The sequence below is a fragment of the Malaya genurostris genome, chromosome 2 (assembly GCF_030247185.1).
Source record: "Malaya genurostris strain Urasoe2022 chromosome 2, Malgen_1.1, whole genome shotgun sequence".
NCBI classification, from domain to species: Eukaryota; Metazoa; Arthropoda; class Insecta; order Diptera; family Culicidae; genus Malaya; species Malaya genurostris.
Window position 1 is genome coordinate 1,999,554 of NC_080571.1, and position 241,329 is coordinate 2,240,882.

General features: G+C 37.0%; 16 protein-coding genes across 19 annotated transcripts; 11 read left to right on the forward strand and 5 right to left on the reverse strand.

Moving 5' to 3' along the window:
* The first annotated feature begins 9,263 nt into the window (after positions 1 to 9,263).
* On the forward strand, positions 9,264 to 21,225 carry LOC131432567 (E3 ubiquitin-protein ligase TRIM37-like). The gene is made up of 4 exons (XM_058598909.1): positions 9,264 to 9,417; positions 19,647 to 20,567; positions 20,637 to 20,828; positions 20,888 to 21,225. Exons 2-4 carry the CDS (start codon positions 19,663 to 19,665, stop codon positions 21,096 to 21,098), a joined length of 1,308 nt encoding a protein of 435 aa, XP_058454892.1. The 5' UTR covers positions 9,264 to 9,417; positions 19,647 to 19,662; the 3' UTR covers positions 21,099 to 21,225.
* Positions 21,226 to 21,419: 194 nt separating this feature from the next.
* Positions 21,420 to 22,259, forward strand: LOC131432163 (probable ribosome biogenesis protein RLP24). Its single transcript, XM_058598275.1, has 2 exons — positions 21,420 to 21,586; positions 21,666 to 22,259. Exons 1-2 carry the CDS (start codon positions 21,506 to 21,508, stop codon positions 22,164 to 22,166), a joined length of 582 nt encoding a protein of 193 aa, XP_058454258.1. The 5' UTR covers positions 21,420 to 21,505; the 3' UTR covers positions 22,167 to 22,259.
* Positions 22,260 to 22,592: 333 nt separating this feature from the next.
* LOC131429555 (neither inactivation nor afterpotential protein G) lies at positions 22,593 to 31,153 on the forward strand. Its single transcript, XM_058593754.1, has 5 exons — positions 22,593 to 22,811; positions 22,868 to 23,070; positions 23,136 to 23,363; positions 29,614 to 30,818; positions 30,875 to 31,153. The coding sequence occupies exons 1-5, from the start codon at positions 22,652 to 22,654 to the stop codon at positions 31,011 to 31,013; spliced, it is 1,935 nt and encodes a 644-aa protein (XP_058449737.1). The 5' UTR covers positions 22,593 to 22,651; the 3' UTR covers positions 31,014 to 31,153.
* Positions 31,154 to 36,428: 5,275 nt separating this feature from the next.
* On the reverse strand, positions 36,429 to 38,294 carry LOC131430617 (stress-associated endoplasmic reticulum protein 2). Its single transcript, XM_058595722.1, has 2 exons — positions 38,117 to 38,294; positions 36,429 to 37,547 (listed from the first exon to the last, which is right to left on the reverse strand). The coding sequence occupies exon 2, from the start codon at positions 37,508 to 37,510 to the stop codon at positions 37,316 to 37,318; it is 195 nt and encodes a 64-aa protein (XP_058451705.1). The 5' UTR covers positions 37,511 to 37,547; positions 38,117 to 38,294; the 3' UTR covers positions 36,429 to 37,315.
* Positions 38,295 to 46,451: 8,157 nt separating this feature from the next.
* Positions 46,452 to 47,042, reverse strand: LOC131430821 (small ribosomal subunit protein uS12). The gene has a single exon (XM_058596034.1). The coding sequence runs from the start codon at positions 46,989 to 46,991 to the stop codon at positions 46,560 to 46,562; it is 432 nt and encodes a 143-aa protein (XP_058452017.1). The 5' UTR covers positions 46,992 to 47,042; the 3' UTR covers positions 46,452 to 46,559.
* Positions 47,043 to 51,824: 4,782 nt separating this feature from the next.
* LOC131432860 (mobility group protein 1A-like) lies at positions 51,825 to 78,664 on the reverse strand. Of its 4 annotated transcripts, none has more exons than XM_058599412.1 (3): positions 78,089 to 78,664; positions 52,234 to 52,435; positions 51,825 to 52,163 (listed from the first exon to the last, which is right to left on the reverse strand). In XM_058599412.1, the coding sequence occupies exons 2-3, from the start codon at positions 52,381 to 52,383 to the stop codon at positions 51,975 to 51,977; spliced, it is 339 nt and encodes a 112-aa protein (XP_058455395.1). In that variant the 5' UTR covers positions 52,384 to 52,435; positions 78,089 to 78,664; the 3' UTR covers positions 51,825 to 51,974. The 4 variants fall into 4 exon arrangements, with proteins under 4 accessions (XP_058455395.1, XP_058455394.1, XP_058455398.1 ...); XM_058599411.1 differs by lacking the exon at positions 78,089 to 78,664 and adding an exon at positions 53,135 to 53,410; XM_058599415.1 differs by lacking the exon at positions 78,089 to 78,664 and adding an exon at positions 52,935 to 52,953.
* On the forward strand, positions 58,454 to 61,345 carry LOC131432851 (exonuclease 3'-5' domain-containing protein 2). The gene is made up of 5 exons (XM_058599402.1): positions 58,454 to 59,253; positions 59,310 to 59,459; positions 59,548 to 59,876; positions 60,006 to 60,495; positions 60,554 to 61,345. The coding sequence occupies exons 1-5, from the start codon at positions 58,583 to 58,585 to the stop codon at positions 61,206 to 61,208; spliced, it is 2,295 nt and encodes a 764-aa protein (XP_058455385.1). The 5' UTR covers positions 58,454 to 58,582; the 3' UTR covers positions 61,209 to 61,345.
* Positions 78,664 to 87,577, forward strand: LOC131432853 (sodium-coupled monocarboxylate transporter 1). The gene is made up of 10 exons (XM_058599403.1): positions 78,664 to 79,001; positions 84,893 to 85,052; positions 85,119 to 85,184; positions 85,255 to 85,306; positions 85,682 to 85,749; positions 85,956 to 86,110; positions 86,170 to 86,419; positions 86,476 to 86,856; positions 86,922 to 87,103; positions 87,160 to 87,577. Exons 1-10 carry the CDS (start codon positions 78,799 to 78,801, stop codon positions 87,425 to 87,427), a joined length of 1,785 nt encoding a protein of 594 aa, XP_058455386.1. The 5' UTR covers positions 78,664 to 78,798; the 3' UTR covers positions 87,428 to 87,577.
* A 1,014-nt stretch (positions 87,578 to 88,591) lies between these two features.
* On the reverse strand, positions 88,592 to 179,679 carry LOC131432856 (G-patch domain and KOW motifs-containing protein). Its single transcript, XM_058599407.1, has 4 exons — positions 179,388 to 179,679; positions 178,782 to 179,325; positions 89,327 to 89,459; positions 88,592 to 89,258 (listed from the first exon to the last, which is right to left on the reverse strand). The coding sequence occupies exons 1-4, from the start codon at positions 179,543 to 179,545 to the stop codon at positions 88,675 to 88,677; spliced, it is 1,419 nt and encodes a 472-aa protein (XP_058455390.1). The 5' UTR covers positions 179,546 to 179,679; the 3' UTR covers positions 88,592 to 88,674.
* On the forward strand, positions 94,394 to 97,083 carry LOC131432858 (uncharacterized). The gene is made up of 2 exons (XM_058599409.1): positions 94,394 to 95,207; positions 95,269 to 97,083. The coding sequence occupies exons 1-2, from the start codon at positions 94,410 to 94,412 to the stop codon at positions 95,716 to 95,718; spliced, it is 1,248 nt and encodes a 415-aa protein (XP_058455392.1). The 5' UTR covers positions 94,394 to 94,409; the 3' UTR covers positions 95,719 to 97,083.
* Positions 104,952 to 130,544, forward strand: LOC131432859 (uncharacterized). Its single transcript, XM_058599410.1, has 3 exons — positions 104,952 to 105,120; positions 129,179 to 130,030; positions 130,092 to 130,544. The coding sequence occupies exons 2-3, from the start codon at positions 129,233 to 129,235 to the stop codon at positions 130,509 to 130,511; spliced, it is 1,218 nt and encodes a 405-aa protein (XP_058455393.1). The 5' UTR covers positions 104,952 to 105,120; positions 129,179 to 129,232; the 3' UTR covers positions 130,512 to 130,544.
* Positions 108,090 to 111,395, forward strand: LOC131432854 (uncharacterized). Its single transcript, XM_058599404.1, has 2 exons — positions 108,090 to 110,477; positions 110,537 to 111,395. The coding sequence occupies exons 1-2, from the start codon at positions 109,386 to 109,388 to the stop codon at positions 110,951 to 110,953; spliced, it is 1,509 nt and encodes a 502-aa protein (XP_058455387.1). The 5' UTR covers positions 108,090 to 109,385; the 3' UTR covers positions 110,954 to 111,395.
* LOC131432855 (uncharacterized) lies at positions 138,291 to 139,895 on the forward strand. Its single transcript, XM_058599405.1, has 2 exons — positions 138,291 to 139,302; positions 139,368 to 139,895. The coding sequence occupies exons 1-2, from the start codon at positions 138,310 to 138,312 to the stop codon at positions 139,815 to 139,817; spliced, it is 1,443 nt and encodes a 480-aa protein (XP_058455388.1). The 5' UTR covers positions 138,291 to 138,309; the 3' UTR covers positions 139,818 to 139,895.
* On the forward strand, positions 161,374 to 162,947 carry LOC131432857 (uncharacterized). The gene is made up of 2 exons (XM_058599408.1): positions 161,374 to 162,413; positions 162,471 to 162,947. Exons 1-2 carry the CDS (start codon positions 161,604 to 161,606, stop codon positions 162,918 to 162,920), a joined length of 1,260 nt encoding a protein of 419 aa, XP_058455391.1. The 5' UTR covers positions 161,374 to 161,603; the 3' UTR covers positions 162,921 to 162,947.
* A 5,020-nt stretch (positions 179,680 to 184,699) lies between the features above and the next one.
* Positions 184,700 to 187,069, forward strand: LOC131431379 (protein-S-isoprenylcysteine O-methyltransferase). Its single transcript, XM_058597059.1, has 5 exons — positions 184,700 to 185,212; positions 185,641 to 185,902; positions 185,965 to 186,074; positions 186,132 to 186,239; positions 186,308 to 187,069. Exons 1-5 carry the CDS (start codon positions 185,015 to 185,017, stop codon positions 186,488 to 186,490), a joined length of 861 nt encoding a protein of 286 aa, XP_058453042.1. The 5' UTR covers positions 184,700 to 185,014; the 3' UTR covers positions 186,491 to 187,069.
* A 3,961-nt stretch (positions 187,070 to 191,030) lies between these two features.
* Positions 191,031 to 203,628, reverse strand: LOC131430801 (coiled-coil domain-containing protein 63). Its single transcript, XM_058596014.1, has 4 exons — positions 203,356 to 203,628; positions 194,350 to 195,439; positions 194,107 to 194,278; positions 191,031 to 194,046 (listed from the first exon to the last, which is right to left on the reverse strand). The coding sequence occupies exons 2-4, from the start codon at positions 195,413 to 195,415 to the stop codon at positions 193,821 to 193,823; spliced, it is 1,464 nt and encodes a 487-aa protein (XP_058451997.1). The 5' UTR covers positions 195,416 to 195,439; positions 203,356 to 203,628; the 3' UTR covers positions 191,031 to 193,820.
* Between the last annotated feature and the right edge of the window lie 37,701 nt (positions 203,629 to 241,329).

Sequence of the window (241,329 nt, forward strand, 5' to 3'; positions counted from 1 at the left end):
AATTGGTCGACAATACGATTCAGTAACAGGGTTCATGACTTAGCCTTCTTCTATACAATATTGATGAAAACGATATCGATTAATCCATCAACACACCTTGCACGCTAACACAACGTAACGACGACAGCGTTGTGTCTATTATAGGACTCAAATCTGCCGATCTTCAAATTCAAATATCTCGGGGTCTGGTTCGACTCCAAAGGGTACCTAGGGATGTCACATTTGGTATCTGAAACAAAAATAGTAAAATTTTTCAAACCTAATCAGATTTGACATTCAAATTTTCCCTATAAACATTAAGTGATAGCACTGAGCTGGTATGAAATCAACACTAATTCGATTTAAATATCGTATTGTAACGATTACATTGCGTTCAAGACATATATTACATTTTTTTTCTGCACAATCTTGACAGTTCAGTTTGCTCTCATTGTATTTTAGAAGGTAGTGGATTAAAAAAAGTCACCTTCATGAAACAAAATAAAAGATTCGTCGAATTTCTGAAATGGAAGTTTTGAAATCATACCTATTATCCTACTTCTTATATATCTGACTGATCCTACTCCAATAACAACTAATAGAAACCGAATATACGAAAATTTGAAAATGAAATATTTCTGAACAAAATCATAATAAGTATTAAATTGAATATATTTTACTGCACTCAGATATAAACAGTAGGGTTCAAATAAATGAAACCCCACTTCAATAAAGAATGGCAAGGGAAGGTTTCGAGGTTCGATGCATCAAAGGTAAAACATTAATCATAAAAGCTATATGTAGGGACCTTCCGAGCAGAGTGTGAGATCAAATAGAAAACTCATTTTGATGTTGTGATGTTCGCATTCAGCGATTACTCAATTTGCTGTTGTTTTGGTCGTTTTAAGTGGCAAAAAATCAAAATCGAAAGCAAATAAATATTCCGATGAAATAGAAAACTATTGTTGCTAACAGCGAAAGCAAACTGAAATCTAAATAGGATATAGTTTTTTTCTTGTTTATAGCAAAACTAGTTCTCAATTTGAAGTTATTATCACACATCGAAAACAAAACTGGAATACATAATCAGTTATTAATTTGCTTTAAAAAGACATTACTGAAAACAAACAAGGGGCTGTCCATAAAAGACGTCACGCTTTTATTGACGATTTTTGACACCCCATCCCCCCTTTGTCACAAATTGTCACAAAATCAAAGACCCCTCACCACCCCTATGTCACATGTCACGAATTCCAATTAAATGAAATTCATCTCAATACATTCTCAATATGTAGGACAAACCATACAAATATGAAGGAAAAATCGATTTATGACATGCTGTCATTAGATTAGAAAATTACAAAATCATCGGAATTATTTTATTATTATCAAGTATATAAGTTAACAAAAGTATTTGGTTGGAATTGATGAAACATTTAAATCATCTGTTTTATTCCTCCTAGGGGTACACAGATATATTATTGTTTTAGGTAAAAATAACATTTGCTTAGTGTAGCATACAGGGCTGAGAAAATAAAGACCTCATCAAAACGAGATCACTGCCGGAGAATCTTTTCATGATCAGTTGATCAGTGAATTTTAAATCACATCGATCAATATCGGTACTGATCTTCCGTCACACGATGGGTAGTGATGTTGAGCTAAAATGATTCTTGATTTATGTAAGTTCAATCATTGGATTATTCGATAAGCTTTGATGCTGGTGGAGGAAAATCACATATGATTAAGATAAGACATGACATGATCTACGTCTGAAATCGTTGATCTCCCGCCCTTTTTCAAATGGAGTACAATTGAATAAACTGCATCAGAATCAGATAAGATAAACTCTTATGATATACTATTATCAATGCTAGAAAATCAAATTACTGTAAAAATTGTCAGTGCATAACTTAAGTTAAACCGTTTGAAGGCATCTTTTTCTTTTTTACTCATATTGGGCAAAAATTATTAATTTCGCTAATTTACTCGCTCCTCCGTGCACGTTTGCTGATCACAACAGAAATGATTTCCTGCATCATTCATTTCCGAATTTACAAGAAGAAGCTTTTACATCAACAAATACACGTTTTTCTATAGAATGTAAACGTTTATTGTGGAGATTTCTTCAGGAAATAGGGCAAAGCAGTAATATAATTATGTATTTCAAAAATGCGCTCATTGAAAATATTGGACCGCACATTCCAAAAACCTCCCCCCCTTCCCCCTGTCACAAAAGGTCACGTTTTATGAAACACCCTCCTTGCGGCGTGACGTCTTTTATGGACAGCACCCAAGTCGCGAGCATAAGCTAAAAAAAGATTGGGCAAATGACCCGGGATAGTAACCTTTAGGCGATATTACTCGCAACAATTAAAAAGCGTCAAAGCACCAACAACACAACACACGTCCACAGAGAGAGACTTGGGTTTCGGAACCTAGGTGATTTGGATTCCGAACTCTCAGCGAATGCTATGGACTGTGACGTTAAGCTGCAAGTAGACGGAGAATTTTCGATCATATGACAAGGTAGTTAGCCGATGTACACTCATTTCGTCGCATCCGTCCCGCAACCATCGTGAATGGTAGTGCGGATATTTGATATGTATGAAAATGTGCTTTTTGTCTCTCTTGTATCCAGAAACTATAACATGTGAACATCATAGCATCAAATTGAGTTATTTATTTGATTTCACTCTACTCGAGTATGTAATCACTTTGAAATGCGAATTTCGAGGCTCAGAAGAGCGAGCGCTTTTGAATGAAGTCTTTTACAGCAAAGGCTCACTGGAGATGTGAATTAGGAATCTGACAATAAGCAATCCCAGATCATATGTTATTCCGATTCCAAAAAAATATCTTTCTTATTCCGACTAATTGGTACAATGAACGAGAATCTCACTTCTGCTCCCACAGACAGCATCATACTGATTTAGCAAGTTTTTAGTTCTTGTGTAGACCTAAATTCGGGATCATTCGATAAAGATTAATTTCGGAGCGAACATTAAGCAATTCATTTGCTTGCTTCAGATAAAATGGTTTAACATGAGGGGGAGGGTAAATATCAGTAAATTATCACCAAACTTGGCAGAGATACTTTTTGCAATTCAGAGGTGGTAATAAAGCTATTTTTTTCTTGTCTAGATCAGATATTCATTGCTCAGGTGAACAAATGGTTGGAGTTCGTAGCAAGTGCCTCTTAAAAGAGGTTTATTGTTAAATTTATCTTATTTGTCGAAAAACGAGGGAAGCTGGAGGATATACACTAGGAGAAAAGAGTCTGGAAAATCAATTTTCATCCCCCACCCCCTCTTTTTTGACGAGCACAGATACTTTTTACACACGGAAAGACCGAAATTAGCATTTTGGCGAAAAAATTAGTTGATTCTCTGATTTTGGTTAGTTATTTTTTGAGACAACTAAAAAAATCTTACTTTTGCTAATTTAGATTTTTTAATTCTAGTTCCCTTAATAATAATAAAATATTTGTTGAAATGGCTTTTATTTTAGTTGAATTCACCAATTAAACGCGCTGTCATTTCTTAGCTAAGGCACACTTCATATCCATTCAACTAATTTTTGAGTTGAATTAGAGATATAAAACGTTGTTTTCAACCAACATAAATGGTTGAATTGGTTTCTGCAATTTGCAGCTATATGGCGCTCTGTCACCGAAAAAACGTTAACACCGTAATGACTACTAGCCACTAGATGGCATACTACTACCGAAAAAATTTTAGTCGCGGTTATCTTTTCAATATTGGCAGGTATAAATACGATGTTGTATTGGAGAATAAGACATAAGCGAAACATAAACTTCTTTTTGAAAATTTTACTTCTAAATCGCTGTTTTCTTCATTCGACTTTGCGAAATCGACTCTCTCACTGAAAACTTTGAACACTCGGAAAACAAAAACCGAATACAAGTAGTACACCGGACGGTGTAGCCCGGAATGTTAGAAGACACAAAAAACATCATTTGACGTGTACAATTAGAGTGCAACATTCGAAACTCACTTCACTGTTTCGCGTAAAAACATTATTACCCACAATTGCTTCAAATGCGCACAAATTCTTAATATATACACTGACAGTTTATGTCATTTTTACATATCGGTTTAGAAATTTATATATGGATATATCGTAACACATGCGAGAAACATCTAAACAATTTGCAAGCAGTTTCAACAAGACTGTCCCTTTTAGCTTTTTAATGGATTGTTTTGCTTTGACACTTCTCATGAGTTTTTAGCTAATAAACTTGTTAATAGAACCAATTTAATTTTTGTTTTCTTTGTCCTGTCCTTCAGTAATGATGGTGATAGATAAATAGAAACAAATTTTCTGATTTTAATAACAAAATTTGTTGTCAATGGGAATTTCGTACTGGATTGAAATATTGCTGGTTTGTGCCCAGAATATTCGCCAACTAAACACATTCTCTAAAAATAAGAGTTTTTTTCAGCACAGTAAATTCTAAATTTTAACTAATTTTATAGTTATTTTGGAAATTTTGTTGTTAAAATCAACTAATTCAAAAACAGTAATACGAATTAGGCTTAGAGCTAATTTCGGTCGTTCCGTGCACTACTGAGACGGAAGAGAGCTGTTGCAAGTTCACTAAAAAAGCGGAGTTCAATGTGAAATTTATTCGACAAGAAACGATACTTCTTGATTAATACAGATACTACCTTCACACAAAAATAGATTATAGGGTTATTTCAAGGAAGGAGTTTTACGAAAAAATGGTACTGCATATTTCTAGCAACTAAGTGAGGGTCACAAAAATATTCACAATAGGCAGAGGGAATAAATATTCTTAACCAAGGGAGGTAAAATTGATCTGAATTGACGAAGAAATCATAAAATTAATGTGTATTTTCTATGTAAATTGAGAAAACTGTCGAACCGACCGATGAAAATAAGTTTACGATCCCGATCAACAGAGCATAACAGGATTCTATCAAAATTATATATGATCTAAATATTTATATCTCATTATGTTATAAATATGATTCCAAATCACGAACAAACATTCAGGTTTTATTAAGATTATAGCAAGTCCAGATATTTGCTTGCTATGCTTCAATTCAATCAGCAGTAACAAACATATTTTCCAATTTCACATACCTGAAGATACTTTTGAAAACAATAATTTGCTATTTGATTTTGAAAAAAATGAAAAATGAAAAAAAATTCTTAAAAAAATTCGTATCGATTTATCTTTAGTTCTTGCGGTACTTTATACTATGTTGATCTGATGATTCTTCATGTAGTTGTGGTGGGTCATTGATATTGATTTTAGGGCTTATATGAATATTATTCACTATTTGTGATATGTTGATTTTTTTTAGATACTTATTACATACTCATCACTCCCATTCATAAATTCTTAACATCTACTTAGAAGGTAACAATTGATTGGTATCATTTGTGGATTGAATAAAATTAAATAAAAAGCTATGTTAATTTTACATTGAAAAATGTTCTCTGACGCGCTGAAGATATCATCATGTCCTAAAGCAAACTAATGTAATATCGAATCACTTTCACAATTTTTGGATTCAAAACCAGTAAAATCAAAATGAGTTGGTTTGGTCATCAATTAATAAAATCTACAAACTGCAGGTATCGCATTTTGCCCGTTGTCATCTATACCATTGCATGAACATTTTTAGATTCATGAATAAGACAAAAACGATTTTTCGCACCATAATACCTTCGATTTGAAAAGTTCAATCTATCCATATCTGATAAATTTATGATAGTCTCATTTCGTATTATTTTGATTACTTCCAATCCGGAACCATGAGCTGAATTCGAAATTTGCAATGTAGAGTTTAAAGCAACCGTCCCGCATTATGAGACTTTCATTTGAATCATTTTTCCGTGAATCAATCAAAGTACATATCAAACACTCAAACCGGAATGAAAGTTCAATTTTGATGGTTTTTGAACATTACTTGCGGGGCTTCTGGCTGCGGATATCGCAAACTAATGTGACTAATAGGTAATTGATTGATCATCAATCATAAAAACTTGCTATTCGAATCGATGTTATATTCACTTTTTCTGATTTTGCACTGTTTTCCAACGATTTTTTATTCTAATCCAAATTTACGAAAATCGATTCAGCCATCTCCGAGAAAATTAAGTGCACATTTTAATCAAATATGCCCGCCAATCGACGCACATACACGTACAGTCAATTCACTACTTCAACTGAACGAGTGAACTCATTCGAAAGTTATTTGAAAGTCTATCTTGGTACAAAGAAGAACACACTGAAAAACTATCATTCGTTAGTTAATTTCCTCAGATTCTGTAAGGTAGTAAGAAATTTGTTTCACTAAATTTAGTGATTTCCGTTCATTTACAACTATTCTTCAGCACAAAAAAAAAACGACGAAAGAAGTAGGAGGCAATATAGACTTACACTAGTTATTATATGATACCAATATATCCTGCCATCCTCAGTGGGTTTTCATGCCCCAATGCAATCGTAGCGTATGTTAGCAACTCAAAACTTCTCGGTTCGAAAGCAGTCGCGCGTAACTACATGACTTTTTATGGCAAATCAAACCGCTTAAAGGTATGCAATTTCATCTTACTTCGCGAATCTATTTTAGATTTGCACGGTAAAGCCTTTCCCCCCAAAAAATGGGTAATAACAGCTGAAAAGTCGTACTAAACTTGTAACCAATTTAGATATAATATTGATATTTACATATCAAGGTTTTTGACAATTTTGTTATCACCTAGGTTAAATTGAGTTATAATTTCAATTATTTTAACTAGTAACGAGACCAAGATTATGACTAATTTAGATAGAAAAAACGAAACAATCCCAGATACAATTTTGTTCTCCCTTGTTGATCGGGATAACATTTGAATTAACTGAATCGTTATTCTTTAGAAAGAAAGTATTATCTAACGTAGTTATGAACAGCCTTTCGTTATCAAATAATCATTATCACAATCTTGAGCAATTATGTGGAAATAAGTTGTGTTTTACTACGCTCTGAGTATTTCAATGGTCAGAACAGTTTCTAAATTTTGTTTGCGGCCTTGTCTTCACGAAACAACTTCCGAGCAACGCCGGGTAATTCAGCTAGTATGATATAAAGAAGAGCGTATTATTCAAGGGACTTGTTAGTTGATGCACGAAAAAACAATCACTTTGGCAACTTTGGTCAAAACATCAACCGAAAATAATAGTCAGAACATTTAACATCTTTTTTTAACTTTACGCGAAAACTGTTAGAGAATTTTATACTTAACGTACCCTACCAAAAGGATATCGTTGACGTCAAATGTATTTTTCATATCAAGTTCCTGAAGAAGGTCTTTCTGTGGCTGACCATCAGCGAGATGAGAATACCCAAACCGCTATTCGGCTATGAAGGCTTTTGGCCGGATCTGGTGAAGGCTCAGTATGCCAAGAGATCGCTAAAGGAGATAAACTAGCTTCTGCACGGAACGACCGAAATTAGCTCTGCGCCTAATTCGTATTACTGATTTTGAATTAGTTGATTTTAACAACAAAATTTCCAAAATAACTATAATATTAGTTAAAATTGAGAATTTACTTTTGCTGAAAAAAACTCTTATTTTTAGTGAATGTGTATAGTTGGCGAATATTCTGGACACAAACCAGCAATATTTCAATCCAACACGAAATTCTCATTGACAACTAATTTCGTTATTAAAATCAGAAAATTTATTTCTATTTATCACCGTCATTACTGAAGGACAGCACAAAGAAAACAAAAATGAAATTGGTTTTATTAACAAGTTTATTAGCCAAAAAACTCATGAGAAGTGTCAATGCAAAACAATCCTTTAAAAAGCTAAAAGGGACAGTCTTGTTGAAACTGTTTGCAAATTGTTTAGTTGTTTTTCGCATGTGTTACGATATATCCATATATAAGTTTCTAAACCGATATGTAAAAATGACGTAAACTGTTAGTAAAAAGTGTATTTATTCAGAATTTGTGCTCATTTGAAGCAATTGTGGGTAGTAATGTTTTTACGCGGAACAGTCAAGTGAGTTTCGAATATTGCACTCTAATTGTACACGTCAAATGATGTTTTTTGTATCTTCTAACTTTCCGGGTTACGCCGTCCGGTGTGCTACTTGTATTTGGTTTTTGTTTTCCGAGTGTTCAAAGTTTTCAGAGAGAGAGAGAGTCTATTAGCGATTTAGAAGAAAAAATTTCAAAAAGAAGTTTATGTTTCGTTTATGTCTTTTTCTCCAATACAACATCGTATTCATACCTGCCCATATAGAAAAGACAACCACAACTGAAATTTTTTTCGGTAGTAGTGTGCCATGTAGTGACTAGTAGTCATTACGGTGTTAACATTTTTTTCGGTGACAGAGCGCCATATAGACGCAAATTGCAGAAGCCAATTCTACTATTCATGTTGGTTGAAAACAACGTTTTATTTCTCTAATTCAACTAAAATATTAGTTGAATGGAAATGAAGTGTGCCTTAGCTAAGAAATGACAGCACGTTTAATTGGTGAATTCAACTAAAAAAATAGCCATTTCAACAAATATTTTATTATTATTAAAGGGACTTAGAATTAAAAAATCTAAATTAGCAAAAGTAAGATTTTTTTTAGTTGTTTTAAAAAATAACTAACTAAAATCATAAAATCAACTAGTTTTTTTGCCAAAATGCTGATTTAGGTCTTTCCGTGTGATAAACGTGGCACCAATGATTACCAACCTATCCCATGTCCTCCAGATGTGTGGTGCTACAACAATAATATAAAGGATCTGTTCATTGATCACGGTCATGGATTCGGACAACTGCCACAGGAAACAGTTTAGTAAAACGCAACGTAGAATTAAAGGAATAATTGTTCCATTAAAATTTATTTTTGCATTTTTGAATCGCCAAATGGAATTAGTCCTATTTTGATGCAGTTATTAAGTTGTTGCTTTCGAATTATTAATTTTTGGAGTTTCTCAAAAATGCTTGAATCGTTTAAAATGTCCTTGTCCGTTTCAAACAATTCTATTTCCTGCACATCTTATTCAAGTTCCGGTGCGACTGCGCACAAACTGTGATTTAGATTTCGTTTTACTACGCATTGTCAATATCGCATCGTTCGTTTGTGATACTCACGCAGGCAAAATCGCGAATCCATTTATTCACATTAGCTTATATTTTCCCTCCCGAAAGTTGTAGTAGTGAGCTGTGAGTAAATGCGTTAACATGAATTAAAACAAATGATGCAAATGTTTTGTCACTAGAGATCCGTTCGTGTCGTAGATCAGTTCCGATCATTCATCTTCACATCTTCGCATTGGTCTTACATAAGTATCCATTTGAAGTACATGAATCTCAGTCTTAGTGTTTTAAATTAATGATAATTGTGGTTAAGATCAAACAATTCACGAGGATATCACGATAGTAGAAAAACAGGTGAGTTGGTCAATGATTCATCTTCCTAATTTAAAATATATTTTCTTGTAACGGGTTCCTTTCACGTAGTTATTAGTATCATTGTACCCAAACTTTTGTACTTTAAACCAAAAAATGCCAATCTTCTCGTTTTTGCGATTGTTGTTAAACAAATGCTGTTTGAATATCACCAAAAGCAAAGAATCAAATAGTATCTGAAATGGACCCATTATAAAAATGACTCCATCAAGAAGTGAAGGAAACCAGAATAATGCACTTTCTTCTAAAAATAATTTCATGAGAACCTGAGCTGCCTTTCCAACCAGTCAATCAACGAGCGTAACAACGGAACGGCAATGCAATTTCTCAAACGTAAGCCTATGCAGTCTAGGTTGCACTTTGAAGCGTGGCCTGTAGTATTGTGGCTCACAATAAGGCCCGTCAAAATACCCGAAAAAATGAAATATAAGTCGCCTCTGGTAGACGGTTGAACGAATTCATTCCGAATGCGAGAAAATCATTATTAATGCGCAACCGGCCTCACTGCACAAGTCAAAATTAGTCTCTTATATGAGCTACATAAAATAGAAGTGTCAAATTTGGCAGTTCAGTGCTCATTAAAAGCGATGAAAAACATCAACTAACGAGAACGTATAGAAATTTATACTACTCCTGTTACCCTAACTTATATCTCTTGAATTCTCCTGTTGGTGTTTATGTCAAATTATTTGTCGTGCTGGAACGTTCAATAGGTCTCAATCTTGTAGTAGACATAGTATCTACAAACACTGTCTTTTTTGTGACTCACCGGCATAAAATTAAACAACCTCACAATACAAACGGCCATTGAAGCAGTCGAAAGACAGAGTCTGACAAAAAAAACTGTGACATAATCTCAGCCACCAGAGGAACCGAGCTCTGCAAAAATCCGTTACGTTTAGCCTGCTTTCGGTTCAACCGTGTTGTTTGGTGTCCCAGAAACACGCAAATTCGGAAATCAAATAGATTGTAATATGTCTTTAAAAAATGCCGCGACAATTTGGACGACTTAGCGCACAGGTTGTTTTTATTTTTCGATAATACTAATAAATTAACTGAAATGGGTTTTATCCGACGATCTACAGACAACCGGACCAGATCATCAGCTAAGGCGGTGAAAGTCCTTTCGGTTTGCTGATACGTAATGGACAATTTATCTTGCTGCCACTCATTGCAATAGTCTCTTTAGGTTTCATTTCGGATATCGTAATCAATTTTACAGATGAAAAAGGAGAAACGAAATAGTTTAACATATAAAAATTGACAGTAGTAATGAGGTTTGAGGACAAAGCTACACAGATAAAAATATTTTGTGAATTTACATCTATTTTCATGCACATTTTTGGAGCAGGTAATTAAACATAAAATTACTTTACAATTCTGTACGTTTCAATATAATTTAATCGTAAAATAAGCGTTAATTGATAGATACAGTAATATTCATTGAAAATTCAATGCAATTCAATTTAGTTTTGCATCGATGAAGGTTTTCAATCAAAATTTCGATTCAACCCATGTCTATTCCATGTTACTATTGATTTACATCTCGTGTAAATTTCATTATTTCTTTCTGTGTAGTTGTATTGTGAAATATGGAGCGCACTCTATGTTCTCAGAGCCGTCTTAACCGATTTACACTAACTTAAGCTCAAGTGATAGGTCTTGTTGTCCCATAAGTTGCTATTGACTTTCATCCGGATCCGACTTCCGGTTCTGGAGCTACAGGGTGAAGTGTGTTGAAAATTGCAAACAGTCATTTAAAGCGATCATGCAAAAAAGCACAAAACTCTTGAATTTTTTTTATAAAGGGTGATTTTTTAAGAGCTTGAGAACTTTTTTAAACAATAAAACGCATAAAATTTGCAAAATCTCATCGGTTCTTTATTTTAAACGTTAGATTGGTACATGACATTTACTTTTTGAAGATAATTTCATTTAAATGTTGACCGCGGCTGCGTCTTAGGTGGTCCATTCGGAAAGTCCAATTTTGGGCAACTTTTTCGAGCATTTCGGCCGGAATAGCCCGAATTTCTTCGGAAATGTTGTCTTCCAAAGCTGGAATAGTTACTGGCTTATTTCTGTAGACTTTAGACTTGACGTAGCCCCACAAAAAATAGTCTAAAGGCGTCAAATCGCATGATCTTGGTGGCCAACTTACCGGTCCATTTCTTGAGATGAATTGTTCTCCGAAGTTTTCCCTCAAAATGGCCATAGAATCGCGAGCTGTGTGGCATGTAGCGCCATCTTGTTGAAACCACATGTCAACCAAGTTCAGTTCTTCCATTTTTGGCAACAAAAAGTTTGTTAGCATCGAACGATAGCGATCGCCATTCACTGTAACGTTGCGTCCAACAGCATCTTTGAAAAAATACGGTCCAATGATTCCACCAGCGTACAAACCACACCAAACAGTGCATTTTTCGGGATGCATGGGCAGTTCTTGAACGGCTTCTGGTTGCTCTTCACTCCAAATGCGGCAATTTTGCTTATTTACGTAGCCATTCAACCAGAAATGAGCCTCATCGCTGAACAAAATTTGTCGATAAAAAAGCGGACTTTCCGAATGGACCACCTAAGACGCAGCCGCGGTCAACATTTAAATGAAATTATCTTCAAAAAGTAAATGTCATGTACCAATCTAACGTTTAAAATAAAGAACCGATGAGATTTTGCAAATTTTATGCGTTTTATTGTTTAAAAAAGTTCTCAAGCTCTTAAAAAATCACCCTGTATATAAAAACCTGTTTTAATCCACCTAGTGGTGTAATGATGCCTTTCTCATATCAATCATACTATCATATATAACACTGCGATTCTTGATAGAATAACCGAAATCGGTTTGTTTGACCGTCTACTGATAAAAACTATCAATTGGAAAAGATTTGAGGTCGATTTAGAGAATTTTTTAAGGTTTTTCCTCATTTTCAGTGATGGTATACAATTTTTAACCCACTTCCTGAAGTCGGATCCACATGAAATTCAGGAATTACGTATCGGACCACAGGATCTTTCATTTGAATCTAAGTTTGTGACAATCGGTTTCATCAGCCATCTCTGAGAAAAGTTAGTGCACTTATTTTCACTATTTTTTGCACATTTTACCCCATAATTCCGGAACCGGTAGTCGGATCCAAATAATATTCAGGAATTTTGTATGGGACCACAAGACCTTTCATTTGAATCTAAGTTTGTGAAAATCGGTTCAGCCATCTCCGAGAAAAGTTAGTGCAAAAAAACGTTACATACACACATACGCACATACACACACATACACACACACACACACACACACACACACACACACACACACACACACACACACACACACACACACACACACACACACACACACACACACACACACACACACACACACACACACACACACACACACACACACACACACACACACACACACACACACACACACACACACACACACACACACACACACACACACACACACATACACAGACATTTTGCGTACTCGACGAACTGAGTCGAATGGTATATGACACTCGGCCCTCCGGGCCTCGGTTCAAAAGTCGGTTTTCACAGTGATTGCATAACCTTTCTATATGAGAAAGGCAAAAATAGGTATAGAATTCGCTAAAACTTTAGAAAATTTTTCTGAGGCCCGGAGGGCCGAATGACATATACCAATCGATTCAGCTCGACGAACTGAACAAATGACCGTGTGTGTGTGCGTGAGTATGTATGTGTGTCTGTATGTGTGTTGTCAACTAAGAGGTCGAGATCTCAGAGATGGCTGAACCGATTTCGATCAAACTAGTCGCAAATGAAAGGTCTCCCCGTCACCCAGAATGCTATTGAATAGTTTTGAGATCGGATGTTTACTTTTTGAGTTATACGAAGTTTTATGCCAAAATTTTCATTTTTCATTTTTTGACAATATCTGTCACAATTGACCTTGAAAACAGAATATTTTTTCAGACTTAGATTCCGCATGCCAAAAGCTATCCAACAAGCCATAGATTGTTAAAATCCGTCTATTTTTTACGGAGATAACGAATTTTTTGTGCAAGCGACTTTTCCCCCATATTCCAGCAGTAGAAGTTCTGAGCGCTGTATGGCAAAGAAAGGCTTGGGGAGCAAAGTAAAACACGATTTCTTATACTGTTACATACAATTTTTTCTAAGTACCAAAAAGACTGTGTACAGCACAGCTTTTTTCATGACATCTTGCCTCGGACCGATTTTAGCACGGTTCGTTTTTGACAACATAATCGTTCGAATATGACATATTGGAAAGATAACAGTACTTCCGAATTCAGAACAATTTCATAATTATATTGATATAAACTGCTTACAGCAATAAATGCTGGAAGAACATAACACCCATATACCATTCGAATCAGTTCGTCGAGATCATTAAATACGTATGTGACAAATAATTTCACTCAATTTTTTACCTTTTTTTCGAAGATGATTCAACCGTTTTCTACAAACTCAGATTCATATGAAAATTCGTATGCTCCTAAAAAAAGTTCCTGAATTATGTTTGGATCCGACTTCTGGTTCCGAAACTACAGGATGATATGTGAAACGAAATGAAAATTGTGTAACTCATTTTCCTTGTAGATGGCTGAATCGATCTAAGATTTAAATGAAATCTAAGAATCATCTAAGATTTGCTACGTACTACGATTTCTCAAAGATGTCTTCACTGATTTTTAAACATTTTGAAACAAATGTAAACTACTCAGGTAAATTTTTCTGACTTCGGCTACACCGATTTTCGAATTCCGGCTCCAGTATCGAATCGTTTCTCAAAGCTCAATCGTTTTCTCAAAGAAAACCAAATCGAATTTCAGAAACAAAAATTCAAATTAAAATAAACTTATAGTCCCACACAAAATTAATGAATTTTATCCAATGCTGACTTCCGATTCTGGAATCACAGGAATTTTTAAAATTCAAACCGATATAGAAGATGATAATCCCGAAAAGCTTGAAAGTTGGACTCAAAACTATTGCAATTTATTCGTCATATGGCCATACGAATGGGTTTGGGTTATGCTGGTTCCTGAATACCGGCTCTGGAAGTAACTTAAATTACTGTAAACTCTAAAGTGGAACTTACTTTCACATATCATGGAATGTTTAATGGATTGTCCCACTTTTAGATAGAGTAATGAGTGATTAAATGTCAAATTGCAGCCTAAAACGACGGTCATTAAAATAATGTCATGAAAACTGAAACACCGAAGAATATTCATGCAAAAAACACATGCGGATTGATAAAAAAAAGGTATCATCTCACTGCTAGGTGGATTAAGCACGTTTTTTATATATATAAAAAATAGGTATAGAATTCGCTCAAACTTTAGAAAATTTGTCTGAGGCCCTGAGGGCCGAATGACATACCAATCGATTCAGCTCGACGAACTGAACAAATGTCCGTGTGTGTGTGTTGTCAACTAAGAGGTCGAGATCTCAGAGATGGCTGGACCGATTTTGATCAAACTAGTCGCAAATGAAAGGTCTCCCCGTCACCCAAAACGCTATTGAATGGTTTTGAGATCAGATGTTTACTTTTTGAGTTATACGAAGTTTTATGTCAAAATTTTCAGTTTTTTGACAGTGTCTGTCACAATTGACCTTGAAAACAGAATATGTTTTCAGACTTAGATTCCGCACGGTAATACCTATCCATCAAGCCATAGATTGTTAAAATCCGTCTATTTTTTAACGGAGATATCGAAATTTTTGTGTAAACGACTTTTCCCCTTATTCCAGCAGTAGACGTTTTGAGCGCTGTATGACAAAGAAATGCTTGGGAGCAACGGAAAACACGATTTTTTATACTGTTACATACAATTGTTTCTAAGTACCAAAAAGACTGTGTACAGCATCCTTTTTCATGACAATTTGCCTCGGACCGATTTTAGCACGGTTCGTTTTTGGCAACATAATCGTTCGAATATGGCATTTATGAACCAGATGATATCAGCATTTTCGAGTTGAAATCTATTCCATAATCATATTAATTTAAACTACTTACAGCAATAAAAGCTGGAAGAACATAACTTCCATATACCATACGACTCAGTTCGTCGAGATTAGCAAATGCGTGTGTGACAAATAATTTAACTCAATTTTCTCGGAGATGGCTAAACCGTTTTCTACAAACTCAGATTCATATGAAAAGTAGCATACTCCCAAAAAAGGTTCCTGAATTACGTTTGGATCCGACTTCTTATTGAGGAACCACAGGATGATATATGAAACGAAATTAAAATAATGTAATTCATTTTTCTCATGGATGGCTGAACCGATCTAAGATTCAAATGAAATCTAAGAATCATCTATGATTCAAATGAGAGGTCTTAAAATCCTATAAAATTTAGTCAGATCCGATTTCTGGTTTAGGAGATACAGGGTGATTAGTATAAAAATGTCCATTTCACATAAATTAATCAGGTTGATCGGGTTTGCTGATTTGGATAGTCGATTACGAAATAAATTAATTTCAGTTTAAGCGGTATTCAGTTTTCGATTCGGAATGTACCCCCAAATTTTAATTCGAACTACAATTTCTTAAAGATGTCTACACACTCCTCAGGTGAATTTAACTGATTTCGGCTACACCGATTTTAGAAGTCCAGTTCCAGTATCGAATCGTTTCTCAAAGCTTAATCATTTTTTTCAATAAGGCCAAATCGAACTTCAAAAACAAAAATTCAAATTAAAGAACTTAAGGTGCCATACAAAATTGGTAAATTTTATCCGATTCTGGAATTACAGATGATGAGTTTTTAAAATTCATACCGATATAGAACATGTAAATTGTTTGGCGTATTAATTTATGGCCATTCGAATCATTTTGGGTTATGCTAGTTCCTGAATACCGGCTCTGGAAGTACCATAAATAATGACGAAAAACTCTAATGTATGTATGTATGTATGTGTGGGTTAGTGTGTGTATATGTATGTATGTATGTAACATGTTTTTGCACTCACTTTTCTCAGAGATGACTAAACCGATTTTCACATACATAGATTTAATCGAAAGGTCTTTAAACCCCATACAAAGTTCCTAAATTTCCGGTTTCAGAATTACAGGGTGATATGTGCAAAAAAATGAAAATAAGTGCACTAACTTTTCTCAGAGACGGCTGAACCGATTCTAACAAACTGAAATTCAAATGAAAGGTACAATTGTCCTTTACAAAGTTTCTGAACATTATTTTGATCCGACTTCCGGTTTCGGAATTACCGGGTGATTGGTATGAAAGTTCCTATTTCAAATTACTCACTTTTCCCAGAGATGGCTCGACCGATTTTAATAAACTTCAAATGAAAGGTCTCATGGTTCTATACAAAAGTTCCAAATTTCATCCGGATCCGACTTCCGGTTCCGGAATTATAGAGTAAAGTGTGTTTAAAATTTGATGCTGTCGGCGTAACAAAACACGTAAAAAAATTTCTCAACTGGCCTCAAAACTACCTCAATCGGTAGCCATTATCTATATACAACCAAACAAACCGATTCCAGCTATCCTGATTCCCGGTTTCCGATTCCGGAAGCACCGAAAATAGTGGTCATATATTAAGAAATGGATCTCTCTCAGTTTCCTCGGCGATGGCTTGACCGATTTTCACAAACTTAGGTCCAAATGCAACGTACCATATTGAATTTCTGAATTTCATCCGGATCCGACATCTGGTTTCGGAATTGCAGGTTGAAGATTTTTCAAATAATCATACCGTAACTACTAAAAGCGGCGTAAAATAATTTCTTAACTTGCCTCAAGACTATTCCAATCGGTAGTCATTGTCAGTAGACGGCCAAACAAATTAATTTCGGCTTTCCTGGTTCTCGCTTTTCGATTAACAGCTGGAAATTGTAGCCATAGACTCGAAAATGGATCCCAGTAACTTTTCTCGAACCGAATTCGATTATACGAAGTACCTGCAATAGTGGCAATCAGTCCGTTTCCTTATAAATGGCCTAACCGACTTGAGTGATGTTTCACTCTAAAGGTTAAACTAGTTCATGGACAAACCTTTTTGTTTTCCAAGAATCAAAAATAATTTTAAATAATACCACACATTTATTTATGAGAATATGAGACATATGAAAAATGCATCATCACACCACTAGGTGGATTAAAACAGGTTTTAAGATTACTTTTCACATACTATTTACAAATTTCTTACTGAATTTTCTCACTTTTTTTCTGTTTTAATTATAGAGGTTTTAACATCTTAAGGTCATTCGCCTCTTCGGACCAGAAAATCTTTCTGGCCCTATATGTGCGGGGTTGGCAATCGAACCCAGGTGGGCTGCGTGATAGGCATCGACTATCTCATAACGCTATACCCGTCCACCGAATTTCCGAAACAGTGAGGAAATTCGGGGGACGGGTATAGCGTTATGGGATAGTCGATGCCTATCACGCAGCCCACCTGGGTTCGATTCGATACTTACCCTTTTCACATGGTATAAATTGGGCCCTGGAACGGATTTGTGATCGAATTCTGTAATTCTTTAAGGTTCTTTACTTCCCAGTATATTTAAGCAAAAGTGAGCATTGAAAAATTAATGCAATCCAATTTAAGTTTACGTCGATCATGGTTTTCAATCGAATTTCCGATTCAACTGATGTCTGAATAATCAAATGCAAATCAATAGTAATATGAAACAGACATAAGTTGAATCGAAAATTCGATTGAAAACCATGATCGACGTAAACTTAAATTGGATTGCATTAATTTTGCAATGCTCACTTTTGCTTAAATATATTGGGAAGTAAAAAACCTTACAGTAACATTTTCAATTTTTTTTTTCAATTTACATACTAATTTTATCTGTCTAGATTTCGTCATTCATGATTCTGCTTCTTATAGACTTCAGACGTTCTTGAGCGTGAAGAACATTGGACTTCGAAGCGCCAACTTTGTGCCCACATCCCGCACTTACTTCTGCTTCTGCTGGAATGTCGTCAATATACGTTTATCAAAACGGGAGTTAACAGAACCTGATTTCAACCCGTTTTCGGTTTATCGTTAAATGTGTTATATTCTTCGAACTCTTTGATCGCTATCGTTACATTTTTTAATTCCTTCCATTTTTTTATTTTCTTCATGGATAGTTCGGGTTTTGTGCACAATATTTTGACATTGTTCTGCTGAATTTTCACGTCTTTTGGAACAAACTTATGGAAAAAACCCTTCTTATTCCACATAGTGGTGTGATAATGCTTTTCTCTTTCTTCAAAACAATCTCATAAAAACATTTTTTCTCTTTTTAACACGTTCAAATATCTTCAAAAAGTACACACACACACACACACACACACACACACACACACACACACACACACACACACACACACACACACACACACACACACACACACACACACACACACACACACACACACACACACACACACACACACACACACACACACACACACACACACACACACACACACACACACACACACACACACACACACACACACACACACACACACACACACACACACACACACACACACACACACACACACACACACACACACACACTTTCCGATCTCGTCGAACTGGGTTGAATAGTATATAACACTATGCAATTCTAATACCTTTCTATAGAGAAAGGCAAAACCCTTTAGTCCACTTAGTGGAATTTTCATATATCTTAAAAAATCACCATAGGGAGGGGGACATGAAATTTCCGAAACCGGAAAAAAAATTTGATGTCAAAAGGCTTAGAATTGCAGAGAGCTCATAAGAATTATTTCAGTAAAGGAATTGATGCAACGCAATACTGAAATGCACTCATTACGTCTAGTTCGGCGAATTAAGCAAAACTCAAGATGCTAGAATTTCACAGAAAGTAGAATGAGTTTATTTCGAATTTAAACTGTTTAGATTTGTTATTTGTTGTTGAAATAATAATAACAACGATAATAATAATACTAGCGGATGGTATATATTTGTTAGTTAAATTACATCTCGTTAGCTTGAAAAAAATTAGAAATTTATGACAAAAATGAAAATCTTTCGATTTTTAAATAGTAGTAATGCACCTTTTATTGATATATTTACACTCAGGGAACGATTAAATATTTTAGTCAGTCTAGAATTGTGTCACGCCACACTTCTGAATGCCTCCACCAAGTTTGAAAAGCAATGCTGTATTTGGTAGTAAAATATTTCCTTCAATTCTTTGCTTGCAGCAATCTGATCCTAACCATGTCCGAAAATGCATCGCGTCTCAGGAAAACTCCTTCGACACCCGAACCAGAGGACAACCGTTTGCAGCTACTGGAACACTTTGACGACATCTTCAAGTGCACGATCTGTCTGATCAAGTTGCAAGATCCGCACCTGTGCCCGCGCTGTTCGAAGTTGTACTGCTTCGATTGCATCTCGGAATGGTTACAATCCGAATCGGAGCAGCATACGAATTGCCCCAACTGCAAGCTCGACCTCCAGCTGGACAAACTGGTGAAAGTGCGCTGGTTCGAAGAGGTGGAAAATCTTCAACGCAACTGCCTTGAACCGAAACCCTCTACAAGTAGCGACGCCATTGCCATCCGTGGCAATAACGGTGCCATAAAGAAGGACATCTGTAGCAAACATGGAAGAAATATCAACTTTTACTGTTGCACATGCAAACAGAGCGTTTGCGACGAGTGTGCCGTTGCCGACGAGAACCATCTAGATCATACATTCAAAAGTTTGGACGTGATCTATGACAGCAGCGTTCAGATCGCGGAAGAAGAATTTGAGAAGGTACGACATTACATGAAAAAAATTGGTGCCCTAATCGAAAAGGTAGAGCGGAATGTGGAGCTGGTAAAAAAAGTAAAAGATGAGAAACTCAAGGAGATACGAGCAATTGCCGAGTGTTCCATCGAATCGCTTGATCGACAAGTGCGCGAGAAACTACAGAAATTGCACGGACACAAATACACGTTACTGGTCGAAATGCAAGACATTGAAAAATCACTGCGCCACATGGAAGCGGAGGTAATGATCTGCACCAAATCTCAATTTATTGCAAAAAAATCCAAAATCTTTAAAGAGTGCAACAAGATTAGAATGAATCCAATCAAGGATTTCAAACAGATTCGTGTCCCGGTCAGCTTAAATATGTAAGTTTAACAAAATGTTACTAAGTTTAAATGAGTGTTACTCAACATTTAGATGTTCCGTTTGTCTAGAAAAACTCCAACCGTGTATGAAACTGGAATTTTTGTGATAGAAAATTTTTCATCTTTCGATGATAACAAAGTTGCATATTCGAATGAGTTCAATGATAGTTACGGGCACGTTTGGCGCATAATGGTGTTATGCGTGATCTCCGACGATAAATTGGGGATTTACATTGAGTTGGTGGAAGGGCAGCCTTGTTGGTAATGTTTAACCCGTTTAGGTATATCATATTTTGTAACGAAATGATAACTTCTTACAGGATGGAATGCCGCTTTCAATTGATCCACGCAGATATGAACAAAGTCATCCATAAACAGATTACGCAACGCTTCGATCGAACAACACAAAAAGATTGGGGGTTCCGTGATTTCATCGCACTCAAGACAATACTGGATGAAAACTATTTGAAAGAAGATGATTCGTTAGAACTACTGTACCACATTCGACCTTGTAATGGAGATTGTGACTAATCGAATCTAACTTATTTTGAATTTCAATCGGTTTTTACTACGAGAATAATAGACTGCAATTTTTGCAAACATAGAGATGTTGAAGGGAAGCATTTATTAATTTTGAGACTTTTTCTTACAATGTAATATGATCATCGAAATAAACAACAATTTGTGTTTTAATTATTGATTATGTTTTTCAATAATGATGTCTGTTTCTTTACGTCTATGTTAAAGTCACGTGCTTAGTATTATACCAGTTTCCGAATGTTTCTGGTATAACAATGTAGCCAGTTTTCGAACCATCTTGACAACACTGTTCTCTTTCATTTGACAGTTCTTTTATTTATTTACAGCACGCGTTAGCTGGATTAGTGCTGTTCTGTAAGGCACTAAATTTTTCAATATTATATTAAAAATTATTCAAAATGAGGATAGAAACGTGTTATTTTTGCTCCAGTAAAATATTTCCTGGTCACGGAATGGTTTTCGTAAGAAATGATTGCAAGGTAAGACGAAAAATTACTTTGATAGTCTAGCACTAATGAAAGTGAATTAACCTCTTTGGTAATGTGCTTTTTGTCGTAGATATTTCGATTTTGTCGGTCCAAGTGTCGCCGAGCATTCAACAAAAAGAAGAACCCGAGAAAGGTCCGCTGGACTAAAGCGTACAGGAAAACCCATGGAAAAGAATTAACCATCGATCCGGCGTTCGAGTTTGAAAAGCGCCGAAACGTTCCGGTCAAATACAACAGAGAGCTGTGGAGTAAAACTTTGGACGCCATCAAAAAGATTACCGAAATTAAGGAACGACGTGAGAGGCACTTTGTTATGGAACGACTACGGAAGGCACGGGATCACGAAATTCACAACGATATTGTGGACGTACAGAAAAATATCGCACTGATCAGATCCCCGGCGATTGGTCTAAAAGAACGGCGGGCCAAGGAGAACGCTCAGCAGTCGGCCCTGCTAATGGACGTTGAGGATGAAGAGGAACAAATTGAGTATGTCGATGCACGCCAGTTGGAGAAACAATTGGAGGAGTCATCCGCTCAGCTGCATGACGTAGAAATGATGAAGGCCTAAGCGAAAGTATCTTGTAAGCCTATCTGAATATCATTTCATTAAATAATGAAGCAAAATGTTAAAAATAAAAAGTTTCTACTCATATATATACTATACTGATAATTCTAGCTTTGCATGTTTTCTTATGATTGTCGTGTGGAGTAGTACTACAACTGTTTTCTTTTGTATGAAAGCTCTTCCTTCTAAGTTAACATGCCCTAATCGAATTTTGAAGCGATTCAATGTAAATGATACTGAAAAACAACATATGTATCGAAAATATTGTGAACTCCCGATCCATAAAACTGTTGCAGCATTGACAATGACTAGCAAACATGTTTGGCTGAAATAGTAAAACATAATACGCGTTGTGCTTGAAATTGAAAAAAATACTTTTCAGGCTTCAATTTTACATCCCCTTCTTCCTGTCTTAAGGTTTATTTTTTTGAACATAAATTCAGTCGGTAACAAAATACCATTCGCTTTTGTCCTGCCGCACCGCTAGCATGAGTTTAAAAAATAAACTTGCAACAGTTCTAATCATCGTAACCGCATCGTTGAGTCTAATCCTCTGCGCAATCTGGTTTTGGCTAGGGTACGAATACATTCCCAACAGAGTATCCAATATAGAAGACCTAAGAAATGCTTCCTTCGATTTTATCATTGGTGAGTAGTTAATTTCTAATTTTCGGAGCGTTCCTTATATAAGTCCTTCTACAAAGTGGGAGCCGGAACTGCTGGTTGTGTGCTGGCCAATCGGTTGTCGGCTAATTCTAATAACTCGGTCTTGCTGATAGAGGCTGGAGATGTATTCGGGGCAGCTTCTATAATTCCTCTGTTAAGTACGACCATGCAACAAACGCAGTACGACTGGGCTTTCCGAACAACCCCGCAAAAGTATTCCTCCCGCGGACTAATCGATAACGTAAATAATCGGCGATAATGTGAGAATCGGTTTATACTACAAGTGTTTATATTCTTACATGGCAGCAACAATTCCTACCACGTGGTAAGGGATTAGGTGGCTCGGGACAAATCAACTACATGTTACATTTTACCGGGAAAAAGGAAGATTTCGACCGCTGGGAACGACTTGGTGCGCATGATTGGAACTATGAACGAATGAAGCCTTATTTGAAGCGTCTCGAATATGGAACGGATAAATTTGAGGAAGCCATTGAAGGTCACTGTCATACTGAATCGAAAGATATATATGAGGTAAAATTGTCGTGATTAATGTTCTCATTCCCGCACGCATTATAGTTCTTCAATCAACAGGGCTGAGCTTAAAACTATGTATAAACCAATGTATTCAATTTTGTTGTACGCAATAAGGCAGCATCGTAATCTTCTAATATGGAAAATTTAGTGAAACGGTGTTTGCACATTTACATCCAATTTCTGTTACTGCGTATGGTAATGGAGGTATTTTGGCCACTCTAATATATTTTTGGTCGGTGCTCATATTTTTTGGTTGTCATCAAAATCAATTACATATTCTGTCTAATATGTTGCAAAATGGAATAATCCTTTAAATTTTTATACACGATGTACGATTACATCTAGAAATACCTGATCGAAATATATTCGGGTGGTAAAAATACCTTCGTTACCCTATGTCTAGAGATATAATCTAGAAGATAAAAGATATGGAAAAGAAAACTAGTTAATATGTTGTCCTGCGTCATAAGTTTTTTCAAGCTCTATTCCAATTTTCGGTTCCAGAGTTACATATATACAAGTGTGGTTGGTGTGGTATTCTGCGTCACAGAGAACAGACATCCAAGCTAGTAAAAACTTTTTCAAAAAAGCTGTGTGAAGCATACAAGTGAATATCCGTTAAAAATCGCCGTTGCGTACAACTTGCACGTATGGAAGCTCGAACGCAAGAGCCCATGAGCAACTGTTGGGCTGCTCGAAGCGCCTCTACAGGAGATTTGCTACTTGCTTTTTAAAACAACCGTGAAATTGGAATCTCTACTTGGATGTTTGTTCTCTGTGCCTGAGTTATTTGATAGCTCTAATTAGCCAGAGGCCGGACTCGGATGGAACCTTTCTTTTGAATCCGTTCTGTTTTTGAATTTTTGGCCGGAACCGAAAACAAGCAAAGCTAAGTTTGTATGGAAACCAACTAATAAGATCTTGAAATTGAAATAGTTTTGAACAAAGTGAAGAAGTTGGATCTCGATGAAATAATTATTTATACGAGATAATAACACCTTTCATATGAATATAAGTTCTAGAAAAAGGCCAAGTAGTATCTGAGAAATGAGTTCCACTCCGACGTTTTAATAGGGAAGGGAAGCTATAGTAACGGGTGTTTACATGTATATTGATATCCACGATAAGGAGAAAACAGATGGCTTTTATCAATTACTAAGAAAAAGTCGTGGAAAACTGAAACCTGATTGCATGGTTACTTGAATTCCGTCAGAGGAAGTTTCGAATTTTGAGGATTTATAACTCGATTATAATAAAGCTAAGCTCCAATGAAGGCTGCAGTTTAACAGGCTGTTATTGCGCTCAATTCATCCGAGGTTCAGTACCTCGTTCATTGGTAAATAGTTTTTGTTTTTTTTTCAAACAAGAGGCAAAACAAATTCTAGAACCTTACAATAAAATACAGTTTCGATAATTTCATGAAAACGGCATGATTATTTTACAAGTCTCATATTTCCGTCTAGATATAGATGCTCAGCTAAATATGTACAAGAATCATATTTTGAACTTTCCAGAACGTTTTGCTGAGGGGGTCGTAGATCTGAAAACATGGTATATTTAACTCTTCAGTATGTATGGAATCAATCGTTTAGCTCAGTGTCGTTATCTGCAACGAACCATGGTTTCAGTATAAAAGAAACTGGCCCAAATTTAACAATACCCAAAGCCAAAACAAATTGTTTTCATATTTACTAGCAATGTATTTTGCAAGTGCGATCGATTGCGTCGCGTGAACTTTCAAATGTGGATAATTAGTTACAAAAACTTACAAAACAAATGCTGTTCATGAACTTTGTAAGCAACTTTCGCCAAATTACTCCATTTACCAACTTAGTTGGTTTCTGTTCCTTCACGCAGAGAAATAGAACACATAAGATTCTAATATACTGAGTCTTTAAGTCAACTTCAAACAATGGTTTGAATCAACTAAAATTATTTCTGAAATAAAAGTGGAATCAAATAAAACTCTTTTTGAATCAAATTTAGTGTGGCAATGTACGAGGTCTGTTCAAAAAGTTCCCGGAATTTTTTAATTGCGCGCGTCTGGAGAGTCCGGTGGTCAAAATTTTGTTTATTGTGTTGGTACATATGTCCCTAATGTATGGTGAAATTTTCAGCTGTATTCATTGTTTACATTCTGTCTTGTAGCGGCTGGTGTAGACGTGTTTTTTTGAGCTCGGCAATTTTTGTCTTGGTGACGTTGGGTGCTTCCACGTGGACGATTGTGATTTTGTTTCGACATCATAACCGTACACCCATGTTTCATCACCAGTTATGACCCTTTCAAGTAAATTTGGATTGTCGTTGACGTCGTTTAACAGCTCCTGAGCGATGGTAATGCGTTTGTTTTTTGATCAAAATTCAGCAGTTTTGGAACGAATTTTGCTGCCACTCGTTTCATGCCCAAAACATTTGAAAAAATATGATGGCATGAGCCAACTGATATGCCAACTTCATCAGCAACTTCTCTAATAGTGATTCGTCGATCATCCATAATCATTTTTTCCACTTTTCCCACATTTTCATCGATTATTGACATGCTGGGTCGACCGGAGCGTTCGTCGTCTTCAACGTCTTCGCGGCCATCTTGGAAACGCTTATACCACTCGTAAACACTTGTTTTTTTCATAGCAGACTCACCGTAGGCTCTCTGTAACATTTCGCACACTTGGTTACACTTTATTTCATTTTTACGCCAAATTTAATACAAATTCTTTGACTCTTCGATTCTTCCATTGTTTAAACTAACAAAAATCGCCGAGCTCTAAAAAACACGTCTACACCAGCCTTTACAAGACAGAATGTAAACAATGAATACAGCTGAAAATTTCACCATACATTAGGGACATATGTACCAACACAATAAAAAAAATTTTGACCACCGGACTCTCCAGACGCGCGCAATTAAAAAAATCCGGGAATTTTTTGAACAGACCTCGTATATTAGATTCAAACATATTGAGATATGGATTCAAATTTCAAAATTTTATTGAAACAAATCAAAAATTTATTTGATTCAAATGCTTGTTACAGTACATTAAATGTATTTGAATCAAATATGTTGTTGGATAGATTCAAATAAAAAATTATGTTGAATGAAGAATTAAGCTGAATCAAATATACAGAGTCTAAGCTTCAAATTCATGGATGTTGATTAAAATTTTTCGTCCTTGAATCAAATGCCAGAGATTGATTCTAAAACATTTTCATTGAATCAGACTAGTTGATTTTGTGATGTTGAACACAACTTTTGCTAAGATTTCCTTTTTTTACATCATTCAAACGGAAAATGTACGGAAGTAATAACTTTCTAAGCAATTGACGAATTCACTATCTGCACTATTGAAATCGTTTGAATTGTGCGATACTATAGTGAGTGGATTTAATATTTATGAGGTGAAATCGATCTATTACGTGATTTAATACCAGATGCTATCAAAATTTTCGCAGCCAAAGTTTTTTTTCGTCATTTTCAAAATGTTCGACAAATCTCGAAAAATTGTCAGTGATATGCAGAGATGCCAAGTCTGCAAATTTGTCTGTAAATTATCAAATTTCTTAGTTAACATGTAAACCTTTTTTCGTCTAAAGACTTTTACAGACATTTGAAATTTCGACTGTTTGCATACATTCGTTAGAAATTACAGACTTTTGAAAATTGACGCTATCTTTTCTTTTTGCTAGCTAAACTTATTGTATAACCTGGCATCTCTGGTGATATTCAACACGTAGACAACTTGACGGCTTCAATACATCCGTCATATAAGTAAAGACTTTGGTTCTTTGGTTCTGTTAGCCATGGCGACTTCAAAAAATCGTCCAAGTCAAGGAAAATGAACTTTAACGCACTGTTTAATGCCATTAATCTTTGCTTAGTGGATAAGAATTCGACTGCAGCAACGTATTCAATCCCGCGAAGCCGGTGAAAGACCGGCCAAGGGAGCCAATGTGAAGTTACTATCGGACAATGAAGACTTTGGTCCAAAACGCCTACGAAAAGAATAAATTCCGGTTTTTCTTTGAATAATTGCGGTTTTACCTATTTTTATATATATAAAAAATAGGTATAGAATTCGCTCAAACTTTCGAAAATTTTTCCGAGGCCCGGAGGGCCGAATGACATATACCAATCGATTCAGCTCGACGAACTGAGCAAATGTCTGTGTGTGTGTGTGTATGTGTGTGTGTCCGTATGTGTGTTGTCAACTAAGAGGTCGAGATCTCAGAGATGGCTGGACCGATTTTCATCAAACTAGTCGCAAATGAAAGGTCTCCCCGTCACCCAAAACGCTATTGAATGGTTTTGAGATCGGATGTTTACTTTTTGAGTTATACAAAGTTTTATATCAAAATTTTCAGTTTTTTGACAGTATCTGTCACAATTGACCTTGAAAACAGAATATGTTTTCAGACTTAGATTCCGCACGGTAATACCTATCCAACAAGCCATAGATTGTTAAAATCCGTCCATTTTTAACGGAGATATCGAAATTTTTCTGTAAGCGACTTTTCCCCCTATTCCAGCAGTAGGAGTTTTGAGCGCTGTATGACAAAGAAATGCTTGGGAGCAACGGAAAACACGATTTTTTATACTATTACATACAATTGTTTCTAAGAACCAAAAGGATTGTGTACAGCATTCTTTTTCATGACATTTAGCCTTGGACCGATTTTGGCACGGCTCGTTTTTGGCAACATAATCGTTCGAATATGACATATATAAACCAGATGATGGCAGAATTTTTTTTAATTATTTTGTTTTAAACTACTTACAGCAATAAATGCTGGAACAACATAACATCCATATACCATTCGAATCAGTTCGTCGAGATCAGCAAATGCGTGTGTGACAAATAACTTCAATTAATTTTCTCGGAAAATTTCTTTTCTACAAATTCAGATTCATACGAAAAGTCGTATGCTCCCAAACAAAGTTCCTGCATTATGTTTGGTTCCGACCTCTGGTTTCGGAACTACAGGATGATATGTGAAACGAAATCAAAATTGTGTAACTCATTTTTCTTGAAGATGGCTGAACCGATCTAAGATGCAAATGAAATCTAAGAATCATCTAAGATTCAAATGAAAAGTTTCAAAGTTCTATAAAACATCTTGTTTTTCAGTCAGATCCAACTTCCGGTTTCGGGGATTGTATAAAAATGTCTATTCCACATAATTTAATCAGTAAACAAATGTAAAGTGTACAGCTACTCAGGTGAATTTATCTGACTTCGGCCATACCGCTTTTAGAATTCCGGTTCCAGTATAAAATCGTTTCTCAAAGCTCAATCGTTTTCTCAAAAAAAGCCTAATCAAATTTCAGAAACAAAAATTTTAATTAAAACAAACTTATATACAAAAATTAATTATTTTATCCAATTATGACTTCCTGTTCTCGAATTACATGATGATGAATTTTTAAAATTCAAACCGATATAGAAGATGACAATCCCGAAAAGCTTCAAAGTTGAACTCAAAACTGTTGTAATTTATTCGTCATATGGCCATACGAATCGGTTTGGGTTATGCTGGTTCCTGAATACCGGCTCTGGAAGTACCTTAAATTACCGTAAACTCTAGAGTGGAACTTACATATCATGGCATGTTTAATCGATTATCACACTTCTAGATTCAAATTCGATCCGATTTGCAGTTTCGACATTACAGAGTAATGAGTGATTAAAATCTCAAATTGTCGCTTAAAACGAGGGTCATTAAAATAATGTCATGAAAACTTAAACACCGAAGAATATTCATGCAAAAAACACATGCGGATTGATAAAAATAGGTATATCATCTCACTGCTACTGCTGCTCACTCATCTCACTGCTAGGTGGATTAAACACGTTTTTACTTATATTTTTCAATTTTAAGCGAAATTTCTTGGGGTGCCGGTAACCGAACACATTTTTTGAAATGGCCAAAACTTATCACTTTACTATATTGATAATATTTTTTTTTTCAATCGATCGATGAGCTTAGTTTCATATTCAGTTGTTAGCTAGGGACTTTAGCTTTGCATTGATGTATATATGTCCGCATAATGTACACTTAATCAAAAGTTATAAGTTTAAAAGAAAAGGATGCCGATAACCGAACACTCTCCCCTATCTTTTCTATAGAGAACGGCAGCGATAAACACTAAGTACTACTGATACCAATCACATAATATGTAACGAAGTATCATGTTTGCACTTTTATTTTGTTGCTATACGTTTAAAAAAAACTAATAATGTTTAAATTTTAGCCAATACCTCAGTACCAAACTAGCGCACAGAGCAGCGACAAACAGTCTTCACTTAATCAGTGTTCTTCGACAATCAAAAACGAAAATCCTAAGCATGTTACACAATCTCTAAACTGGTACATCAACACCGTCAATGCCGAGAATAATCCTTTAACAACATCATTCCTACAAGCTTCATTCGAACTAGGCTTGAATGATGATTTTCATCCCGCGCGCTACACAATTCGAGACGGAACTCGCTGGAGTAGTTACCACGGATATCTCAGACCAGCCTTCGAACGAAGTAATTTAAAAATTTTAACCGAATCCACAGTTCAGAAGGTTGTTTTCAACGATCACAACCGTGCCAAAGCTGTGCTAGTCGAACATTCAAGCGGGCATTACGTGGAGATTGAAGCCAATCAGGAGATAATTTTAAGCGCCGGAGCATTCCAGACACCAAAAATCTTAAAATTATCCGGTATAGGTTCGGCCATCGAGTTGAAGCGACATGGGATTCCCGTAGTTCATGATTCACCAGGAGTCGGTCAAAACTACTTTGACCATCTCAACATGCCACTGTTTATATCAATCAATACTACTGCTAGTGTCACCGTGGACAAAATTTTAAATGTTCCAAACATATGGAACTATTTGACCAAGGGATCCGGTGTTCTTTCGACAACAGCAGTCGCAGGGGTTGGTAGCCCACGCGGTAGTAAATACGGGATAATACTGTTTGGTATGGGCAGTGTAGATGAAAAAGCTCTGAGGCATGTGTCGAATCTTAGACAAGATGCGTTTCGTGCCCATTTTCCATTTTACTACAATAAAAGTCAGGAAGGATTTCTCTTCTTGAATACATGCCATCAGCCAACAAGTCGTGGAGCAATTTATCTGCGTGATCGCCAGGCACAATCACACCCCTTTATCAATCCCAACTATTTGAAAGATAAGTTCGACATTGAATGCATGGTTTCTGCAATTCGATTGGCCGCACAGACCGTCGAAACTGTTCCATTCCGAAGAATTGGAGCAAAAATTCACTGGCCAAAAATTCAAAGGTGCATCAACTTTGGACCACACCTTGAAGATTTCCGTACGAATAATCCCAGTGATCGCTATTTGGAGTGCATTCTGCGGGAATCTGCATTGACCGGTCATCATCCTGGTGGTACAACCGCCATCGGACTCCACTCGGAAGCAGTGGTAGATAATAACTTGAGGTAAAAATTAAAAATGGTTTGGTGCAAAATTATGTTCCTATAAGATTTCATTACAGAGTTAATGGTGTCGAACGCCTACGAATAGTGGATGCCGGAGTTTTTCCTGCTCCGGTATCTGGCACTCCGAACTCATTAGTTGTTGCGGTTGCAGAGAAAGCAGCAGATGTTATACTTAGTCTACAAGATGATGGATAAAGATTGTTTTTACATAAAACCTTCTCACTGATTCAATAAGTAAATGCGTTCGTCAACATGTTATTCTTATCAAGGTTCATAGAAAAGAGGATTTACCTAAGGATCTAACTAACAAATAAAAACCCTTTTGTATCCACCTAGTGGTGTGAGAATGTCTTTCTTTTGCCATTTAAACAGTCTCATTAAAACATTTGTAAGATTTCATCCTCGACCATTGATATTGTGAGTTTCAAAAAGTGCACACTTAAAACCGATTCTCGAGCTCGGTATTTTGAAATGCTGAAGTAGATCTGCAAAACGACATTTTGTTGATTGTTCAGTAATTCACATGCTCTTTTCCGAAATTCGTTAAAGTAGTATGCTGATATCTCAAGGATTCGTAGTGTCAGTAGAACCGTAGCACCAGCCATACAATGGTTCTGTACACTCTGAATCGGCTGCAAAGTCTGTTGAAACAGAAGGTCAAATTCTCCACTACAGGAATGTAATTCCAAGGCTTTGCTTTGATATCTATGTAAAGCGCGTACTTTTACCGAAGTTTGGCATAATATTATGCTGAACTTGTCAGTAAACAACAAATATACCGAAATCAACAATTCCATTTGCCGAGATTTCGAACAGTAAGATAGTTTTCACTGAAACTCGGTGAAACACTTGTCATTTAATGTCTCTTGTCGAATGTGCCAAAGACTACGTGGCCATTGCTGGTGGAGCGGGAAAATAATATATATTGATGAAGGTAAGAGATGCTTATATTTCTTGAAAAAATAAGTGAAATAACAAACTCTGCTTTTCATATATACTTACAAAATTCTTCTTATTTTCAGGTAGATGCGTTGAGGACCACTGGAAATAATTGTTTTTAACCGTGATGTTTTCATATGAGGTTTGCTTTGCTTTTTTGTATACTGCATTAAAATGGACATTAAAAAACATCCCCTTTCCCCAACCTTGGCGTTTGTGATATTTATTTTATACAATAATAAAAAAAAATCCATCCTTTCTACGTTCTATTACTGATGACTCGGCAGTTCATGTTTCGATCATTATCGCTTTTGCCGAGCTAACAGCAGAATTGCTGCTGAGATGTTCGGCAATAATTGACAAATTTGGTATTGCCGGGATTCTCAGTAATTTTTATTTGGCCGAGATGATTACCCATCTCTCGGCTGTGCAAATCTCGGCATTTTTTGCCGAGACTCAGAAATAAAATTTAAGTGTGTGGGGGAGGTGCAAAAATTTGAAAGAAAAGTCAAGTCATTTGCACTTTTATATAAGAAGTACTCTTGTTCATGGAACTTAATGTTGAAAAATCTTCCTTGGGGGAATTAAAACCCTCAATCCCCTCCCCCCTTCCCCCTGCGCACGGGCCTGAAGGGATTATTCTTTTTTGTGGGTCGAGTTTCAATGTACTATTCATTTATCTATGTATTATTTTGTTAAAGTTCCATTCCAGTTTTGTAATAAAAAATAAAGTTCTGTGAATATCAACGTCCACTTATGGGGTATGTACAGGTTCTGCATAACAACATGTGTGTGTTAAACGCGCTCACTTTCTGTTATAATGCCGACCAATTAAAGTAACCCGAGTTATAATTGCCCTTCGATTGTATTGGCCGATTCACTATTCGGGCTGTGAACCATCTCGCGAATTTTTTAAACTTTTAGTTAAAATTCGATGGTCGAGCGGCTATTATGTAGTTGTCAAAAGAAGCCCTCTTTAAAGTATGATTATTTTTGACAGTTCGATAGTTTTTTTCACACCAAAAAAAAAATCTAATTCCAGATGTGATATGAAGTGAAGCCACCATCAGTTCAAGGACTTGCCAGTGAATGCGGGTAGACTTACAGTAACTCCGATATGACTCATCCATTTACCTTCTTACTATAGCTGTTACCGAAAAGCGAACAAAAAGGGTTGGGCGGATATGCAAGTAGAGCCACTTACTCGTATTCCGCGGGAATAAAAGATGCTCTTCTAACCATAATATCCAGTGCATGGATGAAGCATATCGCTGTATATAATTTTTAATAAATTTCTTTATTATCGCCTTCAAAGTACTCTCCTCCTGCGGCAATACATGCATGCCAACGCTTGATCCAATTTTCCATACAAGTTTTATAGGCCGCCGAAGGTATGGCCTTTAGTTCACGCAGCGAATTCTCTTTTATGGTCTCTATGGTCTCGAAACTCGTTCCCCGCAATGGCAATTTGAGTCTGGGGAAGAAAAAAAAGTCACACGGGGCCATATCTGGAGAGTACGGTGCTTGGTTGATGATATTGGTTGAGTTTTTGGCCTGCGAGACAACCAACGCTGTTTTTGAAGGAAATTCAGCTTTTTTGGAACCAGCCGAGAAGCGACGCGTTTCAAACCCAAAACATCAGTTAAAATGAGTTCGGCTGATCCATAAGTTTCGGAACACTTGAATCCATTTGCAACACAAAATTTGATGCACGCACGTTGTTCTAAATTTTCATCCATTATAAAAATCGCCACACGAAAATTTTTCAACTTCTTTGTATAGACGCCAAACAAAAACTAATCGTACGATATGCGTCAAAGTTTGCCAGAATGTATATAAAAGTGTTGCCAACGTTGAGAGAATAAAAGTTTACCGATTGGACAAGCGCGGGAATTTTAAAATGAAAATTCCGATTCTTTTTTGATCATAAGAAACATGTTTGAACCCGCCTGATGGTTCAAGTTTCCTTCAAGTGACTTGGGCTGGCTATCCACAATCCCTCGTCCAGTCATCAATTCGTCCTATGCCTTGATGCTCCCTCTCCTTTACGTCCCCGTGATAAATGTTTTATATTGATAAATACAATGAAACATAGTGTAATGAAATTAATATAACATAAAATGATATAATATATTACAAAACAATATAATATAACATAATATAATATAATATAATTTAATTTAATATAATACAATGTAGAGTGTCAGTTAAGCTTTTCTATCTTCGCAATACTGCAGGAAGTAGATTTTTTTTCTAATAACAATAATAATATCCATATCTATAAAAATAATGTGTTATTATTATTGATGACAAATTAATAATAATAATAAATATAATAATGAAAATAATAATAAAATACAATATAATATAGTACAATGAAATATATAATTAATAATAGAATGAATAAAATGATATGTTGCGATATGCTATGATACCCTCTCATTCTGCTACTAACGTAGAAGGCGATAGCACCCAGTCGACGCCGTTCTATTGACCAAATGTTATCATAGACTGTGAGAAACTCACAGAAAAGATGTTTTTTGAAAAAAGATACGCTCAGAGACAGGGCTCGAACCTGCGTTCTTATGCATTCCGTGCATACGCGCTACCATTTCGTCACTCTAAGCCCTGATGATAGAGACGGCTCTAACACACGACTGGGTATGGTAAAGCGTACATCGAACATGGTCTAAATCCTAACCGCCTCACGGCCGGTCCAATATATGTTTCCACTCAGTCATTGCAAAAACTGAGTCTAGCATAATTCAAGTCTTCAATAGATGGGACAGTTAAAAATCGACGTCGAAGAATGATAGTTTCTGACATTGTACCGCAAGGTTCAAATAATTCAGATACAGTAAAAATAAAAATGATCACAGATGGTTACCTTGAGCACAGATAACAGATATACAGGCTCACATATGAACTGTGTGTAAAATTTGCTCAATCAGCGTGGCGAACACTTGCAGATGTCACCACGATCGACACGAGGTGCCACCACTATTTTGGTGCCGCTTTCACATGAGCCACAATTTTGGGTGTAACATTCACTTTACGCTAGATTTTTGTTTTGCTGTTGGTTAAAATGAAAAGTTCATTTTTGTTTTATTCCGATCGAATTCTCGTGTGATTTATGCGACATGGAAATAAAATTGCCGGAGTTTGTTAGAGAAGGTGCGGATGTGCAGTCACCGATTTTAACTGTCATAGTACGGCCTATCAAACAAGACTGCAGAAAATTCAAAAAAGTCTCTAGTTTAGCCAAAGCTATTCGGTGATTTATTTTTTCATAAGCAGCAAAAAAGTCGGTATATATCGCGGCAACTTTCTGTCGGCTGTAGCAACTGAATGACATAGGGCGTGTAACACACAAGATTCGTAGATGTAGATGGTGTCGGCATGGAACCAGGTTGAGATAGTTCAGTGCTGGGGCATTATTAGCAGCTTCAAGAATGTAATGATTTGTCAAAGTTTCTTCGCAAAAATCTGCCGAGTGACACGTGATTACTTCTTAGTGCTTGTAAGAATAGTTTCATCTCGAGAAATATCTTTTTCTCATTTTATGTCATCTCTTATCTTTCACGACTATAATTTGAGTGCAAAAATTCATCTCTCACAAAAATCCGGTAATTTTTTTTTTATTCAAGAATATAATGTTTGAGGCACACTGCTTAAAAAAAAAATCCGGTAATGTTATAATCAGTGGCGTCACGTCTTCATGTGCACCATTGAAGGAATGAACTACGTCCCCAACCCCATCCAAATTCAAGTTTATTTTTGGAATCTTTATTTATTCGATGAAAGCAGGTTGGATCGCACCGAAATTGCGTGTATTTTTACGCATCTCACATACATCAAACACACAATTTCAAGTATTTGTTATCGCTGTGTTAGTGTCTTTGCCGTGCACATGAGTTACTACACAGATTCAAGAAGAGAAAGAATTACTTAACTCAGCTCTGAGATTTGTTTGACCTATCCGAAAGTATATCGCTATCTCTTTGAATTGAAAAACACAAGCGGTCTCCATTCCTCAATCTTTAGTTTTCACTTACAACGAACTGTTACATCTGCTATCATATCACATAAGCAGTGCACAACTAGTCAATTTTGTCACGAGACGCCACTGAGCTTCAACAAAAATATATTGTATTCAAAATTATATTGTAATGGTTGAATGAGAAATAGGAATTAGCTTAAATGAATATTGTAAAATACTTTTAGTCAAATAAGTGGAAGCACAGGGAATCCATGGCAAAACGCAAATGACGGTCACTAAGCGATGCTGTTTCAAAATATCAGTTGTTTTTTTATATACATGGAAAATTGAACTTGTGCACTCATTATTTGTGACGAAAGTAAGATAATAGAAGCTTCTAACATTCGTAGTAGGCATTCATTGCATAATTTATTCAGTCATCGTCGAAGTCTGAAAAATGAATACGTTTGATAGCCGGTACATGTACAATATTGGGAACGAGCCACTGAAAGTAACACGCAATAAGTGAGCGATAACAACCTTCCAACAGTTCTAGCAGCAGGTGCACAATATGATTGTTTCGCATCTCCAACTGCCTATTGGAGCAGACTACACTTGAGCAAACAAAGATGAGATCATTCTGACAAACATAGGTGATAGAGGATTGTTCTTCAATAGTGTAAAACAAGTAGTTTGATTATGTTTCAAATATTTGCACATTTAAATATATTTTTTATCATAGGTTTTTCCCGATTTGTGAACATTCATTCTTACTGCAAACGTGCTCTTTTACGTCTTGATTTAATACGAACCCAATTCAGTTTCTTGTTTCACTTCGTGTTTGTAATGTGGAGTTTTCTATCTACTTTTGTTTTAATCGTCATTTTCCAACTTTTTAGGCAAAATGTCTTTTTCTTTGTTGTTACTTAGTCATAAAGGGGAAAAAATCATTGCGCTATGATGTTTCAACTACAAAAAAAATATCAAAATGTGTAAAGATATCCAACTTCAAAATTGTCCAATAAAAGAAAAGTAGCTTGCGTATTTCTAGAAAACTGAATAACAAAACCTAATGCATTTATTAGCCAATTTGAACATGTACATAAACTACTTTGCACATAATCAAATAATGTCAATACTTGGCATAGCGTTAGTATTTATCTAATAGTATAGACCGAAATAGATACCACGAATTGGATTATGTTACTACTGAATTGATAGAAAAATGCATCCAACTCAGGCATGGAATAATCGTGCAATTATTGCAATCAGCATTGTGTAGATTTCTTACTAATGTTAGTTTTTTTTTACAGTAAATTGTATTACAAGTGGCTTCCTCTTAGTTCAAGCAAAAAAAGGATGCTCGAATAGAAGGGTTTTGGCCACCGAAAGAAAATTACGTGGAGAAAAGGGTTTTCTCGGACATGGGCGAATGATTTTCTTCTTCGTTTTGTATCATTTGGTTGCGTGAGAGTATGTATGTTTTGTGTTTGAAGAATTGGCTGATGAAAGAGGCTTCTTGTAGCATTGTGGACTGTTGCGGCAAAATATCTTCCCTCTCCTCCACACCTACTGTTAATTACGCAATCCGAATCGACTGGATAATTTGGAATATTGCTGAACCACACACCACGAAAATGAACAACGCTAGTAACCACGGTCCGACCGGATACTTTTCTTCAGCGGTTTTGTTTGACTTGGGAACATTACCGCGCAGTGTGATGTTGCGACTGGCCTTCTCGTTGGCCATGCGAATTCTCTGATGTGGAGCCATTTCTTATTTTCGTCAGTATGGATGTGTAGACGATATACTGAAAATAGACATGGAGAAAAGAGTAATTAATTTGGTAACATTTTCCGAAATGCTTATGTATGTAAGCGAATATAGCAGGATTACTGTCGGATTCTTGAGCAGTTGGTAGAACGATAAAATTAGAATTATCAGATTTCCAGTTTTAAACTATAGAAGTCTTGAAATAGCTACATATAGTAATTCGCATTTAACGCAAACAAGCTTTGAGATTCTTCGTTTGGTACTCTAGACAAAACATCTATTTCAAAACTCAGCTGGCCCAGTTCGCAATACACTCATATCACCCGGACAACCCTCATAAACAGCACTGGATGTAGAAGGTTCCTTTCAAAACCATAAAAAATATATCGATGTGCAAAATCATATATCGATGTGCAAAATCAACTAGGGAAACAAATCATATTAACCGGAAACTTATGCTGTGCTACTTTTTCGGTAGTCTGCGAAAACAAAAAAAAAACAGGACACCTTCGATTGAATATTTCCTTTTCCGTCTGATTTGAGAAAACACTCGTATCAGTCACTTAACAATGGTATGCAATTGATTTATGAGTAACAATGTCTTACTTAAGTTTTTATCCGTGAACCGCTGTGATGGTGAAATTAGAACCGAAACAACGAAAAATGGTCCGACGTCTCTCGAAGCAAACAACACGTATTAAAACGATAACTGCTGCACAAAAAGAAGGAAACTTGCAACGACGACACAACTTGCCTTGCTGGACTGAAAGATATTTGACAACTCATCAGCAGTGTTACCATATACACAGATTTTTCTGTAATACTACACTGACAGGGATGCCAAGTGCTATAATATAAAATCTGGTATTTAGGGCATGTTCAGGAGTGTTTTGGTTCTAGATGCATAATTTATGTCAGTTTTAACACAGACTAACAGACAGGACACTCAAATTAGATTCTTCAATCATTTTAACGGTCATTTCGAATATTCCTTTATTTGGGACAGTACTCACCTGTGTCATGATGGCGCCACGTTACCCTATCAAAAATATCATTTCTGTCATCTAGACTGTGTTTATTTTTTTCATTTACCAACAGAGTTGCCATTCATACAGAATTACCTTTAATGTATTGATTTGTCTACGTCCATGCGAATTTCATGCAGGATACAGATTAATTACATATTGCCAAAACTATATACAGAATTGTGCCTACTTCTCATCCTACAACGCAATACAAAATCGAACCCGTTTTGTTACAATATTTACTTGCTTCTGGTCTTAATTTCGGATGGAAATTACCAACACAATCAAAAATAGTCTAGATGAACAACGTTGAGTAAAATAAATGTTTACTTTCCAACATCGCTAAAAAAGTTAAATATATTATCAACGTACTCCAATAATTTATTGTGACGATTCATTATCAAATATTTTGATGAAATCAGGCAACCCTGTAAGCAGCTGATCGGTGTTGACAAACGAGGGGAAACCAACTAGTAAAAAACCTTTTACGTAACACAAGGGGTGTACCGATAGTAAATAGTTCGCGCAGTACAATATAGGGGGAACTAGTGCATCACGAAAAATGATTTTTATAACAATTTACTCATACTGTCATGTCTGTTAGTCTGTGGTTTTAAGATTTAAATCTAAAAATTATAACAAAATAAACTGGCATCCCCAGTAGCGTTTTATATGTGTTTCAAATTAAGAAAAAATAGAACGGCAGCGTGTACCGTTTTAAATTTGACAGTAGAACTGTTCGAATAAATAAAAGTAAAACGGCTTGCTGGTGATACGTTTGTTTCAGTTTCAGTTATATTATACACCACACATACAAATCTTGTAACTGCTGAATTTGCTCTTACAAAGGAAAAATCTGGCAAAAACTGAATCATCTATGTTAACAAAATGAGTTCTAATTCTGTATAGAATTTTTCATTCAATTACGACCTAAGTTCAAATGACAATTTTGTTTGTTTATTTTCTCTTCCAATTATTACGGAATAGTCCTGCATTTTTCAATAATTTCTTCAACGCAGCCTAAAAGACGATTGGCACATTGTCGCAAAGCTGATTAACCGGTAGCGACACCTGCCAATGAAAAATGGAACCAAGAAAAGGAGGATTCTTTCGGAAACTTTTATATCGGCAGTAGTGATTTGCAACATTTTTATCGTTTATTCAATAGCACAAATAGATATCAGCAATAAGAGTACACTCGGAGTAGAAGAAAATCGATTTCAAAGTTATTATCTCTACTTTTTTTAGTGTAAACTACGATTAAACATGGAAAATCTTCCGAAATGTGTGAAATTTGGTAAGGCTAGGTTTTTTCGGATCAACATTTTTTTAAACAGAGACCAGTGTAATGTTGATTTCTCAAGTACTATAATGTATAGCGATCGAGTACTATTTATTTTGGATACTTTATTTGTTATTTTCAGGCATTTGAAAATGCTATCAAACCAAGTTTAATGCTCTATTCTGAATAAACGGTAGATTTCGCACAATGAACTTAGATCAACATTACCACCTCAGAGTAAAAACTTTTTCTTCAACTTTTACTATGATCATTCAAATGAATTTGCCCGTTTTCATAAGAAATTGTTGAAAAGGTGGAGAAATTAGAAATTTTCCTACCGATTTGACAGCTCTTGCTGAAAGTATCATCTCTAAACAAGCAGCACCTCTACATTTCAGTTTTGCGACAATATTCCAATTAATCTGGAACATTGGCAGCTCTGTATAAAGATTCTGTGTCACAGACAGCGCTGCCAACTATACCGATTTCTCGGTATTTATACCGATTTTTGGACTCGATACAGGAATACAGATATGCTCTCTCAAAATACCGATATTTCAATTTTCATACAGATAAATACCGATTTTCAGTTTTTGTGTTGGATTCCATAGGGGTAAACCAGGTCGAGCGACCTTTTTTTTTTTTTTTTTGTCGCAAAATCAGTTTTCGCACTAAATTGATGTTTGATTTTTCGAGAAAGATATTGTACAGATAGTTTTTTTCGCCAAATACAGATTTTTGGAAAAAAACAGTTGACAGCACTGGTCACAGACCACAGATTTTTTCAAAATTCACAGATTTCTTCAGATTTTTATGATTACAGATTTGAATATGGCAACTCTGCTCATCAGGGGCGCTACTAGAGTGCCTATAACTGCTCTAGGCGCTACCTAGGCGCTACCATATTCACACACTGATAAAAATTTATACCATCGATTCATATGTAAACAGCACTTCAATTTAATATGCTTTTTAATTTCAATACATAATCAAAGCGATTTGTTTTAAGATTTCATGTGCAAATTCACTAAGATGCAAGATTTGATCATTTTTCACTTAGCTTGGATGTATTTTTCCTTTGGATGTGATGTGTTTTGCTATTGAATCGACTTATATGTGTTAAACCAAAGACATCATATTAACAAGATATCCAGCTCTCACATTTCCCGAACAAATCATTGGCAACATCCTTTTTTGTGAGCATGTCGCCCTCAGGTGAGTCCGCATCTAATCTCATACATATAAGTAGGGAAGAGAAATGTCAAATTCGTGCGCGCCAAAATAGCAGGGCTGCGCACCCATACAATTGACATGATATATTGAATGTGATGCCGTGCGATGGCGTTGTTGAACTGAAGATTGATTTCGCTCCAAGCTGACAGGGTCTGGTTAAACACTTCATTTTCTAGTGGAAATGAGTTCAGCACAAATGTATGTGCAAAACACTTGATTCGGTCAACTGTGTTTCAATTGAAATCTATGTGGAAAACAATATGACATTCACATGAAATTCATTGAGAATCTAGAGGTAACGATATATCTTATCGTTTTGATGTGCATTTCAGATAAATGTAGCATTATTTCCACTTAACATAAACAGTTTATACAATCATTTTATGAGTTAAGTGTATGTTTTCATGAATTTCATGTGTTCTACAAGTAGTGATAGTTCAAATACTTTGCACATGATGCTAGCGTGCAAATTATTTTCAAATAATATTATTCTGAATAACTGCACTCAAAAGAAAGTTCACGTTCAAATTATTTGAAAAATCACAAAAAATAGTTCCTGCAAGGCCGTCATCATCTTTTCCATAAATACAAAAACAACGAAAAAGTTTGTAAACATATATAAAAGTTTGTTGATGCTAAATATCTGTGATTTGTTGAAACAAAGTTGATTTTTATGTGTTTAATAATAATTGTGATATCGTTAAGAAATGTGCGGTACCAATTTGCAATACTAACTTTCACAATCGATGATGTGTTGTATTTTTCAAGTATTTTTCTTCATTTTGTCTGCTTTGCTCTCACTCACTCGCTAGTTTTGAATGCCCCAAACGCCCGAGATGTTGGTTACAATAGCACTGGTTAGAGCGCCTTATTGTTGCCACCGTGCTGATTTCAAAGGTCAACGAATATGTTGCACGTGACGGAAATGAATGTTTGAACATAACTCATGGTTAGAGTTACGATTACTCAAATTCATAAACTGGAACAGTATGTCAAAATTTGAGTATGGATTTGAGTAAAATTTGTTCAGGCCCTGAGAACTCTCGCATTTATTCATACAATAGAGTAAGCGTTGAGTTTTAAAACATTTGAGTGAAAAAATATTTCTATCAGTTCAGTGCGTTTTCATTCTCGGAATATTATTATCGAATTTAAGAATGCAACAATACGTCGTTTTCAATAGATATTTTGTGGTCTCAATTATGATAAGTGAGAAGTACAACATAAGGATATAAAAATCGTTCAATTTCGAATTCAAACCGGTCAAAACGAAACGGCTTTGAATCACTTTTTTGGGATTCCCATTGAAAAAAAGAAGAATGACTTTGTATATAAACATTTACTAATAAAAATGTTTGAAAGTTTTGAGTAAAACTCGCTCGAACTTTGAAAAAAATATCTTTTCCATATGTTGAGTAAAAAATGTTCAAATTTTGACTGCTTCGCCACTTAACTCAAAAATGAGTAGATAAGCTATAGTTCAAGTTTAGAGTACGTGCACTTTTTATAAATTTGAGTGGTGTGTCACTCAATTTTGAGTTATGTCCAATGAGGGTTTAAAACTAATAATCTTCAAATACAATTTACTTGAATTGACTAATCGTCAAACAATCTTCGAGAATTTCCAGTGTGAGAAACTCCATCCTTAAAAATGGCGAACAGTAAATTCTTAAAGTGTAATGAATTTAGAGATTTGCTAAAAAATCCATTCAAATTTTACAAAGCGAAAAGCAGTGAATTCTTGAAGTATAAGTAGTTTGGAAATTGTGATTCTCTTTTAATTAAATTTCTCAACTCTGCAGATTTTGTCAGATGATAACCTGATTAACCTGATTAATTTCATCAAAACTCGACACCTGGTGCACAGTGACAGTTTAAAATCCTTGTTTCTTGTTCATAAACACACCATTGAACTTTCATGCTTCAAGTTTTACCAGTAAAAAAATAGACCATTTATGATTTTATGATTTGAATTATCAAATAACAACCTATACATTCTATTGTAAAAAGCATGATCACAATTAATTGAATTGTGTATAACAATACATTAAAATTTTTTTCAATGGTCAAAGCAAAATTGTGGAAGGTTTTGTAACAATAAATCGTATTGTTTTTCTACAATGTTTTTTATTCGGGTAGTTTTCTGAAAGAAAATTTTTTCAATGTAAGGTTATTTTTTGTCCATTCAAAAACATGAAAAAATCAACGATTTGTTTTAGTCTTTGTTAAGACGTAGAGCCGTCTTGAGCTAGTTTTAATATGATCGGTATCTAACGGGGAAACAGATTGGAAAACTGACATATGAACATAATGATATAATGAAAACCGCGAAAGCTCAAGACGGCTATACGTCTTAACAAAGACTAGAACAAATCGTTGAAGGTCAATAAAAGGTTTGTCTACCTTTACCATTGTGTTTGAGATCACACTATCGTCACTGCTGCTACCACACACTAGTGGAGATCCATTAAACCGATGGATGAAACTATCGTATTTTACTTCGTAGATAGCGAAATAGATAAAAAAAAGGTTTGGAATCAGTATCGTGCGGCAAGAATAGATGGGTAGAAATAGACTCGTGATCATTGTATGTGTTTCCGTTGAATTTGTTTTCGTCGATACGGGACTGTGAGTGAATACCGTGCTGGCTAAGTACAGCGAAGCATGCTTAGTTTCGTCCAGTCAATTGGAGTAGTTCAATTGGTAAAATAATTTCCCCGGTTAGGAGTTAGCTACGGGTTCGAGTCCCGTCTCTGCGGCAAAATTTTCGCGGTTTTCATTACATCATTATGTTCATATGTAAGTTTTCCAATCTGTTTCCCCGTTAGATACTGATCATATTATGAAAAAATCTCCATTACTCCAATATGTCTTTTTATAATAAAATTTTAATTCTGGCCTTTTTGCGTAAAAGCTTTACGTGGCCGATTGGCTTACATTTTTGTTACTAAACATTCTATTTTTCCTATTGGATCTCGTTGTCACCCTTTTTCTAGAGGGAGATGAGTTTGTCCGCGGCTTATCTCATCATCCATTGCTTCATCGTCGGTGTTATATGTGATCTCCGTTTTCTTTTCGTTTTCCTTGTTGATCGTAGTCTTGGGCTCGTTGAGAGTTGCTGTAGATGCTCCTTGTTGTACATTGGTTGCAGTTGCTGGTTGGTTGGAGGGTAAGTTGTTAACTGCAGCTGGTGTACTTTGTTCTATACGGGATACTGATGGTTTCGTTGAAGGGAATGCTTCATTGTTATTGGTGGCTGTAGAGTACTGGGGTTGCTTGGGCTTGGTGTGAAGGAAGCACCGTTGTCCTTTGGTGTTGTTGTCTCCTTGTCCAGTTTATCACATGGCTTACCGTAGTGAACAGCTTTTTGGCAACATTGACATGTGGCCATCTGATTGTCATAGGTAACAAGTGATTTGCACGGAATTCTTGCATCCTGACCGAAAGTCACATAAGAATGTATAGACCTCTTCAAACATACGTACGCCATTTGGAAAGACCTTCCACTTTTCTTTTTCGATAGAGAAAATCTTTCCGTATTGGGGCATAGTTTTGCGAATATAAGAATCGGTGACGCTTGAGGGAAGATCATGCACACGCACTTCTATAGCACTATCTTCCATATATACTGGAATGTTGTACTCAGTGTTCTCGTACTCCCCATAGTGCACATTGTTATTGTCTTTTGCGAATTGAATTGCATCAAACTTTTCATAAAACTGGATGTAAACAACATTATTTGTCTTATTACATTGAAGTAAATGCACACGTTTAATGTCAAGATGCATTGCACTCCTTAAGCAAACCTTCAAGTTCTCGTATCGAAGGTCGAATTTTGCACTATCTGAGGTCAACAACAATTGTATTCTTTCGTGTCGGCGGTAGCTTTGTTCGTTTGGTTCACTCATGTCGAGGTCGTTCTATTGTTCACTACACAATACTGTACTTGGTATCTTCTGTCCCGAACGTAAGCGGTTTTGTTTTAACGACTGACTTGGATGGGATGTGAAAGCGAACTGAAATATGAAGCTTTGAAGGCAAACAAAAAAAAACAGAAACCCGAGTTCTGTTTCGATTGACTTGAAAATTTGACAAAACATTCTTGAAATGTTTTATTAAAACAAATTTAATATAATATAAAGGATAACAAAATTTTTTTGAAAGGGTTAGACCATACCTGTTCCTAGCAAAATAAATTCGTTCTTTCTATTTTATAGAAAATAAACTTTAAACACTTTTTCTCGAAAGCGAGTTTTAAAAGTTCGTGTTCATCGTCATTTAAAAACCATCTGCTACAACTATGTTACTTTGATTTTCTGATTTCTGTTAATTTTGCGCTTTGTGGACATCACAAATCATGATTTCTAAAACACGTCCACGAAAATACTTCTTCACCCACTTATTTCTCAATATTTTTCCTCGAATTACAAAACTTTGTTCGAATGATGCTTTATATTAAACATTTGAGTTCATTTACGTTAGACCTAATAGGTCTAGTGACAGATAAAAAAATCATAAGGCGACCCAGAGAAATTCATACGCATGTCCGAATTGTATCTTATATTTCGGTTATAGAAATCATACAATGAAACGAAATTTAAATGGTTGTAATGAAAACGTAACCCAGTAGTCATCTAGGGGTTAACCCATTTTGTGCATAGGGCACCTAACCGTTTTTATACTTTACGTTTCGTCTTCGACTCGTCAGTACATAACAGTTTATGTTGAACTGTTGTTACCAAGCAGAGCAGCATAAACCGCTAGGCAGACAGAACACTTTTTCTGTTTGCACCGAAGTGCAACGTCTTAACTGCCGTGCCGAAGGTTTTAAGGCATCATAATTTTTCATCATTTAGTTTTTTTTTCGAATTTTCTTCGCTTTATATTTAACACTCATAACCTCCTAATGCCTGAAGCGTATACAATAAAAGAACCAGTCCTTTCATTTAATTGTTTTTGTTGCAAATCAATCCAGTCCTTCCAGCAAAAAGCGAGGTTATTTGATATAAACACACACAGACATTACTCGACTCGACAAAGCCGATTGATAAATGACACTTGGTCTTCCGGGCCAAATCTTACTAGTCGATTTTCAAGCAATAACCTTTTTATATAGAAGAGCAAAAATATTTTAAATATGTAGTATATTTCAGAATGTACAATGCAAACAGAAACCGATTATTAGCGGGAGTTTATTGCTTCAAATGTTTTTGAATGTAGCTTTTCATGATCATTATATTTTCAATAACTGAGTTACTTTTCCAAACAAAAGATAGCACTTTATTCAGTGAGGGCTAGTTCCATACAATTTTTCCATCTTATTTCTCATGCACCAATCAAACATTGAATACGGTCCAGGGATATTTTCTCAATCATTCCGTCAGTATAAACATCACACAAATTTGGAATAAAACACCCAATCCATGGAAGTTTGTATTCAGGTTTTCATCCGCTCCATCACGTTAACAGTTTAGCTTTTAGTATCTGAATTTCTGCTAAAAAATCCATCTTACGACCGAGGCCGCTCTTTTTTTTCCTTATACAGTGCGAGAAGTGAAACGTTGGCCACTTTTACTACTTTGAAGCGAACTCCGGGAATATCTCCGACGGCATGACCCTTTCGACCGAAACCGGCAACCAACACTTCGTCGTTTTCCTCAATATAATTAAGACAGCCATCCCGTGGTACGAAAGCAGTAATCTTTTTACCGTTCTTGATTAGCTGGACACGAACGCACTTACGGATAGCGGAGTTTGGCTGTTTTGCTTCAACGCCGACCTTTTCCAGCACGATTCCTTTGGCATGCGATGCTCCAGCAAAGGGGTTTGACTTCCAACGAGTTCCCAAATGGGCCTTCTTGTAATCCTTGTCAGCCCATCGTTGGTCCCGACGGTGCCGTATATGTTTCCGAGCAGTGCGAATTCCACGTGGTTTACCCATTCCGTACAAATGGCGTCCGAATCGAACAAACACTCGAATAGAAAAGAGCTCCGGCTGTCAAAGGTAATCAGCAAAATAAATATGACAGCTGCAACGCATAGCCAACCTGACAAAAGTTACTACTTCTGTCAGTTGATGCATTGCGTTCAATGTACACTGATAAAATAGGTACGATCCATTCATATGTAAATAGCACTTTAGTATACTTTTTTTCAATTTAAAAACAAAGGGATTTATTTTTAGATTCCATGTTCCAATTCACTAAGATGGAATTTTGATTTGTTCTCCACTCCCAAGATGTGCTTCTCTTTTGGATGTGATGTGTTCTGACAATGGTATGTTAGAAACCATTGAAAGCAGATCACTGAACACGTTGGGCTCCTCGCATTTCGCCGCGTTTGTTTTGATATACCGTCGTTATTTAAAATGTGGAAATTACTTCCAATGGATGCCCCAAAACACTTTCACTTGTATTTTAGGTAAAGAGACACGTCGTTGTGAGAGAATCGACTCAGTCATCTCAAGCTTTCGGGTAACAAACAAGGTAAAGCAAAACAGAGCTTTCTACACACTTGTGACAAATCATTGACACTAAGAATCTCTGCCTAGAAAATATATTCCGCTGGGGTATTTCGGGGGTAATCATATGTTATTCGGCTAAAGTATGGTTCACACGTTATAGGCAAGGAATGACAATGGAGAGGAACTGTTTCTAACTAAAATTCTATGAGTTGAGAAAAAATTTCCTTAATTTTATGTGTTTTACTTGTAAGAATACTTAAAATGCATTGTACTTTAATTTTCTGACTATTTTTAGAAAATTGGCGGTATGAAGCTAGTCAAGATACACTTATTTTGTGTTCAAAATGTGTTATTTTAATTATAATTATTTACTTAGTTACTCCTATAATTTGCTGCTTTTCAGAGGAGGGTTAAACTCACTTTGACAGCAAGAGAAGAAAAATATCAAGGGATATTCCGAATTTGGTTTCAACTCCTATTTAGCAATTATCCTATCAATATTTGATGAATCGACGAATTGTTGGTTAATCTAAAAGATATGCAAATTCTTTCATTTGTCTTCTATATATCTACTAAATAAATCCACGCAATAAGAGTTTCACCTTTTTTCGATTTGTTTTTTGTTTGTTTTCTTGTGTGAATAATGAAGTTATGCCCTCGTGCTTTTTTTGTGAAGTTGGTTGGTTTTCGGTATCAACCCGAATTGTTTCTTCGTATCAAATTAATAAAAATCTCAACTTCCAATTAAAATTAAAAAATAAAGAAAGGAATATTTCGACTTGAAATCCCGTGACGTCACCGGAAGCCGCTGCTTGTTGACATGCGACATGAAGGGCGAAACTTACGAAAACAAATGGAATGATAATTTCGCCCTTTATCGTTCTTCGTACAACTAGCACAGACTAACAGACATGACAGTATGAGTAAATTGTTATAAAAATCATTTTTCGTGATGCACTAGTTCCACCTATATTGTACTGCGCGAACTATTTACTATCGGTACACCCCTTGTGTTACGTAAAAGATTTTTTACTAGTTGGTTTCCCCTCGTTTGTCAACACCGACCCGCATACGCATGGATGCCAGACGGGTGACTAAACGCTGCCAGCTGGAAAAATATGGCTGGCAGACATTCTGGTGACCGGCTGCCTCACCGCTGCCAGGAATACAACTCAAACGATACAACCGTATCCACCAGGATTTTTCCACATTGAAATCTTTGACATTTTCAGCGAAGGTGAGAGGATGAAAACGCTCGGCTAACTTGGATACAGGCGACTTTGTTTTGTCAAATTGGATTTGACAACCGTAACTGAATCAATTTTGGTAGCCTTCTGGTGGCCATGGCTGCCCAGGTAGCCAAAACGCTATCAGGGATCAGCTGCTTACAGGGTTGCCTGATTTCATCAAAATATTTGATAATGAATCGTCACAATAAATTATTGGAGTACGTTGATAATATATTTAACTTTTTTAGCGATGTTGGAAAGTAAACATTTATTTTACTCAACGTTGTTCATCTAGACTATTTTTGATTGTGTTGGTAATTTCCATCCGAAATTAAGACCAGAAGCAAGTAAATATTGTAACAAAACGGGTTCGATTTTGTATTGCGTTGTAGGATGACAAGTAGGCACAATTCTGTATATAGTTTTGGCAATATGTAATTAATCTGTATCCTGCATGAAATTCGCATGGAGGTATACAAATCAATACATTACAGGTAATTCTGTATGAATGGCAACTCGGTTGGTAAATGAAAAAAATAAACACAGTCTAGATGACAGACAGGATGTATTTGATATGCTAACGTGGCGCCATCATGACATATCCGAGTACTGTCCCAACTAAAGGAATATTCGAAATGACCGTTTATATGGTTAAAGAATCTAATTTGAGTGTCCTGTCTGTTAGTCTGTGCAACTAGGTCTTAGATTTCTTTTCAACAAAATTTCCAATCAAAACTGTAGAATTTTGAAGCATTTAGGAAAGAGAAACTAGATATGTTTGTTTATGTAAAATTCACTCTTATTTGAAAAACAGATGAAATGACTCTTTCAAATAAGTGCATTTAATGCAGGTTGTAACTTTTGACAATTTGACATGGCATCGTTCAGGACATCCTGATGCTTTTCGTTAAAATTTTACAGTCGAGCTAATATTCTGTCGTTGTCGACTTTCGGTCAAGGAGAATACTCCAATCAAAAGTTTCAATACATTGTGTTTCGCTTCTCATTATTACGGAACCATTTAAGAAATTTACAATATTATTCGTTTTCATTTGACTTGAAGGTCTTAGTTCGCATTCAATTGTTTTTTTTCGGAAAACAATCGAATAAGTGAGTTACCGCTAGAGATGTCAGGTAAAAAAATTCAAATATCTTCAGATAGAATTGCAAAAGACTGTGAATCCAAAAAATGCCTGCGAACTTTCATTTCTGTATAAAATATGACACACACGACTGACTTGGCGAGCAAAAACAGCGTGGCCAATAAAAAAGTCTGTAAATTTTGACGAAAGTCTGCGAAAAACGCGACTTTCAAAAGACTGCAATAAAACATGTCTGCAGCACTTCTAAAGAAATCTGCAGATTTACAGATCTGCACACCTGGCATCTCTGGTAGACGCATGTCTCAATGATGGCTGAATTGCTTCAGACACTCTCACACCTTTTTTAAGGGACAATTAACAATCTTAGAAAAACCATTGTTGCAAAACGCAGAAGCAGTTTTCTTCGCAATCGTTGAGCGGAAATTCAAAAGAAAGATATCAATTTGTTTGGAACATTATTCTAAACAAACTGATGTTTTTGCCTTTCTCATATAGAAAGATTATTTTCATGAAGATTCATCAAGCAGTATGCGGAGGCAACTGCTTCAGGGTTTTTCAACGATGACTGTTTTCTTGGGATTGTAAGTAGAACCTCAATCTCTCTTACTGCTAACGATGAGCAGAGCGAGGGAAAGGATACACTAAGGTCTTTCTCTGTTCGAAGGATAAGTACCGCACACACTTCCGTTGCATAGTGTTAGTCTGGAGAAAATATTATTTCGCGAGAAAGAAAGGATTTTTATCCGTACTTTAACGGCTCGACGCAGCCACACAGAAAGACTTTCGCTTGTTGTCCAGTGAAAAGAAAGCCTATTGGAATATAAACGAAAATTAACTGGTAATATAACCTAAGTTGCTGTGCCATCCAATCGGCGTCATCTCAGTCGAGGTTACGTCAACCAGAAAAGGAAAACGAACAAGAAGTACCGCACAGGAAAAACCTGATTTGTATGAAAAAAGTCGACACTGAGGTTTTTTTTTGTGCGGGAGATACAAACCCCATAAAAACCGCGGAAAACATAACGCGTAACTGCGAAAAACCGCGCAAACATAAGGATTAACTTTGGAAACCGCAAAACTATAGAACATTGTGTTGCTGCCTTCAAAAATTAATGAAACATCGAGATGTGGTGCTATGTTGACAAAATTTTTTTCGAAAAAATTAACTTTTTTTTTAGATTTCCGAAATCCTATTTTTGTATGCCAAATGTATTAGAAATGCGTGAAACGGCGAGATCTCCGAAATCAGCGTAACTTCGGGAATCCGTGTAAAAAAGCCGTGTAACTTCGGAAATCCGCGTAAAAAACCTCAGTTTACAATGATGAAATCGCGAAAATAATGTTTTCTTTGTTTCGATTTTGTATGATGTATTCCGAATTTTTCGTATTATGTATTCGTATATTTTGAGTGCAAGTGTTTAACGCATTTGGTCCAAATGGTGCGAAATTCCATTTTGACATTAATCGAATGGCGCATTTTTATCAATTCATTTTTCGAATCAGTGATATTTCATAATGATCAACCTCTCAAGCTGTAAGTTGAATGAGAAATACGATTCTCTTGGAAGCTGAATAGTAAAAACACATTTGCGTTGCATACATCCAACATAATCTGCATGTGTCTATCACCAAATCTCTATGAAACGAATCAAGGCATTCATAGCTAGAAACCTGTACAATTATAGACGGAATGACATTCCTATGATATTAACGGATGATTTCAATATCGACATTTGTGTCTATTGCCATTAGATATTTTGTCAGATCCCACGCAGCAGACTACGTCGTTTGACAAAAAAAAAAACATAACATACTCATTGTAGCATCTTTTCTTAAATTTAGTCGAATACAGCCACAGTCCAAAAACAGGAAACCACAAGTGAGTGCTATAAGACAATTTTTCCCAGGGCCACCAAAGAAATATTTTCGAGAGCAAGTCCCATAATAAACTATTTGTGGAACGAAATCATAAATTATAATTGAATATTCGAAACAAATCGCTATATTTATCTTAAACCAATAAATTAACCTAGTCGTTGTAATTACACAGTAAATTTGATGATAGTTAAGTAGTTTCAATGATTGTTTACTGTTGTCAGTTTTTATTTGTTTATTTTAAGGAGATTGGTTCAGTCACTTTCTTCACCAGACTCTTCGTCGTCATCGTCGGAATCCTTATTTCTGCTCTTCTTTGGTGCAGCCTTCCTTGCACCCTTGCTCTTTTTTCTACCCGCGTCCTTGCTACCGCCATTTCGTTCAAACTCCTGAACGAGTTTTGTGTACTCATCCTTTTGTTTGACGGCCTTATTCTCCCATTCCTATGGATTGTAAAAAAAGAGAATGAACAGTTAGATGAAAACCGAAGCAAATAAAACGAATAGATCTTACGCTTTTGTCCTTCATTGCTCTCCATAGTTCACCACCCTTCTTGGCAATTTCCGTCATTTTGATGCCGGGGTTATCCTTCTTGATCTGTTCACGAGCCGAGCTCAGCCACAACATGTAGGCAGACAGAGGACGCTTTGGTTTTTCGGCCATTGTGCTTTGTTTGGTAGGTGTTTACACAGAGTTGTCGAAACGAAAGTTGGATCTACAATCGAAATAGTGCATTGAGTTAGAATATTCACAAAACATAAACTATATATGAAAAAACATTCAAAATAGGGCGGAATAGGTTTTACGGCTAAAAATAACAAACAAACAAAATCTTTAGTATTCCGAAAGTTATTATTTTATCAAGATTCAGAATTTCTGCACTTTTGTTTGAATCTGAATAACGGCATCCATGAACTGTTTCAACCCTAAACAATGTAAACACTACAAGCTTGATCAAAGATTCGATGAGAAACGGTTAGTTATTACAGAAAAACAGCGTTCTTTTCCGTTTCAAACAACAGGATCCACCGATTAATAGTTGATACCTATGTTCTATCCTATGCTCTGAGGCGCGTCTCTTTTAAGCTTGCTTTTTATAATCGTTATTTTGTACACAAAATGAGCAACTAAAACAGCATGAAAGATGGTCACCTCCGACGTACGCTGAGCGTCGTCTTCGGCAGCCATATCCTGGAAAAAGACGCTCAACTTACGCTTTTCTCTGAAGGCAATATTTAACGATTAAAAAAATTCCGCTAGAACTCTGAATTATTAATATTGTTTTATTTATACCCGACTTGTAGAATTCGTTCAAATTACTGACACAAATGTTTTAATAGAAATTTCACCAATAACCAAAAATTCGTCGGTAATTAAAACGTAAACATCACCATTACAAGTGAAAAAAACGTACCTTTTTCAACAAACAGTAGAGCACGCTTCAGTTTAGCACGGTTTTAGTAGGTATTTTTGTGGTCGGAAAATCCGAGAAGCAACTATCTAAACACAATCGACTGGATTGACGAACGATGCTATTACTGATGTCAATGATGAAAACCAATCGAATTTTGTACGAAAGAATCTCCAGTGCGAATCAAGTCCACCAATCAGCTGGTTGTTGGATCGCATAGGTAAATTTTACTCCATTTCATTCTCACACCCCTTCAACCGTTTGTAATTGATGTGAAAACTAACCAGAGATGCCAGGTAAAAATTTCAAATATTTTCAGGCAGGGTTGCAAAAGTCTGTAAAACCGGAAAACTGTGTCCGGGTACAAGATCTCTATAAAGTATAATACACAAAACTGGCTTGGCCAGCAAAAAAACGCGGCTTATTCAAAAGTCTGTAAATTTTAACGAAAGTCTGCCAAAAACTCGATTTTCAAAAGACTGCAACAAAAAATGTCTGTAGCACTCTATAAGAAATCGGCGCATTTTGCAGACAAATCTGCAGACCTGGCATCTCTGAAACTAACCATCCGTTACCAGAGATGTCATTTATACAGATTTATCTGTATTATACAGATATTTACATGCGCATACAGATTTAATACAGAGTACAGATTTCTTACAGATTTCTTAAATTTAATACAGATTTATACAGATTTCACCAAAAATATTTACGGAAAAAAATAAACTATTTATTAGTATTTGAGCTATCTATTAGTATTTGATTGCAATGAAGAGATAAACGTTTAGGAATCAACGTACAAATCACTTTTTAAAATATATATTTTTTGTGCAGATATTTAATGAAGAACACTGAAATCCATTTATATTAAAATTTGTAACTAAATTGAACTTAAAAGTTAGACAAGTCCTGGCATCATGAAACACTATTGCCAGACTGACAGTTGTATTACCTGACTTGACGTTGCATATTGGGTTTTGGAAATCCATCTCAACTTATGAAGTGAACATTTTCAAATTAGACAAGTATATGGCACCATAATTCAATTGTTGTTGATAGGAAAAAAAAACTATAAAATTTCGTCGATGAATATAATATAAGATATGAAATTTAATCTATTACTCTATAACCATAATCTATTGGAATAACACCTTTGAACATAATTGTATTGTAGAAATTTCATTTTATTAGCGAATACAGATAAATACAGATATTTTATACGAATCAATACAGAGTTTCTATGAAAATATCTGGCATCTCTGTCCGTTACACACACCAGCACGGTATCCCACATAAATCACGATGGTAAATGAACAGGTGGCAAGATTTTTCTATGCGTGAATACAGTTCTCGGGTAATTTTTCAAAAAGGCGTATAAGCAAATACAAATAATAATACCCCTAAGTCCCATACAAACGAACCGCCAATGTTTGGTTCCCAGCCTGAACAAGTAAGCCTAGCAAATTACTCCCTTTCATTGCGATAGTTTGAAAATGTGGAAGGAGATCGTTTCTAGCAACGCTTTATGCTAGTTGCTACGGTGCAAAACAAACTTGTTTGTTTATGTTTATCGTTGCTGTATCAAACTGCAATAATCAGTCTAAATATCACCGGCACTAGCACAAAAGATGAAAAATGAACACAAACACTCACGAATATCAATACAGTTAGTAGTATATTCATGGTGGCTTAACCATTCTAGATTATTGTTTAACTTACATTTCGCGTGTGATCTTGATTATCAGATAAAAACTGTTTGTTTATTTATTTTTCACTATAATAAACAGTAACTATGGTGAACTTGTTCTTACCCTACAGTGTTGCTAGTTTTATAGAAAACTCGTTAAAGTACATTGTCACTCTGACAGTGTATCATGACAGTGTACCGCACGATGCAAAATGTGTCCTTGAAAATTTGTCGAAGTATTCCGTATTATAATTTGTATTTGGTATAAGCAAGTGACAGTTTCTCTTTAATCACTCTCTCTTTCGATTATTGTGACGTGATTAAAAAGATTTTCTTTGATATCACTATTCTGTTTGAAAGTCGAAAGTTTCGGGTATCATTTCATGCAAAGAGTTGAGCGATAAACGTGGAAACCGCTTGGTAATTAATAGAAGAGAAAGTAAACAAAGAGAAACTGTCACTTGCTTATACTCCTTTTTGAAAAATTAACCGAGAGTTGTCATTTTGTTTTATGTGGAACACAATGCTCTGTTTTCTATATATAGGGATGCAAATTAGAAATTCATGGGTAAATAGAAAAAGAAATGTGGTCAGCTTTTGAACACTTCCAGCTAAGTCAGTTTATTTTCAATCAGTAATATTATTTCTCCAATTGATTGGAAATATTTGTACGTATTAATTCGAATGTTCATAGTCATGTGTTTTCAATTATATATTATTGAAATGTTGATTAATAGCTAGCAGTGTCCTATTTTGTCTGCTAAAAATATCCAGCATATCTTCCGGATTTCAATAAAGTAGACAACGGTTTTGAAAGAGTATGCGATATATCAATGGGAAAGCATAGCACTGTTGGAAGCACGAAAATCTATAAATATGAGTGAAATTATAGCTATCGTTTCAGCTCTACTTGTAGAATGCCAGAGGTAGGTTGTTGCTATACAATCAGACAGATTTGAAGCTTAATTGGTATGTTCTGATCTTGTGTCATGCGAGTTCGGATGAAATTCCATGTTATGTCGTTTTCGCCTGAGAAATTTGAAACTACCCCAGGGTAAATTTTGAGTGATTAAGATTAAATTCTATTTATATAAGATGAAATTTTATCGCTTCAACCGAAATCGCAGAATGGTGGTAATGGTAGAGAAACTTAAACGCTATAAAAATAAATGCGTGCATACAAAACTTGAACACATGCTTGGCGAAGAGAAGCTTAAATATCGAAACCCGTATCGCAAGTATGTACAAAGATATAATTGCGTACATTTGGGATATTGGTGTAATTTCGTCGTCTACAAAAAATAGAAATCAAGACAAACAGAGTCTATCTTCTGGAATCGCGTGTTTGGTATTGGTTCCTAATAAAGACAAATCTAAGCAGACTCTCGTGCAGTTGCGGATTCGAAAGTGTGACGATTAATTGAACTGTTTGATTGAAAATGTCGATCATTAGAAATTTTGATGGCCTTGTTCCACATCAATGGCATTGAGATTTCGCTTATCAATTATTTGCCACAAGGCAAGGGTATATAAAACTCGATGGTGTGTTACAGAGATTATAACACACAAAAATATAATTTTGTTTATTTTAAGAAAATCGTTAGAGAATTTTAGAGTTTTCGTTGTCTTTTTTTTTGTGGAGAGTAAAAACTATCAACTTAAGAGCTTAAAAACTTTTATTTCGAAAGTTGTTCTTCATTGAGTGTAAAATACAATTCTTTTCAATTGAGAGCATGTTTCTGTTAAAATGATAGTGTGCTCATATTATTACCAAAGATATCTGCCTTTTGCCTTTTTTTACGAAGAGAAGAAGCTTTGAAAATAAAATGTTTGAAAATAAAATCAAAAAATGTATTTTTAATACTTTAAATATATTATGCTGTTCGACCACTATTTAGTCTCTCGGTTTTATAAGCACATTAAACATTTCACGCGTTTTTTTTATAACGGCCAATAAGCCATACATCAACATTTACTTTGAAGAGTAATTTCGAATGACTCGGCACTCACTGAGAGTAAGTCATAATAGTAAACGGCAGAAAAAAAGTTTTCTTTTTCGTCTGGTCTTAAATTTAATACTCCATCTTTCACAGCTCGCTTGCAATTTCTTTCGTAAGTGGAAGTTGACAGGTTGCTTATTGGCCGTTCTAAAAAAACGCGTGATTTTAAAGATTTGAACCAGTTTTCAAACAGAAAGGAGCCATTTTTCGGAGTTTCCAGTTAATCGGGTGCATATATTGACCGGAGAAATGAAAGTCGGAGATTGCCCCACCGATAAAAGAAGAATTGATCATCTTTCGTCTAACACTATCGATGTTAGAGAACGAATCAGTCATCACCCGAGCTTCGACGCGAAGTACTGTAGTACCACTTTTGATCTCCTTCGAAGACTAAAGCCGTTTGAGATGGAAGGCAAGTAAAATTAGATGGAGTTTTTTTTTAGCTATGTTCAATTATTGCGTTGGACTGAGTCTAATGAAACAAATAGTTTAGTACGTTATATAATTCATTCAGCAATGGTTTATGACCTTTGTACATTGTGCATTTCAAAGTTAAACGGTAATTTTCATGGGTGCGGTACTCGCAAACCCATTTCGCGGCATACAAAATTTCATCGTTTGACATCAAAACGATAAGTTATTCGAATCGAACGTTATCACTTTTGTGTAAATAAACACTACACCGATTCAGTGTTGCTTGGTTGTTCAAAAGTTCTATTAATGTTAGTTAGAAAGTTTATGCTATTAAATAAAATTATTTCGAAATCAGAAAACTTTCAACTGAAAAATTTTCCACTTAGTTCTTCTGGTTGAATTTATGATTTTGTGAAGATTGTTTTGTTTTTCTGGTTAAATTTATGATTTTTTGAAGACTTTTAAAAGCAAAGTTGGTCATTTTTAAAAACACAAAAAATATTGTTGTGCATATCAAAATGTCCAACCTTGGTTTTAAAAGGCTTCAACCATTCATAATTTCAACCAGAAAAACTTTCAAAATAAGTTTAAAAATTTACAGTTGAAAGTTTTTCTGATTTCGATACAATTGAATTTAAGAGTATGAATTTTTGGAAATAAAAGGATATTGATAACTGAGTAATCAGCAAAATTGTGTGTTGCCGATCCATCTCGGCATTTTACTTTACCGAGCTCGATAATCGGTTTTATGTGTGTAGATCTGGCAACGAAATATACATAACAACAATTCTAGTACTGTGTGCATTTGTATTTCTCGGTCGATTTTTCATTAGGCGTATAAGAAAGTGACAGTTTCTTTTTGTTTACTTTCTCTTCAATTAATTACCTAGCGGTTTCCACGTTTATCACTCAACTCTTTGCATGAAATGATACCCGAAACTTTCGACTTTCAAACAGAATAGTGATATCAAAGAAAATCTTTTTAATCACATCACAATAATCGAAAGAGAGAGTGATTAAAGAGAAACTGTCACTTGCTTATACGCCCTAATGAAAAATCAACCGAGATATTTAGACTATCGATTATCGAAATGTCAAATTTTCGCCAGCAGTTAAAATGTTAAAATCATTCGTAATTTACACTATTAGAAAGAATTTTTTAGCGTGTAAATTATTATGATTAATTATGTTTAAACGTCATTTGACGGTATCATCTTGCTTTATTTACAACTTTTTACCTAGGAATTACGCACTCGATGTGCGCATTGTATCATTATCTAATATCGTTTAAATCCTAAATATCTGTTGTTTTTGCATGTTTCATAAGTTGTACAAAATCATCGAAAAAATATGCCTCTCACTGAACGCGAGAAAGTTATAGCTTCTGCAGCGGTTATTACTGCTGTGGGAGTTGGGGCACTTTACGTAGTGATAAATAGGAAACGAATTTTCCGACGATTCACAGATCCGTTGTATAACCAAACGATTCGGATAGTAACGAATGTCGATGAGTGCAAAAATATAGTTGGTACACTAAGAACACACTGCCAGGAGTACCGAATTTTAGGTCTGGACTGTGAATGGGTAAACGAGCAAGGCAAGCGCCACCCCGTAGCTTTGCTCCAGCTAGCGTCGCATCGCGGACTATGCGCCTTGTTCCGACTGTGCGAAATGAGACGCATTCCACCGGAGTTGACCGATCTTTTGAATGACTCCAGTATATTGAAAGTTGGTGTCGGTCCCGTCGACGATGCTAAATTGTTGAAACTGGATTACAATTTGAAGGTAACAAGTGCATTAGATTTACGGCACCTGGCAGAGAAGGGTGGTTTTCCGGGCCCATTCGGTTTGGCTCGTTTGGCAGAAAAGACTTTGGGTGTAAAAATGGACAAACACTGGCGTGTCAGAGCGTCGAACTGGGAAACCCCAGAGCTAACCGAACGGCAGATTCTCTATGCAGCAAACGATGCACATGTCGCCGTAAAACTATTTGAGCGATTTGTGAAACATTTGGTTCCACGGTGAGTGATATGCGTGATGTTGTTTGCTGGTTCATAAAAGTATTATATTTTTCCAGAGGTCTTTTGACTTCCCGAAAGGACTGGTTCGAGAAGGTACTGCAAGAAGTGAATTGCTATCTAGATCAACGATACAAAGACAAACCAAGCACGAAGACCCGTAACGGTACTGGTAAGGGTAGGAACAAACTCCTCGGTGGCCCTAATGGGTGAGTTGATTGTGTTTTTTTTGTCAACATTTTTAATTCTATGTATTGTTCAACATAACAAAAAATATGTTCTCGATTTTTTTCGCAGAACCGACGCAACTATAATTAAACGATCAATGGCTACAAGGGCCAAGCCGCTGTACGACAATTGTATGATGCAGGCACCGGATGGTGAAGTTCTATGTACATGCGATCGCAAAAAGGCTGAATGGTACGTGATGAAAGACTTGGCGGAGATCGTTACCAATCAACCCACCTATACGATTCGGTTAAAGTTTGAACCAAAGGGACGGGCCGTTGGGGAAGTTGGTCGGTATTATCAGTCTGCAAAAGAGAATCGATGTGTAGTTTGCGGTGCCAGGGACTCATACATTCGCAAGAATGTAGTTCCGCGTGACTATAGGAAGCATTTTCCATGTAAGTTCAGTAGTACTAGGCGCCTTTATTCGTAAGCTGGTTCAAGACAGAAACAAGGACTATATTTCGCTAGGTTTTCAACTAAATGTATTCTCAACTATAGTGCCAACGTTTGTTTATTTATTTCAGTGGTAATGAAAGAACACGTCTCGCACGACATTTTATTGCTTTGTGCCCCGTGTCATCGGGCCAGCAATATGTTTGATGAAAACATGCGCCTAAAATTGGCTTCACTTTGTATGGCACCATACTCCATGCAGGAAAATCCTAAAGAAATTCGTGTCGAGAATATATCCGATTTACGCAAAGCGACTCGCGCTTTGCTGTACAGTTCAGGGAAGATTCCGGAAGAAAGAAAGAAAATCTTGGAACGAAAAGTGCGAAAACTGCTTCCAAAGGGTACCGAAATTAATAACGCGCTGCTGGAGCATTATGCCAACATCAATGTGGTGATCCCGAACGATGATTATTGTGCACATGGAGAGAAGGTGGCGGATTATTTTAAACAACTGCCCGGAGGATTGAGTGAGCTTGAAAAAATGTGGAGAGAGCACTTTTTACGCACAATGAAACCCAAACATCTTCCAGAATTGTGGTCGGTGGAGCATAACTTCAAAAGGTATGTTCACGTGAATATTGCCGTTCATTGGCTAACAATAATCTTATCCCGTACGCAGATTAGAAATTCGAGCAGAAGAAGGCCGGATTGATGAGCAAGACATGCTAGTTGCAGGTATTACACGTCTTCGAAATGGATCTTCGTCCAACAGTGAAAATACAACCAGCAATAACATTAGCCTATCTAACAGTAGTAGTAGTAGTAACAGCAAAACTTTCAGCTTGGGAACGGATTCATTATCCAATCTGCATTCAAGTGAGCAGGTGGAGAGTGACAATGACAGCACTGCCCGAGACCTTCCCAGCTACGAAGACGAAGAGTCAGCCACGATTGCTGGTTCTGAACATGTAACTGCATCCAATCATAATCATACGGAATTTTATTCCCATCATGACGAATCGAGAACACTTTACGATTCTGCTACTGCCGGTGGTTCGAGCAGTGCCACAATCAGCAATGGTATATCCGATCCGTTCCGTACAGTGCCGCAACCACTGACTGCTGCCACCGATCGGGATGAAAGCGAGCAAGAGGCAACGATGAATGACTTTGCATCGATTGAGTCCAGCTACGACTCAGACGATTCAGACTCGACTCTGTCGCAGCCTTCAATGACACTACTCAACTCGACCGATGACTGGGAAGCCGAAGCCAACGAGCCCAGCGTGAATGGAACTGTACCATTGCTGTTAGGTCGCAGTGAAGAAAAATGAAATGCGGCGCAAAATTTTAATCCTTGTACCACACAAATTATATATTATTGCATTTGTCCTTTTATCATGTAGTAGTGTATATCAATAATGTTTCGCTTACTTGACCAAATTGTTATAACTAAAATTTTGCCTTTGCATTGTTTGTTTATTTTTATTTTGTTAATGAAAGAAAACTCAAGGGTTGTGTCTGTTTGTGTTCAAAAACCAAATCATTAACCGATATGTTCCTTTTTCTTTCACGGATCAGTACGCTAGGAAAACATTGAGTTATTTCGGACCGGTTGAATAAACAGAATAGAAGATACTATTATATCTTATTTTTTATTTATTAGCGCGCACGTTGTGCTCTCTCTCTCTCTGACAATTGCACACGAACACAAACACACACTTATTTTTAGGGTGGTATGGAACTCAGCGAGCCCATACAGCCTTCCCCAATTAGACCAAAAATCTAATGCGGTGTCCGCTTGGTGTAACTTCCGTTTTACTGTCGTCCAGAGGATGATCATTCAGACCAGCGTTGCATATGAACACAGGCTTCAGCCGATCAAAGGATATTCGTTTGGTTTTGGCATTAAAAATGCCTTACTCTTCACTATACGAGGCCGGGGGTCAATTAAAATTTTCAAAAATAGCCGCGTAACCTTTTTGTGTCATAATTTTTAACGTTAATAACTTAGTCATGTGTTGATGGATTGATAAAATTTAACAAGCAATCGATTAGAAAACTTTTGACTTAAACATGTATGACAACGTCATTTCAGTATTTCAATAGCATACTATTGAAAAAATTGTTAGAGTCGACCTATGTTTTCATCCACCAATCCCAGTTGTCCAAACTGACGTCATTTTCTTGATCGGCACAGGAGGCTTTGCGTCATGCCTAAAAACACCGCATCTTTCTGCGTAGTTCGAAGAGGAATCTATAAATATATGCTGCAAAATATTTCTTTGCCTAGTTGAAACAAGTGGCTCGTCCAGTGAGGTGATTACTAGATGGTATATGCGTTCGCTCGCTGGATTGTTGCTTTTGCTTACTCTTCAGTATACGAGACTGGGTGTCAATTTAAAAATGCAAAACTAACCGCGTTTTTATTATTTTTACGTTTCGTCTTTGACTCATCAGTGCAGAGCAGTTCAAATTGAACTGCTTAGTGCTAAACTCGGCAGTTCAATTTGAACCGCTAAGCAGACGTAAACTTTCTGCTACTTACAGAACACTTTTTGTTTTGCAACGGAATGCAATGTCTTTTCTGACGTGCCGAACGAAAACGTAACCTTTTTCTGTCATAATTTTGAACGCTTATAACTCAGTAATTTGTTGATGAATTTATATAATTCCGATTGACGGTAGTCCGATTGCTTGTCTCCAGGCTTTCCTTCGGCTAGTTTTATACCTTGCTCAACTGGCATCGTGACTGAATTACATGATTTCATTCCAAAACGTGATAAAATGTGCTCTGCAAACACTTCTTGATCAATTGTAATCTTTCCATTTTTCTGATCAATACCGATACGCATTCCCATAAAATGTTCTAGTTGACCAAGATCTTTCATTCTAAATTCAGCAGATAATTGTAGTTTCAAGCTATCGATTTGATTCCAATCGGTACCACAAATTAGAAGATCGTCTACGTATAATAGAATGTACAGCGTTGAGCCGTTTCCTATTTTCACGTAAAGACAATAGTCCGAAGAAGAATCCCGAATTGACAAGGAAATCATGGAACCTGTTGTTCCAGCATTTCGGAGATTGTTTGAGTCCATATAATGATCTATTTAACTTACAAACCTTCCCGTTTTCACTAGAGAGTCCACGCGGTGGCTTCATTAGGATGGTTTCGTCTAAATGTCCATATAAAAACGCTGTTGTAACGTCCATATGACAAAAGTTGAAGTTTTTCTGTACACCAACAGCCAGGAGGAATCGAACCGTCGAAAGTTTAGCAACAGGGGCGTATGTATCATGACAATCCACTCCTTCAGTTTGCATGAAACCTCGAGCAACTAATCGTGCTTTAAAGCGATCCAAATTTCCATTTTTATCTGTCTTCCTTTTGAACACCCATTTCGATGTTATTATTTAGCTTCTCTTGGTGGATCTTCAATACTCCAAGTTTGATTCAACTGCAGCGAATCAAGCTCTTCACTAATCGCCCGATGCCAGTCTGCTGAATCGGAACGCTCATCAATTGCTTCGTATGAGTTCGGAACGTCCTCGAAGTCCAGCAACAACGCTGAGGAATCGAAAATATAATCATTATGCCACATTGGCTGCCTTCTCGCACGTGACGATCGATGCTCTTCTTGGATAGGCGGAGAAGTTCCTTCATCAAATCCAAGCAATGGTTCGCCGTCATCAGTGAGATATTGTTCATCTCCACTCGTTTGATCATCTTCTGTATACGATTCACTCTCAATTTCGTTGGGATCATCACTAGGCGCAGCTGTTTCGTATTCCACTACAGGAATTACCTCTATACCAACCACCAAACGATTCTGAATTCCTGTTTTGTTGTTCATAGACACTCCAGGAAATGATTCTTCATTAAATAAAACATCGCGTGACAAAATTATCTTTCGTTCTTCAGCATCCCATAGACGATAGCCGTTACCAGAGTATCCAACCATAATGTAGGGATCACTTTTGGGATCTATTTTTCCTCGTTTACATTTAGGCACATGAGCATATCCGCGACAACCAAATACTCTCAAATTTGAAACATTTTCGCCGTACCAAAGTTCAGCTGGAGTTTGATTTTTCAGTACAGAAGTGAGGCTGCGATTTGTGAGATACGTGGCAGCCATTATCGCCTCACCCCACATCTCCGTGGAAAGTTTACTCTCATAGACCATTGAACGTGCTTTTTCCACTAATGTTCTATTCATTCTTTCCGCAGTTCCATTCTGTTGTGGAGTGTATGGCAGAGTGTATTCAATACTAATCCCTTTATCTCTACAATATTTTTTGAATTTGTCGAGATATATTTGCCTCCATTATCGCATCGTAGACGGGAAAGAGGCATATCGAAACCAGCCATGGTACTCCTTTAGCCGGTCGTAAACTTCGTTCTTTGAACTAATAAAAAAAGTGATGGTAATCATCGATGAAGGTTATAAAATACCTCTTTCCGTCCCAAGTTCCGGGAGACACTGGACCACATACATCTGTATGCACAAGCTGAAGCGGACGAGATGCCCTATTTTCTCGTCGATCGAAAGGAATACGACTTTGCTTCCCCATTACACATGATTCGCAAATTCCGAGAGTATCCGTAATTTTAGGGTTCAATCCTGTTACAATTTTTTTTGTCCCATGCCGCATATGCTCTTCATACCTATATGCCCAAAGCGACGATGCCAAAGTCCATTAATAACCAGGCGATCCACTACATTGGCATGACTTCGCTTTAACTCAAATTCCAGTTCATATATATCGTGTTTCCGTTCTCATTTTGCGAAGATTATATTGTTTGCCCACAATTCAACGCGCCCATCACGAAACATTGTTACAAATCCTGCTTTTTCCAAGCGGCTAACTGAAAGCAAATTATGCCGCAGTACGGGTGCATACAGAACGTTCGAAATATGGCATTCATATTCATAATTATCTATCTTACTCGTCACTGCTAAGAATCCTATTTTAGTGGCCACAACAGCTTGACCCTCCTCGGCAAGAGAAACTGGATATAGCACAGATAATTCGCGTTGAACTGATAAAAGTGAATCATCACTGATCGTATGATCCGTACAACCAGAATCAATCAACCAACGAATAGATCTCGAATTGTTTACAACTTTTCCACTCTCTCGTTGTCTCGTCGCAGATAATGCAAAGGCCCCACTAAATGACTCCTCCTCCATAGCATCTCGAGACCGACTGAGATTGAAAACTTTTTTCTTAGGAGCCGGTCGGTCCTTTTCAACATCCCGTGGCACAGTATCAATCTTTTCAGCGGTACAATCATTAATCTTGTGTCCTTGTTGCTTGCAACGCCAACACCTTCCGGCAAACTCTCGTTTCTTTGAACTGAAAAAAGCAGTACTGGTGACTCCGCGATCACCAGTTTCTCGAGTTTCCTCATCCAGTTCGAAACGTTTTACCTCTTCCATCAAAAGCCGCCCTTCTGCCTTCCGAAGTGCCAAATCATCGAAAGATTCGAGTACAGTTACAACATTTTCGTAAGATCTCGGAAGAGATAACAACAAGTGTGTTACGACCTCCGTTTCCGTCAACGCGGCTCCAGCTGCCCGCAAATCGGTCACAATACAATCAAATTTAGCAAAATGACCCTCCAACGATTGCCCTTCTGCACATTTGAGCTTATTTAATTTCATCCCGAGGTGCCGCTCCTGCAATACTCCTGTCTTGAGGCAATGTGATATAAACAGGTGGGGCAGACCACATGGCTTGCTTACGTTGGTAACCAAAAATTTGTAAATAGTTCGGTATGACGACATACATACATGAAAAATAAACATGCTTTGATTCAATGCCAACTAGTCCAAACGGTGTGACGAAAGCAAGCACGTGGTTTTTAGTTTTACTTGGCTTGCTGAAGCAAAGTTGATTTCACGAACACAAAAGAGTTGTGTTTGCCCCACCTGTTTCTACCACATTGGTCTTGAGGAACACATAACATAGCGCTTTCATCATTCCGTAAGCTGATGTTTCTGATCGAACGACATGCAAATGATTCTGGCCAAGAGATTTCACGATGACATTTTTCGCCTTCACATCGACTTTCTTCCAATCTGCGTCAAGAAGATTTGCTCTAGTCGGCTCCTTTCCGACATGATCCAACAACTCTTTCTCCGCAAGAATCAAGTCAACACGAAACTTCCAGTCATCGAAGTCCTTCCCGTCTAGTTGCGGATATTCGAATTTTTCTGTAGCTATCGTAATACTGGGCTCATAACCTTTTGGATTGTTTTGCTTTTATACTATAAAAATAAAATACTTCGTGAGTAACATTTGTTAGACCGCGTTTTATAAAGTACAGTTACGTAATGACTAACATATAAGGGTAATAAAAGAACGTGTGTCCTCACAGTGGTGCCAGTAAGTTTGGAAAGCTAAACTTTCACATTTATGCGATAACATCGTTTAAGTATTTCAATTGCATACCATTGAAAAATTGGTTTGAATTGACCTATGTTTTCACGAGCCAATGACAGTCGCAGTGAATGATGTCAAACTCTCGTTCGATTTGCGCAGTATGAACTATAGCAACTATAGGGAATCTATAAATATATGGCCGAATACATTTCTCATGGCTGCCAGCGAGGAAAGGTGAGTGGACGACAAAGTTACATTCATTCGCTCACTGGATAGTTGCTTTTGTATGTGTGCGGTATGTTGATACCGTATTCACTGGTATTGTAGACAAGTTAGCTGTTTATCTTGATTCTCCAGTAACTAGCAGGCCAATTTAGAACTATCGGCGATAGAACCCAATTTGAAGCGCTGTATCTCTGTCATTTGTTGATGGATTTTTCTCATTTAACTTGATTTGAAAAAGTTTAAATGTCAACAGGTAGGGTAACAGAGGTATTTTGGCCCACTTTAGGATTGATTTTATTTTGGCCCACTTTATAAAAATATCCACCAAATATTGTAATATCTTTAAAAACCCCTTCCGCAATAGGTAATTTAATGTGATTAGCTTCAAATTGATGCAAAATGAGTTACTTAACATCGATAAAATCCGATGAAATCAATAAAGTTTGTTAGGTGGGCCAAAATATATGAAGTGGCCAAAATACCTCTGTTACCCTAGTGTGCATACTAAAATCTCCATTTACATACGAACAACACGGTCGTGCGCAAATTGATTCAGTATAAAGTTGTGTTATGATGATAATCATAGGTACTTCTTTTTCATTAAATGTGGCTAAACACAATGAACTATCTCTCAGCATAATCCCTCAGACTCTATTATTAAACCAAACAATAATGGTGTAACCAGATCGAATAGTTAGAAATTGATTTAGTCTTGTAAAGCATAATAGTTTGATCTAATTTTGCTTTCAAGAATCTTATAGAAGGGATCCAGACTAAGTGTAGCAAAAACAATGCAAATCATTATGCAGTATCAATTTGAACAAGCTGTTGTCCCACCACGAAACATTTCAAAAGATTCGGAATTTAGTACAAATAAGTTGCACAGACTCACTCATAAAATTATTAGATGCAATAAAATGTAGCATTAGAGATAAACTCAAGATAATTTGAATCCTCACTAAACTCGGGTCACCGCCAGTTTCAGTTTAATTATCATTTACATCAAAACAACAAGTGTCTACATGCGTAGAAACAATGATAATGTTCGTTCATGTATTAATTAAATCAAGTTACAATATGATGTCAGTCGGTGTTGAACAGTCGTTCGCACCGCACGCGTATAGCTCTTGGCTCCTGGAAATTTTTTCTGTTTATAAAATGATTGAGTTTGTACGTTCTCTGTCTTGAAAATTATTATGACATAAAATACTTTCATTTGTCCAGATTTATATCTTGAAGTTATTCGTATCCAAAATTGATCTTTTAAGTAACTTTGAAATCATCATAATCATGACTTTCATTTGAAGGATATTTTTCAAAAAAATTTCAAATGTTAAAATTTGTTGAAGGCATCAAAATGGAGTAGAATCAATTGTCCTGAAAGAATCTAATGATCATTCGCCAAAAATGTAAACACTAAAAGTAGAGCAAGTTTGTAATTTGTGACTTTTAGTGCATCCAGCATCATCTTTATTTTTGTATTTATTGTGGGTACCTTAGAATTATTTAATTATTAATGTAATCGTGATCGGTCGTGTCTTGCACACAACCCTCTCATTTTTTTGTTAGGGAATTAAACTCTACATTCATTAAATGTAAGCAATTTTGCATCAAACGTTGGTGAAAAATTCATCTAAACTGATATTTCATCCAAGATGTTAGGCTTAACATTCATTTGAGAATAAAAAAAATGTTAAAAAAATAAGAAGACAGATTCAAACAAAAAAAATTTGATGTGGTTGGGACCACTGAGCACTCTGCTAAAAGTAAATTTTTACAATCTATGGCTTGATCTCTGAGATCCAATTATTGCAATTACAAAAACCATTTTTAATCCACCTAGTGGTGTAATGATGCCTTTCTCATTTTACTTATATTCCCAAACATATCATTTGAAGATTCTGGGCAGAATTTTTTTTTTCAATCTAACCTAATACCATAGCCTTTTCAATTTGTAAACAGTTATGTCAAGTTAATAAGATTTTTTCTTTATTTTGCATCCCCGCACTAAATGATTAAACACACTTTACCCTATACTTCTGGAACCGAAAGTCGAACCCGGATGAAATTAAACAGCAACCTATGAGACTATGGGAAATTTTATTAAAGCCTGTTTGTGGAAATCGATCAAATCATCTCTGAGAAAATTGTGTGAGTCTCGATTTCAACTTTTTGACCACTATTTGTGGTACTTCTGGAACCGGGAAGTTGGAACCAGTATAGCCGAAGTCGATTCGTTTAATATAGCCTACAAATTGAATCAGTTTTAAGCCAAATCTAGGAGAATTTTACTCTGTTTTACAACCTCGCTCTAAATGACGGTGTGAAATTCATTAGCAACCTATGGGACTATGAGGTTTTTGATTTTATGAGTGACATTATTTGACACATACTCACACACATACACGCACAGACACATACATTGCTCAGCTCGATGAACTGTGTCGAATGATACAGAACACTTAGCCCTTCGGGCCAATTTTCATTAGTAATTTTTCAAGTGATTGCATGAACTTTCTATATGAGAAAGACAATAAGTGTACTTTTATAGAAAAGAATCGTTATCATGATCATGTAATAACACTAACAAGCAGGTACAAGCTGAATGAAAGAATTAGTAATATAAATTTTTTTCACCTGAAAAATATAGATTTTAATGTGGCAACCTTGAACCGACGACACGACCTGCCACTCGACTATCAAAACTGTATCGCAAATTTAACTACCCCTCAGTAACTGGTAATGTCAAAACGGATTTGCTTGAAAAAATTTTGGAACTGGCAACACAAGTTGGTAAGTTATTGATTTTGAAAAACAGTTACCAGTAGCCTTGGTAACTACATATGGAATGTAAACAAAAACAAGAGATTTTCACTTGAAACGAAACACCTGAGTGTAGTTGGCCCGCTGGCAGGTATTAAATTTATTCTTTCTAAGAGTTTTGAGTCATTTTTGCTCATTTTTATTTATTTTTTTTTTATAAATACGTTTATTTCTTAAGGCAGTTTACATAAGTTTTTCTTCGCCGTAGCATCACTTTTACATAATATTCTTATCCTAATTTAATTCTAACATAGTCACAACGTTTTGAATTTATTAAAACATATTCTCTTATAGCTTAAATATCATCTTAGGTAACTCGTCATTAATTATGAAATCTACTCGGAAATATTATTTGAACCAAACGATTAACTTCTATAAATTATAAAATAAGCTGTTATTTTCAGACATTTTGTTGATAATTTCATAAACTGTTTCGAGTTTGTTTGTATCATTACATAATTTTTATTCTAATTTAGCTATTGGTTGAACTCATGGACGCAGCTGGGATCAGAACTAAGTCTTAAAAGGGGCCTTTATTAAATTGAAACTCCAATTTTCTTTATGAAATGATAAATAAGTTTCATGTATGAAAGGTCACGACAAGCAAGAATGTCTCGAACTGGGATATTGGATAGTCTACCTTGGGTACGCAAAGAATTTATTAGTTGAGATCTGACATCACGATACTCCACGCATGTCCAAACGACATGATCAATATCCCGATAACCTTCTCCGCAAGCACAATGATTAGTCTCGGAGAGCCCAATTCGAAGGAGATGTGCATCTAACGTGTAGTGATTGGACATGAGTCTGGACATCACACGAATGAAATCCCTACTCACATCCAGTCCCCTGAACCATGCCTTTGTCGATATTTTCGGAATAATTGAGTGCATCCACCGACCCAGATCATCTCTATCCCAAGATGCTTGCCAGCTGGCAAGTGTTCTTTGGCGAGACGAGCTATAGAATTCGTTGAAAGCAATCGGTCGCTCATAAATTTCACCCTCAATAGCACCACGTTTGGCTAAAATATCGGCTCTTTCATTGCCAGGAATGGAGCAATGAGCCGGGAGCCAGACTATAGTGATTAGATAATTATTGTTCAATATGTCGTTCAGGCACTGTTTTATTTTGCCCAGGAAAAACGGTTCATTTTTGCCAGCAGCGTTTGAGCGAATGGCTTCAATTGCACTCAGACTATCTGTGAAGAGGAAATAATGGTTTGGAGATAATGTGACGATTACACTCAAACTATAATGAACTGCTGCTAGCTCTGCTATATAAACAGCAGGTTCTTGAAGCCTAAATGAGGCCGAAACATTATTGTTGAACATACCAAACCCTGTCGCTTCTTCAATTCGCGATCCGTCCGTGTAAAACATTTTCTCAGATTCAATATGCCTGAACTTACTTGAAAATATTTTTGGGATTTCCGTCGAGCGTAGATGATCCGGGATTCCACGCACTTCACGCTGCATGGATGTATCAAAAAATAAAGTTGAGTCAGGGGCACTTAGGATGCTGACACGGATAGGAATATATCTTGAAGGGTTGATTTCCTGTGACATATGGTTAAAATATACTGTCATAAATTTTGTTTGAGATCGAAGCTCGACTAGTCGTTCGAAATTATTAATTACCATGGGATTCAGCACCTCACATCTTATTAGCAGGCGTGATGAAAGCTCCCAAAATCGATCTTTTAATGGAAGAACTCCCGCCAGAACTTCAAGACTCATTGTATGTGTCGAGTGCATGCAGCCTAAGGCAATGATTTTTATTTAATTTGTATCTTTTTTTATTTAATTTGTATCTTTTTTTTAGCCAGTCAGATACCTCTAGCTTCGGCTATTAGCTCGATGTTTCTTTCCATAATCTTCTCAAAGTTACGTGTCACAATATCAACATCGTCAGCGAAGCCAAAGAGCTGTACGTACTTTCGGAAGACCGTGTTGATCCGCGCTCTTCGAAGCAATATTGAACAAGAGACAAAAGAATCCAAAACCTTACCGTAGCCCTCTATGAGACTTGAAACGACTCGAGAGCGTCCCAGATACTTGGACGTAGCACATTACTCTATCCATCGTTGCTTCGACCAATCACGTCAAATTATACGGAGATCCGCATTCGTGCATAATCTGCCATAGCGATTGTGTCGTACGCCGCTTTGAAGTCAATGACGCGTTGTATTCTCGACACTTTTGGAGTACTTGTCTCATAACGAATATGTAATTCGTGGTGGCGTAGCGTACCGGCAACGCAAATTATTCACTACCAAAAATTTGATTTCGGTTGTTTAAGGCAATAAAAACTTCTCGTGTGTTATCTTCAGAGGGAATATATTCATCTAACTAAGCATTTATCTGGAACGTTAACCCAGAATTACTTTCCTCGTTTAAAGTTTTGCTCGAGCTTCCTGGTTTAAAACTAGTCCACCAAGCCGATTGAATTTAGACTTTTTGATAACTCCAGGCGACCACAGTGTTTCTATAAACTTTGGCATATCAGCATTGTTTAAGGATGTCAAAAATTTTGAACGTGCCTGTTCAACGTCACTAGTTTGTAATTGCCCTTGCTGGATTTAACTTTGAAGTGCCGATTGGGCTAGATCTATGTAACCGGTAACCAGATTTCAGAGGTGATTTCAAAGCATTTATGAAGTCTTGTTCCTAGCAACTAGATTGCGTTCCATTCGAACGTCGAATGCACTTTCGAATAATGAAAAATACATCATCAAACATGCTGGAGCATTGCTGCCCTGTTTCAATGCTGTCCAAAATTATCGCTTTCAGGATGCTTTCTTCCATGAAATAATAGTATGTTCACATTAGCGCTGATATCAAGTGATATACGAATATTCTTGATATCCGATGATATCATGGGGGATATCACTTGATATCCCATACAATTTGATGTCAACGCGTATCACCATTTTGGCATGATATCCGGGATATCATCTACGATATTATGTCGAGTTGTCAAAAATCGCAACTAGCAACACGGATAATAGCATTGAACGCACTCATTTATGAATGTCACTTTGAGAGTGACAATAAACAATCATTATAATTTCGAATTCTTCAACGAATATTGGCGTTCGGAGACCATTAAATGCAAAACTTCAATTCTTGATTTAATGTTAGCAGAGAAAGGTAATATTATTGACCTTATATCTAATGAGTACATTCAAGATGACAACTTGATTGTCAAACGATATCATTTCATTCATATGTGAACACTTCGACGTGATATGTATATCATCTCGGTATATCAAGTGATATCAGCGCTAATGTGAACATACTATAACGCTCAAAAAGTAAATATATTCCAAGAATTTCCTGCATATGCGTATTCAATCGGGACTTTTCAATCAACTCATTTAAAGTATTTGGTTCCAGAGAACTTTTTTCGAGATCAAACTAAAAAACACAAAGCGATTAGAAATCCATTCATATGAAGATAAACCACTCACAAAGAATCGGCGTTTGACCAATTTTATAAATTTTATATATTATAATTCAGCCCTCCAATGAATTATTATTATTCCACCAATGAGGGCATCAATGTCTTTCGCATTCAGTTTATCAACCGATCCACCAGGTGTGTTTTCTCTGATCTTGCATTCCAAGTAAAGGAAAAATTTTGAAGAATCGTTCTACCGATGCCAAATTATCTTTTTTGATTGCATCGTCAAACTTTTGACAAACGACATTCATTAGCTATATTTTTGTAAAAGGTTTTTAATAATGAAATGTGGAATTATTCCATAACTATTTCAAACTGTTTGTTTATTTATTCTGGTGCTCTTTGGTAACTAGTTCATAGCAACCTAAACAGTGTTGCTCGAATAGTTAGTTTTTGTCATTTTCAAGGGGTCGCTATATTTATGGTAACTCACGAACACTTTTTATTCCGATTTTTGTTCGGAGTTTCTGGTCGTGTCGTCGCTTGAACGCTTTACGAAATTGAACAAAGCACGCTGCGAACAGAGCAAAGCTGAGAAATCGAAGTGAGTTTCATTTTTGGAGATTTTCTTCACTATTATCGGTGCTTTCGGAAGCTGTAAACCGGTAACTGGTAGTCCCAAAATAGTTTTATATATTCAATAACTAACAACTATCAACTAGATGAATTTAGCAGTAAAAAGCAAAGCCTCGGTATTATATTCCTGTAGTGGAATTTGAACTTCTGTTTCAACAGACTTCGCAGCCGATTCAGAGTGTACAGAACCATTGCATGGCTGAAGCTACGATTCTACTGACATTACGAATCCTTTCAGGTTGGGGCTCGAACATACGACAACTGGTTTATTAGACCAGTGCCCTATGCATTGAACCGCCAACCCGGGGAATTATACAGTAAGTTTTATACAAATGTGCACCTCGTTTCGCTATCGCTTGTAAAAAAATACTCATGAAATTGTAAATTTTCACTAATTGCACTTTTATACCGGAACCAGAAGTTGGATCTAGATTAACTTTTAGGGGACTTTTTAAAGAATTTTAGAACCTTTTATTTTGCTTCTTAGTTTATGAAAATCGGTTAAGAAATTTTCGAAAAAATTGGGTGCGCATTTTGTAATAAATTTGCACATATTTCCTAATAATTCCGGAACCGGAAGTCGGATCCAAATGAAAATTATATGAGGCCAAGGTCTCATTTGAATCTAAGTCTGTGAAAATCGGTTCAGCCATATCTGAGAAAATTGAGTGACATTATTTGTCACATACACACATACACCCATACACACAGATATTTTGTGATCTCGACGAAATGAATCGAATGGTATATGAAACTCGGCCCCCGGGACTTATTTGTAAAGTCAGTTTTCACAGCGATTGCATAGCTTTTCTATATGAGAAAGGAAAAAAACTGAAAATTTTGACATCTTACTATGTATAACTTAAAAAGTAAACATCAAATCGCAAAACCAATCAATTGCGTCTCGAATTTTATCCCGATCTAAATTCCGGTTGCACGGCAAGCAGAAAATTTTCGATTTCATGGGTATTTTTTTCGAGATTTACATGTTTTGGTAATTTGCGGATATATGAAAGTATTTCGACACTACTATTCCCTGGTTTCCGGTTCAAAAGCACCGGAAGTAATGAAGTAAATCTCCAAAGATTGAACTCACTTCGGTTTCAATGATTGAACCGATTTTTGCAACCTTTGATTTCGAATGAAATCTTATTCACCCTCATTCTTGTTTACGGCCGTATGTGATACGAAGTGACGAACAGGGATGCCAGGTCATTTTTTCAAAAATCTGTGTTCAAGCCAAAAACCTGTCTGTGAAAATCTGTGCCCGTTTCCCGTACCATAATAGCAGATCGAAATCAATTTGGTGAGCAAAAAAAAAAAATGGTCTCACTACCGACACGCTCTGTACCTTTTTCCTCATCTGCTATGTACTTTTTGGTGCTAAGCAGTGCTCGATTTCAAAATATGTGAAAATCTGTGATTTACTCCAGAAGCTGTGAAATTCTGTGATCATTTTCAGAAATCTGTGAAATCTGTGCAGAAAATTGAAAATCTGTGGAACACAGATAAATCTGTGAGTCTGGCATCTCTGGTGACTCATGGTTTCAGTTGCGTTTACTCAAATTCATAAAATGGAACAATATGTCAAAATTTGAGTATGGATTTGAGTAAAATTTACTAAGTCCATGAGTTCTCTCGTATTGGTTCATACATTAGAGTAAGCGTTGAGTTTTCAAACATTTGAGTGAAAAAAATACTTTAGCAATTCAGTGCGTTTTCATTCTCGGAATATTCTTATCGAATTTAAGAATGCAAGCATACGTCGTTTTTCATCACCGTTACTAGATCAGGCCTTCGAAATCATGAATCATCAATCATAGATGTGTTCAATAGTAATTTTGTGGTTTCAATTATGCTAAGTGAGAGATCCTACATAAGGACATCAAAATCGTTCAATTTTGACTCCAATGCGGTCAAATTGAACGGTTTTCAATCACTTTTTTGCCCTTCCTATTTAAAAGAAAGAAGAATGATTTTAATTAGGGAATCCATTTATATAAACATTAACGAAAAAGAATTTATTTATTTCGAGTGCAAAAACTCAAATTTTGAGTTAAATTCACTTATATTGTGAATAAAATATATATTCCTTATTTTGAGTAAAATATACTCAAATTTTGACAGCTTCGTCTCTTGATCAAGAATGAGAAGATAGGCGGTAACTCAAGTTCAGCGTACGTGCACTTTTTAATGAATTTGAATGGTGTGTCACACAATTTTGACTTATGTTCAATGAAAGTGTATTTAAAAATGCAGAGATCATTCTTTGTAATCGCATCACGTAAGAACGGGTGGACGGATTTACATGATTTTTTTTTGTTTGATCAGTTTTTACCCAAACCGGGTTTGTACATCAAAAAAATTAGAAAAAATTGCCGGAAAAGTGTGAAAAATCCATAAAGTTGTGTTGTATGGACAATGGAAAAAGTCGCCAATGATTGCTAGATCTACGATTGATGTAAGGCGCGTAACGAGTTGCATAAGTGCTTGAACGTTAAAGGAAAGAATACTAGATCGTTGGAAAAATTGTTTGGCGCGCAACGAGTTGATTAGTGTGGGTATTTCACATGCATACTTGATTTCAAGCCACGTGCTTAATTGGGTATCAAAATTATTACTTGCCAAATGACTCAATGACGGAATGCATATGACTGTTCTAAAAACCACTGTAGGCAGGAGGAAATGGGCTGATATAATTTACCAGTTCATTAATTGTGTTCAATGGCGCTAGTTTAACAAATCAGAAAATTTTTGAATGAATGAATATAAATTTGTATGCTGCTTAAGCCAAATCTTTTTTTACGAACTTTTGGTTACTTGGGCTAAATACAAATTGTAAATATATCCTACTCTACCGAATGAACAACTCTAGAAGAGAAACTCTTCAACATTGTGTTAAGTTTATCAATAAAAAAAATCTATTTAGTGAGCTTTTTTATCGATTAAGAAAACTTGACACCTGGAAGAGAAAACGTGGCACCTTATATCCTTTATGTCTAAGCCAGTAGAGAGGGATCTCTGCTCAGTGCATTGACTCAAAGGATGAGATGACAATCTATACTTTTGTTCCATTTTTGCTTAACATAAGTATTTTACATTTTCACATTAATTTTTGGTGATATTTCGTTTTAAGCTAAAGCGAATGAGTGTCGAATTTCGTTGATTGTAGGTTAAGTAATCAGAAAAATAATGGAGAGAAACGTTAACCACTTAGTCGATTGACAATTCTGCTATCCGAAAACATAAATTCGAACAAATACGCTTTAGGCGAGACGAAGTTCGACGGGTCAGCTAGTAATAAATAAATATCGTACTCAAGAAAAATTTTATTCAGGTCGATGTACAAAAATTTGAAATAAAATTTTCGTGCAAAGTAAAAATCAGTAGTATCTGCGATAAATATGATGCATTTTGCATGCAACCTTGTCATGTTTTCGAAAGTCTACATATTTATTACATTGGTTATATCATGCATTTAATATAAAATAAAGCATATTTACCCATCGTGTATTTTCCAGAAAGTACCTAATAGATATGGTAAGATATGATGTGTAAAAATTTGGAACCGCGCATATATTCGAATGCTCGCCAGAAAAATACAAGCCTGTTACCATGCCTAATATGCTTTCTAGATGTTTTACTAGAAAAAAATATTTATCATTTGATTGCAAATCGCCTTGATTGAACTGTTTTCAATGTATTTAAAGGGTTGATTCGCAAAATTGAACTGACGAATCCAAACCAATGCATTTGGTCTATTCGTCTGTGAGGACTTTCATTGGAGAATGGGAACCATCATTCATACGAATGATGTTCGAATACACGTATCGTTGGAAACTAAACTGGCATGCATTCTAGCTTATTCATATATGGTTAACCACGAGAATTTGAGTGATTTCTCCATGGCTTGGCATTCATTTGAAAAAGTTTACTGATATTTCAATATTTTGTGCTAAACAAATCGCGTTCGAATATATTCAAGTGAAAACAATAAAGGCTCCCGGCGAACGACCGCAACTAGGTTGAAGCCGGATATAAATAAACGATATAAATTAAAAGAATGACTTATTCGTATTCGTTCGAAAGTATGTATTCGTCGAATGGCCGGAACGGACGTAAACAAGAATGAAGGTGATTGCCTGATGTTAAATTTTATTCCGTTTCCGGAATTACAGGCTGGTGAGTGTCAAAACTTTCAAACCGTCATATAAAGTAACGATGCAAAACTGGTATGCACCGGTACGTGCTGGCACGGAAGAAGAAAACACAACACCGTTTTTCAATTTACGATAGTAAAATTTGCATCGAATGTGAACTCTAAGTTAAGGTTTATAATAAAATTATTGAAAAAAAAAATTACAGACACATTTTTTTGAAATTTCATTTTTCGGATTCCTAGTTTTCTAATTCTTGAAAAAATGTATAATTTTTTCTGAGAAAACCCGATCGATTTCCTATAAATTTTTCTTCGACACTATTTTCGTTCAATTCAAATTAACCTTTGTAAAAAGTGCATGCAAAGAAGCATCCACTTTTTTTTTAAATCAGTCTTTAGTCGAATTGATTTCTCATCTGTGCAAAACAAATGGTTTGCAATTCTGTGAACGTTTTGAATTTCTGGAATTGCGCAAGTGTGAGGTAGGTAAACGTTTTCGGATTCTCTCATTTAAGGTTTTTTTAATATCAATTAGGAAATAAAAATATATCCATGGGTCATGCTTCTAACCTGACTTCAAGTGCCCGATTCTCAGTCACAGTCGAAATCTCACAATTTGCGTACCAAGTGCGAACGAGTCCGTGATGGAACTGTCGAGAAACATTTCACTATCTTTCCGCAATCATCCAATCAACAACGCACAACGAAATAAGACCAACTCCTGATACCGGAACGAACGACTCGAACTGGGTCACTCACGTGTCTGCCGTGATCAGTCGCGATCCGTTTTATCGGTTACTGTCGGTGTAGAAGACAGCTTGGCATCATCTTTTCGACCGTGATTTATTTATTTGTTGTGTGCATTTTAGTGAAGCTGGGTGAAAGAGGTGGACAAGATTTGCACCCTCTCAGTACGATCATCATTCATAACTGTCAGGGCACCGTTTCGGTGGCGGTGGGCACGACGGTTGGTCACAAGTGGACCACGGAGGCAATTGGATGTAATTCGTTGGTAATTTAGTTAAGCAAGCTTCGGGTTAGGTTGACATGCAGCAAGAGCGAGAACGATGTAGAATGTGTATTTTTTGGATTATCGACCGTGATCGTGATCGCACATTTGTCGGACAGTTTATGTTTGGCAACGGTTCGGATTAGACGTGAATTTTCGTACGTGAAATTGTTGGATCAAGTGGATATGTGCTAATATTAAGAGAACATCCTATCCGTAAATAAAGTGTGATACTTGTTTGATTGGTTTCAAGGGATATTGACGGAAAACGATGAGTGAGCTGGAAGATATTGTAGAGCACATGCGACGGTTCTCCTGGCCGGATTACTTAGTATTTGTCATGATGTTGTTTCTGTGCATCCTGATTGGTATTTATTTCGGATTTGTGCAACGAAAGCCGAGTACGGAGGTGGAATATTTGATGGGTGGCAGAACCATGCTGGTATTTCCGATTGCGCTGTCACTTATAGCGAGGTAAGCTGTTTGAATCATTGCTGTGGCTTTGCTAGCTAATAATCCATCGGGTTACCATTTAGATAGGATTGTGCTTTAGGGTATGATTTAAGAACAAATATAAACATTTCGCGTATTAGCTGAAATTATAAAATATTACGGTTGTTGTTGAGTGAAACACAAGAGAAACCGTGTGCCTATAAAAAGTCTGGGCCTCGGAAAAAGTAAAAGTTTGTTCGATATGAGCTCGAAATAGTCTATTAGGTATCTATTTGTTACGTATCAGATATGTCTAACAAATAACCTATATTTAGTCTAAACTATCAACTGTCAATGTAACTGTGAGATCACGAATATATCGAGCTGTTAGCTCAGATATAATATGCCAATGCATGCACTATGTATTTCACGTGATTTTGTATGTTTTTTTTATGCCAACGAAGCAGTTCCCCTTTTAAGATATTTGATTTTTGAATCAATTGTCCCAGCTACTACAGAAGCAAATGGAATACTGATCTCGATAGACTTTCAAACTTCGCAGAAAATCCAAGAACTGCCGACACAGAGTAGTGCCGGTGTACACGCGGGAGATACGTACCGCGTAAAAAAAAACCGCGCAGAAAAAACCTCGTAACTTCGAGAATCCGCGTAAAAAGCTCTCAGTTACAACGTCAGTGCATAATTCAGTCGACTCATCAGTTCGTAATAGTTTATGTTGAACTGTTATGCCATTTAGCAGTATAACATTTATTTAAAATTTATTTATTCTTTTTATTATTGTAATGCTCTTCGAATCTACATGGACTTGGGTGGCAAAAAACTCCTTTGAGTTGAACATCGTATTGCCATTCTCAAACGGGTGTAAAAATCACCATCTTCTTCTGTTTTGTTCGCCAAAACATAATAAAGGCGAGTATCGAAAATAAGCTATCCACAAATTTTTCTTTCAAATTATGATAAAAAACGATATTTTATTCAAACTAAAAATTGATCCTTCATTGTACGAGGTTATACTTAATCATAATGAAAACCGGATGAAATTGAGGTTATTCCTTCACGAATTTTCGAACTTTGGATCGAACGCTCTTCATCAAATTCCGGACAAGTGTTGCATCGCATTTTTGGACGCTTGAGCCCAAATTTTTTTGAACTCCTGCATGTTCCCAGCTGCCAGAGGGTCTTCAAGAAGACAGGTCTTGAAGACCCTCTTCAAGATTGTCCAGAAACGTTCGATGGGTCAAAGCTGAGGGCAATTTGGTAGATTGATATTTTGCTCAACGCAATTTATACCCTTTTCCGCAAGCCAATTGAGAGTGGTTTTGACATAGTGAGCCGACGCTAAATCCGGCCAATACAGTGGAGGTGTACTATTCTTCTTATGTGAAGGCAGCAATCTCTTCTGGAGACACTCAGATCGATAGATTTCTGCAATTATAGTTCCGGTAGTGTAAAAAATAGTTGACTTCAAACCACAGGAATATATTGCTTGCCATACCAGTACCTTTCGACCGAATTTCTCCTCTTGAATCGTCCGCATCTCTCACATCCTTCCCAACGACGACGGTAAAGTATCGTGGACCTGAAAGGGTTTTTGAGTCCTTCTTTAAATAAGTCTCATCGTTCATCAAAACGCATGCATTCGGACACTGCAAAAGACGCGAATACATCTTCCGGGCCCTTGTTGCTGCTCGCTTCTTCTTTTCTACACTTTGTTTCGAGATTTTCTGCTTCTTGTAGGTCTTCAGATGATTTCGCCTCTTGATACTCTAGATCATTCCGACACTCGTTCCTGCTTTTTGGCCAAATCACGTTTTGACATTGATTTGTTCTAAATGATTAGAGATACCATTTTCTGGTTCAGTTTCGGGTTGTAAGAACCGGGTTTTCTGCCTCTTCCTGGTAGCTCATCCAAAGAATAGTGTTCCCCAAACTTATTAATGATGGTTTTAAAACTGGCATGATGAATTCCAAACCGCTTCGCCATTTTTCGCATAGTAATACCCTTCTCATTTAGCCATGTGTCCAGAACCTTAATTTTCACTTCCTTTTCAATACGCGACATTTTAAAAACGCAGAAATTCAACCGCACAAACAAGTAAACAAACGAAAGCTGACAGGCAAACGCACAGCATGCTGTGATCTGAACATAAAAAACCATCACAAATACATGCGTACAACACAAATGTATGTGGATAGCTTATTTTCGATACACTCCTTACGCATCAATTTCATTACTTAGATAAGAATCATAGTTAAAATGTAAAAGTTCAGTAGCTATTTTCTCTGTTTTCTGTTCGCTGTTGTCGCTGGTGAAAATGGTCTAGCGCCGCCGACTTCGATAATTTGGATCGGTGCGCAGTTTTAACACAGAAATTAAAATTTGGTTAAAAACAGTTTAAATTTGTTAGGTTCTGTTAGTTGCTGGCCAAACGAACTGGTCAAACGTCGGTTATGCCGGTCTCAAGCTTCCGGAACTACCGAAAAAGGTGATCAAAAACTCAGCAAAACGGAACTCACTTCATTTTCTTAGAGACGGCTGAATTGATTTTCACAACATTAGACTCAAATAAAAGGTCTCATGCTCAAAAGCTGCTATTGACTGCTTTATTTTGTCTGAATCTGATGTTCGGCTTCCGAAACCACAGGGCGAAGTGTGTTTTAAGCCGTCATTTCAAGCGACGATACAGAAAACGGAGTTCATCTAAGTTTATCTTGAAACTGCAATTAAAACAGATAATGCTTGTTTATGCTCAAATAAACTTACCTGTTTTTATTCAAGATTCGATAAAAGTTTAAAGTTAATGAAAGCATGAGTTTTACGAGAAAGGCTAATTAACACCACTAGGATTAAAATAGGTTCTTAATGTTCGTTTTCAAATTACTTCACTATGCGACGCCTTTTCAAAATTCGCCCTGTGGAATCTATGCATTGATCGTGAATATCTAGAGTTGTACTAAAGATAACAACATAATTCATTCTCAATGTCTCAGACATATGATCAGAAATTTATGATTGAATTTTCAAAAGTGTAAGATAACCATAAATAACGTACCTGCTATGACGGTTTTGATGTAGTCTCAGGCAAGGCGAGCAGTCACTTTCCACCAGCAGCAGCAAAAACAGACCTTCTGCTTGGTACAAAGCCTTAAACGCTTAGGTTGCGCCCCCATTCGCTTGTAAAGCCTTATTTGGATTGGATTCAACAACTACAGTTGTTTTTTTGGAACAAAAATTCAGAATCTGGACTCTGGTCCTTATGAATTTTGAGTTTAATTTTATATTTAGAATTTAGTTTGAAAATTCAGATTCAAATTCAAAAGTCAAAACTAATACGGTTTTCGTTTTTGATCCTACACGCGGACGACTCTGGCTCCGAGTAAAACGAAAACGTAGTACGCGCCCTAAATAACAACTTATAAAAAAACAAAAAAATAAACAAGCTCGCAATGAAGCTGTGGTGCGACCCGAGAAAAATTTCAGAGCGAAACTACGCGATTGGAGTCCGATCAAGAGCGACCCCAGGTTGCTAAAACAAACTGCTGCTTTTCCGTGAAATCAGAAGAAGCGTTCCTGTATAAAATATATTACGTTTATTTGAAAGGGGGGACGTTGGATCACAAATTAGAAAAATCATGAGTGATGAAAATTTCACTGGAAAATAAAAAAAATCCCGTAAAAAGTTGAAAGAAAATCAATTTTTGCACACTTCACAGAAAATGTAATAAATAAAGTCTATGGTTACACACGGAGAATCCTTCGTTCATAAAAATGCGATATCGCGATAGTTGATTTAACTAATTTCTTTTTGATTCAACCAATATGGTTTTTGATTTGCATGTATTCAAGTAGTTGAAAAATATGTTGTTTTGAATGCCGTCAAATGCCGGAGACAGTTGAAAGCAAAACAATAATCGCAATGCAAAATCTACAACTTTTTTAGTTGAAACCTGTTCGCGTCGCTTCAAAATGTCAATGAAAATAACATCGATGGTTAAAGCGTTTGGTGAAATTGGGTTCATTCGATTTGAGAAATTTATGATAACAAGTGTTTATCTAACAGCGGTGTTGTGATAAAGTTAACCTTGTTTAAGATGAAAAAGATTAGGTGACAAATTAGAAAATGTTAATGAATGATCATCTCGTAATCTTTCAGGTATGCGCAAAAATTTTATGCTTCAAATTCGATCATTGATTTACTTCCAGCAGACTGTTTTACTTCCAGCTGTTTGCTATCGATGATGATGTTCATGCAGTAGCAATAAAACGCTTTTTGACATAAATTTAATTTATAAAAGTAACAGGAGCGAAGGGTTTCAAACACACAGAACGCGCTGCGATTGAATGGCGCGTTTGAATTGCCGTCACAAAATTCCAATTCCCAGCGGTTGATGCACCCAAGCTCATATAAATGGACTTAAATTATCAGTGCATAACTTTAGTTCAACCTTTTGAAGGCATCATCTTTCAATACTCATTTCAGGTAAATTTAATAATTTCGCTAATTTACTTTTGCTGATTAAAAACGTTTTTCTACATTAATCATTTCCGATCGAATCAGAATTTAGATCTTTACTGTTCTCGATTTGACATGATCATGATCATACAAAAATCAAAATCACTTAGAGATCAGATCAGTTCAGTTTCGTAATGATAATTTATTCCTTGGTTAAGATCACTTCAAATCAGCAGTGATCGGTGGTTTTCCCAGCCCTAATGATGTTACATGTCAATATAAAATATTACATGTCAATATAAATCATGAATCTCAGCATACCGAACTTATTTCAAATAGATCATGACGTGTATCAGTAAGTATATTTTGATTATTTTCGCAAATCAATAATATTGTTCGAGTTGATTCAACTATTTGCAATGTCTAAAAAAAATAAAACCGATTTATTTTTCAACTAACAGAATTTTGTTTCAATAACAACACCAGTTATTTCAACTAAAATATTTGTTGAAATTGAAAGGTATGTGTCCTTACTAATTGACAGCATTTTTATTCAAACAGTTAAATTAGTTGTTTCAACCATCGTTTCTGCTAATCGAAAAACAAAAATGACAGTTTAGTTAAAACAACAATCGATTAGTTGTACCAAATTTTAACCAGTCAAATTCAGAAAATCAACTAATATTCTGGTTGAAATGGGATCGCGGGTGGTTCCGTGCAATTGTGTAATGATTCCATGTTAACACGTAGAAGTAAATTTTTATTCATTTTTCGAATGGAGTCATCTGGTTCCAAGGGAAAATTACAAAACTTATATTGTATTCAATAAAAGTGGTTCATGAAGTCTCTTAATTATTACCTATCTTGCAGAAGGGAGTTCCGATTAATCGGAGAGATTTCATATTTTGTACATCACCAACATTTCCGCGATGAAGATGGATGGATGCTGTTCAAATGTTCAGTCTGAGTTGGATTGGTTATACTGTTCCCATGGACGGATCATGGACTGCTGTGATGTTGTACTTTAGGCACATATATTAGCTTGAAATCAACTTTTGATCAAACTATGCATAATTCAAGTAAAACAATAAATTTACAAAATACAAAAATTAATACAATTTGATATTTTGACAGTCGTATATGCTCTCCATCAACATTACGAGATGTTTTTTGAATCCGCCAAAATTTTTGAACCCTATCCGCAGATGTTTGAAGTTGTGACAGGATTGTCATTTGAATTACCGACATGCTTATTTACAAGAATTTACAGCAGAAAAATCGTTTTGATTTTTCGTTAAAAATCTGCTAGGTGAGATAGATATAATGCCCCTCTATAAAGTGGTTGGATTTCTAGGATTACGTATTTGGTGCTTGGAGCAAGAATCTAAATTGTTCTCCAGTTTTGTGTATCGTTCACATTTTGATGTAGTCCAAACACTTCAACCATTTCGTTCACAGTTTCATTTCCGGAATCACACTACTTGGACTGCCCACCGAGGTGTACTCATTTGGTATCCAATACGTATACGTCTCGCTGGGAGTCATCAGCATGGGCCTTGTAATGGGATTCATCTACCTACCGGTGTTCCATAAGCTCAACATCACATCAACTTACGAGGTGAGATCATTACTGCTGGTTCAAAATATTGAAAAAAAAAATCAAAACTTCAATTGTCTTTTCTAGTACCTCGAAGCCAGATTCGACAGACGTCTACGAATGTTTGGCTCGGTGATGTTTACAATTATGAACGTAAGTTAAACGGAAGCGGACCAGCGAATCGAAAATATTCATTACTTTTTAATTTTTATGCGTACCACAGATCGGTTACCTACCAATTGTTATCTACGTTCCGGCACTAGCATTTAACCAAGGTAAGGAAGGATATTTCTTACAACAACAGTCATAGTCTTGTTTAAGAGCGCAATCACCCAAATCATTTATTTAGTATAGGGTGTACGGACGTATTTGTACATATCTTAAAAAATCATAAATCTTTTCGCAATTTTGGCAGACTTCCTCCTTTTTTGTGTTGTTAGTATTTTCTGCCAAAATGTTGAATTCAAATTTAAAAAAACGTCATACCTCGTTTACATAAAGATAAAAACGAAATTCAAGAGATCCCAGTAAAAATGATATAGAAGAAAGGATAAATAATTAATAATAATAGGTTTGACAGAGGGCGGTGTATTCCGTTGAGGAATGTGCTGTAGTATTGCTTTTTCTAACATTCCAAACCCTTTCTACAGTGACCGGCGTGAATATCCACGTAATTACTCCCATTGTGTGTGTGGTGTGCGTGTTCTACACCTGCGTGGTAGGTACTACCTTGTTTTGCTAGTTCAGAATTCGCACGATAAAAATGTCACATGATTACCATAGTTACCATAGAAGCATGGCTTACTGCATGTGCCGTAGACACTCACCACCCACAACCATGTCATGGCGCGGATTTGCATGGTTTCTGAGGACAGACATACAGTGATGATTTCTGGCCAGTAAATAGGAACGCACATTTCACAGGGTGGTCTAAAAGCGGTTGTTTGGACTGACGTTGTCCAAACGTTTTCGATGTTTGGAGCGCTGGTGTTGGTAGCAGTCAAAGGGACCCTTGATTTGGGAGGAACTGATATAGTATTTCGCAGTGCCTGGGATACAGGACGCTTGGAGAGACCTAAGTATGCATTGACGAAAGCAATGACAGATGGTAATATGGTAACGGTTAGCTCAATTCTAGCTTCGATATTAACCCGACGACGCGGCACACCTTGTGGTCTCAACTGATTGGCGGTTTTGTGTACTGGCTGCAGACTAATGCGGTTAGTCAGAACATGATACAGCGATACCTTTCGCTTCCCTCGGTCAGTGCAGGTCGGAAAGCACTGTGGATTTTTGTAATTGGAGTCTGCCTGTTGATGTCCCTTTGCAGCTATTGTGGATTGTTAATATACGCCACCTACCAGAACTGTGATCCATTGACTACAAAGGTAAAAAGTGCATGTTCAGGATATTTTCCTATTTATTCACACCACACTTTTCGCAGCTGGCCAAAGCAAAAGATCAACTCCTTCCTTTGTTTGTAATGGATATTCTTGGCGAGCTACCCGGACTTCCAGGGCTGTTCGTTGCCGGAGTATTCAGTGCGGCACTTAGCTCCCTGTCAACCTGTTTAAATTCAATGTCGGCTGTTATTTTGGAGGATTTTGTGAAACCCTTTGTACAGAAACCGCTATCACCAAGAGCCATCAATTGGATTATGCGCTCAGTGGTTGTTGGAGTTGGAGCCTTGTGTGCAGCTCTCGTCTTTGTGGTGGAGAAAATGGGAACTGTATTACAGTTGACTATGAGTCTGGAAGCCATCACGAATGGACCATTATTGGGAACGTTTACACTTGGAATACTCGTTCCTTGGGTAAATTCTAAGGTAATTATTGAATTCATGGAAGTATTTTATAAAAAAAAATTTGAATAAAAATTTATTTTCTGCAGAGTGCGCTCACAGGTGGAATTGTTGGTGTATTGTTTATGTCTTGGCTTAGTCTGAAGGCACAGTATGCTGTTGCAACCGGTGCTATCGTGTTCCCTCATAAACAGATGTCAGTGGAAGAATGTACATATGAATTCGATCGAACAGTGGTGAATGCCACCAGCACAACGCTAATTACGGCTGAGTACAGTATCTTGAAGAAGTTCAATCGAAACGTCAATTAATGTTGCTTTTTTTTAGTGAAATTTTCCCATTGTTTCGAATATCGTACATGTGGTACACATTTTTGGGAGCAGCAGTTACGATAGTAGTATCCCTCGCGTGTACCATGGTTTTCGGACAAAACGACCCGAAAACTGTCGATCCGGATCTGATGGCTGGTTTCGTGCGGTGCTACGTCTATCAAAACGAGCAAATAGATCAGAACAATTCTGGACGGAAGAAACACAATAGCTTGACAGGGATAAAAAATTCTCACGACGAAATTGTAAAGGAATCTCAATTGTAAGATTGTAGGAAATCGCACACTGAGTGAAGTTCTAGCCGAAACAAGTGTTCCTATTATTGCCTAAGTGAACTAAAATTGAATGCACAAAGGTTTAAAAGAAAACGATATTCATAAATTCCTTCAGGTCGGAAAGTATAAATGCATTGGAAACTAATGGTTTTGCGAGTCATGTCCGAAATCATCCTCAAACAATTGTGGACCAAACCGTATTAGACTCCATCTGGTCGTGAAAAAGTGAGATAACTAAGCGCTCACAAGTCCCCATCTCATGCCTTGCCGTGTGTGTCTATGATGACATGTGGTCAAAAGAACTGCGTCGACTGGGTGCTATCGTCCTCTGCGTTAGTAGCAGAATGAGAGAGTGCGAACTGGTTCGTATGTTAGAAAGCATTTGAAATACGAAAGTTATTCCAAATTTTTTAAATAGGTATTTAGGCTTGACGTCCTATAACTGAAATGTATTTAATCCGTATAATGTGGTTTAAATCGGGTTTTATTCACCCATACATCGTTTATTATTTATCCAGACGTTTTGCCAACTTTTTTTTTCATAAAAAGCGTCTCTAATATTCCTCGCAATATTCATAAATAAGCATTTTTGATCTCATTCTTAAAGAATTCCACTTATTGATCAAAATACGTCCTTTGAGTAAGAGTAACTTTCTGGGTACAAATAATCGTTATATTCTTATCATTAGTGCATTATGTAGGAACGTCTACAGGAAAAATATTTAAATATGTGTAATATCATGCTATGGCCCAACAGTGTAATTAACTAGTTCCGAAGGGTAAAAGATTGGCTGCGATTGGTAGGAAATAGGACATTGGAGGCACATTGGTAAGATCGGAGAATATCAGTTGTTTATACAATCTTCAGTTTAGTGATGTCAATTATTTCGCAAGGGATCGAATCCATTTGATACGGACATCGATCGACGTTACGGTAACGGTTCATTTTTGTGTCTTAATTTCTGTTTCGATTATGAAGAGTCCCTTGAGTCAGCTTTTACTTATCATACGATACTTGCAACCTAATGTTGGATTGCATCCAATTTAGTTAATTAGAGCACGCTTCACTTGGGACAGTTTCCAAAATTGCTAGTGTATCCGTTTCATCAGACAGCTGTCAATCAGAGCATTTTCGGATAAAATTATTTACCTTCATTCCGTGATGGTGATCATCATTTGCGTATTTTTATTACCTCCACAATCATTCGCAGGTCGCTATTAACTTACATCCTTTAGAATTACCGGCGGCTCCGAGATCGACTTCGTTGTTTCTTACTCTTTTTCGTTTTCTTTTTGTGGTGTCGATCATCCTCATCCGAGGAATGAGCTACTCGTCGCTCTCGAGAGTGATCTCTACGTTGCTTATATTTGTGTGATTTCTTTTTCGTTCCGGAAGAGGTTCTGCCGTAGGATGACGCTTTCTGATGGTGACGATGATGTCGATTCCGATCGCGATCCCGATTACCGATTGAATCATCAGACGATTCGTCATCGTCACATGAATTGCGTCTGGTATGTCGATCCTTTCGATCGTACCGATTGTTGCTACTTTGCGAATCACGATCCGTGCGATGAGCGTTATGTCGCTCGGTTCGATTACGGGGTTCCCGAGAAGAAGAACGGGAACTAGGACGGGATTGAGTTCTGTATTGCTCCTGTTTGTGTTCTACCGTATGCATCCGAGTGGATCCAGAAGCTTGAGGCTTGCGGGGAGGCGACTCCGATGGTTCACGTTTGATTTTACGATTATCACACGCTTCTTGTTTCACAGATGCCGTAGTAACTCCGGAGCGGTTTTTAAACTCTTCATATTTAGCATTGTCTGTTAGGTGAGAGGAAACATATTTGACATGAGGAGGTTAAACATGCAAGATAAATATTTGGGCTTACTTAACACTTTGGAGTATTTACTGTACTCGGCTTTTGAAACTAGCTGGAGTAAGTATTCGTTCAAGAACTCTTGCTTGCCACCAAGCGAGAAACGGACCAGCACACGGGCAGTATCTTCATTAAGGCTTTCGACCTGAAAAGAAAAATGAATACATGTTTAAGGGTTATTCATCAAACGAGAAAGAGGGTTTGTTTTAGGATTGTTAATATTTACAAAATGCGCTGAATGAAATTCGTTTGGCAGGTATCGATGGGTTGTTTACTAGTTCATTGTACATTGTGCGGAGAGAAAAGGCCCAAACCACGAGATTGACGTAGGACTACAATCAAACAAAATGAAAATTCTGTCTTAATACTACTCAAATTTCTGCAACTGATAGTTGAAATTTTTCGAATGCATTCTATATGACATTTTTGAGATCCTGAAAAGGATCATTTTTAGCTTTGAAGATTTGGGCTTTTTGCCTTTCTCTAAAGAAAGGTATTAGAATTGCTGGAAAAACCGACTTTCGAACGGAGCCTCGGAGACCCATAGTGTTATATACCATTCGACTCAGTTCGACGAGATCGGAAAATTTCTGTGTGTGTGTGTGTATGTGTGTGCACTTTTCGAAGATATTTGAAAGCGCTCAATTTTCTCATACATGGCTGAACTGATTTTAACAAAGTTATGCTCGTTTAAAAGCTACTGTCGGGCCATTGATCAAGTTCAAAGGTATAAGTGACGTAACCGACAAAACACGTTGATTTTTACCGCTCTTATATATAAGGGTCCAATATTTTGGGATCACCTCTAATTTCGTAAAGCGCTAGTGCTCAAAAGTTTAGGCACCTCGAAAAATGTCCTCATGCAAAATTTGAGCTAAATCGGACAAGGGGTGCTATCCGGCGGTTAAGGTTTGAAAAATTTCGATCTTGAAATAGCACCAAATCGACATTTTTTTTTTGATGCCGAAACTCTTAAAACTGCATGAAACGTTGAGATTTAGTGTCACCTCAAAAAAAAATTTTTTTCGAAAAAAACAACTTTCTGGGACTTTTTTGATATTTGATTTTGATTTGAGTCCCAAAAAGTCGATTTTTCGAAAAAAAAATTTTTTCGGGATGACACTAAATCTCGACGTTTCATGCAATTCTAAGCATTTTGGCATTTTTTTCCGTCGTTGTTCACTATTTTGTTTGAGTCTGACATGGCAACAACTTTTTTATTGTTTTAAACAACCGGGATTTTTCTCCACAGAGTATTTTCATAGATTCGGTTTATTATAATTTTTTGTGAATGGGCCTATTTTTTACTATTTAAACAACGTTCACTCAATAAACTTCTTATTAGAAACAATATTACACCTGCTTCCGTTGTTCTGAAAATTGCAATTAACACGGTTTCTGATAAGAGTTTAAAAAGCACTGTAATTTGTTTGTAATGTGAGATCGTATTTCTATTTTTGATGAAAAATTTCTTAAAATTGCATTAAACGTCAAGAAAAAACCAATTCACGACATTTTATGCAATTCTAAGAAATTTGGCCAAAAAAATCGATTTCGGAGTTTTAGAGTCGATTTTTTTTGCAAAAAAAAAATTTGAGATAACACTAGAGCTCGAATTTTCGATTTTGGAAATCTCAATTTTTTTTTCAAGTTCCAGAGAATCAATTTTAAATATGATCTTATTTCATTCGACACTAGATCTTGGCGTTTCATGCAATTCTAAGACATTTATCATAAAAAATATTCCGATTTCTTAAATCTCAATTTCGCTTAGTTCCATTGTCATTTTTTTTCAAATTATTTTCGAGGTGACACTAGATCTCAATCTTTCATGCTATTCTATCACATTTCCCAGAAAAATAATTTTTCCAACATCAAAATTTTCCTGTTTTAGAGTCGAATTTATTTAAAAACAAATTTCTAAATTTTAGGTCTCGATTTAGGACAAAAATCAAAGACATTTGGCAACAAAAATACCATAACGTTCTAAGCTAAAGCAACGTTTTATCCAGAATTATAGCATGTTTGGATAAGAATGAACGATAAATTAGGTAAAATGATTATGATTCTGGGGTACATATATCATGACACGAGAAGCATAATTGAAAAGGTTAATCGATTGTGAATTTTCGAAAAAGTGTTTCCTAATAAATCAACACGATTCTGCCAAATCTTCGTAAAACCGTAAAATTCGTAAAAAAAATGGAGAACAACAGTCGGGGAAGCAATTGAAACGCACTCCGTTCACTGGGTTCAATTGGTTTTACAAACAAAAAAAAAACAATCGAATAGTTTCGGCGGACTTGCATCCAAGTCTGACCGAAAATCTAGAATTCATGTCCAAAATCCAGTTCTATTATTCAGGTCCAGTACCCAGGCCCCAAATGCTGGTCCAGATTCCAGGTTAAAAATCCAAGTCCAGAAATCAGATGCATAATACAGGTTCTGAATTTAAGTTCAGAAGTCAAGTCCGGAAATTCCACTTCCTGATTCAGAATCCAAGTCCAAAACAGATTTAGAATTCATGTTTAAAGTTCAGATACAGAAACCAGTTGTAGAATTCTGGTCTAGAATCCAGCTACCGACACCAATTCAATCCAGAATTCTGATCCAAAATCCATTTCTAGAATTCAGGTCCAGAATCAAGATTCAGGATCCAGGATCAGAGTTCTACTCCGAAGTTTAGTTTAGAATATAGGCCCAGAAAGCAGGTCCAAAGTGAACGTTTAGAATTCAAACCCAGAATTCAGATCCAGAGTTAATGTTCAGAATTGATATTCATTTTCAGAATCCAAGTGCAGAGTCCAGTTTCATGATTCATGACTGAAATCCAGTTCCAGAATTCAGGTTCAAAATACATTTCCATAATCCAAGTACTGGTGCAGAATCTATGAATTTATGTGCAGAATCCAGTTCTAAAATACCTTTCCAGAACCCAGGACACCATTACAGGTCCAGAAATCAGATGCAGAATCCAGGTTCTGAATTAAAGTTCTAAACCCAGGTCCAGAATTTATTCCTAGATCCTAGAACCAGAATATAAGTCCAAAATTCAGTTCCTGATCCAGAATTTGTTTACAGAATCCTACTCAAAAATACAGAACAAAAATTCATGTCTAGAATTCAGATACAGAATACAGTCCTAGAATTCTGGCTCAGAATCCAGACTCCCAATTCAGATCCATAATTCAAGTTCAATAAAACCGGTCCTGAATTCAGCTCCAGAATCAAGACAAGCATGATATAACAACTTAGCAAACACAACTCACCAAAAGTAAAATAACTAGAGCGAGAATCAAACAATTAAACATTGTTAATTCAATTCTTTTACAAAACTACTTTCATGTCAATGTGTGGTTTAAAGTATATCTATGATACATGTATTGTGGGCTATAGAATTTATTACTTTTTAGGTTAGGTTGTAATTTGCATTAAAGAAAATTTCATGTTCGCCATTTTGATGTTGCATTTATAAACAACAAATAAATTTCAGAACACTATAAAATTGGAAATGTTTCGCTTTTAGAACTCTTGCACTAGATTTGACGCAACAACATGATTTATATCAAATCATCACATAAATCACAAAAAAGATTTCATTATTTATAATACTTATTTTATCTATGCATTCACAATAAAAATGATAATGCATTTTTTTTGTAATTCTGAAAAAGCCTCAAAGTCGTAAATAAAATCTTATATATTATTACTATGGAATTTTAATGTTGATCGTAAAGCAGGTTTTGAAATTTTCTTGAATTTTGAACCATTTCGAAATAGATTTAAAGTAGGGATATACTGGTTCTTCATTTTGCTTTATAAAACCTTATGAAGAACAGTCCACTTTTTCCTATTTAAGAGTATATTTTTATTAAAGCACACTTCCTTAGCTCTAAGATGCCGAGAGTGTTTCTTAAGTGTACTTAAGACTAGGATAATTTAATTAGTTGTAACATTGTTGTTTTTGTTTCACATTGCCGTATGCTGATAACCGCAACTCTGAGGGATCCAGTCTCTAGTTTAGTCGGCAATGGCTGATGGAATGGTCCAGATGACGTGGGTACTTATAGACGGTGGCCGTATTCTTTTGTTCCTGTGGGAACTGTCCACTTAGATTAATTTGCTTATCGTACAACGTGTTTCCTGAGTGTTCTAATTTTAATCTGTCAACCAATGTGTTTTATCAAGTATGACTAGACCTTCTCGTAACCTCAGTAACGTTTTTGATTTCCGTTTTTATTGTAAAAAAACAGTTACATTTTATCAAAAACAAAACAAACAAATAATCAAATCTACGGTTTTTGGAATTATTAAATATTGTTATTATTTGGAAAACAGTTATGCCACTTAGCAGCTCAACACACACCGCTAAGCAAACATAGAGTTTCAAAACAGTTTATTAGTTTGAGCCGAAGAGCATTATCTTAGCTGAGTGTTTTTTGTTCTATTCTGTGTCCTTTCTATATAGAAATGACAAATAGATTCATCGTCCATAAGGTTACTTTCGAGCTGCATTCGGAATTACAGCACTGATGAGTCAAAGACGAAACGTAAAAACAATAAAAACGGTTTTGTGCCCTGGCACAAAATTTGGTTAACCCCTAAATGATCAAACCAGCATTGGCCAGAAATAGTCGAAAACACGTTTTCGTTCGGCACGTCAGAAAAGACATTGCACTCCGTTGCAAAACAAAACGAGTTCTGTAAGTAGCAGAAACTTTACGTCTGCTAGGTGATTCAAATTGAACTGCCGAGTTTAGCACTAAGCAGTTCTATTTGAACTGCTCTGCACTCATGAGCCAAAGACGAAACGTGAAAATAATAAAGGGCGATAATTGTTTAAAATGTCTGTGTAATATTCGGATATTACCGAATAAAATACAGCACGCTTGAATTTACGTCCTGGGTAAGATTCATTTTTTAAGAGTGTGTGCACGAGTTCATTCGAGATGTCCTATCCTGTGACAACCGGAATTTCGAAATAAAAAAAAAAAAACAACTCGCAAACCACCGCTGTAATCTTATCACCTTGTCGAATTTTATCAACCTTCATCGCGGCAGTTCTCGTTCAATCGCTGGCAGTGGCAAACGCACAATGAAGCCGAACGATATAAACATTCCCCAGTACGTACAAGACGGAATCAGAAAAGTGGCAAAAACTCTGCAGTTTAGTGATCGGTTTACGGTGGACTATGACTTCCGGAGCGATGGAAACTACGGTTCAACGTCCGTATCCGTTCGGTATCAAATTATTCTAAGGGAAGATCCGCGCGAGTTGACATTGCTATGCAAGGTACCGCCTCCGGATGGCGACGATACACTTCTGGCACTGTTCGAACGGGAAGTGTTCATCTACCAGCAGCTGTTGCCAACTTTCGAACAGTTCCAACAGGAGCGTGACATTGCACCCACATCGACGGGATTTGCGTTTGCGCCAACTTGTTACTACGCCTACTATGATCCGAAGCGACGCGAGGGAATACTGATTATGGAAGATACTGAACGACGAATGTTCGGCAACAGAAACAAGTACGAGCCAATCGATTATGATCATGGACGCTTGGCTATGATTCAACTCGGAAGGTTTCACGCCGTTTCGTTGATTATGAAAGAGCAACATCCAAAGGTGTTTGAACGGTTCCAACAACTGGAGGATGTTACCAAGGACCAGGTGATGTCAATGGAGGGCTTCAAGGAAACAATGGAACTCTCGTTCAATCATGCAGTTGGAACACTCAGTATCCACGAAACGAATAAAAAGGATAAATTGATTAGGTTGAAGGATTCGTTTGTGGAAGAATTGAAAACGATCGCGGACAGTGAGTTGTCCGAACCGTTCTGCGTTATCTGCCATGGGGATTACAGTAAGAGCAATGTCATGTATAGTTACAATGTGAGTCCTTCGAATGCATTAGCTAATCTATTCGCCAATATCATTTTCGGACGTTTTTTAGGGTGGCTTTCCGAGTAAGTTAGTGATGCTTGACTGGCAATTGGCAAAATACGGGTCTCCCGCGCTCGATTTCTTACACTTTATGTTTCTTAGTACGGATGAATCATTTCGTCGATTGCACTATGATAACATGTTGCAAACCTACCAAAATGCACTGAGAGACCATATGGAACGTCTAGGCGGTGACAATGCGACGGAACGGTTCCCGCTAACCACGTTGATGCGGTTGATCCGTTCGCAAGCGAAATATGCGGTTATACTGGCTGTGCTGCACATTCCGTTAATGATTACCAGTGCCGGTGAGGAAAACGACGATGACGACGACATCAAGGATGGGAAGGAAAACAAAGAGAACGGAACAAATTGTAGGGAAACTCGATCCTACGATAACGTATACCAAGCACGTATGAATGGTATACTGAAGGACATTTTTCGGCTGGGTTATCTTTAAGAACAATGATCACTAAGTGTTCAACGTGTGTTACTTGACGCCTTCATACTTTTGATTGAAACCCGATTTCTTTTTTCCGTTAAATTAGTACCACAGATTTGAAAAACCTCTTTATATTATAATACATTTATTGGGAACCCTAGCGAAACTCAGAACTCCGGACAACTCAGTTTATCAATAGATCACAGTTTTGACATGTGATAAAAAAACAAAAATTTCACTGTTGCGGAGAAACAACTCCAGTCGTAGTTTGACTGGTTTCCGTATTTGGTCAACTATAAAATTTTTTGCAACATAGAATCGAGATTTTGCTTCACAGATTATTTCTCCTCACATCAAATAAAGCACTAGACTGAAATAAACTGCAATTGTCTTTAAGTTAAAACTAAAATTGATTTGTTCAAACACTCGGAACACAATCCATGGAAATCAGGAAGCGAGGGGCCAGCCAGATAACAATGCAGCGAAACAGAGTAAAAGCAATTCAGTTTAGAATTTTGAAAAACATCTGGAAATTCTTCCAGTTGTGCCCTACAAATGAATAACTTTTCCTCCAGATATCTGTTTAAGGCCGCAGCATCATCCTTACTCAACGCATATCTAGAATACAAAAGGCGAGGAAAATTGCATTCAGTGCAGATAGCAATCATTCGTGTACGGGAAATGTGGAAATGAAGGTTTTGGTAAAGCTGCCTCAATAAACGCAGTTTTACTTTTTTTTTACTAGGTACATGCCTATCGTGTGGTTCTTGGAGACCATAAACAGATTCAAAGTCCTTAAATTTGTCATCAATTGGTTCTGGTGATGGCATCCACAGTATTTTATCGAAATCGATCGTATTCATTCGCTTTTTCAGGTGAAACTTGCATCAGTGATCAGTACACTTTTTGATTTGTAGAGCGTACGTTGTCTATCTTACATGTGATTCGAAAATACCTGTAACCTGTTGCTTAGAAAGATTTTTATCCATTCTAATTTCATTCCATATAGTAGATAATCTGCGTATCAGCGCATTGGTGTCATTTTCTTTTTTTATGCGGTTTTTCTATGCGACTTTTTCATGCGAATTTTCAGTTATGCGGTTTTTTTATGCGAAGTTTCAAAGTTATGCGGTTTTTCTTTGTGCAAAGTTTCAGAGTTATGCGGTTTTTTATGCGAATTTTCAGAGTTATGCGGTACGTAAACTCGCATAAAGAAAGACTTCAGTGTATTACTTTATTTCCGTTATACTTTAAGGACTCAAATCATTTTTTTAACAAGCTTCGAGCATCTTCAGTTCCATCCAAAGCCATTTTTCTATATTCGACATTTTCTCTCCTATACTGAACAATTTTGGTTAACTGATAAAAAAAAAATCAATGTAATAAAGCCCCGGTGAACGACCAAAAGGTTAAAGCCGGGGTAAAATAAATGATATTAATAATAATAATAAAAATGTAATAAAATAATATTTTCCCCTTCATTCATTTAATTTTTTTTAAGTGTGAGAGGGGGGAGGGGGGGGGGGGGTGAGTGCATAACTAAATAAAATATTTGTATCCGCCTTAAGCGCTATTCACACTAGGCCGTGACACGTATCCGGAACGGGACAGCAACGTGCCGGGATTTATTTGTAAAATATTCTCATCATACCGTGCACTTCCCGTGTCCGTCGCTATTAGTAACATACACAATTGATGCATTTGAAACGATGAATTGGCCAGCATTGCTATTGCCCTGAATGACGAAGATAATCAGCAGTTTACAAACAAAACAAAAAAAAAGAAAGAAGATTTGGATGCACGAACTTTGGCGAAAAAAAGCAGTTGAGAGTGAATTCACCACCTTATATAAGCAGCTTGTGAATGGCGAGATCAAGGAATATTTTCGAATGTCAGAAGCCTGTTTCAACTCGCTGTTGAGTAAAATTCATCCGTGTCTTTAAAAGCATGACACTACAGTCCGATCACTGCTAATGGACTCCCGAGAGGCTGGCAGTTTGTTTAATGTATTTTCATTAATTTGTTTACAAGTTTTCTCAAGAAGTTTGTCAAGAAAACTCCTACCAAAAATTGTATAACGATCATTGAGATGGCTTATAGTTTGTGTTCGTCTCATGATTTCAGATATTTAGCAACAGGCGACACACAAAAAAATCATAGCATTTAGTTACGAATCTGTCTACCAGATTGTTCACGAGATATGTCGTGTAATTACCGAAAAATTGCCGAAACCAACAGAACATATGCGGAAGAAGATTGCTAACCATTTTTGTGGAATTTCCCGCTGTGATTTGGAGCCTTGGATGGAAAGCATGTGACAATTCAAGTACCTGCCAATAGTGTATTTGAAGTCAACGCATGCTTTGACCGTGCTTCGGACGTGTGTCGATACAGTCACGGGTACGACACGGTCTAGTGAGAATATTCACATGGAGCTGCATTAAACAATTTTGAAGCGTAACTCGGACGGGATCCGGTCCAGTCCCGTTCCGGATACGTCACGGCCTAGTGTGAATAGCGCTTTATTGTGAGTTGTCATTTCCGCCCGTGATCAATTTCACCCCGGTTTCGCCTACTACTCAGAGTTGCCATTTTAAAATCTGTGTGTCAACTTGAATCATCTGTGTTGCATATACGTCACTTTGAGAAACTTCATGAAAACGATTTTATTTTTATTCTCCATCTTTTCCGATGTCCTTAGTCAGGCGCGTACCCAGAAAAAAATTTCGGATTGTGTTTCAGAACATGTTGATCAATTTCTATACAAATGGAACTTTTTATATAATTATTTGAAATTTTTTTATTGTGGAGTCGTTTGTTGAAAATTATTCATTTTATTTTTTACTTATTTGAAAAAAAGAGTTTACATAATATCATACTTTTTTGAGTTTCGGAGGGGGTTTGAACCCCTAAAACTGTCCTTAGTTATTTTATACTATCTGATGTATGGAAAATGTAAAATTGATTACAATTGTGATTTCGAAAGAAGTTAAACAGATTTCAGCGAAGACAATTTTTTGCTTCAACATTTTCTTCCTTCTCGGTAAGATTTACTCTTTTGTCGTGAATACGACTTACTTTACTATGGGGTGCCTTTTCAAAATTTACCCTCTGAGAGAGTGATAAGTTTTCGATCGTGAATATCTCTTGTTGTATCTAACGAATCAACATAATTTTTGCTACATGCCATCGGAAATATGATCACAACTTTATGATAAAATTTTCAGTTGTGTGACATAATCTCAAATAGTTCAAAATTAAACTTTTCTGAAATGTTTGGTATAAACGAGTATAAAAGAGAATATTTCATATGGCGCGTTTGCCTTTCTCGTATTTTGAAAGCTCATAGCTCAGTGATCTGTGGAAGGATTTATATAATCTAACTACCAATAGAATCGAAATTTTTCAACTTAAACGTGTATAGCAAAAGCATTGAAGTATTTCAATAGTACACTATTAAAAAACCTATCTCATTTGACCCATGTCAACACCAGCCAATCAGAACGCGTTCTGAGGAAGAGAAGAAAATAGCTGCTGCTGTACAACAAATCGTTCAAGAAAAATGTTCCGAAAAGTGATGAATATCGTAGTGAGTTCCTCAATTTGGTCCTTCTGAATGCTAGAAACGAATCCCTACAGCATATTGATAGTTTCTTTCAATAAATTATGCAAATCCGAAATGAAATAATCGACATTAAAATTCTATATGCGGCTATTTTTATAGCCGTTAGGACCGCCCATTAGTGAAAAAGCTACAAACGAAATCACATAAAAGGAAATCTCTTAACAAAAATTGAATCAGTTTGGATTCTATCGCCACTGCGAGCAGATGTGTTTTGTGTCGTCTGCACAGCTAGTTTCGCTTCCGACAAGAGCGATTACGTCACAGCTGCCAGTCATTTCGATGGATGAAAAAGCAACGTTGGAAAGCATAATAAAAAATCAGCCGTTCTAATGGCTCTAAAAGTTTTCTGAAGAACTATTAGAATTTGTTGTTCGCAAATCGAAAGAAAATATCCTCAGTTTAGTGCAAATGTAGAACAGTTTGGTTAGATTTTTGCACTTTTCGCTGTGTGAAATTCACAGTAATGGAGATCAAGTGAAGCCTTCTTTGTTTTTGCGAAAAATGTGGAAAAGGGGAATGCTTGCATAATTCATACAATTGATCAACTAATTGATATTCGGAAGTGTTAAGGAACATGTCATTTGTTTTCGTATTCACGACATCCAGTTATGTCTCTGACATTACCCACCCGCCTTTTTAATTTCAGTTTCAACTATTTATCGCCTCCTGGATAGCTTTTCTGCGACAGTGCCTTCTCCTGATGTCAGATTTTACTCTAAATGTCTTTCTTTTCCTCCTCACCTTTTATTCTTTTATTTGGGGCAAGGAAAAGCTCTCTGGTTTCTGTCAAACTTGCTCTCCATCAGGCATAAAACCTTCTCATCTTTTGCATCAACAGATTACAATCATCCAAATGATACATTTCTTTAAATTTATAGCTTTTATAGTAACTAAATCTAATGAAACAATAACATGAGGAACGATTTCTTGATAACATAACGTGATAAATGAAAGTCGAAAGAATTAAAACATTTGTTAAATATGTGGAACATGCTAGTTATGGGTTTGTTATATCCATAATTAGTTCTAGCATAGGGAATCCGAGAAAAAAATAAGATAGAAGATTACGATGTCGAATGTCTAATTGTAATAATTGCAATAGCTCGGCGCAATCGATTAGCGACTGAAGTAGGTCTGCCACAAAACTAGTTTGCCACAGACATCGCGACGGACAAATAATAAATCGAGACCAATCAGTTGGCAGCGGTTATGATAACTTGGTAAATTTAAAGGCTGTCTCCATGGAAGACGTCGGAGTGCGACTTTAAAGGCTGCGTTGCGTTGAATGGCTTCAATGCGTTGGATATCGTTTTGGTAATAAGGTGACCAGATAAAAGCGGCATATTCGAGAGTTGAGCGAACTAAAACGCAATACAGAGCTTACAAACAATGTACATCAGAGAATTTTTTAGTAACGCGGGAAATAAATCCTAATAACTTAAAAGGCTTTGTACACAGTAAACTCTATGTGCTACTTAAAATTTAACTTGGAGTTCAGAGTAAGTTCAATGAGAAAGTAAACAAAGAGAATCTATCATTTGCACATATGTTGATGATAAAGATGATCGGGTATGCAAATTCATGAGCACGAACCCAACCCATACCCGATTAAAAATAAAAATATAAACCCGTACCTGACACAAACCCGATTTGTTCATTCTTTTCTTGAACCCGAACTCTACCCGTACCTGATTTAAATTGAAAATCTTCTCGAACCAGACCCGAGTCCGTTTCGTTGGTTTTCGGGTCGGCTTTCGGAATATAGAACCCACATAATATGGTCCGAAACTTATTCGTACCGGTTAAAAAATCAAATATAAATTGATTTTGTTATTCTTTAATCACGGACTGCCGTCAAAATATATTTCCCAAATTTACTTTTGGTCGTTTTCATAGAAATTGCAATAAATGAAATTTTCAAGAACATAATTATGTGGTGATTCTATGCATTTTCTAATCTTAATTTATTTTTCGAATGGAGACGCGTGATTGCGAAAAAACCCTTCTTAATCCACCTAGTGGTGTGATAATGCCTTTCTCTTTCTCCAAAATAGTCTCATGATTTTTTAAATCTTTTTATAAAATAATTTCTGACATTAATTTGGGCTCATTTTTGATTTTATTTTTAACTTTGAGAAAAGCGATGGTAATCTAAAAAACCCTTCTTAGTCCACGTAGTGGAATTTTCATAGATCTTGAAAAATCACCATTTAAATGAAATTTCCGAAACCGAATTTTTTTTTATTCCAAAAGTCTTTGAATTGCATGAAACGTCGAGATTAGTGTCATCTTGAAAAATAAATTTTTCGAAAAATTGACTTTCTGGGACTCAGAAAAAAAAAATCTCAAAATTGTTTTAAGTCCCAGAAAGTCGATTTTTTGAAATTTTTTTTTTTGAGATAAATCGTTTCAAGACGTTTGGAATGAAAAAAAAATTAATTTCGGAAATCTCATGTACTCCTGTGGTAATTTTTCAAGATAGAAAATTTTCAAACCTTAACCGATGGGTAGCATCCGTTACCTACGTCCGATTTAGGTCAAATTTTGTATGGGGACTTTTTTCGAGGTACTTAAACTTTTGAACAATAGCGCTTAACTAAATTAGAGGTGATCCCAAAATATTGGCACCCGTATATACATTAGAAGTGCCCGGGTTGGCGGTTCAATGCATAGGACGCTAGTCTTACAAGCCAGTTGTCGTATGTTCGAGCCCCGATCTGGAAGGATTCTTAGTGTCAGTAGGATCCATAGTACTAGCCATGCAATGATTCTGTACACTGAGAATCGGCTGCGAAGTCTGTTGAAACAGAAAGGCCAAATTCCACAAAAGGAATGTAATGCCAGGACTTTGCTTTTATATACATTATGTTAGAGCGATAAAAAACAATGTGTTTTGTCGGTTACGTCACTTATACTATCATATCTTCGGAACCCAAAGTCGCAATCATTTGATCTTCGAACTTGATCAATGGCCTTACAATAGCTTTCAAATATGTCTAGGTTTGTTGAAATCGGTTCAGCCATCTCCGAGAAACTTGCGCGGTAAAAAAACAACACGTTTTGTCGGTTACGTCACTTATACCATCATATCTCCGGAACCAAAAGTCACAGCCATTTGATCTTCGAACTTGATCAATGGCCCGACAGTAACTTTCAAACGAGCCTAATTTTGTCAAAATCGGTTCAGCTATCTCTGAGAAATTGAGCGGTAAAAATATCTTCGAAAAATGCACACACATACACACACAGACATTTTCCGATCAGGTCGAACTGAGTCGAATGGTATATTCTATCGAGAAAGGCAAAAATACTAAAAAATTACAAAGTTATTATTACCGATCTTCTGTGTGTCAGGCTGGTGATTACATGTTAGTGATTAAGGAGTGTATCGAAAATAAGCTATCCACATACATTTGTGTTGTACGCATGTATTTGTGATGGTTTTTTAAGCTCAGATCACAGCATGCTGTGCATTTGGTTGTCAGCTTTCATTTGTTTTTTTTTGTTTGTGCGGTTGAAATTGTGCGTTCCCAAAATGTCGCGTATTGAAAAGGAAGTGAAAATTAAGGTGCTGGACAAATGGCTAAATGAGAAGGGTATTACTATGCGAAAATTTGCAGTGTCCGGATGCATGCGTTTTGATGGACGATGAGACTTATGTAAAGGAACCCTTCTAGGTCCACAATACTTTACTGTTGTCGTTGGGGAGAATGCGAGCGAATGTACTGGTATGGCAAGCAATATGTTCTTGTGGTTTGTAGTCAACCATCTTTTATGCTACCGGAACTATAAATGCAGAAATTTATCGATCTGAGTGTATCCAGAAGAGATTTCTGCCTTTATATAAGAAGCATAGTACACCGCCACTGTTTTGGTTGGATTTAGCTTTGGCTCACTATGCCAAAACCACTCTCAATTGGCGTGCGGAAAATGGTATAAATTTCGTTGAGAAAAATATCAATCCACCAATCTGCCCTCAGCTTCGACCCATCGAACGTTACTGGGAAATCGTGAAGAGGGTCTTCAAGAAGACTGGTAAGGCAACTGGGAACATGTAGGAGTTCAAAATAATTGGGCCCAAGCGTCCAAAAAAAAGCGATGCAACACCCGGAACTTGATGAAGGGCGTTCGATCAAAAGTTCGAAAATTCGTAAAGGAATAACTTAAATTTCATCCGGTTTTCATTATGCTCAAGTTTAACCTCGTACAAGCTAATTTTCGATACACTCCTTATGTAGATTGGATTCCCGATTTGCCAAGAGTAGTGTAGTCTCATTTTTTTCTATTTTTACTTCATTCCTATGTAATTACGATCAATCAATTCTTGGATCCATCTTATCCCATCGTATTTCTAGCTTAGAACGAATCCTACACCTCATACCTACTCAAATCTCCAACTGCACGACCCGTACGTTAGAGAATTATGAGTCTTCGTCTTTCCTTAATGTAAGTAAAACATTAAAATTTCCTTTTCTCCCTATTATATATTCTTCCTCGCGAACAATGGCGATAGGGACAGCTGAAGTATTACTTTTGGAATGTTCTGTTTAAGTTGTAATGGTATCAATTCCCAATACTAATTCCCAAGCAACTCTCAAAGCATGCTGATTCAGTGTTGAAGCCAAATCTAACCCAGTTCCAACCCTAACTGTTGTCAAATCTATACATTTGACAGCAGTTCTGGTCAAAGCCACCTTTTATAAAAAATCGTATAAATTTACGTCTTACGGGAGCGTCGTAATTCACTTCTGCATGTAAAGATAAGTCATATATTTAACGTTACAGTTAATTTAGCTGAATTTTAAAAGCTTCAAGCAAAAATGCTATAAGAGTACACTCTAATTTCGTTTTTCATCTTATGACAGTGTTTCGTTACCATTCTTGTATTCTTTAGTGCGGAATTACAGCAACCCACGACCCCGTCATTTGAGTTGAATTTGGCTCTTGTTTCACATGAAGTGGAAACCTCTCAGCGTAGTACCTGATAATTCACAATGTCTCTCGATGCGTTGATTCGACATGATTCTTTGTGGTAGTATAGATGACAATCATTCAATTAAAAATAGGTCACCAAGAAAATGGCACCGATAACACGATATTGTCTAGTCCATCGTTTGCGTGATTGGTTTATTGACCCGAGCAAATGGTTTTCCTCGGTACTATTAATTTTATCCAAAAGGTCAAACATAAACTATTAGATGAGGTGAAGGTAGTCTTCCAATTGTGGAACATACTGCTATTTAAAAAAACTCAATGACAAATCAGTCACTTTTCCGCGACGAGAATAATGCTGAGAAATAATAATTTACCTTAGAAAGAAATGCTGAGTTATTTCAATAGAAAAAAGATCGAACCAAGGAAACAAAGCAAACGTTGAAACATCGTGAGCGTAGCAAAAAGATTGGTTACACTAGGGATGGTCATATTCAATATTTCAAAAATGTAAATCACTTCCAAGATAGGGCGTACCTAAAACTCTGAACTCAAATCAAAAACACTCATTTCCTTCGGAGCAGAAAGTTTGAGCAATCCAATCCAAGTAATTGTGCACAAGCAAGTGTAATAATCATCTTCGAGCCTGATTGCGAGACTCCAAGTGCATAGAGTCGATCAGTATCACTTAGAACATTGAAACCGACGGTAGATAGCGAACTCGTTTATGGTTGGCAAACAATAAACGTGTCGCGCATAGTTTCTTTACAATTCACACATCTGCTATAGTGATTAGCAGTGAAGATTCCGCTCAGTGTGGAGTGAAATTGAGGATTGTGGCACAGCAGAACGGAATCGCATAGGTATAGTAAACAATCATAATCAGCAGCGGACTGTGATTTCTTTGTGTGACCCATTCGTTAGTGTTATGAATGAACTGATTAGTGTTGTAGTTTTTTTTTACTCGTGAAAGATTATATTAAAATGAAAACAAAACGAAGATCTATACTAACCCTGTAGGTTTTAAGTTTACGGGTTTCGTATATTGGCTCATTATTACTAGTAGGTACCTAAATGATAGTATTATTTGGTTTTGAGTTCTTAATCAAACAGCTCAACATAAACTGTTATGCAATGATGTATCTAAGACGATACGTACAAAAAACGTAGTGACATGTTTTGACGATCGTCTAATAAGATCTGAATTTTTTTCTTTAATATTATTCTCGAGTCCAGAACCGGAAGTTGGATCCCGCTAAAACTAAGACTCTTCATTTGAATCTTGTTTTGTGCAAACCAATTTCAGTTTTTTTTTCGATAAAATCGAGTAAAATTATATTTGAATCCTGTAAAACGGAACCGGAAGTTGGATGAATATAAAATTCATGAAAACAAATATAAATTTCATTTTCGAGAAAAGATTTTTGTTACAAACATCCATTTCTGCACATACACACAGACATTCTGCGGTCTCTGAGCCGAATTGTTCTAGCATGTTTTTGCAGGAGAGACCGGGGTAGGTTGGCCGAGTTGTGCTTTCGGAATTTCTGTATTTATTCGGATAGGGCTGTTCCGATAAATGGTTTCCGCTGTCACGAAGACACAACCCTTGAGCACATATGCGATTTTTCATATTTGAAGGGGAAATCAGCGAAAAAATATTAACAATCAAATACGGAAAGGAACATCGGCCAACCAACTCAAGGGCTAGGGTAGTTTGGCCGAGTTTGGTAAAATATGTGAAACACATCAGGTGCATCAATAAAAAAAAGTTTAGCAGTGATAAATCATTTTGTATGAAGTAGGTACGTAAAAAACTCCACTCTTAATTTTTTAATCTTTTTAATCATTATGAAATCAAGTTCCAAAGAGTTCCCCCTAAATGGTTAGATGGCAGATCGCACCTAAAAGACAAGTAAAAAGTATGTTTATTCGCACTTCAGTCCACGGGAGCATGGTTTTACTGTTCTGAAAGTTTTTCTAGGCGTACGTTTCATCTTCCTGTACCACACAACCAAACTTTGTTAGCATCATGATGTGCAGCTTCCGCAAACGTACTCTAACTGACTAGTTTAGCTTATCGCTACTATTTGTAGTCACCACTTTATTGTGAGTCGATAGTCCGGATCATTTTTCGCTTGAATCACAGTTGTAGAAGGTACTCTCAGATTGTTTGCAACATCTCGAACGCCAAAGTCAAGATTCCGCTCCAGTTCGCTTTCACATCTCATCCAAGTCAATCGATAAAACAAAACCGCTTACATTCGGGACGAAAGAAACCAAGTACAGTATTGTGTAGTGAACAATAGAACGACCTCGAAATGAGTTGGATGCAATTCAATTATCAAAAGACAATAATGATGTGCATTATGTGGAGCACGAGAACATTAAGTACAACATTCCAGTATATATGGAAGATAGTGCTATAGAAGTGCGTGTGCATGATCTTCCCCCAAGCGTCATCGATCCTTATATTCACAAAACTATGTCCCAATACGGAGAGATTCTCTCTATCGAAAAAGAAAAGTGGAAGAACTTTTTCCCCTGTATTCTAAATGGCGTACGTTTGTTACGCATGCGCTTGATGAGACCTATACCTTCTTATGTAACTTTCGGTCAGGATAGAAGAATCCCGTGCAAATCACTTGTTACCTAAGACAATCAGATGGCCACATGTCAATATTGCCAAAAAGTTGTTCACTACGGTAAGCCATGTAATAAACTGGACAAGGAGACAACCACACCAAAGAACAACGGTGATTCCTTCACACCAACCTCAAGCAACCCCAGTACACCTGTGGCAGTCACCAACAACAGTGACGTATTCCCTTCAACGAAACCATGCAACGTATCCCCTATAGAACAAAGTATACCAGCTGCAGTTAACAGCTTACCATACAACCAACCAACAACTGCAAACAATGTACAACAAGGCGCATCTACAGCAACTAGCAACGAAATCAACAACAATATCACGGCAATGGATGACGAGACGAACCACGAATAACCTGCCCCTCAATCCTCGCAGGAGGGAAATGGAAGCTCCTCTCCCCCTAGAAAAAGGGTGACAACGAGATCCAATACAAAAAATTTACAGGTTCTGGACACATGACTAAGTGAGAAGGGTATTACTATGCGAAAATTGGCGAAGCGGTTTGGAATTTATCATGCAATCATTAATCAGTTTGGGGAACACTATTCTTTGGATAAGCTACCAGGAAGAGGCAGAAAACCCGGTTCTTCCAACCCGAAACTGGACCAGAAAGTGGTATCTCTAATCATGAAGAACAAATCAATGTCAATACATGATTTTGCCAAAAAATCAGGAACGAGTGTCGAAATGATCCAACGTATCAAGAGGCGAAATCACCGGAAGACCTACAAGAAGCAGAAAATCTCGAAACAAAGTGTAGAACAGAAGAAGCGAGCAGCAACAAGGGTCCGGAAATTGTATTCGCAGTGTCCGGATGCATGCGTTTTTATGTGACAGGTCTCAATACTTTACTCTCGTCGTATGGGAGGATGTGTGCGATGCGGACAGGTCGATTCAAGTGGAGGAATTCGGTCGAAAGGTACTGGTACAGCAAGCAATATGTTCATGTGGTTTGAAGTCAACCATTTTTATACTACCAGAATTATAAATGCAGAAATCTATCGATCTGAGTGTCTCCAGAAGAAATTGCTGCCTCTTTATAAGAAGCATAGTACAGGTTGACAGCTCTTGAAAAATCATTTTGTTTTTTTCTTATAGTAAAACATTTCAAGAATATTCTGCGAAATTTACAATCTTTGCTTATCTCATACTGCTAAGAGGCAAGAGCTCGGCGCACAGGCCTAAAATTTCTGCTTTTTTTGACTTTGAAACTTCACAAAACATTCTTGAAATGTTTCAATATAACAAAATACAAAAGAAAATATATGATTTTTTGAATATTTTAGACCCTATGGGGTCGCTAGAGTAATAAATTGTTTCCTCCGATTTTATAGATAAAAATTTTAAGCAGGTTTTGAAAGTCCGTGTCCATCGTCATTCAAAAACTACTGTCCCATTTTTTTTTCAAATTCTGCACACACTTTCTACATGTAAAATATCATACTCAAACGTTTTCATTTTCGCTGTTTGGGGAGGTTTTACAGCTACACAATGGCGGATTTTTTCGTGTAAAACGGTAGTTTTAACTTTACACAACCACCAATAATTAACTTCTGATTAGTCTGCGCTGGGATACAGTAGACACTGCAAATCATGATTTTTAAGAAGCATTCTCAAAAATACCTTTTCACCGACTACTTTCTCGATATTTTTTCACGAAAAAATACAAAATGTAAAACGTTTGAATTTATTTTGTTGAATGATAGTTTTGAAAAAAAAAAACCTGATCCCTTACCCTACCCCTACCCTTAATGCATTCTCGGTAGCCTCCTACCCAGAGCAATAAACACATGATAATATTATTAGGGCATTTACTAACGAGCTATTCCTGTGATGAATGTGGGAAACGGCCCTTTTCCGTGCCATCAAAATAAGAAAATATGTGAATCACGACAAGAAATTCTCCTTGTAAATTTAAAGCAAAAACGTACACACTAACTATAACCATTGTTGTGTTGTTCTAAGTTCATAGTTAGAACAATCACAATCATTTTATTATTTATGCGAATATATTGCACAGGACAATCGACAACTCACTCTAGCTAAGGCTTTTAATATACAATAAAACTAATATACTTAATAATACTAATGATACAGTACTTAAGGCCCTATCCGATTAGCAGAAAAAAGACTCGAAACAGGCTTTCGCTTTTAATGAAAACTACGGTAAAATGTTATGATCTGTGTTAGCGAGGAAAAACCATTTTATTTCATAAATGGGAATCACTATCAGATTGTATCAGTTTTTTGTTTGTGTTGTCGTTACATTAGAGAAGATAAACAATCGAATTTCATGGAAATTGCATTCGTCAAGAATTTGGCCGATTGCTATCGACGTAAATGAGATTCGCTTACGATAAGATACCGAAATCATGGTATTATCGTAGATTAAGATTTGAGAAGTTACTTCGCGCAGCAGTCAGATTTCAGTCGTGTGATAACCGTGCCATTTGTCAGTAAGCTTCTGGTTGAACGATGTCTGAAATAAGTCCAACTCCCATAATGGCGATGGAGCCTACTTCGATGGTTTCATCGGAAGTTCATCAGCCGGAGTGGGATACTCCGGATGCTACTAGTGGTTCATTTGAACTCGTCCATCACAGTAACGTTCCATCGGCTACGGGATCATTCGTACTAACCGAAGAAGCACCGATTGTCAGCACGGAACACGGGGATGGGTCCTTTGTGCTGAAGGAAGAGGTTCCGATCGTAACGAACACCGGAAACGATGGATCTTTCGTACTGAAAGAGGAAGTTCCAATTGTGAATACGAACTATACGGTAGTCCCCGCTTTTGTCGAAGAATGTGTAGCTAGCATTGCTCCTCAAGAAGGATTCACTCCTGACGAATTTGCGGTAGTGCTTGACAGGAATTCGGATTGCGCCGGATTGATTGGCGAAATTCATAAAGCTACCATACTGGAAGGAAGTCGAGAGTTGCATTTACTCTGCAAGATTCCTCCTCTGGATCCAGTTCGGAGATTGCAGTTCAACTCTGTCAATCTATTCGCAAGGGAAATTGATTTATATGCCAACCTGCTACCGACTATGTTCGAATTTCAACGGCAAAAAGGCGTAACTGAGGATCTGAACACTGGATTTTTCAATGTTCCGAGGTGTTTTCTGACCCGTTTTGATGCAGGTGGCGAAGAAGCATTGATTTTGATGGAAGACTTACGCGACCGAGATTTTGCCATGTGGAACAAGCTGGAGTCAATCAACTATGAACATGCTCGGCTCCTGATGATTCAGTTGGGACGATTCCATGCTCTGTCATTTGCGATGAAGGACCAGCGACCAGATTTATTCGAGGCTTGCAAAGTTCCTGATGAAATGCTGCCGGCAATGCGTGAGAACGAACAGTTGATGGGAATGTTTGCAACTGCTTTGGACGCTGCAATTTCGATTCTAGATACGGCAGATGAAAAAGCTTGCTGGAAAATGAACGGACTAAGGAACGATTTCTTCGGTGTTCTACAGTCATGTTTGGATGTAGAACGGGCAGAACCGTATGCTGTGCTGAATCATGGCGATTGTTGGGTTAATAATCTTCTGTTCCGGTACCAGGTGAGCAATGATTAGCAACGATAAAAAAACAATTTTTTCTACTAGTGAAAGTCTTCTAGGATGGCGTTCCTGGAGAGGTGGTTCTTTTAGACTGGCAACTGGCACGCTATGGATCACCGGCACTGGATTTGCTATACTTTTTGTTCTGCTGTACCGATTCAAGCTTTCGCGAAAAGCACTACGATGAAATGGTTCGAATCTACCACACAGCTTTGAAGGACCTGCTAGAGGAACTGGGAAGTGAAGCAGTTGATGTATTTCCATTCACGGCATTATTGAGACAGTTGAAAACGTTCGGAAAGTTCGCAATCATTTTGACGGCAGTGGATGTTCCAATTCTTTGCACCGATCCTACCGATGTTCAAAGCCATGGCGATGCAGCGGTTGCGTTTACTGCTTCTGCGGACGCCCAGCAGCGGTACGCTGACCGCATGGGTGGAGTGATAAGGGATGCGATAAAGTATGGATATTTGTAGACAGTCGATACCGGATGAAGCATAATTAAACAGCTATCTTATCAATCGAAGGTTTAGGATTTTAAATATTTTTCGACGAACAAAATATTATGTAATAAATTGTCAAACAAAAAAAAACTGAACTCCATTAGTTTCAGAAAGCGAAAGGTTTACAAAACAGAAAGAATATGAATATATTCTCAGCGGAAGATGTTTCATAATTTAAATTATTAATTTAAAAGTATTCGCTAGTATTTTGACAGCAAAGGGATTCAATGACGAAATAACTTCTACTCTTTTTTCAAACACCACATTTGGTGTTTTTCTTGTAGGAAATGAAATGTTGGTCATGCAGACTAAACAACAGATCGCTTAGAGATGGTCGGGAAAACATTCTTTCAAACTCGAACCCGATTTGTACCCGATCGAAAATAAAAAAACTTTTACCAGTACCCGAGAATAATTTTTCTTACTAACTTGAATCCGATCCGTACCCGATAAAAAAATAAAAGTCTTTACCCATACCCGACCCGAACCCGAAAAAAGTTCCGAAACCCAACCAATTTTTTAATCTGAACCTGACTCGTACCCGTTGAAAATGAAAAATATCGGCACCCGTACCCGACCCGAACCCGACAAATACCCATCGGGAACAAATACACAAAATCCGACCATCTATAACAACGCTTAGCTGTTTCTTGAACAGGTATTTCTTCGGTTAGAGTTTTCGTAACAGATCCACTTTTCATACTCAGTTACAATTAGATGCAAGAACTGTTTCATACGGTAACCAAATTTCTTTACTTTCGGTAAATTTCCACGCTTTGAAGTCAATGCGAAGAAGCTTGTCACTCCTAACGAATTCGCAAATTATTGTTCCGTTTGAAAAACATGTCGACAGTCCCACAACAAAAGCGCGTAACTGCAAATGACAGTTTCTCTTTGTTTACTTTTTCTTTCACGTTTTACCGGATTGTTTTTTTATTTGACGCCTTACTCTTCGCAAAACTTTCAAGTTAAAACTACAAGCTTTCGATTTATATTGGAGACGCTCAAGAAGTTGTTGTAATGGCTCCGTAATAATCGAAAGAGAAAGTAAACAAAGAGAGGCTCCCATTTGCAGTTAGGCCCTTTTGTCGTGGTACTGTCGATATTTTTCATTTTTCAACTGTTTTGGTGATTCCAATATGAGTGTGATCATGACAGCAGCAGTGTGGAAAATGAAAACGATAAATAATCAAAAGTTGAAATAGATGGGTTAAAGCCCCCAAAATCATTAGAGTAAATTCAGCAGCTAGACGTTCTATATGGAAGATCTATAATAGAGCAGAAACTGGAACAAATGTATCCCCAGCAAACAGTTCTAGTTTTATTTATTCGAATAGTGCTTCTGTCAAATTTAAAACTGGTCTACGATGCTGTTCTATTTTTTGTATAAACACGAGTAAAACACAGCTGGGGCTGCCAGTTTTTCTTGTTATAAAATTCAGATTTAAATTTTGTAACTGACATAAATAATGCATCTAGAACTAGAACACTACTGAATATGCCCTTACCCAGAGATGGCATTTCACCAGAGTGATATACGCTAGAGTCAGATTTTTGCCACACCGAGGATGCAAAAAACGAAGCACCGCACAAAGAGGAAAGCGCACTTCTTCTCAGTGTCGAATAGACAGCATTTGAGTGTGTGCTTGTGGTTAAAGCAGCTAGCGCGAGTGAAACACATTCTCTTCGCATGAATCGCTCACACGCGCTCTCGTCTAAAACACCCAAGTGACCACTGGCGCGTGATGATGAGCGAACACTTCTGTGAACTTCAATTAATAGAGTAGATCTGGCCTTGCTATGAAAAATTTGCAAGGAAAACCGAAAATTTTACGATAAATTGTTTTATTTTGCTGATTTTGCGTGTCCACGCTTCATCTACGAAAACCATACAGCAGAGTGCTCACCGGCGTGTACACCTCTGTGAAAGTACCTCCAGCTCTGTGAAAGTACCTCCACCTCAGAGAATTTATTAGCTAATGCTCTAGCACTTTGGTGCGATTCAGTGGAAGAGGTAAAAGGAAATAAACAAACGCACTCATGATGCGTGCACACTTTATACCGCTGACAGACATGTGATTTCCGTACAATGATTTCTGTACAACGCTGTACGCGTACAACGATGGGGTGACAGACATGTTTTGCGCCTAGAAAGAATATACAGTGGAACGAAACAACTCAAACTTAGCTTGATTCCCCAGCTCCGATGATCGATAATATAGAAACCAAAAATTGTTGTGTATTCGTAGTAACTAATTTATAACAGATTTTATCAATGCCTCTCTGAATTATTAAACTAATTTTGTGTGTGAGTGTTCTTCGGATGACAGTTTTACTCATATCAAATTTTAAGGTACATTTAGACAAGGTTGTTTCTGGGATACAGGATTTTTACCTTCATTATTTAAATGTAAATAGCATTAGGGAAAACTTGAAGTCCATAATTTTGATGTTCTACCGAAACATTCACTAACATTAAAAAAAAAGGAGGAAGTATGAAAGACTCTTAGAACTAAATTTCGGACCACTAGCACTATTTTGTATGCAATGAAGCTGATTTCTACCAAAAAGGTGATGAATCACCAAATTTTGTTTGTAAATCATGCCGACTTTGCAAAATCCGCAAAAATTTCAAGTTGTTCAGTAATAATTCCTTATTTACCCGCATATTCACAATGAAAAAAAGAGCTCATATACTTTTAACATTTAGCCTCAAAATAGTAAATAAATCTGAGATATTCTCAGTATGTAACCAATAAAAACGGCATGGCACATGCATATTCCAAAAAAATGATTTCAACGAAACAGTTTATTCACTACTAAATTTTTATAAAAAGGATTATGGTTTTCATAAAGCTGATTTTAAAACCTTCTTGAATTTGAAATCATTCCTAAATAGATTTGACATAGGATTGATGCTTCATTTTGCTTCATAATGCTTATGTAAAATGGTCTACTAGGCTGGAATATAATCTCATAATGGGTTTATTATGATTTTGGGTAGTTTAAAGTTGTGACAACACAATTAGTTTATTGATGTATTGGATATTTATCGTTAATTATTACCACATGTGCATTCAAAATATGAATCATTATGTGTTCTAAATGCATTTCAACAATAAATTTACTTGTTATTGAATAGAAAACAATAACTCAATAGTGCTGATTTTATGTACAAATATTGTTTTCTTTATTTGTATTCAAAAACTTCACCAAATTTATGATCGTTTCTTGGTTTGACTGCTTTTTGAAAATAAGCTACAACGTTGATAAAATGATAAGTTTTATACTGCTGGTTAACATTTTTCATAGATTTTTTCAAAATAAAACAAAGGTTGTTTATTATTTGATACTCTGAAGAAGGAAATATTGTTTCGTGAGTTCACCATCGCTCGTCAATGGCGCTGATAGCAGTAAACAGTGATGTGATTTTGCACAGTACAACGATAAATGACCGTAGTACGGATATCACCGTTGTATCATAATGCTCGCGTGATACCACCGTGATTTAGGGTGACAGACATGTGATTTCACGGTGTACAGTGATTCCGAAATCACATGTCTGTCATAAGTATTACACAACAGTGGTGTATAAATGTGAAAGAGAAGAGCTCTCGTTGAAGTTGTCAGTGCGAGGGGAGAAATTTTGCTTGCTCTTCGTCACACAGAGGAGATAGACATCTCTGCCCTTACCTTCTGTTGTAGTTTTCTTCAATTGAACAATCCAATCAGCGTGGTCACCACCAGATAGCGTTATGGTGATTGTTTTGACATATCCCATGTATTTAGAAAAATTTTGGACGATTTTTTACTTGAGTTTGAAGGAATGCAGATTGCAAAATCTTACAAATATGGGTAAGAAAAACGATTATTCACGTGTTGTCATCAAACATATGATTTCAAAATGTCCTATACTCTTGACAATCTAGGATGAAATTTGAAATTTTCAGTTCACATACAGATTTGATTTAGATTATAAAACATGAATAAATAGACTAGTCATAAAACTTTTGATCATAATTTATTAATTAATCTCAAAATCCAACCCAAAAAACAAAGAATATCCCCGATATGAAAACAGTACCCAACCTCACTTCTTCGAATTTGGTATTTCATGTTACGATTTCTCCATAAATATCAATCAAACATACCACGGAAAGTTACTGAATCATTAATGATCGATTTTTTTACCAAATTTCCACACGTTTTTGTATGTTTGTATTCGATTTATAAGAAAAAATAATAAAAACCCTGCATTTTGTTCGAATCTTTAAGCAAAATCTGAAAATTATCACCATCGCTTAGTTCAAAGCTCGCCACTCGGGCAGCGCTGCGATCGCAAAAGAGTTGGTTGGATTCTTCAATTGGAAGCAGCAAAGTTAACTGAGAGTGCGATCGTAGCAGGCGTGCGCGTTGTCGCAGTGATGTTTTCTAAACATCACTCGCATTTGTTTGACCGATGTTTTAGTGAACTGAGTTTATCTAGTGCGGTTTTATTGTTAACTATTGAAGCACTTTGTATAGAATATTCATTTGTTGTAATATGTTCTATTGCTTCGAATTGTATTATGCTTGGACTATGCCATGCCTATAGGTTAAAAATGTCGAAAGCATTATTGCTTATATAATTTCGTGCGCGAAACTTTAAAATTTGCAAGTGTCCATTACTGATAATTTACCTCCCAAAAGTAAGCGATTTCGATCGACCAAAGCGCCATCTGCACACCATTGTCGACGTTCTCAGATTTGAACTTCGAGTAGGAAATTATTAATTGACTGGTGTTTTATAATATAAAACATCGTGTTAGACTAAATTAGATGAATCCTTCAGATTGTAAATTCAACAATCAATAAGGATCGTTTTTTCTCTCTGGTTAATCGAAAAACTACACTCTTAAAAATAATGAAATTTACGCTTAAGGGGTTACACCCCTGTACAATTTTCGAAAAATCTAATTTTTTTTCATTGCAAAAGGTCATGTATGATCTTTAAAATAATATTCCAAGGGATGAAAAGCGGGAAAAATTTCTAGACGTCTTAATTTCGAGTATGAGATACGATCTTACAGCACCAAAAACTTTAAACGCGTTTATCTCAGAACCACGTTTTTTGAGCTGGCCGGAAACATAAGTCAAATAAATCTTGACCAATCGATTCAAAAATTTTACAGAATTTTCTAAATAGTTATCTCCACCGAGGTACGTAGGGATTTTTGAAAATTGTGAATAGATTTTTTATGAACAATTTTGTGATGAAAAAATGCGGTGTGATTTTCAAAGGGCTGCCATTTTACAGAAAATCAATGAATTATACAAACCCTACTAACCTCTATGAACACTGTAATATGAAATTAGAAAATGTTTTGTTTTTTGTTCTAGATCGAAAATTGCGGAAACTGAATTTCCGGTCGTCAAAATGCAGCACTTTCGCGGAAATGCCGCCAAGCCGCCATTTTGTTTTTCAATTTTAAAAACTGATCATTTTTTTGTACTTAAATATACATATTAAAAAGATTACTCTATTTTTTGGATCCCAAAATAATGCCCCACAAAAGTCCTTCTCTTTTTTTTTCTACAGTGGTGTAACCCCTTAACGTAAATTCAAACATGCTGTAATTTCTTCGGTGATGACACAACATTACATCTTCTAACATGTAAAAATAAATTCTGCGTCCGTTTCGATGTAAAATTCAGCTAAATCAACTGAAAAGTATGACTTGTCTTTACATGGTTTCAATTGTGAGTGTAAATGAATATAGAGATGTAAATTTTTTTAAATGTTTTTAAGCTAGACACCTGCAGTCTGTTATCGTGTCATATTTCACTAGAACCTAGGTGAATAAAGTTGAACTGCGAGGAATATCCATATATTATTGTTTTGGTTAGGAAATGGATATCGTCAAAGCTTCGAAAAGCGTATTGAGTGGTTGTTTGATTAATGGTAATCGAGTGATATCTTACTAGTATTACGGTTATTTATTTGAAAAATGAACACGAATGATTACATGAATAAATTAGTTGCGGCACTTCGGATAGACGGCTGTCCGTAGTTTTACAAGTATCAGAAAGTTGACGTTTCAAGCATCGTATTTTTTCAGATAATACATATCAATACAAAACACGAATAAATTTCAACGCATTTTTGGTAGTCAGCTACCCAGAGCAAAAACACAAGATATTCGAAAATTTACTAACCAACAATTCCCTCCTTTCGGTATATGTGGGAATGCAGAGGAATTCTTAGTTTCTAGTAGCAGTAGATTCAAGTGTAATAAGCGTTTTACTTCAGTTTGCTTTCACTTGGATGAGATCCAAGTCAGTCGATAAAACGAAATCGCTTACGGCAGAAACCAAGTACAATTGTGTAGCGAACAATAGAACAATTCGAAATGAGTGAACCAACTGAACAAAAGCCACTAAGAACTTGAAAGTTTACTTAAGTAACAGAGTGAATTCCTTCACACCAACCCCTGTGACATCTGTGGCAACCGTGAACAACAATGAAACATTCTCCTCGACGAAATCATCAGCATCCCACGAAGAACAAGGTACGCTAACTACAGCTAACAACGCCTTGGCTAAAAGTAGCGACGATTCCGCCAACAATAGTACCACCGAACCAATGGACAGGAGCGAACCACTGCTTTCCCTCAGGCCTTATGCACGCGCGCTCTTTATTTTGCGCTGAGACAAATAAATTCTCATTCTCATAATGCTTATGACAGACATGTGATATCGGTATCACTGTACACCATGAAATCACATGTCTGTCACCCTGAATCACGGTGGTATCACGCGAGCATCATGATACAACGGTGATTTCCGTACTACGGTCATTCATCGTTGTACTGCGCAAAATCACATCACTGTTTACTGCTACCAGCGCCAATGGCGAGCGATGGTGAACTCATGAAACAATATTTCCTTATTCTGAGCATCAAATAATAAACAACCATCGTCATAATTTGAAAAAAATCTCGGTAAAATGCTAACAAGCAGCATAAAACTTATATATTTGTAGCATATTTTCAAAAAGCAGTCAAATCAAGAAATATTCATTAATTTGGTGAAGTTTTGAAATACAAATAAGGAAAACAATTTATTCATATTTGTACAAAAAATAGGCACTATTGAGTAATTGTTTTCTATTCAATAACAAGTAAGATTATTGTTGAAATTGATTTAAAAACATAATGATTCATATTTTGAATGCACATGTGGTAATAATAAACGATAAATATCCAATACATGAATAAACCAATTGTGTAATCATCCTGTTTATTGATGACGTATCGAAATTCCATTTATAACATTGGTCCCCTATATTCACTTCTGGAAACTCTAAATCTTCTTATTACTTCGTCTTGTGTTATCGGGTTGAATGCCGTTCGATGAAAAAAAAACTTGTTTTTAAATTGTTTAGAAAGAGTCTTATTTTGGGTATGAATAGAGAGAACAGCGAATCATGTCTTTCAGTGTGAGTAAATTGAAGCAGAACACGTACCAAGTTACATATTCAATTTAAGAAATACTTGTAATAGTTTTCAGTGTTACTTCATAAATATACACGGAACCACCGAAATTAGCTCTGCGCCTAATTCGTATTACTGTTTTTGAATTAGTTGATTTTAACAACAAAATTTCCAAAATAACTATAAAATTAGTTAAAATTTAGAATTTACTGTGCTGAAAAAAACTCTTATTTTTAGAGAAAGTGTTTAGTTGGCGAATATTCTGGACACAAACCAGCAATATTTCAATCCAACACGAAATTCTCATTGACAACTAATTTCGTTATCAAAATCAGAAACTTTGATTCTATTTATCTATCACCGTCATTACTGAAGGACAGCAGTGTCAAAGCAAAACAATCCATCAAAAAGCTAAAAGGGACAGACTTGTTGAAACTGCTCGCAAATTGTTTAGATGTTTTTCGCATGTGTTACGATATATCCCTATATAATTTTCTAAACCGATATGTAAAAATGACGTAAACTGTTAGTGGAGAGTGTATTTATTCAGAATTTGTGCGCAGTTAAAGCGATTGTGGGTAATAATGTTTTTACGCGAAACAGTGAAGTGAGTTTCGAATGTTGCACTCTAACTGTACACGTCAAATGATGTTTTTTTGTATCTTCTCATTCCGGGCTACGCAGTCCGGTGTACTACTTGTATTCGGTTTTTGTTTTCCGAGTGCTTAAAGTTTTCAGTGAGAGAGTCGATTTTGCGAAGTCGAATGAAGAAAACAGCGATTTAGAAGTAAAATTTTCAAAAAGAAGTTTCTGTTTCGCTTATGTCTTTTTCTCCAATACAACATCGTATTTATACCTGCAAATATAGAAAAGATAACCGCGACTGAAATTTTTTTCGGTAGTAGTGTGCCATCTAGTGGCTAGTAGTCATTACGGTGTTAACGAGCGCCATATAGCTGCTAATTGCAGAAACCAATTCAACCATTTTTGTTGGTTGAAAACAACATTTTAATTCTCTAATTCAACTAAAAAATTAGTTGAATGGATATGAAGCGTGCCTTAGCTAAGAAATGACAGCACGTTTGATTGGTGAATTCAACTAAAAAAATAGCCATTTCAACAAATATTTTATTATTATTAAGAGAATTAGAATTAAGAAATCTAAATTAGCAAAAGTAAGATTTTTTTAGTTGTCTCAAAAAATAACTAACTAAAATCAGAAAATCAACTAATTTTTTCGCCAAAATGCTAATTTCGGTCTTTCCGTGTAGCATAACAACTTTAAACTTCTCAAAATACTAATAAAACGATTAACATATTATGTTCCAGTGTAGTAGACCGTTTTTCATACGATTTCTGAAGCACTTTGCTATTATATAATAGCATCAAACCTATGTCAAATCTATTTCGGAATGATTTAAAATTCAATGTTTTAAATTCAGTTTTATGATAAACATAATCCCTTTTATGAAAATTTCGTGATGAATAAACTGTTACGTTGACAGAATTTTCTGAAATATGTGAATGCCGTTTCTGATGATTACATACTAATAATATCTTATATTTATTTACTATTTTGAGACTCAATCTTAATAGTTTATGAGCTCTTATTTTTATCGTGAATATGCGGGTGAAAAAGGAATTATGACTGAACACCTTGAAATATATGCGGATTTGGCAAAAGTGGATAAGATTTACAAACAAAATTTAGTGATTCATCACCATTTTGGTAGAAATCAGCGTCGTTGCAAAAAATAGTGCTCGTGTTCCGAAAATTAGTTCTAAAAGCCTTTCATATTTCCTCCATTCTATATTTATATTTTTTTTTTATTTTTATCAGTGAATGTTACGGTAGAACAACAAAATTATGAACATATCATTTTCTCTAATTCTAATTACATTTAAACAATGAAGGAACAAATCCTGTATCCCAGCACAAACGTGTCAAAAATGTACCTTAAAATCATAAAATTTGATATGAGTGATACTGTCATCCAATGAACAATCACACACAAATAGTTTAATAGCTAAGACAGAGAGACAACATTATATCTGTCATAAATTAGTTGCTAGTAATAATCTTCAAACCACAAAAATTTTTGGTTTCTATATTATCGATCATCGGAGCTGGGAAATTAAGCTAAATTTTGAGTTTTTTCGTTTCACAGTACATTCATTCTGTGCGCAAAACATGTCTGTCACCTCATCGTTGTACGCGTACAACGTTGTACAGAAATCATTGTACGGAAATCACATGTCTGTCAGCGGTATAATACCGCTGACAGACATGTGATACTCGTACAATGATTTCTGTGCAACGCTGTACGCGTACAACGATGAGGTGACAGACATGTTTTGCGCATAGAATGAATATACAGTGAAACGAAGCAACTCAAAACATTGCTTAATTTCCCAGCTCCGATGACCGATAATATCGAAACCAATAATTTTTGTGGTTTGAAGTGTATTGCTAGTAACTGATTTATGACAGATATAATCAATGCCTCTCTGAATTTAAACTAATTTTGTGTATGAGCGTTCTTGGGATGACAATTTCACCCATATCAAATTTTATGGTTTTAAGGTACATTTTTGACACGTTTGTTCTGGGATACATGATTTTTACCTTCACTATTTAAATGTAATTAGCATTAGGGAAAATTTGATGTTCACAATTTTGATGTTCTACCGTAAAACCAAATAAAAATAGAAAATGGAGGAAGTATGAAAGGCTTTCAGAACTAATTTTCGGAACACTTTTTTTATGCAACGAAGCTGATTTGTACCGAAAAGGTGTTTGTTTGTTTGTAAATCATACCGACTTTTGCAAAATCCGCAAAAATTTCAAGTTGTTCAGTTATAATTCCTTTTTTACCCGCATATTTACAATAAAAATAAGAGCGCATAAACTTTTAACATAGAGCCTCAAAATAGTAAATAAATCTAAGATATTGTTATTATGTAATCAATAAAAACGGCATGGCACACACATATTCAAAAAAATGCTTTCAACGAAACATTTTATTCATTACGAAATTTTCCTAAAAAGGATTATCATAAAGCTGATTTTAAAACCTTCTTGAGTTTGAAATCATTCCGAATCATTTGACATAGGTTTGAAGCTTTGTTTTACTTCGTAACGCTTATGAAAAATGGTCTACTAGGTTGGAATATAATCTCATAATGGTTTTATCAGGATTTTGAGGAGTTTAAAGTTGTGACTATACAATTGGTTTATTGATGTTGTGTATATTTATAGTTTATTATTACCACATGTGCATTCAAAATATGAATCATTATGTGTTCTAAATCAATTTCAACAATAAATTTACATGTTATTGAATAGAAAACAATAACTCAATAGTGCTGATTTTATGTACAAATATGAATATATTGTTTTCCTTATTTGTATTTATGAACATTTCTTGGTTTGACTGCTTTTTGAAAATAAGCTACAACGTTGATAAAGTGTATAAGTTTTATGCTACTGGTTAGCATTTTACAGAGATTTTTTTTCAAAATAAAACAAATGTTGTTTATTATTTGATACTCTGAAGAAGGAAATATTGTTTCTTGAGTTCACCATCGCTCGTCAATGGCGCTGGTAGCAGTAAACAGTGATGTGATTTTGCACAGTACAACGATAAACGACCGTAGTACGGAAATCACCGTTGTATCATGATGCTCGCGTGATACCACCGTGATTTAGGGTGACAGACATGTGATTTCACGGTGTACAGTGATTTCGAAATCACATGTCTGTCATAAGCATAAGACAACCACGCGCATGCGACGTACTTTTGCCGCTCTCAAGAGAACTCTTTGGCACATTTACGTACCGCACCAGAAACTGATGCACGCTTCGTTGTAAAGTCTCATCGCATTCTGCCAAGAGCGAGGCTCAAGCGCTTTCGTCGCATTATGCTTATGACAGACATGTGATATCGGTATCACTGTACACCATGAAATCACATGTCTGTCACCCTGAATCACGGTGGTATCACGCGAGCATCATGATACAACGGTGATTTCCGTACTACGGTCATTCATCGTTGTACAGCGCAAAATCACATCACTGTTTACTGCTACCAGCGCCATTGGCGAGCGATGGTGAACTCATGAAACACTATTTCCTTCTTCTGCTCATCAAATAATAAACAATCATCGTCATATTTTGAAAAAAAAAATCTCGGTGAAATGCTAAAAGCAGCATAAAACTTATATACTTTGTAGCATATTTTCAAAAAGCAGTCAAGCCAAGAAATATTCATTAATTAGGTGAAGTTTTGAAATACAAATAGAGAAAACAATTTATTCATATTTGTACAAAAAATCAGCACTATTGAGTAATTGTTTTCTATTCAATAACAAGTAAGATTATTGTTGAAATGGGCTTAAAAACATAATGATTCATATGTTGAATGCACATGTGGTAATAATAAACGATAAATATCCAATACATGAATAAACCAATTGTGTAATCATCCTGTTTCTTGATGACCTATCGAAATTCCATTTATAACATTGGTCCCCTATATTCACTTCTGGAAACTCTAAATCTTCTTATTACTTCGTCTTGTGTCATCGGGTTGAATGCCGTTCGATGGAAAGAAAACTTGTTTTTAAATTGTTTAGAAAGAGTCTTATTTTGGGGTATGAATAGAGAGAACATCGAATCATGTTTTTCAGTGTGAGTAATTTGAAGCAGAAAACATACCAAGTTACATATTCAATTCAAGAAATACTTGTAATAGTTTTCAGTGTTACTTCATAAATATAGCATAACAACTTTAAACTTCTCAAAATCCTAATAAAACCATTATCAGATTATATTCCAGTGTAGTAGACCGTTTTTCATGAGATTTCTGTAGCACTTTGCTGTTATATAATAGCATCAAACCTATGTCAAATCTATTTCGGAATGATTTAAAATTCGAGAAGGTTTTAAATTCAGTTTTATGATGAACATAATCCTTTTTATGAAAATTTCGTGATGAATAAACTGTTACGTTGACAGAATTTTTCTGAAATATGTGTGTGCCATGCCGTTTCTGATGGTTACATAATATCTTAGATTTATTTACTATTTTGAGACTCAATCTTAATAGTTTATGCGCTCTTATTTTTATCCTGAATATGCGGGTGAAAAAGGAATTATGACTGAACACCTTGAAATTCATTCAGATTTGGCAAAAGTCGGTAAGATTTACAAACAAAATTAAGTGATTCATCACCATTTTGGTAGAAATCAGCGTCGTTGCAAAAAAAATAGTACTCGTGTACCGAAAATTAGTTCTAAAAGCCTTTCATATTTCCTCCATTCTATATTTATATTTGTTTTTTATTTTTATCAGTAAATGTTACGGTAGAACATCAAAATTATGAACATCTAATTTTCTCTAATACTAATTACATTTAAACAATGATATGAGTGATACTGTCATCCAATGAACACTTACACACAAATAGTTTAATAGCTAAGACAGAGCGACAAGATTATATCTGTCATAAATTAGTTGCTAGTAATAATCTTCAAACCACAAAAATTTTTGGTTTCAATATTATCGATCATCGGAGCTGGGAAATTAAGCTAAATTTTGAGTTTTTTCGTTTCACACTACATTCATTCTGTGCGCAAAACATGTCTGTCACCTCATCGTTGTAGGCGTACAACGTTGTACAGAAATCATTGTACGGAAATCACATGTCTGTCAGCGGTATTAGATAGCGCGGCGCGCTCGCTTCATGCGATCTACGAGTGGTTTGTACGTTATTTTCATCCTCTTCATCTCTTCCTTTAGGATAGGACACAAGTCGCACGAACCGCTCTAGGCACGAACAAATAATAATAACAGCAGCTTTTACTGTGGCTCACATAGCACACAAGCTGCGCTCATAAAAAATCTCGTGCGCTGTCTCTTGAGACCAAAGCGCACGAGTCGCGCGCAGAAGAAAATGCGATGCTCTGAAATTTCAAGCAGCACATCCCGTTTCTATGTGCCCGCTACGCGTCTCTTACTTGCTTTTGGTTTGCTCTTTGAGTCGGTGCTCACGCTCACAGGATAAATATGCGACACACACATTTTCGGTGCGCTCTCGCTGTCGCATTTTTGCACGCATGAGCATTCGGAAGGCCTGCTTTCCCTTCATTTACTGAATAGCAAGAAAACGCCTCTCCTTGATTGTTCCAAATAAACACCCCCAAATCTAGCGATTTAAAAAGTTTGAGAACCTATGCGGTATACCAAACAGGCGAAATTTTGGAACAACAAAACGGTTTGAAGATCCATTCATTCATTTTTTTTTTATTTTTTGAATCGGAGCCGGCATCTCCAAGAAATTTAAGCGGATAGATAGATCCCAAACACAGACATTCGCAGACATTTTCTGATTTCGTCGAGTAGAGTTGAATGGTATATAACACCAGGGATGTTCGAGGCTCCAATTAACAGTATGTTTTTAATTTCCTCTATATTCTTGTTATTGAGCTAGGCAAGAAGTTAACTATATTGAAGTTTCTGGTCACTGGACCTTTAACCAACAGTCTAAAAAATTTATCTTTATTATATAGGTTTTGACATGCGCATAGAAATTTAAAAGAGGATGAAGATATTAAAAATTAGATGCATATTTATACTGATTTTACAAGCATTAGAAAAGAACAAAAATAAAATTAATGGGTAAGTCGTGAAAGGTTTCACGCAGCCCACCTGAGCTTGATTCCCAACCCCGCACATAGGGTCAGAAGGTCTTTCTGGCCCGAAGAGGCGAATGACCTGAAGGTTAAAACCTCTATAATCGAAACAAAAACAAAAAAAAAACAAATAAAATTTTCCGTCGGTACAATCTTTTATAACTTTAAACAGCAACGATCTGGAAAGTTTGGACAATTTGTGTAGCTTTTTTTACAATCAGCACTAAAGTTTGCCTTCGAATCGTCAGTGTGTTAGCAGATTGTGTTAAACTGCTAGCGCAACTTAGCAGTTCAGTATTAGTTGCTAAGCAGATGTGAAGTGAAATCACTACAATAACCAGGACATCAAATTGAATCGTTTGGAATTGACATGGTTTGATCAAGTAAAACACCTAAGTTTAACAGCTGATAACAATCTCACTTTCAAGTATAACATAGAAGGAATGCAGACGGAGAGTAAATAAATATTTATATCCTATTTTATATATTTATATATTTTTCAACCTACGAGGAAGAAAATCGCATGTAATGTCACACGCGCCATTCACATTACATGTAGGTTTATTATTTTCTCTATAAAATAACCCGAATTTCGGAAGCAAATGATGTCCTAATGGTGATGGCCAAATCATGTACATAATAAACCGGCAAACGACCATAATTAGGTTAAAAAGCAAAGTCGTGGCATTACATTCCTTTTGTGGAATTTGGCCTTTCTGTTTCAACAGACTTCGCAGCCGATTCTCAGTGTACAGAATCATTGCATGGCTAGTACTATGGATCCTACTGACACTTAGAATCCTTCCAGGTCGGGGCTCGAACATACGACAACTGGCTTGAAAGACCAGCGTTCTATGCATTGAACCGCCAACCCGGGATTAATTAGGTTAAAGTCGTATCTAAATAAACGATATACAAGAATAATAATAAAAATGTACATAATAGGGCTGAAAAGTCACCATCACCTTAAATCTTAACCGTGTAACATGGATTTGTACTCCAATGAACAGTGGACATTAAAAAAAACCTTTTTTTATCCACCTAGTGGTGTAATGATGCCTTTCTCATATTACTTATATTTTCAAATATATCACTAGAAGATTCAGCGAGGAAATTTTTTTTTCAATCTTGCATAAAATAAGAAATTTTGTTTGGGTATAAACTAACATTACACCACCTTTTCAATATGTGAACAGTTATGTCATGTTATTAAGAATTGTTCTTGATTTTGCATCGTCGCACTGACTGATTAAACACACTTTACCCTACAGTTCTGGAACCAGAAGTCGGATTCGGAAGAAATTAAACAGCAACCTAAGAAATTAAACAGCAACCTAAGTGTACTTTTATAGAAAAGTTTCGTTATCATGATCTTGTGATAATAACAAGTAGGTACAAATAGAATAAAAGAAGTAGTAATTTACATTTTTTCATCTGAACATTTTAAATTTTAATGTGACAACCTTGCCCGCTATATAAATTTGAACAAAGCACGATGCGAACGGAGCAAAGCCGCACGTACTAGTTTTGCATCGTCATTTTGAATGACGATTTAAATGTTTTGACACTCATCGCCCTATAATTTCGGAACTGGAAGTCGGATCTTGATGAAATTGCACAGTATATTGAAGGACAATGAAAGCTTCAATTTGAATCATGATTCGTGAAAATCGGCTTAACCGTTGCTGAGAAATCGAAGTGAGTTCCGTTTTTGGAAATACACTATTATCGATGCTTTCGGAAGCGGTAACCGAGGACTAGTAGTCCCAAAGTAGTTTTATATATTCAATAACTAACAAGATTTACCAACCAGATGAATTTAACAGTAAGTTTGATAAAAATTTGCACCTCGTTTCGCTATCGCTTGTGGAAAAATAGTCATGAAATTGAAAATTTTCGCTTTTCGCATTGGATCCAAATGAAACTCAGGAACTTTGTATGGGACCACACACACACACAACGGCGAAACGTGAAACAAATGAAAGATGTCTTGTGAATACCGATAAATAAATATTTTCTCATACAAGGAAATACATCACAATCTATGCCTGCAGTTTCAAAGCATTTTGTACAGAGCTTTCTTAGTTCCTTCCGAAAGTGAAAGTGGAAATCTCAGTTCGATGGGAAAATTATAAACGGTATGATGGCACAGCACCATTGCCAGGGCTTCGGCCATGGTACAACAAATTGTCATATAGGCATATACTGGGGTCTTTTTTTACGCGGTTTTTTATGCGGTTTCTTTTTACGCGGATTTTCGAAGTAACGCGGTTTTTTTACGCGGATTTTTAAAGTTAAACGATTTTTTTTCAAGATATGGTATAATCTTCTAAGACATGAGACTTAAAAAAAGATTTTTTCTACGCTGATTTCCGAAGTTATGCGGTCTCAAATTCTCTAATTCCCGAAATCGATATAAAAAAAATTTTTTTGAGATTGGACGTTTCATGCATTTCTAAGACATTTGGCATCAAAAAAATTTTTTTCTTTAGTTTTGCGTTTTTTTACGCGGATTTCCGAAATTACGCGTTTTTTCTGGTGGTTTTTGTTTACGCGGTACGTATCCCCCGCGTAAAAAGAGACCTCAGTGTACGCTGTTTTAATTGCGGTAATTCGCTTGGAAACACATCTGTTCAATGAACGGTACCCTCAAATGATTCTGTGATGGTGATGGAAACCATAAAACCTAATATAAACAATGCCCTATCACAAACTTTTTTACATTATAAAGCATCATTCAAAGAATATTTAGTTAAATTTCCGTATATTAATATTGAAAAATATAACGGTAATAGAGCATTCTCCAAAACCTAAAATCAAATATGTTCTTAAATTTACTTAAAGTACGATTTATGAGTTCCCCCTCCGTCGTTCTCAAGTTATTATTTTGATTTTCAAACAGTTCGTGGAATATTTAAGAAAAAAACGCGATCTTACGCTAAATTTTCCGCCAATTTTGAGGTAAAAAACTACCATAATATGAAAATGGAAAAAAATTCAAAAACGTAGGGAGAGGCATTTTATACCAAGAAAGTATGTTCCAAGTTTGAAAAGAATCGGTTCAGTAGATTTCGCAGGATCGTGTTCACGGACTTCGAAAAATTGGTTTTCAGAAAAACGGGTTTAATTTTTTTTTCTCAAAAAGTGCCAAAAAATAATATTTTAGGTATCTTCTACTGAATTATCGATCCCAGGTCGATGAAGTTTTTGAAATGTTAAATTACAAGAAAATGTTAAAAAAAAACGATTTTCTGAAACTGTTTATCCCTTACTCCCCTCTTAAAAATCGTTGGACGAGACATGCACAGATAAAAATATTTTGTGATTTTACATTTATTTTCATGCACATATTTGGAGCAGGAAATTGAATGGAAATTTACATTACAAAACGAAGCGGTTTGTAAATATACAGTCTTGTTCAATGGAAAAATAAATGAATTTTGATGTAATTTTACATCAATCATGGTTTTAAATCAGATTTTCGTTTCAACTGATGTCTGTTTTATAGTACTATCGGTTTACATGTCGTGTAAGATTCATCTTTTCTTTCTGTGTGGGGTGTTTGCGAAATTTCCAATGGAATGTTCAACATAGAATTTGTATGAGACACTAAGTTGTTACACTTTTACTGAACATCTCGCTCAAATGCAAAATTGGGGGAACGTGACATTTGAGCCAATTTGTTCTGATTCCTGCCACCCTGGGCTATGGAAGACACTAAGAAAAAAAAATCATTAAAGAATTCTTTCAGGTCTTTTCGCTCGAATATGCGACAACTAGCTTGTAAGACCGGAAGTCCCGGAAGTAGTGGTATATAAAACTACTGAACGGAAATAACATCACTATCTTAATATGAAAGGTATCCTTATAACAGTAGGTGGATTGAATAAGTTTTCGATTATTTTGTACTGCTTTAACACAATCAACTTGATATCAATAGGAGTGGCCATCACTTCAACCCAAACTGAGCTCTTCTAGTTCTGTGCAATTGAATAGATTAGATAAGTCTGCATTACTTTTTTCTTTTTGCAGAACTCAACTAACCTGCACTACTAGTCACATGCAAGACAGCAACGGCGACACAGAATGAGTGACACGAAACTGAATTTTCCCTCCTTCGTAGAAGAAACGGTTAACAAAGTAGCCCTGGAACTAGGCTTCACTCCGGGTCGGTACACGATCACGTACGAGGCTGGAAGTAGCTGCGATGGTTTAGTAGGTGAACTACATCAAGCTGTCATTACGGAAGATGCACGAACGGAGAGTCTGTTCTGTAAAATTCCACCCATGGATCCGGTAAGGCGCGATCAGTTTAATACGATGAAACTTTTCCAACGGGAGGTCATATTGTATGGAGAAGTTCTTCCGGCTATGTACAAATTTCAACGAGACAGAGGCGTATCGGAAGCGGAAGGATTTTTCAATACACCAAAATGCTACTCCACTTACTTGGATCTTGCCAAAGAAGAATCACTGATTCTGATGGAGAATTTAAGTATGAAGGAATTGCGTTCATGGGATAAACTAAAATCGGTAGATTTCGATCACGCTCGGGCGCTTATGATCCATCTGGCCCGATTCCATGGACTGTCTCTCGCATTGAAAGATCAACAACCAGCTGTATTTGAGAAAATTAAGCTACCTGATGTGCTGCTTCCATCCGTCAGTAACAGCCCGCAGTTAGTGGCAATGTTTGAAGCATCACTGGATAATGCTATCTCACTGTTAGGTGCAGAATACCATGAAGCGAAATCGAAAATGGAATTCTTAAAAGATAATTACTTGTCAATTGCGGAATGCTGTTTGGACGGGAAAAACGCAGAGCCGTATGCCGTGCTGAACCATGGCGATTGCTGGGTCAACAACATCATGTACGGATACAAGGTAAGAGGGTAAATCATTCACTGAAAAGAGCAATTTAACAACCGAATCAACATTTTCACAGAATGCACTACCTCATGAATTGGTTCTAATAGACTGGCAACTTGCCCGGTACGTATCACCCGCTCTAGACGTACTGTATTTCTTATTCTGCTGCACCGACGAGGCATTCCGGGAGCAACACTTTGACGAAATGTTACGAATTTATCATTCATCCATAAGCCAAATACTTCACAGATTAGGATCCGATCCCATCGAACTGTTTCCGTTCTCGGCATTACAGGATCAGTTGAAGAGGTTCGGACGGTTTGCCGTCATCATGGGTGCATTTGACATTCCAATACTTTGTACCGAACCGGCGGATATGCCAGCGCTAGATGGTGATCTGTCGGAAGCTTTTGCATCTTCTCCAGAAGCTCAGCAGCGTTACGCCACTCGAATGTTGGGTGTCATTCATGACGCGATAAGGTACGGTTATCTATAGTTAATCAAGCGAAATAAACATTATGATTATGAATGAGGTTGTATCACTTTCGGTATGTCACAGTGAACATTCCTTGAATGGTTATACGAAAGTGAGTTGGGGTTTGTCAGTTTCGCAATGGTATATTGAGTTTCTATAGATAATCAATCAGTGATTGCTTATCTATAGAAACTCATCTATGTGATCTTTCTTGCGTCCAAATCGATTTTGACAAATTCTGATTTTAGTAGAATTTAATCACAATCAACATACTTTCTGTATTAGATATTTAAAAAAATATAAAAATGGCTGAAACTAGTTTCAATTTAGTGAAAACGTAATGCCTCTAATAAAGACTGTCCCAGAAAGTATGGACACAACCAAAAACCGCTGCCATTTCGCAATGGTTCAGAATCTGTCAATTTTTATGGCTGCGTCCTGTTGTTTGAACTCTTCTCTAACCACTTGTGCAGTTGTTTATTCATTAGTTTGTTTCGAAATGCGTGGAGTTTCAGCAGAACAACGTCGAAAAATTGTGTACAAATGGTGCACAGAACGCGGACTGTCACTGAGAAAGATAGCAACAATGGAAGGAGTAAGTGAAAAAGCCGTGCGAAATGCAATCAGGAAGTTCGGTGAGGAAAACACCTTTGAGGATAAACCGAAAACGGGTCGAAAAAAGGTCCTGCTAACCCTCAGTTGGATAAACGTATACTGAAGGCGTTCGAGCAAAAGAAGGAGGTTTCAGTTCGGGATGTGGCCAAAAAATGGGGGAACTTCGAAGTCAAATGTTCTTCGTGCTAAAGAACGTTTGAATCTTTGAACCTATAAGAAGCAGAAACAACCAAAACGTAGTCCGAAACAAGAAGCATCGATCAGGCCGAGGGTTCGAAAGCTGTCACGATTCTTGCTGGAAATTTGAACTGCATAATCATGGACGACGAAACCTACGTGAAACTCGATTACAAATCCTTGCCGGGACCACAATATTATACGGTGCGAGAAGGGCAAGTATTAAACCAGTCCGAGACATCGATTGAAGTAGAAAACTTTGGTCTATGGTCTATGGTCTGGCAAGCAATTTGTAGCTGCGGTAAGATTTCGAAACCCTCCATCAGCACTGCTTCAATGAACAGCATCAAGGAATGTTTACAAATACGACTTCTACCATTGATTCGAAGCCACAAGGAACCTGTTGTCTTCTGGCCAGATCTTGCTTCTTGCCACTACTCGAAATCAACGGTAGAATGGTATACTACAAAAAATGTCACTTTCGTCCCAGAAGACGCGAATACTGCGAATCGTTCTGCATTCTTCCGGGAGTTCAGAATGGTGTCGCTTTTGTAAGATCTCTAAATCCTCTCGGGGGTTGGAGGTTTTATTAACAGCAGACTGTTTGGGACCTCGTAGAGGCTCAGAATTTACTTCTGCTTCCACTAAATGTGATCCTCAGCAGATTGTTCAGCATCCCTTAGGGGTGCAGAATTTACTTCTGCTTTTATGTGTGTTTGTGTCGTCAATTTTTCCCATCCTCCTAGTCCAACCCTTACCATTTCCTTTCAATCCTTCCCTCTTATATATCGGGAAAATGATGCTAAAAACAAATTGATGGCAAGGAACAAATCTCCAAATACCAAGGGGAACGTGCCATTTGAGCCAATTTGTTCTGATTCCTGATTCCTGATGGACAATGGAATTTTCCGTTAAAAAAGTCGTCTATGCTTGCTAGATCATCGATAGGTGTTTGGCACATAACGAGTTGCATAAATGTTTTACCGTCGAAGAAAAGAATACTAGATCGTTGAAGAAATCGTTTGGCGAGTTGTTTTGTGTGGAGATTTCACATGCATACTTGATCCATGTAATTAGTAATTTGGTATTAAAATTATGGCTTGCCAAATGACTCAATGACGGAATGCATATGACTGTTCTAGAAAACCGCTGTAGCCAGGAGAAAATGTTCTAATATCATTTACAGATGAATTGTGATCAATTGAGTCAGATGAATAGTATTGGTCATCACAGATGCGAGTTTAAAAAATCAGAAATTTTTTGAATGAATCAATAAAAGATTGTGCTGTAGAAGCGCTAAGGTCAAACTAAGAGATTTTCCTTGCATTTCGCTTTGTAATGATTTGGATTAGACTAAGCGCACAATAAGTGGCAATTAGATATCAATGTTGAAGATGATTACCATAATGAATTGAGACTGCGATTTTATATTTCATATTCTGAGAAGAATGTTCAAAGTGGTAAGATCAATATAAAATTGAAAATTAAGTGTCGTCTCTGCAAGATACCAAAAGTTCCAAAGTACCTGAAAAATATCCACTTTATTAGAGCTCTGAAGCCAAGTCTTTTGTTACGAACTTTTGGTTACTTGGGCCAAATACAAAGCGTAAATTTATCCTACTCTACCGAAAGAACTACTCTAGAGGAGAAACTATTCAACATTGTGTTAAGTTTATCAACACAAAATTCTGGTCAGCGAGCTTTTTTAGCGATTACCGAGAGCAAGAATCACATCTGGAAGAGGAAACGTGGCACCTTATATCCTTTATGTTGAAGTCATTAGAGAGGGATCTCGGTTCAATGTATTGACTCAAAGCATGAGATGACAATCTGTGGATTTGCTCAATTTTTGCTTAACAGAAAGTATTTCACATTTTCAATTAAATTTTTGGTGATATTTCTTTTTTGAGCTGAAGCGAATGTGTGTCGAAATCCGTTGATTGGAGGTTAAGTAGTCAGAAAAATAATGAAGAGAAACGTTAACCAGTCGTTTGCCAATTCTACTATCCGAAAACATAAATTCGAACAAATACAAAGTTCGACGGGTCAGCTAGTTCGTCGAGATTTGGTACTATCTAATTTTTTTTTATTTTCGACTAGGATTTTAGGATTGCTGAAATCGAAAAAATGTTTTATGCCGAATTTTTTGATTTCGGAAGTCCGGAATTTTTTTACGAATCATCCTAGTCTCTGATATGTTAGAAAGTAAAGGCAAAGGTCGTTTGGCATTTGCTATCTATAATCTCATATTATTTCTCCTCTCATAATCTCTAGTTAGTTTGATATCGTTAAAAAACGAAAAAAGTAAAAATTACTGACTGACCAGAAGTCATGAATAAAAAAGTAAAAAGTATAAAAAAATGAATTTAAGTTTGTGACAATCGGTCAAACAATCGCTGAGAAAAGTAAATGAGATCCATTTAAGAATATATGACCACTATTTCCAGTGCTTTCGAAACCGGAAATCTGAAACCAAGATAGCCGGAACTGGTTTGTTCAGCTGCCGACTGATAATGACTACCGATTTGTTTAGTTTTGAGGCCAATTTTGTGAGGTTTTTGTTTCGCCGCTTTAAGAGACGATGTACAATATATAGCACACTCCACCCTATAACTTCGAAATCGGAAGTCGGATTCGGATGAAATTCAGGAATGATGTAATTTTAATTTGAATTCTAGTTTGTCAAAATCGGTTTAGCCATCTCCGAGGAAAACTAGTGAGATTATTTGATACATACACACACAGACATTGCTCAGCTCGACGAAGTGAGTCAAATGGTATATTTTACTAGTCGAATTTTCAAGTGATTGCATAACCTTTCTATATGAGAAAGGCAAAAAGGCTGGTGATGATGTTAGAGGCGTAACTGGAGGACGTGAATACGAACAAAACTGACATTTTTCTTTCACACCTCAGAATATGAATAATTGTTAAAATTAAGTTAAAAATTCAGGTGGAATTTCGTTCCAAAATTCAGTTCCCGAATCCAAACCAAATGAGGTTTTACAAACGAATGATAGCGCAACCTGAGCGTTTGAGGTTTTATACCACACAGCAGATCTGTTTTTGCTGCTGTTGGTTGAAGGTCGTCTCGCCTTGCCTGAGACTACCTCAAACCATCATTCGAGTGCAAAAAAGTATACAAACGTAGCGAGTTTCCACATTGTTTTAAAAAGTTTGAGAAAACTAAATTTCTGAGTTATTTATGGTTACCCATTCTTCCACAGGGCGAATTTTGTAATGGCGCCCCATAGCAAAGTAAGACAAATTCACGTTATTATTTTTTTTATAGATTTACATAGTAGGAAAACTGCTCATAGTTCTTTGGGAACATATTAATAGTTGTAAAACAGAAACGATCTATAAATTTCATGAGCTTACTTGAGTTAAAAAACTAAACAGGCTCAAAATTGAGTTGTATTTCAGTTCTAGAACTTAATTCTCAATAGCACCACGTTTGGCTAAAATATCGGCTCTTTCATTGCCTGGAAGGGAGCAATGAGCTGGGACCCAGATTATAGTGATTTGATAATCATTTTTCAATATGTCGTTCAGATAATGTTTTATTTTGCCCAAGAAAAACGGTTCAGTTTTGCCAGGAGCGTTTGAACGAATGGCTTCAATTGCGCTCAGACTATCTGTGAAGAGGAAATAATGGTTCGGAAATAATGTGACGATTACACTCAAGCTATAATGAACTGCTGCTAACGCTGCAATATAAACAGATGCAGGTTCTTGAAGCCTAAATTAAACCGAAACATTATTGTTGAACATAGCAAACCCAGTAGCCTCTTTAATTCGTGATCCGTCAATGTAAAACATTTTCTCAGAGTCAACATGCCTGAACTTACTTGACAATATTTTTGAGATTTCCATCGAGCGTAGGTGATCCGGGGTACCATGCACATCGCGATGCATGGATGTGTCGAAAAATAAAGTTGAGTCAGGAATATTTAGAAGGCTGACACGGATAGGAATATATCTTGAAGGGTTGATTTCCTGTGACATATGGTTAAAAGATACTGTCATGAATCTTGTTTGAGATTGAAGCTCAACTAGTCTTTCAAAGTTATTAATAACCAGGGGATTCAGTACCTCACATCTTATTAGCAGTCGTGATGAAAGCTCCCAAAAACTTTCAATGGAATAGCACTCCCGCCAGAACTTCAAGACTCATTGTATGTGTCGAATGCATGCAGCCTAAAGCAATTCACAAACAATGATACTGAATTCGCTCAAGTTTGATAATATTTGAGTTTGCAGCGGAACGAAAGCAAACGCATCCATATTCCATCACTGAAAGTATCGTTGTCTGATACAATTTTATTAGATCTTCCGGATGAGCACCCCACCAAGATCCTGTTATTGTTCGAAGAAAATTTACTCTTTGTTGGCATTTTGTTATCAGAAACCTAATGTGTCCTCCCCACGTGCATTTGGAATCAAACCACACCCCGAGGTATTTGAAAGTCAAAACCTGTTCGATTATTCTTCCCATCATATGAAGCTGAAGCTGCGTGGGATCATGCTTTCTTGAAAAGACAACCAGCTCTGTTTTCTCTGCAGAGAATTCGATACCCAGATGAACAGCCCAAACTGACAAGTTATCTAAGTTATCTTGCAATGTTTTTTACAGATGAACAGCTTTGTGTCCAGTAACTGAAATCACGCCATCACTACCAGATGATATAGATATTCCTTATTCTGAATATGCCTAACCTAACATTGTCCATACTAGAACAAAAAGTACGCTTTGTCTATGAAAAAGAAGCGATCTATTAATCAAATTTCATCTCTTTTGCAGTATTTTGACCTTACGATGACCGAATCATATTTTTTTAGCAACCTTCGGGAACGCAGACGGGGTAAAAAACATCATCCATAATCTGCACACCTAGTAGTTTGGTTGCATGATAATTGTAGCTCTCTCTCTCTCTCTTAGATTGCGTTGTACAATGCTTGGTACTTTGTGAGACATTCGTTACTTCTACTCAGTTCCAAACCAAAGCTCTACTCACTCATCAATCATCATTTATACTCTAAAAAGCGAATGGGAAAAAATCCATTATTTTCATTTACAAGATTGTAAATCGGATGCATTTTTTAAATGTTGCTTATACATTTTCTGATATATTCGCATGCGTAGAATTGACAAAGATAGAAAGAATTAGAGGAGATCAAGAAGTTACCAAACATAGCGATATCTCGATAATTAAAGTAGTAATCGTTTATAAAAGTTGATTTAAGTTATCATCGTTCTCAAATCGTTTCGAAAGCCACACGTCAATTGGGTTTCATCGCTAAGATTGCAAAGGACTTTAAAGACCCGCATTGCCTTAAGGCTTTGTATTGCTCACTCGTTCGCCCAATTCTCGAAAACGCGTCGGTAATCTGGACTCCGTATCAAGTATCGTGGAGCCTTAGAATTGAACGAGTGCAGAAACGATTTGTTCGTATGGCATTACGAAATTTACCGTGGAGAGATCCAGTAAACTTGCCATTATATTCAGACAGATGCCAATTGTTAGGAATCGACACGTTACAGCGACGTAGAAAAATTCAACAGGCGTTGATAATTGCTATGTTGATCAACGGAGAGATTGATGCTTCTGAACTGCTTTATGACCTTAATTTTCGAATACCGAATAGATCACTGCGTAACACAAACCTGCTTCAGAACAGATTCCATAGGACTGTATTCGGATACAACGAGCCAATTACTGCATGCATAAGAACATTCACTACAGTAGAAGAGTTGTTTGAGTTTGGAGAGCCTTCCCGTCGCTTCGTTGAAAAAATCAAGCGTTCTGAAATAATCTGACTATGGATAATTTAATTTGTTATAAGTTGTTTGTAATAGCTTTTAAGTAGTTGTGTAGTTGTCATGTAATTTTTGTGATTGTTTTAAAAGATAGTGGTTTTTATGCCTATCTGAGAATGATATACATTTTTCAACTCAGATTGGCTTTTTCCCACTCTGTTAGTCCATTTAGACATCAGTCCGATGGATTTTGTTTAATAAATAAATAAAAAAATAAATAAATAAATAAATAAATAAATAAATAAATAAATAAATAAATAAATAAATAAATAAATAACGCTTCAAACATAGAAGACTATACAAAATATGCAAAACGAAATTAGAATCAATGAGCCAGTTGGTAGAATGACAAAATACCGATACAATACAGACGCACGACGACTGGCGACCGGGTGGAGCTCATTTCCTGTCCAAGTGTCAAATTTAAATTGGTTACTGTAACGCAATCTGTCACTTGGAATACAAGCTATCATCTATATAAAAGAAAACCAATCATTCCGACGATTCCTACAGCGTTACCAATGTTCATTTGGGCACCATAGCCTAGTTCGTCCAGTACCAAAAAGTGCGAAAATTGAAAATCCCTCTCTCGGCCAGAATATCCCATACAGGGAGTGCCACATTCTCTTTTCCAGATATTCTCCGGAGCATCAAGCCGGAGTTTGTTAATGAAAAACGCTAGAGCGGTTGCTTTTCTTTCGCTGTTGAGTTGCTGAGTTCTAAACAGTTCAGTATCCAATGCTATGGCATGGATTTCCACTTTCCAAACTAATTTCGGCAGTCATCAAAGGTGCAATTAGGTACGGCTATTTGTAGACATCGTTCGTCTGGACAGTGAAACATAAATTGAAGATATTGAATGCAGTCTTCGACTTGTAGTATATGCAATTGAAGAAAAAAAACACGGTCTTCTCAATCTCTGACCATACGACTACTCTATTAATGTCACTAAGGATGTATAGAAGATGTCAAATGAAATAATAAAATTTACGTACATACGTCATTGCAATTTTGGCTCCAGATTTCTATTTCATGTTGTGTAGGTTGATTCATCATATTACCATACTCGGCACTTATCAGATTGATAAGCCAAAGCGATTGATTAGATTTCTGTAGAAGAAATAATCTTACGCCCAGGACACCAGCGAACAAAGGCTCGTGCCTGGCAGTTAGTCGCGTTCGCAACTCCAATTAAAGAACACGGAAATGGGTGAAGAAACTCCAGTGGAAGTTCAACATGTTCAGGAAGAACCGATTTCTTCGGTGACAGAAGATTTGTATCATGCCGTCGAAGAAGCCGTCAGTTCGAAACATTTAGTACCGGACAGTGTGACAACAGAACCTACGGTCTCTCCCAAACCGGTGGAAACTTCAAAGACAGCTCATCCGTCAGCAACAGTCGAACTCAAAGTCAATGTTGCTCCGGCCTACATTCACGAAGCAATTGCTAAAATTGCTCCGGAACAAGGCTTCACTCCCGGGCAATTTCAAGTTACTTTAGAGGTTGGTTCTAGTATAGGTGATGGGTTTATAGCGGAAATGTTTCGTGCTCAAATCACCGAGGGTAATCGAAATATGGTAGTTCTCTGCAAGATTCCACCGACCAATGAAGCTAGACGTAAGCATTCCATGCCATCATTCAACCGTGAAGTATTTGCTTACACTAGTTTTCTACCTGCGATATACGAGTTTCAACGGGAGAAAGGAATCACCGAAGCACAAGGTGTTGGATTTTTCAACACACCTCACTGTTACTTGGCCTACTACGATGAAGCTAAGGAAGAATCCGTCATTGCGATGGATGACTTACGACTGAAGGGCTATCGAATGTGGAACAAAATGGTACCGGTTAACTACGAGCATACCAAACTATTGATGATTCAGCTTGGAAGATTACATGCTCTGTCGTTTGCTCTCAAAGACCAACGCCCGGATTTATTTGAGAAGTTCAAAGTACCGGATCCTATGGTAGAGACCTTCCAAAAGAATCCTCCACTTATTGATATGATGTGTATAACTCTGGATCGAGCATTGACAGCGTTAGAACCAAACGAGGAAATAGCTCGCCAAAAGTTATTGAAATTAAAAGGTACTATGTTCAATGACATGGTGAACTTAACCGATGCGAATCCAATAGAACGCTATGCCGTGGTTGGTCATGGTGATTGTTGGAGTAATAACATGATGTATTCATACAAGGTGAGTGTCGAGCCAAAACAGGTTCTAGAAAACGAATTGTTTCTACATTTCTGTACGACTTTCAGAAAGGAGTTCCCACTGAGGTGATTTTACTTGACTGGCAGATATGTCGCTACGTATCACCGACCTTGGATATATTGTATTTTTTGTTCTGTTGCACCGACGGTGAATTCCGAGCGGCACACTACGACGAAATGATCCACATCTACTACGCATCACTCAGAACGCTACTGGAGAAACTCGGCGGCGATCCGACACGGCAATTCCCGTACACTACCCTTCTTAGACAGCTGAAGCAGTACGGAAAATTCGGCGTGATAATGGCATCGTTTTTGGTACCGATGTTGTGCATGGAAAACACCGATTTGCCCGATTTGGATGCCGAGGCAGAAAAATTCGAGAAGACTCAACAAATCAACAATGATATGTTCGCCGTGAACGAGAAGAGTGAGGCGAAATACCGGAAACGAATGTCGGCTGTCATCAGGGATGCGATTAGATACGGTTATCTGTAGGCGTTGGGTTGCGTAGGGCATGAAACGTAAATTGAAGATATTGAATGTAGCCAAAATATAATTTATCTATGAACACGAGTGTAAGCCCATATTGGCAACTTATTCCGTCATTTCTTGTGATTTCCGAACATCTTGATTTGGTAATGAGGAACTTCCTAAACCCGAACCCGATCGAAAATAAATTACTTTTACCAAACCCAAATCCGACAATGATGTGTTTTTTTACCTTTTATATATATATAAAATGTGCTTAATCCACCTAGCATGTGTTTTTTGCATGAATATTCTTCGGTGTTTCAGTTTTCATGACATTATTCCAATGTCCGTCGTTTTAAATGGCAATTTGAAATTTTAATCACACACACACATTACTCTGTAAGGTCGAAACTCCAAATCGGATCGAATTTGAATCTAAAAGTGTGATAATCGATTAAACATTCCATGATATGTCGAAGTAAGTTCCACTTTAGAGTTTACGGTAATTTAAGGTACCTCTAGGGCCGGTAGTCAGGAACCAGCATAACCCAAACCGATTCGTATGGCCATATGACGAATAAATTGCAATATTTTTGAGTCCAACTTGAAAACTTTTCGGGATTGTCATCTTCTATATCGGTTTGAATTTTGAAAATTCATCACCCTACAATTTCAGAATCGGAAGTCAGAATTGGATTTATTTTAATTTGAACTTTTGTTTCTGAAATTCGATTTAGCTTTTTTTGAGAAAATGATAGAGCTTTGAGAAACGATTCGATACTGGAACCGGAATTCGAAATTCGGTGTAGCCGAAATCAGACGAGCTCACCTGAATAGTTGTGTAGTTTACATTTGTTTCAAAATGTTTGAGAATCAATGTAGACATCTTTGAGGAATCGTAGTGCGAGTTAAATTTTTGGGTACATTCCAAAACGAAAACTGAATACAACCAAAAATGAAATAAGTTTATTTGGTTACCGACTATCCAAATCTGCTAACCCGATAAACCTGATTAATTTATGTGAAATAGACATTTTTATACTAATCACCCTGTATCTCCGAAACCGGAAGTTGGATCTGACTGAAAATCAACTTTTCATTTGAATCTAAGATGATTCTTAGATTTCATTTGAATCTTAGATTTTTTTTTGCCCACCACACTCCCCCACACCAAAAAGCTTCAATTTGAAGCCCCCTGGTAGTGGACGCAACTAGTCTCAGCGGAAAACAAGAAACAAATAGACACTGGCAATAATAATACTAGAAATACAAATTTGATTTTGCTACAAAGTCCGCTGAGATTCTATTTATTCATGGTTTGATGTACAATTTATTAAAGTGGAACTCCAGTGGAAAAGATTTCCTTTTAAGGGAAAGTAAGGCTGCTCGGCCATCCATGGAAGTTGACCATCAATGTCAACTTCCCTCTCTGAGCAGCCTAGATAGCCGCGTAGTGTCGGTAGCAGTTTCCCAACTGGCTAAGAATAACGCTACGGTCCACCTGTACCGGTGGTATAAGTCCACCAAACAGGTGAGCCGTGTGGCATCCGGCGGAATTATTTTTTACCAAGAATTGATCCACTGGTTTCCTGTTCCATGTCGTAAAAGGCCACAAAAATAGGAACTCCTAAGTCAAGGTGTATTTCCGTGCCGATGGCTGAATAGCTGCAGGAGGTTAAACAATGCAGTCGTGAACGGAATATCTTGGGGTTTTCCCTTACTGTGTTAAGCGAAGCTCTGGCACAGTGGACGACTTCTTTCTTCGCAACTCGTGGGATTTAAATGATTAAAACATTAAAAAAAATCCTTACATGGTTCGCTATAGGCGATTATAAGCCAATATATTTGGTTTCTTCTAGTTGTTGTACGATAAGTGCTGGAGATGGGGTGTTCATTACTCTAATTGATAATGGTTAGAGTGGCACAAATCAATCTTCAGCATAAACGTACAGCAACTATAAATCTATCCAGACTTCTGCAAGAAGGTAAAGCTTCTATAGCTTTGGTTCAAGAACCATATTTCCAAAAGGGAAACTTCTACGTTGGAAAATTGTCAAACCCAGTCTTTGTTGCCTTCAATAAGACCGGTATGACTAATCCACGTGAAATGCCTCGAGCATGCATACTTACAAATAGTGCTCTCGATGTTTCTCTCATATCGGAGCTCACAACTCGGGATATTTGTGCTGTCACAGTTGATATGACTATTGATGGCATAGACAGAAAATATTCTATTGTTCGGCATATTTGCCGCATAACCAACCTTCGCCAAGCGATGACTTCAAAAAGGTTGTATCATACTGTTGCAAAAGTGATTTACCGCTTGTAATCGGCAGTGACGTAAATGCTCACCATATCATTTGGGGCAGCACAGATATAAATTTGAGAGGCTCTGATATGATGCAATTTGTGAGCAGTACAAACCTGCACATAATCAATGCAGGAAACCGTCCAACTTTCGCGAGATCTGGAAGAGAGGAGGTTTTGGACGTAACTCTCTGCTCTGATAGAATTGCGCATGAGTTGGTGAATTGGCTCGTCTCCGATGAGCTCGAACCTTCGTTGTCTGATCATAAGTACATATTCTTTGATCATTCAAACGTTAAATTTGATATTATCACATATCGTAATCCCAAATCTACAAACTGGGACCTCTATGAAGAGGGCTTGGCGACTAGATTTTACGGGTACCAACCAACAATTAAAACCCCAATTGATTTGGAAAATGTTGTCGACGAGACAAATTCACTCATAGTTGCAGCATATGAAGAGGCTTGTCCGCTTCGGATTGTGCGAGCTACTAGAGGAACTCCTTGGTGGAATGCTGAACTTGCTAGACTAAGGAAACTATGCAGAAGAGCTTGGAACCACCGACGCAGAGATGGGTCGGAGGCATTCGTGTCAGCTCGAAGGGCTTACAAAAATGCTCTACGATCGTCTGAGTGAAGTGGTTGGAAAAGCCTCTGCACAAATGTCTCTAGTCTCAACGAGTCTAGCAGATTAAATAAGTTACTTTCGAAGTCTATGGACTTTAATGTCAGTTTTTTAAGAACTTCAGATGATGAACACGGATGGTCTGATGAAGGTGATGTACTTCACTATCTTTTTAACACTCACTTTCCAGGATGTATGGATCCATCACCGACAGCTCTTCCCGAGACTTTTTCAGGTAGTTACGATTCTTGGGCCCTTGCTCGAAGCGTTGTGACGATTGAATCGGTCAAATGGGCAGTTGAGAGTTTTGCTCCGTACAAGTCTCCTGGAAAGGATGGAGTTTTCCCAGTGTTACTGCAGAAAGGGTATGAACATTTCAAACATGTTTTGAAGAAAATACTTACTTTTAGTCTTGCGACAGGATATATTCCAAGAGCCTGGCAGGAAATAACTGTCAAATTTATTCCCAAAGGCGGTCGCGACACTTATGAGGAAGCGAAGAGTTTCAGGCCTATCAGTCTAAGCTCATTTCTTCTTAAAACAGTGGAACGCATAGTAGATCACTATATCAGGAATGTTAGTTTGGGCGTGCATCCGCTACATGGAATGCAACATGCTTACCAGCGTGGAAAGTCCACTACAACCCTGTTACATGATGTTGTGTACAACATTGAAAGAGCTTTCTCACAAAAGCAATCTTGCTTGGGAGTTTTCCTAGATATTGAAGGTGCCTTTGATAACGTGTCTTTCAATTCAATTCTGGAAGCAGCCCGTGGTCATGGCATACCTTCAAGTATTACAAATTGGATACACGCAATGCTTAGCAATCGACTTCTTTGTTCATCGCTTCGGCGAGCAGAGATTAGAAAGCTGAGTGTCCGTGGGTGTCCTCAAGGTGGTGTGCTATCCCCACTTTTAGGAAACCTAGTCGCTGATGGTTTGTTAAGGAAACTTTATAACCTTGGATTTCCGACTTATGGTTTTGCCGACGATTATCATATATTGATGACCGGTATAAGCATTAACACTCTCTTTAATTTAATGCAGCAAGCCCTGCGATCTGTTGAGCAATGGTGTTGTCAGGTTGGATTATCTGTAAATCCGGGCAAAACATCAATGGTGCTTTTCACTCATCGTAGGATAATCGCAGGAGCTCGTCCGTTACAGTTCTTCGGTTCAGAGGTTACTGTGGTTGATCAAGTTAAATACGTCGGGGTTATTCTTGACTCAAAACTGAATTGGTCTGCTCACATTGACTTCAGAATTAAAAGAGCTTGCAAGGCTTTTGGCCAATGCAGACGAGCTTTTGGAAAATCATGGGGACTCAAACCCAGATATATTCATTGGATCTACACAACTATTGTTAGACCAATTTTAGCATATGGATGTCTTGTATGGTGGCAGAAAGGAGAAGTCGCGACAGTTCAGTCAAAGCTAAATCATCTCCAAAGGATGGTCCTAATGGCGATGACAGGAGCATTCACGACAACTCCTACTGCTGCTCTAGAGGCGCTACTGTGCATTAAACCACTACATGTGTTCCTAAAACAAGAAGCATTATCTTGTGCATACCGTCTTAAGGTTACAGGGCTTTGGAACAGTAACCCATTAGATTATGCTAATAGCCACACTCGCTTGTGGTCTCAAATGGTTACGTGGGATGAGTACTTATTCGCTCCTAGTGACCTAACTCTCACATGCAGTGTGTCTCCTCTTCGTGAGGAATGGCTGTCTGGTTGTGTGGAACGACACCTTGATGAACACATAGTTTGTTATACGGACGGTTCTCTGTTGAATGGTCATGCTGGTGCTGGTGTCTACTGTCGTGAAATGAGGCTGGAGCAGTCTCATTCACTTGGTAGATACTGTACTGTGTTCCAAGCAGAAATCTACGCGATTCTGTGTGGAGTACAATCGGCACTTCAGCAGAGGATCTGTGGTAAACGAATTTATTTTTGTTCCGACAGTCAGGCAGCCTTAAAAGCACTCAGTTCGAATGATTCACGGTCGAATCTAGTGATCGCATGTCGAACTCAAATTGAAAACCTTGGCATTTCAAATGCTGTTTACTTCTTATGGGTACCCAGCCATTCTGGTATTACTGGAATGGAATGATTTCGTTGATCCTGAACCAGCTTTACCACTTTCAACTAGTTGGATAAAGCACAAGATTCGTTCTTGGGCTACATCCAAACATGCCAGCTACAGACTTCGCAGCCGATTCTTAGCGTACAGAATCATTGCATGGCTAGTACTATGGATCCTACTGACACTAAGAATCCATCCAAGTCGGCGCTCGAACATACGACAGCTGGTTTGTAAGACCAGCGTCCTATGCATGGAACCGCCAATCCACCACTAGGTGGATTGACAATTAAAAATTTCAATAGTTTTTGGTTACTGTTTACGCCGGGGACCGATCCAACCGAAGTCGGCTATCAACTAACATGACCGATAAGATGAAGCAGTTTTGCACCCAATTCAGAAGATTTTGTTTATGTTTTTGGCATCGTTGCCTTGAATGACAGTTCGAAAATTGAAACACTCATCATGCGGAAATTCCGGAATATAAATCTTTCATTTGAATCTAAGTTGGTGACAATCGATCCAGTCACCTTCGAGGAAAAATGAGCAACATACACTTTCAGACTAGCACAACTTGACTTTCGCCAATTTTCACCATTAACTTTCTAAATGAGATTGACAAAAAGTCAAATGACACTTTGACAAATTTAAGAAAAAATACGGTGAACAGTTCTGAGTCTTGTTTCGTCGCTTTTGTAACAGTCGCCGATATTTCAGTACTGTAATTTTTGTTCTTTGATCACACCGATAATTCGGAAAACGATGATGTTGTTTTTTCAACTCTGATTGTAAAACGACATGTGATTATGATATTACCGAGAGGAGAATTGTTACGCGCGTAGATACGTGATGACTCAAAAAAAGATAATGGGATTTTTACTTCAGCTATTGAATTGTGATTAACTGCGGTGCTTCCAACGACGATTATTGATAAGATAAACCTTCTGTTGTGGTTTGACGAGGTGACTTTCGTAACATTTATTTTTTTTTCATAAATACGTTTATTTCATAGGCAATATACATAAGTTTTTCTTCGCCGTGGCATTCACAATACATAGTAGTTTAAACCTAATACATTTCGAATATCATATTAGTATGTTGGTACTCATTAGTTAATCTAAACACTGTTTTTATCAAGCGAGTTGCTATTTTAAATTACATTAAATAAAAAACATTTATTTTGTACATGATCTTATAACTATTTCAGGATTGTTTGTATCAGTTCACCACTTATATTCAATATCCTATAGTTGGCTATTGGTTGAACTCATGGAAGAGAAAACAGTCTAACATAAAATAAAATTTAAATTGGAACTCCAATGGATTTAATGAAATGATAAAGAAGTTTCATGTATGGAAGGTCACGACAAGCAAGAATTTCGCGAACTGGGACATTGGATAGTCTACCTTGGGTACGCAAGGAATTTATTAGTTGAGATCTGACATCACGAAACTCCACGCATGTCCAAACAACATGGTCAATATCGCGGTAACCTTCGCCGCAAGCACAATGATTAGTCTCGGAAAATCCAATTCGAAGGAGATGTGCATCTAACGTGTAGTGATTGGACATGAGTCTGGACATCACACGAATGAAATCTCTACTCACATCCAGTCCCCTGAACCATGCCTTTGTCGATATTTTAGGAATAATTGAGTGCATCCACCGACCCAGATCATCTTTATCCCAAGAAGCTTGCCAGCTGGCAAGTGTTCTTTGGCGAAACGCGCTATAGAATTCGTTGAAAGCAATCGGTCTCTCATAAATTTCACCCTCAATAGCACCACGTTTGGCTAAAATATCGGCTCTTTCATTGCCTGGAATGGAGCAATGAGCCGGAACCCAAACTATTGTGATTAGATAATTATTATTCAATATGTCGTTCAGACACTGTTTTATTTTACCCAAGAAAAACGGTTCATTTTTGCCAGCAGCGTTTGAGCGAATGGCTTCAATTGCACTCAGACTATCTGTGAAGAGGAAATAATGGTTTGGAGATAATGTGACGATTACATTCAAGCTATAATGAACTGCTGCTAACTCTGCTATATAAACAGATGCAGGTTCTTGAAGCTTGAATGAGGCCGAAACATTATTGTTGAACATACCAAACCCTGTCGCTTCTTCCATTCGCGATCCGTCCGTGTAAAACATTTTCTCAGAGTTAATATGCCTGAACTTACTTGAAAATATTTTTGGGATTTCCATAGAGCGTAGGTGGTCCGGGATTCCACGCACTTCGCGCTGCATGGATGTGTCGAAAAATAAAGTTGAGTCAGGTACATTTAGGAGGCTGACACGGATAGGAATATATCTTGAAGGGTTGATTTCCTGTGACATATGGTTAAAATATACTGTCATGAATTTTGTTTGAGATCGAAGCTCGACTAGTCGTTCGAAATTATTAATTACCATGGGATTCAGCACATCACATCTTATTAGCAGGCGTGATGAAAGCTCCCAAAATCGATCTTTTAATGGAAGAACTCCCGCCAGAACTTCAAGACTCATTGTATGTGTCGAATGCATGCAGCCTAAAGCAATTCGCAAACAACGGTACTGAATTCGCTCAAGTTTGATAATATGAGAATTTGCAGCGGAACGAAAACAAACGCATCCATATTCCATCACTGAAAGTATCGTTGTCTGATACAATTTTATTAGATCTTGCGGATGAGCACCCCACCAAGACCCTGTTATTGTTCGAAGAAAATTTACTCTGTTGGCATTTCGTTATCAGATACCTAATGTGTCCTCCCCACGTGCATTTGGAATCAAACCACACCCCGAGGTATTTGAAAGTCAAAACCTGTTCGATTATTCTTCCCATCATATGAAGCTGAAGTTGCGCGGGATCATGCTTTTTTGAAAAGACGACCAGCTCTGTTTTCTCCGCAGAGAATTCGATACCAAGATGAACAGCCCAAACGGACAATTTATCTAAGGTATCTTGCAATGGTTTTTGCAGATCAATAGCTTTGGATCCAGTAACTGAAACCACGCCATCATCTGCCAATTGTCTTAGTGTACATGGGGTTACTAGACAGCTGTCAATGTCATTCACGTAAAAATTATAGAGGAGCGGACTGAGGCATGAGCCTTGCGGGAGACCCATGTAGCTAATTCTGATTGTTGCCAAATCGCCATGTGAAAAATGCATGCGTTTCTCTGACAAAAGGTTGTGCAAATAATTATTTATAACCGCTGGGAGTACATGTTGGTGGAGCTTGTCTGAAAGAACATCAATGGAAACTGAATCAAATGCTCCTTTAATGTCTAAAAATACAGATGCCATTTGTTGCTTTTGAGCGAAGGCAATTTGGATGTCAGACGAAAGTAATGCAAGGCAATCATTCGTCCCTTTATTTCTACGGAAGCCAAACTGAGTATCTGACAACAAACCGTTCGTCTCGACCCAAGTGTCGAGACGTCGTAGAATAATTTTTTCGAACAATTTTCTGATGCAGGACAACATCGCAATGGGTCTATATGAGTTGTGATTGGAAGCTGGTTTCCCCGGCTTTTGAATGGCGATAACTTTCACTTGTCTCCAGTCAGGTGGAACAATATTTTGCTCAAGAAACTTGTTGAACAATTCCAACAAACGTCTTTTTGCGAGGTCGGGCAGATTCTTCACCAAGTTGAATTTAATTCTGTCCAATCCAGGAGCGTTATTGTTACAAGACATGAGTGCTATGGAAAATTCCATCATTGAAAAGGGGCTATCAATGGAATCATCATTTGAAGAAGACTCCCTAACAATGCTATGCGTAGGAACGGAATCTGGACAAACTTTCCTCGCAAAATCAAATATCCATCGATTCGAGTACTCCTCACTCTCATTTCCTACGTTACGATTCCTCATTCGTCTGGCCGTATTCCAAAGAGTGCTCATTGAGGTTTCTCTTGACAAACCTTCCACAAAATGTCTCCAATAGCTGTATTTCTTAACCCGAAGTATGTTCTTGTACTTGGTTTCTAAAACCAAGAATTTTTCAAAATTCTGAGGAGTTCCTCCTCCTCGTTTTAAAAACGTCTTGAAAGCATTTTGTTTCGCGTGTTTAGCATCTGAGCACTCCTTGTCCCACCAAGGATTTGGAGGTCTTCTGTTAGACGATGGACCAAGAAATCGTTTGGTTTGGGCTTGTTCTGCGGCCTCCAGAATCGAACAAACGAGGAAGTCATATTCTTCAAGTGGGGGAAGCTCTTCCATTGAAGTTAAGACACTTGAAATATTACTTTGGTATTTAATCCAGTCAATATTTTTTGTCAAATCATATGGAATATTAACTGAATTAGCAATGCCTTTGTTACTGCTAATTGAGATGATGATTGGTAAATGATCGCTACCATGTAAATCAGGAAATACTTTCCAGGTGCAATCTAGTCGAATTGAAGTCGAACAAAGAGATAAATCTAATGCACTTGGACGTGCAGGAGGTCTTGGGATCCGTGTCATGCTACCCATATTTAGTACCGTCATGCTAAAATTGTCGCAAATATTATATATTAGAGATGATCTGCTATCATTGTAAACGGAACCCCACATCATTCCGTGCGAATTGAAATCTCCTAAAATCAAACGTGGAGCAGGAAGGGCTTCGACAATTTCATTAAGCTGTCGTTGTCCAACTTGAGCTCTTGGAGGAATATATACCGAAGCAATGCAAATGTCCTTTCCTTTAATGTTTATTTGACAAGCAACAACTTCTATACTAGAAGTCGAAGGAATGTTTAATCTATAAAAGGAATAACATTTCTTAATTCCTAAAAGCACTCCACCATACGGGGAGTCTCTGTCGAGACGTATAATGTTAAAGTCATTAAAATTTAAGGCTATGTTTGATGTAAGCCATGTTTCGCACAAAGCAAATACATCACATTTTTGACTATGCAACAAAACTTTAAATGAATCAAGTTTTGGCATGATGCTTCGACAATTCCACTGCAGGACAGTGATTGAATCATTTGCGGCGGATGATAAATTATCCATCAAATGATACAAAACCTGAAAGAGCTGGCCATTGAGCTGATAACTGTTTCAAAAAAGTTCTAGCTATTGGAAGGAATGCTGTTATGATGGTCTTTAGAGGTTCAGAAATATTGAATGCAGCGAAAATCCATTCTACAATTTCCGAAAATTTCAGTAATCCTGTTGGTGAATGTGAAATGGAGCCCACTGGATTATTGTCTTTTCTTGAGCTAGTTCCTGGATTGGTTTGTGAATTTGACAAACCAGGAGGCACAGTTTTTGGTTTTAAATTTGGCTTTTTAGCTTTAACACGGGGATCTTTTTTTGAAGGTATGATTTTAGGTGTCTTTTTTGGTATTTTGTGGTTTGTTAATCTCCTCTTAACAGACCCTTGAGGAGTGACAAACGAGGTATCTTCACTATTTCCGTCAGAGTCAGATTCCTCTGGCTCCGCAAGATTTGAAAAACCGTTTTCGGTTTCCAAAGGGGAGACATGTATGACCGTTTTGAGCATTTCTGCATATGTGCGCTTAGACCGTGCTTTTAAAGAAAGCTTCATTTTGTCTTTACGCAGCTTAAATGCAGCGCACACTGAAAGATCATCATGAGGGCTTTCCCCACAATAAACACATTTTTCAACATCTTTATCGCAAAGATTATCCTTATGAGGCCCTTGACATTTGATACATTTGGACTTATTACTACAGTAAGTAGCTGTATGTCCGAATTTTTTACAGTTCGTGCAATTCATAACATGCGGTACGAAAAGCCGAACAGGAAGACGAATTTTATCGATATAGACATGGCTAGGCAATGCAGATCCGGCAAATGTTACGCGAAACGAATCTGAGGGACGATAAGACTTTTTTCCATCGACAATAGATGCTGAGTACAATTGTTTGCACTCGAGTATCTTAACTCCCTCAAGCATGGAGTTTTTAAAACGGCCAACTCCATTTTTAAGTAAATCATCTGCTGTCAGACTTGCTTCAGTCACAACACCGTCAATTTCTACCTCCTTCGATGGAATGTAAACTCGATATTCAATAGCAAATAATTTACAGGTTACAATATCGTTTGCCTGTTTCAAGTCGTTAACTACAACTCGAATTTTATCTCTATTAACCTTACAGATTTCTTTAACTTCAGAGAAATGTGATGTCAAATCCTTTGTAATTTGCATCAAGTTTAAAATCTTTTCTTTTTTTCGAAGATAGACTATCCATGGCCCAGTGGTACCCTGTGGATAATGTTTAGCCCTCGGAGTATTTAAACTTTTACTAGTATCCGGAATCGGATTCGGATGATCTTCCATGAGATCATCCATTACATTAAATTTTTTTTTTGTAAATTAATAATACCAAAATAAAAACTTATGTTTAGTAAAATTTCAGATATAAGAAATAAAAAATAAATTAAATTAAATCTACCTTGTAGCTGATGTCTCTGTTCCTTTATCGTGAAGAACGACGTGAAGCTCTTCCAACGATTTCCAATTGGCAGTCTTTTGCTGTTTCCAATTGGCAGTCTTCTGTCGTTTACTGCTATCTCAGTTGCTCTGCCGTCGTTGTGAACACCACTGCACTTGCTGTACCTGACCCCAGGTACAGTCCTTTTGCTCTTGGTGGCGATCAAATGCGATGCTTGCAGTGTAGCACCTCGCGATATATGCCGTCTCTTTTGATCCTACGCAGCGTACAAATTCTGGTACCTGGTAGATCAGCACTGGGTTGCTTTAGCACCTCTGTGCCTTTGCACCCCTTCGTCTTCGCACCTTTATGCGATGGCACCTCTGTGACTCGTCACTTCTATGCTCTCGCACCTCTGTGTATCTACACCTCTGTGCGTATGAACGGGATGGCCTTCGTTGCTAGCTTTCCAGTCGGGAAACGCCCCGAATATTGCGTTTGCTATGGGCAGTTTAACTACCTGAAGCTTAGAATTGTCTCGGTAGCAGCCGTTAACTCACGAGCCAGTACAATCGAAACACAACCTCTTCGCTTGAATGGTTTTTACTGAATGATTTCGTAACATTTAGTTACCGTTCACTTTTGAGATGGGTTGCACAAGGTAATCTCAGTGACGCGCGATGTGTGATATTAATCACCTGCCGTATTTGCGCGACCGACTCAATCAGGTGGCACAGCGGGAAGGTTTCTCCCCTGGGGGATACTCGATCGATTTAGGCTCCAACGGGAGTTCTGTGCTAAGCGACGGTTGTCTAAGCAGTATCATCCGGGTACGTATCACGGAAGCCGATCGTGAGCTGGTACTTCTGTGTAAAATACCATCGGCAAATAACGAACGAAGATCACAAGGAATGAGTTTGTTTGAGCGTGAGTCCCGAGTTTATAACGAGTTTCTACCGATGGCTTTCGAGTTGCAACGTCGCAAATGTTTGACCACTGAAAACGGTGGATTTTTCAACGTACCAAGATGTTTCGATGCGTTTTGCATTCCAGAGAGATTGGAGGCGTTGATTGTTATGGAAGATCTTAGATCGAGAGATTTTCGAATGTGGGATAAATTAAAACCAGTAGATTTTCAACATGCAAAATTGGTGTTCGAGTACTTGGGAAAGTTACATGCGATCTCGTTTGCCCTCAGAGATCAACAACCGAACGATTTTAGAAGGCTATCGCACTATCAGGACCCCATGTTGATTGCACTTCGTGAAGGAGAAGTGTTCGTAAATATGTTGAAAACCATGTTCGATCGGATCGGTAACTGCTTGGAGCCGCATGAGTTACAAGCCAGATTAAAGATCCTTCAAATTAAGGCGAATTTGAAGGATGAATTGCAGCGATGTGTTAGCGCGGAATTGGCGGAACCTTTTGCTGTTTTAGGGCACGGAGATTTCAGGATCAATAATTTTATGTTCACTTACGACGCAGACGTAAGTTTGGTACTTTAATGAATGTGTTTCAAACAAACGCTTTCAAGGTTTTATCTTCCAGAGTAAAACACCACGAGAAGTAGCGTTTGTTGATTGGCAACTTTGTCGGTATGGATCGCCAGCAATTGATCTAGTTTGTTTTATGTTCCTTTGCACAGATGATCGATTTCGAGCGTCATACTATTCTGATCTCCTGAGTGTTTACTACCGATCTTTGGATTGTCATCTCACCAAATTAGGAGGGAATCCGGCAAAACAATTTCCACAAAACGAACTGGAACAACAGTTGAAAAAGTTTGGCAAATTTGGACTGATCATGGCGATACTGATATTACCGATTCTTTGTCCGGCGGTCAAAAATCCAGATTTGAACCACACCAAAACTGACGCGAAACCACACGAGGAAACCATTTCCGTAGATTATCGGAAAAGAATGAGCCATGTGATACGGGATCTGATTAAGCTTGAATATATTTAAATCTATCGTCTAGTAATAGTCGTTCCATGACCCGAAAACGAACCTAACACTTTCGAGTAGAGAGTTTTATTTTGAATTCAGATCTGATTTATAGACCGGAATTATTAAACCCGAATCGAAAGGTTTTTTTATACGAGCTAACTCTAGATTCTGGATCTAAATTCTACACTTGGAACTGGATTTTGAACCTGAATTCTGAAACTGGACGTAGATTTTTTTACCTGGCCTGGATGTATATTCGGGACCGGAATTTGCAAACCTTGATTTTAGACCTGGGTCTGGATTTTCGCCCAAAACCCTGGACTTTGATTATAGACCAGTTTTTGGAATAAAATCTGAACCTGGATTCTAGATCTGAGCCTGGATTCAAGACCTGGATCTGGATTTTGAGTTCTGTCTATCCAGAACCAGAAGTAGAATCTGGACAAAATTCAATAGTCGATTTATGAACCAAAATATCTTTTCCTTGAATCTAAGTATGCAAAAATAATTTCAGCGGTTTCGGAGAAAATCGAGTGCACCTTTTAAATTTTCTCCTACACATTTTACCTCGTTATTCCGGAGCTGGAAATCGGTTTCGGGTAAAATTTCGTAGCAGGCTATGTAATTATAAAAAGTTTCATTCCGTAACTGGAAGTCCAGATATGTATTGAAGATGTATTGAAAATAAGATATCCACATACGTGTGTGTTGTACGCATGTATTTGTGATGGTTTTTTATGCTTAGATCACAGCTTGCTGTGCGTTAGGTTGTCAACTTTCGTTTGTTTACTTGTTTGTGCGGTTGAAATTCTGCGTTTTCAAAATGTCGCGTATTGAAAAGAAAGTGAAAATTAGGGTTCTGGACACATGGCTAAGTGAGAAGGGTATTACTACGCGAAAATTGGCAAAGCGGTTTGGAAGTCATCATGCCAGTCATTAATAAGTTTGGGAAACACTTTTATTTGGATGAGCTACCAGGAAGAGGCAGAAAACCCGTTTCTTCCAATCCAAAACTGGACCCGAAAGTGGTATTTGTCCAAAAAAGCAGGAACGAGTGTCGGAATGATCCAGCGTATCAAGAGGCAAAATCACCTGAAGACCTACAAGAAGTAGAAAATCTCGAAACAAAGTGTAGAACAGAAGAAGCGAGCAGCAACAAGGGCCCGGAAATTGTATTCGCGTCTTTTGCAGTGTCTGGATGCATGCGTTTTGATGGACGATGAGACTTATGGAAAGGAGGACTCAAAAACCCTTTCAGGTCCACAATACTTTACTGCCGTCGTAGGAGAAGATGTGAGCGAAGCGGACAGGTCGATTCAAGTGGAGAAATTCGGTTGAAAGGTACTGGTATTGCAAGCAATATGTTCCTATGGTTCGAAGTCAACCATTTTTTACGCTACCGGAACTATAAATGCAGAAATCCATCGATCTGAGTGTCTTCAGAAGAGATTACTGCCTTTATATAAGAAGCATAGTACACCTTCACTGTTTTGGCCGGATTTAGCGTCGGCTCACTATGCCAAAACCACTCTCTATTGGCTTGCGGAAAAGGGTATAAATTTCGTTGAGAAAAATATCAATCCACTCATCGAACGTTACTGAGCAATCGTGAAAAGGGTCTTCAAGAAGACTGGTAAGACAGCTGGGAACATGCCGGAGTTCAAAAAAATTTGGGCTCAAGCGTCCAAAAAATGCGATGCAACACTTGTCCGGAACTTGATGAAGAGCGTTCGATCAAAAGTTTGAAAATTCGTGAAGTAATAACTTAAATTTCATCCGGTTTTCATTATGCTTAAGTTTAACCTCGTACAATAAAGGATCTATTTTTAGTTTGAATAAAATATCGGTTGTGGATAGCTTATTTTCGATACATTCCTTCAAATTCAATAGCAGATCTTTTATTTGACTCTAAGTTTACCGAAATTAGACAAGCCAGCTCTGAGAAAATTTAGTGCACATTTGCGTCACATTTCAGACATTTGTGACCTCGACAAACTGAATCGAATGGTATTACCTTTCTGTATGAGAATGATAAAAATATACATATGATGAATTTCGCGCGAACCAGAGAACCACCCTCTCAGATTTTAATAAACCTTTCTTGGCGTGTTTGTCATAAAAAGCGATTTTTCATACCTTGTTTTTTATAAAAATGAACAAGACTGTCTTTTGAAAAGGGTAAAACATTTTTAATTCTTTAAAAAATTGTTGCTCAAGTGATTTCCATCGGATCTTTTAAGGAAAAAAACTCTCTAACAAAAATGATTTATTGTCTAAACTGATTTTTTTATCCAGTGTCTTTTTATCGTAAAATAAGCTAAAGTCATAAGAATACAAGATTTAAATAAAACTCAATTTGTGAGAAAATTTCACCGAATGCCCTATTACTAGTTTGCCGATATTTGCAGAAAATTTTAGTACTGGATAAGAAAAAGATTTCGGTAAAATGAACTTGATTCCCATCATAATGGTTCATCTGACAATATATGGAAGTTTGGTAGGGAGAATATTCCGATTCTAGAAATGAGTAAAACGAGTCATGATTTAGGGAAAATAATACATTTTCATGTTATGATAATACACCATGATTGAAACTTCTTGGATCTTGATCCATTTGGACTGATTTCGCTGAAATTTAAAGGTAACGCACTTGACGTTGTTGGGTATAACTTCAGGCGTGTTTCTGCTATGTTGATAATTTTTGCAATATAAATTCAGGCGTTATATTTTAAAATATGAAGATTTCAAATATAAGTTCGCTCTCTCATCTTATTCAAGCCAGTCGATAAAACAAAATCGCTTACATTGGGGACAGAAGAAACCAAGTACAGTATTGTGTAGTGAACAATAGAACGATCTCGAAATGAGTGAACCAAACGAACAAAAGTTACCGCCGATGCGAAAGAATACAATTATTGTTGACTTCAGGCAGTGCAAAATTCGACCTTCGATACGAGAACCTGAAGGTTTGCTTAAGGAGCAAATGCATCTTCACTTTAAACGTGTGCATTTACTTCAATGCAATAAGACCAATAATGTTGTTTATATCCAGTTCTTCAAAGAGTTGAATGCAATTCAATTCGCTAAAGACAATAATAATGTGCACTATGTGGAGCATGAAAATATCAAGTACAATATTCCAGTATATATGGAAAATAGTGCTATAGAAGTGCGTGTGCATGATCTTCCCTCAAGCGTCATCGATCCTTATATTCGCAAAACTATGTCCCAATATGGAGAGATTCTCTCTATCGAAAAAGAAAAGTGGAAGATTTTTTTCCCCGGTATTCTTAGTGGCGTACGTTTTTTTACGCATGCGCTTGCGTAGGCCTATACCTTCTTATGTGACATTCGGTTAGGATACAAGAATCCCGTGCAATCACTTGTTACCTATGACAATCAGATGGCCACATGTCAATATTGCCAAAAAGCTGTTCACTACGGTAAACCATGTGATAAACCGGACAAGGAGACAACTATACCAACGGTGCTTCCTTCACACCAACCCCAAGCAACCCCAGTACACCTGTGACAGTCACCAACAACAGTGAAGCATCCTCTTCAACGAAACCATCCAACGTATCCCCTATAGAACAAAGTACACCAGCTGCAATTAACAGCTTACAATCCAACCAACCAGCAACTGCAAACAATGTACAACAAGGCACATCTACAGCCACTATCAACGAAATCAACAACAATACCACGGCAATGGATGACGAGACGAACCGCGAACAAACTGCCCCTCAATCCTCGCAGGAGGAAAATGGAAAGTCCTCTCCCCCTAGAAAAAGGGTGACAACGAGATCCAATACAAAAAAAAAATTATCTAAAAACTCAGCTAAATCGGCCACGTAAAGCTTGTACGCAAATAGGCCTGAATAAAATATCTTTTAAAATACAAATAAAAAAGATTTCAAATATGAATAAAATGGAATGGTGTGATGAATGTATTTTTTACGCTATTTTAATTAATGTCTCAAATGATGCACATTTAAATAGCAAAACTGTGAGAAGCACGACGTACTTCTTTTAATCAGAATCATTAACAATTAAATTATTATGTATTTGAAAAATGGCGACCTTCAGAATAACATGTTTACTTACGTTCATTGCTCCATTTTTGATTTTTTGTTTCAGGATTCAATCACTTAAACGAACTGCGTGAAAAAACACGAGTGAATCAAACCTCTTAAAATGAAATTCTATGACTAATTCTTGCAATTATCGCGGATTGATTTTTCCTTTTATGTGTTCAAAACATCGTTTGCAAAATCGTCTTTTTTAAAATATTCAGGTGAATCAGCTTGTGTTGTTATAACTATAAAACAAATTATCAAAGTGGTTGAACAATTTTTTTCTGATTTTCGTTAGATGGTGTTCCAAATTCACAATCGAATTTATTTTTTTGTGTACGCTAGCTCTCGGAATATTAATCTAGCAACAACGGTCACATCAAATATGTAAGAATACATTCAAACAAAATGTTACTTTGATGTTTGTCAAATGAAAAGCGTAGCCGAGCTTAGTCTCATTTTTCGCACCATGATCAATTTTCATGGGAGAAGAGTTATTACTCATGGTTTCATGAGAAGTTAAAATGATTGATTTCATGATTTTCTAATCACGATAGCAGTAACGGATTTCTTTCCGTGTAATTATCTATGTTGGGAGAAAATTTCATTGAAATAAATAAAGATGTTTTGGGTAATTTGACCTAAAATTGTAGGATTGATTTTGTAAATATCACTAACACAATATTTTTTTGTAGGGAATTGCCATTTTTCTACTACAATTATTTACAAAGAAATGATGAGTCAAGTCTAGATCAATTTTGGAAAACCAAACTGAGCAACTCCAAATGCGATTTGACGCGAAAACCGTTTATTAGAATTCTACGCTGTAAAAAATCTACTTTCAAAATTTAAAATCAATTCGAATTTCTACAATTTTTAAAATCAATTTTTCAGTGCAGGACTCGATAAAGAGTTTGTGGGAATCATTGTTAATTTTCGACAATAACTTTTTGTCGGTTAAAAGTCGAGCCTTAGATCAATTTGAAAAAAAAACATAGTACGCAAAGTGACATTTTGGGACAAAGTCTACATTAGAGATGGTCGGGTATCGGGTATTTTACCCGAAACCCGACCCGTACCCGTACCCGACGGGGTTTTGGTCGGGTACGGGTAAAAAATTTTATTTTCAATCGGGTACGGGTCGGGTACGGGTAAAAAAAATTTACTGCTTACTCGGGTACGGGTCGGGTCGGGTAAAAAAATTTACTTCTCACTCGGGTACGGGTCGGGTACGGGTAAAATTTTTTTTCTGATCGATTAACCGACCATTTGTACTTTACATAAATATGTTTACACGTTGACGAGATTTTTTTTTTTGCAAAACAGTTGTTCCGAAAAATAAACAATTTGATTCAAGGGGTTTTGACATTCGCACCTAGAACTAGACCTGAAAACTGGCATCTTTTTCAGAAAAAAACATTTCTTTTCTTCATTTAAAAAAAAAAACGATCAATCATAGTTACGTGAAAAGTTATGTGAATATTTTCCACCCTACTTTTTTATAACATATTTAATAAGACACACTGCCTTAGCTCTGAGATGTTGCGGCCAGACCCTACTTTTCACGTAGGTTTTAATGGACTGCCATTTTAAAGCTGTTTAATGCACAATCCAGTAAAAATTATTTGATTAATATATAAAATGTAGTGTAGTACTCATATCACATTCAGATAACAGAAAACGGTTATTTTAAATATTGGTTGGAGATTTTCAAAATTTACATATAAATCATTAGGATTCTACCCATAAAAACATGAACAGTCGAAAGAGAAAGTAAACAAAGAAAATCTGTCAATTGTTTTTAGGCCCCTCTTGAAATGTTGACGTCGAGTTAGTTCACGTTTCTTTTCACTGAAAATCTCGATGCGTGACAGTCGCAAAAGTACGGGTGAAAATCTTTTCATGCGAAATGCTCAAATTATCACCGTGTTCACTCGTTGAGGGTTCCAAAGGAGGTGGAACAGAAGTTCAATGGCTGTAAAAACCACCAGCTCCCGTTAACATCGTTGGTGTGGGTTTGTGAGGCTTACAAAACGGGCATATTTGACAGATTAATTTAAATCAAAATCATAATTCATTTTGCTTTGTAGTAAAAAAAATGTAACCAAAAAAAATTTCTCACAAATGTTCAAACTACTTACACTTGAAGGACTCACAGTTCACCATTTCCAAAATTGATTTTTTCACACCGGGAATACACGTGAATTATTTGATGTTTGGTCAATTCACGTAAACGAACCGATGATACTCTATTAATTTTAGGGGATGTTCGTGATTTTTTAAGTGATTCTAATGTGAATTTTTATTTGTGTGTCAAGATAATGAGCACGCTTACTTGTGGTTCTAAAGAATTGGATCAAAAGTCACACTGTTTCGTAAAAACCATACCTACCCAGAATTGAATACAACGGGTATTACGACATTTTGGATAAATATGCTTCTCGAAAAATTTGAGTAGATATTACTCCCTTTTGTTGACATTTGTAAATGAGTATAAAGTACCAAAGACATTGGAAATCTATTCATGCTTCACAGTGTATTTATATGTTTAAATGTAAACAAGCATTTTAATGTATTTTACTTACAAACTAGAGCCTGATACGCTCTATCTAACTCGCTATCTAAAACACTTTATTTTTTCCATCCTGAATTTTGGTAAACTTTTTACTACTCATTCGGGTCGGGTACGGGTACAGGTAATTTTTAATCGGGTACGGGTCGGGTAAGGGTAAATTTTTTTATTTTTTATCGGGTACGGGTAATTTTTTTTATTATTGATCGGGTACGGGTCGGGTACGGGTCGGGTACGGGTAATTTTTTAAATTTTTAATCGGGTACGGGTCGGGTACGGGTAATTTTTTTTGCTGATCACTCGGGTACGGGTCGGGTTCGGGTATAAGAATTTCTATACCCGACCATCTCTAGTCTACATGTCCAGAAAGTTTCATTCAAATTTGAGAGCAAGCAGCCAACTGTCATATGCATAAATTATAGAAATGTATTGTTATCGACATCTCATAGTCACTACTATTGAGTCATTAATTGAGTTCAAAGATCAAATGGTTGATACTTATGATTCCGGAGATAGAATGGCATAAGTGACGTATCCGACAAATTAAACTTTTTCTAGTCACATTCTATTTTCTCATAGAGGGGAGAATGATCTGTCCACTCAAGCTTCGAAAATTCACATAAAAAATCGATTAACCCTGATACGGGGACGGGTATAGCGTGATGGGTAAGTCGATGCCTTTCACGTAGCCCACCTGGGTTCGATTCCCAACCCCGCACATAGGGTCAGAAGGTTTTTCTGACCCGAATAGGTGAATGACCTTAAGGTTAAAGCCTCTATAATCGAAAAAAAAAAAAATTAAACACAACCTGTTTTTTTTATCAACCTAGTGGTGTAATCATTTTGTACTTCGCTGTCAGTATCCCGGAGGTCGTATCCAGAAGAAATTCGATAGGGTTCAATGGAATTAAAAGACCTTTCATTTGAACCTAAGCTTGTGAAAATTAGTCGAGCGGCCTTGCAAAAAAAAAATGAAAGCAATTATTTCTATTATTCTGCACACTTTATCCCGTCACACTGGAACCGGAAATCGGATCTGAATAAAATTCAATAGCAGACTACGGGATCTCTCAAATTTACTAGAATGCCAAATTTCTGGAACAACTGCATGAAACATCGAGATCTCGATAACTTTGGAATTGTAATAAGACTGGGATTTAAAATTACTAAGCTTAAGCTTGTTTTGAAATTTCATGAGAGTCGTTTCCAATAATATTCAGTTATTTCTTCGAATGTTACCAGATAAGCGATGTAAGCATTGAAGTACGCTTTTGAGGATTACCCAAATTAATCTGAACTAGCACTTAAACGCATGTTACACCTGGAATCTCCTCCGGAGCTTTTAGGCACTCCCCCTACGGCCATAGATACATTGACAACGACAAAGGACATTCACATGAAAACTGACGGCAAATCGAGAAAGCATAGCGCCCATCGAATTCTGCACTAAATTACCACAGATATCACAGACGCAAATCCACAAACTACGAATCGTGCCATATTTATTGACGCCACGAGCATGGCGCTCAGTCGAAAAACAGATCGAAGCACGCCATGAAATGATTAGAAAGTTCGTACGGTGCGTACTCGACTCGAGTCGAACTGATCGGAAGGTCCCAAATTGTTGTTATTCCTTTAAATTGAAGAACAAATTTTAGTGCAAACCACCTCGTTCAATCCATAATCTAATCTAGCGTACGCCAATTGATAAAATGCAAACTGAAAAGCGCGCCACGACACACTGCTGCTCGTGAATCGATTTATTACCAGCGTTCAGGTAGGAACTCGAAAAAAATCAAACTTGACCAGCAATAATGGACGTGCAACCGGAATACGTACGGATGGGCCTAAATAAGGTAGCTACCGAGCAGGGTTTCACCGAAGGAAAATATCGGATTGAATTTGAGGCCGGTTCGAGTAAGGGTGACGGATTTATGGGAAGCCTTTCCAAAGCGATCATTCGAGAGGATGGTCACCAAGATTTGGTTTTGCTGGTGAAGTTACTGCCGGAAAGTGAAATTCGTCGGCATCAGTCCATCTTAATGTTTCACCGGGAGTTTTTGGCATATGACGTATTGATCCCGGCATTGGAAAAGTTTCAAGCCGAGAAGAGCAGTTCCAGCGGAAAGATAAACAACGGTTTCTGGCGGGTACCGAAATGCTACTACACCAGCTGCAGCGTAGAGAAACTGGAAGCCATGGTTATCATGGAAGATCTGAGGGAGAACAATTTTCGCATGTGGAATAAATATGAACCGGTTGATTTCGAACACAGTCGTATGATACTGGAGCAGTTGGGAAAACTGCATGCCATTTCGTTTGCTATGAAAGATCAACAACCGGAAATGTTTGAACAGTTCAAAACATTTACCGATCCCATCAAGACTATGATCGGTATGGATCCTAAAAAGATAATGGATAACCTTTTTTCCGAAATGTACGAGCGAGCAATATCCACTTTAACTGAAAAGGATAACGAGGTCAAAGAAAGTATGGGACATTTGAAGGGGATTGTGATGGATCACTACCTGAACTGTGTGAACGCGGAAGATGCCGAACCCTACGCAGTGATAGCTCATGGAGATTGCTGGATCAATAATATGATGTTTACCTACGACGAAAAAGTATGTCTCATGGTATAATGAATCATTTATTTATTGATTTTGCTTGTTTTGTTTTAGGGATCCACCCCAACCGACATTCGGTTGATCGATTGGCAGCTCTGTCGTTACGTATCTCCAATTTTGGATCTATCGTATTTTCTCTTTATTTGCACCGATGAAAAGCTGCGTTCCGAGCACTACGACGAACTGCTAGACATCTACTACAGGTCGCTGAGTGATCACCTTGTCCGACTGGGCGGCGATGCGGAGCGTCAGTTTTCCAGAGACGCATTCCATGCGCAGTGGAAAAAGTACGGCAGATTTGGTTTACTGATGGGTTTGATCGTGCTGCCAATGATCTGTACGGCCAGTAACGATTTGCCGGATATGGATGAGTACTGTGAAAAACTTGAAACGGAAACAGAATTTGTTCCATACGAGTACGGAACCGAAGAGAAAGCATTCGAACTGTACCGGAAGCGAATGTCCGGACTGATAAGAGATACCGTTAGGCTGGGATATCTGTAAATATTCAACGACACTATATCTTGCCCAAATGAGAAATAAAGTTAAAGAAAGTAATATCGTTTTTCTTGGTATTATGAATGCATTTTAGACTGAAAAGTAGTCAGTAGTCTCGAAATCACAATAAATCTCTGAAGATTGTCGAATACCTTCCTTGATTAATTCAGACAAACTGGGAGCAGGATGCGGTACCCAAGTGTTGCTTTCAACAAAGTCTAATCTCAATGTGTATCAAAAAAACTTATAGTAAAATGATTGGTCGAAAAAGTTATTCTAAGGGGGAGGGCAGCTGTGACAAGTATGTGTTGTGTTGTTGCATGTTCAAGTGACGAACACTGATAGTTTGCCGCCCAAAATTAAACGAATTTAACAGATCGAAGCGTCATCTGCATATCACTGTCGGCGTTAAGTATAACAAAACATTACCGCAAAACTCAATTACCAGCACAAGCAGATGAAAAATGGAACCAACAAGATTCTTCCGAAAATTTCCATGAAGAAAATTTTTAGTTGTGATTTGCCACGATTTTTTCGTCTATTCAATTATACAAATACATGGGGCTGGGGTCCCCTAGGAGATTGATAGTACCTATTAGCTTTCTCCGGACAGAACCAGGCTAGATACCGTGTGGAATCATGCGGAAAACCTGTTTTAATCCACCTAGTGGTGTAATGATGCCTTGCTCATTTTCACTTTTTCCTGTATATTACAGCAGAAATTCATCGAAATAATACAATTTGAAAAGTTCAGAAAATGCTTTTGAAGATTTCTGTTTCATAATACTACTACATTGATACAACACAATTGAATTTAGGTTAGTGAAAATCTATTCAATCATATGTGAGAAAGTGAAGTGAGTTCCATTTTATCCTATTCGATTATTATTGCCGGTACTTTCAGAACCGAAAGCTGGATATCGGCGTAGTGACATTCGGTTCATGTAACCATACACCAACATGAACTACAAACGGTTCTCTATGGCGAATTGAATTTTGGAAAAAATGTACCAGTAGTCGGACTTGGATAAAAATCAGCCAATCATTTATGGGACTATCAATGGTTTATTTGATTTCAGAGTTTCATGGTCTGCAAACTAGCGAAAATCACTAACCAATATAAAAAGGTAGCTTATGAACAAAGTATTCCTGAAATTGACGTTTTCATACTGAGCACGATATCTCCGAAACCAGGGTTTTGATCCGAATAAAAATTAGGATATTCTGATGACATCTTAAGAACTTCCATCTCTGAGAAAAGTGAGTGACATTATTTTCACATTTTTATGCATTATTTTCACATTTTTGGTGCATATCACCCTGTAAATTCCAGAAGCGGAATTCGGATCAAAATAAAATTCAGGAATTTTGTATGGGACCGTGAGACCTTTCATTTGAATCCAAGTTTGTGAAAATTGGTTCAGCCATCTCCGAGAAAAGTGAGTGACAATATTTGTCACACACACCTGGCGCCGGCCAGGCCCGAACGTCGATCGTCTAAGGAATGGGAAGGGATGTTAGTCCAACACTTGTTGTTACTAGAGGCCGTATATACTACTGCGCACTCCACAAGTGTCACGGGAGAAGGATATTTGTTAGTAAAAATTTCAGTATTGGTATTATTCGGGAGCGACTCAGTATGTTCCGGTTTCAAGATGCTTGGATGCACCACTAAACTCACTGACTTCTCGAGTGAACGTTTCAACAATATCCAATACTGAAGTCCCGGAAAGTCTTGATTCACAGTTCTTATTCGTGAAGGAAAATTTGAAATACTATCGCGTAACGAATAAAAACTTCCCTATTTTTCTAAATGGAATTACCTATTACAAAATAAACGAGTGAATAGGATTTATACAAAATAGTTGATTCATTGTAGTGACATATCTTTAAAATTTTTATAAAATCATTTCAAATCACCAAACAGAGGTCAACAGATTTCACGCAAGACGCAAAATTATTAATCGGTTTTATTAGTTGATCTGGGCAGCCGGCTACCGAGAAAAAATATAAATTTTTCAAACAAGTATTATTGCCTTTCTCTATAGAAAGGTATTAGAATTGCTGGAAAAGCCGACTTTCGAACGGAGCCTCGGAGACCGATAGTGTTATATACCATTAGACTCAGTTCGACGAGATCGGAAAATGTCTGTGTGTGTATGTGTGTGCACTTTTCGAAGATATTTTTACCGCTCAATTTTCTCAGAGATGGCTGAACCGATTTTAACAAACTTAGGCTCGTATGAAAGCTACTGTCGGGCCATTGATCAAGTTCGAAGATCAAATGGCTGTGAGTTTTGGTTCCGGAGATATGATGGTATAAGTGACGTAACCGACAAAACGCGTTGTTTTTCACCGCTCTAATCTTTTGGGATCACCTCTAATTTCGTAAAGCGCTATTGTTCAAAAGTTTGAGCACCTCGAAAACAGTCCTCATGCTAAATTTAAGCTGAATTGGACATTGGTAAGGGTGCTATCCGGCGGTTAATGTTTGGAAGTTTTTGATCTTTAAAAAGCACCATAGGGGAGAGTACATGAAATTTCCGAAATCGAAAAATTTTTTGATGCCGAAAATCTTAAAATTGCATGAAACGTCGAGATTTAGTGTTATCTCAAACAAAATTTTTTTTTGAAAATAATCGACTTTCTGGGACTTTAGAGCCCCAGAAAGTCGAATTGAAAAAAAAATTTCGAGATGACACTAAATCTCGACGTTTCATGCAATTCTAAGCCTTCTGGCATCAACAATTTTTTTCGATGTCGGAAATTTCATGCGTGGTCATGATTGATCGCGATCAGTAGTAGAACGGTAAAAGTTGTTTTATCGCGCACAGTGGACAGTCTTGTTTTTCATATTTTGTCAAAATAAATGAACAATTCTTTTCAATTCGATCTCAGCAATTTTTCAAAAGGCACTGAGAGAAAAATATGTTTTGAGAAAAATACACATAAAGTGTCCAACAAAAAGAACAATGACTTCCTTCAAAGGTTTCAAGCCATTATTCACTCTATTAATGTATTTACATGAAAGTAGCAATATTTGAAAGAAGTTTCGCTTACTCGTAAAGGCAATTATGATCTTATATACAGCTATTGTACCAATTTTCATTTCATTAGTAGAGTCACCATATTATTTCACCGATAGCTCGACTTTCATAGAATCAACGAATTGTGATAGATTCGGAAACAATATTTTTGTTTCGATTCTAAGAAGAAATACCACAGACAGAAATAATTCGAAAATAGATCTGTTACAGCGACGACGCACCTATTTTCAACTTACCCCTATAATCAATCTATCAAATTTAGGCCGAAAAACCATCCTCCGATTTGTTGTTTTTGAGTGAAATTTTAGTGCATTGTGACAGCAATGATTACATCCATCATGAAGATGGATTCACGTTTCTGGAATTTTCCGAGAACAACGAATCATAAAATAACGTGCTCTCATTAATCACTTTCTTTTCTTATGGTCGTTCTATAACTTAACTTGACGACATTGAACACAATTTAAATAACGGAAAATGGAAACCTGTATGCGCCCAAACTTAATTGAACATGTGGTTCGAAATAACGAAACACGTGAATGAAGTAGGCTCAGTAAAATTCGAACACAAATCAGCTCGTTTGGCGCCAAACGATTTTATTAATAATCTAGTATTCATATTTTGCTCTTCAGCGGGCAGTAGCATCGCATAGCTCGATACGCGCCAAACAATCATCAAAAAGATCTAGCATGTATTGAGTGGAAAATTTCCAATTTCATAGAAAACAATTTTCTAGATTTTCTCCACTTTTCCGAAGGATTTTTCTTATGTTCTTATGTAGCCTAAAACCTCCGCATAAACGTCACCTATCGAACAAAAAAAAATAATTTGAAGATCGGCCCACGCATACCAGAGAACATTAGCAACACACACTTTTTTCGCTATTATTTTATATATATATATATATATATATATATATATATATATATATATATATATATATATATATATATATATATATATATATATATATATATATATATATATATATATATATATATATATATATATATATATATATATATATATATATATATATAGATAGAAGAAGATAGATAGATATAGACGAAGATTGAATAAAGAGCCCATTCGATAAAAAAATTATATTCTGATGGTTTGTGATAAACATCGATGAACCGGAAGTCGCCATCTTGGATATTGAAATTAAATAGAACTGTCTTTTCTGGCATATACTGATCATTTCCGTTCCAAAACTATTTATTACTTTATATTCAACAATACATATAAGAATAAAATTAAGAAAAAAGTTCAATATTAAAAAATAAATAGTTAAAAATTCAAAATTACGTATTTTTTGCCTTTCTCATATAGAAAGGCTTCACAATCGCTGTGAAAATCGACTTTACAACCGAGGCCCGAGTTTCATATACCATTCGACTCAGTTCGTCGAGATCACATGCCTGTGTGTGACAAAAAAAATGTCATTCAATTTTCTCAGAGATGGCCGATTTTCACAAACTTACATTCAAATGAAAAGTCCCTTACAAAGTTCCTGAGTATCATTTTCATTTCACATTCCGACTTCCGGTTCCGGAATTACAGGGTGATATGCACAAAAAAGGAAAAAATAGTCACAGACGTTTGTCAGAGATAAAGTCTTGGCATTACATTCCTTTTGTGGAATTTGGCCTTTCTGTTTCAACAAACTTCGCAGCCGATTCGGCTATACTGGTGCCAAGTCAAAAAAAATTAGAGCAAAACAAAAGTTCCTATAGTATTATAGGTTGCTGTTTAGTTTCATCCGGGTCCGACTTCCAGTTCCAGAACTATAGGGTAAAGTGTGTGTTTAATCATTTAGTGCGACGATGCAAAATAAAGAAAAATTCTTATTAACTTGACCCAACTGTTTACAAATTGAGAAGGTTATGTTAGTTTATACCCAAAGAAAGTTTTTTTATTTTATTCAAGATAGAAAAAAAAATCTTCACAGAATCTTCAAATGATATTTTTTTAAATATAAGTAATATGAGAAAGGCATCATTACACCACTAGGTGGATTAAAAAAGGTTTTTATTATTCGATTTACCCGATTATTACGTAAATGGATGTTTGGGAGTAATATTTTCTTTTTTTTTCACAGGTGTGATTCATTTTCGCCTGACACAAACCGCGACAGTTTAGACCAGGGGTTCCCAAAGTGGTCGATATCCTTTTTGCGGGGGTCGACGTAAACGAAAACTCACTATGGGGGTCGACGAGCTCTAGAAATCGACTCCCTATTGTTTGATATAAGTTGTTATTTGAAATATTCATGCTAAAAAAGTAGTTATTATTTGACCATCCGCGAAAATTGGTAAGTATTTTACATCAATATTGAAAAAGCAAGAAATTTAATTTTCAAAGAAGTTTGTGAATGGGGGTCTAAGTTAATTTTAGTAAAGAGGTCCATGCCCCAAAATAGTTTGGGGATCCTTGATTTAAACGATTTACCAAGGAATGCGGGTAGATTTACCGTAGCCCCGAAATCATTCATCAATAATGTGAAGAACATTTTCGTTGTTACTGAAGGTAAGACAAAAAGAGTTGGGTGAATTCGTAAGCCGAAGAACTCACGCGCATACCTTAGGGTCATATGGCGGACAATTCCATTTGACTTCATGTTGGGTTAGAATCAATTTTACTTATTCCGACTGTAATTTGCATTTGCTAGCAAGTGCGACTGTATGAATTAATATGCTCCATTTACCTGTCAAGAAAATTTGTGCTTGTATGGCTCAGTCGATTAACGGACGTACTTTATGATCCTATAATTCTCGGTTCAAGTCGCCGCTCTCGCTATCAGTTTTTAGTGTATTTTATTTCATTGAATTTCATGCCATGGAATTTTCAAACAAAACATTTCATAATCGTGCCAAAAGTCGAAAGTCAAAAGTCAAAAGTTAAAAGTCAAAAATCAAAAGTCAAAAGTCAAAAGTCACAAAAGTCACAAAAGTCACAAAAGTCACAAAAGTCACAAAAGTCACAAAAGTCACAAAAGTCACAAAAGTCACAAAAGTCACAAAAGTCACAAAAGTCACAAAAGTCACAAAAGTCACAAAAGTCACAAAAGTCACAAAAGTCACAAAAGTCACAAAAGTCACGAAAGACACGAAAGACACCAACGTCACAGAAGACAGGAAAGACACACCCGTCTTAAAAGTCACAGAAGTCAAAAGTCCAGAAGTTAAAAGTCAAGAGTCGGTATTCGAGCGAAGCGTTTACACCACTATTTTTATGTAGGTGTTACTTTCCGTAGAAAGTAACGCAGGTGTTACTTTCCGCAGAAAGTGAAAATCCAAATGAGTGTAATCTAAGAATCTACATAAGTTATTTTTTTTTGGAAGAAGTAAAACAGATTTCAGCGAAGACATTTTTTTTTGTCTCAAGATCTTGCTCAACAAGCTTTTTCTTCTCGGTAAAAAGAGTTTTAAGGTAGATCACATCTGGATGATCTGATTTAATCTTTATAATTTAAGTTATTTATCGCCTGGTTTAGTTTTTGTTTTCTGAGACAGTGCCTTTTCTTGTTGTCGGATTTTACTCTGAATGTCTTGCTTTTCCTCCTCATCTTTAATTCTTCTATTTGGAGCAGGGAAAAGTCAATTGGAGTTAGTTCCTGTCAAAGTTGCTCTCCATAAGGCATAAAACCTCCTCATAGTTGCATCAACAGATTACAATCATCCAAATTATATATTTCCTTGAATCTAGTGCTTCTATAGTCACGAAATCTAATGAGACAATAACATGAGGAACGATTTCTTGATAGCAATTCGTAATAAATGTTAAGCCGAAAGAATTGGAACATTTGTTACATATGCGGGACATGCTGGTAATGGACTCGTTATATCCATAATTAGTTCTAGCATAGGGTATCCGAAGAAAGGAATATGATCGAAGATTACGGCGTCGAATGTCAAATTGTAAGAATTGCAATTACTCGGAGCAATCAATTCGCGACTGCCACAAAACTAGCCTTACAAACATTGCGAAGGACGGATAATAAATCGAGACCAATCCGTTAGCAGCGGTCATGGTAACTCGGTACGTTTGAAGGATATTTTAATGAAAGACGTCGAACAGCGAATCGGACTAATTTGCATTGAATTGCTTCAATGCGTTGGATATCGTTTTGGTAATAAGGTGACCAGATAACAGCAGCATATCCGAGAGTTGAGCGAACTAAAGCGCAATACAGAGCATTCAAGCAATGTACATCAAAGAATTATTTAGTAACGCGGAAAATAAATCCTAATAGCTTAGAGGCTTTGGAGATAATAAATTTTATGTGCGCCTTAAAATTTAACTTGGAATCCAGAAGAACACCCAGTTACTTAACAGACAACGCGCGTTCGAGAACGGTTTATGAAATATTATAGTCGAACTTGAATACAGACTTTTTGCGACTGAAAGAGATGACGGAGCATTTAGTGGCATTCAAAGTCATATTGTTGATGTTACACCAAATACTTAAATTATCCAACTGTTCTTGTAGGAACTCTGAGTCAGCTGCAGATTTGTTATTATTGTTATACGATAGTGTCATACACTTGATCGAAAAATTTGGATCGTTGAGAAACAATAAAAATATAAACGGTCCAGGGTGACTCCTCGAGGAACTCCGGAGGTAACAGCAAATGGTGAGGTTGTACGATTTCCCATTTTCAGTAAAATTTCACGACCAGTTAGATATGATCGAAGCCAAGTAAAATATTATCCGTTAAATTCCAGTCTACTTAACTTGGAGATCGTTATGTGATGATTGTTTTTCTCGAACGTAACAGCGAAAGCGGTGTACACTGAGGTCTTTTTTACGTGTTTTTTTGTCCGTTTTTTTTTACGCAGATTTCCGAAGTTACGCGGTTTTTCTTAGCGGATTTCCAAAGTAACGCGGTTTTCTTGTTTTGTTTTGACGTTTCATGCATTTCTAAGCCATTTGGCATCAAACAAAAGATTCTTCCATTCTGAGGATTTTTACGTGGATCTCCGAAGTTACGCGGTACGTATCCCCCGCGTAAAAAGAGATCTCAGTGTATATAGAATCTATTTGTAGTCGTGCTTCTAAATAACGTATGATGAAGGAAGTGTAGGATACTAAATTTGCGCTAACGCTTTGGCATGAATCCATGCTAAGTCTCACAATGGAGTCAGAGCAACTATGTGTTATAAAATCCAAAACTATAATTTCAAACAACTTCGATACAGCGCACAATGCAGCAATTCCGCGGTAGTTGGACACTTTTGTAAACTGGAAACACGTAAAATTTCTTCCATATTTCGCGACAAATTCCAGAACGCAAAAAGCAATTCAAAATGTTGGATAGTGGAACTATCAAACTATTAGAACAATTTATCACCACGGATGGAATCCCGTCGGGTCCAGCATTAGATCAACGTTTTAACTTTCTCTTCTTCGTTTCTTTTCTTGTTTAACTCGAGATCGGAAGGCATAAAATCGAAGTTTTGTCCCCTAAAGGAACTATTTGCTAGAGCCTCCTCGTAAATTTTATCAAGGTGAAAACTCATCAACTCGGCCAATTGCTGAAACATTCGCCGATCTTCAATTTGTTGGGGTTTCATAAAACTGAACCTTTTTTTAACAGACGATTCACAAATGTGAAACAATGTTTCTTGAAATCCGCGCCGTCGTATCAAAATCTGAGCAGAAACCCCGCGAAATCCACGAAAACCCTGCATTACTATTACACTGGGGAATCTAGATGTGTTTTATTTATGCCTCGATTGACTTGCCTTTTCATTCAGTTAATGGTTCACGTTTTTCCAAAAATTGTATAGCGTGATGTCGATTGCCTTTAATGCAGTCGCCTTGGTTCAATTCTCAACCCCGCACATTTTTCTGGCTCAAATAGGCGAATGTCCTTAAGGTCTGAGGACACAGGGCCACGTGTTGAGTTTTAAATCGACCACGTGGCTCGCTCAATTCCCTTTGCGCATCGTATTTCTCTTGTACTCTCTCGTACTGTACCGGGTTGCCAGCATACATTTTATTCATTATTTTTACGTTTCGTCTTTGACTCATCAGTGCAGAGCAGTTCAAATTGAACTGCTTAGTTCTAAACTCGGCAGTTCAATTTGAACCGCTAAGCAGACGTAAAGTTTCTGCTACTTACAGAACACTTTTTGTTTTGCAACGAAGTGCAATGTCTTTTCTGACGTGCCGAACGAAAACGTGTTTTCGACTATTTCTGGCCGATGCAGGTATGGTCATTTAGGGGTTAGCCAAATTTTGTGCTGCAAAACAAAAAGTGTTCTGTAAGTAGCAGAAACTTTACGTCTGCTTAGCGGTTCAAATTGAACTGCCGAGTTTAGCACTAAGCAGTTCAATTTGAACTGCTCTGCACTGATGAGTCAAAGACGAAACGTAAAAATAATGAAAACGGTGCCCTAGCACAAAATTTGGCTAACCCCTAAATGATACATTTTATTATTTTTGTTGGAATAATCGGTTACACCAGCAAGCGGTCCTGTTGCAGGTTTGCATACATAGCAACCATTGTTTGATGTCTCAAACAATGGTTGCTATGCAAACCTGCAACAGGACCGCTTGCTGGTGTAACCGATTATTCCAACACCCCCTCTTAATCGGTAAGCCCCAGGAGCGCCCTCAGGTTTCGGAAATGTCCGATGTCCAATGCTTTGGTGAATACATCTGCTAGTTGATTTTCTGTTCCTATGGCTTCTAACTTAATTTTTCCATTTGCCACATGATCCCGTAAAAAGTGATGCTTCACGTCTATGTGCTTCACACGCTTGTTCTCGTTAGTCTTAGCCATTGCTATGCTGCCATGATTATCTTCGTAAAGCTTGAAACCACTGTTTGGTTCGATCTGTTTCAAATCTTCTAATACTCCATTCAACCACAGTCCTTCCGAAACTGCCGCGCTTAATGCCGCATACTCAGCCTCGCACGATGACAATGCAACGGTTTGTTGCTTTCGACTAGCCCAGGATACCGTACTACCAAATACTTTGTATATGAATCCACTGACAGACGTTCGATCTACAACATCTGATGCCCAGTCAGCAGCTGCATAACCAACTAACGGTTCTGCTCTTTCGGTTCTCTTGTACAGCAGCGTCATTTTCCTGGTTCCTTTTAAGTACCGAACCACTCGCTTCATTGCTTGCCAGTGAATTTCTCCAGGCTGACTTTGGAAGCGCCCAAGGTATCCAACTGTATAGCAAATATCGGGACGCACACACAGCATGGTGTACATTAAACTTCCCAACAATTCACGATAGGGTTGAGAAACTGCGCCCGCGGTCTCTACTGGAAGCACACAGCCTTTTTCCATCGGTGTCTTGACGTTATTGCAGTCTTGCATACCAAACCGTTCCAGCACATGATCAACAGCGACTTCTTGAGAGAGCAACAAAGCACCAGTAACACGATCATACTGAATCTTGATTCCGAGGAAATGATTTATTTCACCATAGTCAGTCATCTGCAGCTCTTGAGCAAGGGACAATTTAATTTTCTGCACTAATTTCAATCGATCGCCAACAATCAGTAAGTAATCAACGTAGATTATGATGTACATCCCGCCTCGATCGTTAATCTTGGTGTAGAGGCAGTAATCGTGTTGGGATCGACATGATTTGAGGGAGCAGCGAGCTCCATAGAGAAAAGCAGTCTTCACATCGAGTTGATGGATGAACATCTTCCGGTGAACAGCTACCACCAAAACGGTTCTAATCGTCGCCAGCTTAGCGACAGGAGAATACGTTTCGTCGTAATCCACACCAGCCTTTTGCAGAAAACCCTTGGCTACCAGACGGGCTTTGAATCGAATCAGTTTTCCATTCTCGTTTTGCTTTACTCGAAAAACCCACTTGGATTTGAGAGGAACAACACCAGCTGGACATTCTACCATTCGCCAAACATGATTTTTATTGAGTGACCTCAGTTCATCTCGTACAGCTAGCTTCCACTGCTTTTCGTCAGCTCTTCCAGAAATAGCGCTGTATCCTTCAGGAACATCGGAATTTAAGCGACCAGCTTCTTCATACAATGTGGTGGAATCGGCGATATTTGGACTATCATCTGGAGAATCGGATTGAACGGCAGTGAATATGTTTCCGGTGAGAAAATCTTTCAACTTACCGGGGAGCTTGCGCTCCCGTTCGCTGCGCCTCGGGGTTACCATTTCAAGGTTTGAACCACGGTCTGTTTGCGAAGGGAGCGCTTCAGTTTCGTCATTGTCTTCGTCATCAGTTAGAATGTCGTTCAACTGTTCAGCCATCTCGTCATTCTGCACGGTTGGTCCAGGCACCTTCACATCGATCTTGTCCTGATGGTTGTATTGGTAAGGAATAACAACTAAGGGAGTTTCGTCATGCTTTTCATCTGCCAATGGAAAGTTACTTTCGTCGAACTTAACATCTCTAGCCAGAAACAATTTCTTAGCTTCAATATCCCATAGACGGTAAGCATTTGGTTTCTAGTTTTCCTCTCAGCTGTGCTGGCACCCAAGCGAATGCTCTACAGCCAAACACACGCAGTTTACCAAGGTCTGGCTTACGACTGGTCCACATTTCAGCTGGAGTTTTCCAATGCGGGACAGCACTTGTCGGGCTTCTATTTGTTAAATAGACTGCCGCCAAAACAGCTTCGTTCCAAAGAGTCTTCGGAGCTCTTGATTCTATTAACATCGCTCGAACCTTTTCGACGATTGTCCGATTAAATCGCTCGGACACTCCGTTTTGCTGTGGTGTGTACGCAGCTGTAGGCTCTAACTGAATTCCTTTAGATACGTAAAAGTCCCTCTGGTTCAGGGAACAATACTCTCTTCCTTGGTCAACCGTGAGCTTTGAGATTGTTTGCCCCAAAGCAGCAGTACTCATGGCTACATACTCCCGGAATTTTTGGAAAACTTCCGATTTCTTCTTGAGCGGTTACACTACTGCGAAGTGCGTGAAATCATCAATGAAGGAAACGAAGTATCGAGAACCATTCCATGCTGACGGTGTAATTGGGCCTCACACATCAGAACGCACTCTTTCTAATGGCCTCACAGCACGCACTCTCGTTCCAGTGAATGGTTCCCGGCATTGTTTTCCAAGAACACATACATCACAGAAATCCAGCTTACTTGATAACCCAGGAATTCCTGTTACCATGTTGTGTTTCACGAGCGCTTGCAAGTTATTACTTCCTAAATGACCTAAGCGACGATGCCAAAGATTGCCGCTTGTATCTTCACACAAGTTTGCAGTCACAGTTCCAATGAATACGTCGAATTCGTAGAAATCACCTCGCATTTCACAAGTTCCGATCAGCTGACTACCGTGTTTGATTACAGCTTCCGTTTGCTTGAAAGTGACGTCCAATTTTGCCTTTGCCATCTTCCACACCGACAACAAATTCGCTCGAAGTTCAGGCACGTATAGTACATCCTTGATGACCACTTGAACACCTTTGCTATTAACATCCATTATGGAGCCTCGATGCCATGAAAGGAGTGACTGATCGTCTTTCGCCACATTGATGACTACAGGATTCTTCAGTTTCGACCTTACGAAACAATGCTTCACGTTGACAAGATGATCAGTTGCGCCAGAGTCCAGTTTAAACGATACCATTTCCGCGTTCCTTCAACGGTGCACTTTCCAGTTATGAAAGCTAACGCCTTTCCTCCGCAAGCAGCATTAGCTTCTACCTTCACTTTCACACGGCAATCCTTAGCTTTGTGTCCCTTCTTCTGGCAACGATTGCACTTGCCAAGAAATTTGTCAGGTTTCTGCTTCGATCCCGAAAAAGCTGCTGGTTTTTCTTGATTTGAATCTGATGCCGGGTCAGTTTTCTTAAGTTCTTCAGCAAGAAGTCGCTCTCGAACAACATCCAGTTTCAGATCTTCACCAATATTTTTCAACGCAGTAACCAGAGGATCGAACGATTCAGGGAGTGTGATAAACAGCTGGGAGATGACATCGTTTTCTTCTACCTGTGCTCCAGCCAGTTTCAGCTGCCGTATCAAATCTTCGAACGTTTTCAAATGATTCTTCACGGACGATCCTTCTGCCATTCTGAGCTTCGCCAGTTGCTTCCTTACCAAAGTCTGAGATGAGACGGACTTCTTCGCATAAACGGCTTCAAGACTTCTCCAAATTTCTTTCGACGTGTTCTTTTCACGGACGAGGTCCAGCAAATCGTCATGGATGAAAGAAAGCAGCAAGTTTGCAACTTTTTCGTCTTGTTCTTGAAACTTCGGAATTTCAGCTGCAGCCGCTGGTGGATCATTCTTGATGACATCGAGTAGTTTCAAAGACTTGAGGTATCTCTCCACTCTAAAGCTCCAATTATCGTAGCCGGTTCCCGAGAACTGAGGTATCCCGTGGACCGATTCCTTGCGTGAGACGCCCATTACCTATTAAAAGACCAGGTTTTAGCGGACTAAAACCTGGTCTTTTAATAATTTTGATGAGAAGTTTTATCACATTAATCTATCGTATGGGTTGGACATTACATGATTCCAATGAACAATGAAAAAATATTCAACTTTCACAAAGATTGAATGTCTGTGTGTTTGGCAGCCTTGTCGACCCAATTTTATTTCTCTCTTCTTTTTCAGAATGCTATCAGGAAACCAAAGCGAAAAAAATGGTGGATGCATTGAAACTGACTTTGTTTCACAGAAAAATACAAGACTTTATTTTTATCGTGATAAAATATATGTTTTTATGTACTAATCGCATCTAAACTAAATTATCTAGACTTTGTCACGGTAGATTTATGATACAAGCCTTCAAAGCCGAGATATTCGATGAACAAGTAGAGGTATGCATTTCCGAGCGTTCCAATTTTCAGCAGTTCTTCAGTCAGAAAAAAATACAACACGACCGCTCAACTCAATGAATCATTCTGAAAATTTCACAGAATATTCTCAACTAAATTTCGAAGACATTGTCAGGTGGGTTTTTCTATATTCTGCACCGTTTCCAACAAAATTTAATTTGAAACGGGAAAATAGCAAAAAACCTACCACTTTACGGTAGTGTCCTCAGCCCTTAAGGTTCAAGGTAAGGCATTTTCAATGCCAAAATGGCATGTCTCAGACGAAGAACCTTACTTTGAGTTTAATCAGCAAATTGATTAAGAAAAGCTTGCGTTGTTTTACTCAGTTAAGCTCGACGTCGAAAGCATTGCAGCAGACCAGCCGCAAACTACACATCTGAGTTTTAGTGTATGCCCAACCGAAACCGTTACTTCCAAGTGTCGCAATTAATCGCACTGTTTGTTTTGTGATATCTTTCACACAAGCTGTCAGAGGTTCGCGTTGCGCATTCACATATTAATGCAAACTTCAATGTACTCTGAGGGACGCTCATCCGCACGCACACATAGAACCGCCAGTGTCATTGCCCTACGTATCTTAGTGGACTTCATTCATAAATTCTCTGGCATAGGAAAGATGCAAACACATTAAAGTATTGCGGTAATATAGAAGTTCAGTTGCTATTTGATCACTCCTCATGGTGAAATGGCTTCAACGATTCAATTACCGCCGTTTGCTGTCTCCAAGCTGGAACAAATTGCCCTGGAACAGGGATTCTTACCTGGTAGCTATCGAATAGATTACGAACCGGGTTGCAACGTCGGCGATGGATTCATTGTACGAGCTTCGATCCGAGGTGACCAAGGTATAAGTGATTCAACGGTAAAACGGAACCAGCAACTTTCGTTGATTTGCAAGCTACCTTTCGGAGACAAGCAACAGCGGGAGAAGTTCAACTCGAAGCTACTGTTCGAACGCGAAGTGTTTATTTATAGCGAAATATTTCCTGAGATGGAGAAGTTTCAATTGGAACGAGGATTGTGTCGGGATGATGATGTAGGCTTTTGGAACTATCCTCGCTGTTTTTGGGCTCATTTCGAAGAGGAAACAGAACAAACAATACTAATTATGGAGGATTTGAAGATGCGTAGATTAGAATTGAAAGACAAGTACGAACCGACGGATTACGAACATACCGAAATTCTAATGAGTGCTTTAGGCAAGTTGAATGCTGTTTCCTTTGCTTTGAAACAACAGAAACCAGATTGGTTTGAGAAGATCAAAAAATTAAATGATCTTTTGTGTACAATCATGAGCACTGAGCAAACCAAATTTTTAGCACCAAGAAACTGCAACCTGGCGGCATCGATATTCATCAAAGATGAAGAACGGCATTTGAGAGACAAATTTTTAACATTAAAAGACTGCTTATGGGAAAAAACAAGATTACACATCGCAGAACACCGGGCAGAGCCATACGGTGCCCTGAATCATGGCGACTGTTGGATCAACAATGTGATGTATGGGTATGATGAAAGAACCGGAACGGTCAAGGAAGTAATTCTTCTTGATTGGCAAATGGCTCGATATAGTTCTCCAGTATTGGATCTTCTGTCATTCATTTATCTATGCGGAAAACCTATTCTCAGGCGTGACGATTTTCCAGGTCTTATTAAAACATTCTACGAATCATTCTCAAGGACAATTCATAGGCTAGGATGTGATCCAGAAAAAATGTTTCCTTTGAAAGAGATCGAACAACAGATCAAACGATTCGGGGCACAGGTATTGGCAATGGGCACATTTGCCATGCCAATTTTGGCAAAGCTACCAAACGAGTTTTTTGAAGCAGATGAAAATTCCCGCGTACAAACTTTCAAATCCCAGTGGGATACCTATGAGCAATTGATGAAAGATTTAGTTGTGGATACTAATAAATTTGATGATCTGATATAACCTATATAGTTTTAACATTCGTCATAAATGCGACAATTCTATTACAACGCAGAATATGGAGCAGTACTTACCGTTCCGTATGCATCCTTGTACTTCCCAGCTAGGACTCTCACGAACGCACCTTTACCCATCACTAGCACTTCATCCTTTGCCGGCGGTATCAGCTGTCGATTCTTATCCTTCGGTACACGTTCGGCCCCCAAACCCATACCCTTCGGTCGAACATCGGGTAGTTTGTCTTCTTTTTTCGGTGCACTTGGATCATCCTTGAAACCCATTCCACGAAGCAAAGCCAATCCAAACTTTTCCGGTGGCATCGCCTCGTAATCCGCTAACGTTGACATTTGACCGCCCTCGAGAGGTAAATCCTCAGGTTTCATTGGAATTACAATGTCGTTCTTTTCCACAGCACGGCTTTTATGGTCTCGCGCTGCAGCGAGCAGCTCACGGGCTGCTCTTTGCTCAAGCGTTTCATCTGTGATTGGTGGATCGTTTCCATCCAACTCTCGACCTTCTCTGATCTGTTGCAGCTTAGCTAAACGAGCCGGAATTGTTGTTTTGTCCTGATCTCGCAATGGAATAACTAACAGGGCAGCTTCATCACTATTTTCTTTCCTGCAAAATACAACATATGAATTTATTAAACAGACTGAGAGATGACCATGCATTTTACGCACCCGATAATTTTAATCGTTTGTCCTTCTAGACAGGAAATCAATTCTATCTTTTCTTTTTCGCCGGAACTACTTGCACTGACATGGGATGCGGCCGGGCCGGCACGAAGATTTACTTTCTTTGCAATCTTGCTGAATCCGAAACTAATCTTGTCCGTCATTCTGAGTTTTTTTTTGCTACATGCACTAGATTAAGTTGTGAGAACAAACCTAATTCTTTTTTTTATAAACACAAATCGCCGGATTTTCGCGATGATATTTTGCTATTAAACGAAAACAAACGTTGACGACAATCGCGCGGTAATAAACAAAAACACAAGTACACACTAAACCTGAACAAGTAGGAACCATTTCGAAAGGGAATGAATATGATGAAGAATTTGCCCGCCTACGGTAATATTTCAAAATGGCGTCTTAATTAAGTTCAGCCACCTTCCAGAATTTTGATTTGACCAATGAAAAATATTTTAATGTATTGTTATACACTATTCAATTAATTGTGAACATCCTTTTTACATTAGAATGTATAGGTTGTAAAGTATAGTAACAATTCAAATAATAAAATTTTCTCATACATGTTATCTTGGAAAACAATCAAATGTACAGTTTGCATATTGTTTGAAATACCAGTTGTACAATAAATTCAATTCAATTGTGAATTGTAAAAACAATATATTGAATCGTTGGAAATGGAAAAAATTTTGTCAAGATACTATCAAATGTATTGTAACCCATAGATCTAATTGTGAATCAATTATTTATGCTGTAAAATCAATGGTTTATTTTTTTACGGGAGTAGCAACTTGCAAGCTGTGTGGAAAGTATATGAAGACAAACACGAGAAAAGGTCTTAAGTGCAAATGAGAGTTTCTCTTTGTTCATTTCCTCTTTCGAGTATTACGGCTCAATCAGCAATTCTTCCATCTAACACTTCACATAGCACAATAGCAAAAACCATCAACTTTCGATATAAACTGTGGAATTTGTTTTAAATTACTGGAATTTACCGTAATAATCGAACAAGAAAGTAAACCAAGAGAAATTGTCATTTGCACTTGGGACTTTTTCTAATGTTCATCGAGATATGTCGAGTTTATTTTATTATAACGGTCAATAAGCCTCCTGTCAACATTCACTCGGAAGATATTCAGATTGGCAAGAACTTGATACTCTATATTTATCACGATTTATCACAGTAAACGAAAAAGAATAGTTTTCTATTTCGTCTGGTGTAAAAATCTAGGGCAGCCTCTATATTCGTCAATTTAAAATAAAAAAATATCAACGTTATGCTTGATACGTTCCGGGCTGTGGATGACTTGGAATCTGAATGACTCCAAATCAACAAATATCTCTAAATAAATTTGTTTGTACTTTTCAGTGCTGTAAAATTTCATTCAATTCAATTTAAATCGAATGTGGCACATATTGACGATCACTCTGCTGCAGTAAACTTCACATTCTAACACAACCTTCGATGATGTACACAGCACGAGTAGCATTCAGCTTTTCATTCGTTTCTCTTCCAATCGAAGCTCAGTCTAGCCACCACCGTTAGTTGATCTCTTGAAATTAAATATCTTATGTAATTGAATGAGAGAGCGGCCTTCAGATGAGATTCATGTATACAGTAACATTGGTTCAAGATAATGGATGATAACTGAAATATCAACTACAAAATAAACATGAATTAATTGTTCCCTATTTCAGTTTTCATTTTTAATAGTTTGCTGGTGACAATTGTAAACTCAAATGAGAACCACCATCCTCTATTTATAATTCTGGCCCGAGGGAGTTTTGGTTATCGAGTTGATGTGAATGCTTTTTCATTCTAACCTGCTCATTACTAACAGTGAAGACAATAGAGCACAATGAACTACTATGTACTTGAAACTGAAACAATAAAACTTACTAGACTAGGTACGGTTATTTTATTGACGATAAATTTTGGAATCTTCATTTCAGTATGGCAACAAAAGTAAATCGAATATACTCACAGTCAATGGTTATATATTTTATATTCATGTAATGATATTCGATTAAAATGAAGTTTTACCGCACTGGTGCTTTCTGTGAAAATATGAAAAAAAAAAAAATAATAAAATAATAGTGTCGGTACGACCACGTTTAAACTCGGCGAACCACCGACAAATCGTTGCTTTTGATGGACAAGAGTCCGGATAATATTTTTCAATCCATTGTTTCGCTTGCGCGGTGTTTTTACCCATTAAAAAACAATGTTTTATCAAAACACGAAAGTCGGTTTTTCCATTTTTTAAACAAACCACAAAACGACTTTACTCCAACCTCGATAACTCAGCTGTTTCTGGTCGGATCGACTTAAAATTTTGACCCGTTTCAAGCAAAGGTTAGTACTCTAGAAAGACTGGTTTACTACGAGCGCCATCTCTGCTTTAGTCTCGGGACTTATTGATCCATGTGTTATACTTATTTCAATACCATTTTTCAAATGCCCGGAAATAACAAATAAAATATCTAAAATAAATGGTACTCGATCGCTAAACGTTCTAGAACTTGATAAATCATTATTGCACTGGTTTCTGTTAAAAAAAAGGATATTAGGTCACGAATTATAGATATTGAAAATACACCACTAAAGAAAATTGAACAGCAATAAAGACTAGAGTTTGGATAACATTGAAATGTAATTTTCAAGAAAGTTGTACAGTGCTAAATCATATCAAACAGATAATATTGTTTTAAACAATGCTTCGAGGTTGAAATTTCGGAGTGGATATTCCACTAGAAATTTCATTATGTTCTTCTATATTTCCTTGGGTGAGAAAAACTATCAAAACTTTCTGCGAATCTGTTCTAGCTCGGGGCCGTTCAACGCTGGTTTCGGTATATTATCCAGATGATTTTTAATAGTAATTTGGACATCCGAGTGAGTGATGCCAGTGTTGGTAATAGAGCGAGAACTCAGTGCACGCAGCATATTTTCGAGCGAGTGCGAGGCGTATTCTATCTTACTCGCACTCCTCCGTGAACGCTTATGAGTCACTCACAAAAAGGTGCATTTTAAATACGAGTGGTATTTTTTATGGGTACGATGAGTGAGAGGCAGCAGGAGTAAACACTTATTGCGAGTTTGCTCGCACTATTTAGATTATGTCCATACTCCAAGAGCTAATGACAATCAATACGCATGGAGTGGGAGCACTCCTCGCAGTATGGCGCACAGGTTGATTTTAATTTTAGTAAATCGAAAAGTATGTGAGCATCATGATAGCCGCACGAGTATGCTACAACTTGACCTCAGCTTATGCTATTAGTGAAGTCTGATCCTTTTTTAAATAATGTACAGTATTAATTATTTAAATTTCATTTGTAGAAGCAGAGTTGCACTGAGTCGTGATCATCATCCACACGTCAAATCATACGAAGTAGTTCCGTCACGAACCAAAATGATCGTCATTCAACGTTGATCGAATTCATGCCATGGGTAGCGTACGGCGAACACGAACAACAGTGACGCGAGAGTGGCAACACGCAGAGAGTAAAATATTTCGAATGAGAGAACAGAACGGTCATTCTCTGTTTGTTTTTAAAACGGTCTGTTTATAGTTTTATAGTGAATTGAAAATGATAATACTTTGATTTTCATAATCATTTTCTGACATCACATCATTGCGAATGCACTTTTATTTTCTTTCTAAGAACTAAGTCAAGCCGAGAAAACGTTGTCCTTGCAATTGATGATCACGACGGAAATTTTAAAAATTGATCGTCATTCTAAGATTTCAGTCATGTTGATTCGTCTCCAAGTGAGCATCAGACTGAACTGATGGAATATCTCTCTCAGTGAAACTCATACATTATTAATGACAGTACATGCAGCTTCTTAGTGAGAGAGCTTGCAAGAGAAACGATGCCTGTTGGAACGCTTGTGTCCGTCAGTGAATATTCTCTGTTTACGGATACTGGATGCAACACTGTGTAGAAGTAACAGGAGTGAAGGGTTTTGCGCAGCGTTAGAACCAGCCCTCTTCTGAGGAACCATTTAGCTGTGGCAAGCATCCTTCTGCAAAAATCAAAGCAATTAAGAAGAATGGTTAGCAAAAACAATGTCATTAATAACTTAATATTCATTCAGTACCTGTTACTCTGATCGCTCGCAGAACGACTACAATAGCATTTGGTAGAACGCTCTTCTTGCTACCGGGTTGGTTTGAACGCTTGTTTGTATTCGCTCTAGCCAAGTGCTGCGAACCTGTTACTTCTGTGTATGAAATTCAAGTTAATAGTGTTAATATTTTTGAAACTGTTACACAAATCATGCTTTGATATTGATTTTTATTATTGTCATTACTGCTTTCAATCATAGCATGAACGAACTTGATCAGATTGCATATTAGCTCCCCGTGTATCGGACCAAAACCAAATACGCTATAAGAGTACGAGTGGGCGCCAAGTTGTGAGTAAGAGCAAGAGCGAGAGTGGGAGCGAGTGCGAATATCTATGAGAAACAGATTCAGTAAGAGTGTGCACACCGAATAGTAGACCAACGAAAGAGTGAGTGGTGGAATATGCACAATAGGAGTGCTCGGTGTTTCATCGCCACTCACAGATGAGCATTGCGATAACAAAACAAAGGACGAAAATAACCACGGGGAGCACACTCACACGGGAGTTACAGATGTACTGATGGCACATGGGTGAGAATTATCTCCACAATATAAGCGAGCTTAGCAAAACTGAGTGATGCAGTGAGAGTGCTATCGACTGAACTCAACCTGGTTGGTCACTGGCCTTATCTCTCATTTAGTCAGAAAACGTGTAATTTGTTCGCTCTACGATGGTACTGGGATTTGAGTTCCGGAGGCATAGTCAAGAAACAGATGTTCAAGGTGGAACAGATTCGCCAGTTTGACGTTGAGATACGTTTGCAACTTTGCCACAATTCTGGCCACAAACTACATGCCGATCGCGGTGACATCTGCTAGTGGTTACTAGGCTTCTTACTCTTACATTTGTATTCTGTGGAATGTTCTGTAGTGCTTCTAGCCAAAAACTTCTATTGATCGCATTTCGTTGATTTATTCCAAATAATCAAATAAACATTGTGATCTACGATAATTGAGCTTGAATTGACCTTTGGATCACGTATGATATCTAAACGCGCAAGATTTCACTGACTTTCCCTTTTCCGCATGTAATAAAATTCATATTGCCCACCTTAACGCTAAGCTAAATTTTGAGTGTAATGGTTCAGTTTCCCGCCAAGGCGGGATGCATTGTTCGATCCTATCGTATTTCGGCAGAAAACCAGGAGCAAAACAAAAGAAAATATATGTCATCATCGATCGAAAAAAGTAGGAAAACAGAGAGGAATCGTCGCGGAATTTACGGTTGTGTTTAATTTCAATGGAAACCCTAGCAGCTGTGCATATTCTGGTCGATTACAAGTAAACATTCGTCGGTGGACAGTGAAATGTGATAGAGCTACCTATTCCAAAAAGAGGGACAAACCAGACAGCGATACAAACAGAATAAAATTTCATCTGCAGCTTTGTTTTACAGAAATTAAATTATATTACACAATATGCTTAAGTGCTTCTGAAAAACATAATAATTTTGAGCATATACTGAAACTAGAGTTGGAAATCATGCTTTGCTACGAAGGTAGACTGAGTTTGTACTGCTTCACGGGTGCAGTTTTCAATCTGGTGCTGATGTGGATATACTTTGATCTGGGATTTTTTTCGGAATCAATCGGATTCTGGAGTCGTGCTGCTTTACTGGCCATCTACTATTTGCTGTTGAATGCTATTATACGACTTAAGTTTTCTAACAAAGATTATCAGGTGAGTTTGATTATAAAAAAGAAAACGGTTTGCTACGCAAAATTCAGCAGTGATGATTCAATGCAAATACCATCTTAGAAAATGTAAACAATCCAATAGCTCTCGAGGGAAATTTGATCCTATATCATTAGCAGCATCTTTCTAAAATGTGTGTGAGAGAGAGCTTACCGCTTAGTGTGTGCTTCGACGTGGGGACAAGTCACAAACGCGTCATTGTTTACACAAATTCCCCTGAGTCATGGATTCGATTGTTGATCGCCCTAAAGAAAATCTGTTGATCAAAACAGAGAATGATACAAACAGATGTTGGATTTTTATTTTTAGATACAGAACTGATGTTAACGCACTTTGTTGCGCGATTCCTTGAACGGTCGGCTGAAGTGTTTCTCGTTTTTTTTTTTTTCTATAATGTGTTTCTCATATTGCAGGTAGCAGTTCGTGCCACATTCCTTGGTGCAGTGTTTACACTGGGAATTATCATCTTCCAGAATTGTGATGAGCAGTATAAATCGTTCGGTATCTATAGTTCATTGATGGCATTATTTCACTACTCCGAATACCTGGGAATAGCGTTTTGTAATCCGAAAACACTGTCACCGGATTCGTTCATCCTGAACCATTCGATTCATTACGCGCTAGCCGCCACGGCCAGTTGGGTGGAATATTTTGTCGAAGTTCATTACTTTCCAGGTTGGCTGGTTTGCTTGTTCTAGATTTTATGGCTTTATGAAAACGAATGTATTTTGTTTTAGAAATGAAGACTCATAAAATTCTATGGTTGATTGGACTCGTCCTTTGTTTGGGTGGTGAAGCTCTCCGGAAACTTGCCATGATTACGGCTAGCAAAAATTTTAGCCACATTGTAAGCGTTTTGAAATTGTGATTCACGAGTTGATTATAAATTGAAGTGTATTTGCAGGTTCAATTCGAACGACACCAAGAACACGAACTAGTCACAGTCGGAGTGTACAGCCTTATGAGGCATCCTTCCTATGTTGGTTGGTTCTGGTGGTCCATTGGAACGCAGGTGAACCTCTTTCCGATACTGGGCCGTTTGGTTCAACAATGAATAAGCTAAATTATGTCTTTCGTTAGGTTATTCTCGACAATCCAGTGTGCTTCGTGATCTACACAATCGCCAGCTGGAAGTTCTTTCATGATCGAATATTCATGGAAGAAATCACATTGCTGAACTTTTTCGGCGAAGATTATCACAAATACCAACAGAAAGTACCGACCGGATTGCCATTCATTCGGGGATTTAAGGTGGAGCTGTGATATTTCGAACGGGATCATCCCCAGGACGAACTTTACGATGATGAAGATGATGATGACGAAGACAGTAATTATAGTGAAAGCGCTGACAACTTTCAGAACACAGAACGAAGGGACAGTTTCGACGTTGCATCCAATCAACGATTGGACGAAATAATTCATTCAAGTTGGAATAGCAGAAGGGACACGGACACTAGGATCAAACTTGAAGATAACGACCTCTGGAGAGAGCATAGTCTGGACAGGGATGATCGCGGTAATACAACGAGCAGCTTTTACCATGGTCGCAATCGGCCTTATTCAGGGAGTTACGACAACGTGTACGACGAGTCAACCATAGTCTAAAAGTGATAAAAAAATGTGCTACGGATGTCCGGAGTTTGAGCGGCGAATGGGTGAAGTTTTATGAGCTTGTTCTTTTCTATATTCAGTCTGTTTTGTTGTTGCGATGGACATCCCTTCTATTGAGAATGCACATTACAAAGTCGTCTTCTAATGTAAAACATTCAGTCATTAATAGTTATAAATAATAGTTGTAAATAACATGCGATAGAACAATAAAGTTGAAGTTTATTACTGATATTCACGTTGTGAACAATTTTTCATTATATGAATGAAAGCGAAAATTAACACCAATCGGAGAGAAAACCATACCGGGGAATATTGGATTCGATTCGATCAAAATCCTCTGTGCCAATAGCGTCTCATCAAAAATATTTTTTCGATTATTTCCTATATATGTTTTTGTTCGCGATAGTTTTGTTTTGAGAATCGTCGGTTTAAAATTTAAACTCGTTCCGAACGGTTCGTCTTATTTTGAATTCAAATCAATGTTACATCAGTTTTTTTAATAACTATATATTGGAATATGAGTTAAAATTTAATTATTAAGATTTAATTGGGTGTTCAGCCACAAGTGGTGACTTTTCAGCCCTATTATATATATGATTTGGTTATTACCATGAGGACATCGTTTGCTTCCGCAATTCTGAGATTTTTGTGTAGGGAAAATTCTAAACCTACTTGTATTGTGTAATGGGGAAAAGGAACTTATATACTAATTTACTAACTAATACAGAGAGCGAATCGATTCAATTGAAGATTGCATCGATTTTTGTCGGAATTTGCTTATAATATTATGTGACAATACAACTAATGGTTCTATATTTGTGAGTCTGTGTAACTCATTTTTACTAAACCAGGGAGGACGCTTCAAAATCATTTTCAGAATTTTATTCTGAATCCTTTGAAGCGTTTTCTTCCTGGTTTCTTAAGAACCTTAGAAAGTTTCCAGAAAGGTTTAGAATATGATTTTATTTGTTCAACTTCTTTAGCGAAATTTTCATTTCGCAAAAGAGTAAATCTATGTTTAATTTCTTTTTGTAAATCCTTAACTATGTTTTTCATAGCAGGACCACGAGAACGTTGATATTGTCGTCGACGAACATTCTTCAACCGAATGAGCAGTTGAAGATTGTCATCGATGATAGGAGAATTTAATTTAGTTTGAGCTTTAGGAACTGAAAGATTTCTAGCTTCGATAATATAATGATTCAAATTATCAATTGCTGTGTCGATGTCCGTAGAATTTTCTAAAATAGTTTCATGATCCACATGATTTTCAATGTGAGATCTGTAATCCAACCAATTAGCTCTATGATAGTTGAATATAGAACTAATAGGATTAATTATAGCGTCGTTGGAAAGTCTGAATGTTACTGGAAGATGATCTGAGTCAAAGTCAGCATGAGTAATCGGTTCACTACAAATGTGACTTTGATCTGTTAGAACCAGATCAATTGTAGACGGGTTTTTCACAGAAGAGAAACAAGTCGGATTACTGGGATGAAGAACTGTGAAGTAACCAGCTGAGAGTTGATTATGAAGTATTTTACCATTACTGTTATTTTGCCTACAATTCCAATGGACATGCTTAGCATTTAAGTCCCCTATTACGAAAAAAGGAAAAATTCGATGTTTAATTTACCGTTGGACAAAACTCCACCACCCATTCCAGTAAACCTGTCAAATCGATGAACCACATAATGTGGATTACTTTTCAATTTGACATTTGGTTTAAGAAAAGTTTCTGTCACAATGGCAATATGAATTTTGTGAACTTTGAGAAAATTATAAAATTCATCTTCACTCGATTTCAAAGATCGATCATTCCAATTTAAAATATTCAAATAATTATTTAACATCACTGTTAAATTTTAAATTCATTATAATATTATTTGCAAATTGCCATCCGATTTGAAATGCTTCAAAAAGTGATGAAGTCGAATTCATTCGGATGATCATTTGAAAAAGTTGATCTTGTAGGTAGATCATTTTATTTGCAGTTATATCGCCTAAATCGACTTCGTTTAAAGAAGCGAATGGCATTGAAGGAATATTGATAGGTAGATTTCTACCTGTTACACTAGTGTAACTGTCATTAGAAGAAGATGATTTGGCCGATGGCTGTTTTCGTTAGAAGATAAACTGCAAGATGGTCCTGTGTTTTGATTATTTACATTAGAAGAATTAAGTGGTAGTTTTCTACCTGTTATACTAGCATAACTGACATTAGAAGAAGATGATGACGAGGTCGATCTACCTGTCAATAAATTGTTTTCGTTAAAAGACGAATCGGGAGGCGTACCTGTTTTTTGTTCTAAATTCGAAGAAATAAGTGCCTAAGAAGAATTAGGCGTGGCATTTGTAACATTTTTTATGATTTTCAGGTATGTTCTGTAAATTTAAGGTCGTTGATTTGACTTGTTGTCTATGCGAACGAGCGTTTAAATTTTTTCCCTGACAAGACATTTCCAATAATTGGATTTATGATTTCTATCACAATTTGAACATGAAAATTGATCAGTGGTTTCATTCATTGGACACACGTCTTCCGAATGCGATTTACCACAATTCAAACACCGTATATCCATATGACAATTTTTGGTCCCATAGCCAAAGCCTTGGCAACGACGACATTGCGTTAAGTTTGCAATACGATTATGCCGTTTATAATGTTCCCAATGAATTTTAATGTGGGAAATGAAACGTACTTTTTCTAAAGTTTTCAAATTGTTTACATCACTTCGATTGAAGTGTATTAGGTAAAGTTCATGGGAAATTCCAGAGCGTGGTTTAGAAGTACCATTCTCTCTTTTTTTTCGTAAGTATTACTTGGGAAGGCGCAAAACCAAGCAATTCTTTTATTTCATTTTTAATTTTAGCAGTACTTTGATCATTTGATAAGCCTTTCAAGACAGCCTTGAAGGGTCTGTCTGATTTTATATCATATGAATACAATTTATGAAGTTTCTCGGACAAATATCGAATAAGACGTTCGTAATCTTCCAATCCATCAACCAAGACTCGACATTCTCCTCTTCGTCCGATTTGAAACGAGACTTTTACTTCCGGGAGAAAAGTAGAAAGCTCAGTACGGAATGCTTTGAAGTCGGAAATCATCACCGTCACTGGTGGCATAGATTGATGTTTCTTCCCAGAACGACAAGCGTCCATTTTGGGAATTTTTGAAGAATTTTCTTCTATGTCGCTACAATCGGATTCAGGAGGAATCACGTAAATATTGTTAGACGACATAGAATCAACGAAAGGGAAGTCCGTCCGTTGTCTTTTATTTTTACATTCAGATTCTATAAGTTCGTGAATGTTGTTAGAACAATGTTGAATAACGGATTGTGATTTATTCCGTATTGAGTTATTTTTAGCCTTAGACTTGTTGCCTTTCCGGTTGGACGCAGGCATTTTTGAAAAATTTAAATTAACTAGGCTAAATTAGCTTTCGATTAGACTCCTGGTTGAGTCTTTACAAAGACTGATTTTGTGGTAGTCTTAATAAAGACTGATTATATTAGAATATCACACTTTGTATAGCCTTGAGAAAAACTGACTAATTGTTAGTCTTTAAAAAGACTGTTAGTGATTCAGGTAGCCTTGAATCAGTGAAACTCTAGGTAGCCAGAAAAAAATTTCCAGGAGCCAAGAGCTATACGCGTACAGAATCGTTGCGATCCTACTGACACTAAGAATCCTTTCAGGTCGGGGCTCGAACATGGCAGCGCTCTGAATCTCAGCAATTTGAATCCATTTGGTAAGCTTCTTCTTTCTTTGTTTAATTAACATTTAGCGGTTTCGTTTGTAGTCACATGACCACTTCAGCACGAATTTTCTTTCCTTTTCGCGAATTAATCGAATTTCTAACGCACTTACACCGCGAATCAACGTGCGTACACCGGAAGTGATTTGGCAGGTAATTGACCTTCTAACGACAGTTCGAGATGTAGGTAGAGTTGTGGTTCAAACGCTGATGTATTCTAAAGAAGCTGTCAAAATTCTATATTCATTCCCCAGTGAACTTTTGTTTATCTGTGATTGAAATTCGAATAGTCGAAGAATATTCTGCTAGAATAGAGGAAAAACATTGATTTCTTTCAATTAGAATTTCAAACAATTTATTTAAATATTCCAAATTGAGAATACATCTATTTTCCTATATATATTCTATATTAGAATTTTACAAGTGACATAATTCTACAAACGATACCATTCATAACTATTTAACTTGTCAAATGACGCAATATTCCATTCGTGCAGAATTTAACAAGCTCCGAGTGTAATTATATGTATCAATTATTCATTAAACTGTTATGTGCTACCCCAAGTAGCACACGTTATTACACTTTCATGACAGTAACTTATATGAAACAAATTCATGGAACAAGTTGAAAACATTGCAACGTGCATTATAACTGCTATGTAACCTGAAAAGCGTAAGAGGCGGAGCTTGTGCGACTTACCGAGGATTGCCAAACAAGTTTTCAGAATCGAATATTTGATTCGATCCAGCGCGTACATCAGTCACCATGAAACAGAAAATTTAAGTTTGTGTCAAGTTGCAATTTGTTGACAATTTCCATTCGACATTTATGACCAAATATTGGCGTCCGATACTCATAACTAAAATATTGAATTTAATCTTGTTTATACTCACTATATCTACTCAAAATCTACGCGATATTCTATATTTACAGTGAAGTCAATCATTGTACTTATTGAAAACGTGCGTGCCTTCGATATTTTGGGATTTATAACATTGACATACAAAATAATATTCATATTTTTATACTCGTCATATCAAATTTTGAGCTAAAAAGTCGAAATGTTTTCAGATAGAATTTTTTTGCGATTAATATTAGTTTCTCGTATACCAAAGTTAAATCAGTTGACCAAACGCAATGAATAAAAATGCATTTTTTGAAATTTAATGAATAATGATAGCCATTTACATAAGTGACCTGTTGGCAACCAAGAACAATCAATGCGAACATGTCGTAAGAGTTAGGTTACCGAAAAGTCACATCGAAACTAATTGTAACTTAGTATGATGAGATGTGAATTCGTAACATTATTTTGACTTAACTGTCACCATCATAACACGATTTGTTTCGTTATGTCTGTCATGCAACCATTATGCAGCATCTGTTTTATTTCTTTTATTATGAACAAGTTACAGGTGTTACTTGGGACTGTGGCTCAGTCGATTAACTGGCGTGCTTGTATCAGCATTCTGATTTCGTTCAGTGTAGAACTACCTTAATTTTAAGGATTTGAATTTAGCGTGTAACACTACAACTTCAACAAAAAGTGATCTGAAAACATGATCAGAAAGAGCTGGCCTCTGACCTCTTATTAAAACGGATATAAAGACACATTAATAGGTACAAGTCGCGCTGTTATTATCGATCTTTTGTTTTTTATTTCATTCGATTTCAAGCCATGTGATTTTTGACATCACACAGTTTTACATGTTTTTGAATATTATGTGTCCTATAAGACGTAAAATCACAAGATTTTTTCGAACTGTGTGTGGTAGAATAATCCAGCCACAAAAGAGAATAATGAAAAAAATATACATCGTGGAATAAATATTATAATAATTGAATTACTTAGTAATCCAAGTACAACTCAAATAATATTGTAAGCAATAATTATATTGTTTTACTAAATGAGACAACGTAGATTTAGCATATTTATAGATTGTAGTCTAAATTCTATAAAACAACGGTAATTATTGCGATACAGACAAAATCTCAATCTAAGTAGTCTGAAAGCAGAAAGAAAAAAAATGACAGGATTGACTCGACGAGTTCCATGAAGAACGGGTGCATTTTCCTCCTGAAAATTGAAAGGATGAACAAAGGATATCAGAATTCCAAGAAAAATCACGACAATGGCGCAGCACCGTAAACTCCCGAAATGTAAGTATAACGATGAAAGTCCAAAGTCAGATTTCAGGAAATCAGACCGATGAAAGGATTGGGACCGGTAAAAGAGAAAAGTTTGCGACAGGTCAAACTATTTCAAGTATCAGCCAAACCGATAACCAGAGATGCAGTCCTTCGTGCGACAGGTCACAAAAATTAATGAATGACGCGTTAGGTCAAGCTAGATCACTGCAAACCGGTTTGAAAAATATGTTGGCTGGTTACATTTTCATTTGAGCTTTCGACAGGTAAAGCTAATGACAAAAAAAAACAAATTTCAGCTCTGATTTGAAATTGTGAAAAATAAAAAAAAGCTAGATCGCTGATAAACTGTTTAAAACATAGTCTACGAAATTATTTGAGCTTTCGACAGGTAAAGCTTTAACAAAATCAACTTGATGTGAAAACTGATTTTTTTTCATGTGTTCAATCTAAACATCGTTTAATAACCTGTCCCGTTTTGTTCAAGTCACGACACTGTGTACAATGATTTTGAATCAAATTAAACCATGATCATTGTTGTCGATAAAATTGGCGCAAAATGAAAATGCATCAGATTGAAATCAATTCAAATCCTGCTTTACAAAATACTACAAATTTTGTTCAATTTTCCTACGCGTAGAAGATTATATAAATATTTTCAGAACAATTGGATCTTAAAGTTACATTTTTTTTTGCTACACTAACCAAAGATTTCTGTTTTCAGCATTCTAAAGTACAAGTCACCATCACCGAAACGTCAAAATTAGTTCTTTTCTTACCGGAGCGTTCACACGAGCCGGCCGTTAGGACGTTACGTGATAATGACGTTGTGTGTGAATGCCTCTAATAAGAATGCATTCAATTAAGCTGACGGATCATTTGAATCGTACTTAAGGTTGTGAACCATTTAGCGAATGATTTTCACTTTTGGTGAAAATCTGACAGTCGAGTAGTCATAAATAATCCTGTTTTTGACAGTTCTAAAGTTATTTTCCGACAATTAATTGAATTGAAACGTGGTGAATACTTTCCGATACAAATTTACAAAAAACTGTACACGCGAGTTTCCTTCAACCCCTCTCGACTCGTACCTTGGCCGAGTCTTTCACGTTGAAATTGGGTACCCGGTCCTTCTTGCCCAGAATTTTGGTGGTCGGTTCGACATAGTTGACGTTGCTGATAATGTTGGCAACACGCCGCTCGATAATTCCGAGAAATAGCTTGGCATTGTTCAGTGTGACTTGGCGTTCGTTGTTTAATAAGTTCAAAATTGGTGCTTCTTCGCAGTGAAGTAACCTATAAATATCGATGGGATTAGAATATTTGTTCGTCCCGATGTATACGAGTACTGATTACTTATAGATGCGTTCCGCTGTCCGAAGCAATTCGTCTAGTTTAACAGCCCACTCTTGCTTGATCTCGAAGGCGGAATCGGCTGCATCCATGCTTCGTTTTTCTTCCAAACGAAGCGCGTCGATGTTGTCGTCCTGAGAGTGCTCCTTCGACTCGTTAATAGCAATTTGTTCGGCTTGAATGTAATATGAAAGTTCGATATATTGAAGCCCTATGAAAATACAAAGATTCAAGGCAAGTACTTACTTATTTTGTCCTGCAGTACTTGGACACTCTCCGTTAATGTCTCAACCTCATGACTCAGTTCGTTGACGTAGTTGAAGAGAGCGAAATTCTCTTCCTCTTTTTTGATAAACTTGGCCACCAACCGATCAATATCATCTTCTCCAGAGAATGACATAATTCGTGTCATTATTTGCTCGTACTCGGCGTACTGTTTCTCCAAGTTCTCCAGCATTTTCTGCCTTTTCTGTGCTTCTCTTTCCTCCAGCTCTGCATTGGATCGACACTGACCTTTGATGCCCAGAAATTCCTGCAGCTTAGCATCGTGATCCAATTTTCTCTGCAGTTCTCTCATCTCCTGCAGGTGTGCAACTTTCTCGCTTTGTCCCTTGTCCTTCAGAATCTGCAGCTTGGTGCAGAGCTCTTCTCGGGTATCATACGCCGACGAAGCCTGATCAATCAAGTCCATCATGTACCGTTTTCCTTCGTTAAGTTTACTAACCAACTTGTCCCACATTATGTTGAATGTAGCCCGTTCCGTCAGCATGTGATCGATCGTTTGCCTCAACTGGGTATTCTCGGTCATGGCTATTCCAGCCTTTTTGTTCACTACATCTAGACGGTTCTCCAATTTCTTGACCGACCGCTGTGCCTTCGCTATCGTTTCGTTGTACCGAATGTCGGTAACTTCGTTCTTTCGAATCTCTGCAATTTCTCGGTGAATTTTTTTAATGTGTCCCTCGAGTTCACGCAGTGCTTCCTTTTTAGCCTTAAGGTTTTGATTAGCTTTCTTCTGTTGCTCCTGACACGTCTCCAGTACGGATTCCAGTTCCGTTTCTCGCTTTGAATGAACCCCATTCTCCTCGCAGTCCAGTTGCATCTGCAGCTGCTGTTTCTCCTTCTCAAGCAGCCGAACATTGGCGCGGTACTTGCGTAGGGTTTTATTTTTCGTGTCCTGGAAAGTACCCCGCTCAATCTCCAGTGTTCGGAGTAGTTTCTGCAGCCGCTGAGTTTCCGCTTCGGCCAACTGTTCCATTTCGTACTGCTCGGCGGCCCCCACCTCGGACGCCATCTTGGGTTGGCTGGACATGACGCGCGATTCCAAGTGAGAGCACTGGAAAGGGGAAAGTTCCTTTGATGAATTTTATTTATTTAATTTCTCCGTAGGAACCAATTTGGTTTGAAGCAGGGCTTTGTGTTGTAGTCGTAACTTTCACAAAGAACTCTTAATGTGAAAATGGCAGATGGGTAATATCAGAGACTTATTTCACACCTCCGAATAAAGATAATCGTTCGGGATTAGGGTCATTTCGCCGAAAGCCATTCCGCCGAAAGCCGTTCCGCCGAATGACATTTCGTCGAATGGGCCACTTCGCCGAATGTCATTTCGCCGAAAGTAATTTCACCGAAAGGGTAGTTTCGCCGATAACGTCGTTGAAGAGATGTCTAGCGAGGAAAGCACATGGAATTAGGTCGGTAGTCAGGCGGGTACTCTTCGGGCTGCAGAAGAAGTGGCGGTATGATCAGAGAATTGACATTGACCGCCAGAACTGAACTTAGACAGAAGAAGAAGTGCAAGAACTCCCTGAGTTATGTTCTCAGGTGTCTGCTTGCAAATTTGACTTTTGCTCTCTATGAAAAAATACACACTCACATACATTTTGCGTACTCGACGTACTAAGTCGAATGGTCGCTTCAAAAGTCGGTTTTTACAGTGATTTCAAAGCCTTTCTATATGTGAAAGGCAAAAAAAAAACACAACTATGTGAGCTCCGGAACCAGAGGTCAGATTTAAAACTAAATTTTGATTTTTGTCGTGAATACAACTTACTTTACTACGGGCGCCTTTTCAAAATTTACCTCGTATTTATTTTTTTGTTCGCCAAGTCAGTTCTGAATGTCATACTTTATCGAGAAATTGCTGCCAGCAAGACATACTGGCTGACTGCAGACTTTTGTTCAGATATACAGACTTTTGCAGCTGCCTGCCTGCAGATATTTTAAATTATCTCTGTTCAGACGGAACTGCAAAGTATAAAGCGTGAAACACTCAGCTCGTGCTTTTATTTGGACTTCGGTCGTCAGGTGGAGCAATCGGCAATGAAAGCGGAGACCTTTTTCGTGGCACAAAACCTCAAACGCACAGGTCGCAGAGCCAGTTTCTCTTCAAAGAAGATCGATTGCATCATCCTGCTGCTGGTCGTTTGCATTGGAGCAAAATACAACGAAAAATGGAAAAATGGGGAACATTATGCAAAATCAGCCCTTCTAACGGCTCAAAATGTTTTCTAAAGATTGCTTTTTTGTAAATCGGAAATTAAATCCATCAATGTAGTTTAGGATAATTGGATTAGTTTTGCGCAATTTTCGCAGTGCAAAGTTTGCAACAGTGTTTAAAATCGTTTATATTGAAACAGTGTTTAATATCTTAGAGAATGACACAATTTGGCCCTTCTGAATGTCAGAAATTAATCCCGTACAACATTTTGATAGTTTTTTCACTGAAATATTCAAATCCGAAATAAAATAATCGACATCCAAATTCTGTATGTTACTATTCAGAGCCATAATTGTACATCCAAACAGTTATGCGAAATTTTACTCCACTATACTAGCCCATTTTTCAATCAGTTGTAGTTTGTAGTAGAACTATATGCTGATTCGCTATATGAAATGCATAGTACCGACTCAGAAGCCATTCATTTTGAATCTGGCTGTCGTTGTCAGCATGTTGGTTATGGCGCGATCGAGGTATCTCCAAGCGAAATACAAGCAAGCGGAAGAAGTATGAGACTCCAACACATATCAGTATCGCACCCACGGACAACAGGTCAGCCTAGAAATAGGTGACGGAATTCAGCGGTAACCATCGGAGTTCGATCTCAATTCGTCACTCTCTATCTCAAACGTTCTCTTCAGAACCACCATTAATTTATCTTGAATAACTGTACTGGCTATTTCGTAATATTTATTTGTGTGCCAGAATGTTTAATGTAACTAATCTGTATTTTAGTTTAGGTGTATCGCTTCAGATTCTAGTAGTGAAAAATGGGAAAACTTGCACAGTTGATCGATTGTGTGGATCAACTAATTGATATTCGGAAGTATGAAAAAAGAGTGTCAGTTTTCTTCGTATTCACGACATCCAGTTATGTCTCTGACATAACACACCGTACTTTTTTTTTCTTGGGATCCCAACCAAAGTTTGTGAAAATTGGTTCTACCGAAAATTGTGCACATGTTTTCATTTTTTGCACTAATCACCCTATTATTTCAGAACCGGAAGTAGAATTCGGATAAAATTTGGGAATTTTGTAACTAACCACAAGACCTTTCATTTGATCTCGACGATTTGATTTAGTCGATTGGTGTATGAAACTCGTTCCACCATTAAAAAGTCGATTAAGATTACGTGTGAAATTTGAAAATGGTCTAGAACAGTTCTGCCGTTCTACGCACAATTGTTCCATATCCTATAAGATTTTGAATATAAATAAGGCAGTCAGATTTGGAACGGCAGAGTTGGCACCAATCTTTTTATGTTGCAGGCCTCTTTAGAACCATAATAGTTCTCCGTGGACCCCCACGTTAGAAATTAATTTAGTGCGATGAAAATATATTTACACTCTATTTCGAAAATAACTCTATTAATGGAAAAGTTTCAAATTTAAAGCAACACAACATCACGTACTGTCAGAAAAAAAAATGTTTGCAAAAAAGTTGTTTTCTAAAAACGAGTCACGATCCCCCAAATACCCTCATTTTCGCTGACCACAGATTGGGAAAAGCTGGTCTAGGCTTAAAAACATATTCTTTTAAAATCGAAGCATGCGCCAGCTGAAACAATCGATTCGGTGTTACACAAAGTCAACAGAATGACTGCTACCGAAAATTATGACAATCAACACAAACAGTAGGCTTCGATTCAGTGAAATCCGCTGCAATCCCACTCTGGACGGAAACAATGCCGAGTAATACATCTATCAGTAAACCGGAAGCAAAAAGATCGCAACACATTCACCGTTCGTTACAGTCAGGCTGTGAAAAATCAACAATGGACACGCGTGGAAAACGCGCCTCACCTCCGAGGGTTAAACGAGGCTGCGTCACGATGCACGTTTCATTCATCTTTTTCACGGCTATTCAGAACAAATTGGCTCAAATGGCACGTTCCCCTTGATATTTGGAGATTTGTGCCTTGCCATCAATTTGTTTTTAGCATCATTTTCCCGATATATAAGAGGGAAGGATTGAAAGGAAATGGTAAGGGTTGGACTAGGAGGATGGGAAAAAATGACGACACAAAAACACATAAAAGCAGAAGTAAATTCTGCACCCCTAAGGGATGCCGAACAATCTGCTGGGGATCACATCTGGTGGAAGCAGAAGTAAATTCTGAACCTCTAAGAGGTCCCGAACAGTCTGCTGTTAATAAAACCTCCAACCCCCGAGAGGATTTAGAGATCTTACAAAAGCGACACCATTCTGCACTCCCGGAAGAATGCAGAACGATTCGCAGTATGTACGAGCAGAAGTAAATTCGGTACCCCCTAAAGGATGCCAAACAATCTGCTAAACCCTATTTAAGGTGAATACAGAAAGGATTCATTCACTCCATGAAGAACGATGAATCCTTCTGACTATAGCTCCTTACCACATTGGGTGAGAAACGAGAGAATATCCTTCAATTTTAGCTCCGCATACACAGACTCAACCATGTATGGAGAACCAAAAACCCGGATACGAAGCTGCGTCAATGCGGGGCAGTTACATATCAGATGATATGAAGTACCGTAATCGCATTCACACAAATCACACGAATAATACTCAGCACGTTGAATAGTAGCCATGTGATAATTGAGTTTGCAATGTCCAGTCAGAGCTCTGACCAGAATACTGCAATGATGCTTGGAGAAATGCAGTAGACACTTTGACATTTTCAGATTTAAATCTGGTAGAAATGCTTTTGTCTGAGCGCAAGTTTGCAAGCTGCGCCAGTAGCTGGCATGTTTGGATGCAGCCCAAGAACGAATCTTGTGCTTTATCCAACTAGTTGAAAGTGGTAAAGCTGGTTCAGGACCAACGAAATTATTCGTTGCACCAGCTCTAGCCAACTCATCAGCCCATTCATTTCCAGTAATACCAGAATGGCCGGGTACCCATAAGAAGTAAACAGCATTTGAAATGCTGAGGTCCTCGATTTGAGTTCGACATGCGATCACTAGATTAGACCGTGAGTCATTCGAACTGAGTGCTTTTAAGGCTGCCTGACTGTCGGAACAAAAATAAATACGTTTACCACAGGTCCTCTGCTGAAGTGCCGATTGTACTCCACACAGAATCGCGTAGATTTCTGCTTGGAACACAGTACAGTATCTACCAAGTGAATGAGACTGCTCCAGCCTCATTTCACGACAGTAGACACCAGCACCAGCACGACCATTCAACAGAGAACCGTCCGTATAACAAACTATGTGTTCATCAAGTTGTCGTTCCAGACAACCGGACAACCATTCCTCACGAAGAGGATAGCTCACATTGAATGTTTTGAAAGGAAAACTGCATGTGAGAGTTAGGTCACTAGGAGCGAGTAAATACTCATCCCACGTAACCATTTGAGACCACAAGCGAGTGTGGCTGGTAGCATAATCTAATGGGTTACTGTTCCAAAGCCCTGTAACCCTAAGACGGTATGCACAAGATAATGCTTCTTGTTTTAGGAACACATGTAGTGGTTTAATACACAGTAGCGCCTCTAGAGCAGCAGTAGGAGTTGTCGTGAATGCTCCTGTCATCGCCATTAGGACCATCCTTTGGAGATGATTTAGCTTTGACTGAACTGTCGCGACTTCTCCTTTCTGCCACCATACAAGACATCCGTATGCTAAAATTGGTCTAACAATAGTTGTGTAGATCCAATGAATATATCTGGGTTTGAGTCCCCATGATTTTCCAAAAGCTCGTCTGCATTGGCCGAAAGCCTTGCAAGCTCTTTTAATTCTGAAGTCAATGTGAGCAGACCAATTCAGTTTTGAGTCAAGAATAACCCCGACGTATTTAACTTGATCGACCACAGTGACCTCTGAACCAAAGAACTGCAACGGACGAGCTCCTGTGATTATCCTACGATGAGTGAAAAGCACCATTGATGTTTTGCCCGGATTTACAGATAATCCAACCTGACAACACCATTGTTCAACAGATCGAAGGGCTTGCTGCATTAAATCAAAGAGAGTGTTAATGCTTATACCGGTCATCAATATATGATAATCGTCGGCAAAACCATAAGTCGGAAATCCAAGGTTATTAAGTTTCCTCAACAAACCATCAGCGACTAGGTTCCATAAAAGTGGGGATAGTACACCACCTTGAGGACACCCACAGACACTCAGTTTTCTAATCTCTGCTTGCCGAAGCGATGAACAAAGAAGTCGATTGCTAAGCATTGCGTGTATCCAATTTGTGATACTTGAAGGTATGCCATGACCACGGGCTGCTTCCAGAATTGAATTGAAAGACACGTTATCAAAGGCACCTTCAATATCTAGGAAAACTCCCAAGCAAGATTGCTTTTGTGAGAAAGCTTTTTCAATATTGTACACAACATCATGTAACAGGGTTGTAGTGGACTTTCCACGCTGGTAAGCATGTTGCATTCCATGTAGCGGATGCACGCCCAAACTAACATTCCTGATATAGTGATCGACTATGCGTTCCACTGTTTTAAGAAGAAATGAGCTAAGACTGATAGGCCTGAAACTCTTCGCTTCCTCATAAGTGTCGCGACCGCCTTTGGGAATAAATTTGACAATTATTTCCTGCCAGGCTCTTGGAATATATCCAGTCGCAAGACTAAAAGTAAGTATTTTCTTCAAAACATGTTTGAAATGTTCATACCCTTTCTGCAGTAACACTGGGAAAACTCCATCCTTTCCAGGAGACTTGTACGGAGCAAAACTCTCAACTGCCCATTTGACCGATTCAATCGTCACAACGCTTCGAGCAAGGGCCCAAGAATCGTAACTACCTGAAAAAGTCTCGGGAAGAGCTGTCGGTGATGGATTCATACATCCTGGAAAGTGAGTGTTAAAAAGATAGTGAAGTACATCACCTTCATCAGACAAGTGTTCACCATCTGAAGTTCTTAAGAAACTGACATTAAAGTCCTTAGACTTCGAAAGTAACTTATTTAATCTGCTAGCCTCGTTGAGACTAGAAACATTTGTGCAGAGGCTTTTCCAACCACTTCGCTCAGACGATCGAAGAGCATTTTTGTAAGCCCTTCGAGCCGACACGAATGCCTCCGACCCATCTCTGCGTCGGTGGTTCCAAGCTCTTCTGCATAGTTTCCTTAGTCTAGCAAGTTCAGCATTCCACCAAGGAGTTCCTCTAGTAGCTCGCACAATCCGAAGTGGACAAGCCTCTTCATATGCTGCAACTATGAGTGAGTTTGTCTCGTCGACAACATTTTCCAAATCAATTGGGGTTTCAATTGTTGGTTGGTACCCGTAAAATCTAGTCGCCAAGCCCTCTTCATAGAGGTCCCAGTTTGTAGATTTGGGATTACGATATGTGATAATATCAAATTTAACGTTTAAATGATCAAAGAAGATGTACTTATGATCAGACAACGAAGGTTCGAGCTCATCGGAGACGAGCCAATTCACCAACTCATGCGCAATTCTATCAGAGCAGAGAGTTACGTCCAAAACCTCCTCTCTTCCAGATCTCGCAAAAGTTGGACGGTTTCCTGCATTGACTATGTGCAGGTTTGTACTGCTCACAAATTCCATCATATCAGAGCCTCTCGAATTTATATCTGTGCTGCCCCATATGATATGGTGAGCATTTATGTCACTGCCGATTACAAGCGGTAAATCACTCTTGCAGCAGTATGATACAACCTTTTTGAAGTCATCGCTTGGCGAAGGTTGGTTATGCGGTAAATATGCCGAACAATAGACATATTTCCTGTCTATGCCATCAACAGTCATACCAACTGTGACAGCACAAATATCCCGAGTTGTGAGCTCCGATATGCGAGAAACATCGAGAGCACTATTTGCAAGTATGCATGCTCGAGGCATTTCACGTGGATTAGTCATACCGCTCTTGTTGAAGGCAACAAAGACTGGGTTTAACAATTTTCCAACGTAGAAGTTTCCCTTTTGGAAATATGGTTCTTGAACCAAAGCTATAGAAGCTTTACCTTCTTGAAGAAGTCTGGATAGATTCATAGTTGCTGTACGTTTATGCTGAAGATTGATTTGTGCCACTCTAACCATTATCAATCAGAGTAACGAACATTCCACCTTCAGCACTTATCGTACAACAACTACAAGAAACCAAATATATTGGCTTATAATCGCCTATAGCGAACCATGTAAGGATTTTTTTAAATGTTTTAATTATTTAAATCCCACGAGTTGCGAAGAAAGAAGTCGTCCACTGTGCCAGAGCTTCGCTTAATACAGTAAGGGAAAATCCCAAGATATTCCGTTCACGACTGCATTGTTTAACCTCCTGCAGCCATTCAGCCATCGGCACGGAAATACACCTTGACTTAGGAGTTCCTATTTTTGTGGCCTTTTACGACATGGAACAGGAAACCAGTGGATCAATTCTTGGTAAAAAATAATTCCGCCGGATGCCACACGGCTTACCTGTTTGGTGGACTTATACCACCGGTACAGGTGGACCGTAGCGTTATTCTTAGCCAGTTGGGAAACCGCTACCGACACTACACGGCTATCTAGGCTGCTCAGAGAGGGAAGTTGACATTGATGGTCAACTTCCATGGATGGCCGAGCAGCCGGAGATGGACACGCGTGGAAAACGCGCCTCACCTCCGAGGGTTAAACGAGGCTGCGTCACGATGCACGTTTCATTCATCTTTTTCACGGCTATTGGTCTGCGCCTCTTCCATCCTCTCCCAGATACCATCAGCATAGCCAACTATACGCACCTTTATGCGGCGGCATCGTCGAGACGCCGGCTATTAAGGTGCAAAAGACAATCGAAGTTAATTACCTTTCTAATGAGGCTCTTGATCTTCTTTCGTCGTCTGATTCGCGGGTTGCTGCCACTTGTTTATTTTCTTCTGCCTGCTAGATTGTCGAATTTTTTTTCCGTTGGCAGCGTCTTCAGGGTAACAATTCTCCCAAGATTTCACTTGCACTTTTCTTTCCTCACCGCTATGTTTGCAAGACGTGTGTTGTTGTTGTACAAACACCTCACCGTTTAATAAGGTAATGAGCAGAAAAAGCGAGTCCGAGCACACTTGCGATGATGGTTGATTCGGTAATACCGCGGTGATGTATGTGCGTTGGCGAAATTGGTTCATAGCAAACTGTGCTTTGAAAAGCGACGGAAGGTTTGTTTGATCGATATAGTAGTAGGCTTTGTGCGACTTTGTGGATGCCATTGGAGACGTAGGTTGGGGATATCGTAACTGTTGACACCATCCTGTTGCAGTTCAATTATTTAACATCGTTCGTTTATTTTTGAAGTTCTCTACAATTACGGTATCATTTTACACTTTCATCGTTGCTAACGTTCGAAAACGTTCGTTTGTTAAAGAACTCTTGCGATAAAATGTCAGTACAAGTGTCATTCTTATATTAAACATGGAAAAATAGTCTTAAAGGCAATTACATAATTCTTACTGAAGAATTACGTTTTAAATTCCCTTTAATTTTACTAACAGGACCACCTCATTAAAAGTATAAATCAAACACAGGTATTAGACATCGTACACTAACTGCTTTTGAACATCACCGTGTATTGTTTTGTCTCTAAATGGTAAGTTGGTCCATTAACAAATTACTCAACTGAAAAATGGACCCATTAGAACAGGATCCTTGGTTTCCATTATGAACATTCACCTCTAACCTTAGACTTGAAAATATGCTCTTACAAGTAGATTCAGTCAATATATAACATTCACTTCTGGTACATTGTTCACCATAAATTACAGTCGATGGAAACGTTTGCATTTCTAACAATATTTAAATACTAGTGTCTAATGCTTTCAGAATTTATGCTGGAAATGGATGATTGGAAATCGATCGTTAAATTGTTTGACCTTAAACAAGTGTTAATTTTATAATACAGAAATCTTTCCTATTTTAGCTAGAAATAGTCGTGTTGAGCATCAAATGTGCTTGTTTTTTTATGCGATTTTGTTGGTAAAGTTATTATTATTATTACTATGTCGTTTATTTACACCCGGCTCTATCCAAGTTGCGGTTGTTCGTTGGGTTTTGCTGGTAAACTACTGAGGAGCGGATCTTTATTTGATATTGAAGCAAGACAAAGTCCAGGTACTACATTCCAATGCACATTCTTCTGTTCCAACTGACTTGGCTAGTTGGATGATCTGTACTCTGCTATACTTTATCTGGTCTGACGTCGTTTAGATAGGTTCTGATGAACTATATTCCTTCACTAAAAACAGTTCATAACGGTCTCTCACTCAAATCATGTTTCTGTTTCTGTTTGATTGAACTTTAACTAAGGAGTGTATCGAAAATAAGATATCCACATACATTTGTGTTGTACGTGTTGTACGCATATATTTGTGATGGTTTTTTTATTCTCAGATCACAGCATGCTGTGCGTTTGGCTGTTAGCTTCCGTTTGTTTACTTCTTTGTGCTTGTGTATCTCTAATCATGAAGAACAAATCAATGTCAATACGTAATTTGGCCAAAAAAGCAGGAACGAGTGTCGGAATGATCCAGCGTATCAAGAGGCGAAATCACCTGAAGACCTACAAGAAACAGAAAATCTCGAAACAAAGTGTAGAACAATAGAAGCGAACAGCAACAAGGGCCCGGAAATTGTATTCGCGTCTTTTGCAGTGTCCGGATGCATGCGTTTTGATGGACGATGAGACTTATGTAAAGGAGGACTCAAAACCTCTTCCAGGTCCACAATACTTTACTGTCGATTCAAGTGGAGAAATTCGGTCGAAAGGTACTGGTATGGCAAGTGATATGTTCCTGTGGTTTGAAGTCAACCATTTTTTACACTACCAGAACTATAAATGCAGAAATCTATCGATCGAGAAAAGATTACTGCCTTTATATAAGAAGCATAGTACACCTCTACTGTTTTGGTCGGATTTAGTGTCGGCTCACTATGCCAAAACCACTCTCAATTGTTTTGCGGAAAAGGGTATAAATTTCGTTGAGAAAAATATCAATCCACCTAATTGCCCTTAGCTTCGACCCAGCGAATGTTACTGGGCAATCGTGAAGAGAGTGTACAAGAAGACTGATAAGGCAGCTGGGAACATGCAGGAGTTCAAAAAAATTTGGGCTCAAGCGTCCAAAAAATGCAATGCAACACTTGTCCGGAACTTCATGAAGAGCGTTCGATCAAAAGTTCGAAAATTTGTGAAGGAATAACTTAAATTTCATCCGGTTTTCATTATGCTCAAGTTTAACCTCGTACAATGAAGGATCAATTTTTAGTTTTAATAAAATATCGTTTTTTATCATAATTTGAAAGAAAAATTTGTGAATAGCCTATTTTCGATACACTTCTTAGTTTTATCTTATTTTTCTTGCATTGATAGGAGTGTAAATCTAACTATGAATCTAATTACTGGAAACTCAACGATTCATAGAATTTGCGCATTGTTTCGCCTAGTTCTTTAGTTAAAAACATTGTTTTAGTCAATGGGTACTTATTAGTGGACGTAAAGAGAGCTCAAACCAATCATCAAGTTTTGTCAAATAATTCACTGATAAAAACGCGCGAAAACGATAATAATTTTTAAAAGTCGTTGGTCGTACTGCAGGTCGGCAGCTACTTCTAGACTCGACACCGCCAGAAGTCTTAGCTCCAGTAACGCCATCTCATATTCCATTAGTTAGAGTGAAATCTGCTGTCTCTGTTCGTTAGACACAACGTTCGTCGCTACAACGCTATTTTTTAGCGTCATTGCTTCTTAGGGCCGAGGTAAAGATATTGTATCCGTTTTTATCACAATTCGTTGATTGGAAGTTGAGAATTCGGCAAAAAAATATTGCGACTTTACTAATGAGATAACCAGCATTGGAGATTGCCGAGCGGCACGATATTTCTCTACATTGTACACAACATTATCAATCTGGTAGATGATGCTATTCGATCTCGATGCCTCTCAATGCATGAACCGTGTGAGAATTTCTCTACATTCCTTCGCTCCACCTCATACTCTGAGTATTTCATGGCTCTCACCAGAATTGATACGGTTTTGCAATGATCGGCGCTGTGTGGAATTTACAAAGAGAGAATCGCAAGTTGACAATTATCGCAGAAAATCAAATCGATGATTCGACTTGATGAATCTCATACTAGGTTTCGAAACTTTGCTTTGAGAAATGTAATTTAGTACCATTAGTTAGTTAGGTTTTGAAGTTTGCCCATCTTACCTTCGAAGGCTTCCAAAATCGTATAATTTACTTACAATTAATGATTGTATAGCTATTCAAAATATGCGAACTGATTGGTCTTAAGGGACGGCATTTTGCAATTTGCGTGCGGAATGAGTTTTGTATAATTGAATTGCCTTCCAAGTTTTCGTTTCATCACATCTACTATCCTACTATTCATTTGAAAAAGATTACGGGTTCTGCTTCAAAGGTTTTTTTTTCGCAAATTATCATTTTCATTAATGTCGAAGTAGCAATTTAAACATGTTAAAATTGGCATGTTTCACGATTGCTACAGAACAGTTATTTTTGTTGGATATGTTAGATATGTTAGAGATTTCACGTGTTTTCGTAACAAATGTGAAAATTATTCGTATTACTGCTTGTGAAACCAACTCAAAAACCTGTAAGGATTATATTCTACCTCGGTTTTATTAACTGACTGTACACTATGTTCATTTGAACAGTTTCATTTCAGGTTTTCTCATAACAAATATTATTGCATTGAAACATATCAAACAAAGTGCGCTTTTTCAGTTTAACAATCGTTGCGAGAAAAGTTAAGAAATACAATACAAGAACAATGTTCGCTACTTGGGTGTCATGCATCAGTCGTTTCCGTTGGGTATTGATAAGAAGCTAAACTGAGATCTTGGTGATTATACTCCAAACCAAGCATCATAAATCTGGATTGTATCGCTTGTGATAAAATGCTGCATCTTTAATCAACTAATAAAACCAATCACTACATGTATAGACATCTCAATTTGCAAAGTGGTTCAGTAGAATTATTTCTCGAATTAGAAATTGCAGCTTTGTCTCTGGGGTTTACAAGATACAAGATGAAATGATTGCGAATCGCAGTTAAGCATCTCATTGGGATGAGTCAATTTATCAGTACAAATAGTACAAAGATTTCGAGTTGTGAGCTATAAGATATAAGAGATACATTACTAGTATGCATGCTCGGGGTATTTCACGTGTCATACCATTCTTGTTGAAAGCAACATCCCGAACCGAAGCTGTAAAATCTTTATCTTCTGGTAAAAGTCGGGATAGATTCAAAACAGTGGTACGTTTCTACTGGAGACTGATTTGTGTTACTTTAAGCAGCATTCGTCACACAACTAGCCGGCATCAGATATATTGACTAACGCTAGCATGTAGTGAACTATGGAAGGTTTTCTTGAGATATTTGAAACATAGAGACACTTGTACTAAACCTACATTTACCTAAATTTTGAGGTCATCACTCGTTACCCAAAATCGGGGAGATGCACTTTAGTTGATTTTATGTTGGTTTTGACCCAAAATTAGGTAGCGAATGGTAAGAGTGTATATAAGCAAACGATTTCGACTGAATATAATCAAACTGTAATAAACTATAAATTTCTTTTCTCATGCAAAAATTATTTGAATAACTGGTTATAGAGAATACAAGACTAGAGTTATACTAATATTGGGTTTGACTACATTAACTTTGGCTTGAGTTTTCAGTGCCAGAGTGATAAAACTGAGTTTCCAGTGATTTGGGTATTGAAAACCAGTGATTTAAAAGTATTGCGGAAAGTTACAGTTTAAATAATTTCTAAAATGGAATATGTAATTGCCAGTTGCTATGCAAATTTTTCGAAGCCTGAGTCAAAAGATGGCGTTTTCAGCCACAGGTAATTATAAGCAAATCATTTCTGCTAGCAATGGTTTCTGGAGGAAAATTAGTGATAATATCACAAAATTTCGCTAGGTTTCCTTCTGATAAAAGCAAGTTGGAAAAATGGTTAATCGCCATTCAAATATTTACGAATCTTTATGAAAAGTATGTTTTATTCGATATTAACATTAGGCGCTTGCTAATTGTTAGAGAACATTCACAGAGAACAACTCGAGCTTTTATTACCTAGCTCCAATAACGGGTCTCAATGCTTCAAAAAGTGTGTAGTTTTTGTAAAGTATTGTTTGAAATTAAAATCTCATAATTATTAGATTCAATGTGCGAACGCTTTTCTTAGACATCATCGAGAGGAATGTTCGCTAGTGAGCTTTTCACTACACGGAAAGACCGAAATCAGCATTTTGGCGAAAAATTTAGTTGATTTTCTGATTTTAGTTAGTTATTTTTTGAGACAACTAAAAAAATCTTACTTTTGCTAATTTTGATTTCTTAATTCTAATTCCCTTAATAATAGTAAAATGTTTGTTGAAATGGCTATTTTTTTTAGTTGAATTCACCAATTAAACGTGCTGTCATTTCTTAGCTAAGGCACGCTTCATATCCATTCAACTAATTTTTTAGTTGAATTAGAGAAATAAAACGTTGTTTTCAACCAACATAAATGGTTGAGTTGGTTTCTGCCATTTGCAGCTATATGGCGCTCTGTCACCGAAAAAACGTTATCACCGTAATGATTACTAGCCACTAGATGGCACACGACTACCGAAAAAAAATTCAGTCACGATTATCTTTTCTATATTGGCAGGTATAAATACGATGTTGTATTGAAGACAAAGACATAAGCGAAACATAAACATCTTTTGGAAAATTTTTCTTCTCAATTGTTGTTTTCTTTATTCGACTTTGCGAAATTGACTATCTCACTGAAAACTTTGAGCACTCGGAAAACAAAAACCGAATACAAGTAGTACACCGAATAGCGTAGCCCAGAAGGTTGGAAGATACAAAAAACATCATTTGACATATACAATTAGAGTGCAATATTCGAAACTCACTTCACTGTTCCCCGTTAAAATCATTCTAACGCACAATCGCTTCAAATACGCACAAATTCTGAATAAATACACTTTCCACTAACAGTTTACGTTATTTTTACATACCGGTTTAGAAATTTATATATGGATATATCGTAACACATGCGAAAAACATCTAAACAATTTGCAAGCAGTTTCAACAAGACTGTCCCTTTTAGCTTTTTAATGGATTGTTTTAGCTTTTTAATGGAGAAGTGTCAATCTCATAAGTTTTTAGCTAATAAACTTGTTAATAAAACCAATTTCATTTTTGTTTTCTTTGTCCTGTCTTTCAGTAATGATGGTGATAGATAAATAGAAACAATTTTACTGATTTTAATAACAAAGTTTGTTGTCAATGAGAATTTCGTACTGGATTGAAATATTGCTGGTTTGTGTCCAGGATATTCGCTAACTAAACACATTCTCTAAAAATAAAAGTTTTTTCAGCAGAGTAAATTCTCAATTTTAACTAATTTTATAGTTATTTTGGAAATTTTGTTGTTAAAATCAACTAATTCAAAAACAGTAATACGAATTAGGCACAGAGCTAATTTTGGTCGTTCCGTGTACTGATTTTGAGACATGTGAGAGCAGTTTCAGTGAGAATCGCGTTTGCAAAAAATCAGTAGTGAACTTTTCTTTAGTGAGTTCACAATTCGCTGATTGAAAATCAAGTAACACCCAAAATAACACACTAATTAGATGACTACTGTTACAATAACACTATTCATATGTAATAAAACTGATTGAAAATTGACGATCTTCTCGTAGCAAGGAAGAAATGGATAATTTAAGTGTTTCTGCAACATCTAAACTCTAAAATTATTTCCTAATATTCGTTTGCTCATTAAAAATACAAATAAACAGCAGGAACTTCAATGGAATGACTCTGATGATTTCAGAGATAATTTATAGGATATCACTTTTTTTCTACGATATAAGTGCAACTATACACTTTTTTTTACAACATATACAAGACAATAATATAATATTATTCAACGGTTGCCGATAAAAAAAACTCTTCGACTTTTGATTTCTCTGCTCCAGATTGAAAATTTTGAGATTTTCAGTATAGGTTCGAATTTCTATAACTATATTCTGTGCGCTTCAAAATGGTATGAACGTAGCTTAACCTATTGTCGACAACAACGCCACCAAAGCAAAATACGTTGGTGTCAGGAACCAGCTTCCGTAGCAGGGAGGTGATAAAAACCCAGTAGAAACATTCAGTTTTCGAACAGTCACTTTCTTCTATAGGTAAACCTTTTGAAACAAAAAATATCTTAGTAAAATAGATGTCTCATTCAAATGAAAATTTTGATTTTTTCCAGAGCAGTTCGGATTTAGTTTTGAAAATTCAACTACTTGTCAACTTGTTAGAATAACGAACATGATTAAAGCAAATAAATCTTCTGCTTCATTTCGCTGGACTTGCTCTTCTAGACATAGAAAAACATTCTACAGTGTTTGGCACAAAGGTTTAATGGCAAACTGGTCCGACTACCAATTTCTTAACTATTTGATCAAAATGATTTAAAATTATTCAACTAATCGTATAATAATTATGAATCTGAATTGCTCCCCCTAGGGGCAGTTGTTTCTTCAGGTTCGAGCTTAGCTTCAATCATGTGTTGAATTTTTACTTCTTATTCTCCAAATCTACCCGTTGGTTGTCAGAAATCTCTATTCTGTGACAATACAAGTCTGTTGGCCACAGGAGGAAAGCTTCAATATTTTCGGTAATTAACAGAAAAAACGGAAAATTTCGAAAAATGCAGTAAAAACACAATATTCTTTCCTCATAAGCCTATAGCTTCTGTTCTTAAACCAAATCATGTATATAATTGTGGTAAAAAATCACGATTTGTGACTGAACGCCAAATTTAAATCTTAACCATTTAAATGAAATACATATTACAATTAAGAATACATAAAAAACAGAGACGAACCTTGAAACCGCGATTCTTGAAATATTGGCGATCACTACTAAATAATAATGACTTATCACCCCAAGTGATTTCACCAGATTTAGTAATCTAGAAGTACTCTATACAATTTGAAATGATCTCGAAGAGCCTAAACTTTAGTTATTACTTGATAGCAAGCAACTAAGGAAAAATCGAATAGTAAAATCATTGAAACCCTTTTCATAAAAGTAGACTCTGCAGTGTTACATGCCGGGATCAGACTTCGTGAAGCTTCGGAAACATTTAATCTCGGCACCACTATAATTAGAAAAGCACGGTTCAATGAAATTCTCTTGTATGAATATGACTCCGCCTCAATCATTGATTTATAATATTTTAACCAATTGCCGCTTCCCGAACAAAGCCGTTTGCATCCATTAGCAGAATTGAATTTGAGTGTTCACAAATTTAATGTACCAAATGTAAATTGTGGATATTCCCAATCTGCAGAGAAAATGCAAAATAATAAGCAGTGCCAAATAATTACAGCCTTTCCGTTCAAGTTTGACCATTTTTAATTGATACTCTTAAACTACGCCAGGTCTTACTACACACGGTCTAGCCCGTATAACCGCAATTCGTAGCCCTGAAAGAGCGTTTATTTTTTTTTCTTCTCTTATATGTTTACACAATTAAACACAACAAAAAGACCTGCTTCAGAAAACGAAGGAAAATTTGCTATTTAACATACAATTACCGCAAAGCGAAAACTGATTTCAAGACCACACAGAAAAAAAGGTATCGGCCAATATTGCTGAATTAGTTATCTAGCTTTTCTTCTAGCTTGTGGTGAGGGCGATTACAAATTATTAATTACAGAAAAACATTCAACATATGCCTTCACCATTCCAAAAAAAACCGGTGCGTCTTAAACTGCATCCACGTGCTGCGGCCAACCCCCCATAGCTACCCTACATAGTTTCGCGTCGTTTCCACAGAACTTAAATGCAACTTTTGCACCGAACAGAAGTAATAATAAAACAACAAACATAGTAGACCATGGTTTTCCATCGGTCGTTTGTAAATTAACACACGCATGGAAGGTCGACCGGTGCTTTATTGAACGACGAAAAATCATTGGAACCGGGCGCGGTGGGAGCTTAGTTTGAGCGCACATGAAATTAGAGGTTACCAGTCGTAATTATTTCGTTGCCATATCGCCGCCATGCCATGTTCAGCCAAATTTTCGCACATGAATGCGCTTCTGGGGCAAAATTATAATTATCAAAGTCAGTGACTGCTACGATCCGCGAGGACGGGTGTTTTGCAGATGAGACACGAAAACAATTTGATATTGTTGTTGGCTTTAAACGGGCGAGTTTGATACATTCGAAGTGGGGTGAACTATTTGAGTCCATCTTGATTATTTCGGAGATCGAAGAATGCACTTTCAGTTGATTGAGTTGTTTGAAAAATCCCCATCGAAAATGAGTTTTCTCCTTTTCGCAGTATCGGTGCATCTGTACGGTATTTTCTCATCCATAGGCCGAGATTAGTCGTGGACGCGCTCAAACTATCGCAATCAATTTGTTTTGTTTGCTTGTTTAGTTATTGTTATTGTTCGACGTCCGACTAGTGTCTGACCAGTGCTATGGCGGTTTTCGAACGGAATAGGTTTCCAGTAACGGTTACTATTACCGTTCATAATAACTCAGATAACGATCGTTTCTGGCGCTAAGCCAATGATCGCAGTATCGAATCGATTCTGTTACCGGTTGGTTAGTCGGCCTTTTTTTGTTGTTTGTCTAAGGTAAGCTAAAGTGCGAACATGGTTGTGTCATCGAGCACACGCACTATCGAGTGCGCACTATTGAGTAGGAACGGTTCACATAGAACCAATTTAAAGAAACATGGTAAAAGTTTGCGGAATGAGCAAAAAAAGTTGATTAATTGAGTTGTAATTTTATTTCCCAAACCGGCGAATTAACTAATTAAGATTGCAATTCCACAAGCAAGGTGTTAACAAAAGTTCTTACCTTTATTGAGGGTGTTTATCGCAGTGAATTATGCATGGTACCAGGAATGTATCTCAGCTAGGCCATGATTAAATGACCTCATTCAAATTAAAAACAATGCCCGAGAATAAACGTTTTTGTTTGAAAGTCATAAACTTATTTCTGGTTAATATCAATTTTCGGGAGCAAAAATTAGTGCGTTTCTAGTGGTAAACCGCAGTGAAAACTATTCTCTTAATTATTTACAGAGCCTACAATGGCCTTGGCACCTGTTTTAGTGTGAATGTTTTGTGAACGTTTGTGTTAAATGAAATATACTAATTATCAATCAAAAATGTATACTGCTTTTCTCAAGCAATAAATGTTCTACATCGGGTTTTTCACTTCACTGAAAATTCATTGCTTTTACGATGTTTTTGATTTTGATGTAGTCAAACTATGAATAATACACTGTGTTCCAAGAGGTATCGAATCGGTATTAAGTTGTTTCAAGTTGATTACCAGATTATAGAGCTAGTAAGTTCCTCTTCTTCATGCCTTCCTGAAGGTCTATCGACGACAGTTCATCTAGATATCGCTACCGTCAAGTCGATATTCAAGCAACCAGACTGCAGTTACTAAATAAAAGGACTTTTTAACAAGTTGAAAGTACAGAACAAGTTTCGTGCTAAATTCATCGTTGCTTAAAAGTAGAATAATGTATTTCAGGAACTGCCTAGAATTTTTTTCAGTTACTTAAAAATGAATTCATGAAATTTGTAAGCTGCCTAAGGGTAGCAAATTGCATGAATCTTATATCTGAGCAATTCCAGAAATGCTTAGCAGATCATCAGACTAGACCTTCTCCGATTTGGATGAAACTTTACACATGGCTTCAGTATGGCAAACCATAAGTATTGAACCGATGGAGAGGTCAATCCGACTGACGACTGATTTTTAAAAAGGGCGTATGTATTTTGCATTTCACAAAAATTGCCTTTTCCAAATCGTTGTAACTCGGAAACCGTTCATCGTACAAAAATGGCGTCCAGGAAGAAGTTGTAGGGAATCAATGGGGCACTCTAAAAAATATACACTGAAAAAAAATGATTTTTTTTCAATAATTTCAAAATGAACCAAAAAAATAAATTAAAAAAATCAGGGTTTCGATTTTTTTCGATGATTTTTATTTGAAAGCTCTTATTAAAACCTACAGATTGATGACTAACTCATCCGTGCTTTTCGAAAAATGAAGAAGTTTTTAAATTTCCATCAATTGTTTATTTGCTTGCTATATCTACAATTATTACATGTACATGAATAATTCTTAATTATATTTAAGGTTAGTAGTTAGTAGTTCTGCCGTTGCGTGCTTTATCGGCAGTGGAGTTTTGACCATCACGTAACTCTCAAAACCTCTGTCTCACGGTGTAATCTACAGCTCCATAATATTTTTCAAACCTATTTTTCGTTTCTGTTTCTGATTTCGGACTCCCCTCTGGGTACGTGGCTGTCGGTAACATTTAAAATATAGAAACCGTTAATTCGAGTGAAATAACATTTCAATTTACTGAATACTCTCATATCAAGAAAAGAATAAATGATTCCTTCATGGATAGAATAGAACAATTAATTCACTTGAATAATAGTCATGCTCATTTTTCTTCAAAATTAGATATGATATGTCATCGTGATCGACATGGAATACACTATGTCGTTGTAGGATCATTTCTAATTATTTCATAATTTTGATATTTTCAGTATATTTTACAAATAAGGGACTCTTCAATATGTTAAAATCGGGATGTTAATACTCTTGTAACGCTTTTTCAGCTTTTTAGTGAGCAAAAACACAAAAATCCGGAAATCCGCAAAGATGTTCGTCGAAGATCTTTGCGGATTTCCGGATTTTGGTTCACCGAAGAGCATAAAAAAAGGTCCCAAAGATGACTTTGCAGCCCCCTTCAAATGTTCCGCCCGGGGCGAATGTCTCCTTCACGATTTGTAACACCTATAACTTACAAAAGAGTGACGTTTAGAGTAACGAATGTAACATTTGTAATTCACAAAAGAGTAATTCACGTAACGCCTTCAGCTCACAAAAAACTGTAACGCTTCGTAACATAAAAAACTTATAGTTACTCTGTTAATTACTTGTCACGTTCCATAACGTCTATAATTTACAAAAAGTAACCCTTCGTAACACGTACAGGGTCCGCCATCTAACTTTTTTTTTAACTAACGGTTAGTTCGACATTGGCAACCTTAATGTCACTTCTGTTTTGACAGAAACTTAGTTTTATCCTTCCGCTGAATGAAAATGGTTGTGTATACGCTTGAGGAACGCGTAAAAATAGTGTAGTTTTACTTTGAAAATCATGGTAACTGGGCTTGGGATCAGCTTGAATAAAACGCTGATTTTTGCCAAAAAATCATCTTCTCGGATGTGGCACATTTTCATCTCGGCGGGTATGTTAATAAGCAAAATTGTCACATCTGGGGGATGGAAACCCCGCACGTTATCATGGAGAAGCCGATGCATCCTCAGAGAGTGACGGTATGGATTTTGGTATGGCGAGCGCTAACGCGCCATGATTAGCGATTGGTTCTTCCCGTTACTTGAAAAGGAAGACTTGAACACCATTTGGTTCCAACAAGACAGCGAACAGTGATGCCTCTCCATACAAAAGTTGGCAAAAACCATAAATACGATAAACGTCAGCTGGATGATTTTTTATTACTAATTTGAGGTCTCTGAATATATTTCCATCTTGATAATGCATGAAAAGTATTCGATCCACCTAAAAGTGACATGATGCACCGTTCGCTATGGACCGGTAAATGACGACTTTTTTTTAATAAATTAATTTGTGTACTTTTATTTATTTCGTGATTGATTAGGAGCTTTAACTAATGTTTCAAATAATGATTAAACCTGTGTGGGAAATTTATACACAGAGAAAAATTTTTTTCCTTATATCCTGAAAATTTCAATCTTCTCCAGAAGGGCTTATCTTAATATTTTTATTTTCTGATATGTTGTAACATACAACTGATGTAGTTTATTGCACTATGATTTAAGATGGGAGAGTAACTATCAAAAAAGTGTTTTATTTTGTTTTTTTTTTGTTTTTAACAAAAATACTAAATTTTGGAAAATAGAAGTTAATGGCCGTATTTGATGATAGTAGCAACAGCAGGAGGAGCAATTTTATTTGCAAAGTGAAAAGCAGCAATGGTAATAGCGTTGTCGGTGGCAGTAGTGACATTTTTATCTCAGCATCAGCAACAAAAAAGTCAACGATTCCCAGTTTGTTCTTGTACGGGACCACTGCGGTTTTATCCAGTCAAATGTCGGCCGAAACGGACGACACGGACGATGAACAGCAGGTGGCTCTCGACCCGTACTCACAGCTCGAAGAGGACCTGCGAAACATTAAATCCGTGATTCATGTTACCCGTGAGAATATTGACGCACTCAATGCTAAATTCGCGGATTTTCAACAATCCCCGGCCCTCTATCTGGAGGAGTATCAAGAGTTGACCTCGAAATTGCACGACCTCGAAACCAAGGAGCAGCAGTTAATCGAGCGAAAAAGTCATATGCAGATGCAGACCCAAGAGGCTGGGGTCCACTAGGAGATTGATAGTACCTATTAGCTCTCTCCGGACAGTACCAGCCTAGATGCCGTGTGGAATCCGGCGAAAAAAAATGAACCAAGAATAGATCCAAAGGGTTCCTGCTTCCATGTCGTGAAAGGCGACAATTGCAGGAGTTTCTTTTTCCTTTCAGTTATCAGATATTTTCAATGTTTCACTTCTGATTACTCTATTTTACTGAATTATCACTTCATTCAACCTATCAATTTCCGTCTAGCTTCGGAGAAAAGTTTTATTTGAAATGTTTTCTTCTTCCATGTTATTGATTGTCTTTCAGAATTATAAATTGAATTGATAACTATTGCGCAAATCCGTTGATATTACAAAGTTAATAACAGAGATAACATATATCGGTATATTAAATACATAGTAAAAAACACTTGATATTAACATTTCAAACAATAAATTAATATTTTTCTCGGCAGCCGGCTGCCCAGATCAACCAATGTAACCAATTAATTATTTTAATAAATAAATTAAATAATAAAGCGGGCATAATACAGAATCAAGACGCGCGTGAAATCTGTTGACCTTTATTTGGTGATTTAAAATGATTTTATAAGAACTGTTTAGAATGTATCATTTGGATGATTGTAATCTGTTGATGCTGGGGATGAGGAGGTTTTATGCCTGTTGGAGAGCAAGTTTGACAGCAAACTCCACCGGACTTTTCTCTGCTCCAAATAAACAAATAAACAATGCAATGAATCAACCTTTTTGTCTAAATCCTATACACTCGTTTATTTTGTATCAAGTAATTTCATTTATAAAAAATAGGAAAGTTTTTATTCATTTAGGGGTTATCCTATGTTTGTGCTTTGGGCACATAACCGTTTTTACTTTTCTTTACGTTTCGTCTTAGACTCGTCAGTGCAGAGCAGTTGAAATTGAACTGCTTAGTGCAAACTTAAACTTATACTTCAATTTCAACTGCTCTGCACTGACGAGTCTAAGACGAAACGTAAAGAAAAGTAAAAACGGTTATGTGCCCAAAGCACAAACATAGGATAACCCCTAAACGACCATACCTGAATCGGCCAGTATTAGTCGAAAAAGACGTTTTCGTTCGGCACGTCAGAAAAGACATGGCACTTCGGTGCCAATTGAAAAAGTGTTTTGCAAGTAGCATTAACTTTACGTCTGCTTAGCGGTTCAAATTGAACTGTTTAAGTTTGCACTAAGCAGTTCAATTTCAACTGCTCTGCACTGACGAGTCTAAGACGAAACGTAAAGAAAAGTAAAGTTTTTATTCTTTACGCGATAGTATTGCAAATTTTTCTTTAGTTTCCTCGAATAAGAGCTGTGAATCAAGGCTTCCCGGGACTTCAATATAGGATATTGTTGAAACGATCACTCGGGAAGTCAGTGAGTTTAGCGGTGCATCCGAGCATCTTGAAACCAGAACATACTAAGTCGCACAAGAGTACTACCATTACCGAAATTTATACTAACAAATATCCTGTGGCACTGGTGGAGTGCGCAGTAGTTTATACGGCCTCTAGTAACAACAAGTGTTGGACTAACATTCCTTCCCATTCCTTAGACGATCTACGTTCGGGCCTGGCCGGCGCCAGTACTGATCAATGAATTCTGGGATTACCAGAAGATGTACATTGAAGGATGATTTACCAGTCCCAGGTCGGATCATCTAGAAACTCCCTGTACAATTTCAGCTAATCCCGATCAGTAACGGAGTAGCAACCATTATGTTTATTATGTTAAAGTATCTTATTAAATTATGTAAAATGAAAAATGACGAAAAAATGACGCTGAGCAAACATGCATAAAGTGGTTTTCGTGGTTCGAATTTGGGAATTTTTATATGGACTACAAGAAAGTTCCGGAGAACATAAAAAGTGCATGTGGTGGGATCAACTGCAATAATCACTGCAAGGAAAAGTTCTGCCCCAGCCGCCATTTTTTTCAGACATTGTTCCATACGGTTGCCATTTGCTCCAATCCATGGCGCATAATTTGTCAGGTCAGTTTAAAAAACTTCGACACCACCAAAATTGGATCGATTCATTTGTCGAATCTGAGGAAAAGGAATTTTTCAAACGTTGTATCCGAGTCTTAGGGGTAGTATATAACGATGGACTATACTTTGAAAAACGATGGACTATAGTTTTAAGCACGGTACTGCAATGATACTCTCACTAAAAATCAAGAAACTTCAATAATTTATTTAAACGCCTGATATATTATGAATAGATTTATATAACGACATTTATATAGCTATTTTATGTTAAACATGTTGTAAATTTTCTGATTTCATTTATCATAAATCCGTTTATTTAAATTTTACTGACACCGACTTCAGTTACAAAAGTCTGGCACTTGTTTCTGGGATTTTTATTGTCGACCCCGCAAACTATTGAAAATAACCTTTAAGGTGCAGAAATGTGCCAGATCGCATAGTGGTTTCTGAAAAGTAGAGAAAAAATGCTTCAAAATCAAATACTATTGAACAGTGGCAGCCCTTTCCTACCTATATAGAACTCTAATCGCAAAACATCGTCATTGCGCCATATATTTTGTATGGAAGGATGAAAAGAAAGTTTACAATACCCTATCTTTGAGAGGATATGGAGAGATTATTTCTTACTCAAAATTTTTTATACTTTAAACTGTAATCCTTGACTTATCTGAGAATTCAAAAAAATCAATACAGTGCAGGAAAAAAATTAATTTATTTTTTGGATTTCTGCCACTTTGGCATCACTGTGCAGCGCTCCGTGCCACACAGCCAACGATACGATCGATCTTCTGCGCACAGTCTTCGAAGATTGAATTATCAGTCGAAATTCGGATGTCGTTTGGCCGCCTCGGAGCTGTGATTTCACGCCGTTAGACTATTATTCTTGGGGGCTGTCAAAGATAAGTGTTATGTGGACAAGCCAGAGACAATTCAAGCCTTGAAGGACAACATTCGTGCAGCCATAGCTGAAATAAAGTTGCATACAATCGAAAATGTACTAAAAACTGGATCGACCGAAATGAGATGAATGATATTATATTACACAATTAACCGGAAGGATTGTATTTTAATATGAAAAAATAAATTTTGAAATCGGAAGAACCGTTTGTGTTTTATTGCATGTTTAAAAAAAGTTACATGGCGGAACCTGTATAACTTAGGTAAAAGTAATTCATGTAACACTTCGTAACGCCTGCAACTTACTAAAAAGTAACGCATGTAACGCTTCTTAACGCCGATAACTTACGAAAATGTAACGCAGGTAACGCTTCGTAACGCCTTTGATTCACAAAAATGTAACGCTGGTAACGATCTGTGACGCCTATAACTTACAAAAAAGTAACGCATTACGGGCTTCGAAACAGTGTACCACATGCGAAAGTATGATTAAACACCAAAAACCCTAGCAAGCCAGCGGTTTAATTGTGTAATCCTTCGGTTTCGAATATGTTTCGTCAAGCATTAATTAAGGTGACACACAGTAAATGGTAATGGGAAAATGCATAAAAAGAAAATTAATGTGTCTTAGTTTGACCTTGTAAGTCTTTGAGAACCTGAAGACATACACGGCGCTCAGTTTCCTCACCGGTAGCCGTAACCGCGCTTATTCAGCCACTGAGTGTAGGAAAAAATAAAGCATAAACGATTAACATGGGCAGTCACGCGAACCATCAACAAAGATTGTCAACGAATCGCAAATGATAATCAACCTACTGACATTATTATATCTACATACTGAATTTGACAAAATATTGCAAAATAACATCAATACAGTTTTGAGACATTTAGCTCTTGAAACAATCACTTTCAATCTACGATTTTTTTGGACTATTAGAAAATAATAGACAAAACGATTCCGGTTTTTCAAATGTTCATCTACGAAGGAACTAGCCTCAGCTAATACGAGCGATCTACTGGCTTCCCATCATGGTCAAATCACGGACAGGTAGAGTTTTTACGATCCTTTTTCTTGTAACTGACAAGGTTTAATGTCAAAATGGTGTTAATTTGTCTGTGCTTTGAGTTCAATTCTTAGAAGTACGCTAGAATTCGGTAACAATACTAAAACATTTTGGACGCAAATAACTGTCACTCAAACTGTGTCCAATTCCCGGAATCTAGCCCCTCTAGTCAAGATAGCAAAACGCACAGGTGCTCACAATAGTCAATAAAGCGTGAAAATGATGTGCGAATCTTTAGCCGCTTTATTGGTGCGATTATCATGCGTACTTTAGTTTTATTTTCAGTCTTTCGAGGTTAGTTTTTTGCATGAGGAATTCTCCGTCATTCAACTAAAGATATCAAATCACTGATAATAGAAAACTGCTATTATTTTGTAGACGAGAATCAACATGAACTGAAACGAACGACTATAATAAAGTTTACGGTTGAATTTATCTGTTCCCGTCAATTTTTTATATGGATTTTACTCTCGTGAATTTTCATTTCATCGAGGTCATAACTTATGAACTTTTCGAAAAACTAGTGAAAGTGTTATTCATTAATAAATATTTGGTAAGCATGTTAAAACGTAGTTAATTTTAATGTAATCCAGGCCGCGCCGCGAACGGTTTTTGTTTTCGTCTGCCGTCTGCCACATGAAACACTTTCTATTTTATGATTCCCCAAATGCGCATCATGCACTGATTCACCTTAACATATACCAACTTTAAAGCACCCCAATTCTTCCCCATTTTGGGCTGCTTCGACGTCTCTTTCTTGCTGCTTTTGGCCCACCAGAAAAGAAATCCCAGCGCTGAAAAACATAACCTTTCAGACGAGCGCTGACCGTGAAACATTTCCTTTTCTTGTTTCGAAATTGGCAGGTTCGTTCGCTGTCGACTAGTCGAAATCTCTTTGGGGCCCCGAACGAAAAAAAGCGACCAAAGTCTAAAATAAAACCATTTTCGCATTGAAGCTATTTGTACTGGGAGATTTCCTAGTGCAGTGATTGATGCTTCGAAGCGATGAGTCACACCGGGTTCGGATGCAATGGTGCTTTGATTGGCGTTTTACATTACCCTCTATTCTGTTCGGACTGTGCCTCCCACGCCTTCTGCTGCACGATGAGTCACACGTGAAATGCAACCAACTCACTTACTAGGTCAAAAGTAACAAGATGCGTGCCTTTGCTTCATTGAGTCAGGTTGGTAAAAGTTATTAACCATTCTCACTGCGCAGCTCAAACTTGTTTTAATGTGAATTACGTGCAATATCATCTACAGAAAGCTTAAACTATATACTAAAATTGTGTTTATTTGTTTATATAATACTTTTTGAATGTTATCCGCTGTGACTTCATTCATAATATGCCATATAAATAATAAGGAAAAACTATCGGAAAAGTAGAGCAAATTTAGAAAATTGTTTTGCTTGGAATTGAAAATTTTCTACTCAATGCATTCTAGATCTTCGACGAATGCTTCACGCGTATTGAATTTGTCAATGCTTTCCCGCTGAAGATCAAAATATGAATAGAGGAAACCGGGGCGAAAATGATCATTCGTAACAATTCGAACGCAAAAGTGTCGACTTTTTTTCGTAAAAAGCAACATTTACTAGTTCCAGAATTTTTGGGTGATAGAATATATTCTCAGGAACAAATCATTATCGGTGAGCATTTTTAGCTAATTGAGATGCGCTGAATCGTATGGTACTAGTGGTATTCAGGATAAAAAAGGCTGGGTTCGAGTCGTACATTAATTATTGTTTTTCGCTAAAACTTACTGGTTATTGAAGAACCTATCCACGTCAATATCTAATATATATTGATTCATCTGTGAAATTCCGTATATTGTTTCCGTGTGTCTTTTCTATATTATTTTCTGTTGACTTTTATGTAACTTGACTTGAAGGAATTGAACACAATGTATATACCGAAAAATGACTCAGGAGACGTGCATGCTGTTCATTTGATACCCTTACTCAATTGAGCATGTGGTTTGAAATAGTGGTTCACATGGATTAAATAGAATCAGAACAATTTCCACATAAAACAGCTCGTTGCGCGCCAAACGGTTTCATTATCAATCTATTGCGGTTTCATAATAATCTATTGCGCAATAAATAATGTGAAGCATAATATTGTCACTCGGAATGTTACATACTGTTCGGAAGCAACAACCTTCAGTTACAAAACGCATTTCATTTGAGTTAGATATCCTCACTTATACGGGCCCAATTTGGCACAGTATGCACCAAACCCGAAATTAAAAATCTCAAAATGGGTGGGGCTGATCACATTTTGACTTAGAAAAGTATAAGATTTGACTAAATATTGTGCAAAAATGAATTTTTTTGGTCTTATTGATATATTATAACTGTTTCGTTTATGAAAAATATCATTTCATCTTCATCAAACTTGAATAAAATCAAAAACTTTCTCTGATATAAACTACCATCACCTTTTCAATTTGGAAACAGTTATGTCAAATTAATAAAGATTTAAATGTGACAACCCTGCATGTTATACAAAATTGAACTAAGCAAGCTGTGTGCTAGGAGCTGGTGTTTTCTTCTTCTTCCGTACCAGCACGTCCTGATGCGTACCGATTTTGCATCAATTTGTTTGATTCAGTTTGATAGTTTTGATACTCATTGCCTATAATTTCGGAACCGGAACCGGAGGTGTGGATGAAATTACACAGTAACTTTTAAGATTCTGAAAGTTTTAATTTGAATCATGATTTTTAAAAATCGGTTCAAGCGGAAACCGAGGGCTAGTAGTACAAAGTAGATTTATATATCCACTAACTAACAAATCTGCCAACTAGATGGATTTACTAGTAAGTTTTATGGAAATGTACATTTCGTTTTACATTCGCTTGTAAAAAAATACTCATGAAATAGAAAATTTTCACTAATCGCTCTGTAATACCGCACGGAACGACCGAAATCAGCATTTTCGCGAAAAATTTAGTTGATTTGCTGATTTTAGTTAGTTATTTTTTGAGACAACTAAAAAAATCTTACTTTTGCTAATTTAGATTCTTTATTCTCATTCCCTTAATAATAATAAAATATTTGTTGAAATGACTATTTTTTTTAGTTGAATTCACAAATTAAACGTGCTGTCTTTTTTTAGCTAAGGCACATTTCATTTCAATTCAACTAATTTTTTAGTTGAATTAGAAAAATGAAATGTTGTTTTCAACCAACACGAATGGTTGAATTGGCTTCTGCAATCGGCACCTATATGGCGCCCTGTCACCGAAACGGTAACACCGTAATGACTACTAGCCACTAGATGGCACACTACTGCCGAAAAAATTTCAGACGCGGTTGTCTTTTCTATATTGGCAGGTATAAATACGATGTTGTATTGGAGAAAAAGACATAAACAAAACATAAACATCTTTTTGAATTTTTTTCTTCTAAATCACTGTTTTCTTCATTCTCACTGAAAACTTTGAGCACTCGGAAAACAAAAACCGAATACAAGTAGTACACCGGACGGCGCAGCTCGGAAGGTTTGAAGATACAAAAAAACTTCATCACAATTAGAGTGAAACATTCGAAATTCACTTCACTGTTCCGCGTAAAAACATTATTACGCACAATCGCTTCAAGTGCGCATAAATTCTGAATAAATACGATTTCCACTAACAGTTTACGACATTTTTACATATCGGTTTAGAAATTTAAATAAAGATATATCGAACACATGCGAAAAACATCAAAACAATTTTCAAGCAGTTTCAATAAGACTGTCCTTTTTAGCTATTTAATGAATTGTTTTGCTTTGACACTTCTCATGAGTTTTTGGCTAATAAACTAGTTAATAATACCCATTTCAGTTTTGTTTTCTTTGTGCTGTCTTTCAGTAATGATGCTGATAGATATATAGAAATAAATTTTTTTAATTTAATAACAAAATTAGTTGTCAATGTGAATTTCGTGTTGGATCGAAATATTGCTGGTTTGTGTCCATGATATTCACCAACTAAACACATTCTCTAAAAATAAGAGTTCTTTCAGCAAAATTGAGAATTTAAATTTTAACTAATTTTATAGTTATTTTGGAAATTTTGTTGTTAAAATCAACTAATTCAAAAACAGTAATACGAATTAGGCGCAGAGCTAATTTCGGTCGTTCCGTGCGGAACTGGAAGTCGGATCTGGATCAACTTTTCCTTAGTTTGTAAAAATCGGTTTAGAAATTCCCGAGAAAATTGAGTGCGCATTTTATCATAAATATGCACATATTGCTTGTAATTCCGGAACCGGAAGTCGAATAAAGATAAAATTCAATAGCGATCTATGGGACCATAATACCTTTCATTTGAATCTAAGTTTATGTGTGACAATTTTTTCAATTTTTTTGGTGCATATAAATATTGTGATTCCAGAACCGAAAATCGGATTGGGATAAAATTCAATAGCGATCTATGGGATCGTAAGAACTTTCATTTGAATCTGAGTTTGTGAAAATCGGTTCAGACGTTTCTGAGAAAATCGAGTGACATTATATGTCACATACACACTAGGGAGGACAAAATATTAATTTCATCTCCACCAAACTTTTTCTGTTCCTCTTGGGTCCCATACCTTGGGACCTTGTGCCGGTTTTCCTTTAATAACTTTTTCTACAAAAGTCGGATTGTTTTGCGGTCTTCTAAAGTTTTTAAAAAAGTTTGTACTAGCTTTAAGCCAATTTGTTCTGATTGTACTAGCTTGGATGTCTGTCTCTGTAGTTACATTATATTATATTATATTATATTGAATTATATTATGTTATATATGTGTTGTATTATATTATACTAGCTGACCCGTCGAACTTCGTTTCGCCCGATTTTTTTTTTGGATTTATGTTTTATGTAGAATTGTCAAACGTCTTTTGCTGTTAATGTATCTTTCCATTATTTTAGTAATTACTTGGCTGCGATGAATTCATAAAAAAATATTGTGAATATGTTAAAAGCTTTTGTTACGCAAAAATTAAGCGAATGCACCGATCGCCATATTATCTTTTAAATCAGTGCATCGAATAGCGATTGTAGATCTCTCTCATAGTAATGGTTTCGACATATGGGATAAAAAGTGAAGCCAAAATAACTAAGATAACTATTTTAAATTGATTCCGCAAATTTACAAAAGCTGCCCTCGCGACTTGTAGTTTGTCACTTCCCGCTAGTCTGGTGATATTATTTAGACGTGTTTGATGAAGGTTCGTAGCGTGACAATCACAGGAACAATTTTCAATTAACTATTCAGCGATAAAACTTTTTTTTAACATTTAATTTATGACTTCTGATCAGTCAGTAATTATTTAGTAAATTTCTGACATATCAGAGACTCGGATGTTTCGCATCGCTAAGTTCTCTCGACTCCTCTGGTAGAAGGTAAAAGTTTAGATGCGAGAAACCTTCTTCTTACCTAAATGAACCTTGTTACGTCGAATTTTTTCGCACTTAATCTTCAAATCCTTACTCTTCCTTGAGTACTATTGCTCTACATTTTTCATATTCTTTCTCCTCTCCCAATCTCTAGTTAGTTTGATATTGTTAAAGAACCGAAAGATAAAATGAGTAATTCTTGGACATTCGAAAGTTCAAGTTAACATTCCTTTAAATATTGTGTCCATTAACTTTTACATGAACACTGCCTTCGTTTAATAGTTGTATCAATAGTCGTCACATTAGTCGACACCACATCATTTTGTTTAGTACCCCACCTACGATTAACGAATGGTGGAGTTCGGTACTGAGAATCTATATCAGAAAGTTTTGTGCAATTCTTCTGTTATAGCGGAGTGAACATGAGGAGTGATTGTACCAGTATTCAGCTTATCATTCGAGTCAATGCATAAAATTTCACAACTAATGATTTTCAATCCACCATAATTTACCCGAAGCAAACGAACTTCAGCATGCTAAATGCAAGGCAAACCTCTTTGTTTGATCTCATTATTTAAACAGCATAACTCGAGTAAAGTCTAACATCAAAATGAGAACAAATTGAAATCTGATTATGATAGCAACATCAGATTGAAATCCTAATATGCTATTGACTCATCAATTTTTCAATTAATATCTCATTATGTTATAATTTTGCTGTTTAAAGGCAAAAGTTTTGTGAAACTCAAAAAATGAAAATATTAAAATCAACAACTTAGTGAATCCATTGAAATTGAGCAAATTTCAAATGGCAGCACAAAAATACAAAGTTAATTTTTAAATGAAAGAATTATTCCTTCAATCCTATGTTGCCTTTTACAAAAATGCTTTGACATTCTGCCGAGATCCTGCAGTTGACCGCAACCATAACTACGAAGAACGAATTTTTTTATCATTTTTTAAACTCTTACGCAAATAATGTTTCTTCTTTTCAACCACGAGAATATTGGTGTCAAACCACACGTCTGGGAGGCATTAGATAAATTGGCGATCATCGGTACAACGTTTGTCTGAAGCAGGTCAATCTGAATAGTGGCTTTGACATTCCAATCTCGCTGATCGTCTGCCGTAGAAGGAGCTTATTTCAGAATTTGATATGAGAAATATATTTGACGTCATCGATTTCTTTCTAGATACGTTAAGGGCATATTCAGAAGTGTTCTAGTTCTAGATGCATAATTTATGTCAGTTTTAAAATTTAAATCTTGTAATTATAACAAAATAAACTGGCTGCCCCAGCAGCGTTTTATCTGTGTTTCAAATATAAAAAAAATAGAACGGCAGCGTATTCCAGTTTTAAATTAGACATTAGAACTGTTCTAATAAACAAAACTAAAACGGCTTGCTGGGGATACGTTTGTTTAAGTTTCAGTTACATTATAGACCACCCATATGAATCTTGCAGCTTCTGAATTTGCTCTAAGTATCCGATCCTGTAACAATTTTTTGCGTTCAGTTTAACAAAAATGTTTCGATATGTGTAACCATAAGACGTCGCGAAGTTCATTCCAAAGTTTTTAGATCATTAGTGCATCCAGAAATCGGAGATCTGGATGGCGAAAATAATCGCCAAACTCGTTCTGAAAATACTTTATATAACTTTATATCCAACAGTTAAAAAAAAAACCATTGTTTACGAAGTTCGAAAATCGAACATTGAATGCCTCAGATTTCAGATCCTAGAGCTAATTCTTAATAATACTTTAGTGGTTTAGAAGAGCCACCAAGAAAATATATGTTTAATTTGTATATTTCTAAGTAGTCCACAAACTATGTCGAAGACACTCTTCAAAACAATTCTCACTCCTAGTTATAAATGCTTAGAACTTCATATACTTACTAACGCTAGATATTATGAGAAGTGTTTTATCAATCATCTAATAGATCTTGGAACTTTAATACACTTTTCTAAAGAAACCATCTAACTAAATCTATATAATTTTGAGTCACAGGACTAATTCTGCATCAAATGATTGTAAATTATAAGTCTACACAAGAACTAAAAATTTACTGCATCAGGGTATCTCACAAGTGAATGACTGGATGATGGAGTGGATTGCCAACCTGAGTCACGTGGGGGAAGCTTTGTGTTTCTCCCTGAAGGTCTGAAATGAGTAAGACGAACCCTTCTAACAAACAAGCCATCAGGCGGGTTTTAAGCTGATACAGCGAAATTCTTTATTATATGGCCGGATGTTCTTGCTGGAAGGCACCGGGTCCTCAATCCCCATTTTGGCCTTCTTAACAACAGTTATATGAAAGCTATCTGATAAACAAATTCGGATCTACTGTAAGTCTACCCGCATACACTGGTAATGCCTTGAACTGATGGTGGCTTCACACATACATACATATAGTACAAATTAGAAACCTAGTTCGAAAATGTCAAAAATGAATAAACTTCCTAAAAGCTATACGTGGAACCGTGGAACGTGGGAGCACATCAAACAGACATGATAAATTTGTACAAAACAACAGTTTTATCTGTAATGGAATATGGGTGCATCACATTCAGCAGTGCGGCAAGTGTTAAACCAGTCCGAGACAACGATTGAAGTCGAAAAATTTGGTAAGAAAGCTATGGTCTGGTAAGCAATTTGTAGCTGCGGTAAGATTTCGAAACCCTTCATCCCCACTGCTTCAATGAACAGCGAAATATACATCAAGGAATGTTTAAAAAAACGACTTCTACCCATGATTCGAAGCCACAAGGATCCTGTTGTCTTCTGGCCAGATCTTGCTTCTTGCCACTACTCGAAATCAACGGTAGAATGGTATACTACCAAAAATGCCACTTTCGTCCCAAAAGACATGAATCCACCAAATTGCCCACAACTTCGACCAATTGAGGAATTTTGGGCATTAACGAAGGCACATCTTAGGAAACATGTCTCGGCAGCCGAAACCATTCAACAGTTCGAAAAAGATTGGAGAAAAGTGTCAAAACTTGTCGCCAAGAAGTCTGTACGGAATTTAATGAGGAACGTTCGCAAGAAGGTGCGCCAGCTAGTCTACAATGGCTAAGTAGCAAATGTTGAGAATAATATTCTGTTGTTGTAGTCTAATATTATCAGTATATCGAATAAAATTTGAATATCTAACACTTGTGAATTATTTACACCGAAATCAGAATGCGTCCATACTTTCTGGGACAGTCTTTATAGATCTCCATCCCTACAAATCAAACAAAGCTTGAAAGAGTTAGAAGAAAAGCAGTATAGTATAGCTTTACTTTGGGTTCCTGCACATTGTCGTGTACATTGTCAATGAACTGGAGACGAGCTCGCTAAACGAGGTGCTCTGGAAGGGGTACCATTCGAAAGAGAAAGGAAAGACACCGATTTTGATCCAATAATTAAAGAGTTCGTTAGACAGGAATGGCAAAAAAATGGAATGATGACGAGCTCAGAAGACTTTGTTTCTCCATAAGACCAAGAACGGTTCATTATAACCATAATTTGATCTTGCAATAGGTAATATCAGAAAGGGATGAAAACGTAGATTACGTCGATGAATGTCGAGATTAATCAACTTCAATAGTTCGGAACAATTAATAAGCTTACAGCGAACGATAAATATTAGTAGGATCCCAAGGTAGGTTGCGCAGGACAAATCTAACAAATTTATTCTGAGTAACTTCGATCCTCTTTATGTCAATTTGATAATGAAGGGACCAGACAACGTAGCGTAGACCAGAGCACAATATAATGCTTTAAAACAATGTACATTGACAAAGCTCCTAGTATTGCGAAAAACGAAGACTAAAAGCTTGGAGGCCTTAGAAATCACATAATCTATATGATTTTTGAAATCCACCTTGGTATCAAGAATGAAACCGAAACCTTTAACGGAAGATTACTACAGCGAGTTTTTTCGAGGAATTCAAACCCATCCTATTGTCAAGACAACAGTTCACGAATAATTCCAGCGATGACTGCCAAAATTTAGTGTCGTCGGGAGATTTTACTAGATAATATAGCTTGACATCATCTTCGAAAGATAGTTTGTGGCATTTCCATAAAAAGCTGAGATCATTGATAATCACTGACATTTCCGAACCGATTAGATAAGGTAGTTATTGTAGTTAAGCTGGATAAAATCTAGAACTTTCTTGAGAAAGCCTGATTTGGAGAAGCTTTAAAAATAACTAGTTAACTCGGAGAATAACTGTTTGGATAGTTATCTTAAAAAAGACTGATTAATGTCGTATTCTTAAAGAAGACTGTTATTGATTCAGGCAGTCCAGAAAAAGATTGAAGCCTTGAATTTATGCAACTATAGGTAGCCAGAATATTTTGTAGGGCTCAAGAGCTATAATCGACTCATAGTTGCTGTAAGCTTATGCTAAGGTTCAACATGTGTCACTCTAAATGTTATAAATAAAATCGCAAAACAGCTTATATCCTACATCGATCATATTATAAAAAATCTACTGCACATTTCGAGCCTTTAAACATTTATTGTAGCAAGTAGCATTCATCCACGATTTCTCGGAACAAGATAATCACCCAAAAAGTGATCTCTGAACGTTCATATCAGTAGATAAATCACTGATTATCACACATGGTTAGACAAGTACGACGAATGTCTAAAACCACCCAAAAATCACTCGACCTTATTAAACTAACCTGAACCGTATCAGATTTAAATTAAAACATCTTTACCTGTACCTGACCCGAGCACGAGAACCATGTTTTTTCCAAACCCGACACGTATCCGGTGAAAAATACAAATCTTTACCATAACCGATCCGAACCCGATAAAAATAACTAGGGGAACGTGCCACTTGAGCCAATAAGTTCTAATTCCCAGATGGAACGACTTGAACATCAATATTATGTTCGCACTCGTTCTGTAGATTCACGACTACTGTGACTACGGTTGATAACATTTTTTTCTTATTATAATTTAGTAAGCCAGCAGTACTTAGTATTTTATGTTAGTAATTCATTTACATACCCACAGGAACAAATTAGGAACAAAGCGAAAAACAACAAACACCGATCATAAACGATCGCGAAAAGATGTCAAAACTTGGCCTAAGCGAAGCAAATCATTTTCGAAATTTTCCCAACCGTGTATTCCATAACTTCGACAAATTAAAAAATCACGACTGAGGTAAGAGACCCACAATTTGTTCCATAAAGCAGCCGAAAACTGCTGATGAGCTATGCAAAGCGTTGAGAAAATGCAGAAACAAAATGCAACAACGTCAACGCGATGAAAATCACTCGAAATCTTTGTCGAATCCGCATAATCGTTCCAAAACACATGTGAAAGAGCTAAAATGGACATGCAGTGAAACCAATTCAAATTATTACTTTATCTACCACTTCGGGTAAAAAATCCTACAGTGCGCTGTGCCGATAAATTTTCTATTATCATTGGCCATTTTCGCTTACACTGACAATTTGCTTCCATTTCAAAAAGTCGATAAATGTATATTGATCGTTTGCGTTTGCGTTCATACGTCGCTGAGTAGTTTCTTTGTGACCTTAGCTCTTTGCTATCATCTGCGTGTGTTGGTGATTGCACAATGCGATGTTGTATAATTTTATCGATTCGCCTTGTTCAAAGATAACACCAAAAATTGCAACGTAGAATTTGTGTACATGAAAGGAAAATTTGCGAGTACGTACCAAACAACATTCCGGTAAACGTAAATGTGATGTTTTGCCAGTTTACAAGCATGCGAATGGCATATTTGTTGAGCAGGGAGTAAAGCATTGAAGGTTGATCTTTTTTGCTAATCGCAAATTTGGTACAACAGAAATAACAACTCGGAAAACGGAATTTTGTACGTCTCCCGGCAGCGCGACTGAGCTGTTCGTTTCATTTCAATGAAAACCCATGGAAATTAACTACGGCCATGGAAATAGACTTCATCATAGGCGTTTCGGTGGAGGCCACATGCCGCGTAGCTTATTGACGAAGCCGAGATTCTTTATTTTCGATTAGAAACCTAAGCGCGAGAGCCAAGCACGGAAAATGCACCGTAAAGATCGCAGCAAGCAATATCTTCATTTCGCATACTAGGGGCTAGTTGGTAAGGTTCTATGGGCTCCATTGGCCAGACCGGTCGACAGCTTTGTGAAATGCCATCAATTTCAACGCATACAGCAGCTAGAAAATTCGGTTAGAAACCCGTGGCCATCTCCGGCAACAATCTACAGAACACAGCTCGTGGTCGACAAGCGTGAATATATGGTGACGCAGTAGGCCGAGACGCGGGAGATCATTCACGTTGAAATTCACGCAATTAAACAATCAACCAATAAATTTAAGCATGCCGTTGATTGCAGGGCATGCTACGGTGTTTACTCTTGCCGATCGTTTATTGATAGTTTTGCGTCGGCAATGTTTTTTTCGTCTTTTCAGCTAGACAAACTCTTGTCTCCCGTTAAGGAACAAACGAATGAAAAAAAACGTGATTCAAGCAGATCTCTTCTCTCCTACAGCCCAATTTCCTAACGCAGATCACGCTATATTTTGTTTGCATTTCCCTCTTGCCTGCAGCTGTGGGGCCACATAAATTTTCCGTTTCATTGCACTATGATAATTCGGCGGCGTGAATTCGATTTGAGTAAGATGTTACGACACATTCGCTGGCAGGCGTTCGGCGGAAAATCGTGACTGATGGATGGCTACCAGTAGCAATGAATCGACACAATGAAATTGAATTATCCGTTATCCGAGCTGCTGTGCATGTGCAGAATGGCGAAGACGGCTAGAATGAAACCTGCCAGTAGTGACGGTTTGCGAGGAAAACAAAAACAATTCAAAGATCGCTGAGGAATTCCGTTTGAAGTGTATTTTGTAACGTATAACTAGTTACGAAAAGACCCAAAAATCAGTAATTGTTATGGTGACGAGACAAAAGCGATTGCCAAAGTAAGCCGATACTGAAAATCTGCACACTTGGAACAAAAAATTAATCGCAGCCTACTTTACTTGACTCATTGTGACATTCAACAGCTCAATTTAGATAATTCAACATTAAATGTGTCTTTCTACACCTTGCCAGTTACGCCTTTCGTTATGAAATAATCCACAAATTCATTGCTGTTTCTACTAGTGTTTTTCTATGCAAATTTAGAGAACTGCAGCGATGCCTCTGGCACTGACCAGTGTCCACTTGGGCCGGGTTGGGCCATTCTTTCGCGAGTTAGAGGAAAAATAGATCACAACAGTTTTACTTGTTGCAAGCAGAGGAAACTGATTTCATCAGCTAGCTCGATTATTGCACGATTTGAATATTGCTACTTGAAACACGCAAATTAGATGGAATCACCAGTAGCGTGGTGTGTCAATAATAGATATGATACCCTCGACACAATGGCAGAGCTTAAACGGATAGATGTAATGGTCTATTCCATTCAAGCTATTGCTAAACTCGAAGTGAAATCGCATATTTGATATTTGAAACTGAAATATGCCTATACATTATATTAAGGATGACTTTATTTTCTTTACTGCAGTAAATATTTTTATTCTACATATTTTAACCATTTTAAAGTAAAAGTAATTTCAACTGCTCAAGTCCATATTGTTCTGATATTCTCCCGTTCTTAATAAATTTCCAATAAATAATCAAATGTTTGAAAATTTTTGCAAGCGTTTTTTTTTGTTATCTGCATAAAATTAAGAAAACCGGTGAAACACTTGTTCCAATATCGCATCAATATTGAAACGAGAAACGATCTCGCTCTGAATATTAGAACGATTAGCGCAGAAGAGAGAAGGGGTCGCAAACACCGATAAGTTAGAGTAGCGAAACTCGCGTAGGGTTATTGTGTGCCTGTTACGCCAGCCCGCCCGTCCGCCTAACGGCTTCAAGGTGAACCGTAGACATTTGGTTCTGTGCGAGATAGCCGACTAATCGTGCGGCTAAAGATTCTGGTTCTTTTCTGAGAAACAAACAGGTTTTGACCACCGTGGCACGGTTCGTTTGTTTTCGTATGTTTCAAATGTTTATTGACTGTAAAATGCTTAGCAAAACCGCTGCTATCAGATAAACGAAACAAAACTTTCAATTAAACAGCATTGTTGGGAGGTTTGAATTTAATTAAAAAATAAAATAAAATGAATACCTATGCTGATGCTATGGGGATGAATATGGCGGTATTCTAATGGACCGCACTTCCCAAGAAACGGTTTTAGCACAAAGCAAGCTTGGTTAATTTAATGATGGGTTGTAGGTTGTATCTAATCGGTAGCCAAACCGTGCCCGCAGCAAGCGCTGGAATTCTGTCACGCGCCTGCTATGAGAAAATTCGTGCGAACACTACGCGCTGCTACGCGGTGGGAATCGCATAACTCGCGTGCTTCAATGTACCGACAAACAGATGCCAATCATTGCTTGACGTTCGAGAAATTTCAAGCTACTGCCACAGTACGGGAATTGTTGGTTCTAATTTGGTATCTGTTTCGGTGGAAGCAATAAGGAAGATGAAAGAAGGAAAAAGGAATTTGAAATAGAATCCCCACGGTAAGAAGAGGGTTGTGGGTTCGAGCTCAGCTCTGGCGATTACATTTCATAAATTTCAATTTTCTCTCCGGTCTCTTTGTCGTCGGCAGACTTTTTATTTGAATCTAAGTTTGTGAGAATCCTTGAGGAATTGAAGCGAACTCCGTGGTTTTTAAGTTTTTGATCACTATTGCCGTATCTTTCGGAACCGAAAACCTGAAACCGGTATGTTCTGGGCCGATTCACCTAGTAAAATAGTACTGCAAAGTGTCTAGCACAGTTTCAATAGTTTTTACGATCTTTGCATCGTTATTGAAATTACGATAGGAAATGTTTAACACTATTTACCTTACAATCCTCCAGCTCAATGCGTGTAGGGTCGTATGATTCGAGTCCTGGAATCCATATTTTCATGCCTTCAAAAAATTCGGAGATAAAAACATAATACAGTAAAACTTCGTAGAATCACAATCTCTTGAAAAATTCACAAGAACAATCCTTTGCACTTATCAGTGAATTTATACAACAGTAATTTTTTCCAAAGGCGCTTTACAATCAAAATGAAAGGAATATTTTTTTGAAAGGTGTGAAGCATGTAGTCAAAATTTTCGTGAATTGTACAAACACATACATTATGACAATCTGAAGTATTGAGAAGTTCACAGTGGTTTGGCCTTAACGCCGTTTCTGAACTAATAGTTCCATTAGAAACGTAATCTCGTTGTCTTAACATAGTTCTACTTATATCATCGTCGTTGAAGAACTGCATAGCGGTATTCAATGGAAGGCCTTAAATCTTGTTAGGAACAGCCAATACTCCTTGCTATTGAACCAATTATTTTGCCAGTGCCAATTCCTTCGTCGTCATTGCAACAGACCACCAGGTATGCAAAATTGGTAGTATCCTTATTTTATAATGTCTTAAGTAATCTGGTTCGGTATATTTTGCTTTTTATTCATTAATCACTGTCTAAACTACTTCAGATTCATTTCGAGGTAGATGGTCGAATAGTTCTTTCCTGATACTTCCAACGATTTTGGAATACTTTTCTTGACTATAGTATATAGAAATACCTTTATTAAATACCTCAACATTTTGATTCCTTAAGTCATCCGCTAGATCACTGTGTTGGGAGAAGGCTGAGACGAGTGTTGCCGCTAATGGCATTCCTTCTAAATTATATCTCGATGTAGCTAGCAGTATTTCTTCTACACTATTTTCCGGTGTTGCTGGCGAAGCTGTCGTATAATTTGGCATCTCGTTGTCGCTGGGAGCTATTTGCTGTGCACTTTCAACAGACACTGGTGAATATAATCGAGTCACAAATATGGTTTTCTGTTACTACGGAAATCTCTATTACAATAATATTTTTCCATCATTAAATCATACTTACTGAATACTAGGGTAACAGAGGTATTTTGGCCACTTCATATATTTTGGCCCACCTAACTTTATCGACCAAACTTCATGGATTTAATCGATGTTAAGTAACCCATATTGCATCAATTTGAAGTTAATCACATTAAATTATCTATTGCGGAAGGGGTTTTCAGAGATATTACAGCATTTGGTGGATATTTTTACAAAGTGGGCCAAAATAAAATCAATCCTAAAGTGGACCAAAAAACCTCTGTTACCCTATAGGTTGTCTTTCTCATATAGAAATGCTAAGCAATCGCTGTGAAAACCGACTTTTGAACCGAGGCCCGGAGGGCCGAGTGTCATGTACCATTCGACTCAGTTCGTCGAGATCACAAAATGTATGTGTGTGTGTGTGTGTGTGTGTGTGTGTGTGTGTGTGTGTGTGTGTGTGTGTGTGTGTGTGTGTGTGTGTGTGTGTGTGTGTGTGTGTGTGTGTGTGTGTGTGTGTGTGTGTGTGTGTGTGTGTGTGTGTGTGTGTGTGTGTGTGTGTGTGTGTGTGTGTGTGTGTGTGTGTGTGTGTGTGTGTGTGTGTGTGTGTGTGTGTGTGAGTGTGTGTGTGTTTGTGTGTGTGTGTGACAACAATTTTCTCACAGATGGCTGAACCGATATTCACAAAATTAGATCCAAATGAAAGGTCTTATAGGCTCATACAATTTTCTTGAATTTTATTTTTATTCCGACTTTCGGTTTCGGAATTACAAGGAATAATGTGCAAATTTATTAAAAAAAGCGCACTCAATTTTGTCGGAAATTTTTCAACCGATTTTAACAAACTAAGAAGCAAATAATAGGTCTTAAAATTCTTTAAAAAGTCGCCGAGAAGTTGATCTATACTTTTCAGGTGAACAATATGTAAATTTGTTAATCTTTTATTCAATTTGTACCTTCTTGTTAGTGTTATAACAAAATCATGATAACGATGCTTTTCTACAAAAGTACACTTATTGCCTTTCTCATACAGAAAGTTTATGCAATCACTTGAAAAATGACTAATGAAATTGGCCCGAAGGGCTAAGTGTTCTGTATCATTCGACACAGTTCATCGAGCTGAGCAATGTATGTGTATGTGTGTGAGTATGTGTCAAATAATGTCACTCATAAAATCAAAAACCGCATAGTCCCATAGGTAGCTATTGAATTTCACACCGTCATTTAGAGCGACGATGCAAAAAAGGTCAAATTCTTCTAGATTTGGCTTAAAACTAATTCAATTTGTAGGCTATATTAGTTACTAACTAAACGAACCGACTTCGGCTATACTGGTTCCAAGTTCCCTGTTCCAGAAGTACCGGAAATAGTCGTCAAAAAGTTTAAAATGAGACTCACTCAATTTTCTTCGATTTTCACAAACTTAGGCTCAAACAAAAGTTCCAATAGTCTCATAGGTTGCTGTTTAATTTCATCTGAATCCGACTTCCGGTTACAGAAGTATAAGGTAAAGTGTGTTTAATGATTTAGTGCTACGATGCAAAATGAAGAAAAATTCTTATTATCTTGACATAATTGTTTACAAATGGAAAAGGTTGTATTAGTTCATGCCTAAAAAAAGTTCTTATTTTATTCAAGATTGGAAAAAAATTTCTTGATGGGGATATATTTTGGAAATAGCAGAATATGAGAAAGACTTCATTACACCACTAGGTGCATTAAAAAAGGTTTTATAATAGCGTTCACACGTTTTGTATTTCAAAAATGCACTTTTATAGTTGGGTGTAAGCAGGCTCGTACCGCGAAATCTTTCATCGGTTTGTTTGATACTTCAAAGCAAAGTCTAGGCATTACATTGCTTCCGTGGAATTTGGCCTTTCTGATTCAACAGACTTTGCAGCCGTTTCTTAGCGTACAGAATCATTGCATGGCTGGTACTATGGATCCTACTGACACTAAGAATTATTCCAAGTCTGGGCTCGAACATACGACAGCTGGCTAGTAAGACCAGCGTCCTATGCATTGAACCTCCAACCCGGAACGATGTTTGATACATACTATTTATAAATTCGTCTGGCGACTACTTCCGGTACTTCCAGAACAGGAATCTGAGAACCGGTATAGCCAAAACAACTTAGTTTGACCATCAACTAATAGGCCGTACATATTGGAAAATTTTTGCATAGTCAGCATATACTTCCAAAACAGGAAATCGATATAAATTTTCATAGTATTCTACGAGATGATCAAATCTTTCATTTGAATCTAAGTTCTTTAAAACCGATCGCAAAATCTTCTCTGAATCGTAGTAAAGTAATTTCCATTCTGGAATTTCTCACCCTTATTTCCGGAACCGGTAACCGAAACGAGTTTTTTGGCCATCAACTAAAAAGATCTGCTAATTAGAAGATTTTACCAACCAGTTTTAAATAACCCACTTTTTTCAATCGAATTTTTTATGCTTACTACCCTGTAACTTCAGTCCAGGAAATCGGATCTAAAAGAAATTCAGGAATTTTATGTTGGATCTTAAGCCCTTTCATTTGATACTCTAAGTTCGTGAACATCGGTTCCGCCATTCGTGAGAAATAGTATTGCACTTATGTTCGCTTTTTAACACTACTAACCCTGTAATTCCGTAACCGGATGTCGAAGACAGATAAAATTCTGGAATGTCATACCTGACAACGAGACCTTTCAATTGAATTTGAGTTTATTCAAAAGCGGTCAAGCTACATCTGAGAAAAGTGAATGCACAAAAATGTTACATACATACACATACACGTATAGACATTGGCTGATCTCGACGAACTAATTCGAATGGTATGTGGAACCCTCAGCTCTCTGAACCAGAGCTCAAAAATTGGTTTCCACAAGTTTTCGTTCTTTTAAATACATTTTTGGGAGGCAAAAGCTGGATAAATATTATGGAACTAGTGATCCTGCTGATTGGACCGTGAACGCGAGTACACTTCGGATGTATGTTCGGGCATGCTTATGCAGATTGGTATCGGTTAGTAACTGTTGACGAAGCCTGGATCCGTTATTATACGCCAGAGAGCAGAGTTTATTTATTTATTCATTTTTTTTTGTTTATTGAAGCAGAAAAAATCCTTCTAGAGTAGACCAAAATGTTAGTTCTCACTCAAAAGGGCGCAAAACTTTCTCTTCGTTTCGTACCAACAGATATTTAAAAATCCAAATGATATTAACGTTGCTTAAAACTAGTAAAAACCGACCGACAAAAGACTGAAATCGGCACTCGTGCTCCGAAGCGGCCTTTGGAGGCTTAATTGGGCGGAATGGTAATGAAATCGGTTCTTTGGGTTTGTCACGATATACTGTTCGTAAACTATCTAAAAAAAAATCGCAATCGATAGCAAGTATAAGTGAAGCGATTGAAAATCGAAAAAAGCGGTTTTGCGAGACAATGCATAGTGTGAGCTTCGTTTTGGAGTTCTGACCGCTACTTCCGGAGTCTGTTTCGAAACTGGAAGCGAATCGATTTTTACATTTGTTCAAATCATCCTAGTCGTCTCTGAGAAATATATGTGAGCTCCGTTTAGGAGTTTTTGGCCACCACTAAGGAGATTTTTATGTTATGCATCGTCACTCCTAACAAACAAACTAATAAACAAATCTGTAAACTCGAAAAAAAATCTCAGGAGTTCAAGTTTACTATAAAGTGTGCAATGGCAATTTCAAAAGTCTGTGAATTAATACAATTATGTTTACGAAAAACATAAATTTCAAGACAGCAAAAAAATCTAACTAAAACATGTCTGCAGCTTATTTTAGAAATCTGCTGATTAAGAGATAAATCTGCAGATCCGGCTTCTCTGATCCAGACCCGGAAGTTGGACCTCAATGAAATTAAATAGGATCATGTGGGATTATAAGGTACTTCGTTTGAATATAAATTTGCTAAAATCCGTTCGGCCATCTGTTCGACACATAATCAACTAATTTTGCATACTAGAAGATTCTAAGGAATAGTTTCAAAGTATTTGCTCTTTTTACATTGTAACTTATAAAAATACACCCTTGAATTGAAGGTTTTAACACTCATCACTCAGTAACTCTGGAACCAGAATTCGAATCCGAATTATGGGAATATGTGATAAGGTAAAAGTAAAAGTAAAAAACTATCTCTTCCCATAAAGCATCCTGCTTCAATCCAAAATTTTTTTTGAGATAACACTAAATCTCGACGTTTCAAGCAATTTTAAGATTTTCTGCATATAAAAAATGGTTCTTTTTCAAGATCGAAAATTTTCAAACTTTAACCGCTGGGCAGCACCCCTTACCCATGTCCGATTTAGCTCAAATTGTGCATAAGGACTTTTTTCGAGGTGCTTAAACTTTTGAGCGCTAGAGCTTTACGGAATTAGAGGTGATCCCAAAATATTGGCACCCTTATATACACAGAAAAAAATTATGAATTTTACACGTGACAGAATTCTAAAAACGATACAATTCACAACTACTTAATTTTACAATTGACGCAATATTCCACTTGCCCAGAATTTCACATGCTCCGAGCGTAATTTGCACTCGGCTACCAAGTGTCACTGTATGGACTTATATTTATCAATTATTCAATGAACAGATATGAGCTCTGCGGTCCGGTCGAGTAACCGATGTGCTTGTGATCTAATGTTACTCGGTTCAAGTCGCGCTGCTGTTATCGATCTTTTGTTTTTTTATTTCATTCGAATTCAAGGCATGTTATTTTCAAAGCACACAATTTTACATGTTCTGGAATATAAATTTGTTTGAAATACGACGCTCCATTGATGTGCAGATGATGTAAAATCACAAAATTTTTTCGAACTGTGTACATTAGAGCGGTAAAAAACAACGTGTTTTGTCGGTTACTTCATCCTAAACACAATTTTCGTAGAAGCTAGAGATTTCAAGTAATAGTTGTTTAAAAATAATGTGACTTCAAACACATACGCCTTTTTCAAAAATCAGTCTTCGGAGAAAAAATATTCTAGACCAGTGAAAAGTACTTTATTTGCCATATTAAGATCTTTTTGTTACTGACACTTGCTATTATTTTACACATTAAAATGTCCTTA

Coding starts and splice junctions, on each gene's coding strand:
- LOC131430617 (XM_058595722.1), bottom strand. CDS start 37,510: ATGGCTCCACATCAGAGAATTCGCATGGCCAACGAGAAGGCCAGTCGC.
- LOC131432860 (XM_058599412.1), bottom strand. CDS start 52,383: ATGGCCGAAAAACCAAAGCGTCCTCTGTCTGCCTACATGTTGTGGCTG. Junction 52,164..52,233: donor GAGCAATGAAGGACAAAAGC/GTAAGATCTATT, acceptor TACAATCCATAG/GAATGGGAGAATAAGGCCGT.
- LOC131430821 (XM_058596034.1), bottom strand. CDS start 46,991: ATGGGTAAACCACGTGGAATTCGCACTGCTCGGAAACATATACGGCAC.
- LOC131432859 (XM_058599410.1), top strand. CDS start 129,233: ATGAGTGACACGAAACTGAATTTTCCCTCCTTCGTAGAAGAAACGGTT. Junction 130,031..130,091: donor ACATCATGTACGGATACAAG/GTAAGAGGGTAA, acceptor ACATTTTCACAG/AATGCACTACCTCATGAATT.
- LOC131429555 (XM_058593754.1), top strand. CDS start 22,652: ATGAGTTTAAAAAATAAACTTGCAACAGTTCTAATCATCGTAACCGCA. Junction 23,364..29,613: donor AATCGAAAGATATATATGAG/GTAAAATTGTCG, acceptor TTTAAATTTTAG/CCAATACCTCAGTACCAAAC. Junction 30,819..30,874: donor GTGGTAGATAATAACTTGAG/GTAAAAATTAAA, acceptor ATTTCATTACAG/AGTTAATGGTGTCGAACGCC.
- LOC131432856 (XM_058599407.1), bottom strand. CDS start 179,545: ATGACGGACAAGATTAGTTTCGGATTCAGCAAGATTGCAAAGAAAGTA. Junction 179,326..179,387: donor CAAACGATTAAAATTATCGG/GTGCGTAAAATG, acceptor TGTATTTTGCAG/GAAAGAAAATAGTGATGAAG. Junction 89,259..89,326: donor TAAATACTCCAAAGTGTTAA/GTAAGCCCAAAT, acceptor CTCACCTAACAG/ACAATGCTAAATATGAAGAG.
- LOC131432855 (XM_058599405.1), top strand. CDS start 138,310: ATGGGTGAAGAAACTCCAGTGGAAGTTCAACATGTTCAGGAAGAACCG. Junction 139,303..139,367: donor ACATGATGTATTCATACAAG/GTGAGTGTCGAG, acceptor TACGACTTTCAG/AAAGGAGTTCCCACTGAGGT.
- LOC131432857 (XM_058599408.1), top strand. CDS start 161,604: ATGGACGTGCAACCGGAATACGTACGGATGGGCCTAAATAAGGTAGCT. Junction 162,414..162,470: donor TGTTTACCTACGACGAAAAA/GTATGTCTCATG, acceptor GTTTTGTTTTAG/GGATCCACCCCAACCGACAT.
- LOC131432854 (XM_058599404.1), top strand. CDS start 109,386: ATGTCTGAAATAAGTCCAACTCCCATAATGGCGATGGAGCCTACTTCG. Junction 110,478..110,536: donor ATCTTCTGTTCCGGTACCAG/GTGAGCAATGAT, acceptor AAAGTCTTCTAG/GATGGCGTTCCTGGAGAGGT.
- LOC131430801 (XM_058596014.1), bottom strand. CDS start 195,415: ATGTCCAGCCAACCCAAGATGGCGTCCGAGGTGGGGGCCGCCGAGCAG. Junction 194,279..194,349: donor AGTACTGCAGGACAAAATAA/GTAAGTACTTGC, acceptor ATTACATTCAAG/CCGAACAAATTGCTATTAAC. Junction 194,047..194,106: donor ACAGCGGAACGCATCTATAA/GTAATCAGTACT, acceptor CGATATTTATAG/GTTACTTCACTGCGAAGAAG.
- LOC131432853 (XM_058599403.1), top strand. CDS start 78,799: ATGAGTGAGCTGGAAGATATTGTAGAGCACATGCGACGGTTCTCCTGG. Junction 85,053..85,118: donor ACATCACATCAACTTACGAG/GTGAGATCATTA, acceptor TGTCTTTTCTAG/TACCTCGAAGCCAGATTCGA. Junction 85,750..85,955: donor GCGTGTTCTACACCTGCGTG/GTAGGTACTACC, acceptor CACATTTCACAG/GGTGGTCTAAAAGCGGTTGT.
- LOC131432851 (XM_058599402.1), top strand. CDS start 58,583: ATGCCTCTCACTGAACGCGAGAAAGTTATAGCTTCTGCAGCGGTTATT. Junction 59,460..59,547: donor CTCCTCGGTGGCCCTAATGG/GTGAGTTGATTG, acceptor TTTTTTTCGCAG/AACCGACGCAACTATAATTA. Junction 60,496..60,553: donor GTGGAGCATAACTTCAAAAG/GTATGTTCACGT, acceptor TCCCGTACGCAG/ATTAGAAATTCGAGCAGAAG.
- LOC131432567 (XM_058598909.1), top strand. CDS start 19,663: ATGTCCGAAAATGCATCGCGTCTCAGGAAAACTCCTTCGACACCCGAA. Junction 20,568..20,636: donor GTCCCGGTCAGCTTAAATAT/GTAAGTTTAACA, acceptor CCGTTTGTCTAG/AAAAACTCCAACCGTGTATG. Junction 20,829..20,887: donor GTGGAAGGGCAGCCTTGTTG/GTAATGTTTAAC, acceptor AACTTCTTACAG/GATGGAATGCCGCTTTCAAT.
- LOC131432858 (XM_058599409.1), top strand. CDS start 94,410: ATGAAGCCGAACGATATAAACATTCCCCAGTACGTACAAGACGGAATC. Junction 95,208..95,268: donor ATGTCATGTATAGTTACAAT/GTGAGTCCTTCG, acceptor GACGTTTTTTAG/GGTGGCTTTCCGAGTAAGTT.
- LOC131432163 (XM_058598275.1), top strand. CDS start 21,506: ATGAGGATAGAAACGTGTTATTTTTGCTCCAGTAAAATATTTCCTGGT. Junction 21,587..21,665: donor TCGTAAGAAATGATTGCAAG/GTAAGACGAAAA, acceptor TTTTTGTCGTAG/ATATTTCGATTTTGTCGGTC.
- LOC131431379 (XM_058597059.1), top strand. CDS start 185,015: ATGCTTTGCTACGAAGGTAGACTGAGTTTGTACTGCTTCACGGGTGCA. Junction 185,213..185,640: donor TTTCTAACAAAGATTATCAG/GTGAGTTTGATT, acceptor CTCATATTGCAG/GTAGCAGTTCGTGCCACATT. Junction 185,903..185,964: donor CGAAGTTCATTACTTTCCAG/GTTGGCTGGTTT, acceptor ATTTTGTTTTAG/AAATGAAGACTCATAAAATT.